Source organism: Phascolarctos cinereus, unplaced genomic scaffold, assembly GCF_003287225.1.
Source record: "Phascolarctos cinereus isolate Bilbo 61053 unplaced genomic scaffold, phaCin_HiC Scaffold_8;HRSCAF=390, whole genome shotgun sequence".
NCBI classification, from domain to species: Eukaryota; Metazoa; Chordata; class Mammalia; order Diprotodontia; family Phascolarctidae; genus Phascolarctos; species Phascolarctos cinereus.
In genome coordinates this window covers 24,336,144-24,624,501 of record NW_027556291.1, presented here as the reverse complement: position 1 = coordinate 24,624,501, position 288,358 = coordinate 24,336,144, and the positions used below count along the sequence as shown (strand labels likewise).

Sequence of the window (288,358 nt, the reverse complement as noted above, 5' to 3'; positions counted from 1 at the left end):
TCCAATAACTTAAAACCCAACTATCATGTCTCTTTTAAGTCTTCTCTTCTTCAGGCTTAACATCTCTGGTTCCTTCAGCTGATCTTTATGTGATATGAACAAGAAGCCCTCCAGCTGGTCTAACAGGGCTGTACCTTTTTATTGCCCCCCCCCTTTCGTATGGATGGGCAGACTCGTGGTGTCTATTTTTAGAGGCAGGTAATCATTTAGTAGCCCAGAGCCTCATTTTCTTTCTCTGTGAAAGAGTATTTGCACTACTTACCTCATAGGGCTGTTTTGATGATACCATATTAGAAACCTTGAAGTGCCATAGAAATTTGAGGTATTATTATTATAAAATATTAGTAGGGATGATATTTGCAGTGATATGAATTGGGATTGAGAACATTGCCTCTGGTCCTATACATTCTAAGGCATTGTCGCAACTATCATATAGGATCATAGAGTGAAAGCAGGAAGGGATTTGGGACAAGTTCGTCTAATCCTTTCCCTTCATTTTACAGATAAGGGAACAGGAGCCTTCAGAAGAGAATGAAATTGTCTAAGGTAATTCATGTTTCCCCCTTAAATGTTCTTATTGATGTCTTTGATTTTTTTTTGTCTTCATTTTCAAAAAAATCCTTTTCCCCTGCCCTTGCTGGAGAGCCATTCCTTAGAATAAAGAAAACAAAAGAAATAGGGGGGAAAAAAACCAAAACATTTGACTAAAGTGACCAAGACATTGGCCAAGGGTGAACACATATACAGTATTCCACATCCAAGCAGCTTTCTTGTAATGACAGTGTTTCTTTAGTTCTTTTCGTTTAGATTGTCGTAGTCATTGTGCAAGTTGTTTTCCTAGTTCTCTTTGCTTTACTTTATATCAGTTCATATAGGTCTTCCTATGTTTCTTTTTATTCTTCATTTCCTAGAGTGAATAACATTCTGTTATTTATTTAGTCATTTCCCCAGTCAATTGCCCAGAATTATTCTGAAGACAATTCCCATTTCCACTGCTGCGCTGGATTTGGGCTCGACAGTTGGCTTTAGGAGAAATGTCTTCATTCATTCATTCAGCCAAATATGAATTTTAGCCACCTTTTTTAAGCAGCACCTCATAATGGTCTACAGCAGAGATGTCAAACTCACAGCCTGAAAACTCCTGAATATAGCCTGCACCATATTAAAATGTAATGGGAAATGCTTAACAAAAATCAATAAAAATATAATACAGCATAGATAATGCTAGTATGTGGTTTTCTAAGTCAGTATGCAACCAGCAGGGATGGATCCTTTTCGATTTGAGTTTGACACCACTGGTCCAGAGGAGCAGAATATAAGCTTCTGGAAAGGTAGAGAATATGTCTTAATTCATGCTCCTCAGCCATTTTGTGTTCATCTGTGGTGCTTCAGATTCTATGTCCTACCCCTGACCTTACCTACTGCCCTGCGGACCTGGGCTTCTGTTGGACAGCCTTCACTTTTTCTAATTTGGCTCAGACTCCCAAGCTGCTGTTCCCTGACCATCCTTACTCCATGCCTTTCTACTTCTTGCTTTATAAACAGCGATCGAACAAACACCACCCTTCCAGGAATGGATGGATCAAACAATGATTCACCATCCCGGTGACCTCCCTGACCAAATGACCTTGTTCTAGCCATCGCTCTCCATATGTATTGTCTTCCACTATTAGGATGTAAACTCCTTGGGGCGGAAGGATTGTATCTCCAGCACTTTGTATAATGCCAGGTACATAGTAAGCCCCTATTTTTCCTAGCAGTCTTTCTTGAATAGTGAGTCTTTATCCTATTGGCTCTTTGGAATCTTTGGGTTTATCAAACACTAGGCTACTAGAGTAATTTTCTTCTGTATCTGGGTTGCCTAACCTGGGGTTTGTTAAGTTGGCTGTTTTCTTTTAATACTTTGATAACTGTATTTCAATATGAGGATTTTTTGAGGGGAATGCTGTGTATTTTATTTTATATGTTTAAAAGCACTATTCTGAGAAGGGGTCCATGGGCTTCACCAGTCTGCTAGAGGGGTCCAGGACCCAAAATAGGGTAAGAAGCCCTGTTCTACATGTTACTTCACTAGTCTGTTCCATTGATCAATCTCCCTTTCTTGACAGGACCAAATAGTTTTAATGACTACTGCGTTATAGTATAGTTCAAGATCTGCTACTGCTGGGTCCCCTTCCTTTGTACCTTTTTTCATTATTTCCTCTGAGATTCTTGACCTTCTGTTCTTCCAGATGAATCTTCTTATTTTTTCTGGCTCTAAAAAGTAAACCTTTGGTAGTTTGATCGGCATGACACTCAATTAGGGTATTCATTTAGGCGTGTTGTCATTTTTATTCTATTGGTTTAGACCACTCCTGAACAGCGAATATTTCTCCAGTTAAAGGATGTTTTAGAGTTGTAGTGATTTAGTTTGTATTTGTGAATCTTGCTAAGTAGACTCTTAAGTATTTTCTGCATTCTGTAGTGCTTTTAAATGGAATTTCTCTTTCTGCTGAGTTTTGGTGGTAATATACAGAAACGCCAGTGATTTTGTTAGCTTATTTTATGTATGGAGATTTTGCTGAAGTGATTCATGGTTTCAATTCATTTTAGTTGACGCTAGAGCTCTCTAAGTAAACTCTCTTATCATTTGCAAAAAGTGAGGATTTTCTTCCTCCTTGCCTTGGCTTCATTGCTCAAATTGTTTTCTTGACTTCTTTCAATAGCCAGCATTTCTAGCGCTATAGTAAAAGTAATAATGATAATGGACACGCTTCCTTCCTTTGTCCCTTATCTTCCTAGAAAAGCCTCTATTTTATTCCCACACTATGTAAGTGCTCACCTGCTCTTTTCTCTACACACAGATGCCAGTCACAGTGTATTGCTTTCTTTCTTTCCTTTTAAACCCCTTCCTAATCCACCCTCCAAGGGTAGAGTTTGTTTTGCTTATGACTAATCCCTCCTTGAGTCTCCCCTCCCTCTCCTTCCCCTTTCTCCTCTCTGAATTCTCTCCTGTTCCCCGTTGAGTTGAATGTATTCCTGCATTAAACTGTGTGTGTGTGTGTGTGTGTGTGTATGTATGTCTTCTGCCTTCCTTTGATATCGTTCATGATTTTCTCCATTCTTTCTATGTCATAGAGTCCAAAATTTCTTTGATTAGAAACTCAGTACTTTGAGTTAAATCTGTGTCCTCAAAACTTATTTAAGAAACTATGCTCAAAAAAACTATAAACTATAAAAACTATATAAACTATATAAAACGATAAAAATTGTGTCAAGGCTAGGGTGCCGAGGTGAACCTCACTCCTGAGAGCCTCTTTGATGAAGTTAAGGCCAAAACCAAAGTCAAGAAGACAAAGCCATCTCATTCCATCTCCGGGGTTCACACTCCTGCCTTTAATGTGGGTATCTACCACCCACAGCCCAGAAGTGCTGGCCCTCTAGAGCGGATGCCATAGACCCCTTTGGCAGTCTGGGCAAGCCTATGGATTCCTTCTCAGAATCATGTGTCTTCATGTATAAAGTAAAATGCATAAGACTAGGAAACCAATTATATTGAAATGCAGTTTATTTGTATATGTGTGTGTGTGTATGTGTGTGTGTGTGTGTGTGTGTGTGTGTGTGTGTGTGTGTGTATACACACACATTCATTATCTAGCTATCCATTTCCACATCCATACAAGTTAATGGGCCCCAGGTTAAGAACCCTGATTTATAAGTTACTGTTTACAAAAAAAGTGTGACTCGATACAACAAAATATAAACAAAATGCACATTGATACCACAAAAACTTTCCTGATAAATGTAACCACAGAGATGATTCTGTTCATTGACCCCCTGATTATGGTCAAGGCGTAAAGGAGGGACACTCATGCTCCCCATAGGTATTTGTTGTTCTCATGGAGGACGTCCGGTGCAGAGTCCAAATGGAAGGGGGATTCCACGTATATAGTAAGGTCCTCCAAATGCACCTCTTTGTAACCTGTTTGCATCAGTCTCCAGAACATTACAGGGCCTCTTCCACAAGATTCATTATTACTCAAAAGAGATCAGCCTAGCTGTCAACATAGAAAAAAATAGAAATTTTTAACATGCCTCTCGTCCAGATATTTAATGACCCCAAGGTGATCTCCCGCACGAAAATCTATTTTGTTAACAGAAATGCTCTCCTCACTGCGCTGTGTGGTTGTGACCCTTGAGAAACCATGATGTTTAAGAGTCAAAGTTGCATGTGAGCCGGGGGTCAGTGGAATTTTGAAGTCTGTTCTCTGATCCACCTATCCATCTTATTGCTCTTCCTCCTCATACACATGAATTTGGCTTAAAAAGTGCTTTGAGTTATCAGGGCCATCCTAAGATGGGAACAGTTGTTCTCATCTTGGTCTAACTAAAAACCTTGAAATGGGCCTGTGCTTTGGGATTCTAAGGTGGGAGAGCTCAAAGGTTTAGGGCTACCTGACCTTTGTATATTCTAGGCAAGGTAGGAATCCCACACACCAAAGATTTATTTCTAAATGGGAGTGGTTCTAAGCCCAGGATGGCCCTGGTAACCCAGAAGTCTCCGGGGCGGGGGGATTGCCAGGGGTTGGATTAGCCTCAGGATATCCCCAGAGAGGCTCAGAACTGACTGATTGCCTTCCATGTAGCCTCCTAATTCTGTCAGACCATAGACCAACTCTGGTCTCTGAACCTCTGGCCCTGTCAGGTCTCACTTTGAGCCAGGCTCTGGGGCTACGGGTTAGGAAATAACCAACATCAATATAGTTCATAATAGCCAATTGTTGTCTTTGATAATGTAGCCAGATGAGGAACTTGGTCCAGAAGTGACTGGGGGAGATCAGGCTGCATTGTGTTTGGGATACTGCATGGTGCTTTCAGTGACCTAAGTTTCTCCCCACCACCAAAGCCCGTCTTTTCAGCAACATCCTGGCAATGCTGTATGGTTATGAATCACAGAATTCTCTATGATCTCAGAAGAGTCACAATGACAGGTGACCCAAAGGGCAATGGAAAGATATGGGATGGGTGTAAGTAGGCTGCAGCATGTTAGCAGTGAGGACTTGCACATGGGAAATGGCATAAAAGTAATTATCAAGGACATGTGTTCCCCAAGAAAGGAGTGGGATGGTCATGTGGTAAGAAACGGAGTTAACAGATCGACTGTCTAAATGCTGTGTTGGTATCCACAAAGTACTAACAGAACCAAAGGCTAGTGTCCCACACATTGGGGAAGGGGAATTTTTTGTGGAGGCTGTACAGGAAGACAGGGACAAGATTGACACCAATGAGAAGGCATGGAGGAGTTAGGCCTTGCCTCGGTGATAGACATGTCTATATCTCTGAGATCATGGGGCCATTACAGTATGTACATAGCCGTGGAATGGCTGTTTTCACTGGCTGGGCACTCCAAATGGAAACTGCATATGTATCCATGTTACATCAGGATAAAGTTCATCCTGTCCCACTTCCTTTAGAGCTCTTTGTGTCTTGAGGATTTCCAGGGATAGCAGCCACATACGTGGAGGGGAGAAGGGTGGTGAAGCACCAAGCAGTGTTGTATTTTTGGGCAGTCTAATGCTTCTCCCTTCCCTAGGAGCCGTGGAACATGTCAGAATGTCTCCTGAATTGTGCCCTCCATCCTGACAGGTTCAGCATTGGAGGTACAAGGTTTCAAGTTTTTCACCAAGTAAGTGTGGGAACCTTAACCCTGAAATGTTAGGGAAGTGCCTTCAAAGGGCTTCACGTGCTTTTCATTGGAGTAGAAGCTATAATATATTTCCCAACCCCCCAGCTCACCTCTATGCCCAGACACCTGCTTGGGGTTTCTCATGTTGTGTAGATCACGTGGAGGTGTCAGGGGAACCTAAAGGAATCAAAAATATGAAAAGAAAATCTGCTTAGCTTTTACCAAGTTGGGAAAAGGTTTAATATTATTTTGAGAGCCACTGGGAAACTAAAATCTCAAGACTCTCCCCACTCCAATCCAGCTTCGGCACAGCTGCCAAAGCAGAGACGGGACCGTGTCACTCTTTACCCAGTGAACGGTTCTCTCTCATCCCCAGCATCAAATAGAAAGACCTTTGACTTTCAAAGCTCTTCACAAGCTGGCTTCTCATACCTTTCCAGTCTCTTTATGCTTTACACCCCACCATGCACTCTACAATTTAACCCTCCTAGCCTTCTTGCGGGATGCTCTATCTCCCACCTCCATGCCTTTACAGTAGCTGTATCCCCTATCTGGAATGCCCAGTCTCCTCACCTCTGTCTCTTAGAATCCCTGGCTTTTTCAGGAGGCCTTTCCCAGTTCTCTGAGCTACTAGAGTCTTCCCCTTTAAGGTTACCTTCTATTTACTCTGTTATGTACCTTGTGTGTACCCATTTATTTATGTTGTCTCACAAGCTCCCCGAGGGCAAGGACTTTGTGCCTTTCTTATATCCACAGGACCTGGTGGAACATAGTAAGTACCTAATAAATAGTTCTGGATTGATTGAGGTCATTGGTTCCACAGTATTACCTCAACCTTACTCTATAGCTCATACTATTCAGTTCTGTTCAGTCCAACAAGTATTTATTAAGTGCCTGCTATGTGCCAAGAAAATCCCAAATGGCATCACAAAGAGTTGGACACCACAGAAAACAACTTAACACACACTGTGAGCCTGGAACTACAGAAGCTGGGGATGCAAAGATAACACGCAACCCCTGCCTTCAGAGAGCTTACATTCTTTTTGGAGGCTTCCACATTTACACAAATGTAGTACATGCAGTACTAGAGGCCTGCGAGGAAAGCCATGGGACCACGGATCATAAGTGTTGTGGGGAAGATTCTTGGGTTGGGTACAGGTTGGACTGGACAACCACAAAGGTAGTTCCCTTCTAACTCTGAGCTTGTGAAATCTCCAATACAGTATGGGGGGCGGGGGGGGGAGAGAGAGAGAGAGAGAGAGAGAAGAGAGAGAGAGAGAGAGAGAGAGAGAGAGCTAACCATTAGAGGGATGTGTGAAGGCCATCCATAGGAGGTGGAATCTGAAATTAGGCTTAAAAGAAGCCAAGGACTCTAAGAGGATGAGGTGAAGGGGGGATTATATTCAAGGTACAGGGGACAACCAGAGCAAAGACATGAAGGCAGTTTGACTAGAACAAAGAGAATGGAAAGAAGAATTATGTAAAATAAGTTTGGAGCCAGACTGGAAAGGGCTTGAAATGCCCAGCTGAGGAATTTGGATTTTATCTTAAAGAAAGTAGGGAGTCCCTGAAGCTCTCTTGAGCAAAGGTCTTCTTCCATCTCCTATGTGCCCCTGCCTTGGTTCATACTCTGTACTTCCTTTGCCCGGAATATTCACCCTTTCTCCAAGGATTGACATATTACCCTTCCTTCAAGGCTCAACTTCATTGTCACTTTGTCTATTGTTTTCCCTAATCCCCACCTACTTTTATAGCTCTCTGCATTCCCCTTACATGCTAAGAGTTGAGTTTGTGGGATATTTGTCTGTATATTTAGTCTCTTCTGGATGGTAAATTACTTAAGGGCAGGCAGAGCTCACGATATCTTATTTATCTTAGTAAGCTCCTTCAATACCTAGCACTGTACGTAGTCAGCTTCTCGAATGAATGTTAAGTCTTCTGTTACAATTCCTTTCTACTACCCTTTTTCAGGAGAAAGATGAACAAGACGCCTCTTGAAAACAGAGTTGAATATGCACGCCTCTTTCTTTCTTGTGTAAGATTCTGGTTGAACAACTTACTGCCTTGTGACAACCATCTATGAAACGTCATCCAGGGTGAGCAGGAAAGCATGCTGTCCTCATGCTGTACTACAAACACAGTCTCTGGGGAAGAAAGCAGACGAATTAAAAAACAAAACCAAAAAATAGAGCGTGGGCCCTTACGTTAGAAGACTTCTTTGCCAAGTTCTTCAAGTATTTCCTTTCCTTTCTCCCCACTTACTTTGTCCTCTGCCCTGCTCTTTTGATGGTGCCCAGCCTGGGCCTTGTCATCTTACTTGGTGGCCTCTTCCTCCTCCTCCTTGCTCTGTGGGTCCATCAGAGTCTCCACACACACACAGCCAGAGGGCTGCATCCTCAGTACACTTCTTTTGAAAGGTCTGACTTTGTTCTACACAGAGGTAGTCCAAGTTGATATAAAATATCTTCCTATGAGTACAGTTCCACATGTCTGTACACTCCCACACCCCACCCATACACACACACACACACACACACACACACACACATGAGTTTTCATCCTATAGTTATTCCAATAAAGTGTTACTTGGGATTGCTTTTTTTTTCAGGAATGTTTATGACCCTAGACACATTTAAAATCCACATGGACTGAGTTTCAAAACTACAGGAGATACAAATCAGTTTGTGCTCTATCACCATCTCCCCCAAATCTTAATCAGTTATCCCCTCTGATTCACATCTCAGGCAGGAAAAAAAATGGAACTACTTTAAAAACTGACTTACAAGACTGACTTTTGTAGATGATTTTGGCCATTTGTTTCATATTTTAACCATGCTTCATGTGGAGAAATTCGGCCTGAATTGTTTACAGACATCTCCATCTCCTTCACTTTTAGTCAGGAACGTTGGGTCCACTTTTTTGGTTAGGCAGAACTCCTGGCTCACGCAGAATTGTCATTGAAGGCAAATGTTATTGACATCAACTGTTCTGCCTGAGTAAAAAGCACAAAATTGGATCCATCAAATGCTTAAAACTTGTCAGTGCCGATAGGAAGCTCTTTCCCTTTCATATCTGCTACCCTTCAACTCTAAAAGGACAGCCTTCATCTTCTTCTAGACTGCAGTAGTAGATACATTTGCTTTTCTGTGTTATATATCTTTTTCCTGATCCTGAAATCTAATTTATTTGTGCTTAATTCAGATATGCATCGGAACAGAGTCATTGAATTATTGACTCATAAAGCTGGAAGACACTTTAGAAATTTAGTCCCAACCACTTCAGTCAACAAGTGAGGGTTTTGGGGGCAGCTAGGTGCTGCAGTGGCTAGAGCACCAGCCCCGAAGGGAGGAGGACCTGAGTTCAAATCTGGCCTCAGACCAAACACTTGATACTTGCTAGCTGTGTGACCCTGGGCAAGTCACTTAACCCCAATTGCCTAAAAAAAAAAAAAACAACCCAAAAACCACAAGTGAGGGTTTTGGAGCAAATGTGCTGTACTGTGGAAAGCACACTGGCTTCAGAGTCAGATTGTTTAGAACCAAGAGACCTCAGAGGTCATATAGTCCAACCTTTCCAATTTACAAATGAGGAAGCCAAGGCCCAGAGACATGAAATGAAGAGATGCTCTATTAAAATGCTTTTCAATCCTCATAATGCTATATAAATGTGAGCCATTATTATGAGTTACTGCTGTAACTCACACAGACTTCAAATGGCAGAGCTAGAACTCAAAGCCACTTTTTCTAGCTAAAAATGTGATTGGTCTCTCACCTCTGATATCATGTGTGCAGAGACACCAGGGATTAGGTGGCAAATCAAGTAAGAAAAATGGGGATGGGATAAAGAACTTTGCAGAAGAAGGCAAGGAAGGGAACATGCCCAGGACAGAGGTAGCCTCCTGCTCTAAGGGACTCTGTCAGTCTCAGAGAGTCTTTTTGAGGTGATCACAATAGCACAGGGCCAAGGACAGATCCCTGGCACACTCTTCTAGAGATCTTCCAATCTAACGTCAGTTCATTAATGATCACTCCATGGGCATGGGCATTTAACCATTTCTGAATCCACTTAACCATACTATGCTTTAGTCCCTGTTTCTTTGTCTCATCCACAAGAATAACATGAGAGACTTGGTCAGAAGTTTTGGGAAATGATATCTACAGCAATTCCCGCACCTACCGGTCGACTAAACCCTAGGTTACTTAGACATGACCATATTCTTGAGAAGGTCATGCCTGCTGGCTTTTTGTGTGTACCTTTTACAGAGGTTTACTAACCAGTCCTTTAATAACATGTGCTAAAATTTTGTGAGAAATACAAATCGAGATGCCTAGTATGTATTTTGTAGACTCTCCTGTCTTCCCTTTTTTTGAAAATTAGGCTAATGTTTGTCCTTCTTCAGTCTTGGGGCCCACTCACCATTGAGAAGATTTAGAGGCCTGGCTTTACCAGGCCTACTACTATCGCTCTGTGATCTTGGGTAGGTCTCTAAAAGGCTCTGTTTCCTTATCCAAAAAGTGGAGATAATCATACTTGTACCACCTATGTCTCAACAAGAATTTATCATAAGTATGTCTGCCATATGCCAGGTGTTACACTGGGCTCTGAGGCTATAAAAAACAGCATTTATCTAATGCTTTATGGTTTGCAGAGCACTTGACAAATGTCATTTCATTTGATCCTCACGACAGCCTTGGGAGGTAGGTGCTATTATTATCATCCCCATTTTTACAGATGAGGAAACTGAGGCAGACAGTGATTAAGTGACTTTCCCAGGGTTGTGCAGCTAGTAAGTGTCTGAGGCTGCATTTGAATTCAGGCCTTCCTGACTCTAAGTCCAAGACTACCTACTGCATCACCTAGCTGCCTCTGAAGTAGTTCCCATCCTCAATATTAGTGGAGACAACATGCACATATATAATATGTCAAATAAGTCAAAGGTAATGTGGAGTGGAGGGAAGAGGAGACAGCTTGCAGTTGAGGGGATCAGGAAAGGCTTCATGTAGAAGGAGGTATTTTAGGAGTGACTTAAGGAAAACGAGAGACTCTCAGATATTGAAGATATTGAAGGGGCTGGGGGACAGCCAGTACAGAGGCACAGAGGTGGGTTAGACAGGTAGGTTGGGGCTAGGTTCTGACGGGACTTGAATGCCAACCAGAGGAGTTTATATTTGATCCTACAGGCATTAGGAAACCACTGGTCTTCATTGAATAGGAAAGTGACCAGACCTTTGCCCTCAGAAAATTAATTTGGCAGCTGTGTTGAGAAAGGATTGGAGAGGGCAGAAACCTGAGGCAGGGATTTTGATTGCAGTAGCATAGGCCATGGAAGATGAAGGCCTGAACCAGGGTAGTAGCTGTGCGAGTAGAAAGAAGAGAGCAAATGCAAGAGGTATTGTGGGTGCAGACATGACCAGACCTGGCACCTGATTAAACGTGGAAGGTGAGCTCAAGCGAGGAGCCAAGGATAATGCCGAAGCTATGAACCCGGGTGACTCAGGGGATGGCGGTACCTTGGACACAAACAGGAAAGGTTGGAAGAGCAGGGATTTGGGTGGGGGGAAGAGAATGAATTCTATATAAAGCATTTTAAGTTTGAGATGTCTGTGGGACATCTAGTTTGAAAGGTCCAGTTGGCAGTTGGTGGTGTGGAGCTAGGCTTTAGGAGGAAGAGGTGATCATTGGGTCCCTGGGAACTTGAGGATCAAATGAGGTCAGACAGTTTATAAGGGGCTTTACAATTATAATTTGTGGGAGAAACTCCAAATTTTCTGGAAACTCCAAATCGTAGAATTTGAGCACTGGTAGGCAGCTCAGTAGCCCAACCTGTGTGTGAAAGGAATACCCACCAAGGGGACATCTAGCCTCTGCTTGGATTTGTGTTACTTGATTCAACCCAACGCATCATCAGCTTGTCAAGATGTTTTGTATCCTGACCCAAGTTGTTCAATGTGTTCACTGTCCTTCCCAGCTTTGTGTCATCCGCAGATATGATGAGCGGCCCATCTACACCTTTATTCAGGTCGTTGATAAAAACGTAAAACAGCCAAGGGCCAAGGACGGATCCCTGGGGCATCGCACTGGACACCTCGTGTCACACTGACATCAAACCACTGACGACTCACTCAAGGAGACCCAGTCCACGTTTCAGCCACAGCAGCAGCCACAAGGAGTCCGCATCCGCGTCCTCCTGAGCCCTGGAATCCCTTCGGTTCAGGCACTGAGTTAAGGTTCCGAGGTTGGGCCACACAAGCTTCTTATCCCCTTTACTGCTTCTCAGTCTGTCCTTTGGGCCCCTCGACATCTGTTTTACCTGCCTCTCGTGACTATTTTCTGCGTGTTTCCTGCGTGTTTCCTGCGTGTTCTCTGCGTGTCGGTGTTGAGAGCCAAGCCCTGCGCTCTTGTCCCCCGTCACTAATTCTCCTCAGTGCTTTCTTCTGTTCCATGTGTGCCTGAGTCTCTGCTGTTGGGTTCTTCATTCGCCTGTCAATAAACTCACAGACTATAATCACACCCCTCAATTATACAGACTTAAACAGTATGGGCCATCTCTTGTTCTGGGGAAGCTGTAATTTAATGCAACAGGGCTCTGTTGGTCGACATTTTCCAGCACTTCCATTCATTCCTGCCTGGTAATTACAGATTGCTTATAAATAAACATGCAGGATGATTTCCGGAATATTCTGTATTTCCTTACAAGGCTGGTACTTCTATCAGTGGGCCACTTAAGTGGTTTTGAAAGCCTGTATACAGGTTCGTTTTACAGTGCATTTGAAGTTTGTAATCCTGCTTAAATACACAGAAAGAGGAAGGCTTAACAAACTGCCACTTGGAGGGCAAAAGGAGACAGAGCATCAGGTAATCAAGCCACGGCCTATCAGAAATGCAGAATTAATCGGGGCAAAAGTGGGCAACTGTCAACAAAAATAATATGTTACGGACCCTCGAGCCTTTCTGTTTATGCTAGGGGAAGCCTAAAATAATCTGTGGTTTCTGATGCTTGATTTAGTTTTCCACAAGCCTAATTAACACCAGATTAAGTCTGCTGCCACTTTGGTTTATTGCTGAGATTGACGAACGCTCACTGTTTATTTGTCTTCTGGACAGAATGACTTGGGGCCATAACAGTATGACATATTCAATAACGTTGAGAATGACTGGACCAGATGCATGTTCGTAAACTTGGGGGCTGTTACATTAATAACACAAGGAAAAGGCCCATCGACCCCAACAAATCCCTGAAAAGGAAGAAGTGGTGCCCTGCTTCATGGGGGCTGAGTCAGATGGGGGTAAGACAAGATAGGGCTCTTCTCCTTGAGGCAGGTGCTGAAGTCTCCCTGGAGCAGTCACAGAAACAAAGCACTGACCTCAGCAGCTTGTTTAACACCCTACCCCCTCATTTTTCAGATGAGGAAACTGAGGCCCAGAAAGGGAAAGGAACTTCCCCAGAGCCACAGAGGTACTAAGGAGAAGAACCAGAATTGGAGTAAGTAGCAAGGCTGAGACTTGACTGAGTTAATCACCAAGTGGATGAGTAGCTGGACAGACAGATAAAGCATTTCCTAAGTGCCCGCTATGTGCCAGGCATGGTGCTCAGTGTTGGGAATACAAGTATAAGCAAGCAGGACAGACCCTGCCCTCTAGGAGCTTACATTCTGATAGAATGTTAGTGGGGGGTGGAGGGGCCATGGGTAGAGGAAGGATAGTTCCATTGTTGGGAGGTGAGATGGAGACTTGGTTAGGCCCAAGCTAGTTTTCTCAGGAAGGCGTCAAGCTGGCATGGCTACGTGGTGAGGTGGAGGCTTTGTTCTGGATGAGATGAGGTCAAAGGTCATCACTCAGACACCCCCCCCCTCCCCCCCGGGGGGCTCTGGAGCAGAAGATGATGGCAGAGCGGAGGTGGCATGGTTTTGTTTGGTGTTTATTGGCACATAGTATGTGCTGGATATGGTGCCAAGCAGAGGGGTAGGGGGATACAAAGACAGAATCAAACTGGTCCCTTTGTTCATGGGGTTGATATTCTAAAGAAAAGCAACTTATTATGGATACAAGAAAGCCAGGTTTTCTGGCTCCAAAGGCCAGTAGGCCTGCTACTCTTCTATACTATCTTGCCAAGCAGCATGGTCTTGGACAAGTCACTGCCCCCCCCCCCGAATTCCTTTGCTCAGGGTTTTTGTGAGGTCCCAGTGGAATAATGGAGTTAAAGTGCTTATAAAAACCACAGAGGGCCGTAAAAGCCTGAGCCAACACGGAGCCTCGCTGGGTTATCTTTTGCTTTCTCAGTATTGGCAGCCATCAGTAGATACTCTCTGAAGAATATGGGAGAAGTGGTGGATTGTAGGTACAGAGTGAGCCCGTATTTTCCAATATGATCAATGCAACACAAATTTGTTTTGCTTGACCACTTCTTTGTTACAAAGGAGGACTTTTGTTCGGGTTGGGGAGCATGTTGGGGAGTGAGGGGCACAGTGATAGTGACGCAAATACGAGAAGAAGGAAAAGGGACGTTTTAAAAATAGCAGAAGAGAGCGGAGACTCTCATTGTTAGAAGGGGACACAGAGAAGCAGGGCAGTGATGAGGCCACCTTGTGAAATTGGAAATGATTTTACAACCCTGCATAGCAGTTTCCCAGTTTCATCTAGAATCTTCGTTTTCTGTCCTTTGTATGTGAAATCGTTCGCATCTGATGCCGTCAAGTTCTTAAATGTTCTTTAAAGAATATATGAGGAAGTTCATTGTGGGTGTCTCTTCTTTGGAGCAGTAGGAGAAAGAGAGCTTGGGACACTCTTGCTCTGTTGCTTTCTTTCTGGTTGCAGCTTTTCGCTTTTCCCTGATCCGACTCCAAGAGCTGTGGAAATACAGTGCATTACAAGGTCAGGTAGGAAAGAGCCTCCTTATTTGCTTTGCTTTGATTCTTGAAACTCTGCACCACAGTTCAGAGGAATCCAGTAAAACAGAAGATGTTTATTTACACATGTGAACAAACTGTCGGCCAACTTCTCTTCCTGCTCCCCGGACTTCAAAGAGACCTCTCTACGTGGAGAAGTATGCAAGCATGCGGAGCAAGATAGGGAGGCTGGTCAGAAAAGGGACACAGCATTCAGTCCATAAAACAAGGTCCATCGTAGAAATGCACTAGGACTTGATGGTGGTCAAGTCTCAGCTGTGGAGAGAAGACCTAAAACAATGCAAGCCAGCAGAGACGTCCCCCCGAAACCCTTATATTTGGTTTTAGTAGACACACACATACCCCTACACAGGGGTGGGGAACCTGGGGCCTCGAGGCCACATGTGGCCCTCCAGGTCCTCAAGTGCAGCCCTTTGACTGAATCCAAACTTCCCAGAACAAATCTCCTTCATAAAAGGATTTGTTCTGTCAAACTTGGACTCAGTTCCCCACCCTGGCTACACACACATACACACACACCCATAGACACACACACATGCACCCATAGACATGCATACACTCCCCCCAACAGACACCCCCCCATAGATACACACTAAACAGACACACATACTCATAGACACACATACACACCCCTGTAGACACACACACACACACACACACATTCACACTCCCTTAGACACACACCCCCCCATAGATACACACTGAACAGACACACATACTCATAGACATGCATACACACTCCCGTAGACACACACACACATTCATACTCCCCTACAGACATACTCCCTTAGAGACACACACACACACCCATAGATACACACTAAGCAGACACATATCCATAGACATGCGCGCGCGCACACACACACACACACACACATTCACACTCCCCTATAGACACACTCCCTTAGACACACACACACACACACACACACATAGATACACACTAAACAGACACATATCCATAGACATGCACACACACCTCTGTAGACACATACACACACACACATGCATGCATGCACACTTCTCTATGGACATACTCCCTTACAGACACACACACACACACACACACATACTCCCCCATAGATACACACTAAACAGACACACATACCCATAGACATACACACACACACACACACACACACACACACACATTCACCCCTATAGACACACTCCCTTAGAGACACACACACACACCCATAGATACACACTAAACAGATACACATACTCATAGACATGCATACACACCCCCGTAGACACACACACACACACACACACATTCACACTCCCCTATAGAGACACTCCCTTAGAGACACACACACACACCCCCATAGATACACACTAAACAGATACACATACTCATAGACATGCATACACATACTCATAGACATGCATACACACCCCCGTAGACACTCACACACACACACACACACATATTCACACTCCCCTATAGACACACTCCCTTAGAGACACACCCCCAACCCCCACAGATACACACTAAACAGACACACACACACACACACACACACACACACACTCACTCTCTCTCTCTCTCTCTCTCTCTCTCTCTCTCTTTCTCTCACTGCCCTCCGCCTTTGTCTCTGGACCTTCTTTACTCAGCCCTTTTTAGTGGTCCCCTGATTCAACCCTTACCAGCTGTGTGACTGTGGGCAGGTTTACCTCTCTGAGCCTGTGTTTGGGCATCCACAAACCTCTAGTGCCTCCTTACCAGGATTGTTGTGAGATTCAGATGAGATCATGGATGTAAGATATTTCATAAATCTTAAAGCATTCTAGAAATATCAGTTATCATTACCACAATTATCCTCTTGGGTCAAATGGGGATGATCATGATAGCTGTGAAAAAGTGCTTGATAAACTTTCTGGGGCAGTGTTCTTGGGGAGGTCACAAGTTCTTTCTGTAGCGGGTCGTCCACTTTTAGGTCATGGAGAGCTGCCTGTACTGTAATTCTAAATACATGAGAATCCAAACATGACCGTAGAACCCCTGCAAGAGCCATGAAAGAAAGGAGAGGAAACTCTCCTCCCCCGTTGTTTGTTTGACTTTTCAGACTATTTGTCTTCGCTCTCCTGCTCCACCCAGAAGAAATGTTCTTCCTGTCCCTTCCCAAATCCTCTTTCTGGAAAGCATCAGAAACACCAAAGCAGTCTGATTCCAGCCTGACCTTGAAATGCCCTGGAGTTCAGCAGTTGCCCATTTAGGCCCCATTCCCCTTCCCTCTCCCTCTCTGGCCCCTGTGCTTAACAAGCAGAGAGACTTAATATAACTAAATAACCTGGTCACAGGACTGGGAGGGAGCTCTTGAGGCCATTCGCTCCATCTTTCTCTTTTTAGGCAGGGCTCGACTTTGTCTACAGAGATGGTGCTCTAATCGTAAGCATGCAGCACACTTAATGGAAAGAGCTCTCATCTTGGAGTCAGAGCACCTTGGTTCAAAGTTCAGTTCTGCCACTGCTGCCCCTATGATCTTGGGCAAGTCACTTAACCTTGTGGTGTCAGTTTCCTCATTTTTATTTTTTTGTTTTGGTTTGGGTTTTTGCTAGGCAGTTGGGGTTAAGTGACTTGCCCAGGGTCATACAGCTAGTAAGTGTCAAGTGTCTGAGGCCGGATTTGAACTCAGGTCCTGCTGACTCCAGGGCTGGTGCTCTATGCACTACACCACCGCGCTACCCCGGTTTCCTCATTTTTAGAAGGGCAAAGAGTTGGATTAGACGAGTCCTAAGCTCCCTTCAGTTTCCAAATCCATGATGACCTTCCATTTCTAAAGTTGTCTAAGGGACTATTTTTATTATCACAACTCTATAAGATGTTTTCTCCGTTGCCTCCACATCTTGCATCCATCCCTTTCTCTACAGCCTCTTGGTTCAGAACCTCATCATCTTTCTCCTGCACTATCATAGTATCCTCCTCGTTGGTGGCCCTGCTTCAAGTCTCTCACCTTGCCTGTCCATCCTCCACAGAGCTGCCAAATTGATGTAACTAAAACGGACCATGTCACACCCCTACTCAGTGATCTTCAGTGGCTCCCCATTGCCTCTGGGATAAAATGCAAAATCCTGAGCCTGCATTAATCATTTCTAACAATAATAATAATAAACAACTAATATTATATATAGTATTTAATTATTTATAATGATAATAAACAACTAATATTATATATAGCACTTTAAAGTGTACAAAGCACTTTGCATATAGTATCTCATTTGATCCATACCTGTGAAGTCGGTGCTATTATTATCTCTATTTTACAGATGGCAAAACTGAGGCAGAGGCAGCCTAAATGATTTGCCCAGAGTCACACAGCTATTAAGTGTGTGAAGATGGATTCAAGCTCAGGTTTTCTTGACTTCATGGTAGAGAATCTGTCTACTTCACCATGTACTTATTATCTCCAGTTAGGCTCCCACCTAGCCTTCCAATCCTATTTCATATAATTCCCATTCATGTACCCTCTCCATTTTAGTCAGATTGACCTGCTAGGTGCTCCTTGTACGTGATATAATATCTATTAACTCGATAGTTTAAAAAATGTTTTTAAATTAACAAACATTTATTTTCTGTCCTTCCCACCACCTCTCCCCCCTGCACTGAAAAAAAAGGAAAAAGAAAACTCTTATTATAAATATGCATAGTTAAAGTAAATTCCTGCATTGGCCATGACCAAAAATACGTTTTGTTCTGCATCTTGATTCCATCACTCCTTTATCCAAAAGTGGGTAGTTCCCCAATTGAGAAATGGTCGAAGGATATGACCGGGCAGTTTTCAGAAGAAGAAATCAAAGCTATCTATAGTCATAGGAAAAAATGCTCTAAATCACTATTGATTAGAGAAATGCAGATGAAAGCAACTCTGAGGTAGCACCTCACGCCTATCAGAGAGAACAACTGCTGGAGGGGGTGAGGGAGAAATAGACAAACTTAATGAACCTTTGGTATAGTTGTAAACTAGTCCAATCGTTCTGAAAAACAGTTTGGAACTATGCTCAAAAGGCTATAAAACTGCATGCCCTTTGACCTAGCAATACCATTACTAGGTCTGTATCCCAAAGAGATCAAAGAAAAAGGAAAAGGACCCTCATGTACAAAAATATTTATAGCAGCTCTTTTTGTGGTGGCAAAGGATTAGAAATTGAGGGGATGCCCATCAACTGGGGAATGGCTGAGCGAGCTGTGATATATGTTTGGGATGGAAGACTATTGTGCTAAGAAATTATGAAGGAGTGGTTTCAGAAAAATGTGGCAAGACCTGTATGAACTGATGCAAAGTGCAGTGAGAACCAGGAGATCTTTGTGTACATTAACAGCAATGTCATAATGATGATCAGCTGTGAAGAAAGAGGTGGGTAGCATGCTTCGTCTATGCCTTATCTACATTCCTTTGGAATCATGATTTATCATTGCATTGATCAGAGTTCTCAAATTTTTCAGAGTTCTTTGTTTCTACAGTGTTATTGTTGCATAAATTATTCACCAGAGTTTCTTCTTTTAGGTTAGGCCAGGTTTTTTTTTCCTTTGTTCCTTTTCTGATTTTTTAGTTGCATGTCCAATTAATTGATCTATTCTTTCTTTTTTTATTAAAACATTTAGAGAGATAAATTTTCCCTTAAGGACTGCTTTGGCAGTTTCTAAAGGTTTTGGTATGTTGTTGTCATTTTATCTGATGAAATTATCTATTGTTTCTATAATTTTGTTCTTTGATTTACATATTCTTTAGTATATTATTTATCCTTCATTCAAGATGAAATGCTTTAGTCCAGGATCCTTTGTTGATTATAATGTTTATTGCATTATTTTCAGAAAAGGATGTGCTTAATATTTCTGCTTTTCTGCATTTATTTCAGAGATTTTTATGCCTTAGCACATGGTCAGTTTTTATAAAGGTGACGTGCAGAGCTGAGAAATATACATATTCTTTTCTATTCTCAGTGTCCTATTGAACATTGAATTGAAAAACAAAACCAGGAGCTATTTTTTTTTTCATGAGGCATTTGGGGTTAAGTGACTTGCCCAGAGTCACACAGCTAGTGAGTGTTATGTGTCCGAGGTCACATTTGATCTCAGGGCCTCCTGACTTCAGGGCTGGTGCTCTATCCACTGCACCACCTAGCTGCCCTTCCAGGAGCTATTTTTTTAGAGAAAAAAATTTTAAAATAGATATCAGTATAAAAAATGGCAAAGAGGAAATAAAGGGAATCATTACAAACTTTTCCTTAGTTATGTGGCAAAAAAATTGATAACATTAATTAAATGGGTGAATATATACAAAAAATATACAATACTTATACTAACAGAATAAGACACAGAGAATTTAAATAAATCAGTCTCAGAAAAATAAGTTGAAGAAGCCAAAAAGGATCTCCCAAAGAGGGGGAAAAGGATCTCCCAAAGGTTCAGATGGATTTACAAGTGAATTCTGTGAAACATTCAAAGAATTGATGTATTACATAAACTGCAAAAATGGAGAAAGAAGGACCCTTTCAAGTTCCATCTATAATAAAATTATAGTCATGATACCTAAACCAGAGTGAGAAATAAAGGAGAATAGAAAGATGATAGACCAATATCCTTAATGAATATTGACATAAAACATGAAATAAAATATTAGATAATAGGCTACAACAGCATATTTTTAAAATTATATATCTGGATGGATTTATATCAGAAATAAAGGGTTGTTACAATATGAGAAAAATTACAAACATAATAGACCATATTAATAACAAAGCAAACATCACATGATTATATCAATACAAAGAAAGCTTTTGACAAAATACAATATTCCTTTATTTTAAAAACACTAAAAGGGGCAGCTAGGTGGCACAGTGGATAGAGCACTGGCCCTGGATTCAGGAGAACCTGAGTTCAAATCCAGCCTCAGACACATAATAACACTTACTAGCTGTGTGACCCTGGACAAGTCACTTAACCCCACTGCCTAGTCGGAAAAAAAAACACTAAAAAATGGTAATAAATGGACCTTTCCTTCATTTGACAAATAGTAATTATTTAAAATAAAGATCCAGAATTGGCTCCATGTAATGGAGAACCTCTAGAGGAGTTTCTTATAAGGTCTGGCATAAAGCAAGGGTGTCCATTATCCCCCTCATGATTTAGTAGTTTTAGAAATGCTTCCTATAGCAATAAGATAAGAAAATGAAATTTGGGGAATAAACATAGGCAAGGAATAAATAAAATTAGAACTTTTTGAAGATGATATGATGCCTTACTTCGAGAACCCTAGAAATTCAACTAAAATTAATTGAAATAATTAATAACTTCAGCAAAGTAACAGAATATAAAACAGATCCATAGAAATCATCAGCCTTTCTATATATCACCCCCAAAACCCAGCAGGAAGAGATAAAATGTGAAATTCCATTCAAAATACCTACGGAATATTTAAAATACCTGGAAATCCATCTACCAAGACATACATAGGAATTATATGAGTACAACTATAAAACATTCTATACAGAAATTAAGACAGACCTGAATAACTGAAGAGATATTAATTGCTCATGGTTGGGTCATACTAATGTAATTAACATGCCAATTAGTTTAGTTATTCAGTGCCATACCGAAGTACCAAAGATTTACTGTATAGATCCAAAAAAAGTAATAAAATTAATCTAGAGGAATGCTCATGATGATGGTCATGATTCTCAAGGAAAAAATGGTCATGATTCTTTAGGGAAAAAAAAACCATGGAAAAAAAAGTGAAAGGGAAGAAGGGAACTGGTGGTACCAGATTTCAAACTATGTTACAAGGTAGTAGTCATCAAAGTTATTTGTTAAAAAAAAAAAATAGAAAAGCTGAATGGTAGAATGGATTAGTTGCATAAGATACAGTAGTAATTAGATATACTAACATAGCGTTGGATAAACTCCAAGACCCCAACTGCTATAGTAAGAATTCACTATTCAACAAACATTCTTGGTAAAACTAGAAAACAATCTACCAGAATTCAGATTTAGACTGACATCTCACGCTGTATACCTCTTTGAATGGATATAGGACCTGGGTATGAAATTTCACATTATAAATAAATTAGAAGAGAAGGGAAGGAAATGCCATTCACAGCAATGGATAAAGAAAGGATTCTTGACTAAATAAAAGAAAGAGATGATCATTTAAGATGAGATGTACAATTTTGATTACATAAAATTGAATAGCTTCTGCACAAATAAAATCAATGCAAGTAAAATTTGGAGGGAAGAGGTTTTTTTGCAGTAAATTTCTCTAATAAATGTCTGCTATCCAAGATATTTAGATAACAGAGTCAAATATATAAGAATAAGAATCATTCCTCAATGGATAAATAGGCAGAAAGTATGAACAAGCATTTCTCAGAAGGAATGATATGAAGAAACATATGAAAACATGCTCCAAACACCAATAATAAGAGAAATGCAAATCAAAACACCTCTGAGGTTATACCTCGTAATCATCATATTGGTAGATATCACTAAAAAGGAAAATGACAGGTTTTTTGGAGGGGCTGTGGGAGGACGTGCACACTAACACACTGTTGATGGAACTGTGAATGGTGCCGCCATTATGGAATACAGTTTGGAATTATATCCAGAAAGTCACCAATATCACTACGACATGTGTAGCATCACTTTATGTTACAGCAAATAACTGGAAACAAAGGAGTGCCCATAACTTTGAGAGTGGATAAACAAATTATATAAGTGTAATGGGAATCATATCATGCTGTAAGAAATGACAAAGTGACTGGATTCAGGGAAACCTGGTGAACTGATACAGAACTAAGTGAGACCAGGGCCTGAGTTTTCTGATTATTAGTTTTATGTTTGGAAGGGACCTAGAGAGCATCTAATCCAGGGCTTCTTAACCTTTGTTGTGTCCTGTCACCAAGCTTATATTTCTTTAAAGGTCACAGAAGTAGAAGTAGCAGAGCCAGAATTCATAGAATCACAGACTTAAAGTCAGAAAGGACTTCAGAGGCATCTAGTCCAAGCCATACCTCAACAAGAATCACTTTTCTAAATACCTGACAAGTAATCATCTAGTCATTGAGCAAAGACCTCTCAGTGATGACAGAATCCGCTACCTCAGTAAGCAAGCCATTACACCTGGGGATAGTTCCAATTATTAGGAAGCATTTCCTAAATCTGCCAATCTGTAACTGGCATCTTTTGCTCTTAGTTTCTGCTCCCTCGGGCCAATCAGGACAAGTCTTCCTTGTGACAGCCCATCAGGCACTTAAAGACATCTTTCACGTCCCTTCTAAATATTCTCTTCTTCAGGCTAAACATATCCACCTTCTTCAACTGATTGTCATGTGCTACAATTATCAAATCCTTCCTAAAATATGGTGCCGAAAATTGAATGCAGCACTAAATGTGGTTTGAGCAGGATTATAGGAATATCACTTTCCTAATTCTAGACACTATAACTCTTTAAAAATACATACATTTTATTGTTCTTTTCTCTTATATCACCTACATTTCCTAATACATATATATATGTATATATATGTGTATATGTATATATATATGTGTATATGTATATATATATGTGTATATGTATATATATATGTGTGTATATGTATATATATGTGTATATGTATATATATATACATATATATATAATATATGTATATATATATCCCTTCCCAAAGTACTTTCCTTTCTAACAAAAAATAAAATGGTATAAAAAAAAATTCAGTCAAACTAATCAAATTGAAAAATTCTGGCAGTATATGCAATAATCCATCTCTGTAATCCCCCACTTACACAAAGAAGTTGGGGGAGATGCCTTCTCATAGCTCTTATTTGGGGCCAACTTTGGTCATTATAATTTCCCAGTATTTAGTTACAATTGTTTTATTGTTCTTTATATTGTTGCAGTCACTGTGTGTACTTTTCCTAGTTGTGCTTACTTCATTTTGCATCAATTCATGTGTCTCCCCATGCTTGCCTGCATTCCTCCCATTCATAATTTATTATAGTGCAGTGATAGTCCATTGTATTTATGTAGTACAACTTGTTTAGTCATTTTCCATTCAGTTGGCAATCTGCTTTGTTTTCAGTTCTTTGCTAAAAGTGTTGACAGAAGTACTTGGAACTATGTGAGATCTTTTTTTTTCCTGTCATTGATCACTTTGAGGTATCTGCCTAGCAATAGATTCTCTTTGTCAAAGATTATGGACATTGTAATTACTTTATTTGCATAATTTCAAATTGCTGTCTATAATGATTAGACCAATTTACAGCTCCACCAGCAATGCGTTAGTGTGTCCATCTTTCCACAACCCTTACAACATTGTCTGTTGCCACTTTTAGGGTCATTTTTGCCATTTTCACTAGATGTGAGGTGAAATTTGAGTTGTTTTCATTTGCATTTCTCTTATTATTACTGATTTAGAGTATTCTTTAACTTGATTGTTAATTGATTGCAATTACTCTTTTTAGAATTGTTTGTTTATATTCTTTGATGACTTATCCATTGGAGAATGAATGGCTTTTGATCTTATGTATTTCTGTTACTTGCCTGTAGATTTAGGAAGGCATTTTTTCACAAAGGTATTTTGACACAAGGATTTTTTTTCCCAGTTGGCCCCTTCCCTTCTTATCCTAGTTTCATTAATTTAATTCGTGCAAAAGTGTTTTAATTTCATGCTATCAAAATTGCACATTTTATCTTGTATAATTCCTCTGTCCTTTGTTTGGTTTAAAATTCACCTGCTGGCCATAGATGTGAAAGGTGCCTGATCTAATTTTTTTATCGTTTGATCTTTGATATCCATTTGGCATATGGTGTAACATGTTGTTCTAAAGCTGATTCTGCCACACTGCTTCTGCCTATGATTCTTTTCAAATAGAGAATTCTTTCCTTAGGTAGTTTGTTTTTTTCATCCTATGCTGGGGTATGGAGTGCAGTTATTTTTTTATTCTTCTTTCTAATATGTTCTATTGATTCACTTTTCTGTTTTTTAACCAGTACCAAATAGTTTTGTTGATTATTGGCTTATGATATAGGTTGAGGTCTAGAAGTACGGTTTTCCTTCCACCCTTACTTTTTTCATTGTTTCTCTTGATATTCTAGATTTTTTTTGTTCCTCCAAATAAATAATGTTATTTTGTCTAGATCCGTAAAGTGCCCCCTCAGTAGTTTGATATTGCACTAAATTCAGAAATTAATTTAGTATTGTCATTTTTATTGTATTGGCATAGCCCAGCCATGAGCACTGAGTATCTGTACAGTTAAGTTGTTCTTCATTTTTAAGGTGCATTTTATACTTCCATCTTTCAGGGTGCTTTGATAGATTAACTGCCAGATATTTTATGCATTTTGTAGTCATTTTGAATTGACTTCCCTTTCTTTTCCTTCTGGATTTTGGTATTGCTATGTAGCAATGCAATTGAATTTTGTAGGGTGTATTCATTCAAAGGCTGTATTTTGGAATGCCTTTTTAGACTTTATCATGCAACATATTTCATGCATTTGCCTTCATCAGAAATTGGCTGCCAAGCTATATACTGCCACAAAGTGTTTAAAAGAGATTACATATCATACAGAAATATCTATTGGTAGAAGCAGTATTTCAGATCCAGTGCTAAATGAGGATGACAGGTAGGCAAGAAAAGTATTGCTGGAATTCAGCTAACTGGATTGCTCTTACTAATGCAAGTTTGGTTAAGTGAGTTTTCTGGATAAGTGGGGTTTTAATTCCCAAATAATTTTTGCTTCAGCTGTTGATATTAGAACTATAATAATCACAGTAACAACTGAAATTTGTCTTGCACATTAAAGTGATCAAAGTGCTTTACACACAGCATCTTTAGGCCTCACCACAGTCCTCTGGGTCAGATCAAAGAGACTAATTTGCCTAGGGTCTCACAGCTAGCAAGTGTTATATCCCTGTATTTTATGTACAATGTACTGAATAGAACTTCATATTCATTCCTTCAGCAAAATGTCTTTTTTTTTCAGCAAAATATGTCTTAAGCATCGACTATGCACAAAGAGCTTACGCTTAGTGCTGAGGATACTGCAATAAAAACAATAGAGTTCCTTCATTTATGGGGCTTGGAGCATAATAGTGAGGATATGAAATGTATACACATAAGTATAATCCAAGGTCCAGAGTTTGGTAGAGGGGCAAAGGAGGTATCCAGACAGAGGACTCTTTAAGAAAGTTTAAGGGGAATGATATTAGGGTGACCCTGGGCAAGTCACTTAACCTGTTTGCCTCCATTTCTTCATCTGTAAAATGGGGATAGTGACAGCACTGCCTCCCAGGATTGTTGTGAAGCTCAAATGAGATAATTAGAAAGTGTTTAGCATAGTGCGTGGCACAGAGTAAGTGGTTTATAAATATTAGCAATGATGATGATGACATGTGGAGTAAATGAAAGGCAATCATAGAGAAGGCACTAGAAGCTGGGACTGGGAAAGACAGCTATTGGATGGGGATGTGCTCTATAAATATATAAATCTAAGAAGAACAACCTAATGTGTAAAATTTAACCTAGCAGGAAGAAGTAATCTATCTGAAAGTACCATAGAGTGTCAGAGATGGAAAGAACTTGAGCCCTGGAAGGTATCTTCGAACCTAGAATGTTAGAGCTGAATGAAGTTTAAGACCCAAAGTATTAAAGTCAGAAGGAACTTTAGAATGTGTTCTCCAAGTAGAGGTTGTGTCCTGACCACAAAGACTATGGGGTCTACCATTGAAAGGCAGAAAAATAGGTAGCATCCCACCAGCCACACAGAAGTCACTATGCTTATTTCTAGCACCAACCATGCTACGTTGTCTACCAGGACTCCTCCAGTCTGGCCCTACCCTTCACAGTGCAAGCTTCCAACCCGCTACCTATGAGCCAGAGATCAGTCACATCATGGCTGTGGCAGGTACCCATTGGAGGGTAGACTTGGTGTTTAATGGCTGTGACTGGTGAGCAAGAGACTGGCCTCCTACCCAAAGCGAGCAGGCACTGATGGCTTGTGATCTCCATTGTACATCTTATAACATTATCTTTCCTCCAAATTGAACCCTTCCTCTAAATTTCTCTATCTTCTTTGAGGGCACCACCATCCTCACAGTCACCTAGGTTCATGACCTCCTTGTCATCTTTGATTCTTCACTCTCCCTCACCCCACATGTGCACTTAGTCACCAAATCTTGTTATTTCTGTCTACACAGACATCTCATATTTGTTTTCTATCCATTCAGGCCACTACCCTAGTTAAGGCCTTCATCACCTTTTACCTAGACTCCCATAAGAGCCTCCTAATTAGCCTTCTTGCCTCAATTTCCAGTGGCTTCATTTTGACCCCAGGATCAAATATATCTCATCCTTTTTCATTTCTATTTTTAGGTAAGTTTTGTAATATACATAATTATTGGCATAGTACTTACAGATGTATATAATTTATAAATAAGTAAATATATACCCATTGGAGTAGTACTTAGAGTTCTTACTACTAGGGTGTCAGACCTCCCAGGGACCCTGGAACATAGGATACCAGGACCAGAAGGGGCCTTAGAACATAGAAAGGTTGGCTGGAGGAAACCATCGAATACAAATCTCAGAGCTCAGAGAGGGGAGAGATCCAAAAAGTTGCAATTTAGGCTTGCCATCCAGAAGGTGCAGTGGAGTTGGAAGGAGAGTAGAGCCCTTTCCTAGAGGAGACCTGATGCTATTTAGCACAAGGCACTAGGATTACTCCCGGTTCACTGCCCTCGGTTGGCCAACAGGTCCTATTTAAGATCCTGGGTTTACCCCTAGGTAGCCAGTTCTTCCCTTTCCCCTTCAGTAGCTCATTACTCTAGGGGATTGGGGGAGGGTGCAGTGTTTATGAGTGGCTCACCTGTCTCTCATTACCCAGTATCTAGGGCTCTGCTTCTGCACCCAGCCTGAGGAAGGAGGCAGCTCTTGGGCCAATTCATGGCCTAAATCCTCACCATCCTGGCACTCCCACTCAGGTAGGTGGGATTAGGGCAAAGGCACACAAAACCCGAGTTTCTCTCCTACCTGGATTGTTCCTGTCACCTCACCCCACCCAGTTGTTTTTTATTCTGGTCATCCTCTCGATGACCCCACCCAGCCAGCTGCTAGTAATGGCTTTGGAGCCACGTGGGCGGAGTCCATTGTGTGCAGAGAACTCAGGGTGTAGGAGAGGAAGAGAAAGGGGAAAAAAGAAAAAACTTAGGAGCCAACAAAACTTGGTGCAACTCCAGCCAGGGGGGACCATGAGGCTCTGTAGCCAAGTCTGTAGCCTTGCAAAGCAAAGTTCAAGGTGGAAACCTTGCTGAACTTCTGTGAGGCTGGCTTGCAAAGGCAAGTTTGCAAGATTCGTTTGCAGGACCATGCAATACGTGCTTGCAAGATAGTGCAACACGTGCTTGCAAGGTGAGCCCTGTAAGGCAGGCTTCAAAGGTGGGCTTGCCTGACTCTGCAAGGCTAGCTTTCCCGGCTGATTTGCGGGACTATGCAAATACTGGCACAGCCCTGGAATGTGGGTTTTTCTCACGTGTACATGAAGGCACGTGGCTAGGGTAGGGGTGGGAGCATCTTTCCTCGTGGTCCCCTATCCACTTTAGCGCCTTATTGTGTACTGTAGAGCGCCCTCTGGTGGGATAGGAAGTCCCGCCCTTTCCCAGGACGCTGTTGAGCCTCTACTTTCTCCTACGCTTTTTCCGCCCAGGTAGGCAGCTTGTGGGACGGGGAGGGCACGTTGTGAAAAGAGTGAGGACTGGGCGATCTTGAAGCAGCCTGAACCTCAGATCTGAACCAGAGCCCAGGCCAGCAGAAGGAGAACAAGAGGGGGACTGCAAGACCAGTCCAGGCACAGGAGGAGCTGCGGCCCCAGGGATCTCTGCAGAGCTGGTTGCAGCCTGCAGGTAGGGTAGGCCGGGGTGCCCACAGAGCCTCCCTTTCTGCTTTGTCTGCACGGCCTCCTCTACTCCCTCTTTTTGTTGTCTGTACTTCTATCCCCCATTGCCCCTTCCCTCTATTGCCCCTCCCCCCATTGCCCCCTTATTTTCCCTCTTTTCTCCCCTCCCCCTTCTGTCTCCTCTTCCTTTCCTCACCCAGGCCTGTTTCCTTCCCCCCACAATAGTCAGTGTCTGGAGGCCTGTGGGAACACAGCCATACAATTACACTCCCAGTAAAGGAGTGAATTCTTCCGAAAGTTCTGGAAAACAGTTGAAATTATTCGAGGAAAGGGGAATAAACTATTCCTAGGGATGGGGAGGGGCTTAGCGGGCATCTAGTTAAAGCCCCTCAGTTTAGCTGTTCTATTGGGCTCCTCCCCAGGCCTGCCATTAGCCAGCAACTGAGGCAGCAGGGCCAGGAGGGAAGGCCCGACCTCTGCCTCGAAAAGAAGGCTCCCACATACAGGGGTGTGTTTGTATGTATGTGTGTCTACACAGAAATAGACACCAGCACTTATTGGAGTGATAAAAATTGTGAACAAAGTCTGTACCCTTCCATGAGGTAAGGGGCTTAGCACTTTATCTGAGCCTTAAAGCAGCCACATGAAGTGGGTGATCCCCGGTGTTCTTCCAGCGTTAGGAATAGGCTCCTGGTGACTTGGTGGTCAGTAGTGGAAGAATGGGTGTGGCTGGAATCAGCTTCTACCGGGCAGATTGTTAAATTTTCGGTGTGAGCATTCACTCCTGGGAAAGCAAACTGTAGACACCAGGGCTTGAGTTATTGTTTTGATGATTTGAAAAAATGATGATAATGCAGATTAAACTTCACTGTCTGGCATACACTTTTTTTTTGGGGGGGGGAGCCAGTTAAATATTTAACAGTAGGCACACTCTCAGGAGAAACGTTAAAAAATAGAATGTCTGTCAGAAGGAACCTTGGAACTTCAAGTCTTAAAACACCAGAAGAAACTTGTAGAACATAGATGCTAGAACTAGAAGGAGAAAGAGGACATAAAAAGCAGAAAGCTAGAAGAGGACACCTTAGAATACAATAGCATGCTGGAGAGACTTTGGAGAAACCGCCTCAGGCTGTGTGGAAGCAGCCCCACCCCCACCCCCCACCTCCCTTCAGGAAGGATTTTCAGGCCCTTCTTCTGATGAAGGTTTCTCCTCCTGACCCCCTCCCCCAGACTCCTTTGTTCTGCGGGTGCCAGCGGTGTAGCTGGTGTCAGAGCTGTTGGGGAGCGTGCCCATCTCTCCCTAGAGGGCATCCAGGGCCCTCCTGCTGCCCCAGGAGGCAGCGATGATCACCAGCTTGATTGCCTGGCCATGCGCGCCAGCCCTGGCCCTTGGCTCGTAGAAGCTGTGACTTATTCATGGTCACACAGTGACTGTGTTTGTCCCAGCAATGACTGACAGCCAATTCCCAGCCTCTCTCCACTTAGCCTGCTGCTGCTGTGAAGAAACATTAGACTAGGGGACATAGAAGCCAGTATCAGAACCAAAAGGGTGAGGGGACATAAGAACAGAAAACACAGGTCAGAGCTTGGACAGGAGGAGAGGTAAGTGCATGTCTGAGAAAATCGTGGAATTGGGCCCAGGTGGGGAGCCAGGACAGAGGTTTGGGGCCAGGGGAAGGCTCTGCCCAGAACCGTAAAGCCCCTGGGGTACCCTCAGGCTATGTAGCAGCAGGGCTAAGTCGCCTGGCACTGGTAGGCAGCTCTCTGGCTGGGCACAAGTAGTGTTTCCTGTCTTGTAACCACACAGGTTTTCCCTTGCCCCTGCCTTTCCTCCCTCCTTCCCTTCCTTCCTTCCTTCCCTCCTTCCTCCCTTCCTCTTTCCTCCTTCCTTTCACTCCTATCTCTCCTGAACTTTTTCATCCAGGTGCCTGGCAGCGTAGAGGGGAGTGAGCATACCATACATATTCTGTCAGGTAGCTTTGACTTCTCTCCCAGTTGAACATCAGCCCCTGGGCCTGAGCCCAAGCCCCACTGCACACTGCCACCGATGACCCCTGGCTGGAAGTTGTCTTCTTAGAGTGGCCCAGAATACTGAGATGTAAGTATCTTGTCCTACTCACCTCCTTCGTTTTCCTGCTCCATTTCTGGTCTGGGGTTCTCTCCTTTAGCGCCCCACCCCTCTTTCTCAACTAACTTTTTCATCTCTCCCTGGTGAGCATGTAGGACTCTGTACCTGGACCCAGCCTGAGGAACAGGATGGTCCCTGGGCCTGGATCTGCATGGACAGCACCTTGCCCCCCTGACCGGTTCCCTGGCTTTAAGGTACATTTTCAGAGTTGCCTGGCTCCCTCAAGATGTTAAATGACTTGCCCAGGGTCACCCAGTCATTGTGTCTTAGAGTCAGTTAGTCTTTCTTACTGCAAGGCCAAGTCTCCAGCCACGAGGCTGCGTTTTGTCCTGGAAGGAACATTAGAACTTGGCATAGTGGAAGGCCCTTAGAACACAGAATATCAGAGCCCAAAGGGTCCCATGAAGGAGAAGGTAAGAGTTGAAAGGGCCTTAGAACATAGGATGGCAGGCCTGGAAAACCCTTCATACACCAGATATCAGACACAGGTGAGAGTTTAGAAAACAAAGTAGAAGATTCCTTCATGTGTGTCTGAGGCTGAAGGGACATTGCATAGGGCACAGAGTGTCAGTGTCTAGATGGAAAGACCTTGGGATGTGGAATTGGGGCGTGTTGCGTGTGTGTGTCTGAAGGAAGCCTGGCGCTTGACTTGAGTGTGGAGTTCAGGTCAGGGGGTGAGCAAGGATCTTCTCTGGGAGGCAGCAGTAGCACTAGGTCACCCCACCACTGGGAACCTTCTGTCCTGCCTTTGGTTTCCCCCACCCCCACTTCCTTCCTCTCCACATTCTGGCTCTTGGTAGTGGGGGTGGGGGGCAGATAGGGAGATGGTTCTTCATTAGGTAACTGTCCTTTCTCTCTCAGTCAGGCAGCTTGGACTCTGGATCTTTCTTAGAATTCCTACTGCTCATCCCTCCACCTTTCTTCCCCTACTTTCTCATCCAGGTGCCCGACAGTGTAGAGAGGGGTGAAAATGCTGTGTTCTGTCAGGTAATTCTCCCTTCTCTTACTGTCGAGCATCGAGGGCTCTTCTACTGGACCCTGCCTGAAGAGGGAGCATTAATCCCAGGTGTGAGCCCACTTGCCCACTCTACACTTCCCTGGCCCCGTCTTAGGGAATTGCCTTGGCCGCTCGGCAGCACAGTGTCTTCTTCTGGTTCCTCAGTTGCCACGTGTCAGGTGTCCAGCTGACTCCAAGGTTGGGTACAGACTAGAGGAAGGAGTGTTAGAATAGAAATGGCCAAGTCAGAAGGATAGAGTCAGAAGCAGAACAATATTTTTATTTTATTTTATATTAGGCAGTTGGGGTTAAGTAACTTGCCCAGGGTCACACAACTGATGTCAGGTGTTTGGTCTGAGGCTGGATTTGAACTCAGGTCCTCCTGAGTTTAGGGCTGGTGCTCTATCTACTGCGCCACCTAGCTGCCCCCAGAGCAATAAAAGATTGAACTTAGAGGGGCTTTGGCTACAGAAAGGACATTAGACCAGAAGAGACAGTGGAGTGTGAGAGCCCAGGGTCATGGGAACAGGGAGTTGACTTTCTGGGTAGGTGGCCACATGGGGCATTCAAGCCAGAGTGGTAAAATAGGGAACAGTGAGTGTCAGAGCCAGGAGAATCAGAGACGTGGTCAGAAATGGGAGGGAGGGAACTGAGAACGTTAGACCCAGAGGAGCCCAGGCAGGAAGAATGTTCAAAGGTAGATCATAGAGCATTAGAACTAGTGAAGAGAGAGGAAGGTTAGGCCATGTTTCAGAGAGGGGCAGAGTCAGGAGAAATGAAACTGAGAACATAGAATTCTCAGTCTGAATTCAGGGGAGAGGGGGCAGTGAGGGGAATTCCTTAGCACATAGCAAACCATGTCTGATCATAGAGGACTTTAAGGATACGCCACCCATAGTGTGGAAACCAGAAGGGAGAATATGGGACACAGGGTCCAAGCCTGGGGGGAGGGAGGTGAGAACGCAGGATAAGATACGCAGAAGAGGTTGTTGGAACCAGGAGGGAAAGGTGTTGGAATGTGGCAAAGCATGTCCAAGGATGGACGGAGGGATTCCAGAACATAGAGTTTGGAATTGAAGCCAGGAGTCAGGTGCATGCTGCAGCCAGGGTAGAGAGTTGGGTGGTTGGCAGGAAGCTTCCCTAGGACTCTGCTCCTCATGAGTGGCCTCAGGCTGTGTATCAGTAGCACTAGAATGCCCCTATCACTGGCTCCCCTTTTCCCCATAGTTACTTCCTCTCTCCGTTTTCTCCTTCAGTGCCCAGAAGAATGAAGGGGGTCAATCAGACGTCGAGGGGCCATGCTGCTGAAGGAAGGCACCGTCAGCTGAAGTTCTCTTGCCTCCAGAAGTAAGTTGTAGTCTTGGAGATTTGCCTGGGCCATTATTAGGGTAAGTGACCTGCTTAAGGTCACACAATAAGTATGAGTCAGACGTAGGACTGAAGATCAGGTCTTCAGCTCCAGGGCCAAGCTGGCAGCTAAGCTATGCTGACATATGGGGAAGAGTTAGAACAAACAGAAGTGGAAGGCCCCAAGGAAGAGAAGGTGAGAGCCGCCGAAGTACTTAGAATGTAGAATGTCAGCGTCTGAATTAACAATAGAATATAAACTACGGGAATGGGGAAAAGGGCTCTTAAAACCTGCAATACAAGCTATCAGTGTCAGGAGGGACATAGCCTAGAACTTAAAAAAACCAGGAAGGAGGAACCTCAACGTTGAACCCCAAACTCTTTCTTCTGCCATTACTTTGGGCTAGAATTCTCTGAGTTCTTGTTCTAAGTTCTCTCCCTGCCATCTGTGGCACTCTGCTGTGTGCCGGGGGTGGGAGGGACCTCAGAACCTAAAGGGAGGGACCCTTGAGGCTCTGTCTGCAAGGCTCTGTCTGAAGGGGCCTGAGGTTGGGCCTAGTGGGGAGATGAGGACAGGTGGCAAGGATCTTCCTTGAGAGGCTACTTTGTAGTGACCTTAGGCTATGCAGCAGCAGCAGGCAGTCCCCTGGGTGTGGGATTTCCTCAGTCCTCATTCTCAGAATTATGGTTCAGTCCCCTCCACTTTCCGCCTTCAGTGCTTTGGCCTCCACGTACCTGGCAGCATAAAGGTAGGAGAGATAGCTTGCTATGTAGGAATGTTCTGGACTCTTGTAGGTGAGCATCTAGGGCTCTGCTACTGTTCCTCACCTAAGGGTGGATCCAGGCCCTGGTTCTGAGCGCCCCGGACTCTGGACACCACCCCTGCCCTTTGGCTGTTACCAGGGCTACCAAGATGTTAAGGGACTAGGGGACAGTCAAACAGTGACTGTCAGTCTGAGGCAGGCCTTTTCTAGGTTTTCCTGACTTAAGGCAATGTCTCAGTCTATGAAGTAAGAGAACACTTTAGCATTTAAAATGTCAGACCAAGAAGGCCCCTCAGACACAGGGTCAGAGACACGAGAGATGATAGAAGACAAAATTTTAGCACTAGAAGGCTCCTTTGGGATTGGGACGTCAGAATCTCAAGGCCTAGAACACAAGCTGCAGCGTGTGTCAGTATCTACAGCAGGGGTTTTTAACCTTCTGTCCAGGAAATTGTTTTTTAGTGTTTTGAGGGACATTTTCCATCGTAACTGATTTCTTTTGTAATCCAATGTAGTTTATTTTATGCATTTAAAAACATGGTTCTGAGAGGCTCAGCAGACTGCCGAAGAGATCCGTGATACAAAAAAGGTTCAGAACCTCTGTTCTAGAAGGAGGGATCTTAGAACATGGGAATTGAGCATGTAGCAAGTGCATAGCTGAGCCAGATCAGAGTAGGGGCCGTGATCTTCTTTGATGGCCTCAGGCTGTGCAAAGGCAGTCCTGGGATCAGCCCACCACTGAGCACCCTCAGGCTGCAGGCAGGCTTTCCAGCCCCACCGCTGGACTTGGGTCCCTCGGCTGCCTCTTTTCTTTCCCCTTATTCTCTGACCTCTAGGTGCCCCACAGTATAGAGGTGGGGAAGACGCTGTGTTCTCTCTCAGGATTTCCTATTCCATCACTGAACTTGGGCTTTTCCCCTTCAACCCTCCTCAGGCACTTTCTCTTCTGGGTACCTGGCAGTGTAGAGGCAGTTGAGAATGTTGGGTTCTCTCAGCCAACTCACTCTTTTCTCACTGCCTGGCATCTAGGGCTCTGCTACTATGCCCAGTTTTAGGAGAAAGGAGGGAATCTGGGCATCAGTGCACCTGGATCCTGCCTACATCTCCAGCCCCCCATGCCTCTAACTGATAGTCAGGGAGAGTTTCCTGGGCCCTTTAATTGTCTTGCCCTGATCACACAGCTACCATGTGTCTCAGTGGTGGGATGTCAAGCAAGGTCCAGCTGACTCCAAGGTCAGATCTCTCTGTATTAGGCTGTGTTCACTTGAGGTAGGAACATTAGAACAGATCCAGAAAGGAACCCTGGAACAAAGACATAGAACGACACAGCCTAAAGGGACATCAAGCCATGGAGCACAGTGTCAGTGACTGGTGGGGTGGGTCATTTGAATGTAAGCTCTGACTGTCAGAGATGAGAAGGGTGACTAGAGAGGGCTGAGGATGTAGTACACTGTTAACTAACTGTCCTTTCTCTTACAGTCAGTCGTCATCGACTTTGTGATTGGCTCCAGCCTGAAGAAGGAGCAGGGCCTTGAGGCCTGAGCATACTTAGACACTGGACACTTCCCCCTGCCTGTCCTGAGAGGTAAGTTTTAGTCTTAAAATGTCCCCTGGGCCTCTGGGAGGTTAAATGTCTTGCCAGGCTCACACAATACGTGCCTGAGATAGGATTTGAAGGAAGGTCTCTGTTACTCCAATATGAAGTCACTATCCAGACTGCTTTTAGAAGGCTAGATTAAAGGGGTGTCTGGCCCACAGAATATCAGAGTCTTCAAGCTTCTAGGGATGCAAGAGCTGGAAAGTTTCTTAGAACAGAATATCGCATCAAGAAGAATCTCTAGAACACAGTGTTGATGAGTGGAGAGTCATTCTCAGTGGGGAGTCTGGGGCAGGGGCCAAAGATTCTCTGGTGACACCCGGCCATGCAGAGGCAGCACAAAAGTGACCCCAGCACCAGTAATGCTCTGTCTGAAGACAGGATTTCCTGGCCTGTCAAGTGATTGAATGTTTTCTTCCTTTGGGGTCACCTTTCCTCATTCAGTCACTTGAACCTTCAAGGGCCAGACAGTGTAGAAGGTGTTGTGTCTTACCTGGTCACAGAGTGACCACATGAGTGACAGGCTGTCCATGTGGGGTCATGTCCATGACATGTGAGGTCCACATGACTCCAAGGTCGAGTCTCAGTGAACTAGACTGAGCTAACTTGAGGACAAGCTTGGAACAGAAGGTGTCAGAGGAGGAAAAGGCCTTAGAACAAAGAAGGTTATAGCCAGGAAAAAAACTCTGAAACAAGGAATGGTCAGCTGGGCAGGGCCCCGGACCTAGAAAAATACTAGAACAAAATGCCCCAGGTAGGAGGGAGGGATTTGAGAAGATGAAACGCAAGTGGCAGCATCTGGATGGAGGGACCTTCTGCCATTAGGCATGTAATATTAGAACACAAAAGAATGACCATAGTATGTAGACTATAGGGTGTCAGAGGTGACAGGGCGTATACCATACTTAGACTGTGCAGTACAGATTTGTCAGAGCAAGAACAGTAGAAATAGGTGTAAACAGCTGAGAATACAGGCCTTAAAATATAGCACCTGGGGGGGGCAGCTAGGTGGCACAGTGGATAGAGCACCGGCCCTGAAGTCAGGAGGACCAGAGTTCAAATCCGGCCTCAGACCAAACACTTGACACTTACTACCTGTGTGACCCTGGGCAAGTCACTTAACCCCAATTGCCTAAAAAAAAAAAAAGGGAAAAAAACCAAATATAGCACCCGGTGTGCCAGAGGTGGGTGAGCGGGCACACAGTGTCAGAGCTGGCAGGGTGAGACCTTAGAACATAGAATAAGGCCAGTCAGAACCGGGAAGAAGAGATTGAACCAATTTTGAGAGCGTAGATGGGGGCAGAGAATGGGTTTATCGGCTTCTAGTGAGTGCATGTCTGAATGGGGCCTGGCTTTAGGGATGAGAAAGGAGCAGACGACGAGAGCCAAGGATCTTCCCTAGCGGGCACACATCCTTGTTACTGGCCTTCAGCAGTGAAGCAGCCGAACAGAATTCCTTGTACCATTGGCTGCCCTCTGGTGGTGCCGTCATTGAACTTTGAGGGTGTACCTTGCGTCCCCTTTCACTTCCTCCTGTACTTGGCAGTTGGCAGCATAGAGGGAGAAAAGATGCCATGTTTTTGCAGCTGATTGTCTCCTCCCTTATAGTCTGGCATCTAGGGCTGTGCTGCTGTCCATGAGATGAGCAAGAAGTAGGGACCCCCATCTTCTGCCCCTGCCCCCAGGCCTGAGCTGTCTTGAATTGGGCATGTGACTGTGAGGCAGAGCTGAGTGACAGATCCCATGTTACAGACTGTCTGAGGCAGACCTGGAAGCTGTGGTTTCCTGTTCTTCTATTGAGACATTATCTCTTGGAAGGAGCATTAGAAGATGTCGACTCATAGGTCCTGAAAACAGTATCAGAGGCTGGCTGGATTGCAGAGCAGAACATTGTATGTGATGGCATCTTTCAGTCCCGGAAGGTCAGGATCTGAAGAGATACTAGAACAGAGACCAGAGAAAACCTGAGACTAGAGGGAGGGATTCCAGAACATGGAACCTGAGCTTGTATGATGTGTGTGTCTCCCTTAAGAAGCCTGCCATGCTGGCTCCTGGTCTCAGGCTGTGCAGCAGCAGGATCAGGTTAATGCTCTGACTGGCCAACCTCAGTCTGGTGACAAGATTTCTGGTCCCATCAGTAGACTTAGGTTTCCGCCTGTACCAGTTATTTGACCTCCAGGTGCCCAACTGTGTAGAGGTGAGAAGGTGCCATGTTGTGTCTTGGTAAATTTCTCACCACTCACAGTTGAGCATCTGAGACTGCTACCATCCCCCTGCCACAAGAGGGAGTAGGGAACCCAGTCCTGAGCCAGCCTGCAGCACATGCACACACGTGTGTGCACATGGCACCGCACACATCCACGTGCGTGCACACACGTGTGTGCACATGGCACCGCACACATCCACGTGCGTGCACACGCGTACAACTTGCACCTTGGTAGTTAGAAGCTCTGAGAGTTGACTGCGTTAGTGCAGAGCTCACACTGTGACTGGATTTCTCTGACACACAACAAGAAGCCCGGGTTTCACCATTCACTGAGGCACATTAGAATATAGGATGTTAGACCATGAGAACACAGTGTCAGGAGGCCCCTTAGAATACCACATGAGGTTAGATTTAATAGGGTCTGTTAGTGTGGGTCTGTCATTGTTTAAGGAGACAAACAGATTAGAGAATACCAGAGTCTGGAGGGAGGGATGCTAGGACGTGGAACTTGGGCTTATGGTAAGTGCAAATGTCTGCAGGAACCCTGGTGCTAGATCTGAATGGGGAGTCCAGGGCAGGGGCCACAGGTCTTCCTTAGGAGCCCATGGATGCTGGTCAGTGACCTCAGGCTGTGCAACAGGGACACTAGGCTTACTTTTGTGAATGAACACCCTCAGTGTGAAGGCAGCATTTCTGGTCCCATCAGAGAATTTAGGTTTCCTCCTTGTTCTCCATTTCCTTTCTCCTGTTCTTTGATCTCCAGGTGCCCGACTGTGTAGAGGCAAGAAATATGCTGTGTTCTCTCTTGGTATATTTCTTGCCTCTACCAATTGAGCATCTAGGACTCTGCAACTGTCCCCAGTGGCAGAAGGTAGTGAGGTCCCCAGATCTGGGCACACCTAGAACCTGAGGTCCAATCTTGGGTTTAGTTTCTAGCACAAGGTCACACAGTAACTTTGTGTCTGTCTCCAGAAAGACTAAAAGCCAGGGTTTCCTGTCCACTGAGGCTTATGGTCTTTCTGAGGGAGTATTATAAGCTAGGATGTCAGATCAGGAGAACACAGTGTCAGGGAGAAGGCACCTTAGAACACTAGAATGTTAGATATTCTAGAGTTCTTTTGTCCTGGAATAGCCCTATCTGAGAAGATATAGTGGAGATTAGAGAACATGAGAGTCTGGAGAGAGAGATGTTAGAACTGAAATTTGGGCGTATCTGAAGGAACCCTAGTGCTAGATCTGAGTCTAGAGTCTAGACCAGGTGCCGCTGCTCTTCCTTGGAAAGCCCTTGATGCTGGTGAGTGACCTGAGTCCACACACCACCAACATCGCTAGCCACCCTTGCTCTGAAGCCCGTCATTGGGCTTAGGATTTCCCTTCTCCATTTTCCTTTCTCCTGTTCTTTGATCTCCGGGTGCTCAGCTGTGTGGAGGTAAGGAGCTATGCCGTTTTCTCTCTCTCGGTAAATCCTTGCCTCTCACAGTTGAGTGTCTAGGACTCTGCAACTGTCCCCGGCCGAAAGAGGGAGGATAGGGTCCCCAGACCAGAGCCCACCTACCACCCTGCATGCCACCCCACCCAGAGGGGAAGTTTCTAGGAGCCAGGCTTTCCACATACAAACATAGGCTCCCAGAATGTCAGGCAGGAGGCACCTTAGAACTCCTTAGCATGTTCGATTGAATCTGGTCCTTTAGTGCTGGAATGTCATTGTCTGAGGAGACATAATAAGAGATTAGAGGATGCCAGAGTCTAGAGAGGGATGCTAGAACGTGGAACTTGGGCTTATCGTGAGAGCAAATGTCTGAAGGAAGCCTGGTGCTAGATCTGAGTGGGGAGTCTAGGACGGGCCTAGACAGGCCACAGGTCTCCCTTAGGAGGCCTTGATGCTGGTTAGCAGCCTCAGGCTAGTCAGTAGTAACACTAGGGGTGCCCTGTCAGTGGTCACCATGAGTATGAAGGCAGGGTTTCTTGTTCCGTCAACAGACTTTGGATTTTCTCTCTTCCCCTTTCCTTTCTCCTGTTCTTTGACCTCCAGGTGCCCGACTGTGTGGAGGTAAGGAACTACGCCGTGTTCTCTAGTTCGGTAAATCCTCACCTCTCACTGTTGGACATCTAGGACTCTGCGACTATCCCCATCCCCCAGCCCACCCATGCCCTGCATGTCACCAGGAGATTAGGTTTCTAGTCCAAGTCATACAGTGACTGGTGTCTTTCTGAGGCAGGGCTTGAAGACAAAGTTTTCTTTCTACTGTAGCCTGTGGTCTTTCTGAAAGATGTTAGACTGAGAACCCAAGGTGTCATCCAGGTAGCATCTCGGATCACTTTCAGATATTAGATCAGAGAGGGCCCTTTATTGCTAGCATGTCACAGGAGGCCGTAATAGAAGACAGAGTCTGGAGGGAAGAAGTGGTGGTAGAACGTGAAACCTGGGTTTATAGCAAGTGCAGATGTCTGCAGGAAGCCTGGTACCAGATCTGAGTAGGGAGCCTAGGCCACCCTTAGGAGGCACTTGATTTCTGTACCACAGTAACACTTGGTGGGCTCTGAAAGCAGGATTTCTGGCCCGTCGTCATCAGACTTAGCTCTTTCCCCTCTGACCCATTTTCCTTTCTCCTGTTCTTTGACCTCCAGATGCCCAACTGTGTGGAGGTAAGGAACTACGCCGTGTTCTCTCTCTCGGTAAATCCTTACCTCTCACTATTGGGCATCTTGGACTCTTCGACTGTCCCCTGTGTCGGCAGGCAGTGGGGTCCCCAGACCTGAGCCCACCTGCCCCCCAGAAGTTATGTTTCTAGCCTGAGATTATACATTAATCCTCTGTCTGAGGCAGGATTTGGAGCTCGCATTTGTGATCCACTGAGGCATGTTGTCTTTCTGCAGGAGTATTAAAAGATAGAATATTATGTGGTGAGAATGCAGAAGGTCAGACAGGAGGGACCTGCAAACTCCTTAGATTGCCAGATGTGATAGGGCCCTTTAATCCTGGAATGTTGTGGTCTAAGGAGACATAATTATAGAGATTAGAGAGTAGCGGGGATGCTAGAAGGTGAAACATAGTCTTACACTAAGTGTGTGACAGAAGAAGCCCTGCTGTTAGTCTGAGGCAGGGGGCCCTTTGTAGCTGGGGAGTGGCCTGAGACTGGGCCACCCTCACTCTGAAGGCAGAATTTCTGGTCCATCATCATCAGACTGAGGTCTTTCCTTTCTGACCCATTTTCCTTTCTCCTGTTCTTTGACCTCCAGGTGCCCGACTGTGTGGAGGTAAGGAACTACGCCGTGTTCTCTAGTTCGGTAAATCCTTACCTCTCACTATTGGGCACCTCGGACTCTTCAGCTGTCCCCTGTGTCAGCAGGGAATGGGGTCCCCAGACCTGAGCCCACCTGCTCCCTGCATGCCCCCCAGAGGCTCTGTTTCTAGTACAGAGTCATACAGTAAATATTTGTCCTTCTGAGGTAATATCTGAAGCCAGGTTTTCCTTTCTAGGGAGACATGTTGTTTTTCTGAAGGAGCATAGGAAATTAGAATGTTAGTTTGTGAGGACATAAGAACGTGAGACTGGAGACACCCCAGATCACCTGTGCATCTGTTTGAGGCAGGCTTGGAAGCCAGCTTTCTTGTTCACATAAGAGCCTTTGGGGCTGCAATGTCATTGTCTCCAGAGACATAATAGCAGGGATGAAAGAATATCAGTGTCTCGGGAGGGATGCTAGACAGTGAACCTTGGGTTTCCGTGGTGTTTGAGCTGAGTGGGCTATCCAGGACAGGGGCCCCTGGTCTCCTTTAGGTGGCCCTGAATGCTGGGGACTGAACCGAGCCTGGTGCTATTGCACATTACTGGTACTCCTTGGTGTAAAGGCTGGATTTCTAGTCCCTTCGCTGCATTTAAGTTCCTGGCAGCCATCATGCTCTCTCCTGTTTGTTGACCTCCAGGTGCCCGACTGTGTAGAGGTAAGAAATATGCTGTGTTCTCAAATGGTATATTTCTTGCCTCTACCAATCGAGCATCTCGGACTTTGCTGCTGTCCCCTGCATCAGGAGAGAATAGGGTCCCCACGCCTGAGCCCACACATGCTCTGCAGGCCACTCATGTGAAGGCTCTAGCATGAGGTCATCTGGTGTCTGTGGTTAGTTCTGTCTGATAAGGAGCTCGAAGAACATTGTCCTGTCATCTGTGGATATTGTCTTTTTGAAGGAGCATTAGAAGATAGAATCTTAGATCAGGAGCACAGAGTATCAAAGAGGGTGCACCTTAGAATGTTAGGTCTCATAAGGTCCTTTAGTGCTAGAATGACTTTGAAGACAGTAATAACAGAGATGAGAGATTATTAGAGTCTGGAAAGAAGGATGCTAGGACGTGGAACTCGGGCCTTCATCAAGTGCATGTCTTAAGGAACCCTGGTGCTAAATGTGATTCCAGGCAGGTGCCAGAGGTCTCCCTTAGGAGGCCCTAGATGCTGGGGAGTGACCTGGGGCCGTGCAGTAACACAGCTCGAGGTAGCCCTATCACTAGCCCATCTGAAGGCAGCATTTCTTGCCATATCCTAGGATGCTGGTTTTCCTCTTTTCCCCATTTTCCTTTCTCCTATTCTTTGACCTCCAGGTGCCCGATTGTGTAGAGGTAAGAAATATGCTGTATTCTTGATTGGTATATTTCTTGCCTCTACCAATCGAGCATCTTGGACTTGGCTGCTGTCCCCTGCATCAGGAGGGAGTGAGGTCCCCACACCTGAGCCCATTTACACGCTGTAGGCCACCAAGAGTTAGCTCAGGTCACAGGGTGACTGACTGTGCGCCTATATGAGGCAGGCTTGGAAGCCAGGGCTTCCCGTTCACTGGAGCATTGTTTTTCTGAAGGAGCATTAGAAGATAGACCGTTAGACCATGAGAACACAGAGCATCAAAGATGCGCCTTAGACTGCTGGCTCTCCTCGGGTCCATTAGTGGTGGAATGTCTATGGAGACAATAATAATCAAAATCAGAAGCTTGAGGGAAGGATGCTAGAACGTGGAACTTGGGCTCATGGATGGGAAGAATAAATGTCTGCATGAACCCTGGTGCTAGATCTGAGTGGGGAGTCCAGGGCAGGGACCCCAAGTCTTCCTTAGGAAGCCCTGGGTGCTGGGGAGTAGCTGAGGCTTAGGAACATTAACACTGGGGGTACCCTGTAGAAGGCCACCATCACTCTGAAGGTGGCATTTCCATTCATATCATTGCACTTAGAGATTCCCCCTTTTCTTTCAGCCTGTTATTTGACTTCCACCTATGTAGGGGCAGGGAAATATGCTGTGTTCTCTCTTTCAGTAAATCCTTGCTTCTCACAGGTGAGCAGCTAGGATTCATCTAGTGTCCCCAGGCTAAAAATGGAGTAAGGTCTCTAGTTCCACCCAGAAGTCAAGTGTTTAGCCTAAGGTCACACAGTGACTCCGTGCCAGGCAACACTTGGCACCACTGTTGCCTATCTGTTACACCCTATGGCCTTTCTGAAGGAGCATTAGAAGATAGAATAGTTAGGCCTTGGGAACACAGCATCTGAGAGGAAGCACCTTAGAATACCTTAAAATGTTTGTTCTGATAGGGTCCATTAGTGCTGGGATGTCATTGAGGAAACATCATAGCACATCAGAGAACATCAGAATTTAGAGAGAGAAACACTAGACTGTTGAACACAGGCTCACAGGAAGTATGTGTCTGAAGGAACCCTGGTGCTACATCTGATGGAGAGTACCGAGGTGGGGTCTTAGGAGGCCCTGGATGCTGGGGATTGACCTCAGGCTGTCCAATGGCAGCTCCATCAATGGCCACTGTCATTCTGAAGACAGGATTTTTGATCCTATCATTGGATTTAGGTTTTAACTTTTCTTGCCTTTTTCTTTCTTTAATCCTTTAACTTCCAGGTGCCCAACTGTGTAGAGGTGGGAAATAATGCCGTGTTCTCTCTTTCGGTAAATTTCTTCCCTCTCACAGTTGAGCGTCTAGGAATCTTCTACTGTCCCCTCCCTGCCTAAGGAGAGAGTAGGGTCCCCCAGCCCTGAGCCCACCTACCCTACATGCTACCCAGAGGTGACATTTTCTAGTGCAAGGTCATACAATGATTATGTGTCTGTCTGAGGTAGGCCTTGGAACCAGGGTTTCCCATCCATTGAAGCATTTTCTCTTTCTGAAGAAGCATTAGAACATAGGATGTTAGCCAACGGAACACAGAATATCAGACAGGAGGCACCTTAGAAGTTAGATCTGATAGGGTTCTTTGGAAATCACATTGCCTAAAGAGACAGAATACCAGAGATCAGAGAACATGAGAGTCTGGAGTTGGGGGGATGTGAGAAGATAGATCTGGGGGTTGTCATATATGCATGTCTGAAGGAACCGTGGTGCTAGATCTGATGGAGAGTACCGAGGCAAGGTCTTAGGAGGCCCTGGATGCTGGGGATTGACCTCAGGCTGTCCAATGGCAGCTCCATCAATGGCCACTGTCATTCTGAAGACAGGATTTTTGATCCTATCATTGGACTTAGGTTTTAACTTTTCTTGCCTTTTTCTTTCTTTAATCCTTTAACTTCCAGGTGCCCAACTGTGTAGAGGTGGGAAATATGCCGTGTTCTCTCTTTCGGTAAATTTCTTCCCTCTCACAGTTGAGCGTCTAGGAATCTTCTACTGTCCCCTCCCTGCCTCAGGAGAGAGTAGGGCCCCCAGCCCTGAGCCCACCTACCCTACATGCTACCCAGAGGTGACATTTTCTAGTGTAAGGTAATACAATGACTATGTGTCTGTCTGAGGTAGGCCTTGGAACCAGGGTTTCCCATCCATTGAAGCATTTTCTCTTTCTGAAGAAGCATTAGAACATAGGATGTTAGCCAATGGAACACAGAATATCAGACAGGAGGCACCTTAGAAGTTAGATCTGATAGGGTTCTTTGGAAATCACATTGCCTAAAGAGACAGAATACCAGAGATCAGAGAACATGAGAGTCTGGAGTTGGGGGATGTGAGAAGATAGATCTGGGGGTTGTCATATGTGCACATCTGAAGGAACCCTGGTGTTAGGTGTGAGTAAGGGGTCCAGGCCTGGGGCCACAGGACTTCCTTAGGTGGCCCTGGATGCTGGTTAGCGGCCTCAGGCTGTGCAGCAGCAGCAGTAATGGTGCCCCGATCACTGGCCACCCTCTCTCTGAAAGAAGGATTTCTAGTTGTATCATTGGACTGGACGTAGATTTTCCCCTCTTCCTTTCTGCTGTTCTTCGACCTCCAGTTGCCTGATTGTGTAGAGGTGGGGAGATATTCTGTATTCTCTCTCTAGGTAAATCCTTTCCTCTCACAGTTGATCATCGAGGACTATGTGACTGTTCCCTGCATCAGGAAGGCGTGGAGTCCCCAATGCTGAGCCCACCTGCCCCTGCAGGCCACCAGGAAGCTAAGGTGCTAGCCAAGGTGTCTGGGGGGCGGGGGTGGGGGGAGGGTTTCAAACCAGGGTTTCCTCTCCTTTGTGGCATATTGTCTTTTGAAGGAGCATTTGAAGACAGAATGTCAGGCCACTACAGTAAAGAAGATCAGAGAGGAGGCACCCTACAACACCTTAGAATAGTAGACTTGAAGGGGTCTCTCAGTCCTATAATGTCATAGTCTTGAGGGAGAAATTCTAGAACATGGACCTGAGGTTTGTTATATAAGTGCATGTCTGAAGGGACTCTTCAGCTAGATCTGAGTGCAAAATCTGTGACATGGGCCATCTCTCTCCCACTGGAAGTGCCTGTTTATTGGTCTCAAGCTATGCAAGAACATTGCTGGGGTGATCCTATTGCTGGCCATCGTCAGTCTGAAGGCAAGATTATTGGCATGTCCCGTCACTGGACTTGAGTTTCTCCCCGTGCTCCCTTTCCTTTCTTGTGTTCTTTTGCCTCCAGGTGCCCAACTGTGCAGAAGTGGGAAATATGCCGTGTTCTCTCTTTCGGTAAATTTCTTCCCTCTCACAGTTGAGCGTCTAGGAATCTTCTACTGTCCCCTCCCTGCCTTAGGAGAGAGTAGGGTCCCCCAGCCCTGAGCCCACCTACCCTGCATGCTACCCAGAGGTGACATTTTCTAGTGCATGGTCACACAATGACTATGTGTCTGCCTGAGGTAGGCCTTGGAGCCAACACTTCCCATCCATTGAAGCATTTTTGTCCTCCAGGTGGTTGACTGTGTAGAGGTGGGAAAATATGCTGTGTTCTCTCTCTAGGCAAATCCTTACCTCTCACAGTCGAACGTCTAGGACTCTTCTCTTCTTCCCTCCACCAGGGAGGAATGGGATCCCCAGCCCTGAGCCGGTCTACATCTCCTATGCCCCCAGAGCTTTAGTTTCCAGCACAGGGTCATACAGTGACGCTGTGTCTGTGTCAGGCAGTACATGAAGCCACTTTCTCATCCACTGAAGCACATGAACTTTCTAAAGGATCGTGAATGAGACGCTAGCATGTTAGGCCATGAGAAGGCTTTCGAATGTCTGATCAGATAGGGTTCTTTAGTGCTGAAATAGCGAGACATAATAACACATGAGAGAATATCGCAGTCAGGACAGAGGGGTTTTTAGTAGGTGAAATGAAATTTTGTAGCAAGTGCATGACTTCTGATGCTAGGTTTGAGTGGGGATTCTGGGGCAGGGGCCACAGATCTCCCCTTGGAGGCCCTGGATGCTGGTCACTGGTTCCAGGTTGTGAAGCAGTATGCCCTAACCACTGGGTGCTCTCAGTCTGGGGACCGGATTTCCAGTCCCAGCAGTGGATTTTCCCCTGGTTCCTCTTTTCTTTGACCTCTAGATGCCTGACTGTGGAGAGGACAGAAGGATGCCAAGTTCCCTCTCAGTCACTTTCTTGCCTCCCACAATTGAAATCTAGGACTCTGCTACTGACAAGAGTGAGTGGGGTCTCCAGACCTGAGCCCACCTACACCCTGCAGGACCCCCAGAAGGGAAATTACCAGCACAAGATCACACATTGCCCATGTCTGTCTGAGGCAGGCCTTGGATTCCTGGTTTCCTGTCCATTGTGAAATACTGGCTTTCTGAAGGTACGTGCTGCTAGAATAGAACACCCAATAACATTAGGTTCTGTTAGTCCTGCACCGTGGTTGTATGTGAAACAGCAGAAGTAGGCTTCACCATCCACTCATCACCCTCAGTCTGGAGGCAGGATTTCTGATCTAATCTTGGGTCACCTTTTCCTTCCTCCGGTTCTTTAACCTCTAGGTGCCTGATGGCGTAGAGTTAGGAGAGATACTGTTTTCTTTTGGTTAATTTCTTGCCTGTCACAGTTGAGCAACAGTAATACTAGGAGTAGACCCCTCACTGGCAAGATTGTTGATTGTCCTTTGTTTTTGAAAAGCGCCAAAGAGATCACAGGGTGATGTCTTGACTCTTGCATGAATTGGATTTCAGCGAGGCAGAACTGCACAAAGTTGTCAGCCTTACTCTCTCTTCCAGAGTCATCGAAGTCTAGTGGCAGAACAAAAGTCAAGATGACTGGTGATGACCTGGGACACGGGGGATGACCTTGGCTTCTTTGATGTCTGACCAAGCTCTAGATGCTCCACAGGGCCGGCCTTCTGATTCAGCCAACTTCACGGCTCATCCCCCTCATTCTGCTGGGCGAAGCCTTCCCATGCTCGGGGTAGACATCCCCTGAATCACCGACAAGTTTGAGTCCTGTCAGTTACCTTCAGCCTGGCTTAGCTCGTCTGCCAAAGTGGTTTAGGCTGCTGCACATGCTACAGCTTCTTGGAGCTCCAGGTGAGAGTTGGGGGGCAGGTGGATGCCAAAGGTGGGTGAGCAGCCCTGAGAAGGGCTTGGCAAGCTTTCGCAGCAGAGGTGCTGTGAAACACCTGTATACTCCAAGGCAAGAACACTGATGCCCTCATTGGACATAGGGTTCCACCTTTGTCTCCTTTTTCTTTCTCCTGGTCTTTGACCTCCAGGTGCCCAACTGTGTAGAGGCGAGAAAATTACTGTGATGTGTCTTGGTAAATTTCTTGCCTTTCACAATTGAGCATCTAGGACTCTACTACTATCTGCTTGCCACAGGAGGGAATATGGGCCTAGGCACACCTCACACCACACACACATAACACACACTCACTTTCACTGTCTAACTCTTTTTCTTGTTAGTGTCTTTAAGAGGGCACTGGACCATTTGAGAAATTAATTTAGTAGCACAGGGTCACACGGTGACTGTCTGTCTGAGGCGGGCCTTGAAGCCAGGGTTTGCCATGCAGGGAGGCCTATGGTCTTTCTGAAGGAGCATTAGAAGTTAAAATGTTAGATTCTGAGAACACAGTGTCAGATAAGAAGAACCTTGAATCACTTTATAATGTTCAATCTGATAGGGTCTTTTAAGTGCTGGAACATCATTGTCTGAGGAGACACAATAACGTAGATTGGACAGTATTAGAGTGTAGAAGGAGGGATGCTATAACTTGGAACTTAAAGTGGGCTTATAGTAAGTATAAATGTCTGAAGGAACCCTGGTGCTAGATGGAGAGACCAGGGGAGGAACCACACATGTCCCTTAGGAGGCCCTTGGTGCTTATTATCTGCCTCAGGCTGTGCAACAGCCACACTAGGGGTAGCCCCATCGCTGGCTGTTGTCAGTCTAAAGGCAAGATTACTGACCCTATCACTGGACATGGGGTTTCACCTTTGTCGCCTTTTTCTTTCTCCCATTCTTCGACTTCCAGGTGCCCTACTGTGTAGAGGTGAGAAATATGCCGTGTTGTGTATTGGTAAATTTCTCGCCTTTCACAATTGAGCATCTTGGACTCTGCTACTGCACCCCTGCCACAGGAGGGAATGTGGGCCTAGGCATGGGCTTGGGTGCGCCACACACACACACACACACACACACACACACACACACACACACACACACACACACATTGTCATTCATATTCATTCTCTCTCTCTCTCTCTTTCTCATTAGTGTTTTTGAGTCAGCTGGACCATTTGAGAAGTTAATTAACCAGTGCATGGGGTTCTACCTTTGTCCCCCTTTTTTTCCTCCTGTTCTTTGACCTCCAGGTGCCCGACTGTGTAGAGGCGAGAAAATTACTGTGTGTATCTTGGTAAATTTCTTGCCTTTCACAATTGAGCATCTTGGACTCTGCTACTGTCCCCCTGCCACAGGAGGGAATATGGGCCCTAGGCATGGGCCTAGGTGCACCACCCCCACACCTTCTCCTCCTTCTCCTTCTCTTCCCTTCTTTTCTCTATCTCTTCCTTGTTAGTGTCTTTGAGAATCAACTGGACCGTTTGAGAAGTAAAGGAGTGCATGGGGTTCTACATTTGTGCCCTTTTTCTTTCTCCTGTTCTTTGATCCTCCAGGTGCCCGACTGTGTAGAGGTGAGAAAATTACTGTGTTGTATCTTGGTAAATTTCTTGCCTTTCACAATTGAGCATCTTGGACTCTGCTACTGTCCCTTACCTCAGGAAGGATTAGGGACCCTAGGTCTGTGTCTAGGTCCTCTATCAACACACGTGTACCCCCTGCCCTCTTGGTTCTATGTGTCTTTGAGAGTTAACTGTTTGAGAAGTTAATTAACTAATATAAGATCACACAGTGACTCTGTCTGAGGCAGGATTTGGAGCCTGAGTTTCCAATGCACTGAGGAATATGGTCTTTCTGAAGTTAGCCTTGGAACATAGGATATTAGACCATGAGAACAGTGGCAGACAGAAAACATCTTTAAAAACTTTAAAACATTAATTCTCATAGTGTCCTTTATGCTTGGAGTGTCATTGTCTGAGGAGACATAATAACAAAGATGAAAGGATTAGTGGAATCTGTAGGGATGCTAGAACTTGGAACTTGGGCCAGTGTCAGAAGGAGCCTGTGTGCTAGATCTGAGCAGAAAGTCCAGTGGAGGAACCATTGGTCTTCCTTAGGGGAGGCCTTGATGCTGTTAGGGGCCAGTGCAAGAGCAACAGGAGGGGCACTCTCATTGTCGGTCTGAAGGCAGGATTTCCAGCCTCATCGTTGGACGATGGTTTCTCTCTTTCCATTTTTCCTGTTCGTTGACCTCCAGGTGCCCAACTGTGTAGAGGCAAGAAATATGCCGTGTTCTCCCTTGGTAAATTTCTTCCCTCTCACAATTGAGCATCTAGGACTCTGCGACTGTCCCCTGTCAGGAGGGAGTGGGGTCCCTAGACAGAGCACACCTACCCACTTCATGTCACCAAGAGGTTATGTTTCTGGTGACTCCATGTCTATCTGAGGAAGGACTCCGAAGTCAAGGATTTCATGTCTGCTGAGACATGTAGTCTTTCTGAAGGAGCATTAGAACATAAGATGTTAGACCAGGAGAATACGGAGTCAAAGAGGAGGCATCTTAGATAATAAGAGAATGTTAGAATGTCTTTGTCTGAGAAAATGTAACAGAGATCAGAGAATATCAGAGTCTAGAGGAAGAGACTGGAATGTGGAATTTGGACATATGGTAAGTGCAAATGGCTGATTGGTGCTAGATCACTGGCTACTGTCATTCTGTAGACAGCATTTCTTGTCCCATCACTGAACATGGGCTTTCTGGTCTTCTCCACTTTGCTTTGACTGCCAGGTGCCCAGCTGTGCAGTGGCAGGGAAGATGCCGTGATGTAGCTAGGTAAATTTCTTGCCACTCACAGTTGGGTGTCTAGGCCTCTGTTGCTGTCCCCTGCCCAGGAGAGAATGACGATCTTAGGGGTAAAGCTAGGTGCACACTTGCCCCCCCCCCCAATAGCCAGATCTGCATCCTACTACAAAGAAAAAACATACAGATGCACATGCAAACACATACGCATACACACGCATGTGCCCTCTGACCCTTTCTTGTTACCTTCTTTGAGGGTCAACTGTGCCATTTGAAAAATGAATTAATAAGTACAGGATCACACTAGGTACATGTCTGCCTGACAGGACTCAAAGCCAGTTTTTCCTATGCAAGGAGGTGTATTGTCTTTCTTACTGAGCATTAGAAGGTATAATGTTAGACCATGAGAACACAAGGTCTCATGGCAGCATCCCAGATTAGACATTACAATGTCAGATCTGATTAGGTCCCTCAGTCCTGGAATGTCATTGTCTGAGGAGATGTAATAAGAAAGATCAGAGTCTGGAGAGAGGGATGCTAGAACATGGAATTTGAGCATATATCAAGAGCATATCTGAAGGAACTCTGGTACTAGATCCGAGTCTGGAGTCGAGGACAGGTGCCGCTGTTCTTCCTTGAAAAGCCCTTGAAGCTGGTGAGTGACTGGAGATGATGCCAACACCGCTAGCCACCTTCACTCTGAAGGCAGGGTTTCTGGTCCCATCATTGGGCTTAGGATTTCCCTTCTCCATTTTCCTGCCAGGTGCTCTCCTGTGTCTCTCTCGGTAAATCCTTGCCTCTCACATTTGATCATCTAGGATTCTGCTGCTCTCCCCCGCATTAGGAGGGAGTGGGATCCCCAGACCTGAGCCCACCTGTATCCTGCATGCCACCAAAATGGTCGGTGTTGAGCCTAAGTCGGTCACACGTGACTCTTATGCCTGTCTGAATCAGGTCTTGAAGGGGAAGTGGAGGTTTCCCCTCCACTGAGGCATGTTGTCTTTCTGGAGGAGCTTTGGAATATAGGATGTTAGATCATAAAAGCAGTGTTGGATGAGAGGCACATTTCCATTGTGTGAGGACACATAAAAACAGATGAGAGAATATCAGAGTCTGGAGGTATGGATACAAAAACATGGAATTTGAAATGCTTCTACTAAGTATATGTCTGAAGGAGTCCTGGTGCTCTATCTTGGTGGGGGTGGGGGGTATCCAGGGCAGAGGGCATAGGTCTTCTTTGGAAGGACCTTTATACTCGTTAGTGTTCTCAAGCTAAGGAATGGCAGTACCAGGATACTCCCATCACTGACCGGGGGCCATTTGAACCAATATTTCTGGCCCTGTCATTAAACTTGGATTTCCTTGTCTTCTCCTGTTCTTTCAACTCTAGGTGCTCAGTTTTGTAGAGGTGAGAAATGTACCATATTTTCTCTTGGTAAATTTCTTGCCTCTCACAGTTGAGCATCTGGGACTTTATTGCTGTCCCCTGCCCAGAAGAGAGTGAGGACTTTAGTGTATCCCCCTATCTCCACCCTCAGTCACATCCACATGTGCACGTAGACACCCACAGGCAGACACTCAAACATCTTCACCCTTCTTTGTTGGTATTTATAAAGGTAATTTACTAGTACAGGGTCAAACACTGGCTAAATGTCTGTCTGAGGTGGGCCTTGAAGCCAGTGTTTCCCATCCAGGGAGGCCTATGGTCTTTCTGAAAAAAACATTAGAAGATAGAATGTTACCCCATGAAAACACAGAATGTCAGGAGGCCCCTTAGGGTGTCTTAGAATTTTAGATCTGATAGAGCCCTTTAATCCTGGAATGCCATTGTCCCAAGCAACATAATAACAGAGATTAGAGAATTATCCAGAGTCTGGAAGGAGAGGTGGTAGAACACAGAATCCGTAAATGTAAGTACATTTGGAACCCTGGCGCCAGATCTGAGTGGCGTGTGAAAGGAACCACGGGTGTTCTTCAGAAGGCCCTTGATGCTGAGAAGTGGCCTTCTTAGTGTGCAAGCCCAACACTGGGTGTACCACCTAGTGCTGGCCACTGTCAGTGTGGAGACAGGATCACTGGTCTCTTCGTTGGATTTCGGTTTCCCCTTTTTTCATTTCTCTTTCTTTTTGTCTTCCAGTTGCCTGATTGTGTAGAGGTAGGGAAATATGCCGTGTTTTCTCTCCAGGCAAATCCTTGCCTCTCACAATTGAGCATCTAGGACTCTGCAACTGTCCCTTCTGTCACGAGGGAGTAGGGCCCCTAGACCTGAGCCCTCCTATGGTCCCTGCAGGACATGAGAAGGTTGGTTCTAGTGCAAGGTCACATAGTGACTCTGTGTCTATCTGAGGTGGGCCTTGAAACCAGGCCTTCCCATCCATGGAGGCCAATGGTTTTTCTGAAGGAGCATTAGAAGATTGTGAAATTATGAAAACACAGTGTCCAAGAGGAGACACTTTAGGACTCGTAAGAATTTTCCACCCGAAAGGGCCCTTTAGCCCTCGAATGTCATCTGGGGAGACATATTAACATATTAGAGAATATTAAAGCCTGGAGGGGAGGGGTGATAGAACATAGTAAGTGCAAATGTCTGAAAGAACCCTGGCTCTAGAGCTGAGGGGTGTGTTCCTGACAAGCCCCACAGGCCTTTCTTTGGAGGCCCTTGATGCGAGTTAGTGGCCTCTTAGGCTGGGCCATAGCAGCACTGAGGTCATCCCCATCGCTGGCCACTGTCAGTCTGGAAGCAGGATTTCTGGGCCTATCACTGGACTTGGGTTTCCTTTGTTTCCTTCCTCCTGTTCTTTGACCTCCAGGTGCCCAACTGTGTAGAGGCATGAAAGGTGCTGTGTTTTCTCTCAGTAAATTTCTTGCCTCTCTCCGTTGAGTATCTAGGACTCTGCTACCGTCCCCTGCATCAGGAGGGAGTAGGGACCTTAGGCATAAGCCTAGATAAGGACCCCACACACATATGCACACATGCACACATACACACGCACATGCTCATCTAGTCACACACCCCATGACTTTTTTTTTGTTAGAAACTTTGATAATTGACTGGGCCATATGAGAAGTTAATTAACTAATAAATTTACACAGTGATTTTTTTATCTGTCTGAGTCAGGACTTGGACCCAGCATTTCCTATCCACTGAGGCAGATCGTTTTTCTAAAAGAGCATAAGAAGATAAAGTCCAGCAGAAGATGCCTTTGAGCACCTTAGAATGCCAGATCTGTAAAGTCCTTTAGTCTGGGAATATCAGAGTCTGAAGGGAGGGAGTCTAGAACATGGAACTTGGGTTCATAGTAAGTGCATATCTAACAGAACCCTAGTGCTAGGTCTAAGTGGGGAGTCCAGGGCAAGGGCCCCAGGACTTCCTCAGGAGGCCTTTGATGCTGGTTATGGCCTCAGGCTATGTAACAGCAACACTAAAGGGTCAACTCCATCACTGGCCACCCTCGTTCTGAAAACAACATATCTGGGCTTACCATTAAGGTTTATTTCCTCCTGTTCCCCCTTTTCATTTCTCGCGTTCTTTGACCTCCAGGTGCCCGCCTGTGTAGAAGCAGGAAAATATGCCGTAGTTTCTATTGGTAAATCCTTGCTTCTCACAGTTGAGCATCTAGGACTCTGCAACTGTCTGTGTCAGGAGGGGGTGGGGTCCCCAACCTGAGCCCAGCCATGCCCTGCAGGGTACCAGGGGGTAACACTTCTAATGCAGGCACACCCGGTGACACTTTGTCTGAGGCAAGGACTGGGAACCAGGGTTTCCTGTCCACTGAGGCATACTGACTCTCTGCAAAGGCATTAAAATGTAGTATGGTAGTCCCTTGGAACACAAAATGTCTGAGACTGGAGGGAACTTAGTGCTAAAAGTTTCCTTCATTATTAGAATGTCAGCATCTTGAAATGACATAACATGGTACGTCGAATTTCAGAGTCTGGAGGGGGATGGGTTCTACAATGTGATATTGGGTTTTATAGCAGGTGTGTGAAGGAACCCTGGAGCTAGATCTGAGGGGATGTGTGTCACAGTCAAACCCAAGGATCTTCTTGGGAGGCTCTTGATGCTCATTGGAGGAGGAGGGCCTCTAGCTGGGCAGAATCAGAACTGGGATCATTGCACTCCCTGGCACCCTGTGTCTAGAGAATTAGGTTTCCCGTGCCCTTCTGTTTCCCTCCTCAGGCGCTTTCTCCTCCAGGTGTCTGGCAGTGTAGAGAGTGGTGAGGATGCTGTGCTCTATCAGGTAATTCACCCTTCTCTCACTAACTGGCATCTTGGGCTTCTCTTCGACCCCAGCCTGAGGAGGGAGTGGGAACCCTAGGCCTTTAGCACACCTGTATCCTGCACACCTCCCCTGTTCCCTGGCTATAAGTAGAGAGTGGCTCAGGCCATTGAGATGCTAAAAGTAGCTTTCCCATTCACGTGGTTACCAGATATCTGTGAGAGGACTTGAAGCCAAGTCCAGCTGGCTCCACGTTCAGGTCTCTCTGCATTAGGCCTGAGAACAGAAATGATCGGAGTGAGAAAGGGCCCATGAATCGAGGATCACAGTGAAAGGGGATCTTAGAATAAGGAACAATTGACCTGAAAGGCCTTTGGCCATAGGAAGACACAGCCTGGAAGAACATGAGAACCCAGCTCCATGGTGGTAGCATTTATTTCCTTCTGGCTATCAGAGGTCAGCAGGTTGACCCTGGAGCATACAACACTCTCAGAAGTGGGAGAGAGGGCGTCTGGAACTTAGGGTGCTGGTACCGAGAACTTTTGAACAAATTAAAGATGGGCAGTGCTAAGAGGAAAGTAACAGCACCAAAACTGAATATAAAATATGCAACCCAGAGTGTCAAAGCAAGGAGAAGGGGGAACTTGGTACAAAGAAACCGATGTGCTCAGGTCAGGAGGGACCTTGGAATATAGAATGCCTACCTGAGTGATCTTGGAACGTTCGGTCCCTAGGGTCCAGACTGCATGGGTGAAAACTTGGAGTGTGCAGTAGGGATTGTCTGAGCCGGAACAGTAGAAAGGTGTGGCCCAGCTGAGAATGCAAGCCTTTAGAATATAGACTACAGGCTTAGAGATGGGAAGGAAGGAAGGAACTTGAACCACAGGCCACAGTATTAGAAGCTTGATGGAGAGATCATCGAATCTGGAGCCTGGGCTTGGGGTAAGTGCATCTTACCAGGAAAGAATGCTGGGGTTGTATCCAAACAGGGAGCCAGGGCAGGGTGGGTGCTGAGAAGACCAAATCCTCCTCAGTGGCTCCAGGTGCTTCAGCCAGTATAGTCAGCAGTACTGCTAACCCTTCACCCCACTCCCTATGCCACACACACTGGCAGGCCTCTGTCTGGTGGGGGTAGGATTTCCTGCCCCATCCTGGGACTTTGGTTTCCCTACTATGTCCCCCCGCTTCCTTCCTCTTAGACTTTCTCCTCTAGGTATTCAGCAATGTCAGAATGGTGAGGGTGGGGTAAAAGTTCTATGTCAGGTAGCTTTTCATCTCTCATTGTCAAGCATCTAGGCCTCTGCTACTGGACATGCAGCCTGAAGAAGGACCCTGGACCTCGGCTCATCTTGGCCCTGCACCTCAGGGCTCTTTGATGGGAGCCAGCCAAAGGAGGGTGTCAACCCCTAGCCCTGAGCCCGCGTCCCCCTGCACGCTGCACCTGATGTCCCCTAGCTGGAAGTTCTCTCCTTAGAGTGGCCCAGAACACTGAGATGTAAGTATCTTGCCTCACTTACAGCATTCGTTTTCCTGCCCCATTCCTGGTCTGAGGTTCTCTCCTTTAGCGCCCCACCCCTCTTTCTCAACTAACTTTTTCATCTCTCCCTGGTGAGCATGTAGGACTCTGTACCTGGACCCAGCCTGAGGAACAGGATGGTCCCTGGGCCTGGATCTGCATGGACAGCACCTTGCCCCCCTGACCGGTTCCCTGGCTTTAAGGTACATTTTCAGAGTTGCCTGGCTCCCTCAAGATGTTAAATGACTTGCCCAGGATCACCCAGTCATTGTGTCTTAGAGTCAGTTAGTCTTTCTTACTGCAAGGCCAAGTCTACAGCCATGAGGCTGCGTTTTGTCCTGGAAGGAACATTAGAACTTGGGATAGTGGAGGGCCCTTAGAACACAGAATATCAGAGCCCAAAGGGTCCCAAGAAGGAGAAGGTAAGAGTTGAAAGGGCCTTAGAACATAGGATGGCAGGCCTGGAAAACCCTTCATACACCAGATATCAGACACAGGTGAGAGTTTAGAAAACAAAGTAGAAGATTCCTTCATGTGTGTCTGAGGCTGAAGGGACATAGCATAGGGCACAGAGTGTCAGTGTCTAGATGGAAAGACCTTGGGATGTGGAATTGGGGCGTGTTGGGTGTGTGTGTCTGAAGGAAGCCTGGCGCTTGACTTGAGTGTGGAGTTCAGGTCAGGGGGTGAGCAAGGATCTTCTCTGGGAGGCCCTGATCCTCAGCAGTAGCACTAGGTCACCCCACCACTGGGAACCCTCTGTCCTGCCTTAGGTTTCCCCCACCCCCACTTCCTTCCTCTCCACATTCTGGCTCTTGGTAGTGGGGGTGGGGGGCAGATAGGGAGATGGTTCTCCATTAGGTAACTGTCCTTTCTCTCTCAGTCAGGCAGCTTGGACTTTGTGACTAGACCAAGCTTGAAGAGGGCTCTGGATCTCTGGGCCTCAGTGCCTCAGCATGCCCGGACGCTGGATATCACCCTTGCCGTTCTAGGTAAGTCTGAGGAAGTGAAGTCTAACTTATTTGTTCAGAGACACTCCAGCTGTATGTGTCAGAGGTAGGAGTTAAAACCAGGTCTCGAGGCTTTGAAGGCTACATCCTAATTTATTGTGCTGAGTTACCTTGTACAGTGAATGTTCTAGTATAGATCGGAAGGGCTCTTAGAAGCAGAATAAAGGGTCCTGAGAGCCTCACCAAATGACTGGCCCTAAAGGGAAATGAGAACATAAAATAGCGTTGTATCAGAAAGAGGCTTTTGAACGTGGAATACCAACTGTTCATTTCAGAAGAGATTAGCCTGAGACCGTAGGACCCAATATTTAAAACTAGGAGGGAGGAACCTTAAAACAAAGAATGCAGAACCATTTTCTACCTTTCCTTTTGCATCCCATGATCTAAGTTCCCATTTTAGCAGCTGTAACATTGCGTCCGAGCTGTCAAGTTTCAGAGTGTGGAGGGAGGAATCCTAAAACCTAGAGCTTGCACTTTGGATCCAGTGTGTGTGTCTGAAGAGGCCAGGCATTAGAGTTAAATGGGAAATCCAGGGCAGGGACTAGGGTCTTGCCTGTGAGCCACAGGCCCTGAGTGGTAGAACACTAAAGCTTACAGCTGGAAAGGAAGAATCTTAGAAGAGAAGCCACAGATTTTCAGAGAACACAGGGCAGAACTGGGAGAGGAGGGAACCTAGAACAGAGCACTCAGAATATTGTGCATAGGAGGAATGTTAGAACATTGAACACAAATTATTGTACCATCGATGGAGGGTCATGAGAACTTTGAATAGCGGCACAGCTAGGCTAAAGATTACTTATAACATGAAAAAGAAATCGCTGAGGTAAGGTTTTAGAACATGGAATGTAGAATGTCAGAGTAGAAAGCATCTGGCCTACTAAACCAGATTGCCATGTCACAGCAGAGAATGCAGATGCTTAGAATATAGAAAAGAGACTGTCCGAGAAGGGAAGGTGGCTCTGAGGATGTGGCACACACTTTCAGATGCCTGATGTGTAGAGCATAGAGTGTCAAAGCCTTGTGGGATAGAAGAATCCTCAAAGCTGGAGCTTATGACAGGTGCATGGCTGAAGGAACCTTTGATTTTGTCCAAGTGGAGATTGGAGGGGAGCATCATTCCTCGGTCACTCTGCTCTTCTTTGGTGACTGTTGCTACAGTACTGCTTGGTCCCCTGTCCCCCTGGCAGCCTTTGTCTGGAAGCAGACTTTCCTGCCCATCACCAGATTCACATTTTCTCCCTGGATTCTCTTTTCCTTCTCCCTAGAACAGGGCTCCTTAAACTTTTTCCACTGGCGACCCACAGTTTAAGGAGTGCTGCCCTAGACCATCTACTGCTCAAGGTCAGTGGGCAGTGGGGGGGGGAGGGGTGGTGCCTGAGAATACCTTCATCTACCAACTAACTCTTTTCTTACAGTACAGCACCTAGGCCTCTTCTCCTGGACCCAGCCTGAGGAGGGACCCTGGACCTGAGCACACCTGGACGCTGTAGTGCCCCCGTCACATCACGGTCAGTTGTAACTGTCTTTGACAGCTGCCTGGGCCACTGAGAGGCTAAGTGACTTCCCGTGGTCACACAGGGTGTGTCAAAGGCAGGACTTGAAGCCATGTCGGTGGGACCTCAACGCCAAGTCTGTTACTGTGCTGCTTTGTCCTTTGCTCTAGGGAGGTTAGAACATGGAGTGACAGAATTGGAAGGGCCTTCAGATAGAGAGTATGAGAACCCGAGCAAATCTAAGAACACTTTATGTCGCATCTGGGAGTGAGAGTCTGAGGGGATGCAAGAACATAGAATAAAATGCTGGCCAAGTCAGAAGGGACCTTAGGTAATAGAACACGGAACATCGGTGCTGGAAAAGAGATGCAAAGTAGTGTTAGAACCCAAAGTAACAGTGGAATGTAAGAGTTCACAGCTGGGAGTGAGGAACCTAAAAATCACGTGCACAGATTTGTTGGAGGGACTTTAGAATATGTCACAAAGGCCTTAGAAAACACAGCACAGAGGATCAGAGTCAGAGGGAACTTGGGATAGAAATGATGTTAAGAATCTGGTAGGGGAGGGATCTAGAACGTGGAACTTGTGCTTTGCAGAACGTGCTTGTCTGAAGAGGCCCTGATGTGAGGGCTGTGGTGGGAGGGGTAGCCCAAGGTAGGGAGCAAGGGAGACTCCTCAGAGGCCCTGGCCTTTGTTCATGCCCAAACGTGTGCAGAAGGAGCACTGTTCCCCCTTGCCTCCGCTAGCACTGCTGGCCACCCTCAGTCTAGAGGCAGGATTGCCTGTCCTACACTTCCTTCATCAGGCATTTTGTTTTTCATTTGCCTGGCAGTGTAAGGGGCAGTGAGGATGCTGTACTCTTTTGGGTCATTTATCCTTCTTGTTGCCTGACATGAAGGGTTTTGCTTTGACCCCAGCCTGAGACAGGAGCAGGAACCCATGTGTCCTGTAACCTTCCCCTGTCCCTTGGCTGTAAGGGAAAGGCACAGAGACTGCCTGGGCCATTCCGGTTTGGGGCCTTGTCCTTATCACACACTTACCATGTGTCATGGTTGGGCAGAGAGCAAGCATGTACCCGACTCCCCAGATTAGGTCTCTCTGCACTAGGCAGCATGCAGCAGAGCCAGAGTAGGAGAAATGCCAATGTGCCAGGGTGTCACCTGGGAAGTGGGGTCCTTAGTACGCAGCCAAGAGGAACAGTAAAATATGGCATGTGAGAAAACAGTGGCATGGGGAACCCTTGTATCGGACTCTGCAGGGGGCCCTGAGAAGGCGGAGCTTGGGCATGCTCACGTGTGGTGAGTGCCTGTCGGAAGGAGCCTGGCAAGTGGGGAGTGCAGGGCACGTGATGGCTATTATTCCGGGGAGTCCCTGAACCTTATTAAAGGCCTCAGACTGCAGAATCCCAGCTAGGTTCTCCCCATCCCTAGAAACCTTCTCTCTGGGGACAGATTTCTAGTACTGTCACTGGACTTGGGTTTCCTCTAGACACCCTTTTCCTTCTTTCTGTACTTGGGCCTCCAGGTGCCTAGCAGTGTAGAGGGAGAGAAATCATCGTGTTCTTTTGGGTGATTTTCTCTTCTGTCTCGCCGTTGAGCGTCTAGGATTTTGCTGTCTTTCCCTGAGCAGAGAGTGAGTACTCAGGCCCCAACCCGCCTTGGAGCCTGCCCCTTGGCCCTTGCCAGCTTTGAGAGTTGCTCGCACCACCGTGAGGCTCAGTGAGTGGCCCATGGTCCTACATTAAATCTCTGTCTACCCGAGGCAGAACTTAAAGCCGGGTTTCCTCCACTTCTTGGCTGCTCCTCAGCCCACCAAGTGATGCAGCTTTGAAGAGGAGTGTTAGAACATAGACTGTCAGGACTAGAACCTTGAGAGCACACCACATCTGAGAGGGAGTGAACTTTAGACCTCTGAATCTTTGGGGTACACAGGGGCCTTTCTGCATGGAATGTTAGAAGGTCTAAGAAATGGTGGACATAGAACCCAGCTCATCATTGCCCAAGAAGCGAGATGGTAGAACATGTTGCTTGGGCTTCTACTTTGTGTGTGTCAGAGGGAGCCCTGGGGTTAGGGCTCAACTAGGAGGACCTTGCCTGGGTATTTTTCTTATTGTTAGCGGCATCGTGCTAGGTCATCCTACATGAAAAGAAAAGTAGAGTGTGCCTAGGCAGAGTTCCCAGAATGTGATGAGAGAAAGGGAATGTAGGACGTGCAACACAAAGTGTCAAAGCCATCTGGGAGGGACCTTAGACAGCAGGGCCAGGAGGGCCCAGAGTAGCAGAGTAGTACAGGGGACCTTCCTAGCTTAAAGAAATGGTAAAATCCAGTGTGTCCGAGTCCAGAAGAAAGGCTGCTAGCACATAGAATCCTGTATTGGAGGCTAGAGACCTTTATCCTCATTGGCGGTCTCCGGCAGTGTTGCAGCAGCCAGCACGAAGTCATCCCCGCTCTGATAACCCTTGAGACAGGCCTTCCTGCCCTGTCAGTGAACTTCGTCACCCCCTCCCCCACCCTGGCTGCCACTTCCTTCTCTATCTTTCTCCTCCATGTACCTGGGTGTGTAGAGGAGGGTGAGGATACCATTCAATACCAGGTAACTCTCCCTTCTCTCATAGTTGAGCATGTAGGATTCACTACGAGATCCCACCCGAGAAGGGCCCTGGCAACACCTGAATCTCCTAGGTCCCCCCTGCCCTGCTTTCAGTTACAGTCACTGACAATTATCTGGCCACTGAGAGGCTCATTGACTTCTTGTGGTGAGTAGGTATCAAAGGCAGGACTTACAGCCATGTCAGTGGGGTTCCAGTGCCAAGTGTTTACCTACTGTGCTGTGTGCTAGGTGGTCTAAGAAATGGTGGAATAGAAAGCGTCATCATTAGAAGGGCCCTTGCAATAGAGAGTGTCCAAACCTTAAGAAAACTAAGAACATTTTATTTCAAATCTTAAAGAGACTTCAGCAGAGAAGGTGAGATGCGGACATAGGGACACAGAATAAACAGTCATAGACTAGGGCAGCTCATTGCTGGGAGGGAGGTACCTTACACTAGGAAGCAGGGAAGAGTAGAACTGAAAGAAATGGGGGGGTTATAGAGTTTCACGGCTGGGAGTGAAGGACCTTAGAACCAGGGAACCCAGAGTGCTAGAGGTGAGAGGGACCTTAGCACCAGGGAACCCAGGGTGCTGGAGGTGGGAGGGACCTTACAACCAGGGAACCCAGAGTGCTGGAGGTGGGAGGGACCTTAGAACTGGCAAACATAGAGTGACTCAAGAGTGCTTGAGCTGGGAGTGAGAGGCCTTAGAAAATACAGCACAGAGGGCCTTAGGACCTAAAAATCTGAATGTCAGAGTCCAGAGTAGGAGGAGAAGGGATATTAAAACATGGAACTCATCCTGGATTGTAGCACTTGCATGTCTGAAGGAGCTCTGGGATTGGGGTGGGGAAGCAGAGCAAGAGCCAGGGATCTTCTCTAGGAGGCCCTGATCCTTAATAGTGGCCTCAGGCTATGCAGCAGGAGCAGCATTAGATCCTGCAGCCACTGGCCACCCTCTGTGGAGGCAAGATTTCCAGTCCCTTCATTGGACTTGTGCTTCTTCCTTCCTCCTGTACTTTAGCATCTCGTAGAGACAACAAAGTTACTGTATTGTGTCAGGTAATTTTCTTATCTCTTGAAGCCCAACACCTAGGACTGAGCTACTAGTCCCTTCCCGAGGATGGTGCAAAGACCCCAGGCCTCAATCTCCCCCTGGATCCACACACCAGCACTGCCCCTTGGCTGTTAAAAGCTCTAAGAGTTGACAGGACTTCAAATTTGATTGTCCTGTTCCAGGGTCAGTGCTCAATCAGCCAGGTAATACTGCCTGTAAGAAGGCGTATAAGAGCCTAAAACATCAGGCCTAGAAAGACCTTTAGCTTGTGGGATGTCAGAGACAAAAGAGATCACAGAAAACCAAGTGTTAGAGCGGAAGGGTCTGTTACCTTATTACTTTGTTTTTAAGCAGAATTTCCTATCCTATCACCAGATTGAAGTTTTCTTCTTGAATTCCTACTGTCTTCTTTCCCAACTTTTCTCTTCTAGGTGCCCACCCCCCCATGTGGAAGTGGGTGAGGGTAGTGGGCACTATCGAGTAACCCTCCGTACTGTCACAGTGGAGCATCTCCGACTTCTCTGCGGGCCCCAGCCTGAGGCAGAACGCAGGCCTCATCTCATCAGCAAAGCTGCCGGAGTCAGAAGCAGCAGCATATCTCAAGTCTCCTCCCACAATTACTCCAGCAAAGATCGGGTAAGTACACCAGTCCAGATAGGAATTGGGAGATTGAAAGAGAAACCTCAGTGGGTCATTTTTCTAGCCTAAGTCAAAAGGAGTGGCCAGGGATCCCCAGGTGTAGGCACTTGATCCACCCAGGAAAGGTCCTGAGCTTTGCTCATTGTGTTATGTTCCTAAATGAGGAGGAAGGTTGAGGATCCCCTACAGATGCCACACAAGGAGCAGGAAGAAGACCCATCTGATAGTTTCTTCTCACTCTAACTGAGCTGGCCCCAGAGTCTCAAAGGGACCCACAGTCGTATACCAAGGAAAGGAGCAGTTTGGATCCAGTGCACACCAGGCCTGGAGGGGCCCCTGTCTGGCTCTGATGCCAAACCAGGGTTATGGATTTAACCCAAAGATCAGGCAGAGGGCTACAGTTTACAGCTGTGTACATGGGCGGGGTGCTCAGACCAGTGATGAGGCCTCAGCTGTGCTGTACTGTTTTCTAGATCACTAATAGGAGTTGAGGCCAGCAGCAATCTGCTGGAGCTTCATTTGGAGCAAAGATGCAGTTAGGTCACCCAGAAGAAAGCCTGGATCAGGAGCTTGCAAAGTTCAGAGCCGAAGGTAGTAATCGGACTTTGCCCTAGATCCTTCTGCTTTGCGCATGTTGAAAGATTAGGCATTCCTACACTGAGCTACTCCTGAGACCCTTGGAGAATACACCTTTCCATACCTGGACCCCCAAGAATCCAGATAAAGATCAGACAAGACACTGGAATGAGCTCTAGAAGCTCCCAGAGCCTGACCAGAGCATCACATCCTTATTTGGGAAGGAAGATTGGAAGAATGAGTAATGAAAGTAAATACACCCACAAGTAAGTCAAGGAAGTCCAAAATACAAAACTAGAAGAGGAGAAGAACTCGAAAATGGGGATGAGCAAAGTAACATCAGAATGACAACTCTGAAGTGAGGAAATTGAAGGAAAAGAACAAAGTAAGCCAGGCCAGGAAGGGAGGACCACAAAAAAATACTAATTTGATTTTTTAAAAAAAGATTACTAATATCAAGAATGGAAAAAAAAACTTAAAAACAAACAAGGAAATAAAGGAAATTACTCTTAATTTATTTTTCTGAGTGTGCTCATAAAACCAACAATTAACTGAAATGGATGCTTTGAAAATATGAAATTCTGAGATTACTGAAACAAGAAAAATAGAGAATGTAAATTAAGAGGAGAAAAACAAACTGAATAGATCATAAATTCTCAATGGAAAAAAACAAAGGCCCACACGTATTTACAAGCAGATCTTATTAAAAGAAAAAAACTATTATCTAATATTACATGAACCATTTGCATTGCCAGAAATAGAAGGCATCCAAACAATTTCCATCCATAAGGCCATGACAACTAACCTAGCAAGAGTGAAAACAAGAAAAAATGTGAACCAGTATTTTAATGAATATTGATACAAAATTTTAAAATAAAACTAGTAAAGAGGCTATAACAACACATCAAAGAGACTGTACATTGTAAATGCCGATTTGGTTCAATATTAAGAAAGTATTGAATGTAGTAGACCATACTACAATAATGAGAATCCTATTATGTCGATAGTTGCAGAGTACAGTGCCTCTGCCTCATTTCTCTTAAGTTTCAAACCCAATTTGAGAGTTACTTGTGCCACTGAGAAATTGCCACTTCTCATGATCATACAGTGAGTTCCAGAGGCAGGACTTAAAAGACATATCTTTGGGAATCCAAAAGTAGTTCTCTGTGCTGCATGTGTTAAGAGTGTAGAATGTCAGAGCTGGAAGGAACAACTGAATATGGATTATCAGAGCCAATAGGAACCTAGGAACCTAAAGTCAGAGATGAAAGATCTTTGGAATGAACAGTGGGAGAGTCTGCGGATGTATTAATGAGGAATATAGTATTGTTGCAAGGAGAGAGGTACCATGGGCTGTAGGAGCTTGATAGAGCTTAAAGGAATGATAGAATATAGATTGTTACAGGTGGGTGTGAGGGACCTTAAAATCATGAAACAGAATCAGAGTTCCTAGAGGTGATCTTAGCATAGAGAACATAGATTGTGGGAGCAGAAGATGAACTTGGAATGTTCAACCCAAAGCATCATAGCAAGGAGGGAGGGCCCTTAGAATAAGTGTGACAGTCAGAGGAATCTTAAAACATCGAACATAGTGTCAGAGACTAAAGGAGAGACTGGAAACTGGAATTCAGCGTGTCTGAGCTAAAGGGTGGAAAACAGAAGAGTGTATATAACACATTGTCAGAACCAGAAGAGTAGAAACAAGTGTCCCAGCTAAGAATGCATGTTTTAGAACACAGTACAGAAGGTGTCCAAGGTGGATGGGTGGGACCTCAGAAGCTAGCACACGATGTCAGATCTGGGAGGAGGGGGTGGGTAACCGTGGAACATGACACATGAGTATCTGAGCCAGGAGGGAAGGATGTTTCAGCATGGAACTCGGTATCAGATTCTCAAGGGAATGACTCTCAAACCTGGAGCTTGGGCTTCCAGCAGGTGTGTGTCTGAAGGAATCCTAAGACTAGGGAATGTGGAGCTCCCTAGAAGCCCCAAATTGTCATTAGTGGCCTCAGGCCATACAGTAAGATTAGGTAGCTTGTCCCCCACTGGCAGCTCTGCATGCAGGATTGCCTGTCATAGCCTCGGGTTTAGGTTTGCCTCTGTCTCCCCACTTCTCGGACCTTGGCCTTTGGTTCCCAGGTGCAATGCAGAGGGACGGAAGATGCTGTGGCCTGGTCGAGCATCTAGAACTCTGCCACTGTAGCCTACCTGAAGGGGACACTGGGCTCAAAATAGCTGAACTCATAATACCACACATACAGCTTGGTAGTTCAAGGTTCGGCGATCTGACAGGGCCATTGAGGGGTGAAGTGACTTGCTCACGTGATTGTCTGAGCCAGGACGTAGCATCAGGTTTTCCTGCTCAGCTGCCTGCATCATCCCCAAAGAAATACTGCAATGGAATACCATGTCTGCAAGGTCTGTTAGAATAGCAGCAGAGACAGGAGAGACAGCAGAAAAAATGAAGAGAATTTGTTGTGAGGCTCCATTAGGTTTGGGATATCTTGGGATATCAGAGTCTCAAAGGCCCTTAGAACAAAGGACCTAGACATACAGTAAGTGCACGTTTCAAGAAACTGTGAAGCATACTCTGAGTGGAGAGGCTTGTTCAGGGGACGGTGATCTTGCTTGAATGGATAAAGCATTTATTAATAGCTCACTATGTACTAAGGTGCAAGGCAAGATAGTGTCTGCTCTCAACAAGCTTACTTTTTTTTTTTTTTGCCTAAGCAATGGGGTTAAGTGACTTGCCCAGGGTCACACAGGAGCTTACGTTTTAATGGGGAAAGACAACACACATGGAAGATTTCAGCTAGAGGTTAGATGGCAGAGTCCCATGTTCCTTAGTATACAGCAGCAGAACGCGTGTGAAAGCTTCGTTAATGTCATGTCCACTGATACAGTGCATCAGGTTCTGATGTTGAACTATTGGACAGCGTTAGGGCCTTTGGAGCACTTGTAGGAAGGAGCAGGTCCAGGCTGGGATGGTGGCCAAGGGCACTGGCTTGGAAGTGTGGCTGTCCCAAGGCTCTCAGGCTCAGGGTCCTGGGCTGTCTCCTTTTGGGTCTGAGAGAAGATGGTAGAATGGGGGAGGGGCAGGGGGGGTAGTCTGACTTGCTTGGCACATGTTGCCTCCTGCCTTTCCTTTAAAGAGGGCCTTGCTGCTTCAGCTAGGCTGGTTTGCCTGCCCTGTGCCTGGCAGTTGGTGAGGAAGTGGTTCCCCAAAGACACTGGTGAGGACCAGGCAGAAGCAGGAATGGCGGTGTGGGAGGTGCTGCTACTCCCAGGGCACCTATGTTTATCTGCCTGTTAGTAGCAATGGGTCAGTCGTTGTTGCTGGTGGTGAATAAGAAAAGTGGGCCCGGGCCCCTTCTTCATAATGAATTCTTCCTCGATAATGGCTGTAGGGGCTGGGTTGGAAGCAGATCTGGTGGTTTGAGGGGCACTGCTATTGCCAGGGTTCTTGGGTGCATGATGCTAGGCCATCTCCATCAGGATCTGAGGGGAGATGGTCAAGGTGGTCACCATACACATGGTGGTGGTGGTGGTTTGATTTGCCTGCAACATGTTGCTTCTTGTCTTCCCTTTAGAGTACCTGGCTCCTGCTCTGAGACAAGCTTTCCTGTCCCACCACCAGACTTAACTTGTCAGCCTGGCCTCCTCCAGGTGCCCCGCTGTGTAGAGGAGCGTGAGGGTGCCGTGCACTAATGGGTAACCTTTCCTACTCTCACAGTGGGGCATCTCGGACTCCTCTCCTGGACCCAGCCTGAGGAAGGACCCTGAGCCTGAGCACACCTGGACGCAGAACTGCCCCCGCCATATTGCTGTAAGTTACAGTCTTTGACACTTGCCTGGGACTTGGCTTCCATGTCAGTGGGACCCCAAGGCCAAGTCTTTGTCTACCATGCATTCTATGAGGTACCTCAGACAAGAAACTTAGAAAAGGAAGGTGTCTGAGGTGAAAGGGCCTTGGACTACTGGGCATCACAGCCAGAAGGAGTCTAAACATGTTTAATGTCAGATCTGCGAGGGGCTTGAGTAAAGAAGGGGGAGGGGAATCTGAGGGCATGTGAGAATACAGAATGGAGAGCCAGAAGATCAGAAACTAGGGCAAGTCAGTGCTGGGAGGGAAGTGCCTTGCCCTAGGAAGCAGAGAATATTGGAGCTGAAAGGAATGGGGGGGACATAGAGCTTCCCAGCTGGGAGTGAGAGTCCTTAGAAGCAGGGAAGCCAGAGTATTGGAGGTGGGAGGGACCTTAGAACTGGGGAACCCAGAGGGCTGGAGGTGGGAGGGACCTTAGAACTGGGGAACCCAGAGGGCTGGAGGTGGGAGGGACCTTAGAACTGGGGAACCCAGAGGGCTGGAGGTGGGAGGGACCTTAGAACATATAACACAGAGTGACTCAAAGTATCTGAGCTGGGAGTGAGAGGCCTGAGAGAAAGCAGCACAGAGGGTCTTAGGACATAAAAGTCCAAATGTCAGAGTCTGGACTGGGAGAGATTCTAGAACACAGAGCTTGGACTTGTAAGCACGTGCATGTCTGAAGGGTGCTGGGGTTAAGACTAAGTGGACAGCTGTGGGTTGAGGGCAGAGTTCCGGATTGTCTTTGTTAACCTCAGGCTTAGCCATAGCCCTAGGATTCTTTTGCTGGCCTCTCCCCCCCACATGCCCTGCACTGGCCACCTTCAGTCTGTCACATCACTGAAGTTTCCTCTGTCACCTTTTTCTTCCTTCTTGTCTTTGGCCTTCAGGTGCCCAGGAGTGTCAAGGCTGAAAAATTGTTGTGCCTTCCTTCAGGTAATTTGTCAGCCTCTCAAAGTTGAGCATCTAAGACCTGTTCTTTTCTCCCCACCTCAGGCCTGAGGCAGCCTGTACCCTGCACACACACCCCCTGTGCTGCGGCTGTTACAAGCTGTAAGAGTTGACTGGACCATGGTTATGGTGAGGCAGTAATTGAAGCCAATAATGTCAGACTTTGAAGGACCCCTGGAAAATAGAGTCTCCAAGATAGGTGAGAACATAGACTAGAGAATGTTAGGGCCAGAAGGGCCCTTTACTTTGGGGATGTCAGTGTCTGAAGCATTGAACACAGTGTGGCAGACTCTAGTGGGAATGATACTAGAACATGGAAGCTGGGTGGTCACAAGTGTATGTCTGAAGGAAACGTGGCACTGGATCTGAGTGACATGTCCGAGACAGGGGCAAGGAATTTCAGTGGAAGGTTCTGGGCACTAGTTGTCAAACTCCGGGCCACCCTCAGTCTGGAGATAGCCCCTTGTCCCATTCCTGGTTTTAGGCTCCCCTGCCCTTCCACGTCCTTCCTCAGTCACTTGGCTCTCCAGGTGCCTGGCAGTGTAGAGGGTGGTGAGGATGCTGTGCCCTCTCAAGTATCTCACCTTTCTCTGGCTGTCCAGCATCTAGGACTCTGCTTCGACCCCAGCCTGAGGAGGGAGTGGGAACCCTAGGCCTTAGCATACCTGTAGCTGCACACCTCCCTTGTCCCCTAGGACTTGGGAGCAGAAGTCAGAGGGAGTCTTCTTAAAAGAATCATTGACCAGAAGGGCTTTGGACATAGGACAGTAGAACACAGTCACAGCTGGGAAGAAATGATCTTAGAACATAGGAAGCAAGGGGCTGAGCCTAAAGGAGTCATTGGAATGGAGAATTCAGTTTTGGAGTTGAGACAGTAAAAAAGTATGCAAAATGGATTTCAGTGATGAACTAATTTCTACTAATATGTTGAACAGAAAAGCTGAGAATGCAGGCCCATAGAATATGAAAGTGGCAGATGCAGGGGGAAGGATATTGGAATACAAAATACAAAATCCATAGTTTGGCTTTGGAGGGAGAGATCTTTGAACATAGAACCTGGAGATGAGTTCTGAAGGCCTCCTGGAGCTATACCTGAGGAGAGCATGTAGGCAATGGGCAAGGCTCTTCCCTGGGCCCCACTCCTCCTCTTTGGTGCCCTCAGGCCATGCAGCAGCAGCAGCAGGTCCTCCCACCCCTGAGAACCCTCTGTTCTGAGACAAGCTTTCCTGTCCCGCCAGCAGACTTAACTTGTCAGCCTGCCCTCCTCCAGGTGCCCCACTGTGTAGAGGGGAGTGAGGGTACCGTACACTATCAGGTAACCCTTCCTACTCTCACATTGGAGCATCTCGGACTCCTCCTGGACCCAGCCTGAGGAGGGACCCTGGGCCTGAGCGCACCTGGACACTGCAGTATCCCTGCCACATCACAGTAAGTTACAGTCTTTGACAGTTGTTTGGACCACTGAGAGGCTAAGTGACTTCCCATCATCACACAGCATGTGTCAAAGGCAGGAGGTTAAGCTGTGCCAGTGGGACCCCAAGGCTAAGTGTCTTATCTGCTGTGTCGTGTGGTACCTCATCGAGGAAGGTTAGAACCTAGAACAGCAGAACAGGAAGTGCCCTTGGAGTATAGCTGTTAAGCGAGGGGCCTAAGACTACAGGAAATCAGATCTGAGGTGGTCTTGGAATAGGGAAGGGGAGGGTCTTGAATGGATGAGAACACAGACTAGAGAGCCAGAGCCAGATCAGAAAGTAGGGCAGATGGGTGCTGAGAGGGAGCTGCCTTACACTATGAAGCAGAGGGGCTGCAAGCTAAAAGGAGTGGTAGAACATAAGCATCACAGCTAGGAGTGAGAGCTCCTAGAGCCAGGGAACCCAGAGTGCTGGAGGGGGGACTCAGAGTGCTTGAGCTGGGAGTGAGAGGCCTTAGAGAGCACAGCACAGAGGACCTTAGGACCTAAAACTCAGTCCAGAGGAAGGAGTCCTAGAACATCGAGCTTGGGCTTATAGCAAATGCATGTAGAAATGGGCTCTTCAAGCCTGTTGGGGATCCCAGGGTGGGCATAGAGCCTCCCCCGGAGGTCATGATCCCTGTGAGGGATCTCACTGTGAGGCAACAATACTAGGAATTGTCTCCCTCCAATACTGTGTGCCCAGAGCCTGGATTTCCAGTTGCATAACTGTGATTAGGCCTCCCCCACAGCCTCTCTCTCTACTGTTTTCCCTGTGGGTCTTTTCAGTTCTTTGTGTCCCTTCACCTCCAGGTGCCTAGCAGTGTAGAGGCTAAGAGGACGCTGTCTGAGTTCTCTCTCAGGTCATTGCTTGTCTTTCTCAGTTGAGCATCTCAGAGTCTGCTACAGCCACAGAGCCTTGGCATGGAGTGCTGTGTCCAGAGTCTAGCTCACCTGACCCTGTTTCTGGACAGAGTGTGGACCTCAGAATTCAGCCCACCTGAACCTGCCTTGGGATGGATTGGGGACCCCAGAACCCAGACTCTTGGCCATTGCAAGCTTTGAGAGCTCACTGGGCTACCAAGAGATTGTGATTAGCTTAGAGTCACGCAGTGACTTACTATGTGTCTAAGACGCATTTGAAGGCAGACTTGCTCATCCACTGAAAAAATAATGGCTTTCAGAAGGAACATTAGGAGATAGAGGCTCTTAGAACACAGTGTCTGAGACAGGAGTAATCTTAGAACATACGGTATTAGAGTTGAAATGCCCTTTATTTATGCAGTGTCAGCTTCTGAAAGAATATAACAGCATAAAACACAGCGTAGTAGAGTCTAGAGAGGAACAGATTCTAGAACATGTAATTATGTTTTATAGGAAGTACATGTCTTAAGGAACCCTGGAGCTAGACTGAGTGGAGTGTCTGGGTTGAGGCCAAGGATCTTCTTTGGGAGGCCTCAGGAGGTCTCTAGGTGTGCAGAATCAGAACTAGGGTCCTTTGTACCCATGGCCACTCTGTGTCTGAAGATACCCTCTCATCTCATTCCTGGCCTAAGGTTTCCTTCCCCTGCCCTTTCATGTCCTTCCTCAGGCACTTGGCTCTCCAGATGCCTGGCAGTGTAGAGGGTGGTGAGGATGCTGTGCCCTCTTGAGTATCTCACCTTTCTCTGGCTGTCCAGTGTCTAGGACTCTACTTCGACCCCAGCCTGAGGAGGGAGTGGGAACCCTAGGCCTTTAGCACACCTGTACCCTGCACACCTCCCCTGTCCCCTGGCTATAAGAGACAGTTATGGAATGGCCTGGGTCACTCACTCTGAGGTTTAGTGGCTGGCAGCGGTAGGACTTAGGGGAAGATCCAGCTGACTCCATGTTTGGGTCTCTGTGTACTGGGCAGTGCTGGCTTGAGAACATAACTTTGGTGGAACAAGAGATGTCCGAGTGAGACAAGGCCTTAGAAGAACAGGGAAGGTCAGAGCCAGAGGGGAGCCTAGAACAAGGAGTCATTGAGTTGGAAGGGCGTTGGATGTGGGATGGCAGAATGCAGGGTTACAGCCAGGCAAAAAGGACTTTAGAGCATAGAAGACAAGTGGCAGAGGTGGGGGAAGGGATCTTAGAAGAAAGAAGGAAAACTGGCAGAAGTGAGTGGTAGGGAACTTAGAACAAGAAAAAAAGAACACTGAGGGCCAGCAGAGAAAGCAACTTGGAATTTGCAACTAAGAAGGTCAAAGCAAGGAGAGAAGGCCCTTAGAAACAGGAATTTGGACTGTCAGAGTGAGAGGAATGAGAACAGACCACAAAATGGCCGATCCTCCAGTAACAGCCTTGGAAGGCAGAATACAGTATCTGAGCTGGAAGGTCGGGAAGCTTTGAGCATGGACCACAGATTGTCATAGCTAGAACTGGAGAAATGAGTGCTAGAGCTGAGAACCTGGGCCTTCCGAACCTTAGGATGGAGGATGCTGGAATGGAGAACCCAGTATCAAACTCTGGAGTGAGCAGTCTTAGAATATGGGAATCAGAGAAATAAAAAAGTGCATGTTGGAAGCAATTGAAGAACTACATCTGAGTCAGGAGTCCAGAACGGGGGCCAGTGTCCTCCATGGGCTGCCCTGACCCTGTTTTTGAGGCAGCAGCACCAGGTCACCCTAGCACTGATAGCTCTGTTTTGAGGCAGGGTTACGTGTCTCATCAACAGGCTTAGCTTTTCCACTTGAACTTTGCATTTCCTTCATCCTTGACCTTTCTTCTCCAGATGCCCCACTGTGTGAAAAGGGGTGAGGGTACCGTGCACTATTGGGTAACCCTCCCTTCTTTCACAGTGGAGCACCTAGGCCTCTTCTCCCATACCCGGCGTGAGGAGGGACCCGGACACTGCACTGCCCCCACCACATCATGGTAAGTTTCAGTCTTTGAGAGCTGCCTGGGCCACTGAGAGGCTAAGTGACTTTGTGTGGTCACACGGTGTGTGTCAAAGACAAAATCATTCTCTACTGTGTTGTATGCTACCTTGTTCAAGGAACGTTAGAAGAGAGAATAGCAGAGATGGGAGGGGCCTTTAAATATAGAGAATCAATACCAGAAGGTACAGAAGAACCCTTAATGTCTAAGCTAGGAGGGCCTTTGAGTGGAGAAGATGAGAGGTTGATATGATGTAAGAACATGGACTAGAAAGTGTCAGAGCCAGAAGGACCTTAAAACAGAACATGGATTGTCAAGGCTGAGGCGCCTTAGAATCCAACAGAATGGTCAACCCCAGATGGATAGGAGGCCATAGCTGAGGATCATAGAACACAGACTGTGGGAGAGCCCTTAGAACATATGTAACACAAGAGGATCTGAACCAGGAGTGAGAGGCCTCAGGAAACAGAACACAGAGGATCAGAGCCAGAAGGAGTGACCTTAGGACATACAACTCAGTGTCAGAGAACAATGGGGAAGGGATCCTCAACCACAGAAACTGGGCATGTAGCAGGAACATATGCAAAGGCCCCCTGGAGCTGGATGTGAGTGGAAAGTCTTCTCGGGCCAAGGGTCTTCCCAGGGAGACCCTGATCCTCTCTGGTGACCTCAGGCTATGTACCAGCAGCACTTGGTCACCTCACCGCTGCCTGGTAGCTCTGTTTGGAAGCCCGATTTCCAGCCCTGTCACCAGAAATATTTTCTCCCTGCACCTCAATTCCATCTGCCCTTTACTTTTTCCTCTAGATTCTCAGTATTGTAGAAGGGGATGAGAACACCCTAAGCTGTCCTTTACTCTCTCTTCTCTCACAGTGGAACCTCTAGAAATCTTGTACTGGACCTAACGTGAGGAAGGGGCCTGGACTTGAGCACACTGGGATGCTCCACTGCATTCCAGCCTTACTCACATCATTTTTGAGAGTTGCTTAGGTCACTGACAGGTTGAGTGACTGTCCAGTATCAAAGGCAAGTACTATAGCCATGTCCATGGTACTTTAAGGCCCAGTGTTTAACTCATTCATCCAAGGAAGGACAGACTGTCAGAGCTGGCAGGAGCCTTGGAAGAAAGATGATGAGAGTCTTAGAGGATGTAGGAACACAGACTAGAGAGTGTCAGAATTTACATGGCCCTCGGAACATGGAACAGAGGAGGTCAGTGCTGAATGCAGCCCCAACCAGATTATTTTAATAATCAGGAAATATTTAACAAAATAAAAAGACTTTTCATCTTATAGATGGAGAGAATGTTAGTATGTGCCCACAGGCATCCTTATGTAAGGTTTAGTTGCCTCTGTTTCTATTTGAGTTTGACTCTAAAGCTGAACATAAAGCCCAAAGGAGTGGGAGAAGGTAGAGAGAGTGTCACGGCCTGAGCAAGGTACTTCCATAGAACACCAAGTGTTGGAGGTGGGAAAGATTTTAGAACATCCAACATAGAGTGCTTGAGCCAAGGGAAAGAGGCCTTCAAAAGTACAAAACCCATAGGCAGAAGGCCCTTAGGACAGAAAGCTCAGGATGCCAGGGTGTAGAGGGGGAGATTCTGGAGGGTTCTGGAGCTTGGGATGGGTCTGACCACGTGTGTCTGAAGGGGGCCTGGCTTGGTGGAGGGAGGAGGGGAAATGAGTCCTGGTGGGTAGCAAGGATCTTCTCAAGGTGGGACAGAGCCCCAAAAGTGATCTCAGCCTGTGCAGCAATGACAGCCCTTTTCCTTACACCTGATACTTGGCCTCTAAGTGCCCAACAGTGTTGAGGTTGGGAACATGCCATGCTCTCTCTCAGGTAAATTCTCAGCCTCTCACAGTTGAGCACCAGAGATGCTGCTACTGTACATTGCCTCATGTTGGACCCAATCTAAACTTCAATGTGAACGCCAATTGGACTCGCTAGAAATTACAGGATTCAAGAGTCGAGCGGGCTACTGAGAAGATAATTGGAGAACCCTTGATCACACACAAAAAATTGTGTTTGTCTGAAGTATGATCTAAGTCGGATTTTCCATTCATTTGGCTATACTGGCTCTCTGAAGGATCATTCAAACATAAGATGTTAGGCCCTTTGAACACCAAGTGTCTGAAACAGGAGGAAACTGAACATTAAATGTTTCAGCTGACGTGGGGTCGTTTAATCTTGGAATGTCATTTGCTGAAGGGCCAAAGTATCAGTGTCTAGAAGGAGGATGTTCACTCTTTTGTTTCCTCCACTTTGACCTCCAGGCACCCAATAGTGTAGAGGTGGATAAGATACTGTGCTCTTTCTCAAGTAATTTATCCACCTTTCACAACTGAGTGTCTAGGACTCATGACAGTGGAGGGAGCAGGTACCAGTGGCCTAAGTAAGTGCACCTGTACCCTGTACACACGTTTTGGCTGATAGAAGATTAAAAAGTTAACTGGCCCATCAAGAAGGTAATAATTTGCCCATGCTCACATGATGAGTGGCTATGTGGCTAGCTGAGCTGGGACTTGAAGGCAGTACCAAGGGGGAAGAGAAGAAGCCATCATGGAGCACCTACTCTGGGCTCAAAGATCACTGCAGACAGCAACTGCAGTCATGAAGTCAAAGATGCTGCTCCTTAGGGGGAACGCTTTGGCAAATCTGGACAGCAGACTAAAAAGCAGAGATGTTACCTTGCTGACAAAGGCCCATATAATCAGTTACGATTTTTCCAGTAGCAGTGTATGGCTGTGAGTTGTACCATAAGGAAAGCTGCGCTCCGCAGAATGGGCACTTTCTAACTGTGGTGCTGCAGAAGACTTTTGAGAGTCCCTTGGACAGCAAGGAGATCAAATCAACTCAGTCACTACTTAAAGAAATTAATTCAGGCTATTTGCTGGAAGGTCAAATACTGAAGCTGAAGCTTAAATACTTTGGCCCCATAATGAGAAAACGGAACTCATTCGAAAAGACTGATGCTGGGAAAGACTGAAGGTAAGAGGAAAAGGGGATGGCAGAGGATGAGATGGATGGTTAGTGTCATGGAAGCAACAAATGTGAACTTGGACAGACTGAGAGGTAGTGGAGGACAGGAGGGCCTGGTGTGCCACGGGCCACGGGGTCACGAAGAATCAGACGTGAATGAGCGACTCGGCAACATCACAACATGTGCCAGGTACCAGTCTAAATATTTTCCAAAGGTTATCTCATTTGATGATTTTGACTAAGGATTATTATCTCTGAGATAGCACAGGTTGGTACAGTGGAAGGGGCTTTTACTGGAATACTGATGGTGGCTGAAAAGCTATAGGAACATAAGAAAGGGATGCTAGATTAAGGAGTCTGGGCTTGTGGCAGGTAAATGTGTCTGAAGGAACCCTGGAGCTAGATCTGAGGACGGTGTCTGAGTGAGAGACAGAGATTTTCCTGGGGACGCCCTCGATACTCATTAGGGCCCTCCAGCTGTGCAGAAGCAACACTAGGGTTACTAGACCCCTGGTGACTCCCTGCCTGGAGAATTAGGTTCCCCTGCCCTTCCACATCCTTCCTCAGGCACTTGGCTCTCCAGATGCCTGGCAGTGTAGAGGGTGGTGAGGATGCTGTGCCCTCTCAAGTATCTCACCTTTCTCTGGCTGTCCAGCATCTAGGACTCTACTTCGACCCCGGCCTGAGAAGGAAGTGAGAACCCTAGGCCTTAGCACACCTGTAGCTGCACACCTCCCTTCTCCCCTGGCTACAAGTGACAGTTGTAGAAAGTTGCCTGGGTCACTCATAGATTAAAAGTGGCTTTCTCAGTCACAGTTACCCAGTGTCAGTGGTAGGATTTAAAGGATGGTAGAATACAGGGACATAGCTGGAAAGAATGGACCCTAGAACGTACACAAGTAACAGAGGCTGAGAGGAGGGACTTCAGAACAAAAGTGGAAGAAATGGGAGGAAGCTGACTTGGAACATGAAAAATAGTCAGAATTCCTCAGATTGGTATGAGCCCAGAGAGCACAGAGGGCCAAAGCAGAAGAGAAACTTGGAACATACACGCCAGAGTGTCAGAGCAAGGAGGGAGGGATCTTGGAACAAGGAACCCAGAGTAATCAGAGTCCAGAGGGATCTCAGATCATAGAACACATGGTGTCAGAGCCTGAAGGAGGGGCCTAGAAGGACAGAGAGTCTGAGCTGGGAGGCATAAGCACTTAGATCATGCAGCACACACTGCCAGAGCTAGCAGAGTAGAAATGAGGGTCACTGCTCAGAATGAATAGAACGGAGGGTGCCAGGGGTGGGCTGGGACCCCGGACGACAGCACACAGAGTGTCAGAGCTGCCGAGGTGAGGCCTGGGAACGTAGTACATGGAGTGTCAGAGCCAGAAGGAATATGAGAAGATGGACCGCAGGAAGTAGCGGGGGAGGCTGTTTGAGCATGCAACTCCACAGAAGTCACTGGAGAGAAGGATCCTAGAACATGGAGTCTGGGGAAGGCCTGAGCATGTGTCAGAAAGAATCACAGACTGAGACTTGGCAGGGAGGCCAGGGCAGGGGCCAAGGCTCTTCTCTGGGCCCTCTTCATCCTCTTTGGTGCCCTCAGGCCATGCAGCAGCAGCAGGTCCTCCCACCCCTGAGAACCCTGTGCTCTGAGACAAGCTTTCCTGTCCCACCACCAGACTTAACTTGTCAGCCTGGCCTCCTCCAGGTGCCCCGCTGTGTAGAGGAGCGTGAGGGTGCCGTGCACTAATGGGTAACCTTTCCTACTCTCACAATGAGGCATCTCAGACTCCTCTCCTAGACCCAGCCTGAGGAAGGACCCTGAGCCTGAGCCTGAGCGCACCTGGACGTGGAACTGCCCCCGCCATATTGCTGTAAGTTACAGTCTTTGACACTTGCCTGGGACTTGGCTTCCATGTCAGTGGGACCCCAAGGCCAAGTCTTTGTCTACCATGCATTCTATGAGGTACCTCAGACAAGAAACTTAGAAAAGGAAGGTGTCTGAGGTGAAAGGGCCTTGGACTACTGGGCATCACAGCCAGAAGGAGTCTAAACATGTTTAATGTCAGATCTGCAAGGGGCTTGAGTAAAGAAGGGGGAGGGGAGTGTGAGGGCATGTGAGAATACAGAATGGAGAGCCAGAAGATCAGAAACTAGGGCTGGTTAGTTCTGGGAAGGAGGTGCCTTGCCCTAGGAAGCAGACAATATTAGAGCTGAAAGGAATGCAGGGGACATAGAGCTTTCCAGCTGGGAGTGACAGTCCTTAGAAGCAGGGAAGCCAGAGTATTGGAGGTGGGAGGGACCTTAGAACTGGGGAACCCAGAGGGCTGGAGGTGGGAGGGACCTTAGAACTGGGGAACCCAGAGGGCTGGAGGTGGGAGGGACCTTAGAACTGGGGAACCCAGAGGGCTGGAGGTGGGAGGTCTGGTCAGTATAGAAAATGCTGGAAAATGCAGTGTTCTCCTTCAGGTAATTTGTCAGCCTCACAATTGAGCATCTAGGACCCTACTACTATACTCCAGCAGAGAATGTCAACCTGGTGCCTCTTTCTTACTGAGCCCTGAAAATCAATTGGACAAAGTGACAGTTACAGGATTTGAAAGTTGAGTGAACCACTGAGAAGTAACATGACTAGCATGTCATTACAAAATGACTGTATGTCTGTCTGAAGAATGACTTAAGCCAGGTTTTCCTATTCACCTAGGCATATTGCCTCTCTGGGGGAGCATTAGAATGTACAATATTAGACCCTTAGAACACAGAGTGTCTGAAACAGGTGAGAACTTTGAACACAGTGTTACAATTAATAGGGTCCTTTAGTCTTGGAATGTCATCATCTGAAGGGACAGAAGAACATAGAACAGAGAATGTGAAGATCAGAGGGAGGGATGCTAGAACATGGAACTGGAAATTCTAGCAGTCACATGTCTTAAGGAGCCCTGGAGCTAGATCTGGGTTGAGGCCAAGGATCTTCCTTGGGATGTCCTTGGTGCTCATTGGGGGACCTCCAGCTGTGCAGAGTCAGTGCTAAGATCACTGCTCCCCGACCACTCTCTGTCTGCAGATAGCTTCTCGTCCCATTCTTGGCTGTAGGTTTCCCGTGCCCTTTCATTTCCCTCCTCAGGCGCTTTCTCCTCCAGGTGTCTGGCAGTGTAGAGAGTGGTGAGGATGCTGTGCTCTATCAGGTAATTCACCCTTCTCTCACTAACTGGCACCTTGGGCTTCTCTTCGACCCCAGCCTGAGGAGGGTGTGGGAACCCTAGGCCTTTAGCACACCTGTACCCTGTACACCTCCCTGTCCCCTGGCTATAAGTGACAGTTATGGATTCGCCTGGGTCACCCACTCTGAGGTTTAGTGGCTGGCAGCAGTAGGACTTAGGGGCAGATGCAGCTGACTCCATGTTTGGGTCTCTGTGTACTGGGCAGTGCTGGCTTGAGAACAGAACTTTGGTGGAACAAAAGGTGACCGAGCGAGATAGACCCTTAGAACAGGGAAGGTCAGAGCCCAAAGGGAGCCTAGAACAAGGAGTCATTGAGTTGGAGGGGCTTTGGACATAGAAAGGTGGTATAGCACTTGAGAAAAACTTTAGAACACACACATATTAGAGCCTAGAGGAGGAGAGTTTAGAGACGGGAGGCCGTGAGGTTAGAACACAATTGAGAGTCAACAGAGAACACAGAAGACTAGGGCAGAAAGGTAACTTGGAATGTAGAACTCAGTGTTAAAGAAGGTGGGAGGGAGATTAGGACAAAGAATGAAAGGGAAGAGATGCAAAGGTGAGATAAGAGGCAGGAAAACTCAGATCACAGAGCATGGATTGTCAGAGTGAGAACAGCTGAGAATGCAGGCCTTAGACTCTAGAACATCAGGTGCTAGAGGTAGGCCTCAGAAGATAGCACATACAGCGTCAGAGCTGGCAGGATGCAACCTTAAACATAGCAGATGGAGTGTCTGAGCTTGAAGGGAACAATGCTTGAACATGGGACCCAGTATCACTCTGTAAGGAGGGATCCTAGAACATGAAATCTGGACAAGTCACAAGTTAATGTCTAAGGAAACCTAGGAGCTAGATAGAGTCCAGGACAGGGGACAAGGGTCTTCCCTGGAAGGCCCTGTTCCTCTTTGATCACTTCAGATCATGCAGCAACAGCAGAAAGTTCTCTGTTTCGAACCTGTCCCATCATGCCATCAGATACAGGTTTTCTACCCAAACTCTTGGTTCCTTCATCCCTTTTATCTCTTATCTTTCATATATCCAGCCATGCAGAAGGAAGTGAGGATAACATGCACCATTGGCTAACCTTCCCTTCTCTTGTAGTGGAACATCTAGGAACCTTCTTATTGAACCCAGCCTGAAGAGGGAACCTGGGCTGAGCACACCCGGATACTCTGCAGTGCCTGTTCCGTCCCTGTCGATTAGAGTCTTTGAAAGTTGCCTAAGCCACTGAGAGGGGAGTCCAGGACAAGGAGAGGATTGGGGCAAGGGTCTTCCCTGGAAGGCCTCCCATGGTCACACAGTGTGTGTGTCAAAGGCAGGTTGGAAGGCTATGCCAACGGGACCCCAAAGCCAAGTCTTTCAGTACTGTGTTGTGTGCTGCCTTAGACAAGGAACTGCAGGACTTAGAACTCGAGCCAGAATTGGAAAGACCCTTGGAGTATAATGGATCACAGGCTGAAGAAACCTTAGAACATTGAAGGCCAGAGCTGGGAAGGCCTTGGAATACAGAAAGTGAGTGTGTGAGGGGATCTGAAAACAAAGACTAGATTGTTGGACCCAGTAGGAACCTTAGAATAGAGAGCATGGGAGGGGGAGTAAGGCAGAGACTTAAAGGAATAGTAGAATGTAGAGTATCCCAGCTCGAGTGGGGAACATGAGAATCCTAGAAGCCAGGATATTCACTCTCAAAGAGTGGGAGGGACTTTAGAGCAGGGCTTCTTAAACTTTTTTCACTTGCAGCCCTTCAGCACTTCTTAAACTGTGGGTTGCAACCCCATATAGGTATATGATATGGGCATAGAGCGTATGATAGAGTATCTGAACCAGTAGTGAGACTCATTAGAAATCACGACCCAGAGGATGGGAGCCAGAAGGATTTTTAGCCCTACAGCACAGAAAGCTAGAATCAGAGGGTGAGGAGAGCAACAATCCTAGAACATGGAGGCTGGGCCAGCCATGTTGATGGCTAAAGAAGCCCTGAGTGGAGGGTTCTGGTCAGGCGACAAGCAGGTTTCTTCCTGGGGAGGCCTTGATCCTTTCTGGTGCCCTCAGGATGAGTGGCAGCAGCACTAGGTCATGCCACCCTGGCAACCTTCTGTTTGGGGGCAGGATGATGTACTCTATGACACACAAGTTTTCTCCCTGAATTCTCAGGTCCTTCGTCCCTGCAGTTTTCTCTTCCAGATGCCCCACTGTGTAGAGGAGGATGAGGATACCGTGCAATGTCGGGTAACCTTCCCTTCTCTCACAGTGGAGCATTTTGGACTCCTCTACTGGACCCAGCCTGAAGAGGGACCCTGGGACTGGGCACACTTGGACTCCTCGCCACATCTGCTGTAAGTTCTAGTCTTTGAGAGTTGAGCCAACAAGAGGTTAAGTGATTTCCCATGTTACGCAGATGTCAAAATATGTATCAAAGGCAAGACTTAAAGACATGTCAGTGGGACTCCAAAGCTGAGTCTCTGTCTGCCGTGCTGTTTGCTAGCTTAGACAAAGAAGTCAGAAATGGAAGGGGAATATCGAGTATCAGGGTAGAAGGAACCTTAAAATACTTGACGTCAGAGCTGGGAGGGCCTCGAAATAGAAAATGTGAGTCTGAGGCTATTTAAGAACACAGAATAGAATGTTGGAGCCAGAAGCAATGTTAGCCCATAGTACAGGAATGGTAGTGCTTGGAGCAGGTGCCTTAGAGTAGAAAGCAGAAAGGGTCAGGAGCCCAAAGGAATGGTCAGACTCTTAGAATGCCATATCGGGACCATAGGGATAGGAGGAACAGAGTACCTGAGCCAGCAATGCGAGGCCTCAAAAGACAACATGGAGGGTCACAGCTGGAAGCAGCTTAGGATAGAAAGCACAGAATGTTGCAGCCGAGACAAAGGGAAAGTGATCGTAGACCCAGAAATGAGGCATGTAGCAAGCACATCTCTGGAACAGCCTTAGTATAGGGCTGAGTGGCAGTCATTTGGCTCAGGGTGAGCAGACCTGCCCACCACTCACTAGCCTCAGGAGGCAGGATTGCTTAGCCCATTACTAGATGGGTTTCCTGGGTCCCCTTTTCCTTGATCTCGTTCTGTGACTTCTTGGTATCTGACAGTGTAAAGAGGGGGAAGGGGTGTGGTTTTTTCAGGTCGTTTCTCCCATCTCACAGTAGAGTACTCAAGCTTCTGGTACAGTCTCCCACTGAATCTGGACCTCAGACCCCAAACTTGATCCTGCACACCAGCCTAGCCCTTGGCAGGGGAGAGTTGGTATACTTGATATCCCCATCCAATCTTTAAGTGACTCATCGATCGTCACAGAGTGACTGCGTCCAAGTGACCTCAAGTTGTGCAGCAGCAGCAGCAGATCACCCAACTGTTAGCAGCTGTCAGGAGGCAGAATTCCCTGGGCCATCACCACACTTTGATTTTCCACCTGACCTTCACAATTCTTCTATTCCCACCCTTTCTCCTCCAGATGCCCTGCCGTGTGGAGGGGTGAGGGTACCGTGCATTACAAGGTAACCCTCCCTTCTTTCACAGTGGAGCATCTAGGAAGCTTCTACTGGACCCAGCCTGAGGGGGCACCCTGGGCCTGAGCACACCTGGACACTCCATGGGGCCTTCACCGCATCACTGTAAGTTACAATCTTGGAGAGATGCCAGAGTCACGATAACCTGGGTCAGACTTCAAAACATGCTTCTCTTCATTTTGCAAGGAACGTCACAGGGCAAAGTGGCAGTGGCAATGGCCCTTGGAATATAGAGTATCACTGCTGGAAGGAATCTAAACACACCTCGTGTCAGATCTTGGGGGGCCCTGGACCAAAGAAAGGGAGAATTTGAGGAATGTGAGGATACAGAATAGAGAGAGGCAGAGCCAAAAGGGATCGGAGATCATAGAACAGGCTAGGTCATGTTGGGAGCAAGGTGCATTAGACCAGAGTTGGCAGCCATAAGCATCTGAAGAACTCCCAAGTTTAAAGGTAATTGGAAAATGTTTAACTAAATTAAAGTACAACATAACATAATGGTAATTTGGGGTTTTCTAAATCAATATGCTGACTGCAGAGATTGCTATTTGATTTTGATGCCACTGCCTTAGACTGTGAAGCAGAGAGTGTTAGAATCCCAAGAGATGCACACTTAGACTATCCCAGCTGGGGGTGAGGGACCTTAGAACCAGAGTACCCAGAGAACTGGAGGTGGGAAGGACTTTAGAGGGACTCAGAGTGCCTGAGCAGGGGATGAGAAGCTTTAGAGAAAATAGTACAGGGCTTTAGGACATAAAACACAGAACGTGAAGATCAGAGGGAGGGATGCTAGAACATGGAACTGGAAATTCTAGCAGTCACGTGTCTTAAGGAGCCCTGGAGCTACATCTGAGTGGAGCATCTGGGTTGAGGCCAAGGATTTTCCTTGGGAGTCCCTTGGTGCTCATTGGGGGACCTCCAGCTGTGCAGAGTCAGTGCTGAGATCACTGCACCGCTGGCCACTCTCTGTCTGCAGATAGCCTCTCATCCCATTCTTGGCTATAGGTTTCCTGCGCTCTTCCATTTCCCTCCTCAGGCGCTTTCTCCTCCAGGTGTCTGGCAGTGTAGAGAGTGGTGAGGATGCTGTGCTCTATCAGGTAATTCACCCTTCTCTCACTAACTGGCACCTTGGGCTTCTCTTCGACCCCAGCCTGAGGAGGGAGTGGGAACCCTAGGCCTTTAGCACACCTGTCCACTAGCTATAAGTGACAATTATGGAGAGTGGCCTGGGTCACTCAGAGATTTGACTTTTCCATTCACAGTTGCCAAATGTTGGTGATAGGACTCCAAGCAAAATCTGGCTGACTGCGTTTGGGTTTCTGTGTACTAGGCAGTGCTGGCTTGAGAACAGAACTTTGGTGGAACAAGAGATGTCCGAGTGAGACAAGGCCTTGGAACAGAGGTCAGAGCTGGAGGGGAGCCTAGAACAAGGAATCATTGAGTTGGAAGGCTTTGAATGTAGAAAGATGGTAGAACGTAGGGCTTCTGGCTGGGAAACAAAAACCTTAGGATATAAACTGCAAGTGGCAGAACTTAAAGGAGGAACACTGCAATACAGAAAACAGTTTCTGAGTTGGGAGGGTAAAGAGAGTCTGCAAAATCGACTTCACAGCTAGAATGCTAAGAATGCAAGCCCTTAGAACACAGCACAGATTGTCAGATCTCCTGAGGCAGGGCCAGAAAACATAACACATTGAATGTCGGAGCCAAGGGCCTAAGCTTCCCAAGGATGGCGGGAGCATAGGCAGGAAGGTTAGGATGTAAAAAAGATTCAGATTTCTTAGGAATGGATATAGCAAGGAGAACATGATGCCAGAACAAAAAAGTAACTTCATCTGTCCCCACCAAGCTGGCAGACTATCTCATCCCTTTTGTGGCTAAACTTGAGAAGACCATCATACCTCCATTTCCTTTCCTTTACTCTGCAGTCTGGCTTCTCTCATATTCAGCCAAAACTCCCCTCTCCAAAGTCACCAATGATGCCCTGATTGCCCAATCAAATGGCCTTGGTTCAGGCCTCATCCTATTTTTAAAATTTTTATTTTAGACAAGTACTAAAACTTAAATACATAATAAGAAAAGAAAAAGAAACATTATAAACTTAAATATAAAATAAGAAAAAACAAAAAATGTCATGTGCACAGCAGAACATAGGAGAAGATTCAAAATATATAGCAATAACTTCATTTCAAGAAAGGCTATGTGTTAAATACTGTGCATTACGTTGAGAGCTGTCCATCTTTGCTTCCTTGTAGGTTTTCTTTTGTTCTCTGCTGTACACTTTTTACTTTGTTCTTTCCCCCCACCACTCCCCGCTACCCCCTACCCCAGGGCTACATACACTTACACATATACATACATACATATATAAACATATACTTTCCCTAAGAGATTCTAGTCCTAATCTTTGTGTTTATATTTGTGCATATTGCTTTTTTCCCATCACTCCTAACTCTTCTATTTTACTTCTACCTGCTACCTTACCCTCCTCTTCCTTAACCTACCCCCACAGCAATCCCTGCCTTATCCTCCCTTCCCCTAAATCTAAACTACCTTCTATATCCCTCTTTTAACCTATTCCCACACCCTCCCCTCTAAAGATCCCTCCTTTATCCTCTCCCCTCTCCCTATTCCTTTAGAGTTTTATTTCTTTCTAAATGTAGAAGATTTGTATACTCTTCTAAATGTATATGTATTTTCCCCTCTTAGACCCATTCCCAATGAGAGTAGGTTTCCAGAACTAACAGCCCCCCTCCTCCATCTAATTCCCCTGTATTGGTTCTTCCTCTTGCACCTCCTTTGTATAAGGTAATTACTCTTTTAGCTCTACTTGAATGGTTTTTTAAAGTCATATCATACTCAGGTCTACCCCAATCTTCTTTATAAGTTACCTAATTACTAGTAATACTCTTAGACATAGGTTTTACATTTTTTCATACATAAAAGGTAAATATTCTATCCTTATTTAGTCTCTTATAATTGGCATATACCTTATATTTCTCTTGGTTCTTGTATGTTAAATCTTCTATTGAGTTTAGAGTTTTTTTGTAACAAAGACATGAAAGTCTGACAATTGACCAACTGTCTGGGGTTTTTTTGTGTTTTTTTTTTTCATTCAGAATTATGCTTAGCTTTGCTGGTTATATTTTCAGCCAGAAGCCCAGTTCTTTTGTTCTTTGATAGATGGTGTTCCAAGACCTGCGATCTTTTAGTGTCACCACTGCTAGGTCTTGTGTGATTCTAACTGTGGCACCACCATGTGTAAATTATTCTTTTCTTGTTGCTTGTAATATTTTGTCCTTCATCTGAGGATTTTGGAATTTGACTATAATATTCCTGTGAGTTTTCCTCATAGGATCTCTTTCAGGTGGTGATCAGTGGATTTTTTCTATTTCTACTTTCCCCTCTTGTTCTAATGCTTCAGGACAATTTTCTTTAATTATTTCTTGTATTATTGTATTTTTTTTCTTCATCTCTTATAACTTTGTTGGCTTCCCTTTGCCCAATTCAGATTTTCAAGGAGTATTTTCTTCCTGAAGATTCTGGATCTCCTTTTCTAATTGGTTGACTTTCTTTTCATAATCTTCTTGTTTTTCTTGGATTGTTCTTATTTTTCTTTTTAGTTTTTCCTCAGTCTCTCTCATTTGATTTTTAAAGTCTTTTTAAGTTCTTCAATGAATTGTTTTTGGGCAGGTGACCATTTGATATTACTCTTTGGGGCAAAAGAGGGTTTCTTTAATTCATAATCCTCCTCTGAAGACGCACCCTGATCTTCTCTATTCCCATAGTAGCTCTCTGTGGTTGGATTCTTTCTCCTTTGCCTGTGCATTTTTTTGGTAACAGTTTAGTTTTTATAATCACCTCTAGTCCTGTATTATGGGGTATGGGGTCTCTAATCCTCTTCACTTTTCCCTTCTAACCACAAAGTCAAACCAAGACCTCCAGCCTCCTGTAAGTGCCGATAGCAGAGGCATCCCCCCCCCCCCCCGCCACTGCTTCTGCACTCACCAGGTTTGGGCGTATGCTGGTTCCTTCTTGCCCCTACTGGGCTGGATCTAGCATTCCTTGTCAGCAGAGGTTTCCTCTATCTTCCCAGGTCAGATGCCCAACTCCCTTTACTGGCCCAGGGGTAAAAGTTCCTATGGCTGGGGCTTAGGCAGCCTCCCAACCCAGCTAGCCCCAGGGCTTGCCATTTGTTGTTGGTATTTACTCTTAACTGGGAGAAAATCTAGTCCTGGGAGTTTTCTTCAGATCTTCTCCAGTTGTCCCAAGAGGACCCCTCTTCTGCCCCTACTTTATTTGTTTTCAAGGATCTAAGTTTTCCTAAAGGTGCTATTTTATCTCTTTTGTGGAAGAAAATCTGGAGAGCTTTAAATTTTCTGACCTACTCTTGCCATTTTCCCAGAATCTTCTTTCAGGCCTCATCACCCTTGATCTCTCTGCATCCTTGTACACTCGATTCCCCTCATCTCCTTGATGCTCTCTCTTTTTTTTTTAATTAATCCATTTCTTTTTAGTTTTCAACATTCACTTCCACAAGATTTTAAGTTCCAATTTTTCTCCCCATCTCTCCCCTCCCCCTACCCCAAGACGGTGCGTGTTCTGCATATGTATATTTTTTTCCCTCCAACTACCCCAATCCTGACAAAGGTCTCATGAGTTACAAATATCATCTTTCCATGCAGGAATATAAACAGTTCAACCTTAATAAGTCTCTTATGATTTCTCTTTTCTGTTTACCTCTTCATGTTCCACTGGAGTCCTGTATTTGAAAGTCAAATTTTCTATTCAGCTCTGGTCTTTTTATCAGCAATGCTTGAAAGTCCTCTATTTCACTGAATGACCATTTTTCCCCCTGAAGGATTATACTCAGTTTTGCTGAGTAGGTGATTCTTGGTTGTAATCCTAGTTCCTTTGCCCTCTGGAATATCATATTCCAAGCCCTCCAATCCCTTAATGTAGAAGCTGCCAAATCTTGTTATCCTGATTGTGTTTCCACAGTACTTGAATTGTTTCTTTCTGGCTGCTTGCAATATTTTCCTCTTGACCTGGGAACTCTGGAATTTGGCTATAATATTCCTAAGAGTTTTCCTTTGGGGATCTCTTTCATGAGGTGATCGGTGGACTCTTTCAGTTTCTATTTTGCCCTCTGGTTCTAGCATGTCAGTGTGGTTCTCCTTGATAATTTCTTGAAAGATGATACCTTGAAAGATCATGGCTTTCAGATAGTCCAATAATTTCTAAATTATCTCTCCTGGATCTATTTTCTAGGCCAGTTGTTTTTCCAATAAGATATTTCACATCGTTTTCTATTTTTTCATTCTTTTGGTTTTGTTTTATAATTTCTGGATTTCTCATAAGAGTCATTAGCTTCCATTTGCTCCATTCCAATTTTTAGGGAATTATTTTCTTCAATGAGCTTTTGGACCTCCTTTTTCATTTGGCCAATTCTGCTTTTTAAGGCATTCTCTTCATTGTTTTTTTTTTGGACCTCTTTTGCCATTTGGGTTAGTCTATTTTTTAAGGTGTTATTTTCTTCAGTATTTTTTGGGTCTCCTTTAGCAAGCTGTTGACTTCTTTTTCATGTTTTTTTTGCATCACTCTCATTTCTCTTCCCAGTTTTTCCTCTACTCTTACTTGTTTCTCAAAATCCTTTTTGAGCTCTTCCATGGCCTGGGACTCATTCATATTTTTCTTGGAGGCTTTGGATGTAGGAGCTTTGACTTTGTTGTCTTCTTCTGGTTGTATGTTTTGATCTTCTTTGTCACCAAAGATTCTATAGTTTGAGGTTTTTCCTCTGTTCGCTCATATTCCCAGCCAGTTACTTGACTTTTTAACTCTTTGTTAAGGCAGAGCTCTGCTTCCAGCGTGGCGAATGTACCGTCCCAAGCTTCAGGGGTTTTGTGCTGTTTTCAAAGATACTTCTAGGGACCTGTAAATTTTCAGTTCTTCTAAGGTGGTATGATCAAGGGAGAGGTGTTTACTCCTTTCCTAGCCTGTGCTGTGGTCTATGAGTGACCAAAAGCACTTTTTTCTGCCTTGGAACTGTGAGGAGGATTCTCTCTCCACTGTGGCCACAAGCTCTACCACGCCCACAAGCTTCACCATGCCTGTGCTCCTCACCCTAGGACTGCCACCCAGGACTGCAACCTAGATCCGAGCATGGGCAAAGCAAGAGAATCCTGTCTCAGTGACAGCAAAGAGATCCCTGCAATCCCACTCTGATCAGCCACTCGATCCCCCTACTATCTGGGAGCTGAGAGCTCCAGAAGAGCTGCTGCTCCAGGGCTATGCCAGGACTGGCGCTGGACCAAGCTCCTCTCTCACTGTGGTCAGACAGACCTTTCCTACTGACCTTCTAAGCTGTCTTTGCTGTTTGTGAATTGAGAAGTCTGGAAACTACCACAGCTGCCCATGATTCAGTCCCTTGAGGCCTGTTCTAGGTTCACTGAGGCCTGGTCTTTGCATGCCCATGCTGAACTGTGTTCCTGTCAGGTGCAACAGACCTTTCCAATCAACCATCCAGGTTGTCTTGGGCTAGAAATTTGTTTCATCTTGTCTGTGGGTTCTGCTGCTCTAGAATTTGTTTAGAGCCATTTTTTACAGTATTTGGAGGGATTTGGGGGAGAGCTCAAGCAAGTCACTGCTTTTGCTCTACCATCTTGGCTCCACCCCACTCCTTGGTGCTCTCTTTATCTCTTTATCACAACTTTATCTCAGTTGGCCTTGTACCTCATCCTTCTCAGTCTCCTATACTGGATCTTTGACAGGTCATGCCTGCTAAGGCTGACTATCTCCCAGGGTTTTATCCTGGGCCTTCTTCTCTCTCTCTAGACTTGATCTAATGAACTCCTGTGGTTTCAGTGATCATATCTATGCTGATGCCTCTCAGATCTACTTAATCAGTCCCAATCTCTCTCTTGACTTCCAGAATTGCCAAATCCAACTGCCTTTTGGCATCTCAAACTGGATGTACCAAATTGGACTCGTTCTCTCCCTTCCCCCAAACCCTCCTCTCTTCTGACCATACCCATAATTGTCAGGCACACCTCTCCCTTCTCAGTTATCCAGGCTTACAACTTGTGTGTCATCCTTCACTCTTCTCACTTCTTATATTCAGTCATTTGCCAAGTTCTGTCCATTTGACCTTCATAAAATTTCTTGTCTACACACCTTTGTCTCCTCAGGCACCATCACCACCTTGCTGCAGCGTAGCCTTGTGGCTAGTCTCCTGGCCACAAGTTTCTCCCCCCTCCAGTTCATCTTCCTGTCTTCAGCTGTCAAATGAATGTTCTAAATAGCAGATCTGATCATTTGACACCCCCACCCCAATTCATTAAACTGCACTGGCTCCTTATCGCCTCCAGGATCAAATAGGAAATGTGTGTGACATCAGAGTTGTTCATGTTATGGTCCCTTCCTCTCTTCCTCCCTCCTCGTACTTTGTGATCCAGGGATGTCAGCCTCCTTGCATGCCTCCCACAAGATGTTCTATAGCTAAACTCTGTGCATTTGCACCCACTGTCCTTCACTGCTGCAATGCTCTCCCTCCTCATCTCTGTCTCCTGGCTTCTTTGAGTTCCCAGCTAAAATTGCCTCTTGTACAAGAAGTATTTCATGATGCCCCAGAATGCTAGGTGATTCTCGCTATTAATTAGCTCCACCTTAGCCTGTATGTATCTTGGGTGTGTGTAATTATTGCATGTTGTTTTCTGCAGCAGACGCCTGCGTCCACTACAATGTTTAATCTCCGGTGAGGCAAAAAAGAAAGAAAGAGAGAAAGACAGCAAGAGAGAGAAAGAAATCATGCAGACCAGGGGGTAGCAAGTTATGAACAAGCTCCATTTATTGATCTGAGAGTTAAGACTTTTATACCCCACTCATGGGAACAGCACCCAGAGTGGAAAAGGCAGAAGTATCAACAACAATTTTTCTCATGGGAACGGTAACTGGGGGGAGTCCCCCCAGAGTCATCTCCTCGCTTCCCAGTTATCTTTCAAGGTCCTTCTGTTCTCAAGGGAAAGGCAGTGCAGGGGAGGGGTCAGAGAGCCTACTTTCTGACTTAGGTGGCTCTTAGATTTTAGAACAGGCTGGAAGTAAAACCCAGCCTGGCCTATATCCTCAAACCCATCAGTGCAAGCCCTCAACAGTTTTCCCCATCAGACTGTGTGCGCTTCAAGGGCAAGAACTTTCTTTTGTCTGTCTTTGAATCCCCAGCACTTAGCAAAGTGCCTGGCACAGAGTAGGTACTTAAATGTTAAATGGCTGACTAAATGAATGATCTAGAACATACACGCCAGAGTGTCAGAGCAAGAAGGGAGGGATCTTGGAACAAGGAACCCAGAGTAATCAGAGTCCAGAGGGATCTCAGATCATAGAACACATGGTGTCAGAGCCTGAAGGAGGGGCCTAGAAGGACAGAGAGTCTGAGCTGGGAGGCATAAGCACTTAGATCATGCAGCACACACTGCCAGAGCTAGCAGAGTAGAAATGAGGGTCACTGCTCAGAATGAATAGAACGGAGGGTGCCAGCGGTGGGCTGGGACCCCGGACGACAGCACACAGAGTGTCAGAGCTGCCGAGGTGAGGCCTGGGAACGTAGTACATGGAGTGTCAGAGCCAGAAGGAATATGAGAAGATGGACCGCAGGAAGTAGCGGGGGAGGCTGTTTGAGCATGCAACTCCACAGAAGTCACTGGAGAGAAGGATCCTAGAACATGGAGTCTGGGGAAGGCCTGAGCATGTGTCAGAAAGAATCACAGACTGAGACTTGGCAGGGAGGCCAGGGCAGGGGCCAAGGCTCTTCTCTGGGCCCTCTTCATCCTCTTTGGTGCCCTCAGGCCATGCAGCAGCAGCAGGTCCTCCCACCCCTGAGAACCCTGTGCTCTGAGACAAGCTTTCCTGTCCCACCACCAGACTTAACTTGTCAGCCTGGCCTCCTCCAGGTGCCCCGCTGTGTAGAGGAGCGTGAGGGTGCCGTGCACTAATGGGTAACCTTTCCTACTCTCACAATGGGCATCTCAGACTCCTCTCCTAGACCCAGCCTGAGGAAGGACCCTGAGCCTGAGCCTGAGCGCACCTGGACGTGGAACTGCCCCCGCCATATTGCTGTAAGTTACAGTCTTTGACACTTGCCTGGGACTTGGCTTCCATGTCAGTGGGACCCCAAGGCCAAGTCTTTGTCTACCATGCATGCTCTGTGGTACCTCAGATAAGGAACTTAAAAAGGGAGCATGTCTAAGAAAATTATAGACCAATTTCCCTAGTGAATATAGATGCAAGAATTTTAAATAAAATATTAGCAAAGAGATTACAACTTATCTCAAGGATGATACACTATGACCAGGTAGGATTTATACCAGGAATACAGAGCTGGTTCAATATTAGGAAAACTATCAGCATAATTGACCATATCAACAACAAAACTAACAGAAATCATATGATTATCTCAATAGATGCAGAAAAGGCATTTGACAAAGTTCAACACCCATTCCTATTAAAAACACTAGAGAGTATAAATGAAGTCTTCCTTAAAATGATGGATAGCATCTATCAAAAACCATCAGCAAGCATTATATGCAATGGGGATAAGCTAGAAGCATTTCCAATAAGATCAAAGGTGAAACAAGGATGTCCATTATCACCACTGTTGTTCAGTATTGTGCTAGAAATGTTAACTGTAGCAATTAGAGAAGAAAAAGAAATTGAAGGAATTAGAATAGGCAAAGAAGAAACAAAGCTATCACTCTCTGCAGATGATATGACGGTATATTTAGAGAATCAAGTAAAAAAATTACTTGAAATAATAAACAAGTTTAGCAAAGTTGCAGGATATAAAATATACCCACACAAATCATCACCATTTCTACATATTAGTAACAAAGCCCAGCAGCAAGAGAAAGAGGAATTCCATTTAAAATTACTGTAGACATTATAAAATACTTAGGACTCTACCTGCCAAAACTAAACCAGGAACTACATGAACACAATTACAAAACACTTCACACAAAGTCAGATCTAGATAATTGGAAACTATCAGTTGCTCATGGGGAGGCCGTGCTAATATAACAAAAATGACAATTCTACCTAAATTAATTTACTTATTCAGTGCTATACCAAACTACCAAAAATTATTTTATAGAGCTAGAAAAAACAATAACAAAATTCATCTGGAAGAACAAAAAGTCCAGAGTATCAAGGGAACTAATGAAAAGAAAAGGAAGGTGGCCTAGGGGTACCAAATCTTAAATTGTATTATAAAGCAGCAATTATCAAAACTGCTTGGTACTGGCTAAGCAGTGGAGTGGTGGGTCAGTGGAATAGGTTAGGTATGCAAGACACAATAGTTAATGACTATACTGATTTACTATTTGATAAATCCAAACACCCCAGCTTCTGGGATAAGAAATCACTATTTAGCAAAAACTGCTGGGAAAACTGGAAAAATGTATGGCAGAAAGTGGGCATAGACCAACATCTTACACCCTACACCAGGATAAAGTGAAAATGGGTGCCCAATTTAGTTATAAAGACTGATACTATAAGCAAACTAGAAGAGCAAGGAATAGTTTACCTTTCAGGTTTATGGAGAAGGGAAGAATTTATGACCAAGCAAGTGATAGAGAACATTGTGAAACGCAAAATGGATGATTTTGATTACATTTCATTGAAAAGTTTTTGTACAAATAAAGCCAATGCATCTAAGATTAGGAGGGAATCATAGAAATGGGAAAGAATTTTTATGATCAGTATCTCTGATAAAGGTCTCATTTCTAAAATATATAGAGAACTGAGTCACATTTATAAGAATACAAGTCATTCCCCAATTGATAAATGGTCAAAGGATTTGAACAAGCAGTTTTCAGACAAAGAAACTAAAGCTATCTATAGTCATATGGAAAAATGTTCTAAATCACTATTGATTAGAGAAATGCAAATTAAAACGACTCTGAGGTACCACATCACACTTATCAGATTGACTAACATGACAAAAGAGGACAATGATAAATGTTGGATAAGATGTGGAAAAATTGGAACACTAATTCATTGTTGGTGGAGTTGTGAAATGATCCAACCGTTTTGGAGAGCCATTTGGAACTATGCCCAAAGGGCTATAAAATTGTGCATATCCTTTGACCCAGCAATACCACTACTAGGTCTGTATCCCAAAGAGATCATAAAAACATGAAAAGGACCTACATGTACAAAAATATTTATAGCAGCTCTTTTTGTGATGGCAAAGAATTGGAAATTGAGAGGATGCCCATCAATTGGGGAATGGCTGAACAAGTTGTGGTATATGAATGTAATGGAATACTACTGTGCTATAAGAAATGATGAGCAGGCAGGCTTAAAAAAACCTGGAAAGACTTACATGAACTGATGCTGAGTGGAATGAGCAGAACCAGGAGATGACATGATGACATACTTACAGAATCCTAGAGAATCAAGTAAAAAACTACTTGAAATAATAAACAACTTTAGCAAAGTTGCAGGCTATAAAATAAACCCACATAAATCATCAGTATTTCTATACATTACTAACAAAGCCCAACAGCAAGAGATGGAGTATAAGCCTAGTAAGAGAATCTCCGGGTCAAGGGGTATGGATTTTTTAGTCACTATTTCCATAATTCCAAATTGCTTTACCAAATGGTTGTGTCACTTGATAGCTCTACCAACAATACACTGGTTTGCCTGTCTTCCTGCAACCCCTCCAACATTGCTTATTACCATGTTTTGTCACCTTTGCCAATCTTAGCTAAGAACTGAAACCTCAAAGTTGTTTTGATTTGTATTATTAGTAACATATATTTATGTGGTTGTTAATAGTTTACAATTGTTTTGAGAATAGTTTGTTCATATCCTTTGACTACTTGTGAATTGGGAAATGGCTTCCAGTCATACACATACTATATACATGTATATATACATATGTGTATGCACATATATGTATGCATGTATGTGTGTTGTATTTGTATATGTTGAAAACCAAACCCTTATAAATTTGATGCCTAATATTAAGGTCACAGATCTATTTATATGTATTGTGGGATATGGTGTAAAGTGTTGCTCTAAACCTAATTTCTACCAGAGTGCTTTGCAGTTTTCCCAGTTGTTTGTAATTATATAGGGAATTCTAGGTTATAGAGTTCCATTGTTCGTGATTCTCCTTTCTCTAGTCTCTTCCATTAATCTGCCTATTTTTCAACAAATACAAGATGGTTTTGATGACAGATACTTCATAATGTAGTTTGAGGCCTGGAAGAGATATTCTTCCTTCATCCCTCTCTCCCTTATTATTTCCCTTGATATCCTAGAGATTTTATTTTTCCAAATAAATTTTGCCAAGTTTTATAAAGTATCCTTTTGGAAATTTGACTGGTGTAGTATTAAAAATGTTTTACCACTTTTACTATATTGGCACGACCCCAGCATGAACACTGAATGTTCCTCTAGCTTTAGTCCCTCTAAAGTTGTTCCTTTTTTTTTTTAATTTTAGGCAGTTGGGGTTAAGTGACTTGCCCAGGGTCACACACAGTCAAGTGTTTGGTCTGAGGCTGGATTTCAACTCAGGTTCTTCTGATTCCAGGGCCAGTGCTCTATTCACTGTGCCACCTAGCTGCCTGTAAAGTTGTGCTTTATAGCTTTAAGGAGCACTTAACAATTTACAGGAAAGCTGAACTTCCAAACTTAACTTGGAGGCAAATGAAATGTGACTTAGGTAGTTACACAAAATGTCATTGGTGATACAGAATGGGATAAATGACAGAACAGAATCCATTTGAGTTTTGCCATTTCTACTCAGAATGGATGATTTCTTAAATAAATTGTTGCATTCTTTTGATAGGATTTTATTTAAAATTTTAATTGATATTCTTTAATATTGATCTATGGTTCTCCTTCTGTGCTTTTGTCCTTCCCTTGTTTAGGTATTATGACTATATTTGTCTCATAAAAGGAATCTGGTAAGATGTTTTCTTTCTCAAGTTTTGTAGTATTGGAATTAATTGTTCTTTAAATATTTGCCAATATTTTCCAGAAGTTTTTTTTTTCCTTTGGAATTTCCTTTGCAGCTCATTCTAGTACTTTTTTTTGAAATTGGGTTATTATTATCTCTGTTAGTTTGGATGTTTTATATTTTGGAATGTATCCCTCTGTTTTTAGTGTATTCTCAAGTTTTGTTAGCATGTAAATGTGTAATAAGTTATGATAAGTTTTATTTTTCTGGTTTTGTGATTTTACTTTGTTAATTTGCTATTTTGTGTTTATTTGATTTTTCTGCCTTTTTAATCAGATTAGAGGAAGTTTAACCAACTTTTAATCTTTTCAAAAAAATAGCTTTTAATTTTATCATTTCTATAGGTTTTCATTGCCAGTTTATAGCTCTTATTTTAGGCTTATTTTAGGTTTACTTGTTGGATTTCTAATTTTTTAAATGAATATTCAGTTTGTTAATCTTCTATATTTTTGTTAATGTACGTTTGTAGGGAAATTATTTTTCTTCTGAGGACTTTAACTGCATCCCAGAAATTGTGGTATGTTGTTTAATCATTATAACTTTATAACTTTCTGTTACATAATTATTGTCTCTATGATTTGTTCTTTAATGCACTCATTTCTTAGGATTTCATTGTTAATTTTTTATTTGGGTCTGTGCCTTTTGTTTGTGCTTCCTGGATTGATTAATATTTTTATTGTGTTATGATCTCTAAAGGGAGTTGGGTTTTTTTTAACTGTTTCTGCCTTTTTACCTTTGTTTGCAACATCTCTGTTCCAGAATAAAGTTAATTTTTGTAATAGTTCACTGTGGTGCTGGGAAATGCATATATTCTTTAGCAGTCACCTTCAGAAGACTCTGAATCTTTTTTTTTTTCCCAAATCTTGTTTTAATCAGCCAAGATCTACTTTCTAGCCCTTCCTTTCCAATTCACCTTCCCTTCGACAACATTAAGAAAAACAAACCCATTACAAACATGTATATGCAAATTTCCACATTAGCCACCTCTTAAAACATTGACACATTCTGAGTCCTTTACCCCTTTTTTAGGAGGTGGGTAACGTGTTTCATCATTAGTCCTTTGGAATCCTGGTTGGTCATTATACTGACAAGTTCAGCACATTAGTGTTCCATCATATATACCATAACTTGTTTATCCATTCCTCATTTTATAGACACTTCCTTAGGTTATCATCCTTTGCCACCTCAAAAAGTTATAAATACTTTCATATTTCCTAAGAGTTTGCTGATCCCTCTACTAGTCTACCTTCCCTCTAATTCCCCCTCCCCCTTTTCCCCTTTTCCTCCTGTTTCCCTATTGGATGAAATGTATTTCTATACTAAACTGTATGTGTGTATGTATGTGTGTGTGTGTGTGTGTCTATGTGTGTATACTTCCCCCCTTTGACTATTTCAAATGAGAGTGAGGTTCAAGTGTCAGCTACAACCCTCCCCCCCCATGCCCTCCTCCATATTTGTATAGACATCTACTTGAGCACTATGATTATGTGAGATCATTTTCCCTAACCTTCCATCCCAACCCCTTTTTACATAGTTTATTTAACTATTTCCTAACTAGTGGTATCTACTTTGTTTCTAAGTCTTTGACACAGAAAAATGCTGATATAACCATTTTTGTCTATATAAGACATTTGTCCCTATAATTGACCTGTCTGGGATGTATGCTTGTTTGTGGTATCATTGCCCTTTATGATTCTAAAATGTTTTCCAAAGTGGCTGGACCAATTTATAGCTCTACCAACAATGCATTAGTGTACCTGTCTTCCTCTAGTTTCTCTAAATAGATGACATGTTTATCTCTAGTTATCTTTGTCAATCTGATGACTATGAAATGAATTATTTTTCCTAACCAAGTGTTGCAGTGTACCTTCTTCCACTGTCCTCTGATTTTATAACCTTTAATACTTAGGTCATATAACCATTTTGCAGCATATGAATGAATGAATGAGTATTTATTAAGCACTTACTATATGCTATCTCCACTGTGCTGAGTGCTGTGAATACATACAGAAAAGCAATCCCTGCTCACTTTCTAATGGGGGAAGCAAGGCCTGGAGGAGGTTTCAGCTCTAAGTCAGGTGGAGGCGCCTTGGGCTACAGAGATAAAGCATGTGGTAATACAGTTCCTTTAGTGGTGTTTCTATAGATAAAATAGTCTATTTCTGCTGTTGAACCATTTAACAGTGCCAAGGGCTTTGGTGCTGAGAATTGGCTTTTCCCAGTGTTTAGTAGCCAGGCTGGCTGAGGAAACATAAAATGTCTCAACATTCTCATTTTACAGGTGAGGAAACTGAGGGCCAGAGAGGTGAAATGACATATCCAAGATCACATAGGGACTAAATAGTGACTGTCAGAGCTGTGATTTGCCTCTAAAATTGGCTCTCCTCCTTACTCTGAGTTATTTTGAATGGAATTTCTCTATCTTAAGATACACTGGATTAAGATTCTACCAAGAAGTTAGCTAAGAAGGGAGAGTAAACTCTAAAGAATGGAATATAGAACACACAAAGCACAATAATTCTAATGAAAAAGAAAAATGAGTTATTTGAAGATGTACACGGAACACATTTACCAATTTGTTTGAGCTATCGACAAAAGATGGAAGTGAAAGAAGGCAACAGGCTGAGTGGGCTATGATCTTATTAGAATAGTGCCAGCAGTGCTAGAGCTCAGAATGAGGAAAGCTGTTCTTAAAGAGAGATTGGGGGTAAGAGGAGGACCAAAGCAGGGATGGGCTGGACAGTAGGGAGAAGGCAGAGGCTCTTCTCTTGCTTCTGCTTTAGACCTGGAAATGATTGGAAGCTCATCAAGTGAGAAGATCTAAGCGAGGACATAGCTGCTCTTTAATTCATGTCACTTAAGCCAAATAAAGGACATCGCTAGAGTACAGAAAGAACTTTTGGATGTAATTGCTTAAATGCAGTTAATGACATCTGAAAGACTGGGGAGAATAGGAAAGGTGCCACAGTATTAGAGACAGGCAAATGTCCCAGTTTTGAAAAAAGGGGAACAGAACAGATTAAACAAACTATAGGCCAGTGAGCTTGACTTCATTCCTAGGAGAATTCTAGATTCCACGACCCAAGAGTTGGTTAGTGAACATCTAGAAAAGCAACAGGTGATTGCTTCATCAAGAACAGGTCCAACCAGACTTATCGGGAGGGGACAGGACTTTTTTCATGTATTGATATAATCAGGTGTTTTTGTTGTTTCTTTGCTGGATTGTGCTCGCTGTTTTCCTAATGAACCACCCTCCTACAAATCCAGCTTAGTAAGAGTGAATAATTTTTTACAATTATTGCCATAGACACTTTGCTCAGATTTTATATAAGATTTTCGCAACAACGTTCATTAGTGAGATTACCAATCTATAGTTCTTTCATTTCCTTTTCTTTCTCCCTGGTTTTGGTATCAAGACAGTATTTGTCACAGAAAAATAATGTTTCATAGAACACCATCTTTCTCCATGGTTGAGAACAATTTTATACTATGAGTATTAATTGCTTCTTTAAACATTTCATTGAATTCGTTTAAAAATTTATCTGGCCAAGGTTTTTTTTCTTTCCCCCTTTAGCAGATGATTCTGATTTGCTGAATTCCTGATTGTTTAACATCTCCATTTGTTGTTTTGTCCATGTGGGTATTTTTATATTTGTAGTTAATTATCCATTTCCCTTGTTTCAAAGAATTTCCACTTTGTAAATTGTTAATTCACCTTATTTGCTTTTATTTTGGTGGGTTGATTTTCCTCTATTTTCCTCTTATTTTTATGATTTCTTTTGTGTTTGCTCTAGGATGGTTTGCTTCTGCTAATTTTTTTTACATGCTCAATTCTTTCATCCTCTTTGTTCCATTTGATCTCTATGTATTTTCAGAGATGGGATTGTTTCTGTGAGAACTGCTTTAGCTTTTTTTCCCCTTACTCTCTTTTACGCAGCTGTTCTTTGTTTCTGTTATTTGCTCTTTGAGCCCACTCATTGCTCAGATTATTGCTTAGTCTACTTCCGGGTCTGTGTTGGTTGCTTGTGTTCCTGTTCATTAAGAATGCGTTGAATATTTCTACCTGGTTACTGGCTGTGTGACGCTGAACAAGGCTCTGTTTGACAGTCTCCTCATCTGTAAAAAGAGCTGGAGAAGGAAATGGCAAACCACTACAGTATCTTTGCCAAGAAAGCCCCAAATGGAGTCACAAAGAGACACAACTGAAAAATTACTAAATAACAACAAAGGTACTGTGTGAGATGTTGAAAAATATGCTATTTTTCAATTTTAGTATTATAATTTTTTGTACTCATTCACCCTTGTAATTAGTGCTTATTGCTAATTTGAACCAAGTCTTGTGCCACAAGCTCTCCTTCCTTCTATTTTTTCTACTCTATATCAAGTTCTTTGAATTGGCATTAACCATGCTTTCATTAATTTTTCCCTTTTTACCCTTCTCTTTCTCAGCCCAGATAAGAGTGTGGTTCCAGATCCTTCCTGCTCCCCTCTTGAGTAACATTCATTTGTGGCTTCCTTTGTTCATTTATTCTATAGTCCAGTCTATCATTTGTGGGCTCTACTTACACTACTTACTCTACTTATTCTTTCCATATATCTCAGACAACATAGAAGTCTCCTGAGAGAGAGAAGTTTTGCTCTCTCTCTGTCTTCTTAATCTCTTAGTACCATTGCAGACCTGCCCACTTCTATCTTACATAGCTTTGTATTTGTTTTGGTTTTGGAGGGTCCTTATTCTTATGGACCTCCCTCCCTGAAGTATCACTCCATGAGGAGGACAGCGTGTCCTGTAGAAACTGATCTGGTTCCAAAGTCATGACCTAGTCCTAATCTGTGCCCTGCATTTCTCACTTGCCTATTCTTTTTTTTTTTTTTAGTTTATTTTTATTTTTCAAGTAACAGTTTTTAAAATTAATGTGTTCCTCCAACTACCTCTTCCCCCATTAAGCAAATTAAAAAAAAAATTCTTCCTCACAAAAAAAAACTCCTCCATTCATACTACAGTTCTCCCAACAAAGTAGCACATGAGCCGTGTCTAAAAATGCGTGTTGTTTTCTGCATTTTAAGCTCACGACCTCTCTGTCTTCATTCTTTTGGAGTTGTGGTTTGTCACTGAGTTAGTAGAGTTCTAAAATCTTTCAAAGTTCAAAGCTCCTCTTCTCTATAATGTATCATTGTACAAATGGTTCTCCTAATTCTCACTTCTCTCTACATCAATTCTCAGTTTCCTCAAGTTCACCATTTCTTATGACACAATTCTATTACAGTCATATATCAAAATGTGTTCAGCCATTTTTCCAGTAGGAAAAATGCCTTAGTTCTGTTACAAATATTCTGGTCCCTAGATCCTTTTCCTCTTTCTTCAGTTGGGCCTGGACATTCGAGGACTTCAATCCAACACTTGGATGCTGGTAGTTCCTTGGAGGGCACATTCAGTCTCTCACCTACCAAAGTTCCTTCCCTCCCCAATCTGCCCCAGTAGGTCAAGAGACCTCACCTCCCTCTTCTGGCAGGGCTAGGTTGGGCAAGAGTGTGTTTTTCAATTCAAAAAAAACCATTTATTAAGTATCTCCTATGTGCTAGGCAATATGTTAAGCACTGGGGATACAGAAAGAGGCAAAAGACAACTGCTACCCTCAAGGAGCTTACAGTCCAATGGGGGAGAAAACATGCAAACAAATATGTACAAAGCAAGATATGTATAGGGTAAATAGGAAGTCATAGAGGGAAGGCACTGGAATTAAGAGGGGTTGGAGAAGGCTTCCTGTAGGAGGTGGGATTTTTATTTTTTATATGACATTTTATTTTTTTCCCCAATTACATGTTAAAACTATTTTTTAAACATTTAAAAAAAGTTTTTGAGTTCCAAATTCTATCCCTCCCTTCTGCTCTGTAAGCAATCCAATATAGGTTATACATGTGTAATCATGTAAAACATTTCCATATTAGTTGTTTTATACAAGAAGACTCAAAAGAAAGTGAAAAATAGCATGCTTCAGTCTGTATTCAAACAATGTCAGTTCTTTCTCTGGAGGAGGATAGCCTGCTTTATCATGAGTCCTTTGGGATTGTCCTGGATCACTGTATTGCTGAGAAAAGCTAAGTCATTCACAGTTCTTCATTAAACAATATTGCTGTTACCGTGTACAGCATTCTCCTGGTTCTGTTCACTTCACTCTGCATCAGTTCATGTAAGTCTTTTCCAGGTTTTTCTGAAATCATCCTGCTTATCATCTCTTATAGCACAATAATATCCCATCACAGTCACATACTATAGCTTGTATAACCATTTCCCAATTGATGGGCATCGTCTCAATTCTTAGCCACCACAAAAAAGAGATGCTATAAATATTTTTGTACAAATAAGTCCTTTTCCCCTTTTTTGATATCTTTGGGATACAGACCTAGTGCTGGTATTACTGGGTCAAAGGGTATGCACAGTTTTATAGCTCTTTGGGCACAATTTCAAATTGCTCTCCAGAATGGTTGGATCACTTCACAACTCCACTAACAGTGCACTGGAGGTGGGATTTGAGTTGGGACTTAAAGGAAGCCAGGGAGATCCATAGTCAGAGCAGAGGAGAGAGAGCATTCCAGGCATGAGGGACAGCCACAGAGAATGCCCAGACCTGAAAGATGGAGGGTCTTATTCATGGAACAGCCAGGAGGCCAGTGTCAGCTGATTCAAGAGTACATGTCGGGGAGTAAGGTGTAAGAAGACTGGAAGGGTAGGAGGGGACTAGGTTAGGAAGGTCTTTGAATGCCAAGCAGAGAATTTTGTATTTGTCCCTAGAGGCAACAAGGACTCGTATAGCTCACATTCTCCCTATTTTCACCCTGACCAAGTGTCTCTTCATCTGTGTAACTAGCAAACTCTCACCTCTCTCTTTTTTAACCTAATGATATGAGAACATTGATTTTAATCCATGGTGAGTTTTTTCTTCTTCCTTTCTTAATTCCCAACAAAGTACATTAGCCATGTCTAAAAATGCATGTTGCTTTCTGCATTTTAAGTTCATGACCTGTCAGGAGGTGAGGAGCAGGTTTCATCTTCATTCTTTTGGAGTTGTGGTTAATTCTTTAACGCCCTTAATTCTTTAGCCTTCTAATCCTTTTGCTACAATTCCGGACTACTCGGTTCCTTTGTAGCTAAAGACTTCCTCTTGGCTCCCTGAAATATTTGGTTTTTGATGCTAAAATTCTGATTTAGCCACCATACTCTGGTGATTGAAATATGGGAGAGCAGCTTTGGGCCTCGGCCTGCCTCCCTGCACTTGTTCACCTTCTCTGTTCACCGGCACTTAGGGTTTTGATGACTATGGTTTATACCTTTGATCTTGTCTTGTTGCTACACCTACAACGTCTAGATTGACGTCATAAGAATGGGATGGGGGGAGAGGAGATATCTTGGCTTTATCTCTGTTTACTAAAATATCTTCTAGTGTCTCCACTGCCAACAATGCTTGCTAGGCCCTTTATCCAAGTTCTTTCGGGTGGTTTTTGTTCTCTTTGGCACTTACGTTTATGGTTTTCCTAATGTTAACCATCTTTATTAATCTAACCTAGTTGTGGTGAATCATTTTCTAGACAGATTGCTCCATAAGGATTTTATTTGCAAATTCTGCATCAATGTTCATTAGGTAGGTTGATGTCTTCCTCTGTACACCACATATGCGTCTCTCTGTAGCTATCTCAATATAACATCTAGGATGTTAGAGCATGGGGCAGTGGAAAGAGCACAAGTTTGGGAGTCAGAAGACTTTAAATCTAGGCTCTGCTACTTTGTGCGACCCTGGACAAGTCACTTAACCTCTATGAGCCTCAGTTTCTCATTCATAAAATGAGGAATCCAACCAGATGGATCTGAAAGGTCCCTTCCAATGCTAAATCCATGATCCCATATTTTCTGACTTTATCTGTATTCATGGATCTGTGTTTCTATGCCTGCAATGTTCTCCCTTTTCGCCTTCATCTCATAGAATCTCAGGCTTCCTTCAAGACTGAGCTCAAATTGATGTTGTGTATGTGCAACTTCATCCACAAGAAATGGTGAGAGAATGCTTCACAATAACTCACAAACTTCAGATCTCCTTCAAGGTAAAGTACCATATTTAATGCAGTAGACGCTGCAGGCTGGCCTATGTTTGGGCCACCACCACTATTCTTGTAGTATTTATGCATGTCTTCACCATTTAACATTTATAAAACTATGCTACCGTTTTTATTAGGTTTCTTTCTTTAATGTGTTTCTGACAAAGCGTTTGAGTATTACGGCCCCAACCCCCTCTTCCCCATTAGCTTTTGGTTTTATTGTGCATTTTTGTACAGTGCAGTAATTTTTAGGAATGTATATATCACATTATAGCCAAAATGGCTATATGAAAATACCGTATCCCCAATTAGAATGCACACTGCTTGAGAGCAGGGACTGGTTTTGCTTTTTCTTTGTATTCTCCCACTTCGCACAGTGGAGGCAGCTAGGTGGTTCAGTGGACAGAATGCTGGGCCTGGAGTCAGGAAGAGCCAAATTCAAATCTGGCCTCATACAAGTACTACCTGTGTGACCCTAGGCAAGTTACTTAACCTCTGCCTAATCCACTGGAGAAAGAAATGGCAAACCACTCTAGTATCTTTGCCAAGAAAACTCCAATGGCGCTGGACATGATTGAACAAAAACAACTTGGCACAGTAGCAAGAACTTTATAATGAATTGACTAATGATATTGGTTTATAGTTCCCTTATTATTCCCAGATTTAAATGCTAGGTTTATATTTGTTTCATGAATTGAGTGTTAATAATGTAGGGAAGTCTCTTTGAAGAGGAACAGTTTGAGCTGGGACTTAACCGATGGCTAGGATCTAACAGGATCAGAGATTGATAGGGTCCAACCCCACGATGAGACTGAGAGAAGTTAAATGACTTGTCTAGAGTCTGACCAAGGCAGGATCAGCACCGAGAGGCAGAGGAGGGTTCCTGGAAGTCTTCTGTTTGTCTTAAAACTCTTCTGGGCTTTGTGGACTCAAAGTTCCACATGCTGATCTGGCAGCCAAGAAAGCAGATGTAAACTTAGGCTACATGGAGGAAAGCCTGGCTTGTCCCTAGCCTGTGAGGTATTAGAAGAGTGATTAGCCTTGTTCTGATTGGCTGCAGAGGCAGATTTAGGTTTTCTTTGAGGAAGAAGCTTGCTAAGCATTAGTGCCATCAAAGCAAAGGCTAGAAGACCACTTGTCGCCTCTGTTCTGGGGCTTCTTTTTGGAAGAAACATCTCAGTCACTGACTAGTGACTGAGGTCCCTTCCAAGTCTGAAATTCTATAAATAGTTCAGGTCTTAAAAATCTAATAATAGATCAATAATGGGGATTGGACATCAAAGTGACATTGTTAGAATTCTTCAGTGCCATACAGAGATTTACATCGGGGCCAACAGACTGAGAGCCTAGAGCATTCTAGATTGGTAGGATTGTCTAGAGGGAAAAAAAGGCAAAAATTGAGATAGCATAAGGGTGTGATTTTCTCTCTTGTAGTTGACAGAAAGATAGCAGATTTTCTTGGACTTGAATAATCCCAGTTTAACATATCAGATACACACTTGAGTGGGAAGAGAAAAAACAGGAGATGAGACAGAAAGGGGGCAGCAGGCGTGTGAACAAGTGAAACGCTACAGCCCCAGCTCTCTGCTAACCTTTTTTTCCCATGGTGCTGGTTCTCTTCACTATCAACAACCCTGAAGGGTCATGGTCCAGTTTGGCTCCAGACAACCATGAATCTAGGTATGTTCCCAGACCCATGATCTTAGCCCCAATAAGAATCACTTCCATGCCCCAGGGTACACCCATTGTTATCTGGAGCATCTGGCCTTCTGCAGAGACTCTTTGCAGAAGGCCGCTGACTCCCTGCACACACTTCCAGGAGGCTCTTGGGTTACTCTTCACCTGGGTACTTCTTCAGGGTCCTGGCTGGCTCCTCCTCTCCCCAACTCAGAAGGCAAGATCTCAGGTTCCCTACAATCAAAACATTTATGTATTGTTAAATCCAGTCAAACTTACATTTCTCTGAAACACAATGTTTGCATTTCAAGGTTTATCTTTTGTCTCAGTACCTGGACAGCCTTCTTTGTGTATTGGGACTGTGGCATTCCCCAGAGGTAAGTCATCATTATAAATGTAAAGTGACTTATTCAGGAAATCACTTATAAGCAAACTCAGAAACAGCAAATGTCCTGACGTCTATATCTCTAGTTACTCTTTTTTTTTTGGCTAGGCAATGGGGTTAAGTGACTTGCCCAGGATCACATAGGCAGTAAGTGTCAAGTATTTGGTCTGAGGCCAAATTTGAACTCAGGTCCTCCTGACTCCAGGGCCAGTGCTCTATCCCCTGTGCCACCTATTGGCCCCCTCAGTTACTCTTAAACAGGTAGTATAACAATAACTGTAGGTAGAGAAGAAGACAGCACTGGACCAAAAAGGAGTGGAATTTGCTCACAGAATATGTGTCAAGGGGGGCAGCTACAAATAGTTTGTGGGTATTATATAATTTATCTTGAATATCAGACCTTTGTCAGTGATATTTGATATAAAGATTTTTTTTCCTCTGATGGACTGTTTCCCTTCATGCAAGAATTATCTATTTTATCTTTTGTGATTTAGATATACATGTATGTATGTTTATATTATATCTATGCATACACACACATATACGTCTATATCTACCTATTTCTTCTTTGATTAAAAATGTATTCCTAGCCTTCGCTGTACAAGGTGCCTTTCCTGGCTCTCCTCTACATGGTATGCCTTGTATTATTCAGGTCACTCATCCATTTTGAGTCCACTGCAGTATGGTATAAGTGGCACTGAACCAGATGGCAGCCAGATTGCTTCCAGTTCCCCTAGCAATTCTTGTTAAATAGGAAGTTCTTTCCTGGGTGTTTTGGGGTTTATTGAACATTGAGTTCAGTTGTTTCTCTTTTTCTATGTCTAATCTGTTCCCCTGCTCTTTAATCATTATCATATTGACATCACTCTGAGATGGGAAAGTAGTTTCCTTTGCAATACTAATTTTTTTCCAGAGGAAATTTTATATTTTCTCTAGCTTTATAAAGCAGTGCTTTGGTAGTTTAATTAGCATTGCCTAGCCCTGAGCATCCCTCCAGTTTTTGAATTCATGACCTTTAAGGAGCTCTTTGTCTTAAGAAGGAAGGTACATAAAGTCTTAGATATGGAGACCATAAGACATCCACTGGATGTATTTATCTTACAGTCTCCACACACCAAATCTAGTTCTTGAGGTATCTGGGTCTTAGAGCTACCCTTAAACCAAGACCTGCCTCCTCAAAACATAAAACTACAGACCTAGGGAACTCAAATCCAAGAATATGAGACATTGGGACCTTGACATGTAGATAGCACAGGACAGATCTCTAGATCTGCATTTAAGGCCTACCCTCAAGACTGATCTCTGGGCCTTGAGCCTCACAACACAGAGACCTAAAATCACATCTTCAAGATGAAATATGTGGATATCACAGAGCAGATCTCTTGGTCTAGGATTTGAAGTATTGATGTCAGTCTGCTTACCTTAATTAAGTGCCTACTATGTACAGGATAAACTGGGGGTAATCTTGAGGAAAGGCTTCTTCCAGAGGATGGGATTTCAGCTGAGAGATATGGAGGGAAAGTGTTCCAGGCATGGGGGACAGCTGCCAACAACATGTGGAGTCAGGAGGAGTGTATCAGTGGAAGAACAAGGAGGTTAGTGTCACTGGATTGCAGAGTCTGTGAAGGGCAGTAAAATGTAAAAATACTGGAAAGGTGGGAAGGAGCCAGGCATATTGTGAAGGAAGTTTCACAACTGAGGGAAGGATAGATTGGAGTGGGAAGAGCCTTGAGGCAGGGAACCCAACTATAGCAGGCTCTATTTATTGCAATGGGCCAGAGGAGGAGGATGGTGATGAGGAGTCAAGAATGACACATAGGGTGTGAACCTGGGTGACTAAGAGAATAGTAGAATCCTCAGTAGTACTGAGGAAGATCAGAAGACAGTAGGGTTTTGAAGGGAAGATTGAATTTAAGATGTCTAAAAGACAACTGGAGCTGGAGGCTAGGAGTGGACCAGGAGAACTGGATAAGAGATGATAACTGAAACCACAGGAACAAATGAGATCCTAAAATGAAATAACACATAGAGAGAAAAGAGTCGTGGGGGCCACCCACAGTGAAAGGACCTGACCTGGATGAAGATCCAGCAAAGGAGAGTGAGAAAGTACACAGGTAGGAAGAGAACAAATAGAGATGATATCACAAAGGGAGACAAGAAAGTGGTAACAACTACAGGGAAGTCTAGAAGGATGAGGATCAAGAAAAAGGACATTAAATTTGTCAATTAAGAGATGATTAGTGACTTTAGAGACCAGTTTTGTGATTGCAAAAAATTTCTCCCCACCTCCCATGGCCCTCCCTTCCTTCCAATCATTTCAACCTAATATTTATTTAGTTATGAAAGCAAAACCAAACAAATGCCTTCCCTTTACAAAGTGCTTGATTTACATTTTCTTATTATGCAAAAGAGCAAACTGAGGCCTAGAGAGATTACCACCAGAAAAATACTCTAATGCTGCAAATTCCAAACAAGTAATGGTTAAATTTAACAATTCCACATAAAAACAACCTTAGAAACGAATGAAATAATGTTTCAGAGAGCAAAGGAGCTCAAGATGCAACCCCGTGTGCCATATCCTGAAACTCGGAACCTAATCATTAAAGGACATTGGGACATCCATCAGGAGGACCTGAGTTCAAATCCGGCCTCAGACAAGACACTAGACACTTACTAGCTATGTGACTCTAGGCAAGTCACTTAACCCCAACCAAAACAAAAAACAAAACAAAATAAAAACAAAAACAAAAAAAAGGATAGGACATTCCATTAAAGAGGCATCTGAAGAATTCTTAGAAAGAAGATGAGACCTGAATAATCATTTGCTTTTCAAACACCCCAGACAACAGAGATACAAGAAAGGTAAATAAATAGAGCAACCAAAGACAAGTACAAGAAAGTAACAACCAAGGACACAAAGAGATAAGGTAAAAACAAAAGGCAAATCTAAGAGAGGGTGGAGAACTGGCCTGAAAAACCCTCAACCAGCCCCTCACAAAACCCTGCCTACATGTTACTAAATCAAAGGATGAGAAGGTAAGATAGAGGGGAGTATGTCATATATCCAGATCAAGTCTAAGGTTAATAATGAAGGGAAAATAGTTTCTATAGTCTCTCAGGAAGAAGAGAACCTATATGAGAGTAGATGAGGAGGCAAAGGTGGGGAAAGAAATGGGGAAATTGTGTTTCAGCAGTAAGAGGGTACCCACTGAAGAATGCTCCCGTGAGAGAAGAATGATATTCTCTAAAGGAAGATTGGGACCTTAGTGCAAGGATTTGGTGCTTAGAAACCATGCATCCTACCTCAGCAGAGTTCTTGGCAGCAAGCGACCACCTGAAGAGTGGGAAGGTCATGGATCAAGGGACGAGGCTTCATGCTAAATGGGAAAAAATTACCATGGGGAGAGCAAAAAAACCAAAAATGAACTGCACAAACAGTGAAATAGGAAAAATTCCTACCATAGGGCAGTAGCTACTCTATCACCTGCAAGGCAGTAACATAGAAACTGTAGAGGGAGGAACTCAAAATAGGTACCTCAGAAGCTTTAATGGTGTAAGAGACTAAAAAAGTATAAGGACCATGAATCAAAGATGAAAAGTCTAGAAAGGCAGGGAATAATATGTAATGAAGAAAATGATAGAAAGAAAAAGGAACTGATACATTTAGTTCTGTTTACAGAATAAGGAAAAAATATATAAACCTAACTCATAACTTGAAATTGAAACAATCCAATAAAATTAAAAGGTGACAAATTGGATACAAAAACAAAACCCCACACTGTTGCTTACAAGAAATACACCTATAAAACAAAGACATACATAGAATGATATTATCTCAATAGATGCAGAAAAAAGCCTTTGACAAAATACAAAACTCATTTATGCTATAAAAAAAAACCCTACAAAGTAGAAGAAAGAGACCTTTTTAATATCATAAAAGCCATCTATCTAAAACCAAAAAGCAAGCATCATATGAAATGGGGATATATATGCTAGAACTGTTCCCAATTAATATGCCAGTAAAGGAAACTCTCCCCATAATTATTTGATATAGTACAACTAACAAGACAAGATAAGGAAATTCAAGGTATAAAGATAGGTAAAGAGGAGATGGAACCATCCCTGTACTCAGATGATAAGATAGTTTGCTTAGAAAATCCTAGCAAATCAGCTAAGATATCAATTGAGACAATTAACAGCTTCAGCAAATTTTTGGGCTACAAAATAAACCCTCAAAAATCAACATTTCTATATAATAACAAAATCCAAGATGCAGTGATAGAAAGGGAAGATAATATTCAGTGTTCACGACTGGGCCTGCCAATATAATAATGACAAAATGATACTAGAGTTAATTCACACTTTGAATGCTACACCAATCAAACTGTCAAAGGCATATTTTACAGAACTTGATTAAATAACAAAATTCATTTGGAAAAACAAAAGATAAAGAATATCAAGGGATAGCAACGAAGAGGGAAGAGCAGTTACTGTATTCTAAAGTAGCAGTCTTTGGATCCATCTGGTAATGCTTAAAAAATAGGCAGGCAGAACAGTGGAACAGACTAGACAAGGGAGAATCAGAAATAACGGAACTTAATAACCCACTGTTCAATACACTAGAAAACACGAATTATTTAGGAAAGAACTCCTTATTTAATAAAAAAACAACCTGGCAGAAATCAGGATTATACTAACACCTTATACCATGTTCCAAAATACATCTAAATAGATCCGTGACCTTAAAATTAAAGACTATACTATTAAAAAAAATTAAGCAGATCCCACCTCTCACAGATATGCATAGGAGATGTATGGGAAAAAATCTTTGTTATCACATTTTTCTGTTAATTGTTTATATGTCTTGGATATTAAAATACATTCCCCAATACATGAGTGGTCACAGGATATGAACAAACTGTTCTCAAAAGAATTACAAAAATTTAACAGCTACATGAAAGAATGCTTCTGTTACTAATAATAATAGAAATGTAAATCAAAACAACTGCTATTTCACATTATGCCCTGCAAATTGGCAAATATGATAAAAGATGAGAATAATCAATGCTGGAAGGGGTTATGAGAAGATAGGCTGGAACTAGAGAAATAAAGTGACTAAAATGTCCATCCTCTTTGACCCAGAGATTCTTTTTTTTTTTTTAACCTCTTTTGCCATTTGGGTTAGGCTGTTTTCTTCAGTATTTTTTTGGGTCTCCTTTAGCAAGCTGTTGACTTGTTTTTCATGATTTTCTTGCATCACTCTCATTTTTTCCTCTACTTCCCTTCTCAAAATCCCTTTTGAGCTCTTCCAAGGCCTGGGACTGATTCATATTTTTCTTGGAGGCTTTGGATGTAGGAGCTTTGACTTTGTTGTCTTCTTCTGGTTGTATATTTTGATCTTCTTTTTCACCAAAGTAAGATAATATAATGACTCTTTTTGTGCTGCTTGCTCATGATCCCAGCCAATTACTTGAGTTTTAAACTCTTTGTTAAGGTACGAATCTGCTTCCAATGTGGAGAGTGTACTGTCCCAAGCTTCGGGGGTTTGTACAGCTGTTTCAGAGATACTTCTAGGGACCTGTAAATTTTCAGTTCTTCCAAGGTGGTATGATCAAAGGCGAGATGTTTACTCCTCTCCTGGCCTGTGCTGTGGTTTGTGAGTGACCATAAGCACTCTTTTCTACCTTCGAACTGTGAGAAGGATTCCTCTTCACTGCTGCCACAAACTCTGCTACACCAGCGCTCCTCCTCAACCCAAGACTACAACCCAGGACTGGGACCCAGATCCAAGCATGGGCTTAAAGGAAGAGAATCCTGCCTTAGTGCCAGCAAAGAGATCCCTGCAATCCCCTCTCTGATCAGCTGCTTAATTCCCCCCATTGTCTGTGGGCTGAGAGTTCCAAAAACAGCCACTGCTGCTGTGGCCACTGCCCTGGGGCTATGCTAGGGCCAGGACTGGACCAGGCTTCTCTCTCACCCAGGTCTGACAGACCTTTCCCATTGACCTTCTAAGTTGTCTTTGGCGTTTGTGGGTTGAGAAGTCTGGAAACCGCTACAGGTCCCCTTGATTCAGTCTCCTGAAGCCCGTTCTGTCTTTACCTGCTCAGCCACACTGAACTGCACTCCTCTCCCAGCCCAGCGCAACAGACCTTTCCTATCAACCATTCAGGTTGTTTTGGGCCGGAACGTTGTTTCACTCTGTCTTTTTGTGGGTTCTGCTGCTCTAAAATTTGTTTAGAGTCCTTTTTTACAGGTATTTGGAGGGGTTTGGGTGAGAGCTCAAGCAAGTCACTGCTTTTACTCTGCCATCTTGTCTACACCCCCCTCAAACCCAGAGATTCTTTTACTAGGCTTACACATAACTGCAAGGAAGTCCTTGATAAGAAGTCCCCATATACGCCAAAATATTTTTAGTAGTACTTTTTGTGATAGGTTATTTGCTATTGGCTAGGGAATGGCTAAACAAATTATAGGTACATGAATGTAATAGAAGACAAGCAAGGAAAGAGCTACATGAACTGATATAAAATGAAATAAGCAGAGCTAAGGAAGCAATACCCATAATGACTACAAGGGAAGCAAAATCACAAAAAAAGGTATAAGGGTAGACATTCCCACCTCATCTCTTTTTAGAGGAGGGAGGTCCACAAGTATTTTCAGACCTTTTCAATGTACAGTTATGCCAATTTTTTTCCTCTTATTTTTGTTTTTCATTTTCTGCCTTTAAAAATACTATCCATTAAACTATAGTGACATAAAAAAGCATTCTAATCAATAAAAGCTAATTATCCATTCCGTCTTAGAACTGGTGATAGAGATAGCAGGGGGGGACAGTTTAATAATGCACCTTATATTTTTGGAGAATAGATTTCAGAGAAAAGATATATAAAGTGTTACAAACTAAAACAATACAAGAAATCATAGGACCATAGTTTTAGAGATGAAAAGGACCTTAAAGGTCATCTAATTCAACTCCCTTATTTTACACATGAGGCCCAAAGAAGTGAAGGAATTTGCTTAGATTACACAGAAGTCGCAGGGTAAGGATATGAAGCAGGTCCTCGGACTACCAACACAGAAACTCTTTCCAGTGCTTCATACAAATTCCCCAAGTTAGCCCAGGAGCAACGTGAAGTCTTTGTATTCGAAGTGGTCTTCAAATCAACTTAGAAATTTGTAATATTTAAACAATTCAAGAAGCAATTAACACAAATTATTTTAAGTAGGAGGGAGAAACAAGGGCACCCCAACACTAGCCCTGTAAGGGAGTCTCTGAGACATTGTTCCATCATGAGAAAACAGAGGAAACACTGTGAGGTTTGGATTCACACACACAAAGAGTTTGTGGAATAAAAAGATCAAACTCAAGAGGGAAACAGGCAGGAAGGATTAGTCATAAGCAAAACAAGTTCTAGCTTTGGAGGATGGATTAATGAAGGAGGGATTAAAGGAAACAAAAAAGGAAACCCTGTGATCCAGGTTTGGGTAAGGGGAAGAGGACAGGGCCACTGGAGCAGAAGTAGGCTTGAGCGCATTCTATCTCTTGTGTGAGGAGTAAGAAGAAGAAAAAACCTAAGTGTGTAGGATGGATCCCAGGCCTGTTGGGAAGGAGTTCACCTAAGGAGAAGCCACCAAGTTAGTGTGATAGATACCTGGTAGCTCCTATTATTTTATTTTTCTTGCTATTTAGATGGTAAACTCAGTTGTTTCTATGCTACTAGAATACAAGTGCTCAAAATGTAAATGTGATAGTCTTTAAAACTTGACATTTAGAAAAATCATAATTTTAAATTTTGCAACTTCAAAATTTCAGTGTCCCAGGGTGGACCCCCAGTTACAACTCTACTTTCACAACTGAAGCTTTCCCACTTCCAAGAAGCAGTAAATCCTGCATTCAAACTTTATTCCTTTGAAATCTTTTAGACCAAAGCAGGAAGACCAGATTGCAGCGATGGCTAGCATTACAAAGCTAACCAATCTGGCAGTCCTTCCTATCTGCCCTCAATTAGGACCAGCCATTTGTTTTTCTGTCTAATTGCATAATTAATTTTTATGCTGTTATTTGTTTTCTTGATTACAGTCCTTTTGGCCAGAATCAGCTTTGTTTGGTAGAGGATACAGATAAAATGACTGAGGAAATGCATCTGGCAAGAAAACAAAACCCTCTCTATTGTGAAAGGGCAGCTTTGCAGCCAGCATTCCAACAGCCAGCAGCCTTCATGCCCCCTCCCCTCCCTCCCCCCAAAGTCAATTTCACTTGCTTCTTGTTGTCCATTGTACAGAGTGATCCATTTGCTCAAACTTTTTCATTTAATTGCCATGGAAATTTGATAATTTCATCTGAAAGGAAGGTTGAAGCAAACTCAGGAAGAGCTCCGATTACTGAAAACTGGAAAAAATTAATCTTGATTAAAGCACTTCCCCCATGAAAATGGGGACCTCCTGAACTCTGTGAGGGTTGATTACGGGGAGGCCATTCGTTGGGGAATTCAATAACTGTACTTACTCGAGGATTTTCCAGGAATATTGGAGCAAGAGTGGAGACATCAAAAAAGCCTTTTAAAGGTGTAATTTTGTGGAATGTTGGCAAGAACTTACTCCAGTTCCTCTTGAAAATGAAGTGCCAAAATATGTGAACCACTTTCCAAGTCCATGATGTTGTAAGGAATGTCTGTCAGCTGTCATCACCAATAAAGCTTTCAGCCTCAAAAAAAAAAAAGAATTCAGAGTATCATAGGAGATTGATTGTTAGTTTTTAAAAACGCATCTCCACCGATTCATCGTTGTTGGAATCTGGTTCAATTTCTTTGCTTGAGTTAGTTATTTCAAACTGAAGGACTGGGAGGAATTTGCAAAGATTAGATTACTTGGTATTTTTGACTGTTTTCAGGACCATTCACCCGCGTCACTTTGGACAATGAACATAAAATCTAATAGTTTTGACTATATATAAATACACATATGAGAGGCTGATTATAAACATATATACATGTATATGCATATATATGTATATGTGAAATGAAACATTGCTATAAATATATATGTAGGCTATTATGTAATTGATTTTCTATGCGGGATAACTGTTAAAAACAAATTCAGAACTTCTCCACTGTTAAAGAAGAGTATCTATTATGGAGTGAGGGTCACCAGAATAGCAGGCACCTTGTGACCAATTCCTCATTCTAATGCCACGTAATTTGCCTCTTAGCACCTTTCATGTACTGCCCTCTAGGGCTAAGCAGAACAAGTCTTAAGGCCCTTCTGTTTCATGATTTCTTGAAACTACCAAGGCAGGGGAGGAGGCCAACTACAAGTATAACCTTTAAATTTATATTTTTTTCCTTTACATTATTAATTTAATCAACAAGAAACAAACATTTAAATATACAAGGAAGAATTATATATTATTTAAGAACAAAATAAGATTGTATATAAAACCAGAAACTTCTGTTATATTCAGTTTGCTTTTTTAATCACTTTCTTCCAACTACTTCAACTCTTCAACCCTCAAAACCAAAAGTAGTTATTTATAGGATGTTTACCAATTATAGCTAAATCTATGGTGGAAAAAAAGACAAATCTCTGGGCCAGCTAGGTGGATAGAGCTCCAGCTTTGGAGTTAGGAGGATCTGAGGTCAAATATCACCTCAGACACTTGACATTTACTAGCTGTGTGACCCTGGGCAAGTCACTTAACCCCGACTGCCTCACACACACAAAAAAAAAAATCTCCAAAAGTTAAATCCTTAAAGCACTCATTCAGGGGGCCATCCCCACCAGGCACCATGTGCCACTGCTTGGGAATGAATAGTATGTTGCAAAAAAAGCTCAAGCTGTAGCCAAAATGACATTCTCTGCAAGGAAAAAAAGATGGACATTCAACAAAAGGGAGACATCTGAAGCTTTCTTGCTACAAAACAAAAAACAACAAAAAGTAAAAATTTCATCTTGCAAATAACATAAACAACAGGAACACAAGAGTGATAAACAAGTACACTAATCACAAAAAGAATAAGTAATGAAAGCAATTACCCCGTGGTTAGAGGTTACTTTAAAAGGACAAAGAGGGATAGTCAATGAATAAGGTAGGGCATGAGAGAATAAAGATATTAGAAGAAACAGAAGGATTGGCAGTACAGGAACAGAAGTGAACCACCAAAGGTGAACCAATGCATTTTGTGGGGTGGAATTTCCAAGTGGGAGGGTACAAATATTGGGACAAATGAGGTGAGGGAGGAAGGAACAGGTGATGTGTTCATGCTAAGTCCATGGGTCAAACAGTAAAGAAAGAAAGGGTGCTACTAGAGAATGGAAGAGGTAGTAGAAGGTAGAGATTGAGTTTGGGGGACTGTAAAGGGGAGGTTCTCAACTCGTTCTGGGGAGGGGGGTCCTGGGTGCAATGGGCAATGACAACTTTGTGAGGAGTTTAGTCTGGGGGAGTCGGTACACTGAGGGAAGGAGGAGGAGGAGGAGGAACAGCAGCATTGCCTAACTTGAACTGGCAGGTTGGGTCCCCAGAGGGCAGCTATTACTCATAAACTGTTGTTTGTCCTTTGTTCTTGAACAGGACCAATGACATCACAAGGGTGATGTCTTGACTTGCTAGTGAACTGGATTTAAATGAGGCAAGGCTGTGCCAAGTCATTAGCCTCACTCTGTCCTCCAGTCATCCGAGTCCAGTGGCAAGACACAAGTCAAGATCAACTGGCAATGGTCCAGGGGAACAACACGACAGAACTGATAAAACAAAAAGCTGGTTCTTTTAAAAAATTAACAAAATCAATAAAGCTTTAGTCAACCTGATTGAAAACAAGAGGGAAGAAAATGGTATTAACAAAGAAAAAAAACAAAACCACAAGCTATTACTTACATAGCTTGATGCCAGCAAAACTGAGAATTTAAGAAATAGCAATTTATTTACAAAAATATTTTAACACCCACTGCAAGGCTACTTCTCCAACTCCTACTCACACTGATGAACCAGCTTCCTAGAGTATGTCTAATTATTCCTTTGGGGCTCTAGGGGTAACCCTAAGGGGCTGGCTCAAAAGTTTCCACTGGTGTACTTCCCATTAAACATCACTCAGCAAGAGACTTTTTTAAACTATTGACTAAGATGGTATAAAAATCTCTCCCTCCCCCAAGCCTAGAGTATACTCTCCCACAAATACACTATTGTTGTTTGTCCTTTGCTCTCAAAGACCATGACATCAGGATTTAAGTGAAGTAGGGCTGTGCGAAGTCACCAGCCCCACTTTCTCCACGGGAGCCATTTGGGTCCAGTGAGTATAGGGGGAAAGTATGCTTATACTTAGGATGTAATAGTAGTGAAGCACATGTGCAAAGAACACATGATCAAATCATAAACTCACAACTCCTAGTTGCAAATCTTTTCTTGAGTCCATAACAGAGTACATACATCTGTGCTGCAAAGGGTCACACTCCTTAAAGCTCTATCTGTATGTGACCTCTTCTCTGGATGCACACTGTCTTCTACTGCTCTGACCTCTCCAATAACATGGTCAGTGGTAGAGGGGGCTGAAGTCCTCTGGACTGGGAAAACTGATTAAATTTCTCTATTGAAAACTTCCAGAGGTATGGTTAGCCAATCAAGCCTTTTCTCTTCTGTACCTCACAGTATAGCCAATCTTGTTTACACATCTTGTCTACTGACTGATTCTGTAACTCAAAGAGGCATTCTTACCCAATAAAGATATCAGTTGTAGAAGGTCTTGTTAGTTGGGGTGGAGGGGGAGTGTAATATAAAATAACCAAATCAACAGAATACCAGGAACAAAACATCTAGAATATCCAAGGAAACAAATTTCTTAAGTTGGAATATAGGGAGAACAGTCCTTCTAGATCACAAATTATCCTATAAAACAGTAATCATCAAAACGATTTGGCATTAGTTTAAAAAGAAAAAGTAGATCAGTAGAAAAGACTAGACAAGGAAGAATCAGGCATAATGAAATAACTCAGTGTTTTATAAACCCCAAAACATAAATTCCCTGGGGGAAAATTCCCTATTTGACAAAAATTTCTGAGGAAAATGGAAAGCAGTCTGGTGGAAATTAGATCTAAAACATTTTACAATACATTAAATCCAAAATATGTAACTTACTTATTAGAGATCATACCATAAGAAAGTTAGAAGAGAAGTACATCAAATACCTTTTTCAGCTATGGCTAGGAAGCGAATTATTAAACAAATAAGGATGAGAAGCAATAACTAAAGACAAAATAGGAAATTTTGATTACATGAAATTGAAATACTTTTGCATGAATGAAATTAATTCCTAGGATAAGAAGGAAAATAATTGACTGGGAAAAAAATCTCTGTATCAAATAATCCTGGTAAGAGTCTGATATCCAAGATGTATAGGAACTAACAAATACTTAAGACTAAAAAACATTCCCCAATAGATCAGTGGTCAAAAGCTAAAAACAAAGAGTTCTCAAAAGAAGAATTACAAACTCTATAACAATCATATGAAATCACAGGATCATAGTATCATAGATTTAAAAGTGAAAGGAACCCAAGTAGTTATCCAGGCAATTTCACAGATGAGGAAACTGAGGTCCAGAGAGGTTAAGTGACATGCCCAGGGTCACACAGCTAAGAAATGTCTGGTTCAGGATCCAAACAAAAGTCTTCCTGCGACTCCCCACCCCAAGAATGTGAGTTCCTTGAAGACAGAAATTGTTTTGTCTTTCTTTTTATCCTCAACATGGCACTTCATACATAGTAATTACTTAATACATATTGATTTGACCCTAAGTCCAATGCTGTATCCACTATACCACATTGCCTCTCACTGCTCAAAATCACAAATAATAAGAGAAATGCAAATCAAAACAGCTCTGTTCACTTCACACCTGATAAAATGGCAAAGATGCAAAAGATGGGAATAGTCAATGTTGGAGGAGTTGTGTGGAAAGACTAGCACACAAAGTACTGTTGGTGGAGCTGATCCTGGAAAGCAATTTGGGATTATGTAAATAAATTAACTAGAATGTCTCTATCCTGTACCAAAGGCACAGGAATTAGATTTTGAGGACAGCGACAAAAAAAAAAGTTCTATATACACCGAAACATGGGAAGATATATGAAATGATGCAAAGTGAAGTTGAATTAGGGAAATAATATATACAATGACTACAACAATGTAAATAAAACAGAACAACAACACAATCAAAACTGAATTCTATGGAAATTGTGAGAAGATAGTGAAATATTAAATCCTAAAGGAGCACAGATTCCACACACATAAAACTCTAGTTTCTAGTTTAGTAAAACTCTAAAAAATATACCGTAAGAAAACCAAACAGAATCAGATGGAAATTCCTCCATCTAGTTTAGTACTGAACCAAAACCAAAACAAAGCTACCATAATCCTGTAGAAGCCCTAAACAGAAAACGTAGAAGGTAAAGGATGATCTCAGGGTCCCAGCCACAGCAGGAGACCAGCATCCATCATGAGGTGACTCAGGGGTAGGAGACAGATACAAAATGAAATAGCTAGGATGGAAAGAATGGCAAGAAAAATTAATTCGTTAGGACAGGTAAACCTAACCCAAGAACTGAACTCCCTGAAAATAAGAAAAGGCCAAACAGAAAACAATTCTGAGACAAAAAGAAATATTAAAGCAAAATTAAAAGACTGGAAAAAAAACAGAAAAATGTAAATGTTATCAAAATTAACTGACTTGGAAAACAAGACAAGGAGAGATTATCCAAGAATCATTGTACTATACGAAAATCACAACAACCAAAGAAGTTTGAGTCCCATATTTCAAGAAATCACAAATGAAAATTGACCAAAACTCTTAGAACCAGGAAGCAAAGTAAAAAATAGGAATAACATACCAGTTATCCAGGCAATTTCACAGATGAGGAAACTGAGGTCCAGAGAGGTTAAGTGACATGCCCAGGGTCACACAGCTAAGAAATGTCTGGTTCAGGATCCAAACAAAAGTCTTCCTGCGACTCCCCACCCCAAGAATGTGAGTTCCTTGAAGACAGAAATTGTTTTGTCTTTCTTTTTATCCTCAACATGGCACTTCATACATAGTAATTACTTAATTACTGAACCCTGAAAAGAACCCCAAAATGAAAATTTCCAGAAATATCAAAGCCATAATTCCAAACTTCCAGATCAAAGAAAAAATACTACAAACTGCCAAAAAGAAAGAGTTCAAGTACCAAGGAGCCACAATCAGGATCACACAAGACTTGGTAGTTAGCAATATAAAATAGAAAAGTACTTAGAACATAATACTTCCAAAGGCAAAATATAAAAGCTAACAGACAAGAAGACTGCCTGGGGGGAAAAATAGAAAATGAAATAGAGAATTTCTAAGTATTCTGGTTGAAAAATCCAGATACAAGTAAACATTTTGAAATGGAAATGCAGGAAACAGGAAAGTATACACATTTAACCAACTAGAAGGGACTATGTGAGGATGAATTGTTTACCTTTTAATGGGAGAAAAGAAACAAGTGTCCTCTTCAAACTGTAAGACCTTAAAAAGTCACAGAGAAAGTTAAAAAAGACAGGCAGAGGTCTTAGGGGGTTTTTGTAGGGAAATAAGAATAGGATACTATACTGAGGAGGGAAGAAATAAGAAAGGGAGAGAGTTCATTATTTCACATGAAATGAATGAAATGGCAGCAAATGTGAATTCAGAATAGACTACAATAAAAATAGATAAGCAGAAAAACATTAAACTTAAATTCATTATGGATAATATATCAGTATTAATACTTAATATAATATATATGCATCAAAAATATGGTATCTAAATACTTAAAGGAAATAGACCACAAACTACAGCAGTCAAGGACTTCAATGTATCCCCCTTTCAGACCTAGACAAATTTAACCAAAAAGATAAACAGGAAAGGAGACAAGGACCTGAATAGAACTTGAGAAAAATTAGATATGATACAACTCTGATGATTACTGAATGGGAGCAGAAAAGAGTTTACATCTTTCAGCTGTGCATGGGGACCTTCATAAAAATTGACAATGTACAGGCAAATAAAAACCTCACAAACAAAAACAGAAAAGCATAACTTCACTAAATGCATCCTTCTAATTACCATAATAAAATACAATTATATTCAATAAAGACTCTGTCAAGGAAAAATTAAAAACTAGTTAGACTATCAATCAATAAATGAATCAATAAACACTTAATAAATGCCTACTACATACTGGGCACTCTCCTAACCTCTGGACTAAACTTATTACAACAATAAAACCACTTACCAAAATTTTTGGGACACAGCTAAAGCAGTCCTTAGGGGGAAAATCTGTATCTCTAAATGCATTCATCAACAAGAGAAAGAATAATTCCACAAATTGGATATGTAACTTAAAAAAAAAAACTCAAAAAGCAACAACCCTACCTCCACTAATAAAGCAGCAATTCTAAACATTAAAAATATGATTAACAAAATTAGAGAGGAAAACCAAATTGTTCATATTACAAATGAAAATGGAGAACTGAAGATGAAACTATCAGAAAGTATTTTCCCAATTATATGTTAACAAAATAACTTAGACAAAATAGATGAATACTTACAAAAATACAAAAAACCCAGATTAACATAAAAAGTAATAGAATAAAGAAATTTGTTAAGGCATAATACCTTCAAAGAAAAAAACCCAGGATCAGATTGAGTTATAAGTGAATTGTATCAAAAAACAATTAATTCTAATATTACATTAATTATTTGCAAAAATAGGGGGGAAAGGGACCCTTTCAAACTTTTTCTATGACACAAATAAGGTTTTGATACCAAATCCTGGGAAAAGACAAAGCAGAGAAGGAAAACTATAGATCAAATTCCCTAATGAACACTGATACAAAAATATTAAATAAAATTTTAGCAAAGAGACTGCAAACAGTATCAAAAAGACAATATGCTATGAATGGATTAAATTTGTACCAAGAATTCAGGGCTGGTTGAAATAAGCAAATCTTTAAATATGTAAAAAGCCACGTCTTCATTCCTCTCCGAGCTCTACTCATGATTCTCTGGGCTTTCTCCAACATGTCTCACCCTGGAAGTTCATTCTACCCCACAGAGCTCCTTTCTTCAATTGGGTGGTTCCTGCTAGAGCCTCCACTTTAAGGAAAATGCCCAGGCTAGGCATGTCTTCATTTCCCTCAGGGCTCCACTCCTTGCTTTCTAGACTTTCTCCACTAAGACACAACAGCCTTCTCAAGTTGGAAGTTCACTCTGCCCCTGCAACTTCCTTACTCTACAATGGACAGGTTGAACATATGGCCGAACCAGATTAAAATGTAGTTGGGAAATATTTGACAAAATAAATAAAACTTAGATAATGTTAATATGTAGTTTTCTAAGTCAGTATGCAACTCTCAGAGATTCATTTATATGTGAGTTTGACAGTACTGGTCTAGAAGTGCACTCTACCCTAGAAGTCTGGACTGAGTGAGTTCCCCAGCAGTCAAGCTTATTCCCCAGAGAAGGTGCAAAGGTTTTTCTCACCTGGTCTGTAGTGGTTTACTACACCAGTAACCTGATGTTGGAAGTAGTGGGTAGAAATAAAGTGCTGAAATGATGGTGTAGGGGAGCTGGGATGATATGAGAGGAGCATTTTTGAGACTAGTCACTTTCCTTCACTTGCCATATCCACTGCATGTATTTGAATTGAATGGAAGCTCTCCAAGAAAAAATAGAATCACTCTATTAAGCTTTCAGAGGATGCAAGTGATGGGTGTGATGTTTGTTCAGATTCATGGATTTCCAGGATTTGAAAACCAGAAGTGACTTTAGAGGTCGTGGAGCCCAACTGCCTCATTTTCCCCTTGATTCTGAAAGTTACTCACCACTTTTATAAGTGACCTTCAAATTGGTCACTTCTTCTGGGACATTTCCTTCATTCAAAAGACTACTACTCAACAATTTTACCAACACTTAACCAAACTGAACACGTTGCGTACTTGGCACCCTTTAAGAAGAGTTTGAGACAGAGCTTCGTTACTGATGAAACATCATTTAGGACCTAGGGATACTGAACTGATTTAAAATATCCAGATTTCCCATCACCCAGTCTGTTCATTTGAAAGGACTATGGCACAATGGAATGAAAACTAGGCCTGGGGTCAGTGGACTTGAGTTTGAATCCTAAAGCTGTGTGTGATGTGTTAGATGATTTTCAAGATCCCTTCCAGCTCTCATCTATAGTATAATAAAAAGGCTCACTTCCTTGGGTGTAACTTGCAGGTAGCTATTTCTTTAATGCAGTAGACAGTTTATTTGAAATGAAAGGTAATTCCCAAATTCTAAATAGTAAGAAAGCATAAGAAAACCTTTGTGAGAAATGCAATGAGTTCTAACAACTGAGAGAGAACCTTCATTTACCAACATGTAGTACAGATCTGCGTGAATGACAGGGTCATAAGTTGAGAGTTGGAAGTGACCTTTGAGGGCATCCAGTTCAACTCTCATTTGTGGGAGAGGAAACTGAGATTTACAGAGGAAAAGTGACTTGCCCAAGGTCACACAGCTAGTAAATAACAGAGCCAGGACTTGAACCAGGTCCTCTGACTCCACATCTTTCCATTAGACCAATTTACTAAGGCCCACTTAAGAGAAGCTATATACTATACTATATAGTGTGTGTGTGCATATATATATACACATACACACACACATACACACACACACACACACATATATATATACACACACACACATATATACATACATATATATACTATACTATACAGTGTATATATATTTACTATACTATACTAGTGTGTGTGTATGTATATAGATATAGATATACACACACACACACACACACACACACACACTATTTACTATACTCTATAAGAGAAGCTATATACTATATACTATAAACTAGCAAAAGTGAGGAGTTCCAGCTGTGTCCACAGAGAGTATCACTGAACTTCCCTCAGAAATTTAAAATATCCCATGAAAATGTTAAATATCTCATGCTGGCTTAAAGGGAAGGTTCATAACCTTTTCTGTTTTATAAACCTTCCCTACTTTGGGGGTCTGGTGGAACTAAAGGACACCTTTTCAGAATAATGGTTTTCAGTGAATAAAATAAAATATACAGGGTTACAAAGAACATCCATTATACCTAAATGAAAGATGTAATTGTTTTCCCATGAAAGTTCACAGACTCCCCTAAAATTTATTCATGGAGCTGCAGACACGATGTTAAGAACCGTTGGCCTACACAATCTCTACTGTCACTCCAGCTGCAACGCTCTTTGACTCTATTGCCTGATGAGGACCTATATAAATTTACTTTCATATTGTGAATCCATGAGCTCAGAATTATTATTAATAGGAGGAGAATCAAATTTAGGAAACTGCATCATTTGCAATGATCTCAAGCTGCCTGTGTGACAAAAGCCCATTTCTAAAACATAAATTGGTAGAAAGAGGTTACCTACAGCAATGAAATCCAGGTCCCCAGAAAACAAACAAGCAAACAAAATTCTAGTGATGCTCTCCAGTTATGAGTCATGGAATACTATGACCTCAGGTGGTCCAAACAGCCAAAGAGGTAGATGATACAGGGTCAGCTTAAGAACATTACCAGGTCAAGTACACACAGGTCACCTTTAAGGACATTTAGGCCAGTCATGTAGCAAGAGTAAGAGTTAACAAATGGACAGCTTAGGTGCTGCACAGGTATCCACAAAATATTAAAAGAATCAGAGGATGGCTTCTAGCAATGTTGGATGGATTCTTTGTGAAGGATTGAAGCAAAGCCATGGACAAGAATCTAGCAGGATGAGGAAGCTAAGAAAAGGATACAAAAAGCAGACTCGTCAGTCTGGCACTTAAAGCCCTTCCCAATCTGGCTTCAGTCTACTCTTCTCGGCTTCATACGTGATGTTCCCTCTCCCCCGTGCCTACGATGAACTTCCTCCACCTCTCAGAACCCCTAGTCCCCTTTAAAGTCCAACACATACTGGATATGTTGGCTGTAGAGTCAAGAAGACCTGGGGGTCAAATCCTGCTTCTGACACTGGCCATGTGACTTTGGGCAAGTCACTTCAGATTTCTGGGCCTTAGTTTCCTCAAACAAGCCTTCTAGCTCTAAATCTACATCCTCTGCTGACTACCATGCACCCCCTGGTTCAGGATGCTTCCACCTGAAAATACTTTGTATATATTTTATATTTACTTATCTGCTTGTTTCCTCCCTAGATTGTAAGTTCCTTGAAGGTAGGGAATATTTCCTTTTTGTGTCTGTATCTTTAGGGCCCAGCATAGTCCCAGGTACTTACTAAATCCTTGCTGATTGATTTTTGTGACCTGCACTGTGAGGAGTATCTATATTAATGAGATTATAGGTTCACTGACATATCCAAAAAACCAAATGCTCCCTCGTGGAAAATGAAGTTCCTCTTAGGGGCACGGTTGAGTCAGTTACAAATTTCCTTATATTCCAGAGTTGCTTTTTTAATTGCTGCAGCACCCTGAGGACCACTGAACTCTGCCATCAGACCTGTAACTGAAACCTGTTGCATGTGCTGCCTCCCCCAGTTAGAGTGTGAGCTCCTCTGAGAGCAGAAACTCTTTTCTACTGATGTGCCCCATACTTAAGCACATAATATCTGTCCGTCTCTTCTTCCTAACTCTCTTCCTCCCCTTCATAATACGGGAGAGCTATTATTATTATTACACAGGAACAAAAAAGAGAGGTGCTTCTGTAACTGCTTCAGTTCCCCAGAGGGAAAGCCTGTTTATCTACAAGACCCCTCCAGAGGTCGAATATGTGGCAGCAGAGATGGCAGTGGATAGGGAGGAGGAGAGTTTCCGGGCCAAACCTCTATGAAGTGGAAGGAGAAACCTAGGCCTTGCCCTTCACTAGTACTGCACAGTTATGAGGATTATACAAGTCCTAGGAAAAAGAAAAACCTCTCCAGTGACCCCCAATGCTTTTTCCTGGTCAGAGGGCTTCAGGCCAAGGCTGCTTGATCAAATAGGGCTCTCCAGCGACAGAAGAGATGGTTTCACTCTTTACAGGTTTCAGGATGAATTCTTTGCAGTTTCTGTCAATTGAGATCAGACTTGGCCTATAGCCAGTGTTTTGTTAGCCTCAATGCTTTCATGGGAGCTCAGGGCCATTTCACCTTCTCCGTAGAGGCCTAGACATGAGCCTAATTGTGATGTTTCCAGAGAAAACTCGGGGTGTAAGTATGAAAAAGAAAGAATTGTGTGACATAATCTCCAAATGGAACCTGGTCCATGTAAGAATCCAAAGCTTTGTTTCTAAGGCCATGGTTTACCATTATTATCCTATGTTTGTTATTGTGAGCTCTACTTTATAATTAAAGGAAATAATCTGAAATTATTTCCATTTTACAAGGAGGTAGCTAGAGGCTCAGGATGTCAAATCATGGATGCTAAGTTCCAAATACATTTTAGTAGTTCCTGTCACCTGTTTTGGTCAATGCTGTTTTCAGACACTGACTTGGCAGCCCCTCTGCTTGATCTGACAAACCAATGAGTTTCTAACATCTCTTGTAGATCTTTCAGGGCTGAGGATGAATGGCCTTTTTTCTCACTTGGTTTTTCTGTAAACCTGAAATGTTTCTGATTGGATTTATCATAGCACAGACATATGGGGCCTTCTTGAGTTTAAAGTGTTTACAAGGAGAGCCTCTACCACTGGATTTGATTATCTCATTGACAGGAGTCGATATCTCCCTGCATAGGGATGGATTTACTTATAGGCACATACGTAATTCATTTCTAAAATTGAATTATCTGCCTAGGGAGATTGTGTGTTTTGATTGTGTAACAGTCCTTCTGAAACTGCCTTAAACTTGATAAAAGCCAGATGGAAAGCGGAAACGGTCCATTTCATGACTCTTTAAACGGTTAAGTTTGTTAACCCTCGGACTTCGCATTTTTTGAAGTTCAGTGGTGGTGTGGAAACAATTTGTTGGTGAGTTTTCAGTATGCAAAATAGCTAGTGAGTTCTTCCACCGTTCTGTAGCTTTCGCCTCTAGCTACAAACAAATCCTTTCACATGAGGAAATAATGCTGACAAGTGAGTTTATTTAAGAAGCATCTTTAAGGGACCTCTGCTGTAGCACCATGTAAATGCTCATCTCTTGCTGTGCATTTTCCTCATGATAATAGCTGAGTTTATAAAATGCCTGCCAGTTTACAGAGCACTTAAGAAACACAATCCTACTCAATCCTCACAACAACCCCGTGGGATAAGAAAAACAAATGTTATTGGCGCCATTTTAAGGAGGAAGAAACTGAGGCTCCAAGATGCTAAGTGACTCACTCAAATGGCAGAGCAGGGACTACTCCAATCCATCCTTCCTTCTCGTTAGTCTATGCTGCATAATGCTCTGGACTAAACCCTGATCCTTGGGATCAGGAAAAAAGCCCCTTAAAAGTGAATGGCTTTGCCCAAGGTATCCTAATACCTAAAGGAAGTATATTTCAAATAGATTTTTTCTTGAAAAATGAAAGATGCTCACTTAAGATATTCACCAGAGTCCTGGAGGATCTACAAGAAGAAAAGGACATTCTGTTGTTGGGAAAGTCCACTGGATGACATTGTGCTGATTACAGTAAGCCCAGGAACACCTCAGGGCCTCCTTAATGATATCCATGGTCATTCAAAATATACTGGAAAAAAACATCGATAAAAAAATTGCAAAGTGAACAGATTTTTCAAGCCCCCTGACCTTCCAGATTTCTCAGCCTCCTTCAATTCCATAACCTACTCCTCTACTAACAAGCATTTGTCACTCATGACCACTCACAAGTATCCCACTTTCCCAGTTAGAAACTCTGACATTTCTATCTGACCATACCCTCCCTACCATTCATCCTCTCCAAATGCTTCATCCCTCCTAAACCTGTTTATCATCATCCTTAAGACCTCCAAACCCTCTACCCTATAGTATTTTCTCAGGCCATTACTCCTCTCACTGCACTTTCCTCCTTCTCCAATCTCAACTCATTAGTTAACAATTTCAATACTACACTGTTCTGTTGGTGAAATTTTGAGGCAAACACAAAAGAAAAAAAGGAGAAGAAAGATCAGACCTTCACAAGGCCAACCACAGTAAAAATGGATCAGCATAAGGGATGCCTATGACCTATTTCTTCTTTGATTATGAAAATCAAAACATAGATTAACAAAAGAGAAAGCAAAAGAATCATTAAATTAACAGATGAAATTGAGAGCTGTTTTTTAAAACTAGCAAAACAGATAAACCATTATTAGCTAATTTAAAAAAGATAAAGGAGAAAACCAAGTTACCAGTATCAAAAATTAAAAAGGAGAATTCGTAACAAATGAAGAAAAAATAAAGGAAGTTATTAGAAGCTATGCTACCTAACTATATGCCAGGAGAGCCAACAACTTAAATGAAACTGATGAAGACTTACAAAAACACAGGGTGTCCAGTTTGAAAGAACAAGAAATGTAGAATCTGAATAGCCCAATCTAAATTAGACAATCCTTAAATGAATTCCCAAAGAAAAACCCCTGTCCCTCTGGACTACATGGTGACTACTACTCTGCATTTGAAGAGCAATTAATTCTAATATTGCATAGGCTGTTTCTTCATGGATCTTACTAACTTCTTTCAATGATACAAATATGGTTAACATCTAAATCAGGAAAAGTCAAAACAGAGAAATAAAACTAGAAACCAATATCCCTAATGAATATCTACACAAAAATTCTAGACAAAATATTAGCAAAGAAGTTATAGCAACATATCAAAAATATCATACACGATGATCAGGTTGGATTGATACCAAGAATGTAGGGTTGGTTCAGTATAAGGAAAACCATCAACATAACAGACCATATTAAAAAGAACAACACAGATCATATGATTGTATCAAGAGATACAGAAAAAAGCTTTTGAAAATAAAACCCTTATTTCTCCTGAAAACATTAAAAGGCATAGGAATAAAAGAGTAAGCATGATATGTAATGGGAATAAGCTAGAGAGTTTCCCAATAAGAGCAAGGCACCACTATCACCACTGCTATTCCATATACTACTAGAAATGCTGACTATAGCAATAAGATTAAAAAAAAAACATTGAGGTACCAAGCAGAGGAAACAAAAATATTACTTTTTGAAGATGATAAAGTGGTTTACTTAGAAAACATCAGAGAACTAACTAAAAATATTAACTGAAACAATAACAAATCCAGAAAAGTTACAAGATATAAAATAAATCCACACAAATCATAGGCATTTCTGTCTATTAACAACAAAATCCTTGAGGAAAAAGAGAAATCCAATTTAAAATAATTGCAGAATATATACAATACTTGAGAACCAACACACACACAGGAACTACAGAAATACAACTGCAAAACGCTCTACGGAAATGAATGCAGAAATATTAATTGTTCGTGGGCAGGCTGAGTCAAAATAATAAAAAGGACAATGATATCTGACTTAATTTACTTATTCAGTGCCATACTGACCCAACTAGCATAGAACTACTGTATAGAGCTAGAAAAAAAAATAAAATTCATCTGGAGAAACAACAGATTAAGAATCTCAAGGGAAATAATGAAAAAAGTGGGAAAGGAGGTGAGCTAGCAGTACCACATCTCAAATTATACTACTATAAAGTAGTACTTATCAAAATGATTTGGTACTTACTGGTTAAGAAAGAGAGATGTCCATCAGTGAATCAGATCAGCTTCATAACATACACAGGAACTTCAGCTACTGGGAGAAACACTATTCAACAAAACTGCTAAGAAAATGGAAAGTAATTTGCAGAAAGTGAGTTTAGCCTAACACTTCACAATATATACACCAAGATGTTCCAAATGTATACCTCACTTAGACATAAAAGGTGACATCATAAAAAATTAGAGAAGCAAGGAAGAATTTCCTTTTTTGAATCTAAGGATGGGGGAAAGTTCATGATCAAATGTTACACTGATTTTTGTCTTTAATAGGTTATGGAATATTTTCCTTTGATGGGGGGAGCAGTGGGTTACATGTGTTGGAGGTGGGTTGGGGGTTGGCAAACGTACCATGAAAGCAAACACTGTGGCTTTTATTTTGTCTATGATGATTTAGTAATGACGATATTATACATGAAAAAATCTCATTTTTGAGATATATAAGGATCTGATTCATATTTATAAGCCCAAGAGCCACTCCCCAAGTAATAAATGATCAAAGGATATGAACAGGCAGTTTTCAAAGAAAAGATATCCAAAGCTATCAACAACCACATGAAAAAATAATCACTAATAATTAGAGAAATGAAAATTAAAGCAACTATGAAGCTCTACTTCACATCTATTAGACTGGCAAAGATGACAGGAAAAGAAAATTACTAAATGTTGGAGAGGCCACAGAGGCCATGCATATTAAACTATTGGTGGAGATGTGAACTGGTCCAGAGCCATTCTGGAAAACAATTTGGAACAATGTCCACTGGACACCTGGACTGGGAAATGCTTGAACCAACTGAGGTACACAGGATCACTGATTAAGAGCTAGAAGGGACTTCAGAGTCCACTGAATCCAACCACTGCCCTATTTGGCAGAGATGTTAAGTGACTTGCCCAGGGTCCCACAACAGTCATGAGAAACATTTAACAAAATAAATAAAAATACAAAAGAGCATAGATGTTAATATGTGGCCTTCTAAGTGAATAGGCTATAGACTGAGATCCTTGTGTATGCCCCTTTTCTATTGAAGTGTGACATCACAATAGCCTATTTAAAAAGAAAATATTACTGTAGGGAGAGACTTGCATGTAGAGAGGGCCCACCTGTGTCAAGGAGGTCCTGCCTGTAACAAGGGCTGTTGTGTGGCTTGAAGGGAGAACAAATAATGGGCATCGCTAGTGTCTTCTTCCCCCCACCCTACTTCAAGGGAGACTTCCATTCCTGCCAGGAGAGGAAGCAGGAGGTTGGGGCTGGAGGCTACTACTCTGCCTTCCTCAGAGAGAGGAAGTTACCAGCTAGAAAAAGGATGGGGAAGCTGTAAACCAGTTTCAGATGCTCTGTGTGTGCATGCATGTGTATGTATAAAAATAACATTCACACATACATATATGTATGTGTGAATGTAGATACTTGTTTTTCAGTTGTGTCTGACTCTTCATAATCCCATGGATCACATCAGGCCAATATGGTCCATAGGATTTTCTTGGCAAAGGTACTGGAGTAGTTTGCCGTTTCCTTCTTCAGTAGACTAAGGCAAACAGAGATTAAATAACTTGCCCAAGCTTACACAGCTAGTAAGTGTTGAGGCCAGATTTTAATTCAGGTCTTCCTCACTCTAGTGCCAGTGCTCTATCCACTGAGCCACCTAGCTGTCTCTATAGACAGATATACTGAATTCCACTCATATCATATTCTAAACTCTCCCCTCCTTTAATGTGGTGGTTGCTAAGTCTTTGTGTGGTTCTGACTGGCTCCTAAGTACTTAAATTCTTTCTTTCTGACTGACTGCAGTATTTTATCTTTGACCTGGAAGCTCTGAATTTTGGCAATGACTTTCCTGGGAATTTTCATTTAGGGGTTTCGTTTGAGAAGTGATCAGTGGATTTTTTTTTCTATTTCTACTTTGTCCTCTGGTTCTAATATAGCTGGACAATTTTCTTTCTTTTCTTTTATAACTTCTTGAAATATGGTATCTAGGCTTTCTTTTAGGTCATAGCTTTCAGATATTCCAATGATTCTTAAAGTATCACTTCCCCATCTGTTTTCCAGGTCAGTTGTTTCTGGTATGAGATACTTTACATTTTCCTCTACTTTTTCATTCTTTTGACTTTGTCTTAATATTTCTTGATGTCTTATGGTCTCATTAGGTTTTATTTTTGTCCACTCTCATTTTGGGGTCCCTTCTAATTTTCTTGGGTAACATTTTGTTCCTTTGTTCCATGCTGTTAATTTTCTTTCCATATCTTTCTTCCATACCTCTCATTTATTTTTCAATTTTTTCCTCTAGCACTCTCAGTTGTTTTTTAAAATCATTTTTAGTTCCTAAAAAACCTTCAAACTTGTTTTATCTCTTTCATGAATTCTTGTTGGACTTGTGTCCAAGTGGCATTTTTCATTGAGGCTTTGCTTATAGATGTTTGAGTCATTCTCTTCTGGGTTTGTTTCTTTCACTTGCCTGTCACCATAATAGTTTTTTTTTTGGCCAGCTTTCTTTCTTATTTGCTCATTATCCCAACCTACTTTATGATTGGGTTTTATGTGAGGGTGAAGCTCTATATGCTTCTGGAAGAATGTCTGAGCTAAGCTTTTGTACTCTCAGGCTCTTCTGCTGCTTTCTCAGGGTACTGAGTGTTGTATCATTCCAGGATGTCAGGGACAGCTTAGGCTAGGTACTTGCAAGTTTTCAGTGCTCCCAAAGTCTTGTGTCCCAGAGCAAAGTTAGCTTACTAACTTCCTGTCCCGAACTCTGCAAGTTCATGACCGAGGCTTAGGTCTAAACAACATGGGCTATGACCTTGTCCGTGGATGGGAGTCCCAGTATACTATTGCTGGACTTAGCCACCATCAGCCAGCTGGGGAACCTCTGCTATTTCAGAGTAACAGAACTTTAGACTCTCCTTTGGTCTGGGAATCCTGGCCTGATTACTCCATTGCAAGCTTCAGACTGGGCCAGAGGCTAAAACAGAGTTTCTTCTGTACACCTGGGATCACAACCACACCCATATTCACTACCTGTTTTTGAACTTATTTGCTGCTCAATACACACCCTAGGGCCCATTACTGTCACCTCTAGGCACAGGTTCCTTCCTCAGTGTACCTAGAATCTGTAACCTAGAACTGGATAATGACCAACAGAGCTGCCAGTTGGCATTTGTTCCCACACTCTGTACTGATTTAGGGAACCCCTAGGACCTCTTACTGCCCTAGTGATTCCTGCCCCGATGCACCTCAGTCCTGTTTCAGTCTCTGGATGCCGGAATGTGCCAAATGTGCTTCTAGTCAGACCCTATCCCTAGTATCCCGAAGTCTTTCTATCTTCCTATAAGATCTGGGCTGGAAAAATGCTCAATGTGATTTTTTTCTTAGATTTCCAAACCAGGACTTGGTCTGGTGAATTTTCTAGATCTTTGTGGAGGGGATATGTTGGGGTAGCTGAGCTATACTTCTTTCCTGCTACCCCACTATCCTGATATTCTCTCTCTCTCTCTCTCTCTCTCTCTCTCTCTCTCTCTCTCAAAATACAAATTAAAGCAACTCTAAGGATCCACCCCACATTTCTCATATAGGCAAAGATGACAAAAAAAGGAAAATAACAAATATTGGAGGAGCTGTGGAAATTCAGACAAAGCAATGCAGTGTTGGTAGAGTTGTAAATTGGTCCAACAATTCTGTAAGGAAATATGGAACCATAACCCACAATTTACTAAACTATACACATCCTTCAAGAGTGATAAGCCTATACCTCAAAGAGATCAAAGGAAAAAGAAAAGAACTTGTGTGAAAGGTATTTATAGCAGCTCTTTTTATAGTATCAAAGAATTAGAAACTAAGGTGGGGCAGGGTGTCTATCAGTTGGGGAATGGCTGAACAAATATGGTTTATAAATGCAACAGAACATAATCACACTATTTAAAAAATCATGAAAAGGAGAGTTTCAAAGAAACCTGGAAGATTTATGCGAACTTATGCAGAACCAGGAGAATAATTTATATAATAATAACATCATGAAGACAAACAATGTTGAAAGACTTAAGAATTCTGATCAATGCAATGACCACGCTCAATGCCAAAAGATAAGTGTTGGAAAATGTTGCTCATCTCTTGACAGAAAGTTGATGTAGAATGTGACATGAGATTTTTTACATGGCAAATATGGAAATTTCTTTTGTTTCACCATGTATGTTTCTTACTAGGATTTGTTTAGTGTTTGTTTCTAATGGGGAGAAGGGAGAAATGGGGAGAGAAAAATGAATGCTTAATAGAATAAATAAAATAAAGCAGTACTTAGGGAAAATGTATATATGTAAATACTTTTATCGACAAAAGAAAGAACAAAGCAATGAATTAGGCATGCAACTAAAAAAACCAGAAACCTCCCAATATTAAAGTAGAAATAAAACAATCTTTCCTTAATATGTAAAATCATCTATAAAAAACATCTATTTGTAATGAAGAAACTCTGAATACCTTCCCAATAAAAACAGGTATACACAAACCCCCTTCTCTTCACTATTTGACACAGTGCTAGAAATGCTAACTATAACAATGAGAAAAAAAATTAAAAGAATGAGTATAGACAAAAAGCAAAATTATCTTTAATCATTTGCAGATGACTTGATGATTTACTTAGGAAAACAACAAAAAACGAGATAATCTTAGTAAAATGGCAGGGCACAAAATAAACGCATAAAATACTCATCTTTTCTGTATATTATTAAGAAAACCTAGAATAGATAGGAAAAGAAATTTCATTAAAGATAACAATGTGCATTAAATATCTGGGAATTAACCAATGCAGAACTCATATTAAAAAACTAGAATTTTTTTTTTTCACAAAAACACTAGATGACCTCTGAGCTCCCTTCTAGTAAGAAGCTTATAGTCTAATGAGAGAAGACAACACATAAAAAGAAGCTGGAAAATGGTGGAGGAAGGGGAAAACAGATGATGGAGAAAGAACTTCAGAGAGTCAAGAGTAGAGCTGGGCACTCTGGCTGGCCTGCGAACTTTCTTAAAATGGAGGGTCTGCAGGAACTGACCAATCAGAGGTAGATGGAACAGGGATGAAATGATCTTCCATGGTGAAAAAGCTACTAGTACAGCTTTCATTGACAAGCATTTACTAAGTATCTACTAGTAATAGACACTGTGTTAGGCCCTGGGAATGTAACAAAAATGAAACAAACAATCTCTAACCTCAAGGAGTTTACAGTCTACCAAGACACACATGTACATATATAGATACATACATGTATAGCACGTGCTATGGAGCCACTCTCCCCATATCCAACTGCAATGGCAGGCTGAGTCCTCAAAGCAAGATTGCTACATCTTTCCTCAATTCTAGGAGTCACCTCAAGGGGTTGAAGGGTATCTTTCTAATGCCATAGCTTATAATGTGCTATGTGTTTCCTCCATGATTTATCAACTGCTATCAATTAGCCAGTCAAATAATTAGCTGTTAGAAATCAGTATTTACTACGGTGGGATGGCTGATACAAAACATCACATACCACCCCCTCCTCTCCCCAGATCTGTGATCCACTTTCTCACCAACCCATACAGGCTTGCTGACTTGACATATAGAGTCCAAGGGAAACTGGGCTCAACTTTATAGCACCTGTAGGTAAAGGGTAACTTACAATTCCTGTAAGTCTTTTTCCTGGAGTTCTCAAAATGTTCTCCACAGGTATGGTAGAGCTTTATCTGCTAGATTTCTCACAGAACCTTGACTCTTCCTTTACTCTTTACATCCAGTCTGTCCTTGATTCCATATAAAGTCAGTGCTGTCAGCCACTGCTCTCCCAAAGACATTGCTAGGACATAAATGAAAAAATCCAAATCCTTCCCTCCCCTGAAATTCAGGAGGTCCTCCTCCAGCCAAGGATGAGGAGGAGAAGGAAGCCAAGGCCAAGGCTAAGGCACTCTGCCCTCCACCAAGTGATTCCTTCTCAGGGGCTTGGCTGGAGGCTTCTCCCTACTGCCAGGTACTTAAATCCTAGCTATTTTATAGATAGCCCACAGGAAGTAACAAAGTTCCCTCAAGTAATCACAACACATTTCTCGTGCACTGTGTCCGGTTCATCCAATGTCTTTTCCCTCTCCTTTTTAAAATTTTATTTTATTCAATTTATTTATTTATTTTTAGCTTTCAACATTCACTTCTATAAGATTTTAGTTCTAATTTTTTTCCCCTTTCTCCTCCCCCCTCCCCAAGATGGTGTGCCATCTGATACAGGCTATACATATACATTCATATTAAACATATTTCCACATTAGTCATGTTGTAAAGAAGAATTAGAACCAAAAGGAAAAATCATGAGAAAGAAACAAAAACAAAAAAAAGAGAAAATAGTATGCTTCAATGTACATTCAGACTCCATAGTTCTTTCTCTGGATGTGGATAGCGTTTTCCACCATGAGTCTTTTGGAATTTGTCTTAGATCCTCACATTGCTGAGAAGGGCTAAGTCTATCAAAGTTGGTCATCTCACAGTGTTTCTGTTACTGTGTACAATGTCTTCCTGGTTCTGCTCACTTCCATCCAATGGCTTTTAAAGACATCTAAATTAATCAAGGATTTTTCCCACACTAAGTCTATAGTATATGACTGATTAAATAGAGAAGTGCTCTTACCTGGTCAAGGCAGCCAGGGTGTAGGATCTTACTTTGAGTGGAGTGAAATAATTGTTTAACCAATTCGACCCAACTCCCACATTCAAAATATACACAAAATAGAAACAAAGTGATTTGGTGGTAAAGAACTATCATTTGGGAGTAGAACTGAGATCAGAAAGGGTCTCATTCAGAAGGCGGTGCCTGAGCTGAGTCTTGAAGGAAACTAGAGATCCTGGAAGATGAAGGTGAGGCACAGAGGCAAGATATGGACTGCTGTGTGAGGAACAGCGAGAAAGCCAGCTGGATAGAAGTGAGAGAGAGAAGAGAGAGAGAGAGAGAGAGAGAGAGAGAGAGAGAGAGAGAGAGAGAGAGAGAGAGAGAGTGAGTGTGTGTGTGTGTGTGTGTGTGTGTGTGTGTGTGTGCCTGCCTTCTCCAATCTCTCTACACACCTACCAAAGCACAAGTCTGACCATGTTACACCCCATCTCCCTATTACCTCTAAGAGAAACAAAGTGAGCAAAGTGGGCATGCAAAGGGCAAACCTAAATGCAGACATAAGGAAGGAAGTTCTGTTTCCAAGTAGAGGATGGCAGGTAGGGGAGTAGCCCAAGTTTCCTGCTCTACTCTGCCTCCCCTCCATCTCTGGTAGTCTGTGTTCAATATTTTAAGGTCCCTTCCAGCTCAAACATATCATCCCCTTTCAGCTCTAACATTCCGTAGGTCTTTTGTATATGCAGCCAAATGAGGGCTCCATCTTCGAATAAAAACTCTTCCTCTCAGGTTTGATTTGCACATAATAAACTATTAATCTTCTCAGATCCATTTATTTATAAAGCACATCTGATCAAGCTCACATTTTTCATCTTCAAAAAAACACAAGATCTGCTTTACAACTTTTACTGAAACCAAAGTAAAGTAACATATCTATCCAAGCACCCAAGTTAATAAATGCAAATAATGACTATTTCACCCAATAGTTCTGCCTCTGTTCACTCCAAAGAAAGTTAATAAAACACAAAGGACTCACAAAAGCCTGTAAGTGAATGTAGAAAGTACACGGACTCATCAAAGCCCACAAGCAATCCATACAATTTGCCTCCCTTTTCCCAAAGTCCTACACCATGTCCTTGTGTCACCCTGTGATTCTGGACATCTCTCCAGGAAGGAGACACACTTCGGAGCTGCCAGACAGACAACACACTGACATGCGGTGCACATTTATAGAATTCCACAGAGATCTTCTACTCTGCACAGGAAGCACACTTTGGGGCTGCTAGATAAGCAATCGCTTCCCCTTGGACTAGAGGCATGAAAAACCTTCTCCTTCATGTTGTAGCTTTTGTTCCTTGCTTTTCCTCCAGATCCTGAGCACAAGAACAAGAGGAAATTCTTTTCTAGACAGTAGGCCAGATCTCTATCTCAAACTTGGATTACTTGAGAGACAACCCCATGGGCTAATGCAGTACAAGAAAAATTTTCCTTCTCTAGCCACAAGGCTAGATTCATGAAATTCACTACACCTAGAAAATTCCTCTTTTCTCTAGGAGGTGGGGGTAAGGAAGGTAAGCAAAAAAACAAACCATCGTCAATAAGCTGCTTTTTTTATGCCTCTTCTATTAATCTCTCCAAAGTCACTATTAACAAGATCTAGAAGGGAAAGGGAAGGAAAACAGGCAATTAGGAGCAGGACAGTCAGGAGAACAACTTGGACATATGCAAAGATGGGACTCCGTGTACTTCCTCACACCCCAGGGACCCATCAACTTGGTCTGCTGAGGGCCAGAGAAGTGTCCAAAGCTCAGGTGCAATCATCAGGTTTCTTCTCCAGACTAGGTAGTAGAGCCTAGCAAAAGGAAAGAGTTAAGAGACACAACACGGCATCTTTAAGCATCCACTTCTATTCCAGGTTGCTTAGAAACAAGCTCAGGAGAAGAAAGTGAGGGTGCAGGGGGCAAACCTAAGTGCTAGAATGGGACAGGAAATCCTGCCTCTATAGAGGTTGGTAAGCAAGGGAGTTACCTAAGTAGCACTGCTATATCACTGCCGGGACAGCGCAGGCCCCTAATACACTGTCCTGAGATACCCATTTGGGCCCTCAAATATGGGGACAGGGAGTAGGGAAGATGGCAAACATGAGCAGATGGTCAGTGCAAAAGCCCAGGGGATCCAGGACAAGGACAAGCAGGGCATACCACCTTACCCAAGAGCAGGCTCAGGCATCAAGCCCTAACCTAGGAACTAAAGTTGGAGGGATGACTAAATCAAAGAAAACACCAACCAGTATCAAAAATTATTTCAAATCTATATTCAAAACAACTGCAGGCAGAAATTAAAAGGAAAAAAATGAATTTTCTACAAAGACTGAAGCAGGGGAAAAAACATGATATGAAGAAATGAAGCAAGAGATAAAATATGAAATAAAAGCTGTGTGGGAAATTGGAAGGAGAACAGATTTCTTAGAAGAGAAAGTGGTAAGCCTCATCTAAGAAATGGTCTCCCTGGAAATAGGAAGAGACCAGAGTAATCAACAGCTTCATGAAGCAGCAAGAAGTATCAGGACAAAATACAAAAAATAAAAAAATAAAACATGTTAAGATATCTTAAATTGAAAAAAATTATTTAAATGACCTGGTAAACAGGTCAAAGAGAGATCACTTAAGAATTATTGCACTCGGGCAGCTAGGTGGCGCAGTAGAGCATGGGCCCTGGATTCAGGAGTACCTGAGTTCAAATCTGACCTCAGATACGTGACACTTACTAGCTGTATGACCCTGGGCAAGTCACTTAACCCCATTGCCTAGCCAAAAAAAAAAAAAAAGAATTATTGCACTCCAGGAAAATTGTGATTTTTAAAAATACCTGGAAATGTGTGTATGTGTACATATATATTTATATTTACATGTGTATTTATATAGTACATGCATATACATAGACATAGATGTATGTGTGTATATGTGTGTGTGTGTGTGTGTGTGTGTGTGTGTGTGTGTGTGTGTGTGTGTGTATAATTTCAGGAAATCATAAATGAAAACTGCCCAGATCTATTATAACCACAGGACAAAGTGAAGACAGAAAGGAACTGAAGGAAGCCCACTGAAGGAACGCCAAAAGGACAAGTTCCAAGAATGTCATAGACAAGATCCAAAGCTCCCATGTCAAGGTAAAAATACTGCAAAAACTAAGGAACTAAGGTCACGATCACATAAGACCTGGCAGCGTATACTAAAAAACAGAGGAGAACTACGAATGTAATATTTCTAAAAGCAAAAGATAGTATAATCCTACATGAAAAAAGGACTATTACATAGAATAAAGAACTCTCGAGCATTTCTCATGAAAAGACCAAGGTTGAGTAGGAACTCTGAAATACAAAGAAGTCCAGAGAAATCTAGAAAGGTATATTCATTGGAGCAAATGAAGGATGACAGTAGCTGTAACATTCTAGTATGGAGAGGAGAAACAAGTGTCTCTTTACAACTTTAACATTTTCAAAGGAGTTAGCTAAAATTGGGAGGGGGGTAGGATGAGTGGGATAGAGTAGGTCTATTCTGAGGGTTTTAAAAGGATAAAGAAAAGAGAGGGTAAAAGGAGAAATACAATAGTGGAGAAACAGGGGTGTAGGAGAAAGATATACAAAGTTAGAGGAAGGCAGGGTGGAGTGGGGATCAGATGGACCTCACTCTTAACTAAAACAGACAAACACACACAGGAGAGAGTTAATTGCTTGGTGTACACAGTTTGGTACAGAAAGACATCAAACTAAACAGGGAAGCAAGCAGGAATGGGGTGGAGTTAAGACTGGTTAAAAGGGAGCATAATACTGGGGAAAAAACAGTCACAAGTAAAATAAACTTCCTAATCCTTAAGGGAGAAAAAAGAAAAGAATTAAAATCTAATGGGGGTGCCTTAAATTGTCTCTTAAAAAATTAGAAAAATGCTAACCAAATTGTGGTATATAAATGCAATGGAATGTTCCTTTGCCTTAAGAAATGACTAAAGAGACAATTTCAGAGAATTTCAGGTATTAAGAACTGACACCTAGAGGAACCTGGAGAATAATTTATATAAAGACAACATTTTAAAGGAAAAAAGAACCCTGATCAAAGCACTGACCAACCATGTCTTCAGAGAATCAATGCTGAAGGATGCTATCTACCTCCTGACAGGTGATGGATTCAAGGGGCAGAGGCAAGCATTTGTGGACATAGCCACTGTGTGAATTTGTTTTGACTAAGTTTATTTGTTAGAAGGTTTTTTTTTCTTTTTCCTTTGTAATTTTCAGCTAATGGGGGGAAGGGAGATCAGAGAGGGATTGAGGTTCAGCAATAGTATGCTCAAAAAAAGAGGGCCAGTATAACATTTTTTCAAAATGTGCAGAAGAGAACAGAAGGAAGTTCTGAAAAAAGCACAGTTTTGAAAGTTAACATTTTTGAACACAGCTAATATGGGAACTTGTCAAGCTTTACCATGCATATTTGTTACATAGGTTTTCTTTTTGTTTTTAGGAGAGAAAAAATAAATGCTTAATACTTGAAAAATAAAATCAATTACAAAACAAAAATTTAAAGGAAGTAATATGTATAAATTATTATATACTTTTTTTTAAAAAAAGCAAGTGGTGTGAAACAGATTTATAGCTTCATATAGAATCCTCTTATTGCATTCTGTTGTGGGTACAGAAATACTCTTTTAGGGGTATTTATGTTTTTAAAAATGAGTAAATAACCTCTGAATGCCCCCCAAAAGTTACCCAGGTGCTCCCAGGATGAGAGTTACAGAAACTCACCAAGATGTGGTGAGTTCTATATCCTAAAGTCCCTTAGCTCTAAATTTCTTATCTCCAAAGATTTTAGTAACTTTTATTGCATAGTTACAAATTCTTCCAGGACAAAACTGTAGTTCCACTAGTAGTATATTAATGTGCCTATCTTTTAAGGAGAAGAAAAAAGGAACAGGGAGAAGAGGATGAAGATGGCCACACAGGGGAAGATGGGACTCAAAGAGATTTCTCCTTGATTCCTCAGGCTCCAGGCCCAGTATCAGAGGTCTACCTTCCTTCAAGGCAGGGGTAATAATAATGAGGTGGGGCAGGCAGGGTTGGGTAGGAACAGCTTACTGACCAGTGTACAGGGTCCAGGCCCCCAACTTTACTCCTTCGACAAGCCAAGTCCAGTGGCAGGACCCCTAAAGCTCAGCATCGTGGTGGGGCGAGCTACTGAAACAAAAAACAAGAAGCTAACCTCCCCACGCTACTGGGCTTAGGAGAAGAAAGTTCAGGAGAAACAGCAAAATCCAGGTGCACGAGGCTCGGGTGAAGAGGTCTAGGGGTTTTGGGGTGCTGGGACCCAAGATCGTGGTACCGGGCCCTGCTGAATGAATTCAATTCAAATCTTCTTCAGCCAGAGGAAAAGTTTATTAGTGATAAATCACGTTGACCAGGTGATGCCCGTAAAGACGAGCGGGCATGAGAGGTTCTCAGCCCCTGAATGAGGGCCAAGGTGGATCTTAAATACTAAAGTTAACATTGGGTGGCCAGAGAAGGGGGTTGGGGAAAGGGTCTAGGTAAGAATTCTAATTGGGGAGGTCAGAGAGATTGAATAGACAATGGAAATAGATAATGGAGGGAACAGGAAGGCAGAAGTTTGAAAGGCATCTGCACAAAATCAAGGTGGGGCTAGGACTTTCAAAAGGAGATAAAGGAAGGCCTTTCTGGGTCCTATAGACAAAAGGGAGCCTAAGGCTTTCAAAGGGAGATGAGGTGAGTTGATTAGGAAATTTGAAGGTTCAAGGGTTTTCCTGGGTCCTGTAGACAAACAGGAGCCAGATTCTATTCAGGGCAAGGGTTGAAGGTGCATCTGAATAAGATCTAAAGGTAAGCTAGGGCTTTCAAGGGGAGATAAGAGCTGGGGTCTGTAGACAACTTGGAGCCAGATTCTCTTTGGGGCAAAGGCAAAAATCTTGTCTTGGGCCCTGCCTCCATCATGGGGAGTACACCTGGGGCAGAAAATCTTTTCTCTGGCAGAGGATAAGGGAAGTAGCTGCTATATGGCCCATAGCCTCTAAAATGGATATGGAACCCCCAACAAAAGTCACCCTCCCCTCCACCCCAGGTTCCTTCCCATGTAAACTGGCTACAAGCCCAAGCTACATGTTTTTAAGTTTCCTCTGTCCTTCTCTGACACGCTGAATGGTTTAGAAACTTTCAAATTCCTTTTCAGAACTGTAGGCCATAGTTCAGGGCCACCAATATTTTATTAGTGTGTTTATCTTCTCTCAGTCCTTCCAAAGTTGGGGGGGGGCACGCATAGCTATGCTAATACCAGGTCTCTTTTCTCATGTACAAGCCCAAGCTGCAAGTTCTAAGACCCTTCCCTTCAGTCTCTGACACTCCATGTTCTACAATTCTTTTTGGCTCTAAGATCAGACGCTCCCTATTCTGATATCCTGGGTGTGTGATGTTCCAAGGAGTCACAATTCTGACAATCTGTGTTCCAGTTCTAAGGGATCTCCTTTTTAGCTTTGACACTAATCTAGCTTCTAAGATCCCATCCAACATGGTCCCTTCAGGCTTTTACATTCTAGTCTGTCTTCTAAGGAGCCTCCTAGCTCTGATATTCTACTGTTGCTCTAAGCTTCCTCCCAGCTCTTTAGGAACAGGTGTGTTTATGTAATTACTTTGCTCAAAGTCCTTCCATAATTATGGAGTCAAATGAAGATTCTTTAACCTGACTTCAAGTTCCTCTACTCTACTTCTGAGCTCTATCTCATACTGATCCCTATTATGATCCTGTCAAATTGAACCCTGAGACACAGCTCTCACAGTGAGGACAGTTCTAGAATTGGTTAAATCAGAGGAACTGGGCTCAATCCTAGTTCTACTACTGCCAACTACTTGGGGCAACTCACTCACTTTACTGGTCCTGTCTTTGTTTATAAAATGGGGGAGGGGAGGTCTAGATGGTCTTCTTAGGTCTCTGCTAGCTCGTCTGTGATTACTCTGTGCCCCATAAGCTCACCTGCCCTCTCCTTTCTCCATGTCTTTACCCTTGACTGGAAAACCTTCCTGCTGAACATGTACGCATTCTTTAAAGTCCAACACAAATGCCACCTCCTACAGGAAGCCTCCCCTGATAGTCTTCCCCAGTCTGTAATGACTAAAATGTAGTCACATAGAAAAAACAGTGAATTTGAAGTCAGAGGGCCTTAGTTCTGACACTTGTTAGCTGTGTGAGACCTTGGTCAAGGTCCTATGAGTTCTAAGCAGCCCAGTTTCCTCCACTATAAAATGGAGGCAGGGAATTCTAGATTACCTCTAATATTCATTATAGCTCTGCATCCATCATCTCTCTAGGAACTATGACCATTTAACTCTCAGAACTTATAAAACATTTTATGGTCTCCCCAAGAAGATCACAAGCTCCTTGAAATCAGGGACTGTGTAGGACTTTGAAGTTCAGCATCCAGAATTTCTTTCCACAGTAATAACTGGGGTTCAGAGTGATGATTTTAAAGCCTTACAAGATCCCCAAGTGTCTTGTATCAAGCAGAGAGAAAATTACACTTGGGGTCATTTAGTAGGAAGAATCTTACATTCTAATTCTTTGAACAGTGGGAAATCATATACAGTAAGGAAGGTAACTCCCAGTTAACCAGAAGCCCCCATATTTACTCCCAATAATACTATCATTCAGTTAAATATAGACCTCTTTGGTGTGTTTCTGTCTCAGTGACTTGGGCCTAAGTCTGCAACAATTCATTTCCATTAATGTATTTAACTTAATTCTCTTTTCAATGACTTAGGAAAGGGGAGAGGAGAACCTAGGGCATGACTCTCTAAGGTTTTGCCTTTACAACCCCCTGCTCTTTGTCTCCTGATGCATTTTCCTAGCCAAATATACCTGGTGGTTCCTAGAGGTCCAAAGCCAGGTGTGATATTTGGAGATTAAGTGCTCTCTGCCTGTATCTGGGTTAAAAAGCACCATTTGGGTTGATATTTCCTTTATAAACAATACACCAGCTCTCAGCTTGGTCAAGCCTCTAGGGTTCTGTCAAAAAGAATGCAGAGCCAAGCAGTGTTTTCTCTTCAAACAATCCCCTAGTGATCTCTTCAAAGGTCTGAATTGGCTAAGATTTCCATATCACCACCTTTTCTTTTAAAGCCCTCCACAATCTGGCAGAGGCCCAGCCTATCTTTCCATGCTGATTACCTTTGACTCCCTCTTATGCACATTGGCTCCACCCAAACTGGACAATCTGTTGTTCCTCAACACACAACAGTCCACCTCAGGCTTCCTTGCCTTTGATGTATGAGCAACAAGCTGTACCCCGTGCCAGGAATGTTCTAGTGTCTCATCTCCACTTCTTGGAAACTCTGGCTCCCTTCAAAGCTTAGCTTAAGTGCCACCTCCCCTTCAAGAGGCCTTTCAGCAATCAAGATTTACTAAGCACCTACTATGTGCCAGGCACTATGCTAAGCACTGCAGGGGGGATGCAAAAAGAGGCAAAAGACAGTCCCTGCCCTCAAGGAGTTTACAATCTAATAGGAGAGACAACATGCAAACAAATATATACAAAGCAAACTATAGACAGGATAAAAAGAAAATAATTAGGAGAAGGAAGACACTGGATTTAAAAGGGTATGCAGAAGGCTTCCTGTAGAAAGAGAGATTTTAGTTGGGACTTAAAGGAGGCTAGGGAGGTCAGTAGTCAGAATGGAGGAGGGAGAGTATTCCAGGCATGTGAGACAGCCAGAGAGAAAGCCCAGAGCTGAGAGATGGAGGGTCTTGTTCAAGGAATAGCCAGCGTCACTGGATCAAGGAGTGCATGTTGGGGACTAAAGTGTAAAAAGACTGGAAAGGTAAGAGGGGGCTAGGTTAGGGAAAGGATCTTACCTTTAGAGATGTAGACTGGACTCAGAAAAATCTGAGTTGAAGTCCAACATATACAGGCTGTATGACCAGGAAAGTCATTTTACCTCTCTAGGCCTTAGCCAAGAACTTTCCTCATTTGTAAAAGAAGGAAATTTAACTTGCTGCCTTCTTACGGTCCCTTCCAGCTCTTACTCTGCTCCTGTGATCTGTGTCTCAGGTAATTCTCAGAGCACTTACCATCTGCATGGTGTTCCTCTCCAAGTCTCAATTTCCTAATCTGTAAAGGGGGTTAGGCTAATGACCTTGAAAGTTCCTTCTAGCTCCAAAGATCTATAATCCTAACTTGTAGAACAGTTTCAAATCTTCAATGATTAAGGGGAGTTTCCTCCCCAAGTATTCCATATGCTGATGAAATCACAGGTCCAGCCCCAAAAGAAAACTTGTATGCACTAATCTGTAAATATGTTGTATTCTCCCCCCCACCCCCCCAAAAAGCTCCTTGAGGCAAGGCTTTCTCACTTTTACAAATATATCCCCACTGCCTAGCAGAGTATCTGATAGAGCAGATCTTTATGAATGCGTGGTGATTTCCTATTGGCTTCCTGTTGGCAGGACCTTTTCCCATTTTAAATCTCAAAATTCACTCAACAATCAATCCATTGTTCAGGAATGTTAATCATTCTTTTAAAAATCATGAAAGACTTGGGAGTCAGAGCCAGAAAGGTCCCATCACTTGTTCCCGGGACACAGGAGGATAACGTATACTCATTAACCAGACTGTTGCTGTTGTTCAGTCATTTGTCAGTTGTGTCAAATTCTTTGTGACCCCATTTGGGGTTTTCTTGGCAAAGATATTTTTGATATTTCCTTCTGCAGCTCATTTTACAGATGAGGAAACTGAGGCAAACATGATTAAGTAACTTGCCCAGGGTCAAACAGCTAGTAAGTATGGGGTCAAACAGCTAGTAAGTATGAGGTCAAATTTGAACTCAGGTCTTCCTGACCCCAGGCCCAGCATTCCATCCACTTTATTCAGATAATTAAAGCCAAAACATTCACACTGAATTGGGAAACCTGGCCTTAGGCTACCAGCTATTGTCCATGATTGGGCCTAGCCTTCTTGAGGCCCACACCTACTTCTTTAGACTCCAGAGAACGAGGACTGGGAAGTTGTTGCTCATGACTCAACACCTTTCAATTCAACAGGAAGAGCTGGGGCTAGAGGGGCTGACTCCCCAACACTGCACTCCTCAGATTCCATTCTTGCCACCCATCCCACCAAAAAAACAAAACACCCCATGAGTAGCAAACATTTAACCCTGCCCTATGCTCCAGTAAAGTAGAATCTCCTTGAGGACACGGACTATATTTGGTTTTTGCCTGTGTATGCCCAATACATAGCATAGTGCTTTGTACACAGTAGGTACCTTATTGATGTCTGTTCCGGAATTGCAGGGATGGAGGGCAGTGACCTAGAGGTGTGGGGCATTACTGCCACCTGGTGGCTGCTGACCCTAACTGTATTCAGTGTGGCTTTCTACCAGCTCTGTTTGGGGATAATGGCTTCTCTATGGGGCAGGGATGGCAATGACATCATGCAGTTTTTTCTTTTCTCCGGCTCTGGAAAGAGCACTCACTGTACTTGGAGCTAGAAGACTTTGGAGGGTCTTGATTGTATGACACGAAGTCATTTCCCCTCTCCAGGTCTTTGTCTCCTCTTCTCTAAAATGAGGAGAATGGATTACAAGATCTCTAAAATCTCTTCCTCCATGAAATCCTAAGATTTGTTTATTTATTGTGGCTCCTACTGTGTGCAGAGCACTCTGCTGGGACAAATGTTTTTGCTAGTCAATGACATCCCAGGCTGATGTCTTGACTCTCATATGAATAGGATTGAAGTGGAGCAGAACTGGGCAGCAAGTTGTCAGCCTCACTCTCCCAGAGTCATCAAAGTCCAGTGGCAAATCAAAAGTCAAGAAGTCCAGCTGGGACAAATCCAAAAAGTAGCTAAAACAAGATTTCTTGAGTCCATAAAGTTGCCTGCTGTCATTTCCAAGCGTCTCCTGTGAACTGGTTCTCTAAAAGTTTCAAGTTTGTTTCCACATATTCAAACCTCCTAAAGCCATACGTGAGAATGCCACCCATAGTTACTGGTGCCCAAACACCTGGCAATCCAGTCAACTCATTTCAAACCAATGTTAGCCAAGTCAGTGGGTTTTTTTTAAAGTTAATTCAGGTTCTTACAATCAACTGATTGTCTGAATCATCTCTATTCCACTTGACTAACCTGGTGTCTATGGTCAGAATCCTGGATACCAATTCAGATCTGATGAGATGCTTTATTTAAACAAGGGAGCAAAGATACCTACCTAGCTGTTTAGCAATTTAAATGTCCCAGCAGTCTTTTTCAAGAGGAAAGGTCTTTAAAACATGAAGGTTGGGTTGGAAAACTGAACAGTGCCAGCAAAGCCAAGTGTTTCCCCCAAGAACAAAGTCAATGTCAAAGTCTCTAAATTGTTTCATTGCAAAAGAAATAGCTCCACAGCACAGATGGACAGCTGGTCAATGGAGTGGACGGGATTTCTTCAGTGATCAAGCATTACTTCCAAAAGAGAGAGACCAGATGTTTTAGAAATCACTGCTGCATTCTTTGCTGGGTCAGGAACTCCATTTTAGTTGAATAGAACTAATGGAAAACATCATAGCTAACATGCCTACCAGTTTGACATCACCGTCATCCCAAACATTCAAGGAAACCAACACTAACACTTAAGTGGGTCAAAGGGAGTGAACTGAGCACCCAGGAAGACCCAAGTTCAAACCCAGCCTCAGACACTTACTAGATGTGTGACCCTGGGCAAGTCACCTCACCTCTGTCTGCCTCAGTTTCCTCATGTGCAAAATGAAGATAATACCACCTAACTCCCAAGGGTGGTTGTGAGAACAAAATGAAATGATCTTTGTAAAGCACCTTACAAATTTTTTTTTTGGTGAGGCAATTGGGGTTAAGTGACTTGCCCAGGGTCACACAGCATTAAGTGTCATGTGTCTGAGGTCAGATTTAAACTCAGATCCTCCTGACTCCAAGGCCAGAGCTCCATCTACTGTGCCACCTAGTTGCCCCCACTTTACAAATATTAAAGGGCTAAATAAATGCTAGCTATTACTGCTAGCTATAGGAGGCTGCTTCAATTACAGAACTAAGGATGCAATCAGGGTAAGTGGCCACCAGATGGCAACTATATATAACATATTGCCAAGTGCTCGTGAGCTTCTGCTGCTCAGATGGAGGAAGATATTAGCATGCTTTTCCTTTACAAACAGAACCCTTAATTAAAAGTTAAGCTTAGATATTATTTACTACGTAACATGTTTGAAGGATAATACCAATATTGCAAGCTTTTCAAGGGCAAAGGTCCAGTAGCTGTACTACGAATCCATATCTAAGTCCGTGGTCCAATGCTCAGCTGCCAATTCATTCCCATCACAAATCAAATGCATGGACCTATTTTAGAAAATATCTTTTAAACTCAAGGTAGAGTCAAAAGCTCTTCCAGAGGTTGGAGGCCTGCTTGGACTTTAAATTTCCCCCAGGTGGTTCTTCTTCATACTCTGAGGAAAGCCATTTCTCTCTCCCCACAGGAACTGCTTGCTTCCATGCTCCACAGACCCTTTCTCTAGCTCAGTGAGCCAGTTTGCTCCCCTGGGGCCTTATCACACAAATGCTAAACCTAGTGTGAGCCATGAGCAGAGGGCAGAAAAGGAGCCCCAGTCAGATGAGCATGGTTTAGGGTCAAGATTAGTCACCAGAATTACAGATTGCCAAAGCTGAAAGGACCTTAGAGTTCACCTAGCTCAGTACCTTTATTTTACAGAAGAGGAAACTGAGGCTCAGAGAGATCAAGTGTCTTACCCAGGACAAGTGAGTCGCAGAGCTCCAACTTTAATTTAGTCTTGTGGTTGGAACCTCCCACTCACAACCCACCTTACCCTCTGCTCTGACATGCTACTTAATCTTTGGGGTTAAGAGAGGATTACTGTTTATGGATTACAGATTTTCAAAAAATTAAGATTATAATAAAAAATATTTTATGGTCTTTTCCTCTTTTTTCAGGCTTCTTACAATTTCAGATTCAAATAATCATAGTGTTAAAGGAATATGTTTGGGAACTGGGCACTGATCACAGCTGGGAGAAGAGAGAAGAAGACAAAATTGTAATTAAGCTTTTAAAAGTGCTTTTCTTCCACTAATGGACATTAATAATGCATATAATTTTTTCTACCTAGAGAATACTTCTCTGATAAACAGAAAAACATACAATCAGAGTGAAATAAAGAATCTTGGATAATAAGGGCCCTCACGTTTGCCCTTCTTGGCGTGTCACGCAGAGCATGCACGGCTATTTTCTGCCAGTTTCCAGCCAAGGGCACGTGAGGAGTTGGGATAGTGTAATCATGAAAAGCCTAAATGGCTATGGAGACAGAAGCAACAGTGACTCTAGAGATGGTGAGCCAGAACTGAGTTTGCATTCAAAAGTGAACGTGATGATTGCTCTTTTCCCTCCCAGCACCAAGTGAAGAATTGTTTTGAGTTGTCTTATCTCCTAACTACCACATGACTACATGGTGCCTGTGTCTTTGTTGTTCCCTGATCTTAGGCAACCTCATCTCAGAGTTGGAAATGACCAGATGACAACCTTGCAAATTTCTAAATGTTAGAAGTCATCAAAGGTCCCATCTGGCAACCCAAGTTTGTAACAGGGTCCACTAGAGGGGCTAGCAGTTGCTTAAAAAAAAAAAAAAGGAAGTGCCCCCAAAATGCAAGTGGACAGTCACCCCAAGGTGGAAGCAGCTTCACACATCATGAGCTCCCACTTGCAGGCCCCTGGGGAGAGAAGGGCTGGCTAGGGACTCTTGAAAGGTACCAGTTCTGAGAGCCCAGCAGAGAACTATACTCAAGGGGGTTTGAGTCCACTCTCCCTCAGAGATCTTCAGTGTACAAGGGGAAAGTGTGCTCCCAGGTTCTGGAGGAATATTTTTTAAATACGCTTTTTACTAAACCACTTGAGATTAATTTGGTTAATAGAGTTCTACTGGATATTTCATACCAGGAAGTATACCTGATGGGGGCTCAGAACTGACAGTAATCCTGGCTCCTCAGGGTCACTTCAAGAATGCTGAAAGGAATAGCAGTCAGCTGCCTTCTAAGGATTGAAGCTTTGCCAATTTGAATAGGAGTTGGAGAAATGGATCTGGGGTAGAGGGCATACTTCGCTTAAGAGGAAAAGTAATGTCAATTTCTTCCAGATTTCCACAAAGGCTATGTCAGGAGTACAAGCTCTGGCAGATTCCATCATGCTGGAAAACCTTCAATGACAGTTCCAGCAGCAATGGAAGTCTGCTTTCTGAGGACCAACCTAAGTACAGTGAAGCTGGAGGGCCACTTGACATAACGAATTTTTTCACCATGGAAACTTATGACACAAAGAAAATTACAAAATGACCTGTGTGGCTGCCTTGTGCTTCTGTAGTGCAACTTTCAGACCATCTATCAACACTTGACTTAGCTATTGGTACTAAAAAGGTGAGATCTCTGTCTAATGACCAACAAATGGACATATTACTGGAGGCACTTAATCAGATCAATCTTGATATCCCTGCTACAAAAGAAACCTAAACTTAGAAAGAAGTTGCAGTTCAATGGAAGGGTGCTAACAGTTTCTCCTCAGGGATGCAAGTAAAGGAGTTTGCAGAGCTGGTTTTATCAGGCACACAAAGAAAACAAAAAACATTTCATGGGGCATTTCAGTCATCTCATATTACACTGCTCATGATAAATATTTGCAAAAAGACCCCTGAAAAAGATTACTAGCATTTCTATAGCATGTGAAGTTTTCCAAAGTGCTTCAAATGCTAATTCACTTGATCCTCACAATAAATGGAAGGTAGGTGCCACTATTACCCCCTTTTTACATTTAAGAAACTCAGAGACAGAGAGGTGAAATGACTTGCCCAGCGTCATAGAGGTACTAAGTGACTAAGGCAAGATTCAAACTCAGGTCTTCCTGACTCCAGGCTCAGTGCTCTATCCACTGTTCCACACCACCCAGCTGCCTCAAAACAACTAAATATCAGAATACCAAAATTACAATATCTGTTGCAGGGGATAGAGAAATTTTTTTAGAGATTTAAGACCTTCTAAATTAAATCAACATATATGTTTAATACTCAATGACTTCAATGCATTGGTGGGGATGGGCAAGGACTACAAAAAAAAATGTTGGGAAAAATGGTTCAGGAGTAAGGAGAGAAAAAAGGTCAGAGTTCTACACTACCCAGAAGCCTCATACCTGTGCAGCATGAATTCTTTCTTTGAGAAGAGTTAAAAGATGCTAGACATAGCAGATCCTGCATAACATCACAAAAATGAAAATGATTATATTTTAATGGAGAGGAAATTACTCATTACTCATATAGGAGTCATTCTCCAATCAGCAGGCTGTGTACAGTGAAGACTACTGACTTGTTAAAGCAAAAACCAAGAATAGTATGTAGCCAGAAGATTAAAATGAGAAAACGATATTATATTCAACTAAAACAGTTCCAACCTGACCTATTTTGACAAGTTATTAACAATGAAAAATGGGAAATGAATAAAAGGCATTAGCATTTATTACAGTAATTTCATATAAATCAATGTAACTCAACTGTCATAATGACACCAAAAGTGCCTAAAAACTACCTTAGACAACATTTGACTTACCTACGAAGGGGACAAATATAGCAGCAAGAATGCCAGTTTAGAATATAATCTCATTTGTAAAATCTTATAGAGAAGATTGGTGGGAGAATATCATAAAACAGTAAGAATACAGTAGAGAGAAAAGCCAGTTTACAGAAAGCTTGGCCAAAGACCTAACTAAAGATGCTTAAATTTAAGGAAGGCAAACAAATGAAAGGTTTTTTTTAAATTTGCTTTTTTTTTTTTTAACAAACTCTTTACCATCAAGGATAGCAGTGACACCACATCTGAACTACTGGCGTCACAGTGTCAGATCTGCTTAAAGAAGAAATGGAAATTGCAGTGAAGAAAACAAAGATGGGAAAAGCAGCCAAATTAGACCAAATCACATCAAAAGATGTCTGTCCTGAAGGTGACTGTCAAGATTTATGAAGGAGGGAAGATACTTCAGGCACGGAAAAAAAAAATCTTAGACCTTATCAATACTCAAAAAATACAGCCAAGACGATATCAGTAATTCCTAACTCTCATGCCTTATTTCCTGCTTATATGATTTAAAATTCACCTCCTCTCAAGGCAAGTCATTTCACTTTTGGACAGCTTTAACTGTTAGGAAGTTTGTTTGTGTTTCTGGACACCAAACCTAAATTTCCCTCTCTGTAATTTTCATTCATAGCTCTTGATTGTGCATTCTGGGGCCAAGTAGAAAAACTCTAGTCCCTCCTTGCCAGTACAGCCTGTCAAATACTTGAAGACAGCTCTCATGTCCCCCTTAGTCTTTTCTCCTCCAAATTAAATATGCCGATTTCCTTCAACTAATCCTCATATGCCACAGCCTCAAGGCCCTTTACCATCCTGGTTGTCCTCTCTAGACACTTTCCAACTTAGTAATGTCTTTCTTAGACCAAGGTGCTCAGAACTGAGTACATGGGGCTACCTCTTGCTATTCCTGGACGCTGTGCCCCTTACACTGGCTTCTTTGGCTGCCATATGACTCATATCAAGCTTGCAGTACATTAAAACCCACAAATCTTTTAAAAAGCAACTGCTATCTAGCCACATCTACCCCATCTTATACTCGAGACGTTGGGTTTTTTGGGCCCAAATGTAAGACTTTCTATCCATCCCTGTTGGATTTCATCATACTCGATCCAGCCTAATGCTTTAACCTGTCAGAATCTTTTGTAATCCCCAACACCTACTGTGTTAGCAAACTCTCCCAATTTTTGTGTCATCTGCAAATTTGATGACCATGTGGTCTATGCCTTTGTCCAAGTCACGGTAAAAATGCTACAACACAGGGTCAAGCAGGGATCACTGGAAACCTCCTGCCACATCAACACTGACCCACCCAGCCCGTTTGGACTCCATCTGATTGTATTACTGTTTAAGCTACAGCTCTTCATCTTTTCCCCAAGAACAGCATGAAATACTTTTAAAAAATCTTTGCTAAAATCTAGGTAAATTGTATTTCTCACCATTTCTTTATTTATCTTGGGTATCAACTCTCTATTAGTCATTTCTGTTTTATAATTTTCAGCGTAAAGGTTCTCCTTTGCAGAGAAAACAGAAACAAGACATGAAATGTGAAGAACTGCTTTCTCACTATTGTCATTTATAACTGTCCATTCACCCCAAGCAAAAGTCCTATCCTTTATTTGATCCTCCTCTTTGTTACCCTCAGCTCAGCAGCCTCAGTTTACTCTGATGCTATTTTTCTCATACTAATCCTGTTACCTGGCTTAGCTTCCATCTTCTGTACATTTTTTAAAAACCTGCTGGTCTCTTCAGATGGATCCCATTTTTCTTCTTCATCAGAATTATTCCCCTTTTTGCCTTCAGAATTTCATTCTTGACAATCTCTCATCCCTCTAGAGCCGTCTTCCCCCCAAAGCAATTTGGGACATGGGAATTTGTTCATCGGTATCGCAAAGAGACAATGAATTGGTCCCAAAACTGAACAGGAGGAATAGAATGGGCTAGGTTGACTTTAAGAAATTGCAAAATTCTTCCAATGACTACAAGCTTCTACCTGAAACAAAAGCCCCTCTTTTTAACACTATGGAATTTGTTTCTAATTAGAAATTAGATTAGAATTAGAATTTAAATTCAGTTCTAATACCCATAACGTTCTAGTGTTACAGAACTGAAAGTCATGGAACATTCTCTGAAGGAATCAAGTTGAGGATTATCCAAAAGACAATGAAGAGGCATGTACTACATGTGACAAGGGCTTATGAAGATCAATGGAAAGGATATCATCAAAGATCCAAAAAAGATGAGGGGCTGGCCTCATGAATATTCTGCTGTCTATGGGATGTTTCTCTCTGCCTTTGACTTGGTTGGAGCATATGACTTCCAGTGGAGTCTGTGAAAAAGGTTCATTTTTATGCTACTACTTTGGGGTTTACTGATGTATATACATTCCGCATCTCATCCGTTAGAATAAAAGCTCCTGAATGGCAGGGATGATTTTGCTTTTGGCTTTGTGTATCCTCCAGCATCTAGCCTAGGCCCTTAGGACATGTTTGATGGACTGAAGTGACCTTGCAGGACCATGTGCCTCTCCAACATGTGCTCACGAGGTCTATCAATATGACAAAGTCAGCAGATTAGTGGAAAAATACTGGCTCTGGAGTCAGAAGATACGAAGTATAAACTCTCTTCAAACAGCATGCTCCACTCTGTGTCGTGTGTTAGGCATTCCTTAGGCTCAGCTGTACAAATTATCTGGTGCTGTGTCCACACTTGGCACAACCCACACTCACCCCAGGGGAATCTATTTGTTCTGAATGAACATAATATACTTGAAAGGTCCTAATAGCAACCTTGCCTCACTGATTCAAACAACCACATGCTTATCTAGCAAAGCAAATTTAGAAGCTAGCTCTTTGGTAGAAGGAGACTGGGGAAAGGAGAGGAATGTTTCAATCGGTTCCTTTTTCCAAACCATGAGCATGTAGAATGAATGATAACACGCTCCTGATGTAGGCATAACGTACCAAATGTAATCCTGAAACCAGGCCAAGATGTTTCTTACTAAATTGATGATTAAAGCCAAGCATTACTCTCATTTCAGACCTTTGAGGTTCCATGTTGTTCTCCTTTGGATTTGCAACTATTTGGATCACATTCCACACTAAGTCACAGTTCTAAATCCTTGTGTAGGGCACACGTGGAGGATGTTCCATGTGCTGGTTGTCCAGCTCTGCGACCCTGGGATAGTTACTTAACATCCCTGGGCCTCACTTTTCCTCATCCATATATGGGGGTAAGAATACTGGCACTACTTACCTCACAGGGTTATGAAGAAAAACTCTTTATTCTTAAACAACTCCTTTCCATAAGGTTTTAAGAAAACCACGTACTCCAGGGAATGATGTGCACCAGAGATCAAGCTTCTTAGATCTAGAGAAAGAGTTCTCAGACTAAGCAGGACTGAAGGCAAAGAAGCTTGAAGGGACAGAGCAGTAATAAGAAGAAGGAAACTTGGATCGTGACTTCACTGTGAGTTTTATGGATTGCATGGTTCCAGAAGAACAGAAGTCAATTCCCTACTGACCCCAGTTGCTTTCCAGTGGGGGGGCTGCCCATCAAGAGCATTAGTAGGCCAGAGGATTGCACAGGTCTCTGCGGGAGGTGGGGCAGGCAAGGGAGAGGGAGGGAAAGTTGTTCAGGTATGCGTATCTATTGCTAAGTAAAGCTTGTCTTGTATTTGATGTTCTATTAGCCTGAGTGATTGCATGGGAGCTGAGGGACCTTTTATTTTTTGCTGTAGAGATCTAGACGTGAACCAAATGACTGCGTTCCTAGGAAATGCTGGAAAGAGATAAAATACACCAGGGAAAACTGGTAGGAGGCACAAGCTGAAATGGGTATGATTAATGAGAAATGTCATAGAATGAACCCAGCTGCAGAGCTTAAATTCAGGGTTATTCAGGAAAAATCATGTTTCTTCAAATCCCAGTTTGGCTAATTACTACTTTGGACAAGTCACTTTGCCTTTCTGGGCCTTCATTTCCTCAGATGATTATTAAGGCCCCTTTCAGGTCTAGATACTAATGATTCTCATTTTTTAAAAAGTCTTTAAAATGACATTTTTTTTTTGTGAAAGTAAGCATATTTTCAATGTCAAATTGTGCTGAATTCCTGAATCTTCTATGATGTTTGTGGTGATTATTTCAGGAAGTGGAAGCCCACTCTATTCTCTTCCAGAAACTTCTAATTAGATTTAGGGGAAATTATTCTAGACTTGAGACGAGGAGATAAAGGTAGACACAGAGAAAAAGAGAAATAGTTTAAAAATGCAAATATGCACTAACAATAACTCATTTTTGTAGGGCCTTCAAGTTTCCAAAACAACTTCCTCACTAGACCCTGAGACTCAGAAACGTGAACTGATCATACACAGCTAGAAATGGCTTGAGTCATGATTTGAACCCCGGTCTCTCATGACTCCCAGTCCACTGTGCTTTCTGCTATATCTCTGTGCCTCTGAAATTATCTCAATTCTTTAATGAAAATGTTCCCAAATGTAAAATACGTGAGATTTGGCATTTCCCTGGTTAATATAGTCTTGAAACAACCAAGAGAAGGGATTTCAGTGTCACCATTGCCAGACTCTTGTACTTCTTAAGTTGTTAAAATCATGTGACTTGTATAAAGGTATGACTGCATCTATCTTCAAGATGGTATACAGAACAGGGGTTTTTAAACTGAGGTCTGTGAACCTGCTGGGTTTTTTTTTTCTTTCAGAACTGTATTTCATTATAATCTGCTTCCTTTGCAATCCTACATATTTTATTTTACACACTTAAAAACAAAATTCTGAGATGGGTTGCATAGGCTTCATTGGGCTGCCAAAGGGAGCAGAGAGGGCAGGGACACATAAAAAACTAGTATAGAGTAAACCTGTGGGGCTCTTTGTTTTGGAACTCTCCTAATGAGCCAAATGTCACTTTACAAAGAGAGAGGTTCTAAAAATATATGCAAAAAAATGAAACGGTGAATGAGGTTATTTTGGATTCCTGTCTGGAGATATAAACAGCCTAAGAGGGAGTTAGTAAGAAATCAGAACTATTTTCATATATATTTACATAGTATTTCACGTACATATATATGAAAATATTTATACAGAGACAGAGAAGCAGAGAGAAGAAACACAACAGAAGAGAGGAAGAAAAAACCATCTGCTGTCTCTGCATACTACTGGCTCTCACAATGCATTGAATCTGAAGCTAGACATGTGACCTTGGGAAAGCTACTTCCCTTCCTCTCAGTTTCCTTATCTGTAAAATGGACTCAATTCCTCAGGTCTCTTCCATTCTAAAAATTGTATGATCTATAAATGTGTGTTGACATTTTTAGAAACATCCCAAAAGTTAATAGGCTGTGCATATTCTTTGACCTGCTAGGCCCACACCCCAAAGAGATCAAAGAGAGAAGAACCCATATGTACAAAAAAATGTTTATAGCAGCTCTTTTTGTAGTAGTAAAGAACCAGAAACTAAGGTGGTGCTCATCAGCTGAGGAATGGCTGAATAGATTATGGTATATAAATGTGATGGAATACTGTTGTGCTATAAGAAATAATAAGACATAGCTTTCTTCCCTTTCCAGTGCCTTCCCTCTTTTAATTATTTCTTATCTATCCTGTATATACAGCTCACTTTGTATATATTTGTTTGTATGTTGTCTCCCCATTAGATTGCAAGCTTCTTGAAGGCAGGGACTGTCTAGTGCCTCTTTTTGTATTCCCAGTGCTTAACGCGGTTGCCTGGTATATAGTACGCACTTAATAAATGTTTATTGATTGTTTTCAAAGTAAACCAGGAAGGCTTGTAGGAACTGATGCAGAGTGAACAGAACCAGAACAATACTGCAAAATCTAACAATTCTGAAAGACTTAACCAACTCTGACCAACCCCATGATCAACCATGATTCCAGGGGACAGATGATAAAGAATGCTGCTCACATCCTGACAGAGAGGTGATGGATTAAATATGTACAATGAAACACACATTTTATGATATAGTCAATGTGGGAATTTGTTTTACCCGATTATGCGTATTTGTTATGAGGGTTTTGTTTTCCTTCTCCCCCCCACCTTTTACCCCCAGCCCAGGGGGAGGGGAGGGAAGAGTGAGAAGGAGAAAAAAATGCTTGATAATGAAAAAAAAATAGAATTACAAATTTAAATTTTTATTTCGACATATTTCTCTTCAAACTGCTGAATGAACATGTTGATAAATACTTTTCACAAATTTACTACACTTTATTGGGTTCAGTTGTTTTTTAGTCACATCTGACTCTTCATGACCCCACTTTGGGTTTTCTTGGCTCATTTGACAGATGAAGAACTGAGGCAAACAGGGTGAAGTGATTTGCCCAGGGTCACCCAGCTTGTAAGTGTTTGAGGCTGGGTCTGAACTTAGGTCCTTCTGACTCCAGGCCTGGTGCTCTATCCACTGCAGTGCCACCTAGCTGCTAAATTCTGCTTAAATGAGAAGGCTATTATTTTATGGCATTGGCTGCAAAATATATATAAAATAGAATGGCTCGTTAAATGCACCAGGATTGAAATGAAGAATTACTACTCCAGTCTGAAAATGCCAGACAGCCTCATTTCCTGGTATAACTGGATTCACTAGACTAGTAGCTAAGGACACTGTATATCTAGATTTCAATTAGTCATTCGACAAAGTGTCATACTGTCCTAGTGTATTGAATAGTACATTTAGGTGCATTCACAGCTGGTTCGATGACTCATCTTATAGAGTACTGATTAATGGATTTATGTCAATGTATAAGGAAGTCTCTAGTGGACTGCACCACAGATCTGTTCTTGGCCCTGTGCTATCCAACATTTTTATCAGTGACTTGGATAAAACCATATGTGATATTCTCACCAAATATGCAGATGCATGAGGTATTAGGTAGCCAGGGAGGCTACCTAATACATTTGATGAGAGAACCAGAATTCGAATAGATCTTAAGAAGCTGGAAAAGTGGGCTAAAGCTCTATTTTCTATTCTTAATAGCACAGACCCAACCACCTTGGGCTAAAGCTAATCAGACCAAATTGACCACGTCAAAAGTAAAGTCCTTTTTGTGAGGTAAACAATTCAAGGGCCTAAGTATCTGTCAGAGAGCTATGGCTAGACAACAGGTCATATGAAAAAAGATCTGCAGTTTTTAGTGGGTGAGCTCCTGTAATCTTAGTCTTCAGTAAGAGAAACATAATGTTGAGAACATAGCAGAAGACAGGACTACTGTCCTAGTCCCTTGTCTGACCACATTTGCAGTACTACATTCAGTTATGGGCACCATGTTTTAGAAAGGACATAGACAATCTGGTGACAATCTAGAGGAAGGTGACCAGAATAATGAAAGCCCTGGAGATTATGCCATGAAAAGACTGGTTAAAGGAACTAGGCCTGTAGAAGAGAAGATGTGAGAAAGCATAATAGTTATCTTCAGATATCCGAAGGACTCTCATGTCATATAAACATTACACTTTGAGGAATTGGGTATGTTTGGCCTGGAACTAAAAAGATTTGGATCTAGGGGGAAGGTGGAAGGGCACTTTAAATATTTGGAAGGCTATTATGTAGATAAGGGATTGATTTTTTTTTTTTTGCTTGACCTCAGAGGGCAATGATTAGATGTGGCTGAGAAAGGAGGAAGATTTCAGCTTGATATGAGAGAAATCTTTTTAACATTAGATATATTCAGGGGTGGAGTATGTAAATGTAGTGTCAAAACTACCCCACTCCATTTTAGCCTTGGTACCTTAACCAGGTAAGACTTACCCTACATAGTCTAAAGCCTATGACTGATTGATTGAGATCCTGTCCTCACCTTACTATGGTATCAAGGCTAAAACTGACTGGTTTCAATCCCACTCTGACAAATAAAATTCACTATATTATATTCCTCGGTAGGTAATGAATCACCTACTGCTGGACATCTTCAAGCAAAGGCTGAGTAACCACTTGCTCATGGTACTGTAAAGGGAATGTCTGCCTCTGAGACCCTTCAAACTCTGTGATTTTGTGTGGAAGATGATTTGATCCATTCTGCTTGGCCCCAGAGGCCAGAACTAAAAGCAATGGGAAGGCAGATTTCAGCTGAACCATGAGGACAAAATTCTTAATAGTCACAATTGACCAAGAGAAGGGAGTGGGGGAATGGCAGTGGTAGTGGTAAGTTTCCCTTTACCAGAGGTATTTAAAAGGACACTAAAATGACCACTTGTCTGGAACACAGTAAAGGAGAATACAGGGTTAGGGTCCCTATGAGGGCCCTTGACACTCTGTGATTCTTTGATTCTATGAAATATTATTTGGTCAAAACATTTTACAAAGAAAGAGATGATCCTAGAAAATTCAGATATCTCCAATCATAATCTAGGGGTAATTTCTAACTTGCAAGATGATATTGTGGATAGCAGGCTGGCCTTGGGGAGTCAGAAAGACCTGAGTTTTGAGTCCTACCTCTAACATACAGACTGACTGTGTGATATTGAGTAAGGTCCTAGACTTCCCAGGGGCCCCCAGACACTGAAGACTGTAAATTATAGAGGACTTGTTGATTTGCATTAGTAGGAGTTTTCATCTTAGAAATTCCCCAAACCAATGAAATGGTCTAGAACAAATATATATGTATATGTAATATATATGGAATTATATCTATAATTAAAATCACTTACCTTTATTGGGCAATAAATGGGTGGCCTCAGATATATACACACCTAGATAATAATAAATAGCTCTACTTTTAATAAATATTCATTACTGTCTAACATTTTGATCTTTTAATAAAGCATTTTTAATAAAGTCTCCAGCACACAAAAATTTATGCAGAAAAGAAACCCTTCTGGAGAAAATTAATTTCCTTGACTCTACTCAAGTTTCAGAAGAAATTCTACTCTGGAGAATATTCCACAAAAGGAAAATACTTACAAAAGAAATCTTTCTAACAATGTTTGGGAAAAAAAGACAAAAGAAAGTTCCACATCAATTCCCCCAAAGCTGTGTCTGCGTTGGCTCTACGGTGAGGAGTTAAGATTGATTGCATATCTTACCTGGGATATTTCAGAGAAAAATGGAGAATCTTTACTAACAGACAAGGCCTTACACCTTGTAAGGGTTTAATAAAGGCTTGTGGATTATTACTGAGCTGCAGGGCCCATGTCCTGACATTAGCCAAGATGCTGCCTCTTGTCAGGTAGGACTCAGATTTATAACTGCAGCTGGTGCTGGAAGGGACTTCAGAGATCTAACCCATCTAATCATAAGGGAACTAAGGCTCAGATTAAGTGACTTGCCCAGGGTTCCACAGATATTAAATGGATTTAAGCCCAGGCCTTCTAAGGGCCTGAAGGCCCACACCCACACCACCCCCAACCCCCACATGGAAAACGGACATGCCCATGGGCACCATGCTGAAAGGACAAAGGGGGGAAACTGCACCAGTCAGTCTAGACTCTAGAGCCATCCCTTGGAGAATAGTGGATGATGTGTTTCACTAAAGGGGGTTACCTACAAAAGTGATGTCAAAAATGGATCCCCGAAGGCTGCACATTGACTTAGAAAATCACAAATTAACATTATCCATGTTATATTGTACTTTTACTTTGTTAAACATTTCTCAATTATGGTTCTTGCTGCACTCAAGAGAACCGCAGCCATGAGTTCGACACCTGTGGCTAGTACACTTGGGGGAGGGACTCTACTTGGAGGAGCTATCATTTTTTGTATGTGGCTTGAAAGGGGAGTCTTTCTTCATCAAGGACTTGGACTTTTCTGCTTTTTCCCTTGGCTATCTTCCTTCTAGAAATATTCTGAGATGGCAACAAGTGAGAGATCCCAAGTCACCCAGAGCTGTAAATATCAGCTTTGGAGAGATGTATGACATATATGTAGACAAGATCAACTCTAATATCTGCCTTCTAGATGGAGTGGGAAAAGATTTCCTTCCTTAGTTTCTAGAACAAACTAGAAGTTAAGAGGTAGAGTCTGATTCCAGAATCTAGTATTCTAGCCAGATAAGGTGGATCTTTGGGTCATCATCAACTTTGGGGATCCACGAAAGCTTAAATGAGAGCAATGAGAGGAAGGCCCCAACCCTCACTGCAATGAGTAAATCGTCTATAGAGAACGTACATAGAGACAAAGAGAAAAATAAAAAGGGATAAAGGGGTGACAAATTATATAATCTGCACTGGTAGAAAGAGTGCCCCCCATTGATGGGATCACAGGGCTGTCAAATTTATTACAAGTCTCAGGATTTATGACAACCTAATGAGAGAGAATCACAGAGCAACTCAATTCCTCATAAGGATATTCCTCCCTTGTCAAAAACAGAGAGCCCAATTGTGGTGGTGATGAGTAAAGATTTAAAAGCCCAGGCATCAGGAGTAGAAAAGCAAAATAAAATAATTACACACATACATACACACCCCTCAAACTCACTGTGCCAGGCACTTATGTACTCTCAATCAAGCCCTTAGCCTCACCTGCTGTGAGAACCATCCAACACTAGAGGGCACTCTGGGGTAACTGCCAAGCTCCCTGGGTATTTCATCTTTCAGTCAGTCAACAAGCAATTTTTAAGCATTCATTACATGCCAGCCACTGTACTAATTGCTAAGGAAAGGTGCATATAAAGAAAGGCAAAAACATGGTCATTTCTCTCAAGAAGTTCACATTCTAATGGGGGAAACAATAGGTAAATAACCAGGTACATATAAGACATATACCAAGTAGATGAAAGGTAACCTGATCATCCCCACCGGATCACTATTTTGCCCTAGCAGATGGGCTTGCACAGCTCAATGAAACTGTGAGCCATGCTCTGCAGGGTTACCCAAGATGGACAGGTCATAGTGTAAAGCTCTGACAAAAGATGACCAACTGGAGAAGGAAATGGCAAACCACTCCAGTACCGCTGCAAAGAAAACACCACGGACATTTTTAAAATGCATGACATCAGAAGATGAGCCCCTCAGGTTGAGGGCATAGTGTGTTATGGTCCACAAGGTCACAAAGAGTTGGACACAAGTGAACAAAAACAACAAACCTGATCATCAAGCAGTAGCAGGGGGATTGGGAATGGCTGGGGCAGAAGAGATCAGGAAAAGTTTACTGCAGAAGGCAGGATTTAAGCCAAGTCTTCAAAGAAGCCAGAGAATCTAAGGGTGGAAGTAAGGAGAGAGGTGCTTCAGGCATGGGAGAGAGCCAGTGAAAAGGCATGGCATCAGGAGACAAAGTGCTGTATAGGAGGATCAGAAAGGATACCAGTGTCACTGGATGGCAGAACGCATGGAGCGAAGTAGTGTAAGAAGACTAGAAAGGGACAAGGTTGGAAGAGCTTTAAATGTCAAACATAGGATTTTATATTTGCTACTGGGGATGATAAGAAGCCCCTGGGCTTTACTGAGTGGAGTGGGACAGGGGTACATGGTCACGTTGGCAGTAGTGTTGAAGATGGATTAGAGTGGGGGGGGCAAAACTGATAAAGATCTGAACTAGGGTGGCAACTGTGTAAGTGGGGAAAGGTTCTAGAGAAGAAATGAGAAGATATGGTAACTAAACGTGTGAGGAATCAAGGTTGGGAGTCCGAGTAACTGGAAGGATGGTAGTGTCCTCAACAACTATAGAAACGGTGAGAAGGGGGGAGGGTTTGGGGAAGAACCCAACGAGCTGCATTTTAGACATGCTGAGTTTAAGATGACTTCTCTGGGCTATTCAGTTCCTGACGCCAAAAGGGCAGGTGGGAATATCAGACTACAGCTCAGGAGAAGAGTGAGGACTCAATATAAAGATCTGAGAATCATCTGCACGAGGGTTATAATCAAACCTATGGAAACTGAGGGGAGAGATCAACCAGGGAGAAGAGAAGAGGACTCCGGACAAAACCTTGGGTGACACTCTCAGATGGGCATGACCTGAATCCACAGAAAGAGTATCGTGAAAACCCAGAGTAGAAAGACAATTCAGGAGGAGATGGTCATCTATAGCATCAAAGAGGTCAAGAAGGATGACCATTGAGAAAAGGCCATCAGATTTAGCAATTAAGACATTAACTGACTGCTACTCATCCCGACTCCACCCTTTTGTGGGTAGTGTTGCTGTTATCTGATCAGATCAATAGCTTGTAGCCCCCCCCCCCAATCTTTCTTAGGAAAACATGTCCCCTATACAAATGTGTTTGTATATTACCTTTTAAATCAGAATGATAGAAATGAATCAGAGCAACAGCAACATATACATACATTACCCCACCTGTGGGATTCTCCTCCAGTCTCTGTTCCAGCATCCTCCTTCCCCACACAGTCAGGCCAAAGAGTCTAAAAGTCTAGCTCCCCCAAGCTGCTCGCAATTTGGAACCAACAAGGCTCTTTCCCAAGGCTTTTTCATTCACAGCAAACTTTCACAGTAGATAAATACGTAGTCTCTAGATAGAGACAGGTACTCCCAAAGAATGACCCAGGAGGTTTCACAAATAGAGCAGACCCTGCTGCAGGCTCTGCTCCTGGATGTGCAGCAATCTCGGGTGCAAGTATTTAGTCTGTGTCTCTCTTCCTGTGGACCTGGGCAGGATCCAAGGCAATCTCCCCAAAGGATGTAAACTGCCTGGTCATCTCAGTTCAGCCAAGGCAGTGAGAAAGAGAAAGGTACTTGGCTACCACCAGTAGACTGCCATTCCCTCTCCCCCTTATCCATTGTGCTTCCCTGATAGCTCCCATCCCCTGCTTGAATACCCTGATCACACAGACACACAAACCCAACAAGGGAAGTTGAATTCAGTACATTGAGGACACTGCTCATTTTAATGACACCAGCTCCCATTTCTACGGGGGGAAAGAAAGGTGAGCACTCATGAGAATGGTAGAGCTCTTAGGGGTTCTGGAGCACCCTCTCATTTTATGGTGGCAAAAAGCGAGGCCCACTGAAGGGAAAGGATTTGTCCATGATCACAGAGCTAGTGAATGACAGAGTCTAGATTTGACCTTAGTCGTTCAATCAACAAGCTTTTATTAAATGCCTACTATATGTCAGGCACTATCCTAGGTGCTAGGGATAAAGACAAAAATAAAACAGTACCTGTTCTCAAAGAGCTTACATTCTGATCCAATTCTAGCAACTCCAAATTTCCACTCTACTATTCCTGGGCTGCTGGTGACATGGCAGAGAAAAGAGGCAGTGAGGGGCCATCTGATCAGCCCCATTTTCTGTGTGTGTTCTTTCTGGAACCTGAGGAAGGAGAAGGAGAGTTGTGGTTAACAACACTACAATAAACTGGGATTGACGTTTTCATTCTAAGCCACGCTTTTGTTTGTCATCAGCTCAGATGGTTTTAAAATCAGTTTTGCTTAAAAAAAAAAAAAAAGAGAAAGAAAAAAGGCCTCCATTTCCTGTGGAGCATTCTTTTGAAAATCTAACAAATAGAAGGGAGTGTGACTCTGCAGACCATGCAAGCAGAATAAAAGTGTATGCAGTGGACAAGAGGAGAAGGCTCCAAGGGCTGGGACTCATTACTGATGAAAGGGAAATAATCACTCCAAAGAAGCCCAGTGCTTTTGCAGCTGGTAAGTTACTGCTGCCTTGGGGCATATAAGCCATGGTGTCTACCCATCCAAGGCCGTCTCCTGAGGCTGGTCATTTTCCCCGTCATGCATTTGGGGGCTTTATCCTGAAAATAAGATCCACTAGCTTAAACCTGTGCCTACAATCCAATGATACACAGTATTGTAACATTGGGCTAGCAGCAACAACCCATAACAAAATTGTTAAACAGGTGCCTTTTCTTGCAGGCCCTCCATGTGCCCCTTCTGTCTTTTATATAGCATCTGCAGAGTCCTTTATTCCCAAACCTACTCCCGGCAGGTGCCCATCCTTTCAGGTTTGCTCAAGAACCTCATCAAAGCCAGATCTCTGGAAAGGATCTGGCAACTCTGTCACACTAAAATGCTAGGGATGGTGGAGCATTTGAATCATTGAACCACATAATTTTGGACCTGGAAGGAACCTTGGAAATCTTCAAGTCCACCCCCTCATTTTACAGATGAGGTAACTGAGGCCCAGAAAGAAGTGACTTTTATAGGATTTTCACAAGCTTTAAAGCAGTAAGGGAGCCTAGAGATCATCTAGACCAGGGAATTTTAACCTAGAGTCTGTGAACTTGTTTGAAAACATTTGGAAAATGTATTTCAATACAGCTGATTTCCCTTTTAATCCAATATATTTTATTTCATGTGTTTAAAAATATTATTCTGAGAAGGGATCCATAGGCTTCATCAGAATGCCAAAGGGGTCCATGACACCTGCTTTAGTCCAACCCCCTCATTTTATAGATGAGGAAACTGAGGCCCAGACAGAAGTGATATTCATATGACTGTAAGCTTTAATGCTAGCAGGTTCCTCAAATCCACTCATTTTACAGATTAAGACACCGAGGGGCTCAGGGAAAGAACAATAATAATTATTTACAAGATGCAATGAGGCTAGAGAGCTCAGCTCAGTCAGGAAGTCCCGGGCTAAGTCCTGATTCTGATGTATGTTGAATATATGACCCTAAATAAATCACTTCACCTCTCAGGGACCCCGGGAGCTTTCTAAGAGTTGCAGAGCAGGTGCCTGATCTGCACTGGTAAAGGAAGTTTCCTCATTGGGAGCTCCCTGTATCATGACAGGTCCAATTCAAAAAAAAATTCTTATTATGAGAGACTGCATGGCACCACAATGGATAGAGAACCTATCTTCAAGTCAAGAAGACCCGGGTTCAAGTAAGTACCACATAGATCAGAGGACCTTAGGAAGTGATCAAGTCCAATCCAGTCATTTGAAAGAGGAGCAAACTGAGGCCCAGGGATGTAAGTGACAGAGCAGAGACTCAAACTCAGAATTCATTATCTCAACCCTCTTCCTCTTTCCTATTCCTACCAAGAGTAGCCACTTCAGGTCTACAAGCTGGGGATCATTCCTCTCCTTTCCCCCTACTCCACACTCCAAACAAACTAACACATCTGAGATAAAAAAGGAAGTGGATTACTGGGGGGGAAACTTGGTATCAAATTTCTGAGATAAGGGTTTGATATCTAAGATACATAGACAACTAACAGAAATATATAAGAACAAAAGCCACTCCCCCAAAAATAAGTGGTCAAAGGATATGAAGAAACAATTCTCAAAAGAAAAACTGCAAACTATTAGCAATCACACAAAACAATGTGGCAAATACTAATGTTAAGAGAAATACAAATCAAAACAACCCTGAGGTTTAACTTTACATCTAGTAAACTGGCAAAAATTATAAAAGACAGAAATAAGTGTTGGAGAGATTGTAGGAAGATAGGTACTAATGGTTTGCTGGTGGAGCTGTGAATTAGTACAACCACTCTGGAAAGCAATTTGGAATTATGCAAAGAAAGTGACCAAAACATCCATACCCTCCCACCCAGAAATTCTGCTGGAGAATGCCCCAAGGAGGTCACTGATTTTAAAGAAGGCTCCATATACACCAAACTATTTATAACAGTAGCAAAGATCTAGAAACAAAGCAGATACCCATTAACTGGGGAACAGCTAAACAAATCATAACGCAGGAACGTAATAGAATATTACTGTGCTGTAAGAAATAACAAATATGACAAATAAAAAGAAGCCTGGCAATACTTAAATGAACTGATACAAAGTGAAGTAAGCTGAGCCAAGAAAATAATATACACAAAGACTACAACAATGCAAAATGAAACAACACAAAACAATAAAAAATAAGCCCAAAGAAGATGAGAAGATCTCTCTCCCTGCTGTTTTGCAAAAGTCAGAGATTACATGTGTGCATATGATGTCAGGTTTTTTTAGGCTATTCATTGATTTTGCTAATTTTTTTTTCTCTTCATCCTCTCTTTATTTTTTCTTTTAAAAAAATTCTTTATTACAAAGAATGGTTTTCTGCAGGGGAATGTAAGGCAAGACACAGGTAGAAATTTAGGTGATAACAAAAACAAAAGATACCAATAAAAATGTACTTGACAAATAAAAACAAAGCATTCTTCACCCCCCAAAATTCCCAACACGGGGCAGAGTCTCCTACAAACACACAGAGTCCACAGGGACAGAGTTAGTTAGCAGGAACTTAGTTCCTCACTATAAAGGTAGTGAGGCACATGTGCAGGGAATACACATGTGTGTTCACGACTCTGGAAATGCAAGTCCTTGATTTTTCTCTGCCCAGACAGTCCTCACGAAATTGACTCTGCAGCACGTCAGGGTCATAGATGAGTCATTCTACTGCTAGGCTGGGCTGGCTCTTCATAGGGCACAGCATCTCAGCTAGGCTGAGTTGAGCAGGTTATTCAGCTGCTGGTTACCAATGCTAGGTACATCACCCTGCTTCTGCCTAACTGGGCCAAGCAGGTCACTCAGCTGCTGGCCTCCTCCCCAATTGTAGCAATCTCCTGGCCTGTTTGAGCTTGCTGTTCCATGGGCAATTGCAGTCACCATCTTCTCCAGCCTCTGACTTGGATGGGTGTTAGCATCTTCTCAGATGAACTGCTACTTTGCTTTTTCTGGAAGGATGATGACCCATAGCTTAGTAGATTGGCAGAAGCCTCTCCTTTTGACTCCTTCAGGAACTCAGTTTTGAGGTTTGTCCCTTCTAGACAGGAAGTGGAAGAAGCCTAGCCTCTTTCCTGTTCAACACGTATTCCACTTCAAAGCATGTCCAACTCAACAAGAAAAAAAAATTTTGGAGGCAATTGGGGTTAAGCAACTTGCCCAGGGTCACACAGCTAGTATCTGAGGCCTCCTGACTTCAGGACCAGTGCTCAGGGACAGTTTGGCTGGCATATAAATATATCTGGAAAGATAAGATGGAGCCAGGTCATTAAGTGCTTTAAATGCCAAACATAGGAATTTCGATTTTATCCTGGAGGCAATAGGGAGCTACTGCAGTTTCTTGAACAAGAAAAGTGATAGTCAGACTTGTGTTTCAGGAAAATCAATTTGGCACCTGTATGGAAGATGGGATTGAGAGAAAAGAGGCCAGAAGCAGAGAGATCAATTAGGAGGCAATTATAATAGCCCAAGCGAAAGATGATGAGAACCTGAGCTAGGATGGTAGTAATGTAAGTAGATAGATGTGAGAGATGTGCCATGGAGGTCAAACTGACAAGACTGGCAAGTGCTTAGATATGGAGGGGGAAAGAAAGGGAAAAGCTGAGGATGACCTCAAGGTTGTCAACTTATGTGACTGGAAGGATGGTGGTACCCTCAAAAAACCCAGAGAAAGGAAGGAAAGGGGTAGGTTTAAGAGAACAAAACAATGAGTTCCATTTTAGACATGTATTTAAGATGGCTGTGGGACACACAGGTAGAGATGGCTAGCAAGCAGTTGGACATACAGGATGAGAACTGAATACACTGACTTAGGAATCATCTGAATAGATGGTGCCTGAGATAATAATTGAACCCATATAAGTTAACGAAATCATGAAGAAAATGTAGAGAGCAAAAGGAATAGGGTCCAGAACTAATCCAGTTCTAGCCCTAGCATACTCCTATGCACAGGTGGGACAAGGACAACTTTGAATGAAGAAAGGATTTCAACAGGTAGAGATGAATAGCAAGTGCATTCTACATATGGGGACTCACAAGGAGACAAGAAGGGGCAAGACAAGATTAGGAAAGAGCGAATAATCCAATGTGACTGCAATATCAGGTATGGCAACAGGAGTATGATGAAATAAGACTGAAAAGACAGGCTGGAGTCAGAATGTAGAGAGCCTGGAATTATAATCAAAAGAATCCATATTTTATGTTGTAAGCAATAAATAGCTTGAAAGCTTTTGATCAGGGAAGTAACATCATTTAGACCTGTGCCTTAGAAGAATTATTCTGGTAATTGTGTAGATGGATTAGAGAGGAGAGTGGCTGAAAGTATGGAGCTCAACTGGGAGGCTACTCTACTAATCCAGGGAAGAGGTGATGAAGGCAGAGGAAATGTGAATCAGAGAAATGACAGAAAAGCATTTACCAATCCACACAAAGTTTCATCAGCTTTCTTAACCCCGCCCTCCTTCAGCATTTGTCTCCCGTAAACTGTTAGTTTGCACCTACATAGTCAAAAACATAATGGAGACTGGACCATCACCCAGTTAATTTGAACCAAGTTTGAATAATTCAGACAGTGCCTTTGAAGTGGACTGTCTAGACAGATCAAGGGACCAAGATGACCTCCACTCAGTTTGTGGCTGTGCTGAATACCCCAACTTTGCATGGATAATTGGCTATGCTGCCCAAAATAGACTATGAAATCCATTCCCCCATGAAGCTTTGGAAGAGACCACAGAAGACACTAAAGCTGTGTCTATATGATGGCCCAATATTCAGTAGAAAAATAAATAAAAAAATAAAAAGTGCCATCAATTAGCAATGTTATGTCTAGGCAGTGCCAAACATCTGTGTGTCGGTAAACATATCTTGGCCATTAACTGAATTTTTTATTCTTCAAGAAAGCAGTACAGTGCAATAGAAAGAGTATGAGAATAAGGCTAATCTGTCAGGATTAAGGCCTTAGTTCTGCCACTCTTTAGAGGAAGTCCCGTAGATACCCTGTCTAGACCTTTCCACCTTATTTTTTTTCCTTTGTATCCCCAGTGTCTAGCACAAAGTAGGTGCACATAACTAAACAGAAATGGACGGCAGACAGGTGACCTTGGACAAATCTCTTAACCTCTGAAACTCAGTTTCTTTATATGTTAAAATGGGGAGGATAATACCTGTGCCACCGACTCTAGAGGGCTCCAATGAGATCATGGATGTAAAGTGCTTTGTAACCTCTTAAAATGCTATAGAAATGCCAGCTACCATCTGAAAAATAGTGGGAAACATGCCTGCCCTTTGTACCTCACATCATATGAGATCAAACATATTAGAAAACTTTGAAAAGGTGAAAGTACAAGAGAAATGAAAAGCCTTACCACTCAGATGTTTGGAGTCATGCAGACACAGCCTACTAAAGAACGAAACAGCCCAGGATACAAAACATGAGACCATCCCAAGAGAATTTTAAAACACAACTCTACCCATGTCACAAACCCTTCATACAGACCCCTTAACCAGATCTTCAAGGCCCTTCACAATTTGGCCCCCAGCTACCTCTCCATGCCATATGCCCTCTGCTCTAGTCTACTCTCACCTTGCCCGCCTCTCCCCTGCTACACGGACAGATTGGCCTTTAGCTGCTGGGGAGAGACAAAAAAGAAGTTTGCATTGGGAAGTGATAAAATGAGGCAGTAGAGAGAGGTGCCACAGTCCAGGGCAGAGAGATGTCAGTGTGACATGTCAATGGACATAAACAGAAAGAGTACTGAACTTAGAATTAAAATCCTGGCTCTACCACTTAATCAGGTGACCTTGGGCAAATATTCACCTCTGAGGCTCAATTTCCTTATCTGTTAAAATGGGGATAATAATACTTGCACCACCATCCTCACAGGGCTCCAAAGGCAACCGGTGGAAAGTGGAAGGCTTCTGTCCTTGCCAAAGTCAGCTGTTGAGTCCACTCACCTGCAATGAGAAGCAGCTGGAGGTCCTCACCAGTAACAAGACTGTCAAGACCAAGAAAGCTATGGGAGTTTCTGTCTTCTCCAAAGTCTACCATCACTGGAACCTGTGCTCCACACTAAAGTAGTACCATGGATCAAAACCAGTGTCTTAGCACTCCTGACTCAGCTGAGGGTTTGGTCAGCAGAAAGTATACACTACTGTCACCAAGCTGGCTACTTAGATATTTGAAGAATTGTTTCTATTAGGATTAATTAGTGAAAAGCAAGGAACTGATTACCAAAAGGCTGATCTTATCTAGTCATAAAATCATAGATTTCAAGTTGAAAGAGATTTTAAAGGTGATCTATTCAACCCACTCATTTTATAGGTAAGGAGATTAAGAGAGATGAAGTGACTTGTCCAAGGTAACAACAGGCCATGCCAGTTGTCCTGATGCTAGACTTTGATGACTCTGGAAGAGTGAGGCTGTCACCTTTGTGCAATTCTGCCTCACTTAAATCCAATTCATGCACAAGTCAAGACATCCCTCCATGACACCATTAGTCCTCTTCGAAAATGAAAGACGGACAACAGGAAGGAAGCAGCCAGAGGTGAAATTCAAACCCAGGCTCCTTGCCTCAAAAGACAAGAAGTCATAACTTCAGCCATCATGTGACCCAGATTAAATAGATCATCCCAATCCAATAAATGGCTTAGCAAATAAATCTGAAAATAGTCACTCTTGGAAAGCTGTGTAGTCCCAACTACAGATTCACTGAGCTCTTAAAACATGACTTCCCAATACTCTGGTTGAATAAGTATTGACATATCTTCTTTCTACTGCCTGAGAAACTGACTTGCCAAAATTGAAAGTTAATTGATTTGCCCATATGGTAGGATTTACAAACAATTTGAGGATAATGAGAAGAGCTCAGGGCAGCATGGTCCCCTGCTTACTTGGCTTTCTACTGGAAAATAAATCAACATTTATTGACAACAAAAATGGTAAACTATGTGTCAGAATGATTGTTCATATTAAAGATAAAGACAAAAACTGAGTAAGTCATTTTCCCTGCTTGTAATACTTCCATGCCCAACTCCTCTCCAAATTCCACCCATCCATCAAGTCCTAGGATCAAGTTTTACCTCATCTGGGAAAGCTTTCTTGACCACTGCAGCCCATGCTGAACTCACCCTATGACTTCCTCCTGCACTGACAATCTGAGTCACATTGAATACTTCAAATGCTGCTTTACAGGGACGATAAATTGTTTCATGTCTAGGTCTTGTTTCCCCAACCTGACTGGGAGCTCTTTGAGCACTTATACCTCGTTATTATATCTGCCTCCTACCCCGACACAGCATCCAACACAAGACTAACACACTGGGAGTATTCAATGAACTTGATTAATTTTAAAGCAGTTTCCTTATTTGCAAAATGGGGATAATACCTCAGAGGTACCATCTGAAAAATGGTATCCTTTTTCAAAGGATCAAATAAGATAATATATAAAGTGCTTTGCAAACTTTAAAGCATTATATAAATGTCAGCTATTATTATTGCTGAAGGAATAGATCAGTAAGATTAGTAGGACTGCCAATGATTTAAGATGGCTGAAAAAACTTTTCAGTAATACATGAAATTAATGAATGAACCAGACTAATTCTTAACAAATCCTGGCTTAGGCATTTCAGTCAAGCTGTCAATTTCTTCATTCTGGATATGCTGATATGCTGATCAATCAACCAAGCACTTGCTACAATGCCAGGCAATGGAGTTAAGACAAAAATCAAAGAGAAGGGAAATAACATACATATACATAAGGACATACAAAATAAATTTAAGGAGTGAGAACCTGGGAAGTACTGGTGTTCCATAATCTCCCTCCACTGCCATCACTTCGCAACCTCTCCTCCTTTGAGACTCATTTTACCTGGCTCCTTCCCCGCTGCTTACAAACACACTCAAACGTGCCACATCTTTTAAAACCCTCACTTCATCCAACCATCCCTATCATCCTATATCTCTCCTCTCCTTCTCAGAGAAAAGCCTGGAAAACAGTCATCTACAATAGGGGCCCCTATTTCCTCTCCACAGTCTCTCTTCTAATCCCTCATGTAGTCTGGTTTCCAATTTCATTCAACTGAAACTCTCTTAATTGCCAAGTTCAATGGCTTTTTCTTCATCATAATCCTTCTGGATCTCTCTGCAGCACTGTGGACCACCTTCTCTTCCTTGATACTTGTTTCTCTCTGGGTTTTCATGCTCCTGCTCTCTCTTGGTTATACTACCTGGTTGACCACTTCTCAGTGTCCCTTTTGCTGATTCTTCATCGATGTCATGCCCACTAAGTAATGGATGTTCCCCAAGGCTCTGTCTGGGTCATCTCCTCTTTCCCCTCTATACATGGTGATCTCATAAGCTTCCATGGATACAATTATTTTCTTTATGCAAATAATTCCCAGATCCATGTATCTGGCCCTAGACTCTCTCCTAAACTGCATGGTATGGCATTGCTAACTTCCTAGTGGAAATCTTGAACTGGATTACCACAGACACCTTAAATTCAACACGTGTAAAACTGAACTCATCTTTCCTCCCAAATCCCTTCCCCTCCTAATTTCCCTATTGAAGTTTAGGGGACCACTACCCTTTCAATCACACAGACTCCAAACTTCACTCTTCACTCTCATTCATCCCACATACCCAATCCTTTGCCAAATCTTGCTATGTTGTCCGTTATATGCCTCCACTCACATAGCCACTGCTATAGTTTAGATCCTTACCACCTCTTGCCTGGATTACCATAATAGCTTCCTAATCTGTCTCCCTTTCTCAAGTCTTTCCCCACTCCATTCTACCTTCCTTCAGCTGCCAATGTGATTTTCCTAAAACACAGATCTGACCATGTCAGCCTCCATACCAGATAAACTCCATTGGCTTCCCATTAATGCCAGGATCAAACAGAGCACCTCTGTACAGCATGTAAAGCCCTTCACAACTTGGGCTTTCTCTACCTTTGTAGTCTTTTCCACACATTTGCCCTGGTTGCCTTCCACTCCTGAAATGTTCTCCCTCACCTCTACCTCTTAGAATCCCTCATTTCCTTCAAGGCTTATCTCAAATATCACTTTCTGCAGGAGGCCTTTCCTGGTCCCCTAAGTTTCTAGTGACCTCCCCTCTAAGGTCACCTCCCTTCTACTCTGTATGTATCTTGTATATCCTTAGATAGGCACACACTGTCTCCTCCATTAGAATGTAAGCTCCTTGAAGGCAGAGGCCATTCTTGACTTTTCCCATATCCTCTAGTTTGAAACATGGTGCCTAACACATAAATGTTGAATAAATGCTTATGTTGAGACCCAATTTGAAAACTCAGGATTATGACAGGCACACAGGATTATAGATTTAGAGCTAGAAGGAACCTTAAAAGTCATCCTGTCCAACCCTTTCATTTCAGATGAGGAAACTGAGGCCCTGAGAGGTGAAATGGCTTGACCAAGGCCATACACAGCTGTAATTTGCACCCAGATCCCTTGACACCAAATCCAGGGCTCTCACTACTATACTGGCCATACAAGGTCTGAATATTTCCACTCACAAGGCACAATGGAGAGTATTAATCTGTACCATCCGGGCTATTTCCTCCCCCACCCCCATCCCATCAGCTCCAGTTGAAACTAAAAAATGTGACTACATTTGGCCTGCTTTCGGCTCCCTTCCTTTGGTCTGATAAGGAATGCAGAGGTTTCTGGGGAAGCTGGAAAAACAACCGTTTTTCCACATTCCTTTGTTTCAGAACAGAATATACTTGAGGACTTATTCCATCTATTCAGCTGTGGTCTTGGATAATTTTTCTTTCTTCTGTTTTAAAATGCAATATTTCCTTGGGAACCCAAAGCCTACAACCTATGAATTTAGGACATTGTGCATTCAGCAGGACAATGAGGTCTGACTAATCACACCCCTTGCTCCCCAAGCCTTGAGGGCTAATGTTCCCACTCCCTGAAATAACAAGCCCATCTTGGAAGCTTTGGAATCTGAAGCAGTTGTCTTAATGGGAAGGATGTGGTGACAGGCTCCTCGGCAAAGGGACAGGTCATCCATTATGAAAACTCCAGTTACCTAGTGCCTTGCTACATTTGAAGGTCCTCACAGTGAGTGCTATATCATTTGTTATTAATTCCATCACCTGTGCCAAAAAAATGAATCTTATTTCATGCATCCGATTGTTTGGGCACTGAGTGCAACAAAACATATGGGTCTTGTTTGAAACCTTTCCAAATCATAGAGGTCCATGTGCAACTGATAAAGACCAATTTACTGAGCTTGGGGGAAGGGAAGGCTGATCTCAAGTCCAATCCAAGAAGGACGCCCTATATGTTTTCTAAGTGCTAAACTCAAGGGAAATTACTTCATCAAAACCTGATCCAGACCACAGTAATGAAGACTGTGATGTAGCCAATGTTCAACTCTGTTGACTTTACGGTACTGGAATTAATCCATCTGCATTGTAGCTCAATGAAATCATTTCCAGGCCAGAGTGACTCCGAGGCTGACTTCATCTCTTCAGGCCCAGATGCCGAACTGCACAGTCCAGAGAGTTCATGATGTTACTGACATGCCGTTAACTTTCTAACAGTGACAGCTGTCTGTCTCACTAGGCAAAGGGAGGTGGAAAGCACAACTCCAAAACCCAAAGAGATTTTTTCAGTGTTATTCTGCAGACCTGATACAGACCCATCAATAACAAGTGTCATCAGAAAAGGAGATAGTCTGGTCACATCAGGAGAGTGAAGACTGATTGAGAGATGGGCTCTGTTCAGTTGGTGCTTTGATACTTTGGTAGCATTGGGATATAATTCCAACCCACTCGTTATCACCATCTCAGTCTGGAAGATTCTTGTCAATGTCCAATCAAAAATCACCCAGGAAGAATCCACCCAACATACTAGGTGCCGCCTTCTGGTTCTTTGTGGATTCCATGTGTGTGTTCATGTGTGTATTTTAGCCAGGGAGGGTGGGGGTGGTAATGTTGCACAGTATTCTTAAGGTCAGTAAGAGCTAATTTCACACGTCACCTTGGCTGTGTGATCCTAGGTAAATCACTTGACCTCTCAGCACCCCAGGCAATTTTCTAAGGCTATAAGTTACAGAATAATTGCTAATCTACACTGGTAGAGGGAATCTCCTCATGGGAGTTACCTAAATCACTGAAATCAAAAGTCTAGAGAAAAAGAGTGCTTAATACAGCACTGAGCATATAGTAAACGGTTAATAAATGCTTGTGGATTGGATGAAAAAAAATCTCGCACAGGTTGCACTGGTAGCCACAAAACATACAATAAAACAAAGGAAGCTGTCTATCATGTGGGGTGGGTTCTCTGTGGCAGATTCAGGGAAGGCCATGAACAAGAATCCCACTAGCTGAGAGGGCATGGCTGAGGCAAAATCAGTACCAGAGGTAGGAGGGCCAGCACCACTGAGACCTCTGAGAGATGGAAGTTCTGAAAAAAACTTTGAAAGTGTTTTTCTCCATGTAGTTTAGGACAGAGTAAGTCATGCTAGGATTCTGCTAGTCGAGTGGGGGGAGTTTTGAGTGCTTCATTTTCATAAGTCTAAAGGCAACATGCCCTAACTTACAAAAGCTCTATAGATTTCTTGCTTTAAATTCCTGCTGGAAAAGGTTTGTGACATTCCTAGGTTGGGGCTATGTCACGGATAGTAGCAACATGACATAATAATGCAGCAAAGTGGTGCAGTGGATAGAGTGCTGGGCCTGGAGTCATGGAGACGTGCATTCAAATCCATGCAAGTCACTTTACCTCTTTCTGCCTCAGTTTCTTCAACAGTAAAATAGGAATAATGACAATATATACCTTGCAAGGTCAGCTACCTCACAGGGTTGTTTTGAGAATCAAATGAGATAATATTTGTAAAGTGCTAAGCACAGTGCCTGGCCCATAGTAGGCACTACATTAATGCTTATTCCCTTTCCTTCCTTTCGAAAAGAGCAGTGGATTGGGAGACAATAAACCCCACTAGCTGTATGTCTTCAAACAAGTCACTTCTCTAAGACTCAGTATTCTCATCTGTAAAATGAAAAAATTAATATTTGCACTACCCACCACATGGAGCACATGAGAGGAAAGTATTTCATAAACTATTACATGCCAGAGAAACATTCATTATTACTATTAATATGGAGTGCCCACGGTGAAGCAAAACCAAACACTGGATTAGGTTTACCCACCACTCCTTATTGCTAAATGCCACAACGGAAACTTTCAACATACTAAAAGTATCTTCATAAGCTCTAGTCCAGGGCTTCTTAAACTTTTTCTACCCACAACCCCTCCAGTGCATCTTAAACTGTGAGCTGTGATCCCATATGGGGTTTAAGAAGCACTGTGAGGGTAGAGACAAGATGGCGGAATGAAGTGAGCATTTTTGCCAAGCTTTCTCAACATACTCCTACCAAACAACTTTTAAAAGTATATCAAACCAAACTGTGACTAGGAAAACCAACAAAAAGTCATAGTGAGCCATTTTCCAGCCCAGGACAGCTTGGGGAACTAGCAAGACAGGTCTGCAAAAACTGGAGTGGGGGCTGGTTGGAAGCATGGTGCCACAGAAGTGGCACTAGCTGTGGGCTGTGAGGACAGGAGGAGAGTGGTGGAATAGCAGCAGGAGTAGCCAAGCGCCTGGGGATAGATCCCAGGGGCCCCCTACCCCTCCACTAGCACTAGGCAAGGGATCAGGTGCCATTATCCAGCAGCAGGGAAGAAGAGAGTGGTCGTTGTCATGAAGGAGCAGGAGCCCCACCTGTGTAAGGACCAAAGTGCAGACAAGGAAGGCAGTGACCAGATCTCTCCCCAGATCACACCATTTAGAGAAGCCCCCAGACCAAGCTGTGAAAACAGCAGAAGAACATAAAAGACAGAAGCTCAGGATAGACATCTCCCCCAAGAGGTGAGCAGAGCCCTACTCTAACATAATGTTCAAACTCAAGAAATAGGTTGGAAAAATGAGCAAATGACAAAAAAACGTGACCATAAAAAAGCTACTATGGTGACAGGGAAGCTCAAGACAAAACTCAGAAGAAAATAATGATTTGAAAGCATTTACAAACAAAGCTTCAAAGAAAAATGCAGACTAAACAGAAGCCCAACAAGAATTTCTAGAAGAGCTTTTTAAAAATAAGGGGAAATGGTTTTATAAACCAAATAAGAGTGGTAAAGGAAAAGCTGGGGAAAGAAATGAGCTATGGGAAAAAAAATTATGAGAAAAGGACTAAAGGCTTGGTAACAGAAGCACAAAAATACTGAAGAAAAAAACTCCTTAAAAATCAAAATTAGCCAGATGGTAACAGAGGTACAAAACCTCACTGAAGGAAAACTTCCCAGATATCTTAAAACCAGAGGAAAAAGCAGAAACCGAAAAAAAAAAATCCACCAATCACCTTCCGAAAGAAATCCCAAAGTGAAAATCCCAGGAATATTATAATAAGCCAAATTTCAGAGCTCCCAGATCATGGAGAAAATAATGTAAGTAGCCAGAAAGAAAGAATTCAAATACTATAGAGCCATAATCAACATCACACAATATTTATCAACTACCACCATAAAGGAGTAGAAGGCCTGGAATATGGTATTCTGGAAGGCAAAGGAGCTAGGATTACAACTGATTTTAATCCTGGGGGAAGGGGGGAGAAGGACATTTAATGAAATAGAGGACTTACAAACATTCTTCATGAAAAGTCCAGAGTTGAATAGAAAATATGATATTCAAACACAAGACTCAAGAGAAGCATAAAAAGGTGAACATGAGTGAGAATTCATAAGGGCCTTTAATAAGATTAAATTGTTTACACTCCTGTATGGGAAGAAGATAATATAACCTCTAAGAACATTATAATCATTAGGGCAGCCAGAAAGAGTCTAGACAGAGGGCATAGGTGCAAGGCTATCAATGTTGGAAAGAGTTCAAAAGAATGAAAGTATCGAAAAGAGGGATGCACTAGGAGAAGGGATAAAGGAGAGAAAGAACGGGGAATATTATCTTACATAAAAGAGGCATGCAAGGAAGAGTTTTCACAAAGGAGAAGAAAATTGGGAGTAGAGAGCAGCCAATGCTTGAACTTCACTCTCATCTGAACTGACTGAAGGAGAGAAGAAATATATACATATATAGTTGTATATAGAAACCTACCTTACCCAACAGGAAAGCAGGAGGGAAAGTGGCTAGGAGAAAAGGACAGTAATAAGAAGAATGGTAGATTAAAGGATACAGTGCTCAGAATCCCTTTTAGGGAAAGGTAGGGTAAAAAAAAGAGGATAAACCTAAAAGAATAGGATAGAGGGAAACACAAAGACACAACCAGGAACTATATGAATACAATTATAAGACACTTCTCATACAAATAAAGACAGATCTAAACAACTGGAGAAATATTAATTGCTCATGCATAGGCTGAGCTAACATAAAAAATTATAGTACTAATTATTAATTTACTTATTCAGTGCCATACCCATCAAACTACCAAAGGATTATTTTATAAAGCTAGGAAAAGAATTAACAAAATTCATCTGGAGGAACAAAAGGTCAAGAATATCAAGGGAATCAATGAAAAAGAAAAGTGAAGGAAGGCGGCCTAGCAATACCAGATCTCAAACTGTCCTACAAAGTGGCAATTATCAAAATAATTTGTTACTGGATAAGAAGTAGAGTGTTATTAAACGAATATATTAGGTACACAATATATGAAAGCAAATGAACACAGCAGCCTAGTGTTTGATAAACCCAAAGATCTCAGCTATCGGGGCAAGAACTCACTACTCAACAAAAACTGCTGGGAAAACTGGAAAGTAGTCTGCAGAAGCTAGGCACAGACCAACAACTCACACCATATATCAAGATAATCTTAAAATGTGTACATGCATTCCCCAATTAATAAATGGTCAAAGGATATGATCAGTCAGTTCTCAGATGAAAAAATTAAAGCCATCTATTATCATATGAAAAAATGCTCTAAATCATTATTGATTAGAGAAATGCAAATCAAAACAACTCTGAGGTACCACATCACACCTATCAGATTGGCCAACATGATAAAACAGGAAAATGACAAATGTTGGAGAAGATGTGGGAAAATTCGACCTCTAATGCACTGTTGGTGGAGTTGTGAAATGATCCAACCATTCTGGAGAGCCATTTGGAACTATGCCGAAAGGGCTATAAAAATGTGCATACCTTTTGACCCAGCAATACCACTACTAGGTCTGTATCCCAAAGAGATCATAAAAATGGAAAAAGGACCAACATATACAAAAATATTTATAGCAGCTCTTTCTGTGGTGGCCAAGAATTGGAAATTGAGGGGACGCCCATCAACTGAGGAATGGCTGAACAAGTTGTGGTATATGAATGTAATGGAATACTATTGTACTATAAGAAAAGATGAGCAAGTAGACTTCAGAAAAACCTGGAAAGACTTGTACAGACTGATGTTGAGTGAAGTGAGCAGAACCAGGAGAACCTTGTACACAGTAACAGCCATGCTGTACGATGACTAATATTGATGGACTTAACCCTTCTCAGCAATACAAGGATCTACGACATCTCCAAAGGCCTCATGATGGAAAATGCTATCCACAAAGATGAAAGAACTATGGAGTTTGAATGCAGATCAAAGCATACTATTTGCTATTTTTTTTCTTCTGTTGTGTTTTGTTTCCTCTTTCTGGTGGTTTCTCCTATTGGTTCTAATTCTTACAACATCACTAATGTGAAAATATGTTTAATAGGAATGTATATGTATAGCCTATATCAGATTGCATGCCGTCTTGGGGAGGGAGGTGGGGAAGGAGGGGAAGAAAAATTTAAAACTCAAAAGCTTATGGAAATGATTGATAATTCAAAATAAATTAATTAAAATAAAGTTTAAAAAAAAAAGAAATGATGAAAGGGATGGTTTCAGAAAAACCTGGGAAGACTTACATGAACTAATGCAAAGCAAAGTAAGAACAACCTACACAGTTACATTATAATCAACCATGAAAGACTTAGTAACTCTGATCAATATAATAATTCACCACAACTCCAAAAGACTAATGATATAAAATTCTACCTGCCTCTAGATAGAGAATAAACTGTGAGTCCAGATTAAAGCATATTTTTCTTAATTTTTAAATTCTGAACATTGTTAATGCAGAAATATTTTTGCATGGCTTCATATGTATAATGGGTGTTGTATTGCTTGCTTTCCCAATGGGTGGGGAAGGGGGTAGAGGGAAGGAGATAATTTGGAATTGAAAATAAAAAATAAAAGTAAACAGGTAAAATAAAATTTAATTTTAAAAAATCCACCTCTAAGGCAGACTTAAGTTTCTACTGTGGCCACAACATGGTTACACTGAACGCCCATAACCTATTCCTACCCTCCACCTTACCTACACACAGGGGTGGTCATATCCATGATCTTGCTGGCAGCCATAAGTGTTCCACTCCCTTGTTCAAGAACTCTGAATTTCCTTTTATCTGATCATAATCTTTAATCTTTATCTCTTGCTATGCCCCATTCCTCCTAATCCTACTCTTCATCTTAACTGTGGCATTCAATCTGTTATTACTACCTCAGTCCATCACCCCTACTCTAACTATACTCTCTTCTCTACCCAATCTTGAACCCTTAGAGAACCAGCTAGTTCAACTCTATGCTACTTTTCTATTTTGAATTTCCTGTTCCCTTGTCAATCATATCTTCCCATACCCCCAACTTAGATTACTCTTACCTTCTGCCCATATTGCTTCTATTCATATTCTGTTGAATGGAATGGGAAGAAGTCACAAAACTGTGCTGTGTCCACTATAAATTTGTTAGCTAATATCAAGTGGGCCTTTGTCACAGCAAAGCAATTCTATTCCTTCTCCCTAATTGAAAATATTCTTCTCTCAAAGTTTCCCATGGTTCTCCTTCCTTTCACCCTCTCAGCTGAGGACCTCATTTCATTTCATGCTTCATTTTTAAAACTTGAAGTCATTCACAAGGAAGGTCCTTCTTCCACTTACATCATCTTCCACTATCTCCTCCTTTATTCCAATATCTGATGACCTAGTGTCCCTTCTGTTTGCCAAGGCCAACCTTTCTACAGGTACCCTTGATCTCACCCCTCTCATTCCTTCCAATCTTCTTCAGCGGAGTACCCATCATCCCCATTCAATCTGTCCCTATCTGTTGTTCCCTGCTACCTACAGACATTCTCAAACCTCTTCCTTCTTAAAAAAAAAAAAAAAAACCTCTCACTGGATCCTGTCATCCTATATCTCTTGCTAAACTCATCAAAAAGCCATCTTGGTTCTTCTACTTCATTTCCATTCACTATTCTAAACCCTATGCAATCTGGCTTCCACCTTCATAAGTCAAATACAACTGTCAGGTACAAAGAAGCTTACAGTCTACAGGGGGAATGGGGAAAGGCTGTAGAAAATGAGAGAACAGACACGTACAGGGGTAGGTATGACATAAATTAGAATGTTATGAGGAGAAATCCAGACCAAGTACTTTGAGGAAGGAGAGATTGCTTTCAGACAGACAAAAATAACTTGCTGTCAGGGATTAATTTAAAGAAAAAACAAAACACCCCTGGACAACGAGAATTGGTGTTCAGAATGATGACCTCCTCAAGGCAAAGATCCTTAGCCATCAAAAAATCTAGATTCAATTATCTTCCATGGATTAAACTTAATCAGGCAGTCCAATCTTTTAGAAAGATCCTAAACAACAAGAGCAAAACCAAAATGGATTTTCTTGTTAACCCTGAGTTAACTGGAACATCTGCACCACGCCGCCGCCGCCCCCCCCCCCCCAAGCTGTGAGCACAGAGAAACCAGTGTAGGGCCTCAGGAACACTAGCCCAGCTGGGGACTGACAGCTGGAGATGGGCTCTGGCAGTGTCTGCTCCCACCTGAGCTATAAAATGAGTGATATTTAGGCACAGATGGTGCTAAGGAGTTGGACTGGTGTACTCTTCAAACTGATTGGTGGTAGTGATGCACAGCGTTTGAAAGAGATGGCCAAATGAGGTTCAAAGAAGTGGTATAGCCATATAACCCAACCAAAGTGCTTTGGGAGTCCTGGGTTTTCTCCTCTTGTGGCTACTTAACCATCTGCAGGAAGGCAACCAGAAGCACATGTGCCATATGCCTGTCTCCTGGGTGTCCCTATGGGTGTGTGTTTGTGGGCTTGGGCTGCTGCTGCAGAACCCAGGCAAAATGCTTCCCAGGCAGATATGCTGGGAGAGATGCACAGATGCATGCTGTCATAACTTCAGCTTGATGACTGCTCACCTGATTCTACCATGTGAGCTCACTCCACTCTCCCTGGTGAAAGGGACCTGGGATCTGGCACTACAACACAAATAAACAAGATTTCATCTAACTTTCAGGCTTCTGTAACCCTGCAAATAGCCTCAAATGACAACAGAGATGGGGGGGAAATCAATTCAACTTGGAAAGTCTTTCATTAAGGAATTCCAGTTAGATCCAAAATATGTGGGCCAAGTCTTCTGGTAATGTAGCTAGTCAAGGTCAAAGTTCTTTCACCAAATAAGCTATGTTGTGTTACCCCTACAAGCAACTGTACTATTCCTTCTTCCATCTAGCTTAAACCTTGTTATGTAATTTAATTATGCATGTTTAATTTAGTCTTATAAAAAGTACATGTGGGACTAGTAAACCAAATCAAAACAGAAACACTATTAAGCAGCCCAATGCAACTCGAATTTGGTTTACAATAGTGGATGATACCTGAGAAGTTCTCTGGTTTTTTAAAAAAAGAGCTAATAAGTAAAAAAAATATATATTTTTCCATTGGTAGCAAGTGAGATGAGGCAGGTCTTCTCTCCCTGTCCCTTTTTCATTTAAGATTTTTTAGAACTGATTATATCCTTGAATTCAAAAGTAGTAAGAATAAAAAGAGTATTTCACAGATTCACAGACTATAAGAGTAGGAAAGGAACTGAGAATTCATCTAGCCCCAGAGTTCTTAATCATTTTGTGTGTCTAGGACCTCTTTGACACTTAAATGAAGCTTATTAACCCCTTCTCAGAATGTTTTTAAATGCATAAAATAAAATACAAAGAAAACCAATTATAATGTAATACAATTAATCAAATATTTTTTTAAAACCTCATGTAAATGGTCAAAGTATATGAACATGCAGTATTCAGATGAAGAAATTAAAGCTATCTATAGTCATAGAAAAATTGTTCTAAACCACTATTATTAGAAAATTACAAATTAAAACAATTCTGAGGTACCACCTCACTCCTGTAAGATTGGCTAATATGACAGAAAAGGAAAATGACAACATTGGGTGAGAAAACTGGAACACTAATGCATTGCTGGTAGAGTTGTGAACTGATCCAACCATTCTGGAGAGCAATTTAGAACTATGCCCAAAGGGCTATAAAACTATGCACACCCTTTGAATCCAGCAATACCACTACTAGGTCTGTATCCCAAAGAGATCATAAAAAGGAAAAAGGACCCATATGTACAAAAATATTTATAACAGCTCTTTTTGTGGTGGCCAAGAATTGGAAATTGAGGGGATGCCCATCAATTGGTGAAAGGCCAAACAAGCTGTGGTGTATGAATGTAATGAAATACTATTATTCCATAAGAAATGATGAACAAGTAGACTTCAGAAAAACCTGGAAAGACTTATACAAACTGATGCTGGGTGAAGTAAGCAGAACCAGGAGAACATTGTACAAAGTAACAGCCACACTGCACAATGATTGACTTTGATAGACTTAGCTCTTCTCAACAATACAATGATCTAAGACAATTTCAAAAGACGCATGATGGAAAATGCTATCCACCTTCCAGAGAAAGAACTATGGAGTCTGAATGCAGATTGAAGCATATTATTTTCTTTTTTCTTCTTTCTTGTGGTTTTCCTCTTTTGTTCTGATTCTTCTTTCGAAACATGACTAATGTAGAAATATGTTTAATATGATTGTACATGTATAGCCTATATCAGACTGCATGCCATCCTGGGGAGAGGGAAGGGAGGGGGAACAATTTAGAACTCAAAATCTCATAAAAGTGAATGTTGAAAACTAAAAATTAATTAATAAAAAATTTAAGTTTGAAAAAAATAAAATTCAAGACATAGGTAGGTGCCTACCTGTTAAAAAACAAAAACCTCATGGACCCTAGGTTAAGAATCTATAACTAGGCCAATTTCCTAATTTCACAAATAAAGAAAAGTGAAGCTCACAGAGTTGAAGGAACTTATCCAAGGTTGCCCAGTTTGCCAGCAGCAGCGCCAAGCCTGGATTACAGGCCTCCTGAATCCAGTGTTTTTCCCACCATGCCATGCAGTATCACTTCAGTACTTATGAAGGTCCATATCCTACAACTACAGAGCCTGTCAAAAGTGTCTCTATCTCAGATTTAAATGGGACAGTTTATTTTAAACGGGAGACATTTAAAATGACTGATTTCTTGTTTTGTTTTGTCTTGGGTTTTTTTGGCTAGGCAATGGGGTTAGTTAAGTGACTAGCCTAGGGTCACACAGCTAGTTAAGTGTTATGTGTCTGAGGCCAGATTTGAACTCGGGTACTCCTGAATTCAGGGCCGGTGCTAAAATGACTGATTTCTGAAGAGGCCAAATCTTCTGAAAGTGGGGAAGTTGCTGAGAGATAGGATCTTGGCTAGCACCTCACTAGGATTTTACAATTCAATAAACCTGAGTGTATAGCTGGCCTCTGTAAATTATAGGCCCCTCTGAGACTGGTCAAACCAACTCAATGTTTCATTCAGAATTTTTAAAAAATTTCATCCGACATGAAAAAAGCATATTAATATACGGAGACACCAGTCAACCACAAAAACTGTCCCAATGTGCACTGGGCAACCTCAAGAGGTAGTACTCTCTTTGTCACTGGAGAGCTTTCCAAAAAAAAAAAAAACCAACAAGAACAACTGTTGGGTTTGCAGTAGAACGCAGCTTTGGTTCAAGTAGTGTTTGGACTCGATAGCCACTGAGGGCCCTTCCAACTCTTCTGAGATGTGACTTTCCATGCCCATCTTCTGTCTCCACTCTGTCAAATGAACTCAAGGACCACCCATCCCCAGCCTCTGAATATTTTGCAGAGACCAACTGCTTCTATGCAGCCTGTGATGTAGCAGTATGTGTCAGTGTGAAAAAAAGATGCCCTACTAGTACCTCCTCACACCCTGCTCCCCACTTCCCTTCTCTACCTCATCTGTTCGCCAAAGTCCACTTCCCCCTTTATTTGGCTCAGTAACCAATGCAGCTATTCTTGGTCAAACATTTTCACTCACTCTTCATTCTGTTTATTCAGAGGATACATTTTTGTCTTTGCATCCCCAGTCAGTGAATAAGTACAGAGGATACACAATGAGACAAAAGACAGTTCCTGCCCTCAAGGAGGAGACAATGAGCCAACAAATGCGTACAAACAAGTTACACACAGGATAAATGGGAAATAATTAAAAGAAGAAAGGCGCCATAATTAGAAGGGGTTGGGGAATGTTTCTTTGAGAAGGTAGAATTTTAGTTGGGATTTAAGAGAAGCCAGGGAGTCAGTATTTGGAGCAAAGGAAAAGGAGGGAGAATATTCCAAGCACAGAGGCAGTCAGAGAAAACACCCGGAGCCGAGAGACGGAACAGCCAGTGTCGGTGGATCAAAGAGTACATGTCAGAGAATGAGGAGAGGAGGGGGCCAGGCTATGAAGGGCCAAACAGAACCAGTGGAGTGGAGACCTCAGCACAGTACCTGGCACTGGGAAGGCACTTAATAAATGTTTGTGGATCAATTGATTAAGTTGTTATAAAGCAATTATAGTTATAAATATATATAATTCTATATAACTGCCTTATAATTGTAATATAATACTGATTTTTCAGAGCATAAAAGTTTGTAAAGTGAAATATAATTTCCAGGTGGATCTCAGAAGGGACATGAAAACATTCATGTTTGTTTCTAAATTAGCCCCAAAGAAGATCAGCTTAGGATCATTGGTGATGACGATAATAACTGTTTACAGTTTCCATAAACATCTGTATCAGAGCCTGACACCTCCACCTATTCAGGTTCGAGGAGCTGTGTTCTCATCCTGTCTGCAAACATGGAGAAACATGAGCCTACTCTTTCACCTTGGGTAGCTGCTCCTTCCTATCCCTCTCTCTTCCTCATCCTCCCAAATCTCCTTTTGAGTCAATCCAAATGACACTGACTCTGTTCCACCCTTTAAGAAGAGTGAGAGACTGATGGTCTACAGAGCCAGATCCCCTCCCCCACCCTGATGTCAAGATAATGATTTCAGGCACTGCTTTCCTTCCAGGCTCATCTGTGGTTACATGGCTATGGTGACCTCTTGATGGTAGGAAATCCAACAAGAATTTCCTTGAGGAAGATTGCTCTGTTCCCACTGTGTTGTTGAGGAGAGAGTTCAGCAAAGGGGTCTCATTTCCCTGGCTGCATTCTCAATTCCTAGGCTGCTGCTGCTTCTCCTTTTTTAATTTTAATTTAATTTAATTTTTTTAATCCCACTTTCAAGGCTCTCCTTTTCAGCTTTTAAAATGGCTTTGTAGCACTGTGTCTCACCTGCCAACATCCATCTGCCCCCTCTCTCTTTCTTCAGGGGTAGGGAACCTGCAGCCTCGAGGCGACATGTGGCCCTCTAGGTCCTCAAATGCAGCCCTCTGACTGAATCCAAACTTCACAGAACAAATCCCCTTCATAAAAGGATTTGTTCTGTAAAACTTGTCTTAAATTGTTCAGTGAGGGCCTCTCAATGAACTCATCTTGCAGGATTTACACCCTGGCCAAGCAGACTGTCAGCTGCTAGGCCCTGAAGCTCTCCAGTATATTTTCCATAGGACAGGAGAACTGCTGATTCAGTGATGGAAGTCAGATCCAACCTGGAAAATTGCCTCAATAAGATAAGCTGGGTCCATTCAGTGTAATGGAGAAAGGATGTTTTTATTATTCATTCCCTTGACATAATACTGAATGGATCCAACTGTACTGGGAGGTTTATTTGTTTAGGAGATAGTCCCATGCAGAGTGGAAAGATCACCAGAATTAGAGTTGTAGGACATGAAGTTTAAATGCCACTTACTTCTTTCGTGACCTTGGGCAAGTTATATAATTTCTTGTCCTCAGTTTCCTCTGTACAATGAGGATGCTAGATCCAGTGAGCTTCAAGGTCAGCTTCCACATCTAAAATGATGATCCTATGACCTTATGATAGCAGTGAGGGAAAACATCCAGTTGATGGCCATTCATCAGTTAAAAATAGAAATCACACAGAGAGAATATACAATTCGCAATACAACTCAATATGGGAAACAGAAACATGTTTGGGAGTGAATTTATATTTGATTGTGACTTGATAACTGGAGGGATGTACACAGGCAAACTTATGATCTAAACAAGAGTTTTCATTGCTACTTGTAAAAAAAAAAACACCAAAAACGCTGGGGCAATTAATTCCAGAGAAGAATGGAGCCAACCTAGGGATCTCGGTGGGACATGCTATGTACTAACACAAACAAAAACCAAACAAAAAGGACACCTCCAAATGCAGCTCCACAAGTTTGAAAGAATAATAATGGACTTCTAGGATCATGAGTTTGAAGCTAGAAGGGACCTTAGATGTAAGAATCTAATCTCCTCTGCTTTCAAACCCAGCACTCTTTCCACTGCAACATGTTGTGCTGTGGTTTGACCTTCATTCTTGAAGAGGACCATGACATCAGAAAGATGATGTCATGACTTGCAACTGAATTGGATTTGAGTGTGGGCTGGGCAAAGTCACCAGCCTCACTTTCTCCTCCAAAGCCATCTGGGTGGGCCCAGTGGCCAGATACAGATCACGACAACTGGAAATGGCACAGCTCTGAAGATGGCTCACTCTTAGAACCCCAAATTAGATTTACTTCAAAAGCTAGATTTATATCCAAACACTTATCTCTTTAAATTACTGTGATTTTCTTTTAAATGAGAAAGAATTTGTATTATCTTTTATTAGAAATGAAATTATCTAACTGTTAAGTAAAAGAAATCCTTTTTCTCTTTCAGGGACAGAGAAAATTAATGAAAAACTAAAGTGTTTCATTAAGCATAAAATTCAAATGAATTTGAAATAGGATCTCGATGGGTTTTTTTTTTTAGTATTGGTTAAGTAGCTAAAAACATAATTGCCTATCTGTTCCCATAATAGAAGAAGTCACCCCAAAATCCAAAAACCTCAGACAAATTCTTGGTTAGGACCATTTTACTATACTACTTATGAAAACAACTTGGTGGTTTTCCTGGTGGGACAATTGGTACCTTGAATACAGTGTGCCCCATGTACAACTCAAACCTAAGTTAAAACATTTATGATACTGTCAGCTAGAAACAAATTAGTAAGCTTTCTGTAACTAAAATAACTCACTCTGTAGGTCGGACCCCATCAGCTAGTTGCATTTTACCTGTTCACTTGGGTCTATAAAATCATTTTGGCTAGCTCACCAAGGGGTTGTTTTCCATGATTGGCTACTAAAATAATTAGGAGACGGCACTTTCAGGAACCAGGGCTGGAACGGATAGAGGAAACAATTGTCTTGGAGACAATAAGACCTGGGGTTCAAGTTCTTCCTGACACAAACCAGCTGTGTGACCCTAGGAAGTCACTTAACATCTCTCTCAGTTTCTTCATCCATAAAATGGGGATAATAATAGCACCTACCTTCCAGGATTGTTGTAAAGATCAAGTGAGCTAATAATATACGTAAAGCACTTTGCAAACATTAAAGTGCTATATAAAATGTTAGCTATCATTATTGTTGTTGCTGTTATCATTAATCATAGATCTCAATCTTTCCCCATCCTTCCATGGCTTCTCACTCCTCAAAAACTTCCAAGACTAAAGAATATACACACAATTACTTGGGTCATCAAAGTTAATGCTCACACTTCTCTAGTACATTAAGGTTTAGAAAGCATTTTATATATATTATCTCACTTAAAATTCACAACAACCCTGTGAGGTAGGTAGTATTATTATCTCCATTTTACAGATGAGAAAATTGAGACACAGAATGGTCAAGTGGATTTCCCAGGGATTTGAAGAGCATGATTTGAACTCAGGTCTTTCTACCTTAAGTCTAGTACTCTCTCTACCACACTACACGGCTCCCTGGGTCATTCATGACTATGGTATCAAGATCATCCCATTACTCTTCTCTCCAGCCCAGGAGTTAATGGGTGCTCAGGAGAGACTGTAGGTGCTCGAAGAACACAATACTCTCTAGCTATTTTGTAGCTTATAGCTGAACAAGCTACCACTGTAACCCTCACAGAAATGAACCTGACCACCCCATTTTGGCTTGGGAAAGACCTGCTTTCCACCTTTCCCCAAGGTGGTAGAGGAAGCTGAAGTAAATTCATGATATCAAAGCATCTATCTGTTGTAATTAACAAGCACCTTATGCAGAGGAATACAAAAACCACTCACTATAACCCGTAGAATTGTCATAGAAGGACTACAGTCTACCACCTGGGGAGCCCAAGGGCAGATAGGTGATACACATTTAAGAAAACTGGTTAAGAACAAAGTAAAAATCTCAAACTTGTTCTTTATTCTCTCCCAGCCAAAGCATCCCCACAACTGTGAGCTATTTTGAGCTGTGACTCATTCAATTTGCAACTTCTTGAGAAGACCCAGAGGTCAGGAATTAAATGAGACTAGAAAAGAAACCTAGGCCATGTGGATTAATCACAAGTACAAAGCTCTTCAGGGGAACTCAAGCAATACCATTAACCTCTATCCCCCAGCACCCTCCCACACAATCGCACCAGTGACTCAAGACAGCCAGTCAAAAAAGCCTGGGGAAATCCATTCCGTACATGACAACTGTCTTCAGCAAAGAACCACAAAGGAAAAAATGAAAAACTCTCCTTAGTTTATGAAAACCCTTAGAGCTCGAATTCTCAATAGAGGGAACAATTTAATCTTGATTGCTCCTTGAAGGTCCCAAAGTCTCATCAGAAAAAGAACATTTCAGTTCAACAAATGACATTGTTGCGCTCGTCTTGCCCCATACCAAACGTTTTATATTCCGGGGGAAGAAATTATTTAGAGGAAAAAAAAATTTTTGCGACTAGAATACCTTTCCTGACATCTTGGGAAATGTTCAACAAAGCCCTGCTTCTTTTGGAAGCACTAGATGGACACAATGACCAGACCATGGGACAGAATGCTGGATCTACTGGCAGGAAGTTCAACTCTTGACCCTGACACTCACCAGCTGTGTAGCTCTGGCCTAGTCATTTAACCTCTCTGAGACTTGGTCTTCTCATCTGTAAAGTGGAGATAATGGGACCTACTCAGAGAGTACCTTTTTACCAGTGCAGAGAGGCAGCATGGCAGTAGGGAGAGAGAGACGACAGGAAAATTTAGGTGCAAGTCCAATCTCTGATACATACTGACTGGAAGACTCTGGCAAGGACTTAACTGCTCAGTACTCCCAGGCAGCTATGTGAATGAGAAGGTACAGAGAAGGTACAATGCGCATTCCTAGGAGTGTCCTCACCTGGGATTTCCCCGTACCAATGAAATCACAGCTACAGGCCCAATCCCTATCTCCAGTGCCTAGCACAGTGCTTGGGAACAGAGTAGTGACTTAATAAGTATTTTATTATTCTTTCTAAACTAACCTTAAAAGGCTAGACAGCTAAAAAAACTACACTAAAACTTGTATTTTAAGAAATACTTTGGAACCACTTAAAAGGCAAATGAACTCATTTATAGTGTAGATCAGTCCATAAAGGAGACTCTCAATCATAGGCTCGCAGGTTCAAGGCTCACATTGTACAATGACATAGTCATTTTAAGTACATTTAGTCAAATCTGTCTTTCTATCATGGGTTGCCTTTGGGGAAGCTCTGTCTCTTTTTCTTTTTTTAGATTCTATCCCAAAGTCCCCAAGCTCTGTTGTATGAGCCAGATTCTGTTTGAAAAGGAAGCCACAATGCTGCATTTCAGAAGTATCAAAGTTTTTCTGTATCAGGTCAGAAGAACAGATTCTTAAACAGAATGTCAATAACGTCAAGGCCTTAGAAAGTGTGATCTCCCACCACTTAAGGTTACTGCCACACCAATATCATACTTTGATGATGTTAAAAAAAAAAAAAGATGTCATCAAAGAAATATGCAATTGAATGGGAAGCTGGTCTAGCTACGTAACCAAGGGCCATGGCTGGCATGCTAATGATGTTACATCAACAAAGGATATGAACAGGCAGTTTTCAGAGGAAGAAATTAAAGTTATCTATAGTCATAGGAAAAAAATGCTCTAAAACATTATTGATTGGAGAAATTCAAATTAAAACAACTCTGAGGTACCACTTCACACCTATCAGATTGGCTACCATGACAAAACAGGACAATGATAAATGTTGGAAGAGATGTGGGAAAATTGGAACACTAATGCATTGTTGGTGGAATTGTAAAATGATCCAACCATTCTGGAGAGCCATTTGGAACTATGCCCAAAGGGCTATAAAACTATGCATACCCTTTGACCCAGCAATATCACTACTAGGGCTGTATCCCAAAGAGATCATAAAAAGGGAAAAGGACCCACATGTACAAAAATATAGCAGCTCTTTTTGTGGTGGTAAAGAATTGGAAATTGGGAGGATGCCCATCAGTTGGGGAATGGCTGAACAAGCTGTGGCATATGAATGTAATGGAATACTATTGTGCTATAAGAAATGATGAGCAGGTGGACTTCAGAAAAACCTGGAAAGACTTATATGAAGAACTGATGCTGCGTGAAATGACCAGAACCAGGAGAACATTGTACACAGAAACAGCCACATTGTGCAATGACCAACTTTGACAGACACAGATCTTTCAGCAACACAATGATCTAAGACAATTCCAAGACTCATGACAGAAAATGCTATCCACATCAAGAGAAAGAACTATGGAGTCTGAATGTAGATCAAAGCATATTATTTTCTCTTTTTTGTTGTTTTTTCTTTCTCGCAGTTTTCCCCTTTCTTCTGAATCTTCTTTCACAACATGAATAATGTGGAAATATGTTTAATATGATTGTACGTGTATAGTCTATATCAGATTTCTTGCCTCTTGGGGAAGGGGGAAATGAGGGAGGGAGAAAAAAAAATTGGAACTCAAAATCTTATAAAAGTGAATGTTTAAAACTAAAATAAATTTTTAAAAAGAGAGAGAGAACATCAAAGAAGGCCCCAAGTGTCCTAGGTAGACCACATGTAGCACACTTCTGGGAGGATAGGGATAAAAGTTGCCCAGGTTAAACAAGTATTGATGGGTTTATATTTGCATCGTTGTAAGGTATAGCCATAGTGATGAAGTCATAGATTCACTGGAGTACTCAGAGGGCAGCAGCTTGAGCCGAGTAGAAAAAATTCATGATAACATTAAGGTCTAATTGTAATAAATGTTAAAAGTATTAATAAGAAAATGAATCAAGGGCAGCTAGGTGGCACAGTGGATAGAGCACTGGCTCTGGATTCAGGAGGACCTGAGTTCAAATCCGGCCTCAGACACATAACATTTACTAGCTGTGTGACCCTAGGCAAGTCACTTAACCCCACTGCCTAACCAAAAAAAAAAAAAAAAGAAAAGAAAATGAATCAGACTTTTATCTAAATTGATTAATTTTTGGCTAAAATGTTTTTAATTTGAGGAAAATTGACATAAAGATGAACTGTGTTTAAGATATATTAAAATGCAAAGAAATCATCATGGAATGGGGATTGAAATTTCTAAATCCACAGTACTTTAGATATGGTACAAAAAGTCCTGGATTTGGGTCAGAAGATCTGAGTTCAAACCATGACTGTAGTTCACTAGATATGAGATCCTGGGCATGTCATTTAGCCTCTCTGCCTCAGTTTCCCTATCTATCAAAAGGGTACAATATCTGTACCACCAATAGACAGAGGAGCCTGGCAGATAGAACACAGGGCTTGGAGTCAGGAAAATCCAGGTTCAAATCTAGCACTGAACTAGCTGTGTGACCCTAGACAAGTGTTATACACTGGTTTTGGGAGTTTCCACAATGGGAGTTTCTCATGCTAAAAAATATTACAGATCCTTTGTATATTCATTATCTAGCTACCCCAGAGGAGTTGTTGATTAGCTATAAAAGCACTTTGTAAACTTTAACTCACTATAGAAATACTAGTTATCATCATAATTATTTCTTCCAAGGATACCTGGGCATACACTGGCATTGTCCTACCACCAAAAGCTAACAAACCCTTCACATGTTCTTCCACGTATCAGCTTCAAGAGTTAATGAACTTTTAAAAAAAGCCATTATCTCATTCGAGCATTCAAACCTTTCCCTAATCTGGCTCCCAACTACCTTTTCAGCTCTATCTCACAGAACTTCCTTTTACATACTCAAAATTCCAGCCACACTGAAATATACTTCATCTACTCTTCTTGTCCTGTTCTCTTCTGCTCCCCAGTGCACTTCATTTCTATCTTCCCCACAATCCCATCAAGTCTCCCTTCCCAAACAGATAATGACCTCTCTAGCCTCAAATTTCTCCCAATCTTCTCCTTACATCTTTCCTTTGGACCAGCTGTACTCTCCTCGGCCTGACAGTTCTTTGCATACAGGTCTTTCCTTTTATTTGATTATAATTTCCCTGAAAGCAGAGTCTGTGACATAGCTATATGTACACACACAGGAGATGTATGCATTCATAGCCTTCGTATCCCCCTGTACCTAGCATTAAGCACATCAGTGCTTAATAAATGTTTGTTGAATTAAATCACTGGGTGGCCAGTGATATACGCCTTTGTGAATTTAGCTAGGCTGGCTCTCAAAGGACAGATACAGTTTGTCACAGCCTCTGTGAGAGCATAGGGTCAACTTCCACATCATGGTGAGGTACTGAGAAGGATATTTAAGGCATCTTTTCAAAAAAGCTTCATAAATAAATTACAACAAGCAATGCTCTGTCACACTGCCTCATTTTCTTGCTAATGTTTTCCATGTCTGTTAATATCAATCTTTAATTACACATAACTTGTATTTAAAATAGCTTGGATTAGAGGACAGAGCCAAGATGGTGGAGTAAGTCAGTAACTCACCTGAGCTCTCCCAAATTCACCTCCAAACTACTATAAAATACCTCAAAATGAATTCTAAAGTGGCAGAACCAACAAAGGGATAAAGTGAAACAATTTTCCAGCCCAAGACAACTTAGAATGTCGACAAGAAAGGTCTGTCTCACTTGGGTAAAGGAAAGCACAGTGCAGGCAGTGTCTGGGCAAGCCACAGCACACCACGCCCCAGCAAACCAACTGTAAGGCCCCACAGCCCAGGCTCAGCAGACCAGCTGCAAGCCCCACCTCCTCAGTGCAGCAAGCGAGCTGTGAGGTGCTACAAACCTGGTGCAGAAGGCCAGCGGAGAGGCCCCCACAATCTCAGCACAGAAAACAATTTTTTTTTAATTTCAAAAAATAGAAGAAAATGCGAATTATCTCAATGGAAAAACTGGAAAACAGATCCAGGAGAGGTTATTTAAGGATTATTAGACTACCTGAAAGTCATGATCAAAAAGAGTTCCTGAACATCATACTTCAAGAAATTATCAAAGAAAACTGACCTGCTATCCTAGAACCAGAGAGTAAAATAGAAATTTAAAGAATCTACCAATCATCTCCTGAAAAAGATCTCAAAATGAAAATTCCCAGGAATATTAGAGCCAAATTCCAGAACTCTCAGGTCAAGGAGAAAATACTACAAGCAACCAGAATGAAACAATTAAAATATAGTGGACCCACAGTCAGGATTACACAGGATTTTGAAGCTTCTACATTAAAGGATCAGAAGCCTTGGAATACAATATTCTGGAAGGCAAAGGAGTAAGGATTACATCCAAAATCACCCATGCAGTGAAACTGAGCATAATCCTTTCAGGTGGAAAAATGAATATTCAATGAAATAGAGGACTTTCAAAAGCATTCTTCATGAAAAGACCAGAGCTGAAGAGAAAATCTGATTTTCAAATACAAGATTCCAAAGAAGCATAAAAAGGTAAACAGGAAAGAGAAAACATAAGGGATTCAATAAGGCTAAACTGTTTATATCCCTACATGGTAAGATGATACTTGTACCTCTTAAGAACTATATCACTATTAGGGCAGATAGAAGGAGTATACATAGACAGAGGGTTTGAATATAAGTTGACTTTGATGGGATGATATCCAAAGACAAACAAACCACCAAACAAAATTAATGACAAGAAAGAGGACTGCACTAGGAGAAGAGGGAAAGGAGAGGCAGAATGGGGTAAATTAACTCACATGAAGAGGCATGAAAGAACTACTGGATGAAAAGATGGGGTGGGCACATGTTTCATTAGAATTGTCTCAAAGAAGAAATAACATACACTGAATTGAGCATAGAAATCTATCTTGCCCTAGATGGAAGTAGGAGGGAAAGGAATAAGAGAAGGGGGAAGAACTGATGAAAAGGAGCAGGGATGGGAGGGGCAGTGATCAGAAGTAAAACAATAGTGAGGAGGTAAAGGATAAAAGGGAGGGTAGAGAGAAGAAGGGACAGAGAGAGAAAGAGGGAGATGAAGAGAAGGAGGGGGAGAGGGAGAGGGAAATAAGATGGAGGGAAACAGCCAGTAATCATACCTGTGAATGTGAAATGGGATGAACTCACTCATAAAACAGAAGTGGATGGCAGGGTGGATTAAAAACCAGAATTCTACAATATGTTGTTTACAAGAAACACATCTGAAGCAGAGAGATACACACAAGGCAAGGGGCTGGAGCAGAATCTATTATGCTTTAGCCGAAGTAAAAAAAAAAAAATCAAGGGTAGCAATCATGATCTCAGACAAAGCAAAAGCAAAAATAAATCTAATTAAAAGAGACAAGGAAGAAAACTACATCTTGCTAACAGGTACCATAGACAATGGAATAATATCAGTACTAAACATATATGCACCAAATGGTATAGTATCCAAATTTTTAAAGAACAAGTGAATTATAGGAGGAAAGAGACAGTAAAACTATACTAGTGGGGGACCCTCAACTTTTCCCTCTCAGAACTAGATAGAGCTAACCAAAAAATAAACCAGAAAGAAGTTAGAGAGGTGAATAGAATTTTAGAAAATGTAGATATGATAGAGCTCTAGAGAAAACTGAATGTAAATGGGAATAGAAAGGAATATATTTTTCTCGGCAGTACATGGCACCTACACAAAAATTGACAATGTATTAGGGCACAAAAATCTCACAATCAAATGCAGAAAAGTAGAAATATTAAATGCATCCTTTTCACATCATGATGCAATAAAAATTCCATTCATTAAAGGGCCACGGAAAGATAGATTAAAAATTAATTGGAAACTAAATAATCTAATCCTAAAGAAAGAATGGGTCAAAGAACAAATCATAGAAACAATCAATAATTTAATTAAAACCAATGACAACAATGAGACGGCATACCAAAATTTATGTGATTCAGCCAAAGCAGTTCTTAGGCAAAATTTTATATCTCTAAATGCTGACATCAATAAAATAGAAAGAATAGATGAATGAATTGGGCATGCAACTAAAAAAAAATTAGAAAAAGAACAAATTAAAAATCCCCATTTAAACACCAAATTAGAAATACTGAAAATCAAAGGAGAGATTAATAAAATTGAAAGTAAGAAAACTACTGCACTAATACATAAAACTAGGAGTTAATTTTATGGGGGGGAAAATAGATAAGCCATTGGTTAATTTGATTTTAAAAAAAGAAAATCAAATTATCAGTATCAAAAATGAAAAGGATTCACCACCAATGAAGAGGAAATTAAAGCAACTATTAGGAGCTATTTTGCCCAATTATATGCCAATAAGTCTGACAATCTAAGCAAAACGGTTTCACAAAAATATAAATTGTCCATGTTAACAGAAAAGGAAAGACAATACTTAACCCCATTTTAGAAAAAGAAATTGAACAAGCTATGAATGAACTCTGAAAAAAAAAATCTCCAGGGCCAGATGGATTTACAAGTGAATTCTACCAAACATTTAAAGAACAATTAATTCCAATACTATATAAACTATTTGGAAAAACAAGTGGAGTCCTACCAAATTCCAACACAAATATGATGCTGACACCTAAATCAAGAAGAGTGAAAACAGAAAGAAAACTAGAGACCAATTTCCCTAATGAATACTGATGCAAAAATTTTAAATAAAATACTAGCAAGGAGATTACAGTAATATATCACAAGAATTATGCACTATGACCAGGTGGGATTTATACCAGGAAGGCAAGGCTGGTTCAGTATTAGGAGAAGTATCAGCATAATTGACCATATCAGTAACAAAATAAACAGAAATCATACAATGATCTCAATAGATGTAGAAAAAGGGGCAGCTAGGTGGTGCAGCAGATAGAGCACTGGCCCTGAAGTCAGGAAGACCTGAGTTCAAATCCGGCCTCAGACCAAACCCCTGACATATACTAGCTGTGTGACCCTGGGCAAGTCACTTAACTCCAACTGCCTAAAAAAAAAAAACACCAATAGATGTAGAAAAAGCTTTTGACAAAATACAGCACCCATCCCTATTAAAAACACTGGAGAACATAGCAATAAATGAAATTTTCCTTAAAATGATAAGTAGTATCTACATAAAACCATCAACACTGTCTGTAATGAGGATAAGATGGAAGCCCTCCCAATAAGATTAGGGGTGAAGCAAGGATGCCCATTATCACCGCCATTATTCAATATTGCACTAGAAATGTTAGCTATAGCAATAAGAGAAGAAATTGAATGAATTAGAATAGATGATGAGGAAACAAAACCATCACTCTTTGCAGATGATATGATGGTATACTTGGAGAATCCTAGAGAATCCACTAAAAAACTAGATGAAATAATAAACAACTTTAGCAAAATTGCAGGATACAAAATAAACCCACATAAATCACTGGCATTTTTATATATTACCAACAAAATTCAGTAGCAAGAAGTAAAAAGAGAAATTCCATTTAAAATAAGTGTAGACAAAATAAAATATTTGGTAGTCTACCTGCCAAGACAAACTCAGGAACTACATTAACACAATTATAAAACACTTTTCACACAAATAAACTCAGATCTAAACAATTGGGAAAATATCAATTGCTCATGGGTAGGCCAAGCCAATATAATGAAAACTACAATTCTACCTAAATTAATTTACTTATTCAGTGCCATACCAATCAAACTACCTAACAACTATTTAATAGAGCTAGAAAAAAATAACAAAATTCATCTGGAAAAACAAAAGGTCAAGAATATCAAGAGAATTAATGAAAAAAAATGTGAATAAAGGTGGTCTGGCTGTACCAGTTAAACTGTATTATAAAGCAGTAATGATCAAAACAATCTGATATTGGCTAAGAAATACAGCGGTAGATCAGTGGAATAGATTAGGTACATGAGACACAGTAGTAAATGACCACAGTAATATAGTATTCGGTAAACCCAAAGACCCAAGGTTTTGGGAAAAGAACTCACTACTTAACAAAAACTTCTGGGAAAACAGGAAAACAGTAAACAGTATGGCAGAAACTAAGTATAAACCAACATCTTAACACCATACACCAAGATAAGGTCAAAAGGGGTACATGATTTAGACATAAAGGGTGATACCACAAACAAATTAGGAGCTTTTTCATGGTTTTTTTTCCCCATCTGTGTCTTCTTTCACAACATGACTAATATAGAAATGCTTTTTGCATGACTGCACATGTATAACCTATATCAAATAGCTTACTGTCTCGGGGGAAGGGAGGGAGAGAGAATTTGTAACTCCAAATTTTGTTTTAAATGAATGTTAAAAATTGTTTTTACATGTAATTCGGAGAAAAAGTAAAATTCTATTTAAAAAAAAATAACTTGGGTTGCCTCTCCAGCAAGCTCCAGGACCTTTAAATTACCAGAGAGGACATGCAAAGAGCAAGTAGTTAACCAACTTGAATTATCAACTTAAAATGAATTGCCAAAATTGTTAACTGAGTAAGACAAACCACAGAAGGTTAAAATCCCAGCAGTCACAGCAGATAGGCACCCTGGAAAAAGGCCACATGGGCACGGACACTACAACATGGAGATTTTGGATTGAGCACACTGTGTGTGACATAGGAATAGCTATAATGGAACGCAAAATTGAATGACATGGATAATTCTCAATGATCTTAATCTATTAAGATGGACGGGACATGTACAGAAATAAACAGGTAGCATGGATTTGGAGTCAAGAGGAGCTGGTTTCCAAAGGTTCGCCCTGAGCCTGAGTATTGCTCATCTGTAAAATCAGGGGATTGGAGTCAATGACCTTTCAACTCTAAATCTAGGAGCCTGCACTCTGAATAGCTCTTCCAGGCACACAGCTAGTAAGTGTCTGAGGCAGGATTCAAACTCAGGTCTTTTGGATTCCAAGTCCAACATTCTATCAGATAATGTAAATCTAGATGCAGTGAGTCCAGTCAGCAGAGTTTCATGACTTGGTCTATCTCCAGTCAAAGCAGAAGGGTTGGAATTCGGCAAGATGTGATTAGTGATGGGACAAAGGATCAAGAAATTTTAGAGGAAAGGAAAGTATAGACTTGAGCTCAACTGGTTCACCAAGGGAAAGGAGAACATAGCCAGAAGAGGCTTGGGAAGGTCCTGAGGGAGAGAGGGATTGAAGGTCTAGGCAAAGATGAAAAGAACAATAAAAGATTATGATCAGCTAAAGGAAATTCAGAATTCTTAAACAAATGAAACATTTGTATGTAAATGGAAAGATCAAGGATAAAACTATCTCTGTGTATTGCTAAGGTGAGGCAGACAAGTAGGTCAGGAGAATTGGGCAGACTGAAGTAGGAAATTGGTGTATTGATAAAGCATCATAGGGGAGAAAAAGATTGTGAGCCAAGATTGTCTCCTTTATCTTGCAAGGGCTTACAAATTCTTCGCCTATCTAACCCTTCCTTCATATCTATAGTCGGGAAACCTCCCACTCTCCTCTATTTCTGTGTGCATTTATATATATAGATTATTTGCCAAGGCAATTCTGAGGCATTTGGTACTTGTCAAAATCTATTTTCTGCCAAACTGCTCTCTGGGTTTGCCACCAGTTCTCATGGAACAAAGTCTTTAAGACTAGTTTATGTCTTTGTGTTTAAACCTAGACTGCTGTGCATATTTGCTTGTAGGTCTTGCTTATGTAATCTATTCCACTGATGCTTCATTGTCCATTTCTTATCCAGGATGAGATTTTCAGAATTACTCACTTGTAAAATAGTCGAAGTCTAGTGATACCAAGTCGCCTACCTTCCTACTTCTTTCATCAGTTGCCTTGATATCGTTCCACATGAAGCAAAGAGAACCACCCCAGCTGGATCACAATCCGACATCGCTGCTGTAGTTGCCTCCCAGTCCGATGTCCTCTCTCCTCTACTACCTGCCTGAAGGCACAGCAATGGAGACTGAATTGGCAGGCAATGTGGTACTATGGGAAGAATACCAAAATTCACAACCCTAAGTATGAACCCCGATAAGTCACTTGAGCTCATAAGTAGAATCAGAGGAACAGGATCAGTGGCCTCGGAAGAGCTGGGCTCCTATAGTGCACATCTACAAAGTGCTTTCCAAAACATTTTTCCTCACAAGAACCTTGGAAAACCGAGAATACCAAAAGTTCTCTCTAAAGCGGCTTCTCCCAGAGTCAGTTAAAACCAGTTCAGACACAGTCCCACTTGGAACGGAAACCCATCAAGGCTGCTCCTCCAACTCCTAGGGCCACTTACATGTCAGAATTTCTCACCACCTGTACCAGAGCAGCCTTGGTCTAGAGGTGGAGGGAAGAGGGAACCAAAGGGGGAACAGGCCAGGGACAGTCACTTCCAAAGACTTCTATGTGCCAGAGTCCACACTGCCATAGCCCATCCAAAGCCTGGCTTTGAAGAATGAACTGGGAAGCCTCCTTACCATGATCAGAGAGAAAGTGGGGTAGCTCACTTCTGACACTTCCCATTTAGGTCCCTCCCTGTCTCTCTAAGCCTGGGTTCCTTCCTCTGTAAAATGAGAACTGCCAAGGTCCCTCCCAGTGCTGGAGTCATCATTCTCTGAACTAGCAGCCCAGCCTTGCTCACAACTTTGACACATCCCAAGTTGCCTCAGACAAAGTCCAGTCTTCAGTGGGAGATGGGCAACCTAAGTGTAGGCCCAGATGGCTTTTACCCAGGGGCCCTGCTATGACAGACGCACAGAGAAGAATCGCCAAGAAGGGCTCTTTTCTGACCACAGCAGGAAGTAAGTGGTAAAGAGAGAAGCAGTGGGGCTTATGAAAACTTGGAGTCAGAAAGAGTTGGATTCAAATCTCATCCTGACAACTCTATTAGCTCTGTAGAAATGCTTATGACACTGCACCTCTCTGAGCCTCAGTTTCTTCATCTGTAGAATTAGGAAAATAAGACCTGCAGTACTTATCTCACAGGGTTGTTGAGAGTTGGAGCTGGAAGTAGAGGCATTGTGGCCTAGTCAACAGAGAATTAGATTTAGACCTCTGAAGTCCCAGGTTCAAATTCCACCTCAGACATTTACTAGCTGTGGGCAAGTCACCTAATCTCTATGCCTCACTTGCCTCATCTGTAAAACAAAGGGTGGAACTATAGGCTCTAAGGTTCCTTCCAGCTCCAAACCTATGATTCTAGAATTTTAAGTCGCTAGGGAGTAAGAAATGGAGAGAGAAAAGGGGCAAACAAAGTCAAGACATGATTTCCCTTGGTCCGGCATCTGGCTCTGGGGCCCTTCAGCTAGTCTCTGTGCTGCCAAACACTTAAATCCAGAGCTGGGGCTCACAGGGAAGCCACTTTCCCTTTCTACCTTGTTTTTACATTACTTTCCAGAGAGAGCTGGTTTTCCAGGGTAAATCCCTTGTTAATGGGCCTGGGATTTGGATTTATGGCCCCTGAAGGTGTCCAGCCCCCAAGCCAGATGGTTATTTGCTAATTTTGAACTGTTGCACTGGTTTTTGAATCTGAAGTAAACTATCCTCATTTGTAAGCTAGGAAAAGCCATAAGTTAAACTGGGTTTCTTACTAAATCACTAACTATTTCTCTTCGTCCTTTACCAAACACAACTCGATTTTTAAAACAGTAATATTATTTACAATCTACAGTTTGCAATTCAGTGCAGCCAAAAGGAAACTTTGGAAACTGAGATAATACCACAGAGACAGACTTTCCTGTGCCCTAAAAATGAAATCTTTTACACCACTAAGATGCAAGTTACTTCCTTTTACTCTGACCAGAGCCCAATACCTACTAGTTTCAATTTGCCAAATTCCGTTTGGAAAGCTCCTGTACTTCTTGCATGCTGATGAGGATGCTTATATACCTGAGCTTCTTAAAATTATTAATATTAGTTGGTCTTATTAGGTGACTACCCAATCACTTACACTTCTTTATTGCTTTAAAATTAAAACCAGAAAATAAAGACACAGCCTCCCTATGGGGCTGGTTTCAAAAGCACAGTTTTCTCCAGTTTTGAATAGAGAGTCCATGAGGTTTTCATTTCAGATAGAAAAAATATATAGTTCTTCTAGGGAGTTGACATCACCTTTTACAGAAAGAGTTTCACATGATTTTCTAAAAAGATATTACTTTACACATCTGTTGACAGTTGTTTGTATTGGCAGGTCTTCTAAAATATTAAAGCTATCTCCTTTTTGCTTAATTTTAAAAGTTACTTTCAAATGAGGCACCTAAGCAACAGACAGGAGAATAATTAGAAAAATACTGTTCAGAGCCAGAGAGAGAGAGTTTCCTTCAAAACCTCTTAGCATATTTTTTCCTTTTGCCTTGGGCAAGTCACTTAAGCTATCCAGGCCTCAGTTTCCTCAGTTTTAAAATGAAGGGGCTGTACTAGATGGCCTCTGAGGTCCCTTCCAGACTAAGTCTATGATCATATGGTATTTTGTAATATTTCATTACAAAATGCAATGCCCTGCTCCTAAAAGCATTTACATGGATGACCAGAATGTCTGCATAATAAGGAATTTGAGATTAGTAAGCTCTAGCCACAAGTACCATCAACAAACAGTGTCACAGAAAACAGTAAGAAAAATGATAATGGCTAACAGGTAGTTAGTAATAGCATTCCAGGCAGAAGAGTTCAGAAAGAAAGAATATTTGGGGTTAGTGGAAAAAGCTCAGATTCTTCTTCCACCTCTGTAAGATCACATCAATTCATCTGATTCACAATAATTCTGTGAAACAGGTACTATATATCCTATTCTCCCAATTCTACAGATTAGGAAACTGAGGTTCAAAGAAATGGAATGTTCTGTCCATGGAAGGAAGGGGGTTATGTGAGACTATGCTGGCGGGTCCTACCCTTCCAGCTGCTATGCCACCTTCTACAGCTGGCATTGCCTGAAGCAGCTGCAAGAGACTCGGAAAGAAGAAAGGCAAGCCTATGTTTGGGCAGAGGGGAAGAGAAGCAAATCCAGCTAACCTTCTGACCTGAAACACAATCTGCTGAGTCTACTGGAGATAACTACATACCTTGACTGCTGCCTCTTCTAGAGTTCTGAAGCTCCAAGAAAACAAGAGGAAGCAGAAATTAATCATCTGAGCCCCGGGCAAGGGCTCACTGTAACTTGCTCATTGGGCGCCTCCTCTTTGGCTGGTATCACAATCCTGCATAGTGACATTTTTTATATAGGAACAGAGATAGAGACCAGCGCTGTGATTTCATCGGTATAAGTAATTCCCATGTGAGGAAACTCCCACTTCCAAAACCAGTCAGTACTTTCCCTGAAACTCAGAGTCTTAGAGAGCTGCCTGAAAGCACTGACAGGTTAGGTGACTTATCTAGGGTCTAGCCAGGATGGGTCTGAGGCAGGACTTATAACTAAGTCTTCTGGGCTTTGGGTCTATTTATATAGGAGTATATATCTGTGTAGACATATATATGGGCATACAGCTGTATGTATATATTATCCACATGTAATAGAAATATATAATGTATGAGAGAGAGAAATATAGAGATATAATTGCTTTAAGGTTTGCAAACTGCTTACATACAAAATGTATGTAACATTATCTCCAATCCAACCCAAGAAACGTGCATGTGTATATAATTATAATTCTATAAAATGCCTACTATACACAAGGCACTATGCCAGGTACTACGAATGAAAAAAGGAATGAAAAACTGGCCCCTGACCTTAGGGAGCTTAAGTTCTATGGAGTGCCACAACACGTTCACAGAGGAGTGGACACAGAACACTTTGCCACAGAAGATGAGAACACCAGCAATTAACTAAGGAGATTGAGAAAGGCTTCTTCCACGAGGCGAAACATGAATGAGACTTTGAGGAAAGCTAAAAGGTTCTAAAAGGCAGCAGGGAAGGAGAAGGGGGATATTGCCTGGGCAAAGGCAGGGATGTGGGGGATGGAGTGCTAAGATGGAAGAACAGAGAGTAGGTCAATTTAGCTGGAATCTAGGGTACATGAGACGAAGTAATTCACAATAAGACTGGAAAGGTGGGCTTGAGCCTGACTGTAAAGGACTTCCAATACCAAGCAGAGGAATTTGTATCTTATCCTGGGTAGAATGTTGTTGTATTTTAACCTAGAGGCAACAGGGAGCCAGTAACAGTTCTTGAGTAAGGGTAGTGATATGGTCAGAGTTGGAGCTCACAACAATCCTTCAAGGAAAAGACTACAGCTATTATTATCTCCATTTTACAGGTGAGAAAACCGGGGACAAGAGAGGCAAAGTGACTTCTCTGGGCTTACACATCTAGTAAATGGATAAGATAAGATTTGGGCACGGGTCCTCCTGGTTCCCAGTCCAGAACTCTATCCACTCTGATAGCCTGGCTCTCAGTCATTTACTATCTTATGCCTTCCACACAGTATGCACTTAAAAACTATTTGCTGAATTTGAATGTGAGTATAAGAACAAAGTTGCATTGCAGGAGTGCACATGGGCCAGAACAAGCCGTGCATCTTCCACAGCCTGCTGCCTCAGGTCCTAATGGCCAACCAGATGGATGACTGGTGTTGGAGACCATAGCCTTGCGGAACAGAGTGCACAGTAGTGATTGATAGGGGCGGGGCCCAAGCCAAGATCTTTGCCCTTTGCCCCAAAATGAATCTGACTCACAGGCCCCAGACCCTCATCTCCCTTTGAAAGCCTTAGGCTCCCTTTTGTCTATAGGGCCCCAGAAAGGCCTTCTCTGGTCTCAAACTTTCCTTTATCTCCTTTTGAAAGTCCTAGCCCCACCTTGATTTTGTGCAGATGCCTTTCAAACTTCTGCCTTCCTGTTCCCTCCCTTCTCAAAGCATCTCGTATTTACTTCCCTAAGCACATGTTATTTCCCTCAACAGAATGTAAGCTCCCTAAGGGCCACTGTATCCTCAGAACAAAGCATGATGCTTGGCACACCAGTAAGCGTTTAATCAACGTCTGTCAACTGACTGGAACTGAACTGAAGGACAAATGTTCAAGCTGGAAGGGGCCTTGAAGATGATCTAGCCCATGTGCCTCATTTTACAGAGAGTCTTTGAGATGCCGTAGAGAATGAACCATCCTGCCACACCCACTGTGTGAAGAACAGATTTGTAAGACAATGCACTCATCACAGCCTAAAAGACAAATAATGCTCCAACACATTTATAATCTCTCGGGAGACAGGTATTCAGTCAATCAGTCAATAAGTGTGTAAGCTCAACCCTGGAGATACAAAGAAAGATCAAAAACAGTCCATTACCTCGAGGAGCTACATTCTAATGGGGGAGACAACATGCAAATGAATGGGTACACACAAGATACACACAGAGAAGAAGGAAAGTCACCTTCCAAAGAATAGTAATTAGCAGGTAGAGGGACCAGGAAAGGCCTTCTGCATAAGACAGCAATTGAGCTAAATCTTAAAGGAAGCCAGGGAAACTATGAAGGCAGAGGTGAGGGAGAAAAGCATTCCAGGCCTGGGGGACAGCCAATACACATGCACAGAAAAGGAAAAACAGAGTCTTATGTACAAGTAACAGCAAGTGGACCACTGCAGCTAGGTCACAGAGTGACTACAGGAAAGTAAAGTTCAAGAAAACTGGAAAAGTAGGAAAATATCAAGGTACAAAGAACTTTAAATGCCAAATGAGACTTTCTAGTTGATTCTGGAGGAAAAAGTGAGACACTGGAGCTTACCAAGTAGGAGGATGACAAACTACTTTGTCAGCTGTGTGGAAGATAAATCAGACTGAGGGAGGACTAAAGACACGGAGACCAATTAGGATGCTACCGTAAGAGCAGAGGCAAGAAATGATGAGGGCTTGAACTAGGACATCGACTGCCTAAGTGGAGAGAAGAGGATGTTGTGGAGAAGTAAATGGTTAGATATGTGGAGTAAGAATGATGAGCTAAGTTCAATACCAACATCAAGAGCCTGTAGGACTGGGAATATAGTGGTACTCTCTTTAAAAAAACAAAACAGACTTAGTTATTTTTAACATTCTTTTAAAAAACTTTTGAGTTCCAGATTCTTTTCCTCTCTCTAGTACCTCCCCACCCGTGGAAAACATAAGAAACATAATATCAATTATAGATGTGGAATGATGCAAAACATTTCCATATAAGCCATGTTGAAAAAAAATTAAAGAAAAGTAAAAAAGAAAATTATACCTCAGATTGCACTTCGAGTCAATCAGTTCTCTCTCTGGAGGTGGACAGTATTTTTCATCATGAGTCCTTCAGAACTGTATTGATCTTGGATCACTGTATTGATCAGAGTAGCTACATCTTTCACAGCTGATCACCATGATAATATTGCTGTTACTATGTACAGTTATCTCTTGGTTCTTCTCACTTCACTCTGCATCAGTTCCTGTAGAGCCTCCCAGATTTTTCTGAAAGCATCCTGCTCATCATTTCTTATAGCACAACAGTATTCCGTCACAATCATATACCACAACTTGTTCAGCTGTTCCCCAATTGATGGGCATCCCCTCAGTTTCCAATTCTTTGCCACCACAAAAAGAACTGCTAGAAATGGTTTTGATATATAGGTCCTTTTCCTTTTTCTTTGAACTCTTTGGGGGTACAGACCTAGTAGTATTGCTAGATCAAAGGGTATTCACAGTTTTATAACATTTTGGGTATAGCTCCAAATTGTTCTCCAGAACAATTGGGCCAGTTCACAACTCCACCAAAGTGCATTATTTTTTCCACATTCCCTCCAGCATTTCTCATTTTCTTTTTCTGTCAAATTAGCCAATTTGATAGGTGTGAGAAGGTGCCTCAAAGTGGTTTTAAATTTGCATTTCTTTAATAAATAATAATTTAGGGTCTTTTTTCACATGACTAGAGATAGCTTTCATTTCTTCTTCTGAAAACTGTTCATATCCTTTGTTCATTTATCAACTGGAGAATGACTCTCAATTTTATAAAGTTGACACAGTTCCCTATATATATTTGTGAAATAACACCTTTATCATATGGTGGTACTCTTGACAGCATTAGGAAAGTTTGGAAGAGGAACAGGTCTTGGAAGAAAGATAACAAGTTCAGTTTTGGACACATCCAGTTAGAGATGCCTACAGGACATCCAATTTGAGATGTCCAACAGGTCACTGGTGATTCAGGACTGGATCTCTGTAGAGAAAAGTATGGCTGGAGATGTAAATCTGGTAATCACCTAAATAAGGATGATAACTGAACCCATGGGAGCTGATGAGATCCCCAAGAAAGAGTCCAGAGAAAAAGAGAAGACAGCCTAGGACAGAGGCCTGGAAGACACTCACCGTCAATGAGCAGGACCCAAGCAAAGCAAAGGAGACTGAAAAGTTGTCAGACAGGTAGGAGCACAAGGAAAGAACAGAGAAAAACAAGTAAGTAAGAAGAGTCACAGATTTAGAGGTGGAAGAGACCTTAGGGGCCAATCCCCTCATTTTACAGATAAAGGCTGAATAACTTGCCCAGGGTTACACAGCTAGTAAATATCTGAGCCAGAATCATCCTGGCTCCAAATACAGTGACCTATCCATTATATCATCAATGATGTCTAATGCTGCCAAGGGGTCTAAAAAGGGTGGCGCCTAAGACGAGGTCATCATATTTGGTAATTAGGTGAGAGAAATTCAGTATAGATAATAACTATTCAATGAGACTCTTGCCCATGTCCTCCCATAAACTGGGGGGAGGATACCTATCCAATGTGTTAAATGGGGGCCTTCCTTGGTTCTCTTGACATCATAAAGACACTAGCGGAGGGCAGGGACTATCCATTTGTTATCTCTCACTCCTACCATGTGACCAGCCCACCTTATTTTTCAATCATTTATATCTTTGATGACATCCTTTACATCATTTCTCCTTTGTAATTCCTTTTCTGTAATGTTTTGCAACTTGCTCACGGACCCACCCTGTGCCTTTCCAGTGACCTTTGGGTGATTTTCAATTTCAATCCTTTAGAGACTATAGTGTTACACAACATCACTGGAAGAGTACTGGTATTAAAAAGAGGGGGGTTGTTTCAGAGAGAAGCTTAGGGTCATTAAAATAACACTGCTATTTCCCGAAGGCAATCCAGCTTATTCAATTCAAGGCCCATCTTGCAGGTCTGTTTGCAGCATCTGTCCAAGATATGTGTACTGATGGGTAAGCTCTACAGGTTGTCCATCCAACTTCATATCAAAGTCTGGACAATAGGCATCTTTTATTCACTTTGCTTTTCCTAGATGGATTACGCCAAACTTTTTTTGAGTGTTCATGGACCTCATCCAGAAGGCTCTGCAGTGTGCTGGGGCTTGATGCAATCAGCACAATGTCATCTACAAACAGGAACATCTGGAGCACCTCACCCTCCATAGGGAATCCCTCTTTGGCTTGGAATTCTGTGCTGGATCTCCTCCATGACAGTGGAGAACACCTTTGACATGCATTTTTGGTGCCTGGTCTAATATTAACAGTCACAGGATCACTGAGGAAGGTTATCTCTGTTGTTCTATCTTTCGAAGAATCTTGTAGAATTTTCACACATGCATGGGAGAAGAGCCATGATAGAAGACTGGTCTGTCATGGAATATCACTTGTAAAAGTATTCTTGCCTCCTCCTCATACCCTCACCAAGGATGCCCTTGAAGTGTAAACAGATCATCTTAACACTTTTATGAAGATAAGAAAGTAGACATATAGGTGGATAGTTGTTGGTGTTCCCACAGTTGCCTTTTTTCAATCCCTTAGTACCTCAATGCCTTCACAACTATGTTGCCTCTGGAACAGGCTTCCTCTGTCTTTATTCTTTTTAGTGCTATTTCTATCTTCTCTTTATATCCAGGGCTATGATATTAGAACTCAAACATGGCTATTCCACTGTCATAGATTAGGGCTTCTTAAACTTTTTGTGACCCACAGTTTAAGAAGCGCTGTCCTAGATGGTAAGAAGAATCACAGAGGGGTTGCAATCTGTATTGGTGAAGAGTGCTCCCACTCCAAGGTAATACCAGATGCATGAGGCTTTGATATAAATCGAGAAATTCAAACAATGGACACTCTGCTTTTACTAGTTTATACACCTACTCTAAGTATAGGTGGCTACTGTTCACTAATGACCTTTCATCAAATCTGAGACTTAAGGCTGGGACTGTGCAAAGCTGGGAAACAGGTGAAGTACAACTTCCAGGCTCGCAGGCCAGTGAGACTATCTGCAAGCCGATATTGAGTTACGTTCAATGAACGCTTTGAAAGCACCTTGCAGTAAGTCTTCATAACAAATGGTGGACTTGGAACATAAGAAAACTAAGAAACCTACAAGCAGTCCCTCTCGGTTTTTTTTTTCTAGTAAGCAAGAGCGTTTTGCTCTGGAAATACCGGTGCATCATATCATCTTCATGCTAATCGTCAATGAAGGGCAGTGGAAAACTTCAAAGAGAACAGTACACCACTTCTTTCCAATTAAAGTAATCTAGTCAAATTGACCCAAACCAGATATTTCCTTTAATTTTAAAAATTATAATGCCTCCTCACTTTAATCTTCTAGCTGTATAATGAAATCAGAGTTACTGCCACTAATAAGACTGACATTACTGAATCAGCTCCAAAGCGGAGCTTTGACAACACAGTGACAATTGAGCTGAACGCTTCTCCAGATGTTCCAACCAGGGCTAGCACCATCCTCAAGAGTTGAGGGGACAGGGAGATTTTGAGGAGATTTGCATCCGGATGCAAAACATCTGGATCCTTTTGAATAGGGTGCATGGACAACAGCATTTGCATCTGGACTTGCCCACCACAGAACTCAATGGCAAAATGCTACCATGTGGACTCCAGGCCCAGTCCTTGTGGTGTGGACAGTCACACCTGAAATGAAATTCCTATGCAAGGATAAATCTAGGAGGCATATGAACGTAGTCTACTTATCTCCTGGGTTTCATCTACAACACAGAGAAGATCTGCGCAATGTTGGTGAGGCCCATGGCAAGGTTAAATATTGTCTCTCACTGTCTTGAGATTAACACTACCTGAAATCATTTTTATGTGTGCCACCCAAGAACCACCGAAAGAAAAATCTAGGGATCAAAGGAGCTAGACCTAGAAAGGATAACAGCAATCACTGGGTCCAACCCCCTCATTTTACAATGGAGGAAACTGAAGCCTAGAGGGGGAAAATTACTTATGTGAGGCCACAGAGCTAGAAAGTAGCAGAGCTAAGATTCAACTTCAAATCCTGTGTTCTTTCCACTAGCTGAGGCTGCCAGCAGGGAGGCTCTTTTCTCTTTCTTTGATAACTGCATTCTGAATAATTAGAAGGTTGCTTGGTGAGCACAAAACCAGAGGTGAGAGAGTTGGATGGCTATGTAAAAGATTTCATCAAAGTTAAAGAAGGCTGGAGAATTTGTTCTCTTCCAGAACCACACAGCATACCTTTCCAGTGAGTGGCACACTCAGAAGCAATTCACAATTTGGCTCCAGCCCACCTTTCACAGCTTATGGCAGATTAATCCTTTTCATATACAGTACTGTCCAACCTAACTGGCCTTCTCACTGTTCCCCAGGCTACCTCTGAGCCTCCCCTTATACCTCCTCACCTCTGCCTCTGGGAACCTCCAGCTCCTTTCAAGACCGAGATCATGTGCCATCTCTGACAAAAAGCTTTTCCTGATCCCCTTAGCTATTAGCGTTCATTCCCTCCATACTTGAAAGTTGTCAAGTACTTAGATATTCATTCCCCACGCCCATTAGACTATAAGTCCCTTTGAGTCAGGGACTGTTTATGGTTTTGTCTTTGCATCTTCAGTGCCCAGCATAATGCCTGGCATTAATATATGCTCCCTGGATTGGATTGGGTCCTTCAGATATGGTGGCTTTGTCCCTTAAAGCAGTGCTTCTTAAATTGTGGGTCACGAGTGGAAAAAGTCTGGAGAAATAGTGTCAAACAAATAGAAAGAGGGGCCTTTAAACATAAGAATACTAGCAGGCTGCATATTGACTTAGAAAATCACACATTTACATTTTCTATGTTACTGTATTTCCATTTATTTTGTTAAATATTTCCCAATTACATAATAACCTAGTTCTGATGCACTCTGGGGTACTTTGTGTGTTTCACACTTCTGCCAAAGAAAGTCTGGAATACCAACAAATTCTCACTCTCCCACTCTCTAAGGACCACTAGCTGCCTGAAATCATCATTAACATACCACAATGCCCAAAACTGGGCCCTCCTGTGTTTTAGAGTCTTGCTTCCTGACCAATCTGACCCATATATGGGTGCTACCTACAAACCACAGTGAAAGATGGGCTGTAACCACTAGGTGTTGAGCTGTGTGTTACGTTCAATTCAATTTGGACCTGAACACTTCTTGACCTTGATTCACGATGTGGCATGGGATGACAGATATGGCACTGGACTCAGAGGAAGGAGAGAGAAGCAGAGTCCAAATTTCACCTTCTATGTGTATTAGCTTTGACCTTGGGCAAGTCACAGCCATTCTAGACCTCAGATCTCTCATCCAGAAAGTGAATGAATGGGTTGGATTCTGTCCTATAAAATCTCTTCCAAATGAAAATCTATGAATCTTCCTGAATACTCTTTATTCTCAAGATTTTTGTTGAGATTATTCACTCCTGGTTCTCTTCCTACCTGACTACTTCTCAGTTACCTTTGTTAGACCTTCGTCTATGTTCTTATCACCCTGTCTGGGAGCCTGTAGCACTCTCTGCACACTGCAATGGACTCCACACCTCCCATGGCCCTGAGCTCAGGCCTATCTTCTGGGGACAAATGTCTCTCTCCTCACTTCTATAAAAACTCCCAATGCTGCAATGTCCTGCTAGCTGTCACAGAGAAAAGCTATTTGATAAGCAAATTTTAAGCTTGGCAGCAAGGAAGCAGCACGGAAATAGCAAAGAGAGGGCTAAACTGTGTCCTGGAAAAGCCCGTTTACCACTGTGTGATGCTCATCCCATGGACCTGATCTCTTTAAGCTTCAACTTCCTCATCTTTCAAAAGAGGTTCAAAATACCTGTAATCCTACTGGTGCTCAAAGGCTTGCTGCAAGGGTCAAATGAGATGTCTTTAATGCTTGGTCCAAATTTTGAAGGGCTACATCAATGGCAGTTAGATTTGTTATCACACTAAGGTGTTAATGACTAACAATATCTTGGCATTCCCTGGGGCATCGGCTTCCTTATGCAGGACTCTTGGAGAGTTTAAAGCCAGAATCTCAATCTCAAAAGTGGATCCGTTCTATAACATTCCCAACAACTGTTAATGGAGGAGGGAGAGGAGAGAGAGGTAGAAAGGGAGGGAGGGAGAGAAAGAGGAAGCAAGGGAGACAGAAGGAGGGAGAGAGACTGAGACCACTGCTCCCAAGGCAGCCCACTCCACTTTAGGACAATGCTGTTAGGAAGTGTGTCCTCACATCAAGCTCCAATACACCTCTTTCTTTCTAATTAATTGCCTTTCCCACCACCACTTCTCCCTGTTCTTTTTGCCCTCTGGGACCATATAGAACAAACCTAATGTCTCTTCCATTCAACAGATGCTCAGATAAATGAAGACAGTGGTCATGGTCCCACTTGGCTTGCGCTGGTAACGGACTAGCTACAACACTAACCATGGTCAATGAGTCCTGACTACATTAAAAACAAAACAAAAACTCTTTTGTAACTCCTCCCAGCACTATCTCCATGTTCCTACAATAACCAACGTGACGTGTGCTGTGCATCTCCCCTGTGGATGGTATCATCCCCTTCAGTGCTTTCAATGATGACTTAGTGTAACTTTTTAAGCCAGCCTGTCAAGGTACTTGACACAAGCCTTTGCACTAACTTGAACTGCACACTCCAAGTAAGATGAATTTCTTTATTAAATCAGTTTGAATTTAATTAATGCTGGAGAGAGATATTTTCAATGCATAGAAAGTAGTCTTTTTTCTATCAAGGAAGGCCTCATAACTTTGGAATTCCCCAGGAGACAAGATAGGCCCTGGTCTGAAATGCTTACTATGTAAGGTACTAGACCTCAATGCCATCTACCAAGCTCTGGAGAGGTTAAGGTCTGCATCATTGAAAGAATACCCACACTGATGAAATCACAGCTCATTGAAGGGCTGAAGCATGCACGTGTGTTTGTATACATATATGTATCTAGATACATGTGGTGCACGTGTGTTGTACTGAGCTAAATTCCAAACAAAATAATGTGGTCCCATTTTCCCCCTCTTCACTGGTAATCATGTCTTGATGAATGGAAGTGCTGCAATTTATTGAAATGAAAATTAGAATACTGCTTCTTCTGGTCGGACCTTAGAAATCTATGCACAACACTCCAAGGACCTGTGTGATGATGACTGTGGTCCTTCCACTGACATGGAGCACAAGCCCTCTATAGTAACATTGGTTGACCTGCCTTTGAAAGTTGCTTGGCTGAATAACCAACTCTGAAGCTGACCTGGACCAAGGCTGGCTGGTCTTGGGACCCCACGTATGTGCGTGCACGTGCACTCACACACACACACACACACATACTCTTTCTCTCTCTCTCTGTCCTTCTCTGGCCCATACCCCAAGGTTTTCCACTGTGGTATGGCCTGCCAGAGCTTTGGGTTTCCCAACACAATCTTTGAGAGCTCAGGTCACCTGCATGTCCTAATGAGGCATCAGAGAAAGGTTTTAATGAAAAACAGAACCATGAATGCCTCAGGGATTAAGCCATTCTGATTTGCCCTATTTCCTCTTGAAATGGCACTTTGAGAGTTAGGGAGCTAAAATCACTACTCCCATTGCTAACAATGGACACTTGTATTCATGAACCATCCTATGTGCCTGGAATACACCTCCTCTTCACTTCCACCGCTGAGAGTCCCTCTCAGCCTGGAAGATGTAGCTCGGGCATCATCTTCTGCAAATACTTATATTATATACCTACTGTCTTCCCCATTAGAATGTCGGCTCTTTAAGGTCAGACCTATTTCATTCATCACATTTGTACCCAAAGCCTAGCAAGATTCCTGAAACACAGCAGGCACTTCATAAGCACTGGGCTCTGATATCTTGCCCAGTACCAGGATTCCTCCTCACTTCCCAGCCACCAGCTGGTAGCACCAAACCCTTTCTGCGTCCCTTTAATGTGTTGTCTTCTTCCTTGAGGGCAGGTACTATCTTGCTCGCATTGCATCCAAAGCACTATATGTTGTCTGGCACATAGCAAGCACTTAATTCTTAATCCACCTATCCCAGGGCCTGGCACTGGGCTTGGAACATGGTAGACACTCAACACGCTGGTTGATTAATCAACTTGAGACGAGCTAGGGCAAAGGAGAAAGTGCAAAGTTTTTGGATCTCTGAGAAGCAGAAGATTTTAGATCTAGAAGGGACTTTAAAGATCATTTCACAGATTAGAAAAACCAAGGCACACAGAGAGAAAATAACTTGCCTGATCGCACAGACAATAAACAGAAAAGTGGCATCTGGATTTAGACCTGGTGATTCTAAATCTAGCACTCTTTCAGCTATACTTCTAGGATCATCTAGAGACAGGCAGAGGAAATGAAAGAAAAGTTTGATTTCATTAGTTAAGTATTTTAAGAGGAAAAGTGATTTTGCCAGGATAGCCTGGGAAATGACCCATTTTTATCCTTTCCTTTGGCTACAGTGACACAATCAATTTAAAATGCTTTCTTGTTTCACCATATGATTTCCACTGGATGACAGCTGGGTGGAACTGTGTGTGCACACATACTTGTACATTTCAGTGGGCATGAAAGAAAACAAAGTGGGCTTTAGAACATTTTTTTTTCTCTTCATGGACTGTACTTTCACTCTCTGGCATTAACATCCCCTCTCCTGCAAACTGCTCCTACCATTCCTTGGCTAATACAGAACAGCATGGAGTATGGGAATTGTCACGTGGAGGGGCTTCTCTCACTTTAGTCCCTCAGTAATTCCTCTGATATTACACATTCTTTCATAATTAAGAAGACAAGTTCAATGCTTGCTGGAAAACCCAGACTCCTCCCCCCACCCTTGGGAAAACTTGTATTCAGTCTAATCTCAACTCTTGCTGCAATGGAAAATCGTCATAAAAGCATAAACGAGTTGATAAAGGGGAGTCTGCTGCTGGAAGATATTAGTTATGAACACATCACGACTTTGCAGGGAATGTGCCAAAATTCCAGCCTGCCTTCATTCTGAGTGAGAATGTGACACCCTTGACATCATTCTCTCCTCCTCAAAGGCCCATGGAGTCCAATTCTCTAAGCCCCATGCATGAGAATAGGCTGTGATAGATGAATAAATAACAACAACTCATCTTTTTAGCATCAATATTCTTCCAGTGACGTATGGCTGTGAGTCATGGAACACTACTGTGTCTGGAGAATTAAGGATCAGGATCACCCAAAGGGCAACAGGGAAGCTCATCTTGGCATGCACAGCTGCAACAATGGGCATTAATGGCAACAAGGAATTCTAAAAGAGGAGTCCCATTTCTTCAACCTCGATCAAATAACTTCCTTCTTGGGGCTTTCATAGTTCCCTCCTCCTGTGAAATGAGAGGACTGGACTAAACGGACCCTGAGATCCTTTCCAGCAAGAGCTGAATCTAGTAACTTCCACAGCAGAGTTTCGGGAGGCAAAATGGCACAGCAAAAAGATCAATGGCCCTGGAAGCAGAGGAAATGGCTTCCAATCCTACCTTGGAAGACTATTACCTCTGTAGTCTTTGACAAATCATTCTACACCTTGGTTCAATTCTGGATGTCATGATTTCAGGAGGACACTGATAGGCTGAAGTGTATTCAGAGCAGAGGAACCTGGGTAGTAAAGGGACTTAAATCCAGGCCACATGAGGATCAGGTAAAACTAATAATCCAATATTTGTGGAAGGGAGATTAAGCTCATTCTCCTGGGCCCCAGAAAGTGGAACCAGGAGCTACAGGTGAAAGTTTCAGAAAGAGAAATTGGGGCCCAATGCCAGGAAAACCTTCCTAACAACCAGAGCTGTCCAAAAGTGGAATGGGCTGCCTCAGGGGCAGGTGGATTCTCCCTCTGTTGCTGAGTATGGCATGGTGAGGATTCCTTTCAGGTAGGAGTTGTACCTACATAGCTTGGGAGATCCTTCCCAACTCTGATCCCCCCACCAACATAACTAGAATGATCTCTGTCTTTATCTCTCTTGGAGCCCTTAGCTTCTTTCAAAGCTCAGCACAAGTCACCACCTTCAAGAAGTCTTTCCTGATTTCCCTTGTTCTTAGCCCCACCACTATCACTGGTTAGGCATCTTGCATATAACTTGTAATTATTTATCTGTAATCTCCAGTAAAAATTAAGCTAACAGCATGAACAGTCCTCAAAAGAGTTGCAAACTATTACCAACCATATGAAAGAACGTTCCAAATCACTGGTAATGAGAGCAGTGTACATCAAAACAATCTTGAGGTTTCACATCATACCCAGCAAACAGGCAAAGACAACAAAAAACAGGAATAAATGTTGGAGGGGTTGTGGAAAGTGGGGCACACTAACTCATTGTTTTTAGAGCTGTGAATTGATGAAACCACTCTGGAAAGCAATTTGGAATTACACAAATCAAGTGACTATACCCTTTGACCCAGAGAATCCACTGTCAGGCTTATACCCCAAAGAAGTCATTGACAAAAAAAAAAAACTCTACGTACACTCAAATATTTATAGCGGCATTTTTTGTGGTAGCAAAGAATGAGTAAGTGTCCCATTAATTGCAGAATGGATCAACACATTACGGTATATTTATGTAATGAAATATTACTGTGCTGTAAGAAACAAAAAGAACACAGAAGTACAGAAAGCCTTATGTGAATTAATTCAAAGTGAAGTAAGCAAAACCAGGAAAACAATATACCTAATGATTATGACAATGTATGTGCAAAGAACGATGGCCACAAAACCAATGTAAACTTGGCCCCTAAAAAGAGATAAGAGAAGACACCTCCCCCTGCTCCTTTGCATAGGTGAGGGGTAGAGCTCGGACTGGTGCAAGGCTGGTGAAAACTGCATACACTGTTGATCAGAATTGCTGAGTTTTTCTTCAATTTTTCTTTATAAAATATTATTATTAGGAATGGCTTTCCGGAAAGGGTAGGGGGAAGGAAAGGGATATAAGGGGGTATCTAAGAAATATTCCAGACAAAGCAAAAACAAAAATAGACCTAATTCAAAGAGATAATCAGAGAAACTTCGCTTTTCTAAAAGGTACCACAGACAATTAAGTAATATCGAAAAATGTTAGAGCAAATTTCTCTGATAAAGACCTCATTCCTCAAATACATAAGGAACTAAGTCAAATTTATAAAAATAATACCCATTCCTTAGTTGATAAATGGTCAAAGCACATGAACAGAAGGAAATAAAAACTATTTATAATCATAAAAAATGCTGTAAATCACTACTGATTAGAGAAATGCAAATTAAAGTAACTCTAAGGTACCACCTATGAGAAATGGCAAATGCTTGGAGGGGATGAGGGAAAATAAGTACACTAGTGAGCTGTTGGTAAAGTTGTGAACTGGTCCAACTACGCTGGAGAACAATTTAGAGAACTATACCTTTTGAGCCAGCAATATCACTACTAGGTCTGTATACCAAAGAGGCCCCATATGTATGTAAAATATTCATAGCAACTCTTTTTGTGGTGGCAAAGAACTGGAAATCAAGGGGATACTACTCATCAATTGGGGAATGGCTAAACAAGTGTGGCATATGATTGTGATGGAGCACTACTGTGCTATAAAAAAATGACAAAGGGAGTGGTTTCAGAAAAACATGGCAAGCTCTATATGAAGTGATGCAAAGTGAAGTGAGAAGAACCAGGAGATCATCGTGCACAGTAACAGCGATGTTGTGATGATCCTAAGCTATGAAAGACTTGGCTACTTGGATGAATACAGTGATCCAAGCCAATTCCAAAGGACTCATGATGAGGAAAATGTTCTTCACCTCCATAGAGAGAACTGGCGAACTCTGAATACAAACTGAAGTATAATTTTCTTACTTTATTTTTCTTGCTTTTTTGTGACATGGCTAGTAAGGAAATATGTTTTGTATGATTTCAAATGTATAATTGATGTTACATTGCTTGTCTTCTCAGTGAATGGGGGAGGGGTGGAGAGGAGGGAGAGAATTTAGAACTCAACATTTTTTAAAAAGAATGAAAAAAAAATAATAAATTGGGGGGAGGGAGTCCTATTGAACCAGATCTTCCTTCCCAAGTTGTTGAGACTTACTACCACACTGAGGGAGGGCAAATACACTACATGGCAATACACTGGAAATCCAGAACCTTTACACATTTCAGTAGGCGAAATTTCTAAGAGACTTGTGCACTGTTAGTCAAACATTTTGGGGGGTGATCTCTAATGGCAACAGACACCTTTCAGGTCATTTTGGTTTGCTCACCATCAAACTGTAAGGTGGGAAGGGTATGCCAGATATGGGCAGAAGGAAGAAATTACAGAGCACTGATTTGGAAAATTAGGGGGTGTTAAGGCTGGGAAGGCTTAGCAGCTGAGTCACCCAGCACAGGCCCCTGCACATTAGGTTCCTCTGAAATGAGAGGAAGAGTCCCAGAAGCTGTGTCATACAACCTACACTTCAATCAATAAGCATTTATTAAGCACTTAGTATTTGCCAAACGCTGAACTAAGTGCTCAGGATACAAAGACAGAACCAAGACAATCCCTGTTTGGAATAAAAATAAAGAGAATCAACACAGAATAAATACGAAGTAGTTTGGGAAGGAGGGCACTAGCAATTAGCAGCCGGCAGAGAGTGGTTTTTGAGCTGTCTAAAGAGAGGAATTTCTATGAGGTAGAAGGGAGAAGGGAATACATTCCAGGCATGGGGGGAGAGCCAGTGAAAACACATGGAGACCTGACATGGATGGATCACAGAACATGGGAAGAAGGATACGGTATGAGGTCAGAAGATAGGCTGGCATCAGGTCTTAAACGTCTTTAAAAGCCAACTAGAGAATTTTGTATTTGATCCTAGAGGTAATAGGGAGCCACTGACAGTTTTTGAGCTGAAGAATTATACAGTCAGAAGTGTGCTTTAGGAGTATCACTTTGTTAGCCAAGCAGAGGATGGATTAGAGAGTGGAGGCAGGAAGACCAGTAAGGAAGATACTTCAATAGTCCAGGTGAGAGGTGATGAAGGCCTGAACTATGGTGGTAGGTGAATGAGTGGACTAAAAGGGGATGTATTCAAGAGATGGGAAGGTGCACACAATGAGATCCAGCAGTGGTCTGGCTATGTGGGGTAACGAGGAATCAAGGATGACAGTGAGACTGCAAGCCTGGGTGACTGGAAAGATGGAAGTGTCTTCACTTGAACAAGCATAAACCCTACAACATCCCCAAGAAGAAGACCTCTGCAACCTGGGAATTATGATGTCCCGAAGCAGGAAAGGAGTTAACTACTAACATTCTGCTAACTTTCAGAATCTGCACAAACACAAATAACGGAAAGCCCTGGGCTGCCCCAACCAACCTCACATTGCAGCTCTGACCCTGCTTTCCCCCGGGCTCTAGCTCCTGCTCAGGCCAGATCAGCTTAAGATGCCCTCTGTCACACTACCACTCTGCTGCTGGTGGCCTGAGAGCCTACAGCTCCTGCCTAGGCCCTGCCTTGATCCTGCCTCACAGCTCTGCTATTACCATCACTGAGGCCACAGAATTCCCTGGCAGAGCTTTCCTGAGGCTTCCCTTCCAGGAGGCCAAGTCCAAGAGTCTGTGTGCATTCCCTCTTTTCTCTGCATCTCTGTGTCTACATCCCTCCCTTTTTTTGAGGCAATCAGGGTTAAGTGACTTGCCCAGGGTCACACAGCTAGTAAGTTTCGAGTGTCTGAAGCCGCATTTGAACTCAGGTCCTACTGACTCCAAGGCCGGAGCTCTATCTACTGAGCCACCTAGCTGCCCCTACATCCGGTTTTAAAATCCAGCCCAGATATCTGAGTATAGGCTAGGAAGGTGCTCTAAACCTGGCCAATCAAGCTTCCTTAAAGTGGCCTCAATGGGCCAACTACTACCCAGGTGTTGTGAGCTTCTCCCCTTCTCAAGGGGATATCCTCAATGCCAGGACAAAGGTCTCATCCAAGCTAACAGCATCAAGGAATTCCGCATGTATATAAATACAGGCTGGAGGGGAAGAAAGTAGAATGGGAGACTGAAAATGCTGGAAGGAAAGGCGATGAACATAAGAGCAAGGTCCCTTAGGATACCAAAGGCAATAAAAATTCACAAACCCACGGCAGGAGTAAGGGCTTTTATTATCTCTATTCTGTAGATGAGGCAGCTGAGGTTCAGAGAGGTGGCTCCCCTGGGTCACAAAGCAAGGAAGTAGCAGAGTTGGGTTTCCAGCCCAGGCCTCTAGCCTCCAAGTCCAGCACTCTTTCCACTCCTCCAAATAAAACCGAAGGGTTAATTTTGGAAAGGAAGGATGGTACAAGGAGTAGGAAAGATGAAAGTTCTCAAATGTAGAAGGGTCAGGGAAGGGACTAGGGCAGGACAGGGAGACTGTGGGGCCAGAAGCAGGATGAGGGGGAAAAAGCAGGTCAGTCAAGAATGAGGATGAGGAGGAGCAGGACAGAGCAAGAGCAGCAGCAGCAGCAGCAAAAGCCACGAGGAGCTGAAGAGCATAACCTCTTATCTGGTTAGATCTGCTCAGCTATGGTACCTTCCTCAGCAACACTACAGGAAGAAACCAAGAGCAGACGATGCTGGTCATTACTGAGGGAGCGGAAGAAAGAAGGGAGGCACATTAGCAATAGGTCAGGGGATCAAGGAGAGAACTGTACTTAAGTGCTCTCTGTCTGGTACAATATGTACCAAATATTTTAGTCAATGAGATTTAACAAACATTTATCAAGCACCTATTATGTGCAAAACACTAGGCTCAGTGCTAGAGATACAAAGATGAAAAATGAAAGGCCCTGCCCTTGAGTAGCCTACCCGATTATAAGGCAAATGTGACAAACATAGATGGTGGCGAGGCCAAGGCACTCCAAAGCACATTAAAAAGTTCCCTTTCAGCTGTAAGGCTGACTGATACGCTAGAAATGGCTCTGGATTTGGACTCAGAGCTCACGGGTTTGAATAATGGCTGTGCTTGTTACTGCCTATGTTGTCTTGGACAAGTCACTGCCCTCTCTGGACGCCCTTAGTTTCCTCTTCTGAAATAAAAGGATTAGACCAGATGAACTCCCAACTTCCTTCCAGCCAGAGCCATAACTAGCAAGTTTCACGAGAGAATGACCACATCTTCACCATCTGCCAACTGAAGGAAAGATGGACAGAACAGAAGATCTCACTCTGGATGGCCTTTGTTGACCACATAATAGCATTGACCACATAATAGCATTTCAATTGGTGGATCAAAGTGCTGCCTTAATGACTCTCCTATAAAAAGGCATCTCCTAAGTCTATGGCAAAAGCAGACATGATTCCACAAAAGGTGCACACAGAGATAGATTTGACAACCCTGCGATCATCCATATCGAGAGGGGTGTAGAACAGAGACATACACCTACCAGAGGTGTTTGCTACTGTCAACGAGATCCAGCCTAGGGTCCAAATGTAGGTGATTATGTCCTCCAGATGCTGTTTATGGATGGCACTGAGCTAATTACATCAAGTCTCAATGTAAAGCCTCCTAAACGAGAGCCACAATTGCTCCAAAAATTTTGATCTAATAATCCAAATGGGAAAAACCCAGTGGATGAAGAATGCCTACTGCTCAGTGTATAAGCAGCTGAAGAGACAACCTATTGAGCATTTTCATCTGTGTGTGTGCTTATACACACACATGAATACACATATACATGCATGTGTGCATCTTGGACTGATACTGTCACTGGACAATGAGCTGGGCCCAGAACTGAACAGGAGAGCCGTCAGAATTACCTTTGGAAAACTGCAAAGTTATTTGAACGAATCCAAGCTTCTTCCTAAAACAAAAGCTCATCTTTTAAATACCAACACTCTTCCAGTGGCATTGCATGAAACACTACAAACAATCTCCAAAGAAATGAAGTCAAGAATCATCCAAAGGTCAGTAGAGACACACACACGTGGATGCCAACAAGTTGCAACATATTACAAACAACGAATTTACACAGGAGCAATGTAAAGAATGTTATCAAAGAAATGTATGACTGAAAAAAGGCAGGCTGGTTACATGGCAAAAACCAGGGCTAAGTGATGGACAACATATTGGTATCCCTGCAAGGCCAGAGAACATGAGAAGTCTCCCATGGCCTACCCTGAGGAAAATTCATAGGCAGATGTGGACAAGGATCACACAAGATGGAGAGCCAGAGATGTGCTATGACCAGTACCATTGCAGGGAAGATGCATATCAGTGAGATCACTTGTTTCTCAACTGCCATGTCAGCACCCTCTAAATGTCAGTTCTTTCTTGAGGTAAAATAAGTCTTGGTCACTCTGGTGATCCTACCCCAAATCCTACCCCAACAACCCTGTGATTCATCTAAAAGTGGCAACAACACTGGGCCTTTAGAAAGAACAGGATTAATAAATATATAAAACAAAACAAAACAAAAATGGGGCAGCTAGGTGGCACAGTGAATAGAGCTCTGGCCTTGGAGTCAGGAGGACCTGAGTTCAAATCCAGCCTCAGACACTTAACACTTAACTAGCTGTGTGACCTTGGTCAAGTCACTTAACCCCGATTGCCTTATCAAAAATAAAAAACAAAACAAAAGAAAGAACAGGATTTCAACATGCAATGATGCGGAGGGGAGTATGTTCCAGGCTTAGGGGACAACCCGACAAAAAACAAAAAGATGTGGCAGAGGGAAGGAATGAAATCTTTTAGATAACTCAGACCTGTAGCAAACCTAATAAGAACAATCTGGTATACTTGGAGGCAGAAAACCTAGCTGTGTGACCATGGGCAAGTCATTTTATCTCTTAGCCTCAATGTCCTTGTCTGTGCAATGGGGATGGTAATAATCCTTGTGCTGTCTACTTACAGGGCTATTGGTAGGACCAAAGGAGATGTTGTATGGTAAGGGTTTTGGAAATCTTAAAAGTACTATACAAACAAAATGTATGCTGTTGCTATTTGGACTATAATAATAACAAGATAATAAATAATAATAAGCGTTCACATTTGCAGAGCACTTCAGAGTTTGCAGAGTGCTTTAAATACATGTACCTACAATGCCTCCAGCCCCAAATCTGCATTTGCATGAGTCTCAAGAATTTAGGATTTTTCATTTTCAGTCAAATTTGTGAAGTAGTAATTGTGTAAATGAACATATAACTTCAAAAAATACAGTATATTTCCTAGATAACATTAACTTGGGTATACCTGAAGGCTCATAACACAACTATACTTTTAAGACATAAAAAACATTGTGTGTCTGAAATTGACATTTTTACCTATATTCACTGTTTCTACCATATTTAGAGAACTATTTGAAATACAGTAGAGTTCTGTGATGAAACTCAAGTCTCAACACAAACCATTAGAGAACACCGTCTCCCGTAGGTTTACGACAATCCACTTTCTGACCAATGGATCAGAGAAGAGATTTCCATCTCCCTTAAGGGATGAAAAACAGACTGCATGGCACAGTGCATAGAGAGTCAGCCAGACCTGGGGTCAAGTCCCATCCCCCCACACCACTGGGATCTGTAACCTAGAAAAAGGCACTTAACCCCACAGGCCAGGGTGTCCAACTCAAAGACAAATGAGGACCACTCAACTGTACAGAAGGGATTCCTGCAGGAGCATGGTGACTTAGAAAACAGCATCATAATTATCTATCTATGATTATACCATAGGATTTTTATGGATTTTGCTAAATACCTCCCAATTACATTTTAATCTGCTCTAGAATGCACTCAGGAGTCAAGGTTGAGGGGTAAGTGCTTGGCAACTCTGCTCTAGACAACTAAGATGATACACTTCAAAGAAGGAGCCAACGTGAACTGGTAGAGAGGATTTCCTCAAGGAAACATCCTATCTCTTACATTACAACATCAGTTAGTAAAAGTGATTTGTCAAGTCACAGGACAAATTAGACTACTGGTCTGATGCCTTCTCCTGACCTACAAAGGCCAGAAAGGAAAGAAAGAAAAGGACTCATCAATGAGACATTTTTTTTTAATTAGATACCAAAGCAGGGAAAGCACATGATGCCAAGGAGGCACAGCGCCCTTCCAAGTGCAGAAAAATACCTCTGGATAGCAGGGTGGAAAAGTGGGCAAGAAAAGATTGCCTTGATGATGGGGCACAGTGATAAGGCAAAGCCTAAACAGAGAGGAAAGATGAGAAATGCTCCAAACTCTGTTTTCGTTTTATGCACATTAGCACATGGGCTCCACCAGCTTTTCAGGGCAGAGTTCATCTCAGATTGAATCTTGGTTTTTTTGGGGTTGCGTGTATGTGTGTTTTTTTTTTTTAGGAGCTCCAGTTCCGCACTTATATTATATATAAATATGAGACCAGAGGTTCATAAAAGTTCATTATGGGAAAAATAAACTGGAGAATGAAATTAAAGCTGTGCTTTGGGACATGACATTTGAGAACATAGTGGAAAACAATCTCGCAAAAATCAGAACAAGCTACTAGATGCTTTCTGCCTGTGTTTACTTAATCTTTGAGACTTTGTGACTCAAAAGGTTTATCCAAATTTTTAAAAATCGTTTAATTTGTTAATAAGTAAAATTTAATCTATATGCTCACAAAGGACCTTTGGCAAAAGGACTAAGCATGTGTTTATACATGACAGCTCTGAAAAGTGTTCAATGTAATACACTATGATTTCCGGTAAATTCTAATTGGATCCTTCACCTACTAGACTGTAAGCTTTATGAGGGTAGGGCCCCTTCTGTTATCTAAATTTTGCAGAGTGCTCTATGTGAAGTAGACAGTTAATAAATATTTGTGGAAGTGAATAAAAATGCAAATAAAAGTACCCAAAATGTCCATACCCTTTGACCCAGAAATCTCACTACTAGCCAATATTTCCCAACATAATCAATGACAAAAGTAAAGCCCCACAGACATGAAAATATTTATAGCAGCACTTTTTGTGGTAGCAAAGAACTGGAAACCAAAGAGATGCCCCATCAATTGGGGAATGGATAAACAAACTGTGGTACAAGAATGAAATGGAAGATTACTGCACTGTAAGAAATTATGAATAAGGTTAATAGAGCATGGGACAACTTACAGACTGAAAGAAAGTAATGTAAGCAGACCCAGGAAAAACATAAATGATAACAATAACTGAACAACTGGAACTGAATGATACAAAATTATAATAACCAAGCTTCACTCTCAAGATGACAGCTCCCCGCTCCCTTCTTTGCAAAGGTGAGGAGAGATTATAGGTGTAGAACACTGTAGATGACATCAGACTTTTGTGATGTGTCATTTTTTGTTGAACTGTGGTTTTTACCCCTTCTTTTTTTTTTAATAAAGAATAGCTCTCTAAAAAAGGGGGAAAGGGAAATGTAGCTGATGTTGAAAAAAACAGCAATAAAAATGTCAATGAACTATACTTTTTAAAAATGTACTTGCCATTGTACTGCCCAATTATGTATACACATATATAATATTCAATTCAATAAACATTAAGCACCTGTTGAACATATCACACCGGGTTGTATGCTGGGGATACAAAAAAAAAAATCAAAGTGTGAATTACTTCAAGAATATGTCTTACATTGTCCTCTAAAATAACACATTACATAACAGTATCCTTCTTGGCCAATAGCAATACAAGTTCCTAATGCATTTGGATGAATTCTTAGTCAACAGGAAGGTACTTGGTACAGTAGCTTTCCTTCCCTATTGCTTTTTGTATTTTGGCCTGGACCTAAGATTTCTTCCTAGCAGAATTAAACAGTTGGTTAGCAATTTTTTTCCCTAGTCAGAGGCAGGATTTGAATCCTGGTCTTCCCAATATCAAGTCCAGCCCTCTGTCTATCATACTATGCTATTTCTCTTCCTAACTAGTTTTTAGATTCAAGTATGAAAGAACTGAATCTCTCTAAAATATTGGGTTTGGAAGGTACCTTCATATATATATATATATATATATATATATACATATATATATATATATATATATATATGTGTGTGTGTGTGTGTGTGTGTGTATATGTGTGTGTGTGTGTGTGTGTGTGTGTGTGTGTGTGTGTGTGTGTATATAGCAGAATTCACAGACCTCAGTCTTAGCTGCATGGACATTTAATTTGAAAAATAAAATACATTTATATCACAGTCCTTCAACAGCACACATTCTGCCCTTTTTCGGGGGAAGGGAACAGTAGGAAGGTTAAGAGGGGCCTGTATCGGTAAATCCACCCATTTTGCCTATATGTTTTTAACTGAGGCACACTTTTTCCAAAGATTTCAGCTCTAGCCCCGACATACTTTATCACTGAATTTTACACACACCTGCACATTCTTATTTTCTTTTCCCAAAAAATATATCTTTCCTCTGGGTATGCTGAAGTGTCATATGCTTTGTACTCAAAGGAAATGTACCTTCCTCCTCACAGAATCAGATACCCAGGTGGACAGCTGGAACACCACAGGATACATAACCATGGGAGGAAGGGCCATTTTGACCACTGATATTAGAGTAATTTCCCTAAGCTTATATAAAATTAACAGGAAGGCAGGATCTTTGCATTTATTACTGTAAATGAAAAACACTCAAACAAAAGCAGCTCTATAGAACTCAATTTCTCTCGACCCTTTGGTGGCTAGATCAACTGTGATAAGTTCTGGAAACATGGACCTAGAAATGACTGCTTTAGAGAATGCTATTACAACAGTCATTATCCTGGAAATATTTCTAAGCACTAACTGCTGACTCTTGGTAATGATACTCTGTTGATCTAGTTACAAGGAAATTCATTACTACAAATAAATCAGTACAATGCAGATTCCTCTCTGCCCTTGTTCATATAATGTTCACACCCTAGACTGGAAAAAACTTATTATCTCTGATGGGGTGCCATGGGAAAAAGGAAAGGAAGAACATAACCACATCATATTACTCACAGTCAAAAATGGACACAAGAAATATTTAGAAGAAAATTAAAAATGACAACCAACTGGTTGATTCTACCAGGAAGATGTCACAAAAGAATTGTCTGTCAGGGACAGCTAGGTAACACAGTAGAGCGAGCTCTGGCCTTGGAGTCAGGAACCTGAGTTCAAATCTGGCCTCAGACCTGTAACTCGCTGTGTGACTCTGGGCAAGTCACTTAACCCCAACTGTCTCACCAAAAAAAAAAAATTATCTGTCATATACATTCTGAAAAATGACTATGACTGACTTGTCTGACAGGAAGCATAGTTGATAAATGTTAATTTTGGTTTTCTTTTTCACTGCTAGAAACTTTGAATTTAATTGGGGGCAGAGGTCATTACAACAAAACTTCAGTAGGCGTAAGGAAGGAATGTGGATATTCCCCCCACCTTGAAATTCACTACAAGAGAAATCTTTATGTGGCTTTCTTCTCCTCACCTCTCTATGTCAACCAAAGCCAAGGTCCCCCTTGACTTATCAGTAATAATTTGGGCTAGGATACATTTCCCAGTCCTTTCTTTCCCTATCCACCAAAGGTAACGAAGCTTTAGAAGTCTTATTTCTGTGGCCCTCTCTGAATGTCAGAACATAGAAGTGCTCAGAGGTACAGGAACCAAACTGCAGTACTACTGAAAAAAAACGCTTTTCCAAGTTTGGCCAAGAAGAAGAAGTAAAGGATCAGAGGATACCAAGGCAACCAAAGGGATGAAAAAGAAGGCGAATGGGGCTGGTTTATTCCTTAAGGGAGGTGGCAAATTTCAGTGACTGTGTTGTGGGTGTGAATGAAATTCAACTACACTTCCTTCATGTCTTTGTGTTCTAACTCCAGCATCAGTAAATCATGTATGTGAACTTGAGAAAGTCTTTTACCTTCTCTGGGCCTCAGTTTCCCGCTCTACAAAATGAGACAGTTGGACTCAATGAGCTCTAAAATTATGGCCCTACACTGCTTTCATTGTACACTGGGATGGATTGCACTTTGGAGGACACCGCGGAAAGGCAGGCTGAACTTGAATTTCAAGCATTTTCTGTTGTTAAAATTTGATCCATCTCGGAAATCAATTTTACATTAAAAAAAATCTAGATGTGAGGAAAATAACTTTGCCCAGTGAAATCCCTGTTGGGTAAATATGTTGCTCTTTTTTTTTCCTAGTGAGAAGGCCCAAAGCAAGAGCAACATGGCCCAAATCAAAGGACTTTGTGATCTGTATCGTGAACACAACTGTTCCAATGTGGAATGACTTGTGGCAGGCCATTTGCTAACTGAAAATGTGTTAGTATCAAGTTTATAACTGTAGCCCTGTAGAAAGTTATGGCTGGATAAATCAGATGGAAATTTAATAGATAGCAGTATTAGCTGCCAAATTGAACACAGGTGATTTGTACATCTGAACTATTACCAGAAAGCTAGATGCCAGGTTTGTGTTTAATGCAAGGTTTGTCCTTTCCAGGAGGGCTCCAGTGCTTAGCTATGCTTTTCAGTGCCAGTTTAGAGTGAGTCATTCATGCTTTGACAAATATCAACAGCATTTAAAATACTGCTCATTTTCCTATCATCTATGAAGATGAAATTCTTCTCTAAGATGCACAGCATTCCATTTAAAAATAACTTAATTAAGGCTGCTATAAATTGGTTATTTCTTCTAATTCTTGACTGGAGCACAAACTAATTTCTTGGAACATAAGAAGCTTATGAAGTTTAGTAATGAGCCAAATCCGTGTAGAAGGTTGAGCTCCCCTTCTCCCCTCTTCCCCTGCCAATCCCCCATTCAACATGCTAAACTATGGTTTAGGCCAACACAAAAATGACACCGACTTCTAAAGTGTTCCTGATTATATCATCCCAATCATGATTTTGTTTTTCTTTTCATTTTTCACCCTAAGAAATTCAAACAGTTCGGTTGATCCTCATCCAAGTTTCAGAAATGTGGTGCAAAAAAGGAAATAAAGGATTACTTGACATACCTTTTATTAATATGTCATCCCAGTGGAGATAAAAGTGTATACTTAATGCCCTCAGCTGGGTTCTATCAGGCTCCAGAAGAAGAGAAAAAGTCACTTGTGAATGCAGTGATGGAAGGAACCCTGAGTTCACCTTACTAGGAAATTGTGAGCGTATGCCTCAGTAATTACAGCCACATTTGCTCCCTACGTGTTTTAATTGCTCCTCTAGGAAAAAAGAAAGAAAGAAAGAAAATCAAAACTTTTGGACTTGAAACTATAGCTGAAGAACGACATTAGGATTTGATAATGAAAAGGCTCTTCAGTCTTTGTTTTCACTGCTGAACACAATTATGCAAATAAAATCAAACTAATAAGACCAATTAAAGTGAGCAACAGAAAAAAAAAAACGAGTCAAAGAAAGATACGAAACCAAGAAAAGTTATGGAAGTGTGATTTAGGGCAATCAGATTTTTTAAATGACCATCAGCTATCCCCTAACTCTATCTACTTTGGCTAGACATAAGGAATCCAGATACTTTCTGGACTAAATACTCTGAAGGCCACCTCTCTTGGTGTCCAGATGCCTAAAATATTCATAAAGGCTTAAGCCTATTTTATATAAAAATAATTTTAATCGGTGACTAGAAAGCTCCTCTTCCCCTGCCCTGCTCCCAAATCCTATGGCCACACTATGGGTTGTTATAAAGTCTGTACCTACATGTGTCTGCATCTTTTAAAAGCCTAAGTTAACTGGCTCTTGGTCAAGGCCTTTCCTTTTTCTTCCCAGCTGTCTTCATGACTGATCTCTGCCCAATCAACTGGATCAGCAAGGCAATTTAAATCAGTTGCAATGATGGCTCCCAAACACCAGATCTGCCGTTTTTCCACACAGTGTTTTTCATCAATATAGACCCAGCATTCAAATATGAAAACAAATTGAGTAATCTGGAATATAGAATTACGTCCTTGGAACTGTTTGCACTTAAAAAAAAATTGACTCTTGAACATTTTAGTGTGCTGAGATGGTATAGTGGATAATGAATTGAATTTTAAGAAGAAATATAAAGGTTTTAATTAAAGGAAAGAAATACTCAGAAACCATGGGATCTTTCAAAGTGGTAAAAAAAAAATTCATTATGGGGAAATATGCAGTTCCAAACTCCATATCCATTTCCTACTCCCTACATTTTGTCTTCACTAGCCTATGAATTTTATTCCGTTATGCACTTTAAGTCAGAAGACTAACTCGTGAAGTTAGAGACTACTTATGGTTGTTTCAAAACCATTTCTTCCAAGGTGGAATTATTTTTAGCAAGAAAATACCACCACTTCCATTATGCTAGCATATCTGAAATACAAATACCTCTCCCAACCCAATAACATAGTTATATTTTGTAAACAAATAAGATAACAACATGTAAAGCTCTTCGCAAACCTTAAGATGCTATATAAATGCTAGCTATTGTTGTTGTTAAAACTGCAGAGTTACTTGTCAGCCCCTTTAGGTGCTGATATGCTGAAAACACTTGCCCACTTGGCATCTCAAAAACAAGGGGCTAGGATGAACACAATTAGAAGACTGCTCTGCGAAGAAGAAAGAGTCTGATAATCTTGCTAATAATCCTCTTCTGAGATACCACTGCTTGTAAAGTGCTTTACAGACCTTTAAAACGCTATATGAATGTTAACTACTACAATAATTATTAGCACTAGTGTATTCCATTCAAATCAATGAGAAATAAGTCCTCATTTAAAACTCTTACTGGTGTTTCTTTGGGGGCTTTTAATTTTATTTTTTTGAGCTTGAGGAGTTGAGAAAAACGACCTAAAATACTCACAAAGCAACTGAGTCTTCCGTGTTGGGACGCGACGAGGTGAGCAGTGGGTGTGCAAGAGACTGAGCCTCGCTGAGAGCTGGGGGGCCTGGGGAAGGAAACAGGGATGACCAATGGGACAAGGAAAAAGCCCAGAGTACTGGGCGCTCGTGGGGGGGGGGGCGGGTCTTAGCCCCAAGGCTCCAGAGGGCGGGGGATTTGTATTCTTCTGATGCTTGGTCTAGAGTGGGGGCCCGGGTTGGGGTAGGGGCTGCAGTGGGCCAGAGCTCAGCGCTGTGAACCCCGCCATTCCAGCACCACCACTCCCCACTCCCCCAGCCACGAGGAGACCCGGGGCGGGGGGGGGGGGAGGTTCGACGATCCGCTTCGGTTGGGCCCCCTCCCATCCTGCCCCGGGCCCAGCGGCTAGGGAGGTTGAGGGCGCTCTGCATCCCCTCCCCCACCCCGGCCTAGGCACGAGGAGCTCGGCCCTCGAGCATCTGCTCCACCTGCTCCTGGCTCCCGAGGCCCTGCCTGAGCTAAAACCCCGACTCTACGACTTACTAGCTTAGCTGAGTGACCTGGGGCTCCTCTCGGCGCCTCAGCTTGCCCCTAAAGGCCCCGGGCCCCTCCCAGCTCCAAAGGTCGGCCACCCAAGGCCCAGGCCTGCGGGCAGAGCAGAGGGGCTCAGCGGGGGAGGTACGTGGGGCCCGAGAACGCCCTCCCCAGGCTCTAGAGCCCGGGAGGTGGTAGGCCTCAGCACCTGAAGGGAAATGGTCAAGCCCCGGAGGCCTGCAGCGGCGTGCTCGGGGCAGCCAAGCCCGCCACGGGGGACACGGACACGCGTGCGCGGGGAAGGCCTCGGACGGGTCGAACCAGAACCCAGAAAAGCGGCGCCCTGAGCCCGAGCCTGGGACAACTTCGGGGGGGGGGGGAGAAAGCCGCAGCTGCGGCGGCGGATGCTGGGGAGGAGGAGAAGGCGGAGGTGGCCAGAAACCCTCCGGCCGGACAGGAGCTGGCTGCAGCTGCGCACAGGGCAGTCCCACCCCCTGGAGGGGGCGGCCTGTCTGTCTCCCATAGGGGCCCACGGGGCAGATGCTCTCCGCGGCCCCGGGAGCACATGGAGAGCCGGTGGGGGACTGCAGTGGCCTTGGGGAGGACTCCAGGATGCGTGCCCTACCCGCGCTCCGTAGGCGCCTGATACAAAGTCCCGTTCACCCCCGGCCTAGTTCTACTCTTCTGTTGAACTGACTCGGGACTAGGGCGGAGTCTAGCCGGCCCCACCAGGCTCTCTGTCTAGTCTTTGAAACCCCCCCCACCCCGCCCGAATGAGAAAGGGGGAGGAGGGGAAAAACTGGAGTAGGAGAAAAGGAGATGGATTTGGAGTCATAGGCCCTGGGTTCTAACTACATATATGTATGTATATGATTTATATATATGATTTTATACACACACACATCACTTACTGCCTCTTGTGATCTTGGGAAAATTCCTTCCCGCTCCTAGCCTCAGTTTCCCCCTCTGTAGGGGTTTGGCCTTTATGATCACCAAAGCTCCTTCCGGCTCTGACTTCCTGTGGATTCTCATCCCTTCCTCACACATAAAGTTCCACCTTCCAAGAGGGAAATCATTCCTAAGGCCATCCCCGAGAAAACATTGGGTCACAACATGTAAGGCACTCATAGACACACACTTTCTCTACACTGCTTCTACAAGCTCGCTCACCCGTCCCCACCCAGCTGTGGATCTGTCTCCCTCCTCTCCAGGGCACAGAAACCCCCATTCATTCATAAATAATTGCCCCGCACATTACTGAAGTAGAAAAATAGTTACAAATGCCTTTGTTTTCCTTGGGAAGTGATCAGATTTGGGGTGGAGGGCGGTAATTGCCTGTCTGATCAAGAACCATTTCCTTCACGGTTAACCAAACATCCAGCCTGCTTCTTCTGCGAAGTCTTAAATATCACCAAAAGTGAACAGCCCCAATTACAACAGGAAACACATTTCCCAACATGAAACGAGGAACAGAAACAGATTTGTGTCTTCGTGGCTCAGTACTCGGGTCCTACAAGGAGCTCCACAGTCTTCAGCGTCCTGTCTGTTTCCATCTTCTGTCTTTTCTCCTTTCTTAAAGGAAAACTATTACTCTTTCTCCAGCTTTTGTTTTCTCTGTCACCCTCTCTTTTTGTTTCGTCTATCCTCCTCACTCTTCCCTGCGTCTTCTTTTCTATCTTTTTCCTTCTCTCTTCTGTTCCTCTCCTCCTTGCTGAAAGATACTTTTATGCATTCCCTTCCAAGCGGCTGTACACTTGAGATGGAAATACAATGAAAAGGAAAGTTAAGATTTGAAGAGGGAGAGGGCTTTCCTTTTCCCCCTCTAGAAAAGGGGACCATGAGCCCCTGTGGACAACAGATAAGTGTTGAGTTCATATTTTGTAGGCTGTGGATTTTGAACTCCAGGAATTATGCCCTATTTAAAAGCAACCTTAAGAGATTACCATAAATAACACTTATTAAGATGGTGATTTTTTTTTCTTTTCGTTCAGATTTAGGATTTGGCTGGTGTAAGGAACTCTAGTGAAGACTCTAACTACAGGCAGATCAGCAACTGGTCCTTAACTTTTCATTTTAGAGAATGCCTGGAGGCACTGATAGGTTTGCGAGTTGGCTGGTATGGTTAGGCCAGGTGTTCCTGACTTCGAGATTTGCTTTCTATCCACTTCCTTCCACCCAATAATATTACTATGTTAATTGATAATAGCTCACATCTTCCTCGAGCTTTAAGGTTTACAAAGTGCTTCCCCCACAATGATGCTGTGCCAGTATTTCTCTCCCTATTTTACAGAGGAGGAAAACTTAGGCCCATAGAGAGGGACTGGCTTGTCCAGAATCAACTCAAGTTTTGTGGCCAACGTTAAATTTTCCCAGTGTAGCTTCTTGATTTTTGGAAAGACACTTTAACTATCTCATCAAAAAATAGCTGGGCCCATAGGGCCCCGGGTCCCGGGATTGACTGTTAGGGCGCCTCAATGGAGGCTGGGGGAGTGCTGGGACGCCCCCTCTCCGGAAAGCAGACGCGGTATTCAGCCCTTCCGTGGAATGTCCCCAGCCGGTTCTGGAAGGGAGGAGTGCTCACGTCGGCCCACGGCCAGATGGCTTGAGTTAAGCCGCAAGGCAGATCCTGTATCTCTTACAGGGTATCTAGTTAGGCCGCAGCACAAATTGCTGACGATTTCTTCCAATTACGCCGCACTAATCCAAGGTCTTTCTTCCGCAGCCCTCTCTGGCTTTTCAAGTCCCTCCCGTCCAAGGGCATGGAGGAAAGGCATTTGAGCGCTGGCCCCAAGCAGCTCCCGAGAGGACAACACAGTTGTCCACATTCCGCAGCCCGGGGTCCAAAAACTGCAGAGCCTCCAGGCGCTCCTGAGTTGTTCTCTTCTAGAGGGGAAAACAAAACAAAAAAAGCCCACCCTGGCTTTCTGCCTCCGGGTCACGGCATCTTGTTGCTGGTTTTTTGTTTTCCTGGAAAATACAAATACCACAAGTTTCCCCCGGAGAAATGGGAATCCTTGGAAACCAGCTTGGAAGTCATTGCGACTCCAGCTGTGACCCCACTGGAAAAGAAGAGCGAGAGATTGCGGTTGCGGTGGCAAGAGTCCTGTGGGCTGGAGATGGGACCTGGCTTCCCATTTTGGCTTGGCCTCTGAGGCGCTCTATAGCTGCGCTGACCTGGATGCAGTCCCTGCACATTCACTAATAATAATAGCTAGCACTTATAGAGTGCTTTGAGGGTTAGTCTCTAGGCTAAGTTTCCTCGACTTTAAAATGAGGGAGTTGGACTTAGCTGACCTCGCAGGGCCCTTTCCAGCTCCGAATCCTCTTAGGGTTGACAGCTATCTAAATTGTCCCACGCTGCCAGAATTCCTCGGGAAATTAATTATTAGATCCTCCACTTGGCGGGAGGAAAGTTTGTTGTGCAAGGTCACTGCTACTATTTGAGGATCCAGGGCTCCTTTCCTGATTCATTTTGGGTGGAGGGGAGCCACTGTCTTCGGCTGGCCAGAGAGCAACGGGGGACCACTGCTGGGGCCGGCAGTTCCTGGAGGGCGGCACTCAGGACCTGAGCGAGGAGGTTAGACACAAGTCCCTTCCCCTCCCCCCAGAAAAAGTGCTAGTGGATAGTGGCGAGGGGAGAGGAGAGAGAAGGTGGGGGGCAAGCGGGGCTCTAAGGGCAGTATTAGACTCACCTTTTAAAGTGAATTCAGCATCGGCTCCAAGGCAATTCTTTCCCGAAGTTGTGGTTGGGCCGGGGCAAAAGAGGGAAGTTTGAAAGCGCTGGGAAAGAGTCTGGAAAGACTGCCTGCCTCCTGCCTCCTGCCTCCTGCCTCCTGCCTCCTGCCACCTGCACAGAAGCTGAGGCCAGTCTTTGACCCATAGTCTGCTTAGCCTGTGCCCTTGGGCCACTACGGGAAAGGGGGCCGCTGACCTGCAGCTGAAGTACATCAAGTCCCCCAGAACAAGCCTGGGGCTTGGCCAATTCTACAAGTCAGGCAGAGGCCAGGCCGGGAAGGGGGGTTGGTGGCATGGTGGGGTAGAGAGGATGGCTAGAAAGTCTGAGACCTCATTGAGGACAAAACTAGAATGCTGGGCTTTCATTTCCTACCAAACCCAAGAAGTGATGATGCTAATAATTGCTCCCATTTCCTTCCCCACAGCTTTTCCACCCCTGCCCTAGCCCATCAGAGCTGACAGAGGTACTTTTCTCACAAACAGCCTCATGAGCTGGGTGGTGCAAGAGCCCTGGGTGGCATCTGAGGCTCAGAGAGGGGAGGCCATCTGCCCACAGTCACACATGGGTCTCTGGTGGCCAGAATCCTTGTAATCTTGGTGGCAGGAGGGCTTCACTTAGTTCATCTACCCTTCACACACTGACCAGACCATGCTGTGGGCATGCTTATGGAAAGCATGTGCCTCCAGAGAAGGACCTTTCCTAACATGACTCTAGTTCCTGGGAGTTGTGAGGAAAGCTCTTTGGAAACTGGCAAGCACTACATAAATGAGAGAGGTTTGGAATAATAATATTTGTCAAAATACAGAGGCAGTGAGGCTGGCCTCAAAGCCTGGCTTCAAATTTTCTGCCATGTATTTGACTGTGTGGCCCCAGGCCCAATGCCGTCTGCAATCTCTAAAGACGATGGATGGCAGTCCTCTTCTCTAGGACTGATGGGCAATTATAATTAGTCAGAAGTTGGATTCCTTTGAGTGATTTTTTTCGTGAACACTAATCATTGTTCTCCCAGTCCTGCTTGCTTCATTGTATCAGTTTCTATGATTTCCCTTGTCTTCAATCCTTAAACTGTTATAGAAGATGGACTGACCTCCCTCTTCCCTCCCCCATTCCATCTTCCCACTATCCACATACACAGAAATGAAATGGTAGCTTTCAAATTTCTTTTGGGCAGGAGAGGCTTATTAAAAGTTTCTAGAGACACAGTAAGGGGCAGGTAGGTGGAACTGCAGTGGATGGAGTGCCCTGTCTAGAGTCAGGAAGACCTGAGTTCAAATCCAGCCTCAGACACTAGCTGTGTGACCCTGGGCAAGTCATTTCACCCTGTTTGCCTCAGTTTCCTCATCTGTAAAATGAACTGCAGAAGGAAATGGCAAACCACTAGAGTTCTTTGCCAAGAAAACCCCAAATGGGGTCACAGAGAATCGGACATGACTGAACAACAGAGACATAGTAACTCATCCCTCCCTATATATGCAGAGACTCACAGAGTTAGAGCTGGAAGGGACCTTGAACATCATCTAACCTAACCCCCATTATTCACTGGTGAGAAAAGTGCATCCCAAAGAGGAGAAGCAACTCCAGACATGTCACCAGAACGACAGTAACTGTCTTTTAAGTTCAAGAATCAGTTATCTAGAGAAACAGTCAGAGGTCTATTTCATAGTAATGGCTCTGGGCTTCCAACCTAAATGCTGATCCCTGGGTGGAAAACCTAAGGTTGGAGTAGCAGTAGTTAGGAGAAAAGCACTGATCCTGGTGTCATAGGACCTGTGATCAAATCCTGACTGTGCCATATACTAATTATGACCTTGGGCAAGTCTCTTCTCTCTGAGCCTCAATTTCCTTCACCAAAAAAAAAAAAAACCAAGGGAAGTTATAGTGGATGGTCTAAGGGCCCTTCTAGGATCCTGTTTTCTGAGCATGAAGCAGTTTTGAGGAATTTCACTAGACCCCACTTTACAGTTTGGGTCACCTATTCATGTCTTTAATATCTGCTAGCCATTTGCTCCTATCTTCCTTTCCCCACCTCCTTCCAATCCTAGGAATTCATATATAATGAATTTGAGCATTTTGTGTTAATCATTCAGGAACTGAGGGATTTCTAGGCTCTGTTCCTTTAACAGCTCCATTGTTCCCACCTCCTCCTTTGTGCTTGTCTTTGTTTTCCTCAATCAGTAGTTGTCCCTTGTTTGAGGACGTCATTTCTCCATCTCCCTGTGTTCACTTGCCCCCACATTAGTGAATAACAACTGGTCCCTTCTCCAAGGAAGCTTTCTGAATGTTGATCAGGTCAGGATCTATTGCTTTTAGAAAAGGTAACTTGAGGTGTTCATCCCACTGAATCACATAGCTGGCTTCTGGTTCCAGCTCAGTCACTTATTGGTCATGATCCCACATTATGGGATGAGTGACTTTGATAGACTTGGCCCTTCACAGCAATGCAAGAATCTAAGACAACTCCAAAAGTCTCCTAATGGAAATTGCTATCCACATCCACAGAAAGAACTATGTAGCATGAATGTAGATGGGAGCATACTATTTGCTCTCCTTTTCCTTTGTTGTTTTGTTTTATTGCTTCATTCTCCTGGTTCCTCCCATCAGCTCTCATTGTTCTTTACATCATGATTAATGGGAAAACATGCTTAATATGAATGTATAAGTAGAGCCTATATCAGACTGCATGCCATCTTGGGTGGGGGGGGAGAGGGAGGGGAGAAATTTTAAAATTCAAAATCTTATTTATGGAAATGAATGTTGAAAACTAAAAATAAATTATTTTTAAAAATAAATAAAATTCTTGCTTAAAAAAAAAGAAATAGGAGCTCTATATACAAATGAATAGAGTTACAAGCAGCAAGTTTCTATGGAGCCTTAAGCAGAGGCAGATTCAGTGACTGCACAGAAATATAGGGTGTCCTAAAAGTCTTTGTGTAGCTGTAAACTTTAAAGAACTAATAGGAAACACCTTGTGTGGCCTGTCAGAACTGACCACAGTACTCTGGATGAGATCTAACAGGGCAGAACATCGTGGAGCTCACCACCTCCTCCCCATTCTTGGAAGCTATGGCCCTCTTAATGCAGCTCAAGACCATACTGGCTTTTGGGGACTGCCACATCACCTGTAGTGATCAGCAGTCCACTGAAACCCCACTTCCTAACTTCCCTGTTACTGTCGAGGGCACCACCATCCCCTGTCACCCCAGCTCACAATCTAAGTGTCATCCTTTACTCCTCACTCATTCTCACCACCACCCCCATAGCCAATCGGTTGCAAATCCTGTTGATTCTACCTTCTCTGACACTGCCACTACCCTGCTGCTGGCTCCATTGGTCTCATGCCTAGACTAGAGCAACAGCCTACTGGCTGATTTCCCTCTCCCTATTGCAATTCTTCCACTCAGCTATCAAACTGATCTTCCTAAAGCCCAGGTCTGACCATGTTACTCTCCACCCCCTTTTCCCCATTCAATGACTCCAAATTCCCTCCAAGATCAAATATAAAATCTTCTCTTTGGCTTTTAAAGCCTATCATAACGCAGCCCCCCTCCTACCTTTCCAGTTTTCCTTCACCTTCCAAGATAACTCCATCTCTTGAGCATTTTCACTGGCTCTCTCCCCGCCTGGAATTCTCTGCCTCCTCATCCCTGCCTCTTGGCTTCCTTCAAGTCCCAGCAAAAGTCTTACCTTCTACAAGTAGCTTTTCCTGATCCAATCCCCTTCTGTTGATTATCTCCAATTTACCCTGTATATATTTTATTTACACAAGATTGTGTGCTCGTCTCCCCTTTAGACTGTGAGCTCCTTGAGAGCAGGGACTGATTTTGCCTTTCTTTGTATCCACAGTGCTTAGCACAGTGCCTGGTACACAGTAGGCACTTAATAAATGCTTGCTGCCTTGACTTGGGATCCTTTGTGGAGTTCACCTTCCTAGTGGTTGCCAACATTCCATTCAATGCCCTTGCTCCCTCTACTGTTGAAGGCAACATCATCCTCCCAGTCATTCAGACTTGCAATCTCAGTGTCACCCTTGACTCCTCTCTCACACTCACCCAAATATTCCATCTACTGATCAATCTTGCCATTCCTATCTCAGCAGCATTAGAAGGTCAGTTCCATGAGGGCAGGTGTTGTATTTGCCATGTTTATACCGTGTCGCCTGGCCCAAGATAAGCATTTAACAAATGGCTGATGACTTTAATAAATCACTGAGATTTCTTTCATCTTGTCCCTTTCTCTACTCACAAACAGATTGTCCCAGTTCAGGCCCTTATCATCTTGAAATTAGACTATTGTAATAGACTCCCAATTGGTCTCCCTGCCTCCAAAGTGATTTCCCTAAATCACAGATCTGACCATGTCATTACCGCATCAAAAATGCTGTTGCTTCTTATTGCCTTTACTATCAACTATCAACTCCTCTGTTTGGCTTAAGGCTTTTCAAAAACATGGCCCCTTCCTCCCTTTCCAGCTTTATTGTATGTTATTCTCCTCAATGGGCTGACCATCCCAGACTACTTGGTATTACTTACAGAATGTTCCATCTCTCATCTCTGTCCCTTTGCACTAGCTGTGCTCTTTGCTTGGAATGCTCTCCTCCTTACCTCCTCCTAGGGTGAGAACTCGAGAACTTGAAGGACGTTGGAGGCCATCTTGTCCAGCCACCTCATTTTACATCCCAAGAAGATGAGATGATTTGCCAAAGGAAGTATCAGATATGAGATTTGAATACAGGTCCTCTGACTCTCTTTCTACTACCATAAACTTAAAATGCCCATCCCCCCCTTCAAGGATCAGTTCAAGAATCAGTTGCCTTCTACAGGAAACCTTTCCTGACCCTCCCCTGCCCCAGCTGCTAGTACCCTTCCTTTTCCAAACGAGCTCATATTCCCAAGTGGCTGGCATATAATGACTGGCACACAGTAAGCACTTAATAAACATTTCTGAATTGATTGGTTGGTCACCCAGGCCCCACTTTGCTTTGAGAGCAGAGCCTCTTATGTTCACAATCCCAACCCACCTCAGGCCCAGAGAATGTAGTGTCAAGGACACGGGTGTATGGAGGCATTCCTTTGATCTGGCCTCTGGCCTGCTGTTCAATGACCTGCAATGGCGGGCAGATGATTTTCTTAGAATAGCCCAGCAGACCCCATCAAGTTTAGATTCCCAGGACCTCTTGGCACGAGAGTTAGTGGTTGTTTCATAGACCACCATAAGCAGCAGCCAAACCAACATGCAGGGCACACTTGGGTTTATAGGGTCTTTCAACACCCCCTGGCAGGGAGATGGGGAAGTTAGGAAGCCTTTATGGTCCCTTCCAGCTCCAAAGCTAGGATCCATTCATAGCACCTGTCAAATCTATTCTGGTTGCTGGTGACGGCACCTCAGGTATAGACAATACCTGGAACACATGTTCGAATTGGGCCTGAAAGCTCCCTCGACATACCCCGTCCCTGGGAGGGGAGGAAGCCCCTCTTTGCCTGAAAGGAGTCTAAGCCAATCAGCCATGATCCAATGGGAGATGCTGGAAGTTTGCTTACCCAGAGCCAAGGCAGACTGAGATGAGAGGTAAAGAGGTGTGGCAGGGACCCACACCAGATCAAAATAAGGTCCAAGCTAGAGGTGAGGTCAAGTTAAAGTTTGAACTAAAGTTCACACAAATGTACATGTTAGGTCACAATGGTTTACTCACCCACAGGCCTACTCACCAGGTCAAACACAGAAACTTATTTTCTCAGGTCAAATGAGAGTTCATACATACAGGTACGTGTTTACTCAAGTTAAACTACAATTCTCACATACAGCACATCTGTGGACTCAGATTAAACTACACACAGGTCTGTTTACCCAGATTTCTGCAATGGGTCTTGATTTAGGGAAGGCAAGGTTGGCAGCAGACCGTACCCAGGAGCCCAGAGGAGTAACATACCCATCACTCAGTTTGGAGCAAGCTCAGCGGTTCAGCTGAGCTGGGACTTCCATGACATAGGGAGAAAAGCCCTTCACTTCCTTCCTCCTTTAACAGGCGCAGAATACCCAGCAGCTTCTCCCCTGTGGGCTGCCCAGAACAAGCTACTATCAGGGGTGGGGAACCTTCAGCAGCCTCCAGGGCACATGTGGCCCTCTAGGTCCTCAAGTGCAGCCCTTTGATGGAATCCAAACTTCACAGAACAAATTGGATTCCACTTGAGGCCTTGTGAGGCTGCCACAGGTTCCCCTCCCCCTACTAGGTAATACTTTCATAGGCTCCTATATCTATATCTAGAGCTGGAAGGGATCTCAAAGGCCATCTAGTTCAACTCCCTCCTTTTCCAAAAGAGGGAACAGATTCCCAAGGAGGCAGTGTGACTCACCCAAGGTCTCCTAGGCAGTGACAAAGGCTGAGTTTGAACCCAGGCCCCCTGACTTTAGAGTTAGTGCTTTATCCACTGTATTATGATGTCTCCCCATTGGGGCTGAAGTCCTGGGGGATCAGGTCATATGGTAGTGAGTATTATTCGACCATGGTGCTGGTTTGTAGAGTTCAAATTAAGAAAATCTTGTCCGGTTGCTGTTTTGGTAAACACTAGCCCCTGGCTTTCCAAGGGGCCTTGCCAGAATGGACCAACAGGCATAGGGAAAGACTGCTGCTCCTGGCTGGCTCCTAATCTAACAGCTCTGATCAGGACCTGAGGAGACATGAGCAGCCTAAAAGGTGATACTCTGAAAAATGCAAAATGGCTATTTGAGACCAAGCCTCCATTAGCAGACCTCTCCAAGATTTCAGAGCAACAGGTAAACAGTGAGTAAAAACATTTGGAACCAGGCTCCCAAAAAAGGGGAGATTCAGAGTTCAAGGCACTTATTTAAAAATCAAGTGGGCTGGCTCCCACCCCCCCACCCACCTCTTCTTGACTGCAAGGGACCTGGGATCTACCTATTCCTTCCTCTGAAACTAGCTCATCTTTACATAGCCCTTTACATACATGATTTCATTTGAACCTCAAAGCAATCCTTTGTGAGGTAGGTGCCATTATCACCCCCATTTTAAAGATGGGGAAACTGAGTCTCCGAGAGTCTAGGCTCACACAACTAGTATCTAAATCAGGATTTGAACCCAGCCCTCAACTATGCCATGCTGTCTAATGGGCAGGAACACTTAATTTCTCAGTGCTCCCAGAAAACTCTCTAAGAGTGTAAAGTTATGGATTAGTTGGTGGTCCACATTGCTGAGGGGTCAAAGTATATATTACATTTCCTATTCCTTTTCTTAAAAGTTATAAGCCAACTAACTGTGGGAGAAAGTCAGGTTTGCCTCCATTATCCATGACTCTGAGATTATCACTGTTCTGTGGCCTGATTCTGCAAATATATGGAAATGGTGGCTTGGAAAGGGATCAGGATTATGTGATCTCCCAACCTCTTATGAAGCTTAGTCTCTGTTGACTGAGGCCTTTCTAACTATGATAATTTCTGACTCATTCATATAACTGTCTGGCCTTTCTGATTATGGGATAGCAAATTGAACCGAATTTTTCCTTGAAGACTGTTTCAGCTACCCAGAGGATAGATGACTGAGATAGTACTGCAGTCTGAAAGAATAGCATCAACAAATTCTACCCATACACCCATCCTCCAAGCCAAACTCTACCCATCACAGTTATACCAAGAATGGGGCAACCAGGGCTTCGTCCAGAGTGCAAAATTTTACAGGGAGTTAAGAGCACCATTCAGAAGACACACTTCCTTCCCACCCCACCCCTACTCCCCTCCCCTACACTCAAGTGAGCCCGCAACTCCTGGCATAAATTTCCTAGTTACAGGAATATGCAATTTGTATAACATGTATTTATAGGAATATGTTTTTGCTTTCAATGGGTAGATAACGTTTGTGAGTTTTTAAGGGTTTTTTTTAAATATCCAGAAGAATGGAAACATTTACATTTGTTGTGCAAAAATAGAGGGACTAGGGAAAACGTAACTCTTTCTCAAAAGGTTTAGAGAGCTGGATTTGGAAGCACCCGGATACTTCATAGGCCTTTAAAGGTGGATGTAGGGGTAGGGGCAGGCATACTTGACATCTTGAGGAAATGGTCTCTGTCATGAAATTCCCAAAGTTTCCGCTAGGAGAGAAATCCAATGAGCTCTGCCTCCAATGGAGCATTTGATTTCGCTCTCTCTCCCTTAGAAATTACAAGTATGGAAACCAGAAATAGCAGAAGCTTGCACAGGTCTGACTGCCCTTGAGTTCAGCAAGCTCTGCTTCTCTGGGAAAATGCACTGTTTTATCCCCAGGTACATCAGATTATCACAAATGCAGAGCATCAGCTAAAAGATAGTTGATTTCATTAATTTTTTAAAAAGGTTGTTGACACTGGACTTAGAGGCAGAAAACCTGGGCCCGACTCCTGACTGTGCTGCTCACTAGTGTAAATGTCAGCCAGTCTCTTTATGTGGCTAAAAACTACTTTGTCAATTAATTAAATTGACTGGCTCAATTAGAGCTTCAGTTTCCACATCTGTAAAGTGGGCTTAACAATATACTCTCTGGGGATGTGGAAAAATGGGGACACTAATGCACTGTTGGTGGAGTTGTAAACTGATCCAACCATTCTGGACAGCAATTTGGAACTATGCCCAAAGGGCTATAAAAATGTGCATACCCTTTGACCCAGCAATACCACTACTAGGTCTGTATCCCAAAGAGATCAAAGGAGAAGGAAAAGGGCCTATATGTACACAAATATGTCTAGCAGCTCTTTTTGTGGTGGCAGAGAATTGGAAACTAAGGCAATGCCCATCAATTGAGGTATGACTGAACAAATTGTGGTCTATGGTTGTGATGGAATACTATTGTGCTATCAGAAATGACAAGCAGGACGGTTTCAGAAAAACTTGGGAAGTCTTATATGAACTAAAGAAGAACGAAGTGAGAAGAACCTGAAGAACATTGTACACAGTAACAGCAATATTGTAATGATGATCACCTGTGAAAGACTTAAGTACCCTGATCAATACAATGATCCCAGACAATTCTAAAGGACCCATGATGAACAATGTTATCCACCTCCAGAGAGAGAGCTGATTAATCCTGAATGCAAATTGAAGTATACTTTTTCTTGCTTTTTTGGCAACATGGCTAATATGGAAATATGTTTTACATAATTTCACATGTATAATTGATATCTTATTGCTTGCCTTTTTAATGGGTGGAGGAGAGGCTGGAGGGAGGATGAGAATTTAGAGCTCAAATTTTTTTAAATGTTAAAAATAAATAAAATATGTGTTTTTAAAACTGCCCAAAAAACCCAACAAAAAACCAAGAACCCAAAACAATATACTCTCCATCTGCTAGGTTACCATAAGGAAAGAGTGAAAAGTCTGTTGTAAACTGCAGAGGGGATAGGCATAGGGCTTGAACCTATGATTTCACAGGACTAGGGAACTCCAAGATGAGGAAACCTCCTCCATTAATGCAGGTTGGCACCTTCTCTGCGACATAGTTTTTAGAGAGTTCCCTAGAGCACTGAGAGGTTAAATCCCTTGCTCAGGGTCACACAGCCAGGCTGTGTAAGAGGTGGGGCTTGAATGTAGGACTTCCTGGTTCCAAGACAGGCTCTCTACCTACTACACCATGCTGTCTCTGTCCAAAGCTATATAAATGTGAATTCTGATTATTTGGGGAGGGGGGGAGGCAGTTGGGGTGAAGTGACTTGCCCAGGGTCACACAAGTAATAAGTGTCTAAGGCTGAATTTGAACTCAGGTGCTCTCAACTCCAGGACCATTGCTCTGTCCACTGCAATGCCACCCAGCTGCCTCAAATGGGAATTATTAATACTATTCTTCTTCTCCCAACAAAGTCCTTCTCGGATGCTTCTTTGTGGCATGGGGGTGACCTTGGCCTCTCCAAAGGTCTTCCAAGGGAGGCTAAACTCTACCCAGTTCTACCACACTAGAAATGCTTTCAGCAAAGCCTGGCACCTGCATGTCTGTTGTCTAAGGCCCTACCTGGTTAAGGAGGTTGAGTACCCCGAAGTATGAGCTTTGGGGGCCATAGCAACTCAAGAAGACTGCAGTAGCAGCAGCAGAATTCACACAAGGAAGGCCATAGGTCTTCTCAGGTATTGAAGGGTTAGGAGTATCAGAGGAAGCCCTATGCTAGGTGGCACAATAGCTAGAAAGTTGGGCCTGGAGTCAGGAAGACCCGAATTTAAATCCTGACTCAGATACTAGCTGCGTGACCCTGGGTAAGTCACTGAACCTCTTTTAGCCTCAGTTTCCTCAACTGAATAATAAAAACAATAATATCACTTAAAGGGTTGTTATTAGGATCAAATGAGAAAATGTTTGTAAAGCTCTTTGAAAAACTCAAAGTGCTATATAAATGCAACAGTTACTACTATCATAGGCTTTGAGAAATGAATACGCTTCTTTTGGTTCAGGTACTAATAGTCCGAGATGACCGTCTCAACTGTAAACAGGTGAAGAAAAATCAAGATCCTGCACTTTGTTTTCATTTAAATGATTTCCTCGATCCAGTTTTACACACGGTACATGCAAGGCCAAAGGCCCAACAGAGTTACATAGCATTGAGCTTGGCGATTGCCATACCACCCTGAATGAACCCACAAGATCTGGGAAGCTAAGCAGGGTCGGGCCTGGTTAGTACTTGGATGGGAGACAAAGCATTGATCTTGATGTAACCAGTGTCAGGAAGAAAAACACAATTTCATAGGTCAAAGATGAGAAAAAACAATTCCTTGGAAGAAACTTGGGAAGGTGAAAGAAAACAGCTATGCTCAGGGCCGTGATTACTGGACTAAAGTCAAAGAAATCACAACAGCTGAAACAGCTTCTTTGAATTCTTTTGGATGTTCTGCAAGACGTGTGATTGTGGAGACTTGTCCATTTCAGTTTGCACAGCTGCCCCAACACACACATTGCCCCAACTGCAGATGTCCACCCCCCTCGCCAGCACTCTTCAATTCAATTCAATAAGTGTTCATTGAGTGCCTGCTCTGTGCCAGGCACGAAGGATACAAGGGCAGAAAGGAGCTTCCATTCCCAGGGACTACTCTGATTCCCCCCCTCACCTCTCAGAGAGTGCACTGGCTCCTCATTGCCTACTGAATGAAGAGAGAAACTCCTGACTCTGGGATCCATCCCCTTGAGAGCAGGGCCTATGTAGATTTATCTTAAGTGCCCTTAAGTATCCTTTGTGTAGTAAGCACTTAATAAATATTTGTTTAATTGGATTGACTTTATATCTTTAAACAAGTCCATATTTCACCTGCAACAAGAGCTTTAATAAACCACATGTCCCTTAAGGAGCATCTTATACTTCCCATAACTTCAGAGATATTAGATAGTGACCAGAATAGGGACTAGACCAGTGATTTGTCCCAGGCAGAGGGAATTCCCAGAGAAGAAAATGCTCCCTACCAATGCAGTTCAGTGCCTTTTCTGCAATTTACAATCTCAGAGAGCTGCCTAGTGTACTGAGTGGTTAAGTGACTTGCCTAGGATAACACAGTCAGCACATGTCAGAGGCCCAGGTCTTCCTGGCTCCCTGCCTGTCTTTCTATCCAATGTGACTCCACAATGCCTGTCTCACGGAGCCTTTAATCCATCACTCTCCCCTCATTGTAGCATCCTGCCTCAGTTCCCCATGTTGCATGGGTATTTTTCCAGGCTCTCCAAGGTCATCCTATACTATGACATCTTACAATGAGGATTTCCAAATTATCATCAGTTTCCCCATTCTTCTCTCTAATCTGACCACCCATGAGGGCCAGTGCTCTTCTATATCTTCCACTACTCCTCTGTGGTTTGCATAGCCTTTGGAAAACTGTCTCTTTCAAAAGTTTATAGGTGCCCTGGGGCTGAGCGAGATCCAGTGTGCTAAAGAGACCATCCAGCTGTGGTGGATGAATTGTTGACCTGAGCATCTGCCACACTGAGCCCCAGTACCTGAAAGCAAAAGACTCCTGCAGCTGAACTTGCAAAGCTGTTTTGGAGGGGCTGATTTTCTGGGGGTGGGAAGGTTAACAGGAATTCTGGGAAACTACTCCCGGGTTCCAGACCCATTGGGATATACACAGGAAGAGCTTAGCTACATTGCTCCCAGCTATGCTGTCAAAATAGACATTCAATTGGGAATGGTAAAGCTTTCTCCAAAGTAAGGAGTTTCTCATCTCCAGATTTCACATTTGCTTATCATTATTATTGGGGATTCCCCCCCCCCGAGAAAAACAGTTCCCAGCAACCACAAAAAGAGCTCTCTGGAACATTAATCCAGAAAGGAACAGCTAAGACACTTTTCTGCCTTGATTTTAACAGGAATCCAACAGCCCAAGTAAATTTCCCCCCAGGCAACTTCCTACCCTCTACAAAGAATATGAACTCAAGCAAGAACCTGCGTTTAGGAGAAGAGATCCTTTCAGACTTGCCATGGTGGCTGAGTGGAAGATTTTTGCAGACTCCCCCCAACATTTTCTCAGTTCCATCTCTTGTCCAAGGACAGGAGGGGAAACAGTCTAACTATTCCCACTGGGCAGGCCATCTTCTGGCTGGGACAGAAAAAATGCTCAGGGACTTCTTTGCCCTCATTTATGACTGTAGAAAGCAAGTTCCATTGACTTGCGGCCAAGATCATGTCAGAAAATGGTGTCAGAGCAATCTGTCTTGAGCTTTACCAAGATTCTCTTGATCCTGGGTCACATTTATACCATAAATAAGATTTGGCACTCCTATCTGAAGACATGGAAAAATATTATGGAATATTAGAAGCATAGAATTTTAGAGTTTAAAGGGACCTTAAAGATAATTGAGGCTAATAGATAAGAAATTGAGACTCAGAGAGAATGACTTACCTAAGTAATCCAGGGCTTGAAGAGGGTGCCTAACACCCAACCTACTGCTTTTCTCTACTATAATCACACTGTCTTCCCAATTATAAAGCCAGAATGCTGTCTTCCTAACCTAGACTAGTCCTTACTTCAGTATTGCAAAGGTGTATAATTTCATTGGTGTGGGGCACTCCCTTAACCAATGAAGATAGCAACCCTTTTATAACTTGGTATTTGGGTGTTGCTGTGGTTGAAAATTTAATCTCAACACCCTGGGGCCAGCCTGGTGCTGAGCATCTCTCAGCTTGGTTAGGTTGGTCCTTGGATGACAGATATATGGTCCATCCCCAGGCCCTACTCTAAGCTTTTCCTGCTTGGAAAGACATGTTAGTGCTTCTGCTCTACTGGCTGAGCACTTGAGAGCCTAGGATTACCTTCAAAGCATCACAAGGCATTGAAGATAACTTCACCAAAGGATAATTACTTTTTACTGAAAACAAACGGCAGCCTCGGATTCTAAATGAACTAAGTGAGTGAACTGAGAGTCATGGAAGATGCTTTGCTGGGGTTTTTACTGATGTAGTAGCTACCATTTATATAAATAATTATGTAGGGTTTGCAAAGAGCTTCACGTATGTTATTGAATTTGACCCTCCAAGTGAGGAGACTCAGGCTGAGAGAGGTAAAGTAACTTCTTCAGGGTCACACAGCTAGTCAGTATCTGAGGCAGGATTTTCTCTGTCCACTGTGCCACCACTGATGTATCATGGAAAGTAGTGACCCAATAGGTCACATCAAAAATGCATACTATATAGGATTCTTAGCTGAAGGTGAATAAGCACATTCCTCAAGACCATTCAGATACTGAAGTAAGTTGTATATTAAATGGCATAAGCAGACAACCTTGGAATCAATAAGACCTAGCTAGGTTCACATCCTGATCTGACACATTTGTAGCTGAGTGCCCTGGGCAAGTCACTTAACTTATGAGTGGCCTCAGGTACCTCTCTAAAGACTGCAATTAAAGGTAAGTTGCTGATCTGCTTGGTAGGGGAGAATTTCCAGTCAGGAAGTTCCCCAAAGCAATGAAATCATCAGCCAGATCCTCCCACCTGTGATTACTTTGTATTTAGACACTTTTAAAACTAGGTAGCATATATTTTGGAAGCAATCCAGATGACTGACTTGCCCGGGGTCACACAGTGTCTGAGGTAAAATTTGAACTCAGGTCCTCCTAACTCCAGTGCTAATGCTCTATCTACTGCAGTGCCACCTAGCTGCCCCCAGCATATATTTTAAAAGCTAGTTCAAAGACAGTGGTGTCAGAGGAGCATTGGACAATTGGAGAAAGCTCCATTTCAGTCATCCCCATATATAGGAGGCAGTGGCAAGACTTAGAACTGTAGGACTCGAGTTCAAATTCTAGGTCTGCTATCTGTGTAACCTTAGGCAAATTGCTTAACTTCCTGGGGGCCAGTTTCCTTTGTAAAATGAAGAGATGGGACTAGATGACGTCTAAGGTCTCTTCCAGCTCTAGAGTCATGATCCTAGGATATGTATGGGCATAGATGATCACATGGTCATATACATTGTCTATATGTCTTTTGACAATCAGCCTAGCCAAGTTCGGAGAAGATCATCACCAGGCTGATTTATGGGATAAAGAATTTTTCATCCTGGAAGATATTTAGAAGGCCTAGAAGGTTGACCTTGTTATTCAGAAGTGCCCCTCCCTCCACTGATGAAATTACAGATCCTTGAAGAATTGACATATAGGGCACATTAAAATATTGGATTCAAATGTGTGTGTGGAGAGAGAGAGAGAGGGGAGGGAGGGAAGAACAGAGTGGCAGGGAGATGGGGGAGGGGGGAAGAGGGAGGGAAGGAGAGAGAGGGAGAGAGAGAGAGATAGAAAAGAGAGAGGGAGGGAGGGAGAGACAGAGAGACAGAGAGAGAGGTTCATCTAGCTATACAGATATACATACACTCATCAGCTGAGAGCACAAAAGTATATTCCCCACAAAGTAAGATCTAGTGATCAGGGATTCTTAACCTTTCTTGTGGCATGTTCTGTGGTGAAGCCTGTGGGTCCCTTCTTAGAATTTGGCTTTTAAATAATTGAAGGAAATGCTAAGTCTCATTAAGAGCTTAGTGAAAATAAAGCTCTAACTTTTTCCTTCTCCTAGTTGAGGCACTCATTGAATTCTATCCACGGATCCCTTAGGGGGTCCCTTGGACTCCAGGTTCAGAAAAAAGAAGCTAACAGAAGCCTGCTGAGGCCTGCTACCTTGGAGGCTCATCTTTTATCTGTGAGAAAGAGAATCCAAACGTGGCCAGGGCCGTGTGAGGTAGAACTTTTATTGAAGAACGAGATCCCCCCTGTTGGATGACCCCCAGGCCTGGGCAGACGTCTTTTTTGGGCAGATGTATGTTCCCGACCTTTCCTTTCAAGTTAAAGCTTAAAGAAAGCCTTCGGATCAGGGCAAGAGCTGGCCAAGCGCATGGTTTCTGGCGCTAAGGCTTGCACTTGTAAAACCTCCAAACCTGAGCAGCCCCGTAGAGCACCCTGGGGTTCAGTGCGCGGGCCGTCCTGCCCCCTAGACCTGGCTTGGTATCCCAATTTGCTACCAGTCGGCTTTCCCCGTTCTCAGGAACATCAGCCCCCAGCAGCCGCCTGCGTTAGCTAGTCAAAAGCCCCGGGAAGACTTTTCTGGATCTGGTTAAACACTATTTGCACTTTTGTTGGAAAAGTGGCCCCTCGTGGGCAATTATGTCACATTTCTTTGAGTTTTACAATTTAATGTAAAACAGTAATCTTTTATTTATCCTAGACGAGGCCGTCTCTCTCTCCCCTCCCCTCCCCCTTCCCTCCCCCTTCCCCTCCCCAACTCCCCTCCCCAGCCTCTGAAATGTCACTCAGTGTGCTCTTTTTGCTTCCACCAGTTTCCAAAACAAACAGCGGAGGCTGCAGGCTGCAGGCTGCGGGCCGGGCTGGGCTGCCTCAGTGCCTGCATCAGGGCGGGCGCTCGCTCGATCGCTAGCTGTTCTCCCCCGGCTGCCTGCTGTGGCGCCCCCATTGGAGCTCCCCAGCCGGCCCTCCGGGGCAGGGCGGCTCCCTCCCAGGTCTCCCCTTGTCAATCTTGTAGAACCATTAGGGAAAAAATGAATGGGGGGCGGATTTAACGACTGATGGTCCCCACATGCCGGATGGGAAGTTTTTTCAGGCAGAAGGCTCAGCCCTTCCCCAGTCTATAATGAGGAGCCTCAGGTCTTAATCTTGATCTTTCTTCTCTTTTCCTCCTTTAGAACATTTTGGGGAAAGACAATTCCATTTTCGGCTTTTTGGATTTCCTCTGCACTTCCTCCTGCACTTCTCCCCCCCCCCCAACTGCTCTCCCCTCCCCCAAGGATCAGGTTGAAACTTCTCTTGCTCGTGTGGATTCCATTGGTTTCTTCAGTGATGGCTTTAAGCTCAAGAGCTCATGCCTTCTCCGTGGAAGCTTTGGTGGGGAGATCGACCAAAAGGAAACTCCGAGACTTGCGGGATGAGCACCCGCCGCAGGATCTGCTGGAGAAAGGCGATAAGGAGGAAGAGGAGGAAGACAGAGAAATCGGGCTGCTGAGGAAAATCGAGGAATCGGGTCAGTATCATCACCCTTCTCCCCCGACCCCAACACAGCAGCAGCAGCAGCAGCATCCTGCTGCACCTCGGACACCAGAGGCGGCCAGCCCAGGGAGGCTACTTGGCTGTAAGCTGTCTTGGGTGGGCGAGGGTTCCCAAAACTTTGGATAGCCTACTACTGGGAGAAGTTGCCAGAAGGACCTGAGAGGGACTGAGAACCTGCCTCTAGGTCAGAGCTCCCCAGATTCCTTTTGGGATGCACAGCTCCCCAGCTATGGGGGAGCGCAGATGGGAGAGGGGAGGCCCTGCGCTAGGACTGCGGCCCGACGCCCCTCATTCCCTATAAGTGTTGTGGGTTTGAGGGACAAGAGCAGGTTCTTTCCTACTGACCACGGCGGGGGTGGGGTGGGGGTCTCCTTCCCTGAAATACATCACTTCATTTGGAGGCAACTTGCCGTGGCCCCCGACGAGACTCCGTAGCTGAATGACACTGATCAAGTTTCTAGTTCTCTCTGAACCTCAGTTTCTTCCTCTGTAAAACTGAAGGAGTTGGAACAGAGGAATGTTGAGGTTCCTTCCAGCAGTACCAGTCTCTGAAATGGGCCGGGACCTGCTGTCCTGGGGGACACTGGGTGCTTGAGGCAGCTAGGAGGGGAGAAGCTGGAGTTCAAATACTTTCCATTTCTGTCTCTGGGCAGAAAAGAGACCCAAAGCAGAAACTTCAATGACTGCTTTCTCCGGGGGCCACGAAAGTCCGGAAGATAAAGATAACGTCCAGGCAGAGCTGCAAGGCTCCGAGCTATGGCAGAGATTCCACGAGATTGGGACGGAGATGATTATCACCAAAGCCGGCAGGTAGGCAGGGCCCTGGTTCCACGGCCCAACCTGGGAGGGTCCTAGGGTGGACAGCACCAAACATCTCCCACGCCGGGCAGAAACTGCTTGCCAAGCGATCGAGGCTGTGCCCTGCCACTGAAGCACATGCCCATCTCCAACTGCGGGAGTCAGCTTCTCCTTGAGAGCCCACAGGCTGCTGCTTGCCAGTGGGGACTCTCGAGGTCAGACCTTGAGCCCGCTTCTAAACGAGCAGCTTTATTTGCCAGTAAAATTGCTCCAAGTCCTGTCAGTTACATGGGTCAGGGAGTAAATTATCCTACCTGAGGGCCAGAGAGATTCGGAGAAACCCACAGGTGGGAGGTGTGCCTCACCCAAGAAAAATCCTCTCATTTGCACCTAGCTCGGAATTCTCCCTGTGCGCTTCCTCCCATCTTGCTTTAGCAAAGCAACAGAAATAACAGGACGAGCTGAACGTGGAGTTAGCCCCAGACTTATTCCTCGTCACAATTTAAAAGTTCCTAGAGTTCACCTCCCAGAAACAAGTCAAAGGAACCTTTGGGTGTCAATAGAGTTGCTTGTTTTCCCGTTTCCCTTTTGGAAGCAGGTCGTCTGTTAGACCATACACAGGGAGCCCTCCGCTCCTTAGAGAGCACCGACATTTCAGCCGATGCACAGGCGGACCCCCAAGCTTATCCCCTAAAGAGGTCATTTCTTAGGCCTTTTATGCGGCTAGTACTGAATCCTCTTCCCTTCGCACTTGGGAAAGCGAGGAAGCCAGCCTCCCCCTCCCGCAAATGTTTTTCAAGGCCAGGCAGAGCAGAGTGCTTCCCGTCTCTTCTGCAGGAGAATGTTCCCTTCTGTTCGCGTCAAAGTGAAGGGTCTGGACCCCGTGAAACAGTATTACATTGCTATCGACGTGGTGCCAGTGGACTCCAAAAGATACAGGTAAAGGCTGGACGGTAGCTCAAACGCCAGCGGCATCGCTAGCCGGGCAGGCTGCTTGCTCTGACTTGCGAGCCCGGGGCCCCCTAACAGTCAAACAGGCAGATTAAAGAGAAATTCTTCCTCAGCAACGTTTTTTACAACGCAACTCCACTGAGCCCCATCCGCTTCGGCTGGTCTTGCTTTGGTCCCCAAAGGTTTGCGCCTTGTGTGCGGAGGGAAGGGTATCCCGGCTACTTCCTTGGGCACCAGGTTGAGGATCAGGTTCCTATCTTGGTGCTACAGGTCCCACATAGTTCTTGGGAGACCGGCGACACCCTGAAGCTTCAGCAGGAGAGAGGAGGCCTTCATGTGTCCTCAGAGCTGAAAAGGGAAAAGGGACACTGAGTCTGTCATTCTTGTGCCACAGGAACCAGACGCTGTCCTTTCCTTTACCCAGAGACTTCCAAGTCATTGGGAAGTCTTGGGCCCTCTTAAACCAAGGCAAAAGTTATGGGTATAGCCAAGACTGCTGAGAGGAACAGGTTTCCCTCCGGGGCTGGTTTGGTACCTGTTAAGTTTAGGGACTTCGATGTTGGCGGCCATAAACTGTGTGTCTGGGTGGCTGGAGCAGAGGCTGTCCCTGGCCCTTCTCTCAGTCACCCAAGCCCCAACCAGCCCAGGTGAGGGGAACAGGGAAAGCACAACTCAACCAGCTAGCTAGGGACAGGGGTGGGAGGGTGGAGGAGGGAGGCAGCTTGCAAACAGAAACAGCTGTTTGCTTTAGCTTCTGCAGTCTTGTTGAGTGTTTGGGAAGCTGGCCGCACATCTGTACAGTGTCTGGATTGGAAACAGTCCGTGAGTCGCCCCAGTTGCCTCTAGAGGTGGAGAGGGGGAGAAATGGGGGAGGCTCGGGGATCCCAGGACCTCGTTTAGCGAAAGGCCTCCCCCTCTAAACAGGCGAAGCAGAGCCAGCAAAGAGAACCCTGGAGCAGGCGAGCAGAGCACACCTTCCATCCCCCCACTCCCATCCGACTCTTGTCCTAGTTGAAGTTGGGAGGGACGCTCACTGGTCTCAGAGCTTACGAGGTGGCGTAGATCAGGTTTTCCTGCGGTCGGTTCTAGGAAATACAAACCAGACTCTGGGAAATCCCCCGACGCTTCCCCAGCCCAGGCTTGAGCGTTGCGTTGGGTTCCAACAACCTCCGATTATTGAAAGTTTGCTTGCTGCTCCAGACCAGCGCTCACTGTGGGGATCCAAGGACTTTTCCACGTGTAGCCTACGTAGGGCCCTTTTTCCCTTCTGACGGCTCCCTTCCCATGTTGCAGATATGTCTACCACAGCTCCCAGTGGATGGTGGCGGGGAACACGGACCATTCGTGCATCACGCCCAGGCTCTATATCCATCCAGATTCCCCCTGCTCGGGAGAGACATGGATGAGGCAGATCGTCAGCTTTGATCGTGTCAAGCTCACCAACAACGAGATGGACGACAAAGGACATGTAGGTGTGCACTCCGGCTGCTGACCGCTATTGGGGCGGGGGGGGGGAGGAAGGGGGAGGGGGGGAGAGGGAGGGAGAGAGAGAGACAGAGAGAGACAGAGAGAGACAGAGAGAAAGACAGAGAGAGAGACGAAAACTACCAGGGAAACAGGAGGGCAATGGATGAGCCCTCTTCTCCTACTACGCTAGACCCCAGGCTGTCCTAGCGCTAGAAAGGAAAAGCAGACTGCCTGCCCCTGTGGCTTCATTGCCTCTGCCCCTCTCCCCGTCCCCTCTCGGTGCTGGGAGCTTGGGCCCTGGGATGGTGGAGTCTGGAGCGTGGGTGTGGAAAGGGTCTGAGGATTGAGAGATAGAGGACGAGGCCGTAAACCTTAAGGTCTACAGGGAGGGAGCCCGCTCCTCCTGCTAGCACATACCTAACTGCCTGGTCCCTTCGACTGGATGATCTAGAAAGAGAGTATTCGAACCCCATTCTCCCCCACTCTCCAGCATGCCTGCCAGAAAGTAGGAATGGAGTGGGGGGCAGGGGTGGTCAAAGCCAGAGAGGAGATCCCGGTGCCAGGGCCACCCTGAAAGTTGCCTGGCCAAGACCATGGTAAGCGCTTAAGTAACCCCACTGCCCTACTGGGGCACCGCTAAGGCCAGCCTCTTTTCCTCCAAGCAGCTCAGCCTTACTGGACTCTCCCCTTGTTTTCTGCCTCCAACAAACTAGGAAAAGAGGCCTGGGCCGAGCAAGAGAGCTGGACAAGAAGCTCAGGCTACTGGCGCCACTTTTATTCCCCTAAGCGTGAAACTACATGTGGGCAGAAGGCGAAGGGCAACCTCTTTCCTGGGACGGCTCAGGGCTGGTTGGGGCTGGCCAAGGGAGGTGAAGGGAGACGGCCAAGGGAGCTTCAGGCCCAGCTGAGCGCTGGCCGGCTTCTGTAAGAACCCTGCCGGAGCTGTGGAGTTCAAAAGCAGGCAGCCGAGGACTAGCTAATTCTTTTGATCTCCTTGGGGCTGTAGCGGGTTAGTTTTAAACCCTTGGGTTGTTTAGGCCGAGGCCTCTTAGTCCCGGGCAGCTGCTGACCCCATGGACCCCTTTCCCTTTAGATTATCCTGCAGTCCATGCACAAGTACAAACCTCGAGTTCACGTCATTGTGCAAGACAGTCGCTTTGACCTCGCCCAAATCCAGTCCTTGCCAGCCGAAGGGGTCCAGACTTTCTCCTTCCCAGAAACTGAGTTCACCACAGTGACAGCGTACCAAAACCAACAGGTAACTCAGACCCAATCGGGCGCCTGAGATAAGGAGTGGAGAGGGGCGAGCAGTGAGCAGGCCCAGCTGGGTTTAGGGGTCTTGTTTGGTCTGAGGAGACAGTACTGAGGTTTGGAGGCTCCCACGCAGCCAGACTTAGGGAAGCCTGAAAACAAATGCCGCAAACTGGGGCAGACAGGCACCGGCAATGGGCTTTTTCTATGCCTCTTACTGAGAAAATCTATTTGTCTCCCCCTTCTCCTTTTCTATCTCCCCAGATTACCAAGCTGAAAATAGACCGAAATCCTTTTGCCAAAGGATTTCGAGATCCAGGAAGAAACAGGTAAGCAAAGACATCTGTCATAGGGAAGGGTGCTATGAATTTGTGCTGTGGAGTAACAGATTTAATTAAATTTATTTCCTAAAGGTATTCGACTGAGAGGGGAAAAAAACCCAACAGATTTGGGAGACTCAAATCTAGAACTGCAGTAAAAGTTGGGGTATGGTAGGGATGGAGAAATCTCTGTAACTCATCCTTTGCTGGAATTCCATAAAAGGTACCAAATGTTTCATTTCGATTTTCCAGGGGCGTCTTGGATGGACTTTTAGAGACCTACCCATGGAGACCACCTCTCACCCTGGAGTTCAAAACCTTTGGTGCTGAAACACAAAGTAAGTACATTTCTAACCTGCAAGTGAATGTTTATGTGTTAGTAGCATATTAGACAGCCAGGAGGGGAAAAAAAAAAACCAACTCGTTTCTGTGTATACTTTGGTGCTGTATCCCAAGCCTGGATAAGCCTGGTACATTTCAGGAAATTACAACTGTTAGGTCTATTAAAAAATATATTTTTTTGGTCATCCAGACCTATAATTTCATCAGCGTGGGAAACTCCCAGTGTGGAAACTCTGCTGATGCAGACCAGCAACTTGCCTATAATTTATAGTGACACAGTTACGTGGGGCACTGAGATTAAGTGACTTGCCCAGGGTCATTCAACTAGCATTGGTCAGAGGCTGGATTTGAAGCTAACTCCAAGTTTTTTTTCTCTCCACTATACTACCTTGCCTCCTGGACCAGGTTTTTTGATAGGTTTGGGCTTGTTTGTTTTTTGTTTGTTTGTTTGTTTGTTTTTTGGGGGAGGAGTTTGGTGGAAAAGAAATGAGTTTTTTTAAACCTCAAAGACAGACAAAATTGAGAGCCAAATAATTCTTTGTTGAATGAATGAACTCTGCCAATGAGAAAAGTGTGAAAGGTGAAAAAGAAACTGAATCTCAAGATCTCAGCTCTGGTCTTAACCATTTCCTGTCCTTTTCTCTGCTTAACTCATGTTTGCCAACGAATTGAATATGTAAAGAATACAACAAGCTGGGTATGCCTTAACATTTAGGAATATTTGGGGATTAATGTGCTTAGCACTTTTTGTAACATTGGCAAATCTCCTAGATCGTAGTTTCATTTTGTTGGGGCAGGGGGCAGGGAGAGACTTAAAATCGATTAAAAAAAAGAACCCAGCCATGCACAGTTTGGCACCAGTCATTCAATGGAAATCCTCCCCTGACACCTAGGTCATTACTGGAACCCCTTCTTGCTATACAGTGGAAGACATTTTCCTAGAGGCTTTGGGAAAATTTGAGCTGCAAATGAGAACTCTGATTTTAGCATTTGGGGGAGGGAGGGGTGGGGAGGCCACAGCGCTGCCTTCAAGACCTTCAGGAAATGCTGGCTTTTCTGTTCCCGATTTTGGATGCCTTTAGGAAAAGGATTAGCACAGTGCTTCGCACATACTAGGCACTTAAAAGCTCTTGATTTATTGAAAGGACAAAAAATAAGCATGTTTGCCTGCCTATATTCATTATATTTGCAGAACAGCTTACCTCCCAAGGTTTAGAAAGAATTCAGAACTATAGCTGACATTAGGTTTGCAAAATGTTACATACCAGGATAACGGATAATCATGGTACTAAGTAAAGTGTCAGAATGGAAAATGCGTGTAATCTGTTTCAATACATGAGAGAATATAGCACAGTGTCATTGACCCAAAGAGCACCCAGGGAATACTGTCTGACTAAAACTATTTTTTTAGCTTTTCTAAAGGGAAGAGAAAAAAAATATTCCTAATTGTTATTTACTCCACCTAAAGCTCAAGGTGAGGTTCTTAATAGTGTCAGCAAATAGTGGTGGAAGCTGTGACACATTTAGTGACTAAATACACTTCTGAAATTTTGCAAAGTTGTGTAATCAGGTAATAAACAAGCTTTCTATTTTCTGACTTGGGCTACTACTAGTCATGTTAGATCTTCTCTGGGAATCTCTGGTGGTCTTCCCAGGATCCATGGAGAGATTTCAGGGGCTCAATAAATTCAGAAGGGAAAAAAGGTATGTGTGTTTTTTCAATGCAATTGATTTCCTTTGTAATTCTATTATTTTACTATATACATTTAAAGAGCACAGATTTATTATCATTATTATTACTAAAATGATTGTTTGGAGGAATCCACAGGCCTCACCAGCAAGCTAAAGGGATCCATGACACAAAAAACGTTAAGAACCCTTGTTCTCAGGTGATGCCACCAAACCCATTGGACATGGGGCCCCAATTTCAGTGGCTAGTGGTACCTGAGCAACATAATCTGCAGATCATTCTCATTGACTTTACTCTTTAGGGTGGTATAGGCAATTTGAAAGCCTTAGCCTGGCTAACACCTTTTAAACAGTATAGCACATAACGAGACAAAAAACAAATAAAAACCAATCTCCTCAAAATATTACAAGTTGTGATAATAAAGAGAAAACACTAAAGCCTCTCCTTCATTGAGGGGGTGTGTGTTGAAATACAGTTTTCTCCATTATTTAATCTCACTATTAGTCTTGATATTGTGACAAAGAGAAACGTTCTAGTTTTTCAAAAAAGCTTTTTTTCTTTCTGTTATCATATCAGAACTTCAGTTTCCATGAGTGGAGGTAATTGTCAACTCATGGCTCTGGGGTTCAAGCTGTGTGTAGACACACAAGCTGGATTGGGGGTGTGGGAGAAACTTGACTGATCCCAATCAATAATGGGTTATGATTGAATCCAAACTTATTTTGTTGTTTGAGTGTTCTGAAATATTTTTAATAGCCATGTGTGTGGACTGGCCTGAAGCTTCCCAAATCTAATAAGCCACATACTTGGGAGGAGATCACAGTGCAATATAACTGAACAGAAAAGCCTCATTGCTCTTCGATGTTTTGTAATGGGCAACACGTTTCTACTTTTTGAGTTAAGTCACTTTTAGGGACAGAAAGACTATTAAGGGAAATATGGTCCCATGATTTTTTAAGCAAATATGAACTGAACATGTTTGGTTTTAGAAAATAAAATAATAATCAGATAGAATGGAACAGTGACCTTTCAAACATTTGAGGCAGACAGCTTTTATCCAGCAGATTTGATGTTTATGAGATGCCAAAACCACTCGTCATTTTGGGCCAGCACCTTTCAAAACAATTTGTCAGTCCATTGAAAAAAGAAATCAAGCTAGTTATTCTTCTGAATTTAAAACTCCTTTCCCCCTCAACACACATGGACTATCAGAGTCATAATAGATTTCTGCTGTGAACCCTAGCATCAACAGAAGTTACAGGATTAGAGAGCTAGAGCTGGAAGGGAATACAGAGGTCACCTAGTCTCACTCTCTTATTACTGATAAAGGAACCAAGGCCCAGAAGAGGGAAGTGACTTACCCAAGGTCACAAAGTGCAAGAGGTAGAGTCAGCTTTTTTGTCTGATTCTGAATCCCTGAACTCCTTCCACAATGCCAGCTTCCTCTTAGAATGGGAAGGCAAATATAAAGAGTGTTCATAAAAGCCATTTGGGGATACCCAGGGATTGGTATTTTCACTGCCTTTGTCACCCTCAGGTGGAAGCAGCAGTGGCTCCTCCCCGGTGACCTCCAATGGTGGGCCTCCCTCTCCTCTGAACTCCTTCCTTTCTCCACCTTGCTCACCACCGGCATTTCACCTGTCGTCCAGCACCCTCGGAATGCCCTACTCAGAAACCTACTTACACAACTTCAGTTTGCCTCTTTGCTACAAGATTTGCCCGAGTAATCTTTTGAGAACACCACCTCTTGTGTTTCCCGCTCCTGAAAAGCCTGGAAGCACCAATCCTCATTCTCTGCCTCCTTTCATGATGGAGGTACCCATGTTATCTTCTCTGGGAATCCCCAATTTGAAAAATGGCAAAGCTGAAGACTTAAGTGGGCAGTGTCTGCAAATGCCCCATCCTGCCAATCCAATGTTATATGCACCTGCAAATGTGTTCCCATCAACTCCTATTGCCCGAGAAGCCTTAGGTTGTACTTTACATCCTTCCTCTGGCTTTTATGGCTATAACTTCCCCATGCCATCCAGACTGATGAATGCAGCCAGCCATTTCCGAGTGAATCATGGCATCCCAGCTTCCTATCAGGATGCCAGATGTAACCACTCTCATTGGCATCCAACAATTAACCACTGCCTCTAATGTCACTTTGCAAGTTCAGAGAAGGACATGTCCTTACTCAGGAGGGCACCACCAACAAAAGCTGGTGAAGAGGAGCTACGTTATTAGAAGCCATTGCTCCATCCTGAAGTCCCTTACCCCAAAGGGATCGGATGAGTATCTTGTACTTTACAGTAAGCATCCCAGAGAAAGAAGATTTGAAGAAATAACACAGGGTTCTCAAAGCTGACTTTAGGGGAGAACTCCTTTCTGCCCCCATGAACTGGACTATGTGTATTCCATCCATCCCCACTTACACTAGAACTGGACCCGCCTTTTGCCCTTTTGTCATGGCAAATTCTGTCTCCTTCCCCAAATGGATTTACTTCTCACGGTGTTTGGTACAGAGCAAAGGCCTTTCCTGTGCTGACCTCTGTGGCCGTTCTGGAAGGGGATTCAAGTGTCCTTGGAAACCGTTCATTTGCACTCCACTGCTGAAGCCCTGCTAGCAACCTCAATGGGAAGGGACAAACAAGGACAAAAGGATTTAGACTTTTCATGAAACTCTGTAGCTGCTTCCTTTAATTACCTTGATGATAAAATCTGAACATTTAATGCTTAAGGAAAGCAAGATAAATGAAAAGCAAAACCTTCTGAAATAGATCTGATCTTTGGTTTCCTTTTATTTGTTTGGGAATCATGAAGCCTGTTTACTTGTGCCCTTAACTCACTTGCTATCTTAGACTCTTGCCAAAAAGAAAAAAAGAAGTGACTGAAGTTCTCCATGAAGAAGAATAAGAGAGTTTGACTGAAGGGAAGGGTGAAGACATTTGAGTCCACAAATAGGAAAATGACGTGAAATTGGTTGAATCTTACTTTCATGTGTAATTCATGGTGAAATAGACTAGATAAAAGTAATAGCAAAAAAAAAAGAGTGTAAATAATATGTACTTGTCCTAAGCTTATGAATCTTGCATTTCCCCCCTCATCTGATCTTAAAATGCTAAGAAGTATACGGATAATCTATCAAAGGTATGTGAAGACAAATCCAATTTTGATTTCTCATGGCACTAGGTCTAATCATTTTATTAAGGAGAGGCCCACTACCTTGAAAGGGCCTGCTATGACTTTGAATAAGTCCTTCTCCCTCCACCCTCACCCCAACTCTCAGCAAATATGACCTAGAAAGACATTTTAGTCATTGTTCAGTTGTGTCCAACTCTTTGTGACCCCATTTGGGGTTTTCTTGGCTAAAATAGCAGAGTGGTTTGCTGTTTCCTTTTCCAGCTCATTTTACAGATGAGAACACTGAGGCAGAGTGAAGTGACTTGCCCAGGGTCATATCAACGTCTTTTATTTCATACTGAGTGGTTACTCCTTCCAAAGTATACATCTGATACAGAAGAGCATTCCAAAAAACCTATTGCAACTTTTATTTCCGGGTGAGGATGGGGAGGAAGAAGTCAGACTACTATGGTATTGAAACTGAGTAGTCACTTGAGAAGAATTCATATATGGGGCCTAGACAAATGCAATATCTATGGTAAGATGTCGTTCAGTTGTTTTTCAGTTGTGTCCAACTCTTTATGACCCCATTTGGGGTTTATTTGGCAGAGATACTGGAGTAGTTTGCCAGTTCATTCTCTAGCTCATTTTACAGATGAGGAACAGAGACAAACAGGGTTAAGTGACTTGCCCAGGGTCACAGAGCTAGTAAGTTTCTGAGGCCAGCTTTGAATTTAGGAAGATGAGTCTTCCTGACTTCAGGCCCAGGGCTCTTTCCACCATTCCACCTAGCGGCCCCCCCATGCTAAGGTGGATGCTACAATATAGTCCAGGACCAGAAGCCATTCAGACAGGCTTTGAGAATCTAGGGCTTAAAGCGTAACAAATACATTTCATTTCTGTGTACCCCAGAGAGGGGGAAATGTGAGCTAATTGTTAACTGAGGAAAATCTTGTGAATCCTTGATGCAGAGACAGCCATGAGAGTACAATGACCCTGATCCCAAGGGATCATGAGCGAGACCGTCAGGCATCACTGAGAGAAGGTATTTATTTAACTGAAGGATGAACTAAACAATTCTGAAAAGCTCTGGCTTCCTTTCCAGGGGTGGGGAGTGAGGGGGAGGTGCTGCACAGTTTGAGAATGGCTCAGCTCACTGAGTTCAGTCACCCAGAGAAAACTTTTGATAATTGGCTGCATGGAGACAAGAAGGAAAAGGGCAGCCATTGTCCAGATTAAGGGAGGTACATTAACTTTTTATTTCTGGTATTCCATGATTTCAGTTATTATATCATAGGGCCATAGGGTTTAGAATTGGCAAGGACTCAGATCTCATCTACCTTCACTTTACCGATAGGGAAAACGAGGCCCAAGGAGGGGAAGTAACCCAGCTAAAGGCTTCAGAGGATCATAGGAAGAAGACCTTGAAAGAGTGACAATCCAGCTTCCTGCCTCTGAGCAGGCATAGACTTAGCATCTGCTCCAGTTCAGAAGTGCCTTGTGTATAGCAGGTGCATAATAAAGGCTTATTGATTCAAATTCTCTCTTCATGGTTTTTCCTGTCCCCCAACAATGATTCTTCCCTCCTCTTCTCCCTTCCAATCAATTGAGATATCAATGTGTATTGCAGAAACAATGACTTCTTTTGGAATCAAGGACAATGTCCTTGCCACAACAGATCCTGGGCTTTTTTTATTCACCATCCTGTTGACTTAAGCATCAAAAACCAATCATCAAACGTCTTACCCCAAATGGTAAAACCAAAAGAGACTCTGTTCAGCTCAATGTGGGATACTCGAGTCAGGTAATATCCTAATGAGGACCAACTGGACCATCCCCTTTCTGGGGTGGAAAAAATTTAAATACTGAAAATAACCATTCCCTCTCTCAAAGGAGTGGAGTTAACCCTCTTCTGCCCTTCTGTTTAAGTTACTTGCTTTATTCCGTTGAGCACATCACCAACATTCTCCTTCTGAAACTGATCTGGCTAAGGGACTTGATCAAAAGAAATCCAGGGCAGAAACATCTTCCTTTAGATCTATAATAACTCAGGAAAGGAGCCTGGAAATAAATAGACGATTGTCTTTGGATACTCAGCTTTCCACCCAATTCAGATTTGTCATGAGACTGGTTAATAAGCATGCATTAAAGGCCTCAAACATTGAGTGGGCTAGCTGAGCATTAACCCAAAGTGGCCAAATCCTCTTTGGAAAGCTAAAATTTGAAAGCACCCCAAGCCTACTAACATGACTTCACTTCATTATGCTGCAAGCACAAAGATAATTATTTCAAAGTAGAGAGATGCCTCCTTTCTTCATTGTTAAGAAGGCAGATATTTAGGACATGCCCTTGATACTTGACTAGGGTTGTACGTATGGGCCCTGGAAAGGATGACTCCATTCTTATTTTATGGGGCTGAAGCTGGTCTGTACAATTAGGATCTTTGAGTGATGAGGCAATGAATCCTGACCTCAGTAATCAGAGCCCAATGTGCTGACAACTTGATAAGGTGTCAGCAGTGGATACAGACAAGTATTGGCAATGGGCTCCGTGAAAAGGTTTGAGCTTTTTTCCCCCTCTTTATTTATTTTAGGATCATTTACAGTGAGCATCATGGGGTGGCAGGTAGGGGAGCCCACACAAATCCATCAGCTTATCTATTTTATGGGTGCTACTGGTGAAATCTTATTTAAATATTTAATAAATGAATCTACAAACACGTATATGGAAAGTTTAGCTGCCTCAATACAAGTCATAGGCCTACACATGCAAGGAGTAATATCAATTGTAATGAAGATACTAAATTGTTAAAGGGATGCTTTATCTTATATCAATATACTATCTGATAAATTCCAGATGCCATCTCAGTAACAGAACTAGTCCATCTTTTGTTCGTTCGGAGAATTCATACCAAGTGGCTTTATTTTCTCCTTACTCCCTAAAATGATGTGTCATAAAGACACTAGCTTATCACATACTTATTTTCTTAATTGTATGGGGAAAAGCAGATAAACATAATACCTAATATAATTATAGCACACATTATATAGTGCTTTAAGGTGAGCAAAACACTTTCCATATATTATCTTGATACTCACAACAATCCTCGGAGGTAACTGCTATTGTTATCCATATTTTACAGAAAATGAAACTGAGGCCCAGAGAGGCTAAGTAACTTGTCCAAGGTAGTAAATGTGTGATACAAGATTTAAAACTATGTCTTCCCAACTCCAAGTACTGTGCTGTCTCCACATAGCATGATACCTCCCACTCACATATAATTACTACTACTACTACTACTACTACTACTACTACTACTACTACTACTACTACTAACAGCTAATATTTTGTATGCATTTTTAGGTTTGCACAACGCTTTACATATGTTATCTCACTTGAGCCTCATAATAATCCTGTGAGATAAGTGCTATTACACATGAGGAAACTGAGTCTGACAGATGTCAAATGACTTACTGAAGATTAGACAGCAAGCAAGTATATGATGCAAGATTTGAATCCATGTCTTCCTCACTCCAAATCTTGTACTCTATCCAGCCTACCATGCTGTCTGCTGCCTGCTCACACAAGCTTCTAAGCAGAGCTGTAACTAAGAATCCTGGCCCCCAGGGCAAATCTAGCTGAGTGGATAAAGTATGTATAAGAAGGAACCATCTTTCAGGGAATTTAACCTGTGCTCTCACAGGAATTTCTTTTTGGGGGTGGGGAGTAGGGAGGGAAGACTAAAGGAAGAAGAATGGCGGGAGAGACAAGTCTAAGGGACTTGTCCCTCAGACAAAGTTATGAAGAGGTATGAGGACAGAAGGGATTGCAATCTGCTGCCCCTATTTCCCTTACTTCCACAGTCCTGGGACCGCCACCCCCTTCTCTACCTTCAAATGCTACAGGGGTACAAGTGTCCCAGGACCAGAAGGTATAAAGCCTGGAGCTGACAATCTCTAGATCTCAGTGAGGAGAAACCATGCCTACTTCCAGAGATGCTGGCACCTGAACAAAGCCCCCATGTCCATGCCCTTGTTACAGGCTTGCTTGTGAATGCTCACTCCCCCATCCTATCTATTGGTGATTCAAGTGGACAGGATGGAAGATGAGGTTTCCCCTCCAATTTAGAGATAGGAAGCTTTTGTGCTGAAAAGTCTCCCATTAGCCAAGATAACAAGAATATCCTGAGATTCAGCAGCAGCTTACCAGTTCATTCACCAGAATCTAATCTATTTCTTGGAGCCGTTTAAAAGAAACCAAATGTATAGTTCAGGCACCGGTGGCAGTCCCTTTGGATATAAGCACCTTGGTATACAGTTGACCTTCCAAGGTTTGAGCTGCAATTAGAAGATAATTTGCATCAAAAGTGTGTAAATAAACATGGATTGAATGACAGTATAAAGCAGAATGAATAGGTACACAGAGCATTTGAAACATATCCAGCATTAAAACTCTTTACATGTGTGGCGGACCTACTCTGGCCACGAGGTTTCAATAAAGTATGGAAAGGAAAGACTCCTATCATTTCCTCTCCAAGTTTCAAATGTTCATGTTTACAAATTTGTACTGCACATTAATATGTAAACATACATTATGGCGAGCAGATGGCTAGTGAATATTTATTGGATCTTGCTAGCTAGTTTGCATATTTTTTTAATCTATAAGAGCAGATAGAGATCTGTGTTGGTTTTAGCTCTATCGGTGCCTAAAGGTTTCGTGACATTTGGAGGGAAATCTTAATGGGAAAAAGTCCTATGAAATCATACAATGTCATTCATCCCTCTCCCTCCTCCAACGGCCAGCATTTGGGGTGAATGGTGACACTGGGAGACAAGATTTATGAAAATCTACGTACAAATATGATGCTCAGACCTAAGCAGCTCTGGCACTTAGTTCCTGTGTGACCACCTTGGACAACTCACTTAAAGTTCCTCAGGCTTTTGTTTTCTTTAATTTGGAAAATGAGGGAATTGGACCAGATGACCTCTGAAGTCTCTTTCAGCTCTAAAGCTATTATCCTATTACATATGTATTATATACACACACACACACACACACACACACACACACACACACACACACACATATATGGAGACAGACAGACAGAGGCAGGCAGCTAGGTGGCGCTGCAGTGGATAGAGCACTGGACTTAGAATCAAGAAGACTCATCCTCCTGAGTTCAAATCTGGCCTCAAGACACTTACTGTGTGACCCTGGGCAAGTCACTTAACCCTGATTGTCTCAGTTCCTCATCTATAAAATAGGCTGGAAAAGGAAAAGGCAAACCACTCTAGTATCTTTGCCAAGAAAATCCTAAATGGAGTCACAAAGAATGAAATGTAACTGGAACAACTGAACTATACCTGAATGTGCTCTGCTCTGCTCTCTCTCTCTCTCATACACACATACACACACACAAACACGAGATATATTCCACACCTGGGACTTAGTGTAATGTGGGAATCTCCATGTATGGTAACTCCCTCAATCCATGCAAATCAGCATTTGGTCTGTATAGTTAGATCTCAATTAAGGCAAATAATGAACACAGTGAAGTGGTCACATTATTTGAATTCTAACTGCATATTTCTATAGGACTAGAATCAATCACCATATTTTACATAATTATAACTTTAAATAGTGTGAATTCAAACATATATATGTATATACATATGTGTGTGTGTGTGTGTGTGTGTGTGTGTGTGTGTGTGTGTGTATGTATAAGCCATCACTTTACAGGATGAATTGTTCTCAGTAGTTGGCACTTAGCTGTAATTTATCATCTTAGGGCAGCCTTGGGACACTGAGGGGTTAAATTACTTACACACACAGATTGCATTTGTCAGTCAGCCCTTGAACCCAGGTCTCCCTGACCTCAGGGCCATTCTAGTGACAGCACTACACTACTTCTCACCTATAATTTTATCTGTAGGAAATGGTACTATAATAAAAAAAAATATTGCTAATGCAAGAAAAGGAATAAATCTATAGATTCCACTGGGTAACATTCAATGTCTTAAAATTGAAGGCACTCAGATAAAATGGCTGTTCGGATTTCTCACTCCTTCCTAGTACCATTTTTGGATACTGGTATTTTCTCATTTTTTAGCTTTAGGGAATTCAGCAGTATATTTGAGTGGGAGTTTTCCCTCAGCCTTTCCACCTCTTCTATCCCTCAAAGATTTGATGCCCTTCAAGCCCACTGCAATCATGTCTAGACAGTTTGGTTTTCTATTTTATTGGGTTTCATAAAATGTCAGTGAAACATCCCCCAAATACCAATGAAGAAATTGTCTTGAGAAAGGGATTGGTCTTAGAGCATCACTTTAGGAGGTAGCAGCAGACTCCCTGACAAATGCCTAGATTCCTTCTTGGGTATTTGCCACAGGAGTTCTGGGAAGAAGGAATGACAGGAGCTGGAGAACGGGGTTTGTTGTAGAAGCTCTTTTAATTACAGATCCAGTCACTAATGACCCATTTTCATGACTGGGTGCTATGGAGGCAGCTTGCCTTCCCTTGTCAGTAGGGACAGCATCCTTTTGTGGCCTGGAGTTTGGATTTTTGACCCTTGCGTATGGAGAGATTTCTGGGAGCCACATTCCCAAGTGCCCTTAGAGAGGAGCAAACCTCAGGTTTTAGCCTCAGGATGATTGGAAGCAAGAGCTAACATGTTATTACCAGTAAAACTGGAAGCATCCCTAGGGATAGCTGAGTGGAGCAGAGGCTTCAGTCTTCTTTATTCTCTGCCCTCTGCAGTGATTGGAAATTGGGCTGAGACAAGAGTTGAAGGCATCTGGTGCTTAGAAAGGCCAGAGGTTGATAGATTTAATCAGCCAGGAGCCCTTGTCCCTTAACCCCTTGCTCATCCTAATTGGGTAGGACTCTCTCAATCTGCCATACTCTTCTCTGGGGACTTGTCATTTTGTAACTTCTGGGCCCTCAAATCTGTCTATGTTCATTTTGACTTGATTTTCCTCAGGCGCACATAAGGGTGGAGATGCCCAGTGTGATTTCCATGGGACCTCTCACTTTTGACCGGGATGAGAGGAGTCCAAGTCAAAACTCATCTAAATGCCAATGCCTGGGGTCAGTGGGTTTTAGTGACTTGTCCCAGCAAGGTTCTGAGACTGATGAGATGTCACTGTACATACTTGGTTTGTGTTTCCAGCAGAGTGGGAGCCTCACCAGCACAGGAGCTGGGTTACATCTCTGTAACCCGGGAGCATTTCCATGAATCAGAGGATTCCAGATTTCAAGCTAGAAGGATCCTTGAAGTCCAGCTCTCTTCATTTTACAAATGAGGAAACTGAAGCTCAAGGGAGGTTTTATGTGACTTGCTCAGGATCACATAGCTAGTCATTGTCTGAGGCAGGATTTGAATTCGGGTCTTTTTGACACCAGCTCTAGAACTCTGTCCAAGGCACCAGCTCTAGCCAGTTAGCTTTGTGTTCACATCCAGCCTGAAACACACTCAATGAATTCCCTGATCACAAGAAGTATTCGCTATCTAATCATGGATTATCCTAAAGTACTTCCTTGGAAATCCCATTATTGCTACTTCATTTATGCCTTTTGCTTTAATCAAAAGGACCCAACTCTCCAATAGCCTTAGTGCCCCGATGAGAACTGAACAGCTTATAGTATGCCTGAAATCCTAATCTTTGGAAAATGCAAATAAATGAGAAGAAACAAACAAGTGTTTGCTTACAGCCGCTCTGAGAGGAGTCATACTGATCTCAAAGACCTTTAGGGACCAGGAACTTGCTACCTTCAGAAGTCAGCCATCTCCCATTTAATAGCAGCCAAAGAACAAGTTAATGGCCTCTTCCACACTGCAAAGGACTGCTATCATGTCTCCCCACAGCCCTCCACCCCCGTCTTCTCTCAAACACTCCAAGTGTGTTTGTTTAATTAGGTGCTAGGAGGCATCTCCTGCATCCTGCCTGTAACTCAGTCAGCCAGAGATTCACAGTTAGGCTTCTGACCCTTTCTTGGCTACATTCAACACCCATGGGTCCCACTATGAGTGGGCAGGTTTACTACAGGACAGAGACCAAACAGCTGGAGCCAGATGGTGGTGGGCCTGAAATGCTAGCTCAAGTGTTAAGACATGCTTCTGCAGGGAAGGGTGGGGGTGGGGTGGTGTTGGGGAGCATGGATGACTTTTATTCAAGAGATTGACAGGCTGAAAGTGCTGTTTTCGGAACATGTGGGAGGCAAGGGGGTTACTTAGGGAAATAGTCAATCCACAAAAGTTGAGATAGTACACACTTCATGGTGATGAAATACCAAATTGATTTTTTCCATTTAAAAAAATAAACCTAACTCTTATTTTTCTTCCATTGTAACATCAGGACACAATTCATAGGTTCATAGAATATCAGAACTGGAAGGGACCTCAGAGACCATCTACAATCTAATCCTTTCATTTTGCACATGAGAAAACTGAGGCACACTTACTCAAGGTCACACAGTGAGAAAGCCAAGATTTGAGATGCAGTATGGCTTAGTGGATGGTGTGATGGACTTGAAGTCAGCAAGACAGGGGTTCAGATCCCATATCAGGCTCTTGCTAGCTGTATAACTGTGGACAAGTCACTGAACATCTCTTTGGCTCAGCTCTTCATATGTAAAGGGGGGGGGAGGATGGACTCTTAAGGCCCCTTCTACCTTGAAACCCACAGATGCTATAATTTGGACAAAAAAGCAAATCCAGTGCTTTCCCTGCTCTCCCAGGGTGATTCTTTTTTTCCTTTCCACCTCTTTCCCGGGGTCATAGTACCCTCCCTGCTTAGACCATGGTCTTTGTGAAGGTGAGTCTAAGTGTATTCTCCAGGAATGTTTATTTTCATCCTTACATTTCAAGATGTTCCCCTCCTTCATTCCCCCTCCCTCCATTTATCCAGGGAGGGAGGAGGTGAACGTTGCCCATTTCAGAAAACAGCCTTTGGTTTCCCTCCCAGCTTCCCCACCACCACCCTAAGCGAACACACAAAGAGCAAATGAACTTGTCTGAACTCCCAAGCCAAGTATCTTTAGCTCCATTTCAAGATAAGAAACCATTCCATTTTTCTTGCATTGGATTTGGATTTAAGAAGACTTACAGAGTTTGTCAACGTCATCTTTTTCATTCCTTCCTGGCCTTGGTGAATCCAAGGGATGGAATCCTACCAAGGCTTCTCTTTCTCTTCCTCACACTCTCTGCTGGTCTCTGGTAGGAGGACGGCATGAGCTACAACAATTTCCTCAGTGTCTAACTTGGCAGCTGTAAGCACTTAGCAGCTAATCAGACCAATTCAGCTCACCTGTGTGAGTGATTCCCTGACAGCTCCATCTGCTTTGAGTCAGGCCTGGCCTGGCTTGGGGGTGCTGGCTGGGGGCAGCGGAGAGCATAAAAGGCTTAAAGTTAAAAAGAGAAGAAAACCGGAATGAAGTTGTAAGATTATTTTCAGCTATTTTTAGGGTGACTCAAGGTATGGTATATTTAAGGAGTATTCTGACTTTGAGGCACATTTCTTCCCAGTTGCTGTTCTCACATTCAACTTTAAAAAGTGGGAGGGAGGATGGACACACTGTAATTGGCTGTGAAGTGAGATATGGGAGACAAAGCCATCTAAAAGAGATGGCCAATGTCCTTTGTGAGAATAGGATAATCATGGTGGTCACCTCAGGGAGATAGTAAATAAATGCTTTCTGCCTCAGTTTCTTCATCTGTCAAAAAAAGTTAATAATTCCTCATACTACCTAAATGGCCTAGTCACTGACATTTTTATCCTTTTTATGAAGGGGATTTGTTCAGTGAAGTTTGAATTCACTCAAAGCGCCCCATTTCAGGACCTAGAAGGCCACGTGTGGCCTCAAGGATGCAAGTTCCCCACCCCTGATAGTGGCTAGAGTACTGGACTCAGAGTCAGGAAGTCCCGAGTTCAAATACTAGCTTTGTGATCCAGAGAAAGTCACAGCTTTTTTTGGCCTCAGTTTCCTCATCTGTAAGGTGGGGATAATGATAGCACCTCCTTATTGGGTTGCTGTGAAGATCAAATGAGATAATAATCCTAACTGGGAGACTCTGGACAAGTCCCTTTACCTCCCTGAGCCTTACTTTTCATCTCTGTAAAATGGGGAGAATAACAATCTCTGTACTCTCTCCTTCCTTCCCTCACTGGGTAGTTGTTAGGAGGAAGCATGGCACTTGGCTCTGAGATTTCCTTGGAATAGGGAACTCCCAGGTGAGGAAATTCCCTCTAGCAACAGAGGATGATGGCACCTTTGAGCAGTAGTGGCTATACATAAGGATCCTTGATTTAGAAAAACATCATCTATGTTCAGTTGAATTTTTATTTTGTTAAATATTTCCCAGAGCATTGTAGCATGAATATGCAGCCTCCTGGCAGCGCGTTTGTACCTCTGGGCTAGAGAACTGAGGGAGTGATTTACTCAGGGTCACGTGGCCAATATACTTCAAAGGTGGGATTTGAACCCAGGTCTTCAAGGATAGCTCACTATTCACTATGGCAGTCATGAAGTACTGACACCTCCATGCGAGCCCAGCACAGTGGTGGGTACTAAGAGCATGAAAGAAATACAAAACTTCATACTGGGAGAGCCCTTAGACACCATCTAGGCTAAGCCTTTCATTTTATAGAAGAGAAAAATGAGACCCACAGTGGGGGCGGGATAAGCTCAGGATCCTTCACGTAGCAGGCACAGCCAGGATTTGAACCCACATTCTCGACATGCTCTCCTGTGCTCTTGCCTCTCCACTAGACCATGTCTGGGCATCTCCAGGAGGAGGGCAACATGTAACTAGGAAACTCCTATGTAGGGCACATGGCCCTAGCAGAAGGGGCCTTTATTTTAATGCTTGCTTTTCTCGGAGGAGCTTAATATCCTTTCTAGTCATTTATTCTATTCCTATCTCCCATTGTCAAGTAAGGAGCTCAATGGTGTGGCCATTGGCAGATGAATCATAGGATTATAGATGTAGAGCTAAAAGGGACCTTGGAAGTCAGCTAGTCCAATTGGTGAAGCAATTTTTCTGAGGTCCTGTGACAGCTGTGATTCAAACTCGGGTCTTCTGGCTCCAAATCCAGTACTCTGGACAGTGCTATGCTACCTCTTTGAAGAAGCAGACCCTTAAGACAGCTTCACCTGGGGTCCCCAAGGTCAAGGACAGAACTGGAACTACACCAGAAGCCTCTCCATATAAGTAAGGAGCAAGGGGACCCCTTAAAGTACATGGCCAAAGACTGCTGGACAACATGCATCAAACACATATGCTTCACCCTAAACCACCTCCTGAGGCCTACACTTCATCTGTTTCCTCCTTTACTAGAGTCTTTCCTAAGCTTTGTTCAGGCACTGGGATGGAAGAAGGGGAGAAATGCCTGCTATCTATGCCAGAGCAAGGGCTCCTTAGCATGCTATCAGTAGTCCAGCTGCCTTTGCTATTTGGAAGGGATCTTGGGGACCAAAAAAAAGGATAAACTGAGGCCAGAGAGGGGAAGGGACTCAGCTACTATCACAATGCTGGTTGCCTCTCATGTCTCTGACAGAAACTTCTAGAGGCATTCTTCCAGGTCCATGATACTACAATTGGTCATGTGGGTCACCTTCAAACCTGCACAAAAGCCATTTGACAGGGAAAATTGCTTGCTGAAATGGCAAAATGCCTCTCCTTCTTTTCCAGGTGAAAAGTTATGCATCTTAAAAGGCATCCATTTTCAGCTATTAAAGGGCAGCGATGGGCACCTGTTTCACTATGACATTAAGTCAAGGCATTTTACTTGCAGAGGCATAAATCATTGCAGAGGCATCATGTTGCCATGGCAAACATTTTACCCAAACAAAGGATTCTCTCCTCCTCCTGCCCAGTACTCCCACCAGAAAACCTCATCTCAATGACCCCTGAAATAGGAAAATAAGAATAATTGGTCCATACCACCTTCCAGAAGGCCATTTCTTAGGTGCACTGTTACAAGGAATGATGACAGAAGGTCAGAGCTGGAAGGGACTTTAAAGATCACCTCCTCCAATCTTCTTCATTGAACAGAGGAGAAAACTGTATCCCTAGAGAAAGAGAGTGACATTGTAGAAAGGGTGTTGGTCCTGGGAACAGAAGACCTTTGTGACTTTGGCCAAGTCTTTCTCCCTCCTGTGCCTCAGTTTATTTTTCTGTGAAATGAGGGGATTGGGCTTGAACCTAATCTGGAATTTTGGCCAGGGGATCAGTGACAGGCCAAGGACTATTTGGACTTCTCACATTCACTGCTTTGCCTCTCAAGAATTGCAATGAGACAGTGGCAGGACAAAAGTCAGGATGACTGGTGATGGTCCAAGATGCAGTGGATGACCTTGTCATCTTTGATGTCTGAACAACCTCAAAGCAGTGCTTTAGCCGCCTTCATGGCCATTGGAACAAATTGTTCTCATCTGCCCATTCAGCCAAAAGAGGTCTTTACATGCTTGAGGAAGACATCTCCCTAACTCACTAACAGGTTTGGACCCTGTTGGTTACCTTCAACCTGGTTTAGCCAGTCTGCCCAGATGGCTTTACTGGGCTGTGGCTGTTGTGCATGCTACAGCTTCTTGGAGATGTATGAATCAAGTAAACACCAAAGGTGAATGAGCAGCCCTGAAAAGGGCTTGGCAAGCTGTCACACCAGTGGTGCTAGTCCTCCTAAAGATGCCACACACCCTAGTAGAGGAGAAGCAGCATATATTCATAGGATTTAGAGTTGGAACAGGTCTTGGAAGTCACGTAGTGGGACCTTTTCATTTTACAAATGAGGAAACCAACGCCCTATGAGGCTAAGTGGTTTGCCCAAAATGACACCGTGAGCTAGTGATGGAACCAGGAATAGAACTCAGGTCCCCTGACACCTAGCCCAAAGACTGCTAGAAAAGCCAGTTCTGATCACAGCACCTCCTGAGTAATGATTAAGGCCAATGCCCTCGTTTTACAGAAGAGTAAGCTTACAGAGGAGGAAAGAACTTATTCAAATTCACACAGTTAGTAAGTGGAAGGATGCTTCAGATTTCCTAAGAAAAGCAATTCTTGTAGTAATATGTAATGTAGAGCAAATTCTGAGGGAAAGTGGGAGGGGAGTGGGGTAAAGATAAAGGAAACCTGGATACTTTCCCCTACTGATTGGACAAGGCACTTCAATTCTAAAAAAAATCGTTTCTACCGATGAAAATGAGAGTAACTATGAACTATCTAAAACGTAAATACAAATACACACACATATCTCCAACTGAAGTGAGTGAGGGCTTTATCACCTTTTGGCTGGTTCAGCCCTTGATCCCTATCCCCTCCTGTCTCCTCTGGGACTGTGCTCCAACAGTCATTCCCATCCCTCTCTCCCATCTCTAAATTTCTCTCTATCAGCTTTTTTCCTTACCATCTACCAAAGCATTCAGGTCTCCCCTCTCTTAAAACACAAACAAATCCTTTTCTTGCACCTTCCATCCCCTCATGCTATTGTCCTAGTTAGCTTTCCCCCATCATTGCTAGACTCTGAGAAAGAATGAGCTCTGTTAGAATTATTTATCTCTGTACTCAACCCGTTGCAATATAGCTTCTATGCCTACCACCCTACTGAAATTGCTCTCTCCACAGCCACTAACAACCTGTTGATAACCAAATCGTGGCCTTTTCTCAGTCCATATCCTTGATGCCATTGGCCGTCCCTTTTTTCTTTTTTGGCTAGGCAATGGGGTTAAGTGACTTGCCCAGAGTCACACAGCTAGTGAGTGTTATGTGTGTGAGGCCGGATTTGAACTCAGGTCCCCCTGACTCCAGGGCTGGTGCTCTATCCCCCCTTTTTCTTGGTACCCCATCCTCCTTTGGTTTCACTGACACTGCTTTCTCTTGGTCCTCCGTCTACCTTCCTAACTATTCTTTCTCAGTCTTCTTTGCTGCTGCCCCATCCTCCTCTCCCTCCAAGCATAAGTGATCCCCTCCCCTCAACAAGGCTCAGTCCTTGACCCCTGTCTCCTCTCTCTTGGTGATTTCAGCTATAACTCAGTGTTCAACCTCTGGGCAGACAACTCCTTGATGTATATGTTTAGCCCTGGATTCTTCCTGAGTGCCAGTCCTGCGCTACCAACTTCCTGGTAGTCATCTCTATCAGGACGTCCAGCCACTATCTCCAAATCAAGTCCTGGACTGAACTCATCTTCTTCCCTACAAAGTTGGCCTTTTCTCCAAATCTCTGTATTTCTGTTGATGGTCCTGCCCTGGCTCAACACCTCGGAGTCCTCTTGGTCCTTCCCTCTTCTTTGCCTTCCACATCCAACTAATGGCCAACCGGGTTACCTCTTCAACATCTCTCCCACCTACTCCCTTCTGTCCATTCCCATTCTCTCCAGCCTGGCTGTGGCTCTCATTGCCTCTCCCCTGAATGCTTTTCTAGCTTCCTGACCCATCTTCCTGCCTCTATTCTCACTTTTATTCATTCCATCTTCCATATAGCTACCAAAGTATTCTTCGTAATGCAAGGCACCCTTCTCAAAGACCTTCTGTGGCACTCTGTTACCTATAGGTTCACACAAAGCCTGGTATTCAAGGCTCTCCACAATCTGATTCTAATTTCCCTTTGTAAGAGTGAAAAGAGCACACTTGATTTGGAATCCAGAGTCTGGGTTCAAATTCTGCCTACTTACTACCTGTGTGGCCTTGGGCAAGAGAGATAATGTCTCTGGGTATCAGTTGTTTCATCTGTAAAATGAGGAGGTTGGAGTAAATGATCTCAAAGTCCTTTTTGGATGCCCTTCCCTTCCCTACACTGTGCTCCAGCCAAACAACTGCTAGCCATTCCCTCATCTCGCCCTGGTCTCTTCTCTGTGTATTGGTACAGATGTGGAATATCGAAATAGTTTGTGTTTCTTCAAGGTCCAGCTCAAGTGGCATCTCTTCTGTGAAACCTTCCCTTATCCTGCCCATTATCTGGGGCCATCTCCAGCTGTCCTGATCTGTATCTGGCCACTGGAGCCACATGGCTCCAGAGGAGACAGGCTGGTGACCTTGCCCAGGCCTCCCTCCCTTAAATCCAATTCACTTGCATGTCATGGCAGCACCTCCCTGATGTCATGGTCCTCTTCGAGAACGAAGGACAAATAACAACAACACATCCTGCCAGTCAGAAGTGATCCTTCCCTTCTCTAACCATTGAAAGCCTCTCTGGCCTTTTCTATAGCAGGATGGTAGGGAGGATAGAGATGGCAAGGCGTGTGTTCAACTCCTGCCTATGGGACATCCTGACTGTGTGATGCTAGACAAGTCCCTTAACTCTCAGTGCTTTAGGCACCTCTAGAAGATTATAAATTGTAAAATGGGTTGCCTCAGCAGGTTGCTACGCTGAGAATTCCCCACCCAGATGAAATCACAGGTCTTAAGCACATTCTGCCTTCAAATCCCACCTGTCTCCTCCAGGAAGTCTTCCCTGATGCCCAAGTAGGTGGCAGTGACCTTCACCCTTGGACCTCACACTTCACACCTCACACCTATTGCAGTTATGGATGCTCATGTCTTACCCGTCTTCTAAACTGTTAGCCCTTTGAAGGCAGAGGCTGACTTATCCAAACTTTGTCCCTCCCCTACCCCCAGAACAGTGCTCTTATTAGGTAGGTATTTAATAACTGTGCTAAATGAATGAATGTCTTATGGTACTTTATGTCCCACCCCATCTCCCATTAGATTATAAGCCTCTCTAGAGCAGGGATAAAGCATTAGATCATCTTGGTATCTTCCTCAACTCCTAGCATAGTGTCTTGTATGTTATAGGAACTTAATAAATGTTTCTTGAATCCAAGCCTGATCATGTCTATGCTTCAAGGATTTCTAACTTCATACTGGTAGGGAGAACCCTCACTGATAGAGATCACAGCCCCCTCCACATGGTAAGAGATAGCCCTTGAGAACAGCCTTGATCTCAAAATTTAGCACCCGCTTAACCGGGCAGGAGGCTTCTCTGGTTGCACCTAGCCTGCTCCGTGGAGGTATTCTCTTACCAGGCCTTTCTCACTTGGTGGGACCAGTCAGACCCTTCACTTGATTGGCAGAGCCTTCCAGAAATTGAGGGTCATCTCTAAGTCATGCTGAGTCATTGGAGGAAGGCTTTAGTACTAATCTAATTATCACAAAATGGAAGGACCTGGTAGACTCCAACTCTAATCTGGAGTCCCTTCTACTTAGCAGAGAGTTGCTCCAACCAGTACCAGGCCCACCACTGCTTTTCTTCCTACCACTGTCTCCTCCAAATAGAATACACCTGCATTACAAACTCATAAAGACATTCATTCCCCTGCTGGCCTGTAGCACAATGATAGATTTGGCATTCGGCTCTGCTTTTCTATGATTTGCTCCAGTGCGCACATCATGTTATGATTTGTTGCCTGGGATTGATTAAAAAAGGTCTTTTGATCAGTGTAACTGGCTGAAACAGTTGTTTATTGCTGGACAAATCTTCAGGCACAAGCAGTCAGGGTGTGTGTGTGTGTGTGTGTGTGTGTGTGTGTGTGTGTGTGTGTGTGTGTGTGTGTGTGTGTGTGTGTGTGTGTGTTTTGGGTCTAGCCTGCTTTTGTCATAATTGGTGAGTTCATTCATGAGGGTGTGTGTGAAAATGTTCAGATTGCCCTTGGCATGAAAATATTTGCTGCCACCACTACTCTCCCCACCCTCACTCATCATAGCAAAACTGTCACCCTGTGTGAGTGGACAAACCCTATCTTTGATAGATTAGAGCCCAGACGGAACCAGACAACCAGTTCAATAGGTGCCAAATCCAAATTCTCCCAAGTCCCCCTCCCTGGAACCAACCTGTGGATACCAGGTCATGGTCTCTCCCCTTAAGGCCAGGCTTACCTTCGCAGATCAGCACACCCTACAGGCTGGCCGCAGAGGAAAAGACACAAATAATCACAGCTTCACTATAAACACAAAATCTCCTTGTTACTTTGCAAAGCCTGCCCAGGTACCTTGGTGAGTGACATCATGACATTCAGCCATCAGCTTCCCCTGGGGGAGAGAAAGTCTAGAGATGGCAAGGACTGACCTTGTTCCTAGAGAACAGCAAAAAGTTCATACATGCTGGGGGGAATGCATGAAATGACACTGTCTTCACATGTTGATGCTGGTCTCCAAAGAGAGAACAAGCAGCTAACAGGTAATGGAAACACACCCAAATAAATACCAGATAGCAACTTTTCATAGAATGTGGTTCATGACCCCAAAGCCCTCTTCTTCCTTTTATTCCAAAGCCCCTTAGATCATGAACATGATTATTCATTGTGCTCAAAACTGACCTGGTGGTCACAATGGTGGGAGTTTTTCAGGCAACATTTCCTTTTACAGTTTCTTTTCATTTCCCCCAAAGAAAAACAAAATGGGTCCCCCTTTTACAAAATCAGCATCTTGTGTGTTTAAAAAAATCCAAATAGTGTATGCTTGAGATTTGTCTTGATTTAAAAATATAAAATGTCAGAAAAAGGCGTCTTTCGGTGTTTTACAATTGGACGCCAACATTATCTTGTTACACATTGGAGGCTCTGGAGCACAAATTTGTTATTCTGGTTTAATCCTTATTTCGTGAAAGGCCCTTTTTATAGATTTTTAAAATTTGCATGACTTTTGTTAATAAAAGCCCTTCTTTCGCTCTTAGCCAGATTGTAAGGGAAAACCAGCAACCTTGGCTCCATGGGCTTGACAGCCTAGGTCTGAAGGCTCCAGTCAGCACACTACCACAGCTGCGACCAATAAGGGCACTGTCTTTATTATTCTCCGCTGATATGAAATTAAAATGAACTGGAAATGTTTATTCCATAAATGGCGGGCAACACATTTACTAGCTAATCAAAGCTAAGGGCTTACTGGAGAGAGAGAGCTTTCTTGTCCAGCCTGGGTGAATGGTAACCTAATATCAAACTTTCCCCAATGGGCAGAATTGGCGAGCTTGGCGAAAGAGTCCAAGGCAGAGCAATATCTTCATTAGGGGAAATTCTTTTCTTCTCCCCATTCCCAGGTGTCTCAAGAAGCGAGGCTCCGGCTCATGTGGAAAATCGGTTAGCCACGTTTCTATGGCTGTGTTTGCAGAAGCAGGTCACTTTCTGCGGCAGAAACTTTTGAATTGTTGTTCACTTCCTTTTCAAACCCCACCCTCCCAGACTCTGTTTAAAGGCTGGAATAGTTACTTCTTGGTCACATTATGTTGGTGTTCCTTCCCTCCCTTTCTTTCACATGTAATCCCACTGATGTCTTCTGCCTCCCCCCCCAGCCCTAAAACCACACACACACACACACACACACACACACACACACACACACACACACACACACACACACATTCCTGAGGCATTTTTGTACCAATCGATAAATGGGCCTCAATCCAATTATGGCAGGTTGTGATTTCTGCAGTGGCTGAGTGCCCTCTTCTAACATGCATTTTCCTTGAAATCAGATACTCCTCCTCAACAGACACATGCCAATCACTGCGGCCACATGAGGAAATACCATAACTGCATAAAGACGACTTGCTGACATGTGCCTGCAAATTGATCTTCAGGATGTACAATGGCCGGGGCGGGGGGGGGGGGGGGGGGGAGCAGGGGTGGGGGTGGGGGAGGAGATGTGGTGGGGGAAGGGGCACCATCTGGTGGGAAAGAGAGAACTGCAGGAGCTTCAATTGTCCTTTATTCAATTTCAAACACCAATCAATTCTCCAGCAATGTAAAAGTGCTCAGGTAGAGAGAGGCCAAGTTCCCTTAGATCTGTGGGGCTCTCTTAGGGCGAGGTACAACATCAGCAATCAAGTGCAGGATTAACAGGAGGATAAGAAAGTGGAAGATGATCAGGGACCCATGCAGGGCCACTGAATGCTAGTGGTGGGGCGTATCTTGTTCTACGGAAAACAAGATTGGGACATGAAGGGAGCCATTGGATGCCCATGAGAAAAGACAGTTCTGGAAAAATTTGTCTTTGGCTATATTCTTATTATGCTGAAAATCATTCTTGTAGCATGCAGATTAGGGCATCGTTGGAGAGGGGTGAGTTCCGAAATTTTTGGCAGATGGGCAGATTCATGGAGGAAGCCAACGTGGAGAAGGAGGTGAAGAGACCAGTTGTTTTCAAGGAGCTTCAGCGGCACTTCTAGGTTGAAATACAAAACTCCTCATCTTGGCATTTAAGGCCCTGTACAATCTGGTTCCAAATGACTGTTTCAGCCAAATTGGAGTACTAGCTGATGTAGTCTCAGGCTGTCCCAGATGAAATCACAGGCAGGGACAGATGCATAATTTAAGCATATGCTGACTTCAAAGCCCAGCTCAAGTTCTACCTCCAGGAAGTCTTCCCTAATGCCCTCTAGGTGGGTGTCAATGACCTTCACCCTTGGACCTCACCCCGGAACTTTGTTTTGCATTTGTGCCAGAGGCTGCTAGGTGGTGCAGTGGATGGAGGGCTGGGCCTGGAGGTAGTAATACTTGAGTTCAAATCCAGTCTCAAACACTTATTGTCATTGTGACCGTGGGCAAGTCATTTAACTTCTGTCTGCTTTGGTTTCCTCAACTGTAAAATAGGGATAATAGTAGTAATAACAACCCTACCTAGCAGGGTTGTTGTGAGTCTCAAAATGGATAATATTTGTAAAACGAGCATAGCTCAGTGCCTGGCACATAGTAGGCCCTTAATAAGTGCATATTTCTCTCCTCTCCCTCCCCCTCTTTCCTCCATAGTCCCTCCTCATCTCTATCCTTCAAAGCCCAGCCAGGGAGTCATCTTTTCCAAGAAGACTTTCCTGATCTCTCTGCTGCTCTGACTGACATGCTAACTTATTGGGGAAGATGTCACATCTCCCCCATTAGGTTGTAAGCCCCTTTAGGGCAGGATGTTTATACTCCCAGCATATAGCATCGTGCCTAGCACATAGAATAGCATAGAATAGGTGCTAAAAGACTATAGGCTCCTATGTATGAATATATATCTATAGCTATGCAATCACCGTATAAACTACTGCACCTCCATCATCCAGGCAAAGCAGGAAGCCCTGCTTTCTTCCCTTTTTATTATTTCATATATCTATGCTGGAAAGGATGCTAGTGGCCCTCCAATCCAACCTGCTCATTTTAGAGATGTTAAATGACTTGCCCAGGATCACCTAGCTAGTTTGAGGATGGCACAGAACCCAAGTCCGAGGCACACTCCCCCATGCCATGTTGCCTCACCATAAAGTCATTTAATGACACTAGTTGTCGAGCAGTTGAGATCTTCCCTGCGATTTCATCCATATGAGTACTCCCATTTACCAGGGCATACCTCAGACTCAACAGCAACTTAATAGGATAGTCTTCAGCAGTTTTAGGGCTACAAAATCCATTCTCTTGCAGCTAATCTGATGATGAGAATCTCTGAATTTAGCAAGGCTGGTACTCAAACACACGGTCCTTTGCCTGGCCTGTGCCCAAAATCTTTCCAAGGTAGGAGAACCTGCCAGGGCGTACAGTTGCTCTGCTGGCAAAGGACCCAGGGTCCTGTTAATGCTGAGCTGAGGCACTGTCAAGGCATAATTTAATATTATGTTTCCTTATGATACATTATAATTGGTTACCAATAATAATAACAATAGTAATTGTTGTATGTCCTTTGTTTCTAAAGAGGACCAATGATATCACAGATGATAACTTGCATGAATTGGATTTAAGTGAGGCAGAGCACAAAGTCATCAGCTTCACTCTTCCAGAATCATAAGTCAAGACTTATGGTGATGGCCTGGGTGATGGCCCAGGATGCAGTGGATGACTCTGTGTTTTCGATGTCTGACCAAGCTTTAAGCGCTCCACAGCTCCTGCTTCAAAGGCTTGCAGGGCAGTTGGAACAAATTGTTCTCATCTGCCCATTCCACCAGGGAAAGTCTTCAAGTGCTTAGGGTACACATCCCCTCAACTCACTGATGGATCTGAGGCCCATCTGTTACCCTCAACCTGGTTTAGCTTGTCTGCTAAACAAACGGGGTGTGGCCACTGAGCATGCTATAGCTTCTTGGAGCCACAGGTAAGTACTGGGTGAATCAAGTGCATCCCCAAAGTGGAGGAGCCATTCTGAAAAGGTGCTGGTCCTCCTGAATACTCCATACACCCCAATAATAATAATTGTAATAGTAATAACACGTATTTGGATAGTACTTCATGGTTACAAAGAATTTCCACACTGATTATTTCATTTGTTTCTCATAACAATGCTGTGAAAAGAGTTAGAACATTAACCTCATTTTACAGATGAGAAAACCAAGACTCAGAGAGGGGAAATAACTCACCTGAGGTCACACAGTAGTTAAGTCAAGACTTGATCCCAAGTCTCCTGACCCCATATTGAATGCTTTTTCACTCCTTGGATCTACCCTTTTGTGACTTTTTTTCCTTTTCAAGGCTTCCCTCAAGAGTTGTTTTAACCTGGTTTCACCAGGGTAAAGGCTGGGGATGAGAGAGATGGAGGAATACATACCCAGTGTGATTTTCCTGAGCCCAACAGTTCCCTAAGGAAGGCCCTGATTCAACCACCAGTCCAGTATCTTGTGTCAGCTATCAAGATGCCTCAAACTTATCCCAGGCCAGACTCCTCCCAGGTTAGCCCCGAGGCTCTCCCTTTGGGTGTTCCTTACCATGTGCTGAGAGTGGGATGTCATCATCAATACTTCATGCCAGATGAAAATGTTCTCTCTTCCATTTGGCAAGCCTTGGTTCTCTCCCTCTCCCTTCCCCTGCTGGGCAAATAATACAGTTGAAATTAACCAGACTTTTCTTTCAATTGTTCTCCTGGCTGTTGATTTATGAGTGAGGATGTGCAAGCATGCACGTGTGTGTGCGCGCGCGCATACGGAAGTACGGTACCTTTGCGTAAGGATAAATCAGCTTCAACAGTATAATTTGTGTTAAGTACAAATTATACAGAGGTAAAGTTTAATTCAATGTAAGAAGAACTTGTTAACATTTTGAATTGTCCAACAATGAAATGAATGCTTTGAAAGGAGGGGATATTATAGAGGGCAGATTCCTGCACTGGCTGGGAGGCCTCTGAGATACCTTCCAAACAGAAGATTTTGTGAGAAGAAAGTAATTTTGATCACTATACTTATAGAATTCTGATTTGGATAATGGCCATTCACCCAACATTTACCTAACATCTCTAGGACTTTGAGTGGGGCCTAGGGGTATATGAAGATGGATAAAATATAGCTCTTACCCTTAAGGAACTGGGAGCCGCACTGGGGCCATGAGACAATTAAGGGATATTATATAACTACAGGAAGGATTTATTCATTCAAAAAGCAACTATTAAACACCTGCTATGTGCCAGGCACTGTGTTAGACACTGCAGATGCAAAGGGAAAAAAATGCAAAGGAGCCGAGATTTCCATATTGCAGGGAACTCCCAGTATGGAAGCTCCTTCCACCAAAGCAGATCTCAATTATCTATGGCCTAGTAAACAAGCCCCAGGGAGTTGCCTCAGGCATAGAAATCAATTGACTTGTCTTGGGTCACACAGTGGTGTCTAGCATTCTATTCACTAGGGCTCAATGCCTCTAAGGAATGATTACAATATAAAATATTCAGTATATGACAAATGCTGTGCTCTGAAAATCAGAGAGAGTGAGGAGGTGAGACTTGAGTTCGATTTTGAAGGATTGGGATAGAAGAGGAATGAGAGGGGAGGAGGAACAGAAAAGGCAAGGTGAGACCAGACTGACTGTAAAGTGAGAAGACAGCAGGAAGATAAAGAGAAAAAGAAGACAAAGGAGACAAATCTTTGTGGGGACAAAGATTTTACAGGTTTAAAAAATCAGCCAATCTTCCTCTCAGAAGTCACAGACAGTGTGCTTTATGAAATCAGTAATAATAAGAACGGGTTGGAGTCAGGAAGACCAAGGTCTTGTCTTTCTTCAGGTCCAGCGCTCTTTCCACTGTAAGGGCCATTATAGGACTAAAGAAACCATTACCACCATCTCCACCCCTAAGGAGATAGATAGGTACTTATCCTACTTTTCAAACTATCTGGACCTCTTGGCAAGTCTGATTTAGAGGAAGTGAAAGAGAAAAGTACCAGTGGATAGAGCCTGGGGCCTGGAATCAGGGATACTTAAATTCAAATACAGCTTCAGCTACTTATTGGCTGTGTGACCCTGGGAAAGTCACTTAACCCTCTGTTTGCCTTGGTTTCCTCAACAGGAATAATGATAGTGCCTACATGCTAGGATTGTTGTGAGGATCAAATGAGACGATATTGGTAAAGCTCTCAGTACAAGTGCCTGGCACATAGTAGGTACTATCTATGAAGATGATGATGATGTTGCAAAGAGGAAAATGTAGATGATCCAACAGAGAGAGCTGCCCCAAGGTTCAGTGGGCTGCTGGGGGGTGGGGAGGTGGCATCTCCCTCACCGGAGGGCTTCAAGCAGAGAGGCTGGATGCTTACTTTTTTGTTAAGGGATTCTTCTCCAGGAAAGTAGAGGTAAAGTATTATATCTGGAGTCAGAAAAGAGCTGTGTTCAAATCCTGCCTCTGATACTTAGCAAGTCACTAACTTCACCTTACTTAGTTCTCTGTAAAATGGGCACAACACCTCTACTCATTTCATGGGATTGTTATAAGAATCAAATGAAATTTGCCAGCAAACTGGTACTGAAATTAAAAAAAAAAAAGGAAGTTCATTTTAGAAGGATTTTAGAAGGACGACAAGCTATAAATTGTTCTACCTGTTCCGGAAAAAAAAATAATTGAAACAATGTGAGAAAAACCACTAAATTATTCATACCATTGACCTAGCAATCCCATTACTGAGCATACATCCCAATGAGATCAGAGGTAGAAGGAAAGCTACCTCCTCCTCCAGGAAGTCTTTCCTGATCTCCCAAATAAAAGTGATATCTCCCACTAGAAATGTTCCTAGAGCACTTTATGTGGATTTCACCTTTATGTTTATCACATGCCATCTTATATGATACTTCTCTGTGTACATGGCACATTCCCACATTAAATTGTAAGCTCCTTGAGGGAATTTTTTTTATCCTAAGAACCCAGCCCAGTATCTGCTGAATTGAATAGAATCAAGAGGTAAGACACTCAAAGGAGCACTGATTTATAATTGGGAGGGATCTGAGATATCAACTTGTCCAAGTTGCTTTCTAGGACTGAGGCCCCAAAAGGAGCAGTGACTTACCTCAGGTCACCCGGGTGGCAGAGTGGGGATTCCAATCCTGGTCTGCTGACTTCAAATCTGGGGCTCTTTCTGTTGTACCCCACTACCCCATTCAGTCCCTAACACTTGAGGGTAAAGCAGTTTGAAGGCTTTCTTCCCTGAAAACAAGGGCCCAGAAAAGGCTCTCAACTGGGGGGGACAAAGAAGATTGGTGTGGTAGGGCCAGGGGATCTTCGTGCACTTGTATGACATTGCAGTTTTGCTGAGTCTGATAAATGAAATTTGACTAAAGGTATAGAAGGAACTCTTCTGGAGCAAAGTGCTTTAGAGTGCAGAACATGTTTGTGCCGGGCCTTTTCTGCCAGTATATGATATTCACAGCTGCCAAGGAAGTAGGCAAATTCTCTTGGCACAAAATTGACGATCATAAACCTTGTGCATAAGTCTAAGCACTGACATCCACCCTCTCCTTGGATGACGCCTCACGTTGACTTGGAGATGGGAATGTTATACATGGCTGCATGTGGCTGGTGGCACAGTGGATGGGGCAGTGGACTTGGAGTCAGGAAGACCTGAGTTCAAATCCTGCCTTAGTCACTTTCCAGCTATGTGACCCTTAGTAAATCACTTAACCTCTTTCTGCTTCCTCATCTATGAAGTGGGGATGACGATAACACCTACCTCATTGGGTCATTGTGGAGAACAAATGAGATAACACATATAAAGTGCTTTGCAAACTTTAAAGCACTATATAGTAATAATAATATTATATGTCTTGAAATCCTCTGATGATTTTGTTCCTCTGCAAGAAAAGAAAAGTGACTAGGACTGAGGTGCCATCTGTAATCTAAGATGTTATACCATATTCATAGACAGGGACCCCTGCCTAGAAGAAGCCAAGAGCTATCGCGCCTCCCCCAATTGGACAAAGATAGTCCCAAGGGGTCACTTTTCTGTCTAAAGAGAGTTTGCTATGGCCTGTGCCAGGAAATGCGACCTGCCTTCTGCCTGCTGGGGTCTTGTCCAGATGGTCTGTATTTGGGGCCTGCTTATTTGGAGGTCACTGACCTACAGAGTTGCCATTTGCTGCCTTTTGCTATTTCACTTAAGATTCATGGTGCAGAATCCTCCCATTTCCTAGAGCAGCCAATGGTTATTCTTTCTGATTTTGCCTTGGTGACTGGACATCATCACAGTGGATGTGGTAGAATCACCCAGACCACGGGAGGATCTGGATGCAGAGATGATGGGATGAACTATACTAACA

General features: G+C 43.0%; 1 protein-coding gene and 1 long non-coding RNA gene across 2 annotated transcripts; one reads left to right on the top strand and one right to left on the bottom strand.

The window, feature by feature from the left end:
- Positions 1-100,604: 100,604 nt before the first annotated feature.
- LOC110193042 (uncharacterized) lies at positions 100,605-233,245 on the bottom strand. Its single transcript, XR_013483539.1, has 4 exons — positions 232,761-233,245; positions 232,221-232,305; positions 164,281-164,430; positions 100,605-105,071 (listed from the first exon to the last, which is right to left on the bottom strand). It is a non-coding gene; the product is annotated as an uncharacterized LOC110193042 (long non-coding RNA).
- A 19,499-nt stretch (positions 233,246-252,744) lies between these two features.
- Positions 252,745-264,421, top strand: TBX22 (T-box transcription factor 22). Its single transcript, XM_020964500.2, has 8 exons — positions 252,745-252,953; positions 253,633-253,789; positions 254,615-254,716; positions 256,022-256,196; positions 257,289-257,453; positions 257,711-257,775; positions 258,019-258,104; positions 261,336-264,421. Exons 1-8 carry the CDS (start codon positions 252,773-252,775, stop codon positions 261,938-261,940), a joined length of 1,536 nt encoding a protein of 511 aa, XP_020820159.1. The 5' UTR covers positions 252,745-252,772; the 3' UTR covers positions 261,941-264,421.
- The last annotated feature ends 23,937 nt before the right edge of the window (positions 264,422-288,358 follow it).

Bases quoted from the DNA above. Each gene is read 5' to 3' on its own strand.
- TBX22 (XM_020964500.2), top strand. From the start codon at position 252,773: ATGGCTTTAAGCTCAAGAGCTCATGCCTTCTCCGTGGAAGCTTTGGTG. The intron at 254,717-256,021 runs GTAAAGGCTGGA...CCCATGTTGCAG, and splicing joins GTGGACTCCAAAAGATACAG to ATATGTCTACCACAGCTCCC. The intron at 257,454-257,710 runs GTAACTCAGACC...CTATCTCCCCAG, and splicing joins CAGCGTACCAAAACCAACAG to ATTACCAAGCTGAAAATAGA.